Source organism: Macaca mulatta, chromosome 13 (genome assembly GCF_049350105.2).
Source record: "Macaca mulatta isolate MMU2019108-1 chromosome 13, T2T-MMU8v2.0, whole genome shotgun sequence".
NCBI lineage: Eukaryota > Metazoa > Chordata > Mammalia > Primates > Cercopithecidae > Macaca > Macaca mulatta.
In genome coordinates this window covers 50449995-50707215 of record NC_133418.1, presented here as the reverse complement: position 1 = coordinate 50707215, position 257221 = coordinate 50449995, and the positions used below count along the sequence as shown (strand labels likewise).

The window sequence follows — 257221 nt, the reverse complement described above, 5'->3', positions numbered from 1 at the left end:
TCTGAGTGAAAACACCATGATCATAATGAGTGCCAGGTGATCGGCTTGGAGGTTTTTATCTCCATTTTACTTTGCTTGCAAAGGAACCCACTGGAAATGCCTTGGCACACCTGGCTATCCAGGGATCCTCAAACATGTTTATATGTTTTACAAAAGTGGGGTCACACTGTTTTGTAACCTGCTTCCCTCCTTGAGTTGGAAGAGACCTAGGTCTGTCCCCTTCCTGAGCGCCTGTCATGATGGCGCCATCTGCAGAGCCTGAAGGGAGGGCCAGGACATTCCTCCTTCAGCTGGGGCTGGTTTCACTATTGGTTAGCTATAAATATGCTGCCATCTCTTCTTACACAATTTCCATGTTAAATATAGAAAATTAATTAGAAGACAGAAGTTCTTAAAAGTTATCTGAAATCCCACCACAAGAGAACCACATATTGGTTGCAAACATTTTCTGAGTGTGTAAATGCGACCCATATGTATTTTTTCAAATGGAATACAATAATACAATGTTGTAATCTTTTTGCACTTAAACTATCAGTATGCAGAATAGCATCTTTTTAAATAGTTGCCTAGCATTTTTTTTTAGTATGAATGTAGAAGCATTTAATCATCAAACTCTTTAACATCCCAACTTGTTGCAATCATAAACTGAACTTAATCTAAATGTACCTGCATGTAAATCCCACTCAGTCTATTTCTTTCTATGCTAAGAAGCATTGCAGTAAATTCCCCTCTGCCACATGACTATTCTTAATTCCATGAACCTTCTTGTAACAGGTCCAGGCCCCGTCCACCACTACTCCCCACTGCGCCCCCGTCTGTTCACACCTAGAGCATCATTATTCATATTGGGATCTCTAGAAATGAGCAATTTGTTCCAGATGGGATCCGGCTCATGCAAGCCAAGCACAAAGACACCAAGGAGCCCCACGATCTGGACATGCTATTTTTATAAATGCACACCAAGGTTTATTAGTTTTTTAAGCAGCTGAGTTTTACTGAGAGCTTGTGGCTTGGAAACAACATGGCTCCCTCACTTCCCAATTGTGTGATTTGATGAGCCATTTCATCTTCCTGTGTCATTTCGTCAATAAAACAGGCTGATGATACCGCATAAGGTTGATATAAGGATAAAAAAATTGCTACATAAGTGAAAGTGCCAGGCATTCGGGACACAGCAATAATAAGAGCTATCATTATTACTCTTGACATATGCAAAGCTTTAGGTCACTAAGGAGTCCAAGACTAGTCTTGGACCACATACTGTCCTCTTTTGTGAACTTCTGCCAAATCAGATCCACTAACTCCAGTCTTCATGCAATTCATGCAATTTTTTTTTAATGCTTCACACAGCAGTTGCAGTGTAGCCATCTTAAATGAACTGTTTAACCCACTCTCCCTGCCTATTTTGAATCTTAATTTTGTCAAAGTATTGGTTTACCCAACCCAGCTACACAACTTAGTCAGCAACTTTGTTGTGTGTTCTCATGCTCTTGTAAGCTTCTTAAGCTTGGAGAACTCTTAGTCATCTTTGTCTCCCATTGCACTCTGAAAATAATAGGCATTCAACATCCCATGTCCATGGGATGGTGCATCCATACATACATCATGTCCATGCAGGGGGACATGAAGCCCTGAAGACACGTTCACCACACATAATCCAGTGCATGTTCTTGTCAGAGCCATGAAGACAACACAGAAGACATGAAAGACAAAGCTTTGTTAAATTCTAGATACCCCCAGCGTCTCATCCCCACTCCAGAGGTCTTAGCAGAGGTCTGCTTTCCTCTACTGAGAAGCCCAATCCCAGGTCCACAGAACCTGCCCAGTTTCCCTCGCTACACTTCAAACCATCTTCCTGTATGTTTGTTCTCTTTACCACACACACACCCCTGCTGCTCGGTACTCCCGACTCTCACTCTCCATGTAAACCCTGTGCTGCTCCTGTGGAACATGCTTCATCCATTAACCCTTTCCTGTGGCTTCTCCCCATCACGTGCTCTCAGGTTCACCCCAGCCTGACCCTGCTCTGCCTTTCCCACTCCTTCCTGTCACCACCACATATCTGCAGGTGTAGACAACCTCCTAGCTTCAAGGTCCATACCACTCACTTACCTGTACCTTTATTTCTCCAAAAACAGTCAGCTTCTAGGCCAGGGATCCTTGTCCTCACTGACCTCTGTGAAGCCTTAGAAACCCTCTGCTCCCAGACTGCATAGCCAGGAACATTCCATTGTCCCAGGACCCTGCCCCCTTTCATGAGCCCCTTTGTGACGTCCTGTCCTTTAAACACAAATGCCCCCAAAAGAATTGACCCAGTCTTCTCCACAGACGATCAGCTTTCCTTCAAAGGACTTGTTCAGCCACCAGGCCTCAACTATGACCCTAATGCCAATGATTTCCAAAGCCATGTCTAGCCCTGACCTCCCTCATGAGTTTGGGCTGCTGGATAGCTCTGGGTGGCTCTTTGGTAAGGCCAAAGTCTTTTTTTTTTTTTTTTTTTTTTTTGAGACGGAGTCTCGCTGTGTCTCCCAGGCTGGAGTGCAGTGGCGTGATCTCGGCTCACTGCAAGCTCCGCCTCCCGGGTTCACGCCATTCTCCCGCCTCAGCCTCCCAAGTAGCTGAGACTACAGGCGCCCGCCACCACGCCCGGCTAGTTTTTTGTATTTTTAGTAGAGACGGGGTTTCACCATGTTAGCCAGGATAGTCTCGATCTCCTGACCTCGTGATCCACCCGCCTCGGCCTCCCAAAGTGCTGGGATTACAGGCTTGAGCCACCGCGCCCAGCCCAAAGTCTTAACTAAAACTGACCTCTCAACTCTCCACCAAATTTCCCATTATTCTCCCAGTCATATCCTGACACCTGCCAAGTCTAGATTCTACATCCTCAGCATTCTCAATTCTGCTTCTCTTTGCTACTTTTATTAGCAACCCACATTGTACAGTCGTACAGGCTGTGCACTGCACAACTCTGGGGAACACCATTCATACAGACTATCATGTGTAAGCCTTAATTACAGATAAGGACTCCTTCCTGCTATGGACAGAGGCATATTGGATGAGGACCACAGTATAGCCCTCTAAAGCTGGGGACCCAGGGCAGAGGCCTCTCATGTCTTGGTCTAAATGTGAGACTCTTCAGAAAGGTTGAATGGCTTGCTCAAGACCATCCAGCTAGGAAATGGCAGAGCCCAAAATCAACCCAGGTTGTATTTGGTGCCAAAGTCTGTGCCCTATCCAAATATACCCCCGTTTCTTCTGTACCTTAAGACCCACAAATCCAAGGGACATTGTCCTCACTGGTGGGAATCTACCTACAAGTAAAGCTTAGGGCATGACCTGAGTCTGTGGGTCTGTGGGCACAAGAGGCACAAGTGCAACAAAGTGGCTCTACAGGAAGACTTTAGGCTCTTTAGAGCATCTTCAACATGTATTGTTATTTGAATTCTAGCCCCCATTTGATTGCCCTGCCCAGCTTACCAAAGCCAATCTCCTTACTCAGATAATCTTTCTAAAAACCAAATCAGATGATACTATTTCCCTGTAATACTCCTCAATACTCCCCATTTGATACAGCTCTCAGGATAAGACACAACATTTTAACTTTGTCCCAGGGCCCCACAGGACTTGGCCCCAGTTTGCATCTTTAGTACCACTGCAGGCCACTTGGTGTCTTTTATCTGAGTATCTCCTTGGTGCACCTCCCCATGTGGCCTCTCAAATATGAAGGGCCTTCTGATGGTAATGCCAGTAATACCACCAATAACCCACTCCTTTATTTACTTATTTACTTGCTTTTAAAGTATCTGTAAGAAACTAACTCCTTTTGAAATCCATTAAAACATTTACATAAGGCCAGGCGCGATGGCTCACGCCTGTAATCCCAGCACTTTGGAAGGCCAAGGCGGGTGGATCATGAGGTCAGGAGATTGATACCATCCTGCCTAACATGGTGAAACCCCATCTCTACTAAAAATACAAAAAAAAAAAATTAGCCGGGCATGGTGGCGGGCACCTGTAGTCCCAGCTACTCGGGAGGCTGAGGCAGGAGAATGGCATGAACCCAGGAGGTGGAGGTTGCAGTGAGCTGAGATTGCGCCACTGCACTCCAGCCTGGGTGACAGAGTGAGACTCCATCTCAAAAAAAAAAAAAAAAAAAAAAAAAAAAAAAAAAATTACATAAACTATAAAACTACTCCCAATAAAGAAAATTATCAGTAAGAGCCAAGACATCCGCAAAATTATACTCAAGGAAGTAAAAAATAAACAGGAAACCATGTTAACCAAGTTATCTAAAGCCAAATAAAAAGTTTTACTACATAAAAAACAATATGCAGATCTAAGGGTATAAAATTTTAAAAAATTATATGAAAAAACAAATACTAAGAACTCAAAGACTAGCAATGAGTGCTTTGCAAGAAATACAAGAGATTAGACAGTGACTACAATCTACTTTCAAAAAGATTAAAAATACCCACAGCAGGCTGGCCGCAGTGGCTCACACCTATAATTCCAGCACTTTGGGAGGCTGAGGCAGGTGGATCACAAGGTCAGAAGTTCAAGACCAGCCTGGCCAACATGGTGAAACCCCCATCTCTACTAAAAATACAAAAATTAGCTAGGCGTGGTGGCATGTTCCTGTAATCCCAGCTACTCGGGAGGCTGAGGCAGAATTGCTTGAACCAGGACCCAAGAGGCAGAGGTTGCAGTGAGTGCAAATCATGCCACTGCACTCCAGCCTGGGCTACAGAGCAAGACTCTATCTCAAAAAAAAAAAAAAAAAAAAGTTACCCATAGCTAACATCTTACTGAATGGGGAAAAGCTGAAAGCTTTTCCTCTAAGAGCTGGAACAAGACAAGAATGTCTACTCTCATTACTCTTATTCAACATAGTACTAGAAGTCCTACACAGAGCAATTAGGCAAGAACTTGAAATAAAAGGCATCCAAATGGAAAAGGAGGAAGTCAAATTGTCCCTGTTTGTAGATGACAGGATCATATATATAGAAAAACTTACTCTACCACAGAACTCTTAAAACTGATCAATTCAGTAAAGTTGCAGGATAAAAAAATTAACATATAAAAATCAGTAGTATTTCCATACATGTACAACAAACTTAGCTGAAAAAGAAATCAAGAAGACAATCCCATTTACAGTAGCTGTCAAAAAATAAAATAAAATAAAATAAAATAAAATAAAATAAAATAAAATAAAATAAAATACCTAGGAATAAATTTAACCAAGGAGGTGAAAGATGTCTACAAGGAAAACTACAAAACACTGATGAAAGATATTGAAGAGGATACAAACAAATGGAAAGACATCCCATGCTCACGGATTTGCAAAAATTCATATTATTAACATAACAATACTACCCAAAGCAAGCTACAGATTTAATGCAATCCCTATCAAAATACAAATGACATTCTTCACAGAAATAGAAAAAAAAATCCTAAAATTTGTATGAAACCAGAGAAGACCCCAAATAGCCAAAGCAATCCTGAGCAAAAAGAACAAATCTGGAGGTATCACACTATCAGGCCTCAAAATATACTACAAAGTTGTAATAACCAAAACAGCATGGTACTGGCATAAAAACAGACACAAAGACTAATAGAACAGAATAGAGAACCCAGAAACTAATCCACATACTTACAGCCAACTGATTGTTGGTAAAGGTGCCAAGAATACTCATTGGGGAAATGACCATCTTTTGAACAAATGGTGCTGGCTTATAAGTGGGAGCTAAGTTATGAGGACAGAAAGGCATAAAAGTGATATAATGGACCTTGGGGACTCGGGGGGAGAGCTGGAAGGAGGGTAAGGGATAAAATAGTACATACTGGGTACAGTGTACACAGCTTGGGTGATGGGTGCACTAAAATCTCAGAAATCACAACTAAAGAACTTATCCATGTAACCAAAAACCACCTGTATGCCAAAAATTATTGAAATAATGTGAATACACTTAGTGCCATTGAATTGTATACTTAAAATATTAAATTTTATGTTCTGTATATTTTACCATGATAAAATTAAATCTCTTAAAACCTTTTTTTTTTTTTTTTTTTTTTGAGATGGAGTCTCGTTCTGTCACCCAGGCTGGAGTGCAGTGGCCGGATCTCAGCTCACTGCAAGCTCTGCCTCCCGGGTTTACGCCATTCTCTTGCCTCAGCCTCCCGAGTAGCTGGGATTACAGGCACCCGCCAACTCACCTGGCTAGTTTTTTGTATTTTTTAGTAGAGATGGGGTTTCACCATGTTAGCCAGGATGGTCTTGATCTCCTGACCTCGTGATCCACCCGCTTTGGCCTCCCAAAGTGCTGGGATTACAGGCTTGAGCCACCACGCCCAGCCAAATCTCTTAAAACTTAAAACAAAAAAACAGGCTAGGCATGGCAGCTCACGCCTGTAATCCCAGCACTTTGGGAGGCCGAGGCAGGTAGATCACTTAAGGTCAGGAGTTCAAGACCAGCCTGGCCAATATGGTGAAACCCCATTTCCACTGAAAATACAAAAAACTGGCCAGGTGTGGTGGCAGGCGCCTGTAATCCCAACTACTCAGGAGGCTGAGGCAGGAAAATTGCTTGAACCCAGGAGGTGGAGATTGCAGTGAGCCAAGATCGAACAAAAAAAATGATGCTGGGAAACCTAGATATCTATAGGCAAAGAATAAAACTAGAACCCCATTTCTCACCCTATACAAAAAATCAACTCAAAATGGACCAAAGACCTAAATGTAAGACCCCAAACAATAAAACTACTAGAAGAAAACACAGGGGAAATGCTTCAGGACACTGGTCTAGGAAAATATTGTATGAATAAGACCTCAAAAGCACAGGCGATAAAAAGCAAAACTACACAAATGAGATTATATCATACTAAAAGCTTCTGCACAGTAAAGTTGAAACAATCAGCAAAGTAAAAAGGCAATCTACAGAATGGGAGAAAGGATTTGCAAACTGCTAATTCAATAGGGAACTAATATCCAGAATATACAAGGAACTCAAACATCTCAATAGCAAAAAAACGAAGCAACGCTATTTAAAAATGGAAAAATGATTATCCTAAGTGAAGTTACTCAGGAACAGGAAACCAAATACTACATGTTCTCACTTATAAGCAGGAGCTAAGCCATGGGATAAAAAGGAATATAGAGGGATATAACGGACATTAGAGACCAAGAAGAGGGGAGGATGGGAGAGGATGAGGGATGAAAAATTACCTGTTGGGGACAAGGTAGACTATCTGGGTGAACAGGTACACCAGAAGCCCGGACTTCACCACTGTATGATTCATCCATGTAACCAAAAACCACTGTACCCCTAAAACTGTTGAAATATTAAAATTTTTGTTAATTTGGATAGAGTTAAAAAAAGAGAGGCCTCGTTCAGAGAAAAATTTAATGGCCAGGCACGGTGGCTCAAGCCTGTAATCCCAGCACTTTGGGAGGCCGAGATGGGCGGATCATGAGGTCAGGAGATCAAGACCATCCTGGCTAATACGGTGAAACCCCGTCTCTACTAAAAAATACAAAAAACTAGCCGGGCGAGGTGGCGGGCGCCTGTAGTCCCAGCTACTCGGGAGGCTGAGGCAGGAGAATGGCGTAAACCCGGGAGGCGGAGCTTGCAGTGAGCTGAGATCACATCACTGCACTCCAGCCTGGGTGACAGAGAGTCCGTCTCAAAAAAAAAAAAAAAAATTAATGTTGAAGATGATTCAATGGAATATGCTAAAGGTGCAATTTCTTCTATAAATTGAAAAATAAATAGATAAGCAAACAAAAATAAAAATTTAAAAATGGGCAAATGAGCCAGGTGCAGTGGCTCACACCTATAATCTCAGCATTTTGGGAGGTTGAGGTGGGTAGATTGCTTCATCCCAGGAGTTCAAGACCAGCCTGGGCAACATGGCAAAACCCTTTCTCTACAAAAAATACAAAAAATAGCCTAGCATGGTGGCACATGCCTGTGGTATCAGCTACTTAGGAGGCAGAGGTGGGAGGACTGGTTAAGCCCTGGGGGACAAGGCAACAGTGAGATGTGATTGCACACCACTGCACTACAGCCTGGGCGACAGTGAGATTTTGTGTCCAAAAAAAAAAAAAAGGCGGGGGGTGGGGGGAATAATCTGAACAGACATTTCTTAAAACACACAAATGGCCAAAAAATATATGAAAAAATGCCCAACATCGCTAATCATCAGGGAAATGTATATCAAAACCACACTGAGGTATCATATCATCTCAGGATAGCTATTAACAAAAAGACAAAAAATAATGAATGCTGGTGAGGATGCAGACAAAAGGGAACTCTTAAACAGTGTTGGTGGGGATGTAAACCTAGTTCAGCCACTATGGTAAACAGTATAAAGGTTCCTCAAAAATTACAAATCAAACTCCCATAGGATCCAGCAATCCCACTACTGGGCATTTATCCAAAGGAAAGGAAATCATTATATCAGAGAGATATCTGGGCGGGCACGGTGGCTCATGCCTGAAATCCCAGCACTTTGGGAGGCCAAGGCAGGCAGATCACCTGAGGTTAGGAGTTCAAGACCAGGCTGGCCAATATGGTGAAATCCCATCTGTATTGAAAATGCAAAAAATTAGCTGGATATGGTGGTGTGTGCCTGTAGTCCCAGCTACTCGGGAGGCTGAGGCATGAGAATCGCTTGAACCCAGGAGGTGGAGGTTGCAGTGAGCCAAGATCACACCATTGCACTCCAGCCTGGGCAACAGAGTGAGACTGTCTCAAAAAAAAAAGAAAAAAAAAAAAAAGGAAAACAAAAATTACAGCTGGAGAGGAGGAATAAATTCTAGTGTTCTAGATCATGGTGGGACAATTAAAGTTAATAAGACGTTAGTTTCAAATAGCCAGAAGGATGATGTTGAACATTCCCAACACAAAGAAATGATAAATTAGATGATGGATATGCTAACCACTCTGATTTGATCATTATAAATATATCAAAACATCTATGAGGCCGGGCACTGTGGCTCACGCCTGTAATCCCAGCACTTTGGGAGGCTGAGGTGAGTGGGTCATCTGAGGTCGGGCGCCCAAGACCAGCCTGGCCAACATGGTGAAACTCCGTCTCTACTAAAAATACAAAAATTAGCTGGGCTGTGGCATGAGAATCGCTTGAACCCGGGAGATGAAGGTTGCAGTGAGCCCAGATAGCACCACTTCACTCCAGCCTGAGCAGCAGAGTGACACTCCATCTCAAATTTAAAAATAAATTAAAAAAAATAAAAATAAATCACAATGTACCCCAAGAATATATACAATTATTATTTGTCAATTTAAAAAATAAAATTAAGCCGGGCGCGGTGGCTCACGCCTGTAATCCCAGCACTTTGGGAGGCCGAGGCGGGCGGATCACAAGGTCAGGAGATCGAGACCACGGTGAAACCCCGTCTCTACTAAAAATACAAAAAATTAGCCGGGCGCGGTTGTGGGCGCCTGTAGTCCCAGCTACTCGGGAGGCTGAGGCAGGAGAATGGCGTGAACCCGGGAGGCGGAGCTTGCAGTGAGCCGAGATCGCGCCACTGCACTCCAGCCTGGGCGACAGAGCGAGACTCCGTCTCAAAAAAAAAAAAATAAAATAAAATAAAATAAAATAAAATAAAATTAAATTAAAAGAACAAAAAGATTAAAAAGAGCATCTTGCCGGGTGTGGTGGCTCATGCCTGCAATCCCAGCACTTTGGGTGCAACTAGGGGAGCTGTCAGCAGTCCATGCTGAGCAAAGCCCCAGCTGTGCATGAGACACTCCAGGGAGGGAGAAGGGGGCTCGGACACTAAGGGGCTGGCAGGGAAGAGAAGCCAGGAGGGAGGTGAGCAGCAGCCAGGGAACTCAGGGAAGCACCTCAAATGGGCAAGGGAGAGGAGAGCGGGGGGATGGGTAAGGGGTATGTGGAAGAACCCAGTGGGAACTCTAATTGGGAGCAGAAGAGGTGGTAAGAAGCGGTCAGATTGTGCTTGTGTTTTGAAGGTAGAGACATAAATCAGGATTTGTTTTTGAATTGCAACCTCCACCTCCTGGGTTCAAGAGATCCTACTGCCTCAGGCTCCCAAGTAGCTGGGATTACAGGTATGTGCCACCATGCCTGGCTAATTTTTGTATTTTTAGTAGAGATGGGGTTTTGCCATTTTGGCCAGGCTGGCCTTGAACTCCTGACCTCAGGTGATCCACCTGCCTCGGCCTCCCAAAGTTCTGGAATTACAGGCATGAGCCACTGCTCCTGGCCTATTTGATTATTTTTTTAAAGACAAGGTATCACTCTTTCTCCCAGGCTGGAGTGCAGTGGTGCAATCTTGGCTCACTGTAGCCTCCACCTTCTGGGCTTAAGCAATCCACCTGCCTCAATCTCCTGAGTACCTGTGACCACAGGCGTGCATGGGATTACAGACCTTTTGGTCCTAAAACGTATCAAATTTATAGAAAAGTTGCACAAATGGTACAATGAGCACCCACATATTCTTCACCTAGATTCACCATTTTTTAGCATTTTGTTATATAGTTGTCCCTTGAACAACACTGGTTTGTCAAGAATGCATAAAATACATGTAGATATTAGTCTATTTTATCATGTTCTACCATAAATATACATACATCTATTATATTTATTTTTTTGAGATGGAGTCTTGCCCTGTCACCCGGGCTGGAGTGCAATGGCACAATCTTGGCTCACTGCAACCTCTGCCTCCTGGGTTCAAACGATTCTCCTGCCTCAGCCTCCTGAGTAGCTGGGATTACAGGCGCCCGCCACCACACCCAGCTAATTTTTGTATTTTTAGTAGAGACGGGGTTTCACCATGTTAGACAGGCTGGTCTTGAACTCCTGACCTCGTGATCCACCCACTTCAGCCTCCCAAAGTGCTGGGATTACAGGCATGAGCCGCCGCACCCAGCCCACAAATTATAAAAAATTAAAATTCATAAAAACCAAGTACCTGCTTTAAATGCCTGTGACGCTAATCATCTCCACAAGAGCAGTTACTATCTCCAGTAAACTGCATACTATAGTAAAAAGTGATCACTTGTAGTTTTCACATGTCTTTCATTGTGTTTAGTGCAATGCTGTAAATCTTGAATAACACCATGGGACCCACACGGAATGCCTCTAGTAATCGTGGAAGTGCTCCTAAGAAGCAAAGAAAAGTCATGACATTACAAGAACAAGTTGAATTGCTTGATACGTACCACGGATTGAGGTCTGCAGCTGTGGTTGCCCACCATTTCAGACAGACGATTCATCTTATAAAGACAACTGAAACTTACAGTATCAGTAAGTACAGTACAGTACCGTAAATGTATTTTCATTATGATTTTCTTAATATTTTCTTTTCTCTGGCTTACTTTATTGTAAGAATACAGTATATAAAACATATAATATACAAAATAACTATATTATCAGTAAGACTTTTCTAGTCAACAGTAGCCTATTAGTAGTCAAGTTTTTGGGGATTCAAAATTTATATGTGGGTCAGAATGCTTGACTTTGTTCAAAAGTCACATTGTATTTGCTTCTCTCTGAATACACACGCACACATATATTTACATATGTCTACATTTACCTGTATATAAATGTATATATATTACATATATGTGAACCATTTGGGAATTTGTTGCAGACATCAAGACACTTCCCCTGTGAATACTTTTGTCTGTATGTCCTAAGAACAGTCATTCTCCTTCATAACTACGATAAAATTATTATACCCAGGAAACTGATATATTATCTGAGTTCATATTCAAATTTATCCAACTTCTGCAATAATGTCTCTTATAATTGTGTTTTCTTCCTAAACGAAGACCCAAACCAAGATCCAGTCCAGAATCACACCATGCATTAAGTTGTAGTTTCTTGAATCTTCTTTGATCTGCAGACTGCTGCCCTATCACTTTGTTCTTTCATGATGTTGCCATCTTTTGGCCAGGTGCGGTGGCTCACGCCTGTAATCCCAGCACTTTGGGAGGCTGAGGCGGGTGGATCACTTGAGGTCAGGAGTTTGAGACCACCCTGGCCAACATAGGGAAACCCTGGCTCTACTAAAAATCCAAAAATTAGCCGGGTATGGTGGCAAGTGCCTGTAATCCCAGATACTCGGGAGGCTGAGGCAGGAGAATTGCTTGAACCTGGGAGGCGGAGGTTGCAGTGAGCCAAGATTGCACCACTGCACTTCAGCCTGGGAGACAGAGTGAGACCCTGTCTCAAAAAACAAATAAATAAAATACAAAAGACATAGCCATCTTTTAAGAACTCAAGTCAATTGCTTTGCAGAATGTTCCTCAATTTTGATTTGTCTGATTGTTTCTTCATTAATCAGGTTAAGCCTATTAGAAATACTACCCAGATGATGTGTGTTCTTCCCGTTCCTCACACGAGGAGGCACACAGTCTCAGTTTGTCCTATTACTAGAAATGCTAAGTTTGACTTTTGGCTACCGCAATGTCCAGCAAATATCTCCATTGCCTGAAAAATTTCCCCTTTATAATTAATAAGTAATCTAGGAGGTACTACTTTAAGACTGTGTGAATAACCTATTCCCAGTCTTTCACCTAAGAGTTTTAGCTTCCACTGGTGATTCTTGGCTGAATCAATTATTTATTTATTTTTTTTGAGATAGAGTCTTGCTCTATCGCCCTGGCTGGAGTGCAATGGCACGATCTCGGCTCACTGCAAGCTCCGCCGCCCGGGTTCACACCATTCTCCTGCCTCAGCCTCCTGAGTAGCTGGGACTACAGGCGCCTGCCACCATGCTCGGCTAATTTTTTTGTATATTTATTAGAGACAGGGTTTCACCGTGTTAGCCAGGATGGTCTCGATCTCCTGACCTCGTGATGCACCTGCCTCGGCCTCCCAAAGTGCTGGGATTACAGGCGTGAGCCACCACATCCGGCTGGCTGAATCAATTATTACCACGATTGTTGCAAAATGGTGAATTTCCAATGTTATAATTCCTGTATTTATTGGTTGTCATTCTACTGTTTTGAAAAAGCACCTTTACTTATCTCTCCTTTTATATTAGTATTAGTGTAGTAGTCGTGGTAATATGAACCCATGGATTATTTTTAATTGAATGTTTTAAAATAAATACTTGTCAAATTGTACAAAATTCAACCAATGGCAGCCCCTTCAAACTTATTCCTGTGGCTTTCTGACATTCCTTGGGTGCTTCTTTGTTTTCAGTAACAGGCCTAAGGTGTCAGCAGGAAAGACGCACTAGTGGTCCCTGAAGCCCTGTTACCTCGGGCCTCTAGGACCTTCAATAGGCCGCCTCCCTTCTCTTAAGAGCCCACAGCTTGGACCTCCAGGTTCTTCCCTGGGCGCTCCCGGGAGGACACTGCTTCGGACTACTCCTGGGGGAACTCTATTCCGGGCGCCCGGCTCCCGGCTCCCCAGCCCCTGCAACCCCAGAGCGCTCCATTCCCCGTGCCGGGCTGCAGGCTCCGCCTCCGGTCGCTCAGTCCGTGGGCCTGGCCGACGGCCTCCGCGGCGGCAGGGGGCGACTTCTCAGCGCGGCTCTCTGCTCGGGTCCCGGCCCGGCTGGAGCTTCCGGAGAGATGGCGAGCGACGTCCGGACCGCTCTGTCTTTCCCTCCTTGGCTGGTGCCGTGGCTACGCCCGGGCCGCCCCACACCCCTACCCTGGGGAAACGTGTGCCTGCGCCGCTGGAGTCGCGAATGCCGGGTTACTCACAACGTTCAAGTACCCAAGGCCGGCGGCCCTGCAGGCCTCGGCGCGGGTTCCTCCGGCCATCTTGGTGAGGAGGGACCGGAAAGAGGTGCCGCTGAGGAGCCTACGGAGCTGGGCGGCGGCCGCCAGAAACTCAGGAGGCAAGTGGGTGGCTGGATAGGGACTCGCGTCCCTACCTGGACCCAGAACTCTGGAATCAGTTTGACAACTTAGAAAATTGGTAGTCTTGAGAAATTCATCATATCTGCCAAGGAAAGGACTGAGATTGAAGTCAGCTGTACAAAACAACTCAGGAATCTTTGGAAGAAATGCCAACCTAAAAAGAACTGGAAGGAAAAAGAATATGTTACGTAAAACTCTCCTTCCCTCTCTGTGAACAAAATGAGTGGTCATGCTGGGCAGCATTAAGTTACCTTCTTTGAGGTCTTGAACTTTCAGATCACCGTGGAGTTACAAGGGCATGTTCAAAACCAAAAACAGGAGAGGAAATGTCACTTTCATGATGCCCAGAAGGCACAACCACCGACAGAGACTTGATGGAAGTAACTTGAGTCAAGTAAAAGACAATTGAGATTGTAAAAAGACTGCTGAGCACATCAGTATTTCGAGAAAATGATGCCGTATGTCTTAAAAGCATACATGTTTTTAAAAGTCGATGTTGAAAAAGGCACACCAAGCTGAGAAAACATCACCAATGGCAGAAGACAGCACTACTCAATAAGAACTGAAGTACTTATCAGTTCTTCAAGAAATTTGACACTGAACTGCAGGAATTTTACCATCCTAATATTTCCAACAACTTCCAGAAAATACAAGAGATAGAGGGAAAGAGGATAGTGAGAATGGGAGAATCAGTGAAGACATATGTAGAGATTGGTCAACAGGTGATAGCAATCAATAGGAGATGCTTGGAGAGAATAGTAAAGGCAGCTGAATCAATGATCAGAAAAATGTCACAGCTGGTAATAAAAACTTTCAAGTCAGAGTATGTGCCTCCTGGAGACATCTAAGGACTACACTCTGCCAATGAGGTGCTTGATAATAGTCTTTCAGATTTCTGAGGAGAAGGCAAACCAGGGTCAGTTGTGGTGGCAAATCGAAAGGAAATTTTTGGCTGTTCATAAAAATGTATAAATAAGGCTCCGAAGCAGCAAAAGGAACCGATTGCTTCAATGAGCTCATTATCAAACCCAAAACTGGCTGCTTCAAAAGTCTGTAATGTCAGCTGGGCACAGTGGCTCACGCCAGTAATCCCAGCATATTGGGAGACTGAGGCGGGTGGATCAGTCAACGTCAGGAATTTGAGACCAGCCTGGACAACATGGTGAAACCCCATCTCTACCAAAAATACAAAAATTAGCCAGGTGTGGTGGTGTGCACCTGTAATCCCAGCTACTTGGGAGGCTGAGATGGGAGAGTCACTTGGACCCAGGAGGTGGAGGTTGCAGTGATCTGAGATCATGCCACTGCACTCCAACCTGGGTGACAGAGTGAGACTATCTCAAAACCAAAAGTCTGTAGCGTAAGGGGTGTAACCCCAGAGGATGTTGGCAGGCTTCCACCTCAACTGTAAAGGAAAAAACTACAAGAGAAAGTCAATGACATAAATACAGATGGAGATGGATCAAAGAAATGGCATAACAAAAATGAAAAACATGTATGAAAGGAACCCTCAAATGGGAGACACAGCCAGTCTGAGTCACAAATTAACAAAATTAAGACAAAAATATAGAAAAACAAGAGGCCTAGAAATTTGAAGTCTAGCTGCCTGAGGTTGAAGGCAGGCTCACACAATCAAGTTAACAGGCCTGACAACAGAGTGGAATGTACAAAAACCCAATCCAAAATCCGAGAGGTTTGCACAAGACTGGAAGGGCTCAGAAGGCAGTTACATAGAGGAGCCAGTCAAGAGAGTGGGGTGAGGAGTTCTGGTTGTGGATTTTGATAGTGAAATACATATATATTTTTGTTTGTTTTGAGACAGTCTTACTCTGTTACCCAGGCTGGAGTACAGTGACTCGGTCATGGCTTACTGTAGCCTCGACCTCCCAGGCTGAAGCTCTTCTCCCACCTCCGCCTCCCAAGTAGCTGGGACTAAAGGCATGTGCCACTACACCTAATTAATTAATTACTTTTTTTTTTTTTAATTGAGACAGGGTCTCCCTCTGTCTCCAGGCCGGAGTTCAGTGGTGTGATCTTGGCTCACTGCAACCTCCTCCTCCCAGGTTCAAGGGATTCTCCTGCCTCAGTCTCCCGAGTAGCTGGGATTACAGGCATGTGCTGCCATGCCCAGATAATTTTTGTATTTTTTTTGTAGAGACGGTGTTTCACCTTGTTGGCCAGGATGGTCTCAATCTCCTGACCTCATGATCCGCCCACCTTGGCCTCCCAAAATGCTGGGATTACAGGCATGAGCCACTGTGCTCAGCCTAATTTTTGCATTTTTTATAGAGATGGGATTTCACAATTTTGCCCAGGCTAGCCTTGAACTCCTGGACTCAAACGATCCACCCACCTTGGCCTCCCAGAGTGCTGAGATTACAGGCATGAGAAACCACACCCAGCCTTGATAATGAATTTGATAAGGAACTGCTTCCTGCCTTAGGGACTTGGAAAGCCCTCTACGTGTTTGAAGTTCAGAATGAAGGAATCATTTCAGTAGTTGAAGCAAAAATGTTGTATATTATAGAGGAAGATGAAGGTGCTGGGTGAATCTGCTTTTGGAAAAATGAAGATGAAAAGAGTTAAGTCCCTACTTTGTCAACATTGATTTGGACTAAAATGCCAAAGGCGCTAACATGTATATTTAATATCACTCTGATTTTTTTTTTTTTTTTTTTTTGAGATGGATTCTTGCTCTGTCACCCAGGCTGGAGTACAATGGTGCAATCTCAGCTCACTGCATCCTCTGCCTCCCAGGTTCAAGTGATTCTCTTCCCTCAGCCTCCCAAGTAGCTGGGATTACAGGCGCCTGCCACCACACCTAGCTCATTTTTGTATTTTTAGTAGGGACAGGGTTTCATCATCTTGGCCAGGCTGGTCTCGAACTCCTGACCTCAGGTGATCCGCCCGCCTCAGCCTCCCAAAGTGCTGGGATTACAGGCATGAGCCACTGCACCTGGCCTCACTTAGATTATTTTTTAATTGTGGAGCTGTTTCTCCCTACAACAGTGACTGTTACAGGTAGCTTCAAAAGCCTGACTGGATGTATAACACCATGGTACAATACACATTTCAGACAGCCACACAGTAGACTTTTAGGCATCATACACTTGAATTTTCCTTGGCTAGTTTGGACTCTAATCAAGTTTTTCATGCTGAGATGAAGCTTTACATGGAAAGCTGCTAACTGCCAATGTACAACTGTGTCATTTGAAATTCAATAAACATTTCTTCTTTTGGCAGCATTTATAAATAACAAAAAAGTTGTATTCTAGCTTCTAACCATCCTTTGTGAGTAAGAAAATGTGGCATTGTGGAGGTACAGAAGACTTCAACTCTCATATATAGCACCTGCCATAAATTAAAGTACACTAAGATTTTCTCTTTTTTTAAAACTTTATAGAGATGAGGTCTCATTGTGTTGCTCGGGCTGGTCTCAAACTCCTGGCCTCAAGCAGTCCTCTTGCCTCAGCTTCCCAAAGTGTTGAGATTACAGGCATGAGCCACCATGCCCAGCTGAATGTTATATTTTGTAGCTCAGTAAATTGAGCTATGCTAGTTTGTTAAATTTTACCATTATTCACTTAGAGGAAATCACAAAATTTAAATCTCAATTTTCTGAGGCAGGGGTCTTGCTATATTGTCCAGGCTGGTCTTGAACTTGTGGCTCAGGTGATCCAACCACCTCAGTCTCTGAGTAGCTGGGATTCTCACCCTTTTTGAGTACAGAAGTAAAATAAGTACTTGTACTAAAATTTTATATATTTTTTCTTAAACATGGTTAAGATTATTGTTTTCATCATGAACATATCATGTCTATTTGATCCCATAGAACCAATTGAAATCTGGAGAAGTTTGGTCAGTTAACCTGTTGGTTTTTACATATGGCACCAACTGATCTCTACCAGATTGACACAGTAGATCAGCTGTTTTAATGCTGAAGAGAGCAGCTTATATAAATACAGTGCACATCTATTAATGCTTCTCACTTCCGTAGTTCTGTTTCAGTCAGAGGTTTTGTGGCACAGGACCTGTATTCAGCTCACACTTCCCTAGGCTGGCTATGACTAGAATGCCTTGTGGCAGTAGCTACACTCATACATAGGCATTGATCTTAGATCTATGTAGATTTTTAAATCATTGGCATCTTTTAGACCTAAATTTTATGTTTGCTGGAATTTTTTTTTTTGAGATGGAGTCTTGCTCTGTTGCCCAGGCTGGAGTGCGGTGGAGCATCTCTGCTCACTGCAAGCTCCGCCTCCCGGGTTCACGCCATTCTCCTGCCTCAGCCTCCCGCCTATCTGGGACTATAGGTGCCCCCCACCACACCCGGCTAAGTTTTTGTATTTTTTTTGTTAGAGACGGGGTTTCACCGTGTTAACCAGCATGGTCTCAATCTCCTGACCTCGTGATCTGCCCGCCTTGGCCTCCCAAAGTGCTGGGATTACAGGTGTGAGCCACTGCACCCGGCCTGGAATTTTTTTAAAGCAGTAAATGTAAAGGCTAATTTTAGAAGATGTTAATAATATGATTAACTTTAGCCAGAATAAAATAATTTGCCTTCTTTATAGAAATCTGGCCACGTAGGAATTTGCATTCTTAAAATTGGCACTGAAGCCAGAGGATGGATAGTGAAATTGGTCACATGCATGGACAGCTACCAAGTCCAGTGTTTAATGGTGCCCAGTGAAGAGGATTGAAGCACATACCAGAGAAGCAGCTGTAACTGGGTCAGAAGGAAAGTGACAGGCTGAGACTTAGTTTTAGGTAGAAAAAATGAGCTTCTGGTCTCTACATTATTGGCTCATCTCATAAACTCAAATCAGGGGATGATAAGCTAGCAGAAGGGACTGACTCATGCTTGTTGATCTGGATGACCTCTGTTTCAAGGTTCCAGCAGTGTTAGCTTACATTTTACAAGGTCTCCCAAAGTGAAATGTAGTGGTCTTTACTTAGTGACAGACTAATTTACAACTATGTAATTATTTTAAGTTTGTAATTAAAATTTCTTCTGAATTATTAATGGCTTTACTGACATGATGTTGTTAAAGCCTCTCATCTTGCTGTTAAGTATTGTAGTGAGAAAATCAGCTGACCTGGAAACCATGGGGATTGGTTCTAATGAGCCATAAATGCTTCCCCTCTTCCTTCAGCACTAGTAGACTACTAGCTTTAGGCATTTAACCAAGCGAATTAGAGACAGAAAATATTAAAATACAGCCATCCTATATCAGGTGATGAACTCATTTCCAGACTAACTACCCAAGAAAGCAAGTTAAACACTGTAATACAAAGCCTAAAACAGGGCAAGTTGGGGTTAGCTTTTAAAATGCCTGCCTTGAAAAACATGTTATTCTGTGATTTTTTTTTTTTCTTTAAAGTTGTGGAAATTTGATTCAGAAAAATAGCTTAATAGGTTTGTATAGAGCACGGGAGAAGGGGTTGTGTGCATAAATGTATGATGATTATTTTAAGTGTGTGCTTCAGCAGTGAGAACAAACAGATGAAGATACGTGATACTGACTAAACAGGTAAAAATATTTTCTAGTCTCAGTTCCTCTAGTCAATGCCTGAAGTATTAGAAAAAGTACTAAAACAATTCCCAAAGCATCAGGAATTTCTATTTCTACTCAAAGTATTGTTTGTTTTCTTCCAACAGTTCTGTTAAATAAAAGGAAAAGTCTCTGCTTGCTTATAAAGTTTTATTTAGAGAGATATTTAATGTCACAGGTTAATGTGTGTAGAAACCTTCTGTAACCTTGTTTAAAAATCTACCAAGCCTCACCTCAAACAACGTTCTCCTTAAACTTATCCTTTTTGTGCAAAGCTACTGCTTCCTGATGTCCATAACTCAAGGCAGTTTTGTTGTTGTTGTTGTTTTTGGCTTGGTGTGATTCTGAAACGTGATTATTTAATGTTTGCCAAGATGTTTGGAATAGAGTAACTTTCAACTGATCAACTGATTGTGACTTTCTTCTTTTGTAGTTTTTGGTTTTAAAAATGCTTTCTGTCAAACCCATCTATAATTCCCCCAGAATATATTCGTATGGACTAAGGCTTACCAAAAATAAGGAACATTGGAGAAACTGCCACCGCCAGGAGGAGCCAAGGGGACATGATGACTAAAAGTAATCTGGTTTCATGGAGGGGCTACCTAGAAAAAAGACATTAAAGAAAGACTAAGGAAACCTGAATAAAGTATGAGCTGTCATTAATAATAGTGTAACAAATTCATTGTAACAAATGCCCCATACTCAGGTAGGATGTGAATAATCAGGGAAACTGAATGTGGGACATATGGGAACTCCCCTGTCTTCAGAATTTTTCTGTAAATATAGAACTGTTCTAAAACAATAAAGACTATTAAAAAAAATAATAAAGACTATTAGGAAAAAAAAAAAAAAAAGGCTGGGCTCATGCTTGTAATCCCAAGACTTTGGGAGGCCAAGGCAGGAAGATCACTTGAGGGCAGGAATTTGACCAGCCTGGGCAACATAGTAAGACCTCAACTCTACCAAAAAAAAAAAAAAAAAAAAAAAAAAAAAGCCAGACATGGTGGTGCACACCTATACTCCCAGCTACTTGGGAGGCTGAGGTGGGAGGATCAGCTGAGCCCCAGAAGTCAAGGTTGCAGTGAGTTGTGAATGCGCCACTGCACTTAAGCCTGGGTGACAGAGATCCTGTCTCCAAAAAAAAAAAAAAGGGCTGGGCACAGTGGCTCACACCTGTAATCCCAGCACTTTGGGAGGCCGAGGCAGGTGGATCACTTGAGGTCATGACTTCAAGAACAGCCTGACCAACATGGAGAAACCCTGTCTCTACTAAAAATACAAAATTAGCCGGGCATGGTGGCTCATGGCTCATACCTGTAACCCCAGCTACTCGGGAGGCTGAAGTAGGAGAATCTCTTGAACCTGGGAGGCAGAGGTTGCAGTGAGCTGAGATCGCACCATTGCACTCCAGCCTGGACAACAAGAATGAAACTCCATCTCAAAAACAAAAACAAAAAACAAACAAAAACCGGCCTGGCACAGTGGATCACGCCTGTAATCCCAGCACTTTGGGAGGCTGAGGCAGGCAGATCACCTGAGGTCAGGCGTTCGAGACCAGCCTGGCCAACATGGTGAAACCTCTTCTCTACTAAAAATGCAAAAATTAGCTGGGAGTGGTGGCAGGCACCTGTAATCCCAGCTACTCGGGAGGCTGAGGTGGGAGATTTGCTTGAACCCAGCGGGCAGAGGCTACAGCAAGCCAAGATCACACCACTGCGCTCCAGCTTGGGAGACAGAGCAAGACCCTGTCTCAAAAAAATAAATTGCAAAAACCTTAAAGGCATTACTTGAACATCAGTTGTTTTACTCTTTTATGTGCTCGTCTTTGTGCCCCCAATGACTTGTTTTTATATCTTCCGGAGAGAGGCGGGAGTCTGTTGTTGCACTCACACTGAATTCCCTGGTGGCTGCTTTAACAGTTGGCTTTAGGCCAGGCGCAGTGGCTCACGCCTGTAATCCCAGCACTTTGGGAGGCTGAGGTGGGTGGATTACCTTAGGTCAGGAGTTCGAGACCAGTCTGGCCAACATGGTGAAACCCCATCTCTACTAAAAAACACAAAAATTAGCTGGACTTGGTGGCAGGCATCTGTAATCCTAGATACTTGGGAGGCTGAGACAGGAGAATCACTTGAACCCTGGAGGCAGAGGTTGCAGTGAGCAGAGATCCTGCCACTGCATTCTAGCCTGGGAGACAAAGCAAGACTCCATCTCAAAACAACAACAACAAGTTGGCTTTAGTATAGACACTTGGGTTCACAGTTTTGTTTGACCATAGTCACTATGGTTGTCTCTTTCTATGATTGCTTCTTTGTAGTCTTATTATAAAAGAAAAGAACCCGTCGGGCATCTTTTAGGTACACTCTCATCTGCCACTCTAAACACCTTTTCCTTACAGAAAAAATAAATTACACAAATGCTCTTTTAAATTCACAGCCACAGGGTATCTTACCAGGAGCAGAGAAATGAGGTCAGCTTCCTGGAATGAGGTGCCTAAGGGTAGAGATGACTCCTAGCATAGCCCGACCAGCATCATTAGCGCCAGTGCAGGTACAAATGTTGGCTGATTGATCAGGGAGTGGAGAGGCGATGGGCGTGCAAGAGTGCGCACTCTGCGGGTTGCGCTCCTTTAGGTGGCCCGAAGAAGGCAGCTGGAGCTCACAAGCCACCGCTGGCGGACTTGAGCTGTGAGTGAGTGTCTTATTTAAAACATTTCAGAGTCGTGGCGAAGAAGCAGCAGCACGGACTAGGGCGCGCTTGCCGCTCTCCAACAACAACTGGACCCCAGGATTCAGGGCGTCGGAACCCCCTCCCGTCCCTCCACCTCCACCTTCTCTGTGCTTGGGTGCACCCTGTGGATAGAGCCGGCCGGTGGGCCCGCAGACTCGTGGGGCTGCTTTCTGTTGAGAGGATTAACAGACCACTGCCGGCTACGAGCATTTTCCAGGACAGGCGTCTTGTGCGCGCAGGCCACGTCGGGCCTGCCCGGGCTCTGGCTGCCTGGGAGTGCTCTCGCTGTTCACTCCGCGGAATTAGGGGTTGGGGGGCAATTCCCCGCAAATGGGTGAGGGGGTGGAGGCGAGCAGACGAATTAATGGATGCACAGTAGCCCCATCGAGGGAAAAGGGGCTGGACGGAGGGGAACTGCGGTGGGCAGGGAAGGCCTGGGGGGCTGGTAGGGGATAGAGAGGAGAGTCCACCCGTGCCGTGACTTACCTGGTCTCTGTGCCTCCGCTCTCCCCTCCCCTCACTAATGAGACTCTTAAACCTGGCAGGGACCCAGGAAGGGGTATTTGTAATTATCCCAGGTGGTTCGAATTTACAGCCAGAATGGGAATCACTGTATCTTCTTTATTTCAGTGACTGCTTTCTCTTAGCACGTTCTTGCCACAACCCTTCATTCATGACCTTCTCAGTCCATTTGTTCAACTTTGGCCTCTCCAGTCCATTATCTCCGCACTTCCCGATTTGGATTCCCAGGTCCGTTTGCCCTGAGCGCTCCAGCAGCCATTGTCTGGTCGTGGACTGGCTCTCCGCGAGTCATTCACTCACCTTTCCCACTCTGGATTCCCAAGAAAGGGAATTGAAACCATTGGCTCCTAACCAGTCTGTGTCTGGGTGGGGCTTTGCAGCCTCAGGTCCCCTCTCAAGTTACTGGCCACCCTGTCCCCTATACTGCTAGTTAGGTGGTCTAACCAGGGCTGAGGGGCACTACAGGAACCCAGAAACGAAATGTGCCCAGGGGAGGGCTGTGGAGCAGGCGGTTTCCCCTACACTGACTTGCCCAGTCAGCAGGCACCTCAGGGCACTTTGGGTTTTCCACTGGAAAACTGCACGTTGTTTTTAAAAGGACACTGAGCTCAGAAGACCTCTCAGGTGAACCTAGCACTTTCCACAAGCAACACTTAAAAAGCTAGGAGGTGGCTGCATTCGATGCAATGCTATACTCTAGCCACTGGGATTAAACACTTTCTTCTTTTCTAATCCATCAATTAAAAAGAAAACCTGTGATTCCTCTCCCAACTTTCCTTTTAATTTGGGGGAAAGAACAACTGGGTGAGGGGGGTGGTTACTTGTTTCCAGATTTAGAAGCATTTAGGGGATTACACATTTCACAAGCCTGAAGAGTTCCCAGGGTGCGGGTGGGGTGAAGCAGAAGGAAGAGTCCCGTCTTCTGGTGTCCGGAGGTTCCTAGGCAGCTTGGCCCACAAAGCCACACTTACCTTTTCCTCCAGTCAAGAACATCTGCTGCTCTGTCCTAGCCCTTCTTCGAAGAATAGAACCCCCTCTTCTTGTGGTAACGCCTCCTCTCTCCACTTCAAGCCGGAGTTCAGCTAGAGACTGCAATTTTATACCACCCCTGGACTCCACCTGGTTAGTCCAGGTGGCTCTGAATTCAAGATGAGCCAATCAGAGGCCTTCCTGGGAACTTGAAAGTTTGCTCTTCCAACACGTTAGTACAGGTGGCTCCTGATTCAAGATGAGCCCATCAGAGGCCCTCCTGGGAACTTAAAAAGGAAGTCTGCTCGTGCAACGGTTTAGTCCAGGTGGCTCCCGATTCAAGATGAGCCAATCAGAGGCCCTCCTGGGAACTTGAAAGTCTGCTCTTCTCATGGCCTGAACAGGATCTCACTGTGTGCCATCCAGGCTGAGTGCAGTGATGCAATCACAGCTTACTGCAGCCTCAAACTCCTGGGCTCAAGTGATCCTCCTGCCTCAGCCTCCAGAGTTGCTAGGGCTACAGGTGCATGTCACCACAACTGGCTAATTTTTTTAATTTTTATTTTTTGTAGAAACAGTGTCTTACTTGTTACCCAGGCTGGTCTCAACTCCTGGGCTCAAACAATTCTCCCATCTCTGCCTCCCAAAGTGTTGGGATTACATATGTGAGCCACCACATCTGGCTGGCCTGGACATTAAAATATATAAATTAAGAGCTACAGGCAGTCAAGTCACCACTGTATGGCAGATGCCAATCTAGAGTAAGAGATAATAAAGCTGATCTGCAGAGAAGAATGGACAGCAGATGAAGGGGAGACCCAGTGGCACTGGTGTTCCTGACTCTTAGCTGGACCTGTGTCCTTTCTGCAATTTGGCTCTTTTTCTTTTCTTTTCTTCTTTTTTTTTTTTTTTTTTTTTTTTTTGAGACGGAGTCTCACGCTGTTGCCCAGGCTGGAGTGCAGTGGCACCATCTCGGCTCACTGCAAGCTCCGCCTCCCGGGTTCCCGCCATTCTCCTGCCTCAGCCTCCTGAGTAGCTGGGACTACAGGCGCCCGCCACCGCGCCCGGCTAATTTTTTGTATTTTTAGTAGAGACGGGGTTTCACTGTGGTCTCGATCTCCTGACCTTGTGATCCGCCCGCCTCGGCCTCCCAAAGTGCTGGGATTACAGGCTTGAGCCACCGCGCCCGGCTTCTTTTCTTTTCTCTTCTTTCTTTTTGAGATGGAGTCTCGCTCTGTCATCCAGGCTGGAGTGCGGTAGCACGATCTTGGCTCACTGCAGCCTCTGCTTCCCAGGTTTGAGCGATTCTCCTGCCTCAACCTCCTGAGTAGCTGGGACTACAGGCACATGCCACTATGCCTGGCTAATTTTTGTTTTTTTTGTTTTGTTTTGTTTTTGAGACGGAGTCTTGCTCTGTCACCCAGGCTGGAGTGCAGTGGCCGGATCTCAGCTCACTGCAAGCTCCGCCTCCCGGGTTCAGGCCATTCTCCTGCCTCAGCCTCCCGAGTAGCTGGGACTACAGGCGCCCGCCACCTCGCCCGGCTAGTTTTTTTGTATTTTTTAGTAGAGATGGGGTTTCAGCGTGTTAGCCAGGATGGTCTCAATCTCCTGACCTCAAGTGATCCACCCACCTCAGCCTCCCAAAGTGCTGGGATTACACACGTGTGCCACCGCGCCCGGCCTAAAGTTTGACTTTTCAACCCTTCTGTCAATAAATGAGAGGCCCCTGTGTTCCTTCAGTAATGAACAAATATATTAATTATCAATTGCTGCATAAAAATGTAACCCCAAACAGTGGCTTAAAACAACAAACACATACATGTATTTCACAGTTTCTCTTGGTCAGAAATTGGGGAGTGGCTCAGCTGAGTGGCTCTGGCTCAACCTGCAGTCAGGATGCCAGCTGGGGCTGTACTCTTCTGATGGCTTGACTGTGACTGAAGGATCCATTTCCAAAGTGGCTCATCTACATGGCTCTTGTCCTGACAGAAGGCCTCATTCTGTGCTGGCTGTTGGCAGGCCCGTTTGGCTGGCTGTTGGTAAAAGGCCTCAGTTTCTCACCATATGGACCTCTCCGCAGGCTGCTTGAGTGTCCTCACAACATGGCTGCCTTCCCCCAGAGCAAACAAGCCAAGGGAGAGAGCAAGGAGAAAGCCACTGTGCATTACATGATGTATTCTCTGAAACTGAAGGTCACTTTCACTTTATTCTGGGTTTTTTTTTTTTTTTTTTTTTTTTTTTTAGACAGAGTCTCGCTCTGTCGCCCAGGCTGGAGTGCAGTGGCACAATCTTGGCTCACTGCAATTTCTGCCTCCTGGGTTCAAGCAATTCTCCTGCCTCAGCCTCCTGAGTAGCTGGGATTACTGGTGCATGCCGCCATGCCTGGCTAATTTTTGTATTTTTAGTAGAGACGGGGTTTCACCATGTTGGTCAAGCTGGTCTCGAACTCCTGACCTTGTGATCCATGCCCCCCGCCCCACCCCTTGGCCTCCCAAAGTGCTGGGATTACAGGTGTGAGCCACCACACCTGGCCTATTCTGTTCTTTAGATCACTATGTTGAGCCCACTCTTAAGAGAAAGACAAATAGGTTCCACGCAGGGAATCAGTGTGTCTAATTTTGAGGTCTCTCCATTCTCACTGACCACTGCCATCCTGCTGGCCTCTGGGATTCCAAGCTTGGGTGTTTCCTCACCACATCACCTGAAAGCCATCCCTGGAGTGTCTAGCTGTTTCAGAGATGGCTCGGGCCTTCAGGCATAGTTCTGTTTTGTCCCATCCTTCTCAGCTCTGATACAACTGAGTGACTCTACTCTTTGTAAGAAAGGCAGTTCTCACTGGGCGCGGTGGCTCAAGCCTGTAATCCCAGCGCTTTGGGAGGCCGAGACGGGCGGATCACGAGGTCAGGAGATCAAGACCATCCTGGCTAACACGGTGAAACCCCGTCTCTCCTAAAAAATACAAAAAACTAGCCGGGCGAGGTGGCGGGCACCTGTAGTCCCAGCTACTCGGGAGGCTGAGGCAGGAGAATGGCGTGAACCCGGGAGGCGGAGCTTGCAGTGAGCTGAGATCCGGGCACTCCAGCCTGGGTGACAGAGCGAGACTCTGTCTCAAAAAAAAAAAAAAAAAAAAAGAAAGGCAGTTCTCCCCTGGCAGGTACCAATCCCTCCCAACCCCACTGTGCAGACAGAGAATATGTTACAATTACAAAATGGGGGCACAGTATATGAACAGAATATTTGAAATTTTTTTCTGCCCCCAAAAACCTGGGGCCCAAGGTTGTTATATCTTCATGTCCTCATTTCTTAGGGAGGTACCTTCAGAACCAATAGTGACCGCTAACTTCTCTGGTGGTCGGTTCCTTGAAAGGCAAAGGAGTGTGAGAGAGGAGTGGATGGTCAACCTCCCACTGCCATGGTAACGGGGGTGCTGGCTGATGGGAGCAGCAAATAATTTAATGAAAGGGTGTGGGGCAGTCACAAGATGTCTGGGAACACTGGCGGGCCAGCTGCTGAAAACAGGGACAAGGAAAGCTCCGTGGCTGGAGCCCAAACCACAGACACCGCAACCACTACCAGACTCCAGAGATAGCAGCTTCTAGCACTCCATCAGCTGCCACCACCACCATCCAGAACACCAGATGTTGTAGCCATGGCTGCAGCAGGAATGGATGTCCCACCGTCCCTGCTCCTCAGTGTCACTTGCTCCCAAGTTCAGGGCAGGTCCATCTGATTGGCTGAGTCTGGAACGTCTGCCTGTGCCTCAGCACAGGACTTGGGGTGTCATGCAGCTCCACACTGGGTGAGGAAAAGAACCCGGATCCTGGCACCCCCAAATCCTCAGAGTCCGTTTCACAGCATAAGAAATTGAGGGTCCCAGATCATTCACGTAAGAAGTTTAGAGGGGGAAGAAAAGAATGATAAAGGAAAAGAACAGCAATAGCAAAGGATCTTTTCTTTGTTTCAGTAAGATGAAGAAGCCTCAGCAGTTTCGTGGGGGGAAGAAACAGGAAAACCTCTTTACAAGACAAAAAGCTGGCACTGCATTCTCTCTCTGTAGCAGCAGGACAGAACTGTCTAAAGACAAGACCCCTTTGGCCAAAGTAAAGGAACCTGAAATATTACTAATGACCCTTCAAAAGCTTCAGTTGTTTGTTTCCTTTAATTAACATCTAAATAGATTATACATCTTCTATAATTATAATATGGAAATGTATATGAGCAAAATATATAAATTTTTTGGTGAATGCTTAGGGAAGAATGATGTTAGTCAAGTTCATCCGAGGTCTTAAGCAGCAGCATCTATGCAGCCAGGGCGTGGTCAGCGTTTGGGGACAGAGGTAAATATCCGTAATCCATGCATCTCTTTGATTTCTTCTTTTAGTGCCTAAGTAAGAAAACAGCATCATCAGTTTTTGTGTATTTGACATTGGTTACAGCAATTCTCTGAGAGTATTTTTATACAGCTCTACATCTGAAGGAGACTTTGTGCTTTGTTTAAGCAATTTTTCCTTTTTCTGAAAAACAATTTTTTTAATCAATAATATCTAACATGATTTAAAGATCCAAAAGTACAAAAAGGCATACAGGGAAGTCTCCCTCCTACACCTGTCCATCTTCCCAGTTTCCACCCCCCATTCCCAAAAGAACTGTTGTTAGTTTCTTGTGTATTTTTTTTTTTTTTTTGAGTCAGGGTCTCACCCTAGCACCCAAGTTGGAGTGAGGTGGTACAATTCGGCTTACTGCAACCTCCGCCTCCTGGGCTCAAACAATCCTCCTGCTTCAGCTTCCCTAGTAGCTGGGGCTACAGGCACAGGCCACCATGCCTGGCTAATTTTTTATTTTTTGTAGAGACAGAGTGTCACTATATTGCCCAGGCTGGTCTTGAACTCCTGGACTGGAGCAATCTGTCTTGGCTTCCCAAAGTGCTGGAATTACAAGCGTGAGCCACCGTGCCTGGCCGGTTTCTTGTGTATCTTTACAGGGATTTAAAAATGCATATTCACCAGGCATATTCAAGCTAATATATTTCACCCCATGATCTTTTAAAATGCAAATGGTTAACATTTCAAACACATTACACTAAGCTTGTCCAACCCACAGCCCAGCCCATGACAGCTTTGAATGTGGCCTAATACAAATTCATAAAATTTCATAAAACATTTTGAGATAAAAAAAAATTTTTTTTAAAAGCTCATCAGCTATCATTAGTGTTAGTATATTTTATGTGTGGCCCAAGGAAGCCAAAGGATTGGACGCCCCTGCTCTACCCCTGCTCTACACTTTGCTCCTCCCCTAAACATCTACCTTGGAGATCTTTCTATGTTAGGCATGTATGGGTGTCCTGATTCTTTTTTGCATCAGCATAGTATTCCATTATATGAATGTATTATAACTTTTCAACCTGTCCCCGAGTGAACTTTTATGCTGCTTCCTGTATTTTGTTATTTTGAGCATCAAGCATTCTTTAAAATGAGCTGTTCTTTAAAATCATACCAATTAGCACAAATTCCCCAATGGTCAGAGCAGGAAATAAAGTTTCAAAGGAATTACGGGACTTGTTTTCAGGCTACAAATGGTGTCAGAGCCCAAATCTGAAGGAACCACCAGAGTCAAATAGATATCTGGCCCCTGTAGTGCTGGGAGAGAGGTTACAGAATCAGAGAGGGGCTTGGACCTCTCAAGTTTATAATCAGTACAGAGGAAAAATAAGACCCTTTTATACTAGGCCAAAATCTGATTATCATAGTAGAGTGGACATTTTTCTCTTCCAGTCTGTTTAGTGAGCTCCTTCTCTTGGTAATAATCCCTTTTCTACTTTATTGTACACTTCGGGTGGAACTACCAATTGGTCTGATATTGAGGTCATGATGTGCCACTGGCCCAGCCTATGACTGGACCGGGGTGGCACATGACCCAAATTGGGCCACTTAGAATCTCCCTGGGGATTTTTGAGAGTGGAGCCTTGTGTCTTGGGCCAATATGCTATGATATCAATTGGAAGTGGCCATGGACCATGTTTCCCACCAAGGAGAGAAAGCCCATCTTTAGCATGAGAAAAGGAGACCAACACAGGGAAAGAAGCTGAAAGCTGAGAGAGAGAGAGAGAGAGAGACAGGAATCTAGATATACCAGAAACCAGATAATTTTGTTACATGGGCCAAATAATTCCCTTTGTTTGCTTATGCTAATTTTAACTTGGTCTCTGTCACTTACAACATAAAGAATCCTAATATATGTGGTCAGGTTTATAGATCCTTAGATACAATCTAGTCCTATCCCTGTATTTTATTAAAAAAAAAAAAATAGAGTCTACTCCTTGCCAAAGTCGGCAGACAAGTGAGTAATGGAATCAGGATATGAACCCAGGTATCCTGAGGTCCTGGCCACACCTGGTTTCCATCATGTTCCTGACTTGCCCTGATCCAGGAGCTCCCGTTGTGTTGGGGGACAATGAGCTGCCCCACTTGGCCTACACTGCACACCCTCCAACTCCACAATCAAGTGCAGGGCCCTCGACTCTGCAAACAGGCAGAAATGTCCCTGGAAAAAGCCTCCTATCACTGGGCGAAGGTCCCTGGGCCACTTGCTCTCTGCAGGCGTGGAATGCTCCCTAGAGACTGTGTCTGTGCCTGGGCCACAACAGCCTCTCCTCCTTATGTCCACTTGGCTGGGTGAGGGCCCAGTCACACCTTCATGTGACTGACCCTGGACAGAGGAACCTTCTGGGCTTCACCCCCTCAGGCCCTGCACACTCCGCCTCCCTGATGCCTTCTCCCTGCATTCTGTGCAGCCCCTGAGGACTTCCCAATACACACTACAGTCCCTTACAGCCACACAAGGTCTGAGAGATCACCTCGGTCACTCCACAGTTAAGGAAACGGGCCCTGCTGGGGGAATTGACTTGGCCAAAGTCCCATAGGTAATAAGAAGCAGCTTAGATAAACAATCTTAAGCACCTGCCATGCCCACAGCACTATAGCAGGTGCTGGGGACACAGAGGAAACGGCGTGGGAAAGTAATGAAAAAGGTAAGAGAAAGTAGCACAAGTCCAACACCAATGGACTGAATGCGGGCAGCAGTGGCCTGCCAGACTCCAGCCCGCACAGCCCTGCTTCTGGTGTTCGAGGTAAGCTACTGCACTGGTGACTAGGGTGGACGCACAAGGGCCACACACAGGAGGCAGCCCTGGAGCTGGACAGCCAGAAATGGAGCAGGCAAGAGCGACAGGGCATCTGGCTCAGGACAGAAAGTGAGGAGAGGCTGAGAAGCTCCCGTGATTCACTGAGGTAGGCACATGTCAGGGAGACTGAGGCAGATCACATGAAGGATGGTCAATCCCAGGCTAGGAAGACTGGACTGGATTCTGGGCAAGCAGGGGAGCCATGTAAAGGCTCTGAGCAGGGGAAAGACATTGGTGGAGGCGCCTTAGGGGAGGGTAATCCCCAAAGCTGGAAAGAGGCCGGAGGCGGGGAGACGGCAATAACTGTTTAGCAACTGCCTTCCACGTGGCCGGCACGATGCTGGGCACCTGTGGTCAATGCCTCATGCAATATTTGCCAATATGAGGCTCAGATCTCACCTCTGTCCACCTCAAAAGGCAACTCAGTGCTCACCACAACTACCTACTCTGCCCTTGCTGCCACCTCCCCAGGATGGCAGGAGGACAGGTAGGGAGGTGCTCCTGGTACAGAACCCTCAGTATCTACGCCTCCTGGGGCCTGGCCCACAGCAAATGCCCAGTGAGTATTTCCCAAGAGATGCACTGGGGCCTGGGAGAGGCCAAGCCCCATGCAGCAGGGTCCCAGAGGAACGAGTCCACTCCTGAGGGTGCCGGCAGGGGGGGCCCCCTCCAGGGAATCCCACAGGGACCGTCTGATGGGAAGCTCAGGAGGGATGCCAGTATCGGATGGGTTGGGTGACATTTTCAGGCCTTTTGGACAGAAAATTCTGATTCTATAGCACCAGGATGAACATTACTACGCACAGGGTGAGTAGGCAAAATAGATGAGGCAAGCTTCACTCTGGCAGGACACCAGCCCCCCACCCAAACAGCCTGGGCATGAGAGCATCTGGATGGGGCACCTACCCCACCCCTACCTCACTCCTGAAGAGACCAGCTGGCCCTGGGAGTGGAGTCCAGTTACCGCCTTGCCTTCCCCTTGATTCCAGGTCTCTGCCTTCTCTTAGGGCAGTGCCTGTCAGAATCCCATTCCCAACAGCTGTCCTGAGCAGGGCAGCTCCAGGTCCCGGCTCAGACCCTGCCAGCCAACAGACTTGCTCCTGAAGATTTTCATTTTCATCATTCTCATGCGACTGTCAAAGCCAACATCCCCAAACTTAAATCATCTAAAATTGCCTATGACCAAGTCCATATATTTTAACACAAGTGTCAGCCCCCTAAGAATATACTGTGGCCAGGCTCAGGGGACCCCCTCATGTCAGCTGCCTGCAGACACCCAGTGTGGAGCTGCATGACACCCCAAGTCCTGAGCCAGAAGGGCTGTTCTGACTGGGAGTGGAGGAGAGGCCTCTAGAGTAACTCAGGATGCAGCTGCTCCGGGCGCAGTGGCTCACACCTGTAATCCCAACACTTAGGGAGGCCGAGGCAGGAAGATCGCCAAAGAGTTGAAGACCAGCCTGAGCAGCATAGTGGAACCTCATCTCTATATAAATATAAAAATGTATATTCTTAAGGCCAGGCATGGTGGCTCATGCCTGTAATCCCAGCACTTTGGGAGGCCGAGGCAGGTGGATCACCTGAAGTCAGGAGTTCGAGACCAGCCTGGTCAACATGGTGAAACCCTGTCTTTACTAAAAATACTAAAATTAGCCGGGCGTGGTGGTGGGCGCCTATAATGCCAGCTACTTGGGAGGCTGAGGCAGGAGAATTGCTTGAACCCAGGAGGCAGAGGTTACAGTGAGCCAAGATAGCGCCACTGTACTCCAGCCTGGGTGACAAAGTGAGACTCCATGGGAATAAAAAAAAAAAAAAGTATATATTTTTACAAGTGCCCCAATGTCAGGATGTGAGTTCTCCAAAACGGAGCGCCTTTGAGATACTAAAATTTAATTTCTATGGGTAAGCCAATAAGAAAACACAAGCCAACTCTCCTCACTGTCTGCAAACTCTCAAGAGATACTGACTGGGCTCCTTCCATGTGCCAGGTCCTTTGTTAGGTGTGGGGGACACAGCCCCGCCCTGCACTAAGCCTGCTTTCCAGGCGAAATGAAGGACAGTGGCTGGGCTGTCTACTCAGGAAGTGTGAGGAGAGGTACATGTTGCTGTAGGGGACCAGAGGACACTTTAATCCCAAGACCGTGAGCTGACACTCCCCCAAACTGTGGGAATCACAGCCTTTCCCCACCCCAGACTGCTGCAGCTTCCTTCCAGTGTTGGAGATGACAATGATGGTGATGGTGGTCACATTTATGAAAGGCTTACTCTGTGTCGGGCACTGTTGTCAGTGCTCAATGTGTACTTTATCACGAATCCTCACAGCAATGCTTTGAAGCAAGCACTGTTACTCTCAATTAGGAAACTGAGGCAAAGGGTAGGGTTGAAAAACTTGCTCAAGGTCACATGGCTAGAAAGTAGCAAAGCCCAGATTTGAAAGTGGGAAGTCCAATTGCAGAATCTGCTTCCTTAGCCACTTGTAACTGTGGCTTCAGGCCAAGGGACACACTCAAATTACCAGCACCCGTGGGTCCAGTCTCACCAGGTGGCTTGTACAGAGATCTGAGAATAAAACCCAACGTGCCACGGGTTGGGGATCATCTGGGTCAGCCAGGTCTTCCCTGTCTCATCTTCTACCTTGATTCTGACCCCAGAGATCACATGGGGCTGGAAGAGTTTCCAGGAGGGCTCAGTGATTGGAGCACCCAGCAGACCACCAGCATGCCTTAGGGCTGTAGGGGTCACATCCACTGCAGAGGGCTAGGTTCCATGAGAAACACAAAGATGGATCCCAAAGGGCACTGGTCCACAGAGGGCTGACAGGTTGCAGGGTCAGACAGCAGGAATGTCAGTTTTCAGGACACAAACGGAAACCAGCAACAGCCAAAAAAGGGAGCCAGGGAGGGCGGGGGAAGGGCATTCATTCCCTGCTGGGGAGGGAGGGGAGGCAGCATTTGAGCTGAGTGGAGGACGGAAGGAAGGGCAACCCAGGCAGGAGGTCCATTCTGGGCAAATGCCCAGATAGAGAGAGACCAGCAGGCAGAGGCCGGCTGGGAGGGTGCACACAGAGAAGGGCGGGGGAAACGCGTGAACAGCAGTCTAGGACACCTGAACTTGATGCATGAGAGGCCACCGAACAGATGCTCATTACCAGTGCTGTGCTTTACAAAAATAACACTAGTTCACAATGGCAAGACCTTCCAGAATGATGCCAAACACACCCAGTGAGGGGCAAAGTCATAGGTACAGGAACAAGGGTCAAAGTTGTTATAAGTTCCAATTAAAATAAATATGGATAATATTTAAACTGAGCCTTAGGCTGGTTGACCATGATGTTCCAGAACCCAAATGTTCTGTCACTGGGTCTGGGGCAGCTGTAGCCATTCTCACTCATGCCATGCACCAACTCACCCATCTGTAAAGCGGTCCCAAAGAGAGGCCAAAAAGCCCTCTTCAGATCTACAAAAACATGCATCTTTTAGCACTGTCTGTGTTTAGATATCCTCATCAATATGTGACAATAACAGTAAACATTAGTAGCATTATACAAGGACATACGAAATCACTATTGGGAGGCCTGGCTTCAATTTTGAATAAAATTCCTATTTGCCACAATGCAGATACTCCCAGATTCGATTTTTCTCAGGTCTTGAGTCCTGTTTCGTGACTGTGGTACTGCATTATTCTTTCCTGCAACTGATAGCAAAAACCACCATCCATGCTTGGCAGGCCCTTTTGGAGGCTGAAGGCCAGTGGCAAGGGGCACTGTTGCCTCTACTGACCTGATTAACCATCTGGTGCTGCTGGACAGTTCTCTTCTCCTTAAATTCTTCTGATTCAATTTTAATTTCATACATCGCCCCACAACCTCCTAAAATAAACACGATTCAAAAGCATTTCAATTATTAAGTCATGGCAGCCATGGTCCCATATGTCCTCGAAGTACTGTACAATCCAAAGGTCTGAATATTATCATTCAGCACAAAGGAAAGTTGCTAAGACCATTAGGAAAAGATCATGGCTTCCAATCTGACCACATGCTCCTCCTGACAGGTTGCCACAATCCAAAATGTGCTCTTCCTTTTGCGAGGCAGCTGCACCACCCAGGGTTATCACTTGCGGGCAGGAAAGATAAGGCATAAAGCATGGACAACCTAGGGAGTGGAGAGTGTTTCCTTTTTTTTTTTTTTTTTGAGATGGAGTCTCGCTGTGTCTCCCAGGCTGGAGTGCAGAGGCGTGATCTCGGCTCACTGCAAGCTCCGCCTCCCGGGTTCACGCCATTCTCCCGCCTCAGCCTCCCAAGTAGCTGGGACTACAGGCGCCGCCACCACGCCCGGCTAGTTTTTTGTATTTTTAGTAGAGATGGGGTTTCACCACGTTAGCCAGGATAGTCTCGATCTCCTGACCTCGTGATCCACCCGCCTCGGCCTCCCAAAGTGCTGGGATTACAGGCTTGAGCCACCGTGCCCGGCCGACAGTGTTTCCTTTCACGAGGCCAATAAACACCACAGAAGAGGATGAGAAGGATGGAATTTCAGTGTTCCACCTTCCAAAGGACCGACGATCATTTTTTTTGAAGGGCAAAAATACACCACAATTTGATTTGAAAACTGTGTAATACTATCCAAAGAAAAGAAAGAACCAGGGGAGCATGAGAGCCGGGGACACAGCAAACATGCTATGCATGGAGCTGCTCGTGGCTATCTCTAGCACTGCTGGGTCCACAGCACAGCATCCAGGGTTTCATCCTGGGTTTTGGGGGAGAACTTTTTGGTGAAGCCCTCGAGCCAGAGCTTGGTGGACCATCCACCCCCTGCCTGAGCTTTCCTCCACCTGGTTGGAGAGCTGGTGCTGATGAATGATGATAAACACATAGCTCTAGCATGAAATAACACGGGCAAGAAAATGTCCCCTGCATGATTAACACAGCCAGGCCATTGTACGAGAGGTGCACTGTACTCCACAGGTTTCGTTCTGCTTCTTTTTTTTTTGAGATGGAGTCGTGCTCTGTCACCGAGGCTGGAGTGCAGTGGCACGATCTGGGCTCACTGCAACCTCTGCCTCCTGGCTTCATGCCATTCTCCTGCCTCAGCCTCCTGAGTAGCTGGGATTACAGGCGCCCGCCACCATGCCCGGCTAAATTTTTTTTTTGTATTTTTAGTAGAGACAGGGTTTCACCATGTTAGCCAAGATGGTCTCGATCTCCTGACCTCGTGATCTGCCTATCTCGGCCTCCCAAAGGACTGGGATTACAGGTGTGAGCCACCACGCCTGGCCTGTTGTTTCTCTTATAATGTTAGAGAGTCCAAGTTTTGGTTAAACCCAGGTTCTCAGCCTCAACTCCCCTTCTGCACTCTGTCCAGGACTGCGCAGAGCCAGAGCTGGATCAAGCTTTAACTCTGCCCTGGGCCTGGGGCAAGTTCAGGACCTGGTAACATCAAGGCCTCAGCATTGTCCCAAGACCCCTGCAAAGCCCTCACCTGATGTACCATTCCAGCAGATGGTTTTTTTTTTTGTTTTTTTTGAGACGGAGTCTCGCTGTGTCCCCCAGGCTGGAATACAGTGGCGCGATCTCGGCTCACTGCGAGCTTCGCCTCCCGGGTTCACGCCATTCTCCTGCCTCAGCCTCCTGAGTAGCTGGGACTACAGGCGCCCACTACCGCGCCCGGCTAATTTTTTGTATTTTTAGTAGAGACGGGGTTTCACCGTGGTCTCGATCTCCTGACCTTGTGATCCGCCCGCCTCGGCCTCCCAAAGTGCTAGGATTACAGGCGTGAGCCACCGTGCCCGGCCACGTTTTTTTTTTTTTTTTTGAGACGGAGTTTTGCTCTTGTCCCCCAGGCTGGAGTGCAGTGGTGCAATCTCAGCTCACTACAACCTCTGCCTCCTGGGTTCAAGCGATTCTCCTGCCTCAGCCTCCCAAGTAACTGGGATTACAGGCGTCTGCCACCATGCCTGGCTAATTTTTTTTTTTTTTTTTTTTTTGTATTTCTGTTGAGATGGGGTTTCACCATGTTGGCCAGGCTGGTCTCAAACTCCTGACCTCAGGTATCCACCTGCCTCAGCCTCCCAGAGTGCTGGGATTACAGACATGAGCCACTGTGCCCAGCCCCAGCAGATTTTTTTTTTTTTTCTGGAGACACAGTCTCACTCTGTCACCCAGGCTGAGTGCAGTGGCACAATCTTGGCTCACTGCAACCTCTGCCTCCTGGGTTCAAGCAAGTCTCCTGCCTCAGCCTCTTGAGTAGCTGGGACTACAGGTGTGCACCACCACGCCCGATTAATTTTTGTATTTTTAGTAGAGATGGGGTTTCACCACGTTGGCCAGGCTGGTCTTGAACTCCTGACCTCGTGATCTACCTGCCTCAGCCTCCCAAAGTGCTAGGATTATAGGCGTGAGCCACTGTGCCCAAACCCAGCAGATCTTTAGATCATTTTATTCCCTGTAGTTTCCAGAATAGAATCTACTTTCTAAACTTTCTCCCCAATCCTTGGAAATGTTATGTTCTCAGTAAAGTCAGTGAGCCCTTGTGGCAATGCTGAGTGGCAAAGGCTGCTTCTGGGTGTGGAGAGATTCAGGCTGATGCCTATCCAGCGGCCCACGCCACGGGTCGTTCTGTGTGTATGTGCGTGTGTATGTGTGGATAAAGGGCCTATCTTCCCCATCCTGCGGGTGCAGAAGTTGCTTCTCCAGACTGCTCCTAACACACTGCCAGCCTGAACTTCTAGGTGCCAGTGGCCGCCTGAGAAGGACAGAGCTTGGCTGGGGCTGGTAACTGGCCTTAGGACAGGGTCTCCCCTGAGTCCTGGTTCTGGTTCCAGTTCCATTGTCTCTTCCCTATGAGGAACTGGGCAGTTCCTTTGGCCTCTCTGGGCTCGTTTCTTGGGGAAAGTAAGGCAGCTGAAGAAAACCTTTCTGGGGTCCACTCCAGCTCTGATATCCCAGGGCGTCAGAAGAATGGGGGAAAATGAAAGCAAAACCTATTCAAAGTCAAATGACAGACTGTGGACCTGAGCTCTGGGGTGACAGAGAGGGACCTTGTCCGAGCTGAGCCAGGCTGGCAACCTTGAGTCCTCCCAACTGCGCCTTGTCCTCAGTTTCCCTCTGATGTTTCTGAATCCTGACTGCCATCCCATGAGGTGGGGGCAGCCGAGCTCCATCTGTCCAGCAGCAACACATCTTGAGAAGCCACTCACCAGCAGCAAGCCCCCTCCTCCAAGCCCCTGACCCTCTGTCCTTCCAAAGGGCAAAATCTTATCAAAGTGCCGTGGGAAGAATGAGAGAAACCTTACCTGAAATGTCAGTGACTTTTATAGCTGTAGCTCGTGGGAACTTTTCTTTGAGAATTTGGGTCACTCTGAGCTCCCCCTCAGTCTGGGTGGCAAACATCCGATGGTGAAGTGGAAGCTGCCACAGAACAGAGAGGAAGGTCAGGGCAAAGGAAGATGCTGCTGCCCCGAGCTGGGCCACTGTGCAGGGCTGCCTGCCATTCCCCTGCAAGGCAGGCCCTGAGCCCTCGCCAGCATAGCCATGGGTTATGTCAGAGGGGCTCTGTGGTATCAGGAGTCCATGTAAGTGCCCCAGAACACAGAATAAACTTTTATTGGCGGGGAGAGGATGATTGTTAATAACTCAATTTGACTCCAGAGACAAGAGGCCCCAAACCTAATTCAAGAGATGTTTGATTCCTCATGATAATGTCGTGTGACACTATTATGCCGATAGTTTTATAGGTAAGGAAACTGAGGCACACAGTAATGTGCCCAAGGTAGAATTCATTAAGAAGATAGAGCCAGAAAAGCTAGACAACCTGCCTCAGATCCATACCACTAGGTCATTCAGCATCTACTGCCCTGGATGGTGGGGCCAAATTCCACACTCCCATCACCTTTAGGCCTGATTAACATGTCTCGCCCTCCCCAGTGGGATGTGACCTCACAGCCCACTGCTCAATTAGCCAGCTATTCTTCATCATGCACTCCTTCTCACTGGGGAGCAAAGTCAGAATTCTGTGAAAGAACCTGAAGAAGGAACATCTGTAGGTTGTTTACCACTGGCAACAACACCCCTTCCCCAATGGCTACCATGGGGAACCTATGGTTGTGTTTTTTTTGGAGACAGAGTTTTGCTCTGTTACCCAGGCTGGAGTGCAGTGGCACGATCTCAGCTCACTGCAACCTCCACCTCCCAGGTTCAAGTGATTTTCCTGCCCCAGCCTCCTGAATAGCTGGGATTCCAGGCACCCACCATCATGCTAGGCAAATTTTTGAATTTTTAATAGAGACAAGGTTTCACCATGTTGGCCTGGCTGGTCTCGAACCCCTGACCTCAGGTTATCCACCCACCTCAACCTCCCAAAATGCTAGGATTACAGGCGTGAGCCACCGTGCCTGGCCAGGGGAGCCCGTGTTTCTGATGGAACACATCTCAACATTTAGTAGTGAAGGAGCAGAAAAGCAGGTCGGCAGTCACTTGGCTGGGCTGAGTGCATGCTGAAAAGGCAAACTGGGAATGGAGTGTGGCAGGCCTTGAATGCCAGGCTAAATATTGTGGACTGTATCAGACAGGAGATGGGACTCCAGGTGATGGAACCCAGTCTCATGGTACCAAAGTAACCTGCAGGAAACAGTGCCTTCAGGAGCGAGTCAGGAGAGATGCCCAAGTAAGAGGCATTACAATGACGGAAGCACCGGGCACTGGTCCTTGACTAGACGTAGATGACAGGTTGGAGGACACCAGGGCCGTTCATGGGTGCTGGTGCTGAAGGTCCCACCCCTCTACCCCTCAGTCCTTCCTGAAAGCTCAGAGCAGGGTCCTGTGTCACAGAATCTCAGAGCACCACTCCTTTAAAATGAGCTGTGCACTGGCTCTCTCACCACTGGTCTTACAGGCCAGAAATGAGTCCGGCAGCATCCCAGAGCTGACCCCAGGGCAGGCTCTCAGAGGCACTTGGTGCCGGATGAATGAATGAGCAGGGGAAGAACTATTCAATTAGGGACAGAAATGCAGGACGGGAGAAAGGCCCAGAGTGTGATGGTCTGTATGGAGGGACAGAAACTTGATGTTCAGAGGCTGGGCAGGATTGCTGGGAGTGAGGGTGGGATGGAGCTGCTTCTGGGGGCACAATCTTGGGGGTAAAGGCGGAGAGTAACCAGATGGCAGGCAGAATCGGCAGCTACTAAGGGGTGAGAGTGGTGAGCGTTGCAGAATCCTTGGGAGAAGCCTTTTATCTTAGTGGATCTGTGGGCAGCGGCCTTTAGTGGAACAATCAACTGACATCCCCAGATGATCACTGTCCATGCTGAAAGTCACCGCAGTGGAAGAACTTCTTTTCATGCACAGGAGAAGCAGGTTCAGAACCAGGGGAGAAGGAAAATGAAAGGAAAGAGAAAGAAGGGTATGAGCTGAAGCAAAGGATGGATCAGAAACGGGGAGAGATTAGGACAGCGCGTGGGAAGTGCCCCCTGCTTGGGTTCTGCTCCGGTAGTGTGGGATTTGGAGGAGGATCAAGGTCAGAGGCCCAGTCGACCTTCCCAAGGCCCCGGCCCCGCTGCAGTCCCCCGCACCCACGCCTTGACTCTGGGGCTATGACTCCTCTCTTCTGCTCCGTAAATCAATCTTTTGCCCGCTGTACTATGACTGTTCATGTGTTCGTCCGCCTGACCTTCAACCTCCATCCAGCTCGGGAGCTCCCCCAGAGCGCGCTGGAGCTTGAAATTTCGAATGCCGTTATCGCTGAGTGAATGAATGAACGAAAGAATGAATGAATGAGAGAAAGGAAGAGGAGCCCCCCCATTGCAGGTGCTGCGCGCGCCCTCCGGGAGCTGTTCCTCAAGCCCCGACAGCCGCCGGACCCGCTGTCCCTCCGCAGCTCCCGTCGCGGGGAGAGCAGCCCCGACCCTGCCCGCGCTCACCCCGCGGATCCTGCGAAGCAGAGGCGCTGCCGCGGCCGGGCTCCATGCCGCCATGCCCGGCCGACGCGACCCGCCGCCCGAGGTCACTGTATGCCCGAAAGACGCGGAGCAGGGAACCGAGAGCCGCCGCCTTGGGAGAGGCTGCCCCCTGCCGCCCGGAGGCCATCAGCCTCCAGGCCCCGCCCCAGTCCTCAAGGCCCCGCCCCAGAGGCCTCCTGTCGCCTGGCTCCGCCCCCGGAGGCTGCCGGCCTCCCGGCCCAGCCCAGACCTCCCCTGGCCCTGGCTGACTCGCCACCCCCGACACTGCAGCGCCTGCCGGCCTCGGGGCCCCGCCCTCTGCCTTCGCTCGCGCCGCGCTCCTTCAGCCTCCCCAGGGCCTGTTTCACGGATGGGGTCCCCTTGCCCGCGTGAATATCTTCCTCCTCAGCTCGGAAACACTCTAAGGTCTCAGCGACCGATACTGGCCTTCCCTCATCCGAATACCCCTCGTGCCCCGATGTACTTTTCCATTCCCACTCCACATGCTGGCAGCCTAGCTTCTAAGCTGAGGAGCTTGGCCTTCGCTCCAGGTGCTGGAAGGATTTGATTTCGCAGTTTAGAAAGATCGCTCTGCTCCTGTGAGGAGGGCGTGTAGGGGCTGCAACCAGAGACACAGTCAGAAGCTCCGAGGCTACAGCGATGGTCCAGGTGAGAATGGAGGTGCCTAACTAAACCAGTGGCGGGAGGGATGGAAGAATGAACTGAGACACTTAGGAGGTGAATGGAATCCAGCGATTGCATGTGGGGTGAGGGTGGGAAAGGTATCTGAGATGACTCCCGTTTCTGGCTTGGACAATGACTTGGATGGAGGGTTAGGTGGGAGCAGAGTAGAGTCCACGAACAGTTTTTAATTTGCCTGAGTTTAAGGTGCCACAGGACACAGCCTAACAGAGGCCCAGGTTGGAGCCATGGACCATGGAGTCATGAGAATGGAAGGGAAGCTGACGCCATGTGGGATGGGGTAGAACTGTCCGCAAATTCGTCCCGCCTCTGGAGTCTTCAGACCAGTCAAGACCGAAATTGAACCAAGCCTCTCCTCTCTATAGCTGTTATTTGTTTGCAGCACGTGGTCAGGTGGCACCCTGCAGGATTTATCAGCTTTTTGCCAACATTCTGGCCTATGCAATCAATACGTCCCTTCAGCGTTGCACTCGGATGGATTGGACCTACAGTTGTTCTATATGGATATTATCTAAATTATTTATTACAGTATTAGCTGACTCCTATCTTCTGGCCTTCAGAATTTCTCCTTTGGATCAATTACTAGCCTGTCTTACATTTTCTGCTTCATTCCTTTAAAATGTTTAGAGATGATTTGCTAACTTCTAAGTTTTCTTCATTGCAGTCAATGATGCAGTTTAAACTGTCAAAAAATGTTTTTTTCTCAAGCAGGGTAGTAGTGGTAAACCATTCCCTTGCTCTTCAGACAGCATGGTTTAGATGAGGCACACCCATCCCCAGCTCTAGGAATGGAAACAGGACCCAAGTCTGGCTAATCAGAGATTGGCTTAGGGTTGGCCCCATGATCTGAGCCAGACCAATGAGAGTTGGTAGAGGGACTTTTCTGGAACTAAAGAAATGGATCCTGGCGGGGCATGGTGACTCATGCCTGTAATCCCAGCACTTTGGGAGGCCGAGGCAGGTGGATCATCTGAGGTCAGGAGTTCGAGACCAGCCTGACCAACATGGTGAAACCCCGTCTCTACTAAAAATACAAAATTAGCCGGGCGTGGTGGTGCATGCCTGTAATCCCAGCTACTCAGGAGGCCGAGGCAGGAGAATCGCTTGAACCCGGGAGGCGGCGGTTGCAGTGAGCCAAGATGGCGCCATTGCACTCTAGCCTGGGCAACAGAGTGACTCTGTCTCAAAGAAAAAAACCAAATGGATCGTTTTCTTTTGCAACTTCTGTTTTAGAATCGGGATATATATGCAGGCTTGTTACGGAGGTATATTGCTTTTGCAACTTGTAGTTTAGAATCGGGGTATATATGCAGGCTTATTACAGAGGTATATAGCTTTTGCAACTTCTAGTTTAGAATCAGGGGTATGATGCAGGCTTGTTACAGAGGTATATTGCATGGTGCTGAGGTTGGGAGTATGAACGAATCTGTCCTTCAGGTAATGAGCATAGTACCCAACAGGTAGTTTCAACCCTTACCCCCTTCCTCCTTCCCCGTCTTGTATTCCCCAGTGTCTGTTGTTCCCAGACATTGATCTTTTTCCGCTATGTTGCTAAGCTGGTAGAAAGGCTGGAGTTGCTGGCAACCATCTTTGCAACAATGCAGGGAGAGCTACTTTGGAAATGAAGCAAGACAAAGAATAGATAAAAGGAAACAAATAAATGTTTGACTTTGCTTGTACAGCTGGAAACCAGCAATGCTGGAAATAGGCACTATAGGCAGTTTAATGGGTTTGTCACTTGTAACCAAGTGACCCATGGCAAGCTCACAGATTTGTATTGGCAGAATTCCTTCTTTTATTTAAAATGGTACTTTTGGCCAGGCAAGATGGCTCACACCTGTAATCCAAGCACTTTGGGAGGTCGAGGCGTGCGGATCACCCGAGGTCAGAAGTTCGAGAACAGCCTGGCCAACGTGGCAAAACCCCGTCTCTACTAAAAATACAAACCATTAGCTGGCTGCGGTGGCCTACCAGTTTTTTGTCTCCAAAAAAAAAAAAAGGTACTTTTGCTTATCTCTAACCTTCCTCTTCCCCATAATTTAACAATTGTCCATACTATCTGTTACTCTGAGTTGCTCTCTGCCCCATTCTCCCCCTCTTATCCTCAGTTTCCCCTAGGCTGTCAGAGCCATCTGAAATGAAAACATTTAGGTCGGGCATAGTGGTTCATGCCTGTAATCCCAGCACTTTGGGAGGCTGAGGCGGGTGGATCACCTGAGGTCAGGAGTTCGAGACCACCCTGGCCAACATGGTGAAACCCCATCTCTACTGAAAATACAAAAACTAGCCAGGCATGGTGGCGCATGCCTCTACTCGCAGCTACTCAGGAGGCTGAGGCAGGAGAATCACTTGAACCTGGGAGGCGGGGGTTGCAGTGAGCCGAGATTGAGCCACTGCACTCCAGCCTGGGCAACAGAGTGAGACTTTGTCTCAAATAAATAAAATGAAATAAAATGAAAACATTTACCACTTGAAATCCTTCAGATTCCCCATCACCTACCTACAGGCAAAACTCCCAAATTCTTTTGTACGATTTAACCACTATCTGCCTGTCCAACTGAAATCTACCCTCTACTGATATTATACTTGCACCTCCCTGCATAAGCTATGCTACAAGTTTGGTTATGCAGTTGCCCATCTTTTAAGGTTCAAGCCTTGTCTTCTCCAAAGAGCCACCTCTGACTGCCTCACAGTAAGCTTAGAGCCCGCAACTTACCTGTAACTTTTGTTGCACTTGTGGCCTTTTACAACTATGAATTTATGTATGTGTCTGTTCTCACTGGTTTATAAGCTCCATGAGGATAGAGCCTTCCTTGAGTCATCTGTTAACAGCCCAATATGGGACAAAAAGTGCATGCACTGTGATTACTGAACAGAACTGAGAGAGGCTAAGCAATTTGCGCTCCACAGGTTTAAGTCTGAACTCTTCTAGAAAAGGATTTGCGGGATGATCTGACCAATCTTGGGCTTCCAAATTAGTTCCAACAGTTCCAGTATTTCTTTTCTGACAGAAGCAAATAAGTTTTACTTTATGATTAAAACAAGTGAAATGCATTTAGTACCAGGAAATGTCAATCCTTTCTGCATCTTACTTTTTTTGCTGTGACCTTGAGATTCTCTTGTTCTCTTCAGTTGTATTGGTCCATGATCACTCATAGCTTTCATACATATATATACATCTGAAACTCAGAAAATTCATTAGGTAGGAACTCTTTGGATGCATCTCCTTTTTTAACCTCATTGGGATGATTTTTCTTTTTTTTCTTTTTTTATTTTATTTTATTTTATATTATTATTATACTTTAAGTTCTAGGGTACATGTGCATAACGTGCAGGTTTGTTACATATGTATACTTGTGCCATGTTGCTGTGCTGCACCCATCAACTCGTCAGCACCCATCAACTCGTCATTTACATCAGGTATAACTCCCAATGCAATCCCTCCCCCCTCCCCCGGGGTGATTTTTCATTGCACCATCATTTTATTTTAGAGAGCTTCCTAGCACTGCTGAGCATGCAGAATTTTTGCAAATGCAATCCAAAGACTTGCTATATACTAGCTATTTGAACTTGTCTGAGCTTATGTGGCATGGTCTAAAGAATACTGAAATATTTCTGGCATACCTCTTAATTGCAATCACTTTCTCCAGGTTGCTTTATGAATTAAATGAGATAACCTACTAAAGGACTCCAGTAAAAAGCTAAAAAGGTAGCTAGCTTTTGAGGTGCTGTGGCAGAGACTGGCATCTAGTGGCCAGTGATAATGGTGCAGGATAGTGTCTGCACCTAAGTAGGGATAGTGCAGGCTGTAATGTCCATACCTAGTGGGGACATCAATGGGGTATTTGTCAGAGATGCTCCATGGCATAGTTTGGACATTGTTTCTGACTGTGCAGGTTCAAACCCAGAGTCTGGCTCTCCCAAAGATTATCTGAGTTATTCTATTATTTTATAAAGTTTGATAGCCGGGCGCGGTTGTGGGCGCCTGTAGTCCCAGCTACTCGGGAGGCTGAGGCAGGAGAATGGCGTGAACCCGGGAGGCGGAGCTTGCAGTGAGCCGAGATCGCGCCACTGCACTCCAGCCTGGGCGACAGAGCGAGACTCCGTCTCAAAAAAAAAATAATAAAATAAAATAAAATAAAATAAAGTTTGAAACAGCCATTAGATACCCTTACAAACTTACCATTTTTGTGATGATTTTAAGCCTACTGAAAATGTCAAAAGAAATCCAAAACTGCTAGTTTACCCATAGCTTATACAAAATTAGTATTAACTAGGCCAGGTGTGGTGGCTCATGCCTGTAATCCCAGCACTTGGGGGCCAGGGCAGGCAGCTTACTTGAACTCAGGAGTTCGAGACCAGCCTAGGCAATATGGCAAAACCCCATCTTTACAAAAATTATAAAAAATTAGCCGGGCATGATGGTTCGTGCCTGTTTTCCCAGCTACTTGGGAGGCTGAGACAGGAGGATCACTTGAACCTAGAAGGTGGAGGTTGCAGTGAGCCAAGATTGTGCCACTGCACTCCAACCTGGGCAACAGAGACCCGATCTCAAAAAAATAAAATCAGTGTTAACTTGTACTATTTAGCCACATTCATTAAGTTTTTAATTTTAACTCTACTATGTCACAACCAGGAATGTACAAGAGATCTGGAGCCTGATTCACATGGCAGGAAGGAGACCACGTATTTTTGTTTGGGATGGGTTTTAGCCACTATCAGAGGAATAGTTTGTTTCTTAGGGGTTGGGTCCTAGTAGTATGATACTTAGTTCATTTAGGAACTTCCTTTTTTAAGGGCTAAGAAAACATGTTAGCTACTAAATAATATGCAAAGATAACTTTCCAAATTTAAGCTGTACTCAAAAATCCACAGAACCTGCAAAACTCTCAAGTTTCTATATTTAAATAGAAGTGTGTGTTGATATACATACTTTAATCAGTCATTTCTTGCTTTCAATATATTTTATTCTGATGAAGTTACAAAAGTAGATACAAAATACTTTTTTTAAAAGTACAGTTAACTGACTTAGAAAAATAGATAAAGCCCCTAAGGATTTTAAAACACAACATAAATTTTTATGTAAAGAACATTTAAAAATATTTTAGGTGGTAACCAAAACTAACTTACACAAACTATTTTTGATGTAGAATAGAATGCTGTTCTATAATAAGAAGTCTATAGCACACTGGTAATCCATTTGGATCTACAGAATACTTGTTTGGAATAGAATCTGATAATGAGAGAAAACCCAAATGAATGTCAGTGCAGTTGCTTCAAAAAAAATTACTGCTACCACATGTACTATCATCCCCCAAGGCCTTTTACAGTCTGAAATATCAAAATTGAAAGCAAAAATAGGATGACTAAAGGACTACTACTTTACCTCTTTTCAGAATTCTACAATAGTAGAAACCAAATCCCCTTACTGATCCCGGGGAAAATAATGTGCCTGTTGAAGGTGCTCAGTGTTTGGTGTCCAGGTTGTCATTTTTCAGGTGAGGGTTTCATACTGACAGGAGGCAGGCTCCTAAAACAAGGCAGTAGCACCAGCACCATGACTAGGGCTGCTTAAAAACAAATTTCTAGGACTTATACTCTTTGGGCCTGATTTGTTAATGCTTATGAGGTAATGATATTATGTTTGAGCAGCTCTACTTCTAGTATAACCTCAATGCTCAGAGAGAAAGCCAACAATACAATCAGGAAACCACAATATTGACAAAACTTAGTATTACCACCAAGATTGTTCCTCTTGCCTTGGCACTACTAAAAAACTTTACCTTTGTTACTAAAGTCATGGTGAATACAGATTTCGCATTTCTCATGTAAGCAGCTATATGAGCTAGGGTTCTATAAGCCTTAGATGAAAGGAAATACTTTGCTGGAAGCCCTGTAAAAATCACTTTATTCACAATCTGAAGAATGAAAGACAAATTTGGCTGTTAATACAAAAACTGTAGTACAAGGAAGTTCAACTGTTTAAAAATCTGCACATCACTGTCCAAGTGTTTTTTGAAGGCCTGAAAATTAAAGCACCATAGGATTAACTGCATAATTTAGCAAGCACTCTCCACCCCGTAACTGTAATCATGTATGAAGAGCAGAGATCAGACACTGAGAGGAGATGGCTTCTGATTAGCAAGGGGGAAGGGAGTGAGTGTTACGGAACAGGCAAACCTTGGACGTGGGGAGATAAAAGTAAGAAGAGTCAAAAAGATTGATTTCTATAGGCCTGGCACGGTGGCTGACGCCTGTAATCCCAGAACTTTGGGAGGCTGAGGCGGGTGGATTGCAAGGTCAGGAGATGGAGACCATCCTGGCTAACACGGTAAAACCCCATCTCTACTAAAAATACAAAAAATTAGCTGGGCTTGACTAAAAATACAAAAAATTAGCTGGGCATGGTGGCGGGCACCTGTAGTTCCAGCTACTAGGGAAGCTGGGGCAGGAGAATGGTGTGAACCCGGGAGGCGGAGCTTGGAGGAAGCTGAGATCCTGGCACTGCACTCCAGCCTGGGTGACACAGTGAGACTCTGTCTCAAAAAACAAAAAAACAAACAAAAAAATTGATTTCGTCAAACTGTTATCAAAGGTTGGCCCTCTAGCCAACTCCGGAAGGCACCATCCTCTTCCCATTATCTCCCCTTCCTCCAATTCTCCTCCTCCCCTTGGCTCCCTAGCCTTGGAGGTAAACACTAATATTTTGGTACACTGTTGGTTAAGCCAGATTGGCTTGGGAACCTGGTAATGTTTTTGTTTTTATTTTAAAAAAAGACAGTCTGAGTCTCAAAATACCAACACATCTCTGATTTATGTCCCATTTATAAGCTGCCTTTACTACTGTCCTGACATGTGATCGTCTTTCATTTGCTTTAGAGCTTAGTGGTGAAGAGAGGGAACATTTCCATAAGACTGAAAATAAATGGAGAAAAGTGATAACTCTTTTGTTTGAGAATATTTGAAATACTAGAAATAATGAGTAAAGTACAAGCCTACCTGAGAAACTAGTTTCATCACTTGTGGACTTAAAAAAGTAAAGCCAACAGGGTTTAAAGTCGAGAGGCAGTTCACATCCTAAGTGACATCTAGAAACCTGCTCTCTTGTTCACAAATGATCAACATGAACATACAGAATGGCTGACATTTGCACCTTTGGATAAGCTTAAAACATGGATTGTGGAATGTCTAATAGAGGGCTTTTCTTTTCTTTTTTTTTCATAATGACTGTCCCATACTTTAATTCCTCAATGATATATGGATGCTACCTAAATCAGATTAAATGTTTTCTTTAAAATTCTGTATACCTTTAAGAATGTCTAGAAAATGATTATTTAAAATGGAGTTTCTAAGTAAGTATTTTCTTTATAGTTTAGTGGAGTAAGAAAAATAAATAAAAAAAAAAACATCAAATCTAATCTTTATCAAAGCCATCAAGGAGGTTGGTAAAATACTTAGCAAAAATCACAGCTCTGAACCACATAGAATGCTGATGAACTTAAAGCTTTGCCAGTTTGGCAAGTCTTCCAGTATAATACTTGTGCTTCAGTACATTTTAAATAGACAGCTAGAGTTTACTAAATTCTAGGAACCAAATAAAAAATAAACGTTTTCTTCACTAAAGGGGAAGGTTTTTATATCCCAATAGAAAGAGGAATTTCAAGTTTTGATACAAAAACAATTAAAACAAGATAAAAACCAAGTGGGAGCTCAGTCCATCTTTTGAATATTAACAGAATGAGGATTTTTTTAAAACTTATTTCTCCCATTTTGTTTCCTTTAAACACATACACTCACTCACTCTCTCAAGAATAGGTAGCACACCAAAACTTTCTGTGTTATAAGATGTATATACCTTCATGGTTTATTGTGGTTTTCCTTAAGTTTTATCCTTATTAGGATGAAGTTCATGCATTTCTACACTACTCTTAACTAAGGCTCAAGACAATAAAAACATAGAAGTAATTTTTTAATAAAATGAAATAAAATAATCAAGTACTCTGAGTATTTTTCTCCATTCTCTTATCCAGAATTTCAAGGCCTCTGAAAAATAATGAAATAATAAAAAAAGTGGTTTTGAGACCTAAATTTCTTGTAATATTTTGGATTCCTTTTCTCAGCCAAAAGCTACTATCTGAATAAAGCTTTTTAGACTAAAAGCCTGGTCTATCCTTAGAAGACATTAAAAAATTACTTCTGATACACACACTCCTAATAATTTAGATAGATATGAAAACAATCTCAAATAAAGATCAAAAAATAAAGTCCCTGTAAAAATAACTTTGGTTGCGCCCACCCACACATGTCATATGATTTAAACTGCAATCATGAATTTTGAAAAAATATACGTATCTTACCTATAAAAACACTACCATACAAACTTGTAACTAAAATGTTATCTGAAGTGACACAGATGTTCTAAATCTCAAGGATACTGAAAAATACATTTTTTATTTGTAAAATAAAAGAATAAAACCAATCTGATTATGTTATTAAGAAATTTGTTCTGGAAACTCATTCATAAATTATTGATGGAAATTCTTCATGTCCATTATGCTGTCACCTGAAACAGATTCAATCATTTTCTTGTAAAGAAATGACTGAGTAAACGAGTAAAAGAATAAGAAGTAAATTTATAAGCTACAGGTTAACCATCACATATTACAACCAAGTATGACTGTGATAATAACAGGAGTGGTCACACAGTACTTAAGATTTGGCTGTGTCCTTAAGGTCTTACTCGGAAACTATCACGCCAACCTACCTTTGGGATAATCTTATCAGTAGACACAGACAATGGGTATCTTTTTATCCTGTTTTCTTAACGTCTATATCACTAGTCTATAACAGATAGCAATGAGATAGTTCTAGCAATAGATGAAGCAAGAGGGTAACTGTGTTCTAGAAGAAACATTTATCTGTCTTTTGATCCAAGTTTCTCTATTAATTCTTGAAGAGGTGCCAGCTCACGCCTATCAATCAGATTAAACTCCTAAAAAGAGAAGAAAAATAACAATTAAAAATGGATCTAAAACTGAAACTCTGTAAATGTCTTTTGGAGAAGGAATTCCCAACTCTAGTTTTCTGAAGTCCAAAAGAATGATGAGGCCGGGCGCGGTGGCTCAAGCCTGTAATCCCAGCACTTTGGGAGGCCGAGACGGGCGGATCACAAGGTCAGGAGATCGAGACCATCCTGGCTAACCCGGTGAAACCCCGTCTCTACTAAAAAATACAAAAAACTAGCCGGGCGAGGTGGCGGGCGCCTGTAGTCCCAGCTACTCCGGAGGCTGAGGCAGGAGAATGGCGTGAACCCGGGAGGCGGAGCTTGCAGTGAGCTGAAATCCGGCCACTGCACTCCAGCCTGGGTGACAGAGCGAGACTCCGTCTCAAAAAAAAAAAAAAAAAAAATGATGAAATAACCTCTGTGAACATTTTAAAATGGGCATTTATTCTCTTTTTCTTTTCCTTTTTTTTTTTCTCTTTTTTGTACAGATGTGGTCTATGTTGCCAAGGCTGGTATTGAACTTTGGCCTCAAGTGATCCGCCCACCTTGGCATCCCAAATCCCAAAGTGCTAGGATTACAGGGGTGAGCCACCACGCCCAGCCCTCTCTTTTTAAAAATATAGTTATGGGCTGGGCGTGGTGGCTCACGCCTGTAATCCCAGTACTTTGGGAGGCCGAGACGGGCGGATCACGAGGTCAGAGATCAAGACCATCCTGGCTAACACTGTGAAACCCCGTCTCGACTAAAAAAAAAAAAAAAAAAAACTAGCCGGGCATGGTGGCGGGCGCCTGTGGTCCCAGCTACTCAGGAGGCTAAGGCAGAATGGTGTAAACCCGGGAGGCGGAGCTTGCAGTGAGCTGAGATCCAGCCACTGCACTCCAGCCTGGGTGACAGAGCGAGACTCCATCTCAAAAAATAAATAAATAAATAAAAATATAGTTATGATATTGTGATGTAAGTATTGGTCTTCCTCCGTTTCTTGACGCACAGCTCCCAAAACCCTTGTCGGAATCACCAGAGTGCTAAGATTATCTTGTGTGCTAATGAGATGACTGGTGGCTGGAGGCTCCTATAAAGCTTCAGAATGGGAACTGGTCAACCTTCAGCCAGCCCTCTGCCCTTTCCAGATCACAACCTCCGGGGAGGGGAAAGGGCTGGCTGAAGGTTGAGTTGATCATCAATGGCCAATTATTTAATCAATCATGGGCAAGTAATGAAGCCTCCATAAAAACACAAAAAAACAGGGCTCAGGAGAGCTTCCGGATAGCTGAACACATGGAGGTTCCTGGAGCATGGCATGCCTGGAGAGAGTATGGAAGCCCCTTCTCCTCTGGCCCTACACATCTCTTCCATCTAGCTGTTCATCTGTATCTTTTGTTAGCATCTTTCATAATAAATGGGTAGAGATAAGTATTTCCCTGAGTTCTATAAGCTGCTCTAGCAAGCTAATCAAACCCAAGGACGGGGTTGTGGGAACCCTGGTTTATAGTCAGAGGTATAGTTGACAATGTATTACTTTTGACTGATATCCCAGGTTGGGAGGCAGTCTTGTGGGACTGAGCTCTCAAACTTGTAGGATCTGATGCTACCTCCAGATAGACATTATCAGAATTGAATCGTATTATAGGACATTCATCTGGTGTCCACTGTAGAAATGATCACTTGCTTGGTGTGTGAGACAGTCCCCATGTTTGGTCACAGAAGCATTCTGTGTGGTGAGAGTATAGTAGGAAAAAGCGAGTTTGTTTTTTCCTATATTCTTACAATGGGAGGCTTATTAAAGAAGCAACTCTAGGTATCAGTATGATCCTCACTGTGTTAAACATTGAAATCAAAACTGTATACATATTTAAATTTACATAAAAATTACTTGAAAGAGGCTGGGTGTGGTGGCTCACGCCTGTAATCCCAGCACTTTGGGAGGATGAGGTGGGTGAGATCACTTGAGGTCAGGAGTTCGAGACCAGCCCGGCCAACATGGTGAAACCATCTCTAGTAAAAATAGAAAAATTAGTCGGGCGTGGTGGCAGGCGCCTCTAATCCAAGCTACTTAGGAGGCTGAGGCAGGAGAACTGCTTGAACCCAGGAGGCAAAGGTTGCAGTTAGCCGAGATAGTGCTACCGTACTCCAGTCTGGGCGACAGAGCGAGACTCTGTCTCAAAAAAAAAAACAAAAAACAAAAAACAAAAACTACCTGAAAACTACAAACTGAATTTCTGATAAAGGGGCAGTAGACCTTTTATGCAACAATCTGAGAAGGAAGATCAGGAAGAGCATGGTACAGTACACAGAACTATAATACACAATATCTACTATAAAGCTACCAGGTTTTTTCATAAAATATCTAGACAGACATGTGTATGTAACTCAATATGCAAAAGTGTATGTATCTCTAAAGTTAGGCTAAAGGCATATCAATTCTTTGATATCTTTTTCAAATAATGTGAATTATTTTGATTTTTTAAAGTTCAAATTCTGGCCAGGTGCTGTGGCTCAGGCCTGTAATTCCAGCACTTTGGGAGGCTGAGGAGGGTGGATCACCTGAGGTCAGAAGTTCGAGACCAGCCTGGCCAACATGGGAAATCCCGTCTCTACTAAAAATACAAAAATTAGTTGGGGGTAGTGGTGGACACCTGTAATCACAGCTATTCGGGAGGCTGAGGCAGGAGAATCACTTGAACCCAGGAGGCGGAGGTTGCAGTGAGCCGAGATCATGCCACTGCATTCTAGCCTGGGCCACAGAGTGAAACTCTGTCTCAAAAAAAAAAAAAAAAAAAAAAGGTTCCAATTCTGACTAAGGGTCCATAAAGCAACAGGCCACAACCCTGAATGGATAATCCTAACCACAGACCTAGGGAGGCCAGAGGCAGAAGGCCCAAATGGGGGTGATACCTTTTTATACTGCTGCATACATCAATAAAATAAACAATGTGGAAAAGAGAACAAAACAGAAAAGAGAAGCTTGCCTATAATTGGCTCTACATCTACAAATAGGACACACTGCTCTTTGTTGAAGTTCCCAATCCAAATAAGTCCAAGTCACAAGACACAGAAATTGACATGGATCAACTTACCTGAACAAAGAAAATAAAGTGCTTAAAGGAGGTGTTGAGGTGGGCCTCCTCTTGCAGCTGCATCACAGAATCAAAGTGCTGGTGATAAATATGGGCATAAACCCTGAACAGACGCTTTAGAATAGTCTTTGCCACAGACATAAAGTTTTTGGGAAATGGGACACCTGCAATTAAATACACGTATGAAACAATTAGTCTGTTATCTAATTTAACAGTAGAAAGTTGTTTGTGACAGGGTCTCACTTTGTCACTCAGGCTGGAGTGCAGTGGTGCAATCTCAGCTCACTGCAGCCTCGACCTCCTGGGCTCAAGTGATCCTCCCACCTTGGCCCCCCAAGCAACCTGAACTACAGGTACACGCCACCACACCCAGCTAATTTTTTGTATTTTTTGTAGAGATGGGGTTTCGCCATGTTGCCCAGGCTGGTCTTGAACTCCTGAGCTCAAGCAATCTGCCTGCCTCAGACTCTTAAAGTGCTAGGATTACAGGCATGCCCAGCCTAACGGCAGAAAGTTTACACACTGCCATGAGCACCTGCAACACATAAACACACACATTCATAAATACACATGAACTTACCTCCGTATATATTTTTTATTTTTATTTTTATTTATTTATTTTTTTTTGAGACGGAGTCTCGCTCTGTCGCCCAGGCTGGAGTGCAGCGGCCGGATCTCAGCTCACTGCAGGCTCCGCCTCCCGGGTTTACACCATTCTCCTGCCTCAGCCTCCTGAGTACCTGGGACTACAGGCGCCCGCCACCACGCCCGGCTAGTTTTTTTGTATTTTTTTTCAGTAGAGACGGGGTTTCACCGTGTTAGCCAGGATGGTCTCAATTTCCTGACCTCATGATCCGCCTGTCTCGGCCTCCCAAAGCGCTGGGATTACAGGCTTGAGCCACCGCGCCCGGCCTGTATATATTTTTTAAAGCCAAGGAAGTGAAAACCCAAACCCAAATCTTCACAAAGTACCCACTTTTTTCTGACTGCCTTAGGCACAGGTATCAAATTATGTAAGATGCTGCTGAATCAAAGTTCAAAAATCCTGCAGTTTTAGTTGGTTTTGTTTTGTTTTTGTGTTTTTGAGACTGAGTCTCACTCTGTCATCCAGGCTGGAGTTCAGTAGCACAATCATGGTTCATTGCAACCTCCACCTCCCAGGCTCAAGCAATCCTCCCACCTCAGCCTCCCAAGTAGCTGGGACTACAGGTGTGCACTACTACACCTGGCTGATTTTTGTATTTTTAGTAGAGATGGGTTTTTGCCATGTTGGCCAGCCTGATCTCGAATTCCTGGCCTCAAGTGATCCGCCTGTCTTGGCCTCCCAAAGTACTGAGATTTAGTTCTTTAATAATATTAGAGAGTTTCTTTCTGAAATTAAATGCAATAAGAGTTAAGTATTTTTATTATAAATATTTTTACTTTGTAATTTGTAACTCTAAAGCAATTACACTGGCTTGGCATGGTGGCTCATGCTTGTAATCCTAGCATGTTGAGAAGCTGAAGTGGGCAGACTGCCTGAGTTCATGAGTTCAAGATAAGCCTGAGCAACACGGTAAAACCTCGTCCCTTAGGAAAAAAAGAAGAAGAAATTACATACATACACACTCTCTCAATGAAGACTGGAAACTCTCCTAAGCAAAATAAAAAGGCAGCCGGGCACAGTGGCTCACGCCTGTAGTCCTAGCACTTTGGGAGGCCAAGGTGGGTGGATCACGAAGTCAGGAGGTCGAGACCAGCCTGGCCAAAGAGACCAGCCTGGCCAACATGGTGAAACCCCATCTCCACTAAAAATACAAAAATTAGCCGTTAGTGGTGGCGGGCAACTGTAATCCCAGCTACTCAGTAGGCTGAGACAGAGAACTGCTTGAACCCGGAAGGCAGAGGTTGCAGTGAGCCGAGATCATGCCACTGCACTCCAGCCTGGGCAACACAGCAAGATTCTGTCTCAGAAAAAAAGAAAATAAGCACCTTTTTAGAAAACAGCTGGGGTGGGTTTGGTATCTTTCCAAGCAGTGGAGATGGGGATCCAACTGGTTACATTCCTGAGAATTCTGGCTGACAACATCAAAGTCCATCAGAAAACAGGGACAGGTAGGTCAGGAGTGCGAGACCAGCCTGACCAACATGGTGAAACCCTGTCCCTACTAAAAATACAAAAATTAGCCGGGCGTGGTGGCTAAGGCCTGTAATCCCAGCTACTCAGATAGCTGAGACAGAAGAATCACTTGAACCCAGGAGGTGGAGGTTGCAGCGAGCCAAGATCACCACCACTGCACTCCAGCCTGGGCGACAGAGTGAGACTCCATCTCAAAAAATAAAAATAAAAAAATAACCTAAATTAGTTGGCCTTAAAGGTCTGTTCCACAAGACTACTCTTGAAACATGTTCTTTTTTCAACCTTTCAGAAAACGAAGGCTTAAAACACTCTTTCCTTGCATTTTTTCCCACCCAGTTCTCAATAACCTGAAACTCGGTATATTTTGCTGTTTGTGGTCATTCCCCACCACCACCCCAGTCCTCATTAACTTGACTTTTCAGACATTATCCTGGAGCTTATAGGCATGTTTTCCTGGGCAGGATCTTGTATTCATGTATTGAAAAAGCAGATTTCTGGCCGGGCACGGTGGCTCACACCTGTAATCCCAGCACTTTGGGAGGCTGAGGTGGGCGGATCATGAGATCAGGAGATAGAGACCATCCTGGCTAACATGGTGAAACCCTGTCTCTACTAAAAATACAAAAAATTAGCTGGGCGTGGTGGTGGTCGCCTGTAGTCTCAACTACTCGGGAGGCTGAGGCAGGAGAATGGTGTGAACCCAGAAGGCAGAGCTTGCAGTGAACTGAGATCGCGCAACTGCCCTCCAGCCTGGGCAACAGAGCAAGACTCTGCTTCAAAAAAAAAAAAAGAAAGTTAAAGAAAAGAAGCAGCAGGCCGGGCGCGGTGGCTCAAGCCTGTAATCCTGGCATTTTGGGAGGCCGAGACGGGCGGATCACGAGGTCAGGAGATCGAGACCATCCTGGCTAACATGGTGAAACCCCGTCTCTACTAAAAAATACAAAAAAACTAGCCGGGCGCGGTGGCGGGCACCTGTAGTCCCAGCTACTCGGGAGGCTGAGGCAGAATGGCGTAAACCCGGGAAGCGGAGCTTGCAGTGAGCTAAGACACGGCCACTGCACTCCAGCCTGGGCGACAGGGCAAGACTCCGTCTCAAAAAAAAAAAAAAAAGAAAAGAAGCAGCAGATTTCTGGCCAGGTGCAGTGGCTCATGCCTGTAATCTCAAGCTCTTTGGAAGACTGAAGCAGAAAGGTTGCTTGGGCCTAGAAGTTTGAGACCAGCCTGGGCAACATAGTGAGGCCTCGTGTCTACAAAATTTAAAAAATTAGCTGGGAGTGATTGTACACATGCCTGTGGTCTCAGCTACTCAAGTGGCTGATATAGGAGGACCACTTGAGCCTGGGAGGTCGAGGCTGCAGTGAGCTGTAATTGCACCACTGCAGTCTAGCCTGGGCAACAGAGGGAGACTCTGTCTCAAGAAAAAAAAACAACAACCAGATTTCAAAATCAAACATCTTTTTTATCAGAATGTATAAACGGGCATCTAATAAAAGGATACATATATTAGTAAAAAATTAATTATAAACAGTTCTGTCTGAGACTAAATAACTGGCAAAAGTAAGATGCAGATAATAGCCTAATGGCAGGGCAGTGGGGGTGAGAGGTGGTAGATCAGAATGAATTATTTAAGAATAGGAAAATGAGAAAAAAGCTAGGCGTGGTGGCTCATGCCTGTAATTCCAGCACTTTGGGAGGCCAAGGTGGGTTAATCACTTGAGGTCGGGAGTTCAAGACCAGCCTGGCCAACATGGTGAAACCCTGTCTCTACCAAAAACTACAAAAACTAGCCAGGTGTGGTGGTGGGCGCCTGTAGTCCCAGCTACTCGGAGGCTAAGGCACGAGAATCGCTTGAACCCAGGAAGCGGAGGTTGCAGTGAGCCAAGACTGTGCCATTGCCCTCCAGCCTGGGTGACAGAGTGAGACCCTGTCTCCAAAAAAAAAAAAAAAAAAAAAGAGAAAAAGAGGATAAATAAAAAGAATTACTTACCTTCCATAAGCAGAGACTTTAATCTTTAATGAGTAAAGAAATAAGTAATTTGTTTAAATCTAAACACTTTCCAAGCTAAATTTAACAGATATATTCAAGCACAGTCAATATAAAATAAAGATATGTGAGAAAGGAAATAAAAGGTTTAATAGCAGAATGGAAAAACTGACCAATAACAAACAAATCAAATGCAATAACCTGGAAAAAAATTTTCATCCTGAAAAGCCTCTATAAGAAAGACTGCAAAAAGGAATTCAAAAATATGTTGCTTATAAAATAATCTTAAGTTAAAAATGACAAGGATTGATTTCATCCATGAACACTGATGCCAAACTCAAATATTAACAAATAAGAAAGACTCTTCCAGCAGAACATTTTTATTAAAAAATAGAGAAAACCTTGGGGTCACAGGCAACAGATACTGGAAAAGTATCTGATAAACGCTATAGCCATTCCTCGTTTAAAAAAACTTTTGTAATGTAAATGGTAGATATTTTTCATTAATATAATTTTTTAAAAATCCACACACCTCTAACCAAAAGCCAAGATTTCTGCTTACTGCAGAAATACTAGAGGTACTTGCATAATAGTAAGAAAGCAAGAAACGGATGTCTGCCATCATCACCACCACTCAGCTTTGCGCTTGAAATACCACTCAGTGCAATCAGATAAGCGTAAAACAAGAATATATTATCAGGAAGGAAGAGGCAAAATGAACACTATCTTAACATGACACAGTGTATACTTTAAAAATTCAAGAGAACCAACCAAAAACTAACAGAAAGAGAGTCTGATGGTTAATTATAAAATTTAAATAAAAATCAACAGCTGGGCCAGTGCTGGTGGCTGACACCTGTAATTCCAACACTTTTGGAAGGCTGAGGAAGGAGGGCTGCTTAAGCCCAGGAGTCTGAGACCAGTCTGGGAAACATAACGAGACCTCATCTCTACAAAACACAAACAAAATTAGCCAGGTGTAGTGGTGCATGCCTACAGTCCCAGCTACTTGGGAAGCTAAGGTGGGAGGATCACTGGAGCCCAGGAAGTCAAAGCTGCAGTGAGCTGTGATCACACCCCTGTACTTCAGCCTGGGGAACACAGTGACACCCTGTCTCAAAAAAAATTTTTTTTTAATTAAAAAGTAAAAACCAACAGCTTTCCTATATACTAAATAACCAGCTGGAAACTATGTTATCAATAAAAGACATAAAATCCCTAGAATAAAATTAAAACTTGAACAACTGACATAAACTACAGAATTTTACAAGAGAAAATAAAGCTAAAGACATGAATGAACAGTATCTTGTTCTTGGCTAGGAAGATTCAGTAAAGAAAAAAAGAATCCCTATCTATAAAAATTAAATATAGTCATAATTAAAACCTAATTTTTTTTTACCTTGACAAAATGTTTCTAAGTTCTTTGGAAAAACAAATATCCCAGAATAGCTGTGAATATTCTGAAAAAGAGCAAGGAAGGGAGACCAGCCTTACAAGATGCTAACAGATGCAGGGCCACAGCCACTAATGTGTGGAATTTCTATAGAAGCAGATAAAGAGACTAAAACACGCAAAAATATATGGCAATTTGTTGTGCGCATTCAGATAATCGGGAGAAAAGGCAAATGTGTTTAATAAATGGTAATGGGACAAACTGACTAGTATTTCCATTTGGAAACAAATTAATGTAGCATTCAGGGAAAAAAACCTGCCTGGCCAGGCATGGTGGCTCACGCCTATAATCCCAATACTTTGGGAGGCCAAGGCAGGTAGGTCACTTGAGGTCAGGAGTTCAAGACCAGCCTGGCCAACATGGTGAAACCCCATCTCTACTAAAAATACAAAAATTAGCCAGGCATGGTGGCATGTGCCTATAGTCCCAGCTACCCAGGGACTGAGGCATGAGAATTGCTTGAACCTGGGAGGTGGAGACTGCAGTGAGCCAAGACTGCATCGCTGCACTCCAGTCTGGGCAACAGAGACTCTGTATCAAAAAATTAAAAAAAGGCCGGGCGCGGTGGCTCAAGCCTGTAATCCCAGCACTTTGGGAGGCCGAGACGGGCGGATCACGAGGTCAGGAGTTCGAGACCATCCTGGCTAACACGGTGAAACCCCGTCTCTACTAAAAAATACAAAAAACTAGCCGGGCGAGGTGGCGGGCGCCTGTAGTCCCGGCTACTCGGGAGGCTGAGGCAGGAGAATGGCGTAAAAACCCGGGAGGCAGAGCTTGCAGTGAGCTGAGATCCGGCCACTGCACTCCAGCCTGGGCGACACAGCGAGACTCCGTCTCAAAAAAAAAAAAAAAAAAATTAAAAAAAAAGAAAACATGAAGAAATACTTTTATAATCTTGAAGCAGGGAAAAGCTTTCTTTTATTTATTTATTTTTTTTTTTGAGACGGAGTCTCGCTCCATCGCCCAGGCTGGAGTGCAGTGGCTGGATCTCAGCTCACTGCAAGCTCCGCCTCCCAGGTTTACGCCATTCTCCTGCCTCAGCCTCCCGAGTAGCCGGGACTACAGGCGCCCACCACCTCGCCCGGCTAGTTTTTTTGTATTTTTTAGTAGAGACGGGGTTTCACCGTGTTAGCCAGGATGGTCTCGATCTCCTGACCTCGTGATCCGCCCGTCTCGGCCTCCCAAAGTGCTGGGATTACAGGCTTGAGCCACCGCGCCCGGCCGGAAAAGCTTTCTAACTGTTATATTAAAACCAAGTCATAAAAGATATAATAGGACAAAATAATAAGGTTGTGTATAGCAAAAATGCTCCATGAACAAAATGAGACAAAAGGTAACCTGGGGAAAAACATATACAACATGTATGACAAAGCGCTGATATCCTTTACACAGAAATAGATGAAAGATATAAACAGAAAATACACAATGATCAATGAAACAAACAAAAATCTAAAATGCTCAATTTCATCAACACTTTTTAAATGTACATTAAAACAGAAATTTAACCAAATTAGAAAAGATTAAAAAATGAGTAATAACCAGTGTTGGTAAAGAAATACAGGCAAACACAAACATGGCTGGGGGGAGTATATGTTGGTACAAACTTTTTGGAGGAGAATTTGGCAGTCTCTACGAGTATAACAATGTTAAAAAGAACAGATTTATCATTCAAAAAGAGAAACAGGCTGGATACGGAGGCTCAAGCCTGTAATCCCAGCACTGTGGGAGGCCAAGTCAGGAGGATCACTTGAGGCCAGGAGTTTGAGACCAACCTGGACAACACAGCAAAAACCCCTCATCTCTATATTAATAAAATGAAATTTAAAAAAAAGAAAGAATATTTCCACAATGTTAACTCACCAATCTTAGAAGGAAAAAGAGTTTCATCATCAAGCTGATCCTGAACCCAAGTCATCAAATAGTCAATGTATTTTGGTGCAGAACATTTGATTGGCTTTTTAATATTAGTACCATCTGCCCAATGATATTCATATCTGGAGAGAAAAATGTTTTACTGATTTTTCAAAAATATTAACAAATGTGCAAGTTGTAATTAAAACAGGTTCATTCACGTTTTGTCAATAGAAGTTATATCTAACTTTAATAAATCACCTTAAGTTCTACTGAAGATTACTACAAGTCCTCTATAGAATTATCCTGAAAGTGACAGTTATAACTGGAAGAAAAAAGGGAGATAATGTGGCAGGAGGCAATGCCAGGATAGATGTTTTATTAACAACACAGCCCTGGGAAACAGGAAGGAACTGCATTCCTGTAAGGCAGAAGGTTGCTGAGGGCTGGGTATGGAGCCGATGGATCCATTACATTCTTCTGAGATTCTTGTTCATCAATTTATTATCATCAATGGAGCCAATATTATAAAACTCTGTTTTGTGGGCCAGGTGTTAGAGATACACATTAGGCATGCATACTTCCCCCCTTACCATTGCTGAGCTAGAAGGATTAACAAGAGTTATACAAAACATCACTGTGTAAAGCATTTGAGCCAGAGGTAAGTTTAATTTTCCTGTTTATTTTAATTTCTTTTAAAGCTTGAGGAATATAACTTAACACAATATAAAATAAAAACATTCTTCCTAAAATATTGTAATAAAAATAGGACTACAAACTCATTAGGGATCTTTTTTCCTTTACACTTGTAGCAAAGTCAGAAAGGACAATCTTTTTCAAAAGGCAAACATCTTGATAACATCTATCATCCATAAAATCAGTCATTTATTATAAGAAAAAAAAAAAACTGGAAGAAAACACAGCAAATATAAATCCCATCATATGATGGACTTAATATTATGACTGATAGAGTTCCATCTTTTCAGTATTTCTTGAAATTTATTAAAGTCAAAACATTTTTAAATCTAGCATCTTCAAGCCAGATAATTACTTCAAAATTGTGCTGCTTTAAATACTAAATAAGCACCAGAAAAAATAATCAAATATTAAAAGATCAACTAAAAACTCTTTCAAGAAATTCATTTAAAAACTAGAAACAGGAAACATGTTATTAATAAAATTGAAAAAATAAAATGTTTGCAATTCAAGACAAACATAACTCAAATTTCTGTTTACTTCTATAACAAAACATTCAGACTTACTATGATGAAACTATGATGAAACATAAAAATGAAAACAGGGAGTACCCACATACCAAAGTATTTAATAATAACTAATAGCTGGCCAGGTGCAGTGGCTCACACCTTTAATCCCAGCAGTTTGTGAGGCCGAGGTGGGCAGATCACTTGAGGCCAGGAGTTTGAGACCAGCCCTGGGGAACATGGTGAAACCCTATCTCTACTAAAAATGCACAAATTAGATGGGAGTGGTGGCGCACGCCTGTAATCCCAGCCACTTGGGAGGCTGAGGCATGAGAATCGCTTGAACTTGGAAGGCAGAGGTTGTAGTAAGCCAAGATCACACCACTGCAATCTAGCCTTGTAACAGAGCGAGACTCTGTCTCAAAATAAATAAAATTTAAAAATTACACAATAACTAAAAGCTTATGGGTAAGTAGTCAAGAACCAATAAAACTGAATCACCTTCAAACAAACAAATGAATAACAAATCTTAATTGTTTAATTTATACCAACTGGTGATAAAGTAAAACTAATCCAAACACCTATATGATAGGCAGTATATGTACCTCGGACCTGCAGACATGACTGGACAGCTTGCTTCGGTGCAGAATTCTGTAATAGTTCCATATAACATGTTGATCTGGTTAAAGAAATCCACAGCTGCAGAGATAATAGAATTGTGTTAAAATGTCTGTGTAAACACAAAACATGAGACCTCTCAGTTGAAGGAAAAACAGACAATATATTTAGGTTCTTAGCTGAACCCTTGAGACATTCAATAATCCAACGATACTCTAAGTTTTAGTACACTACATTTTTTTTTTTTTTTTTTTTTTTCTGAGACAGTCTTGTTCTCGATGCCCAGGCTGGAGTGCAGTGGCGCAATCTTGGCTCACTGCAACCTCCGCCTCCCAGGTTCAAGCAATTCTGCCTCAGCCTCCCGAGTAGCTGGGATTACAGGCTCATGCCACCACGCCCGGCTAATTTTGTTTTCGTATTTTTAGTAGAGACAGGGTTTCACCATGTTGGCCAGGCTGGTCTCAAAACTCCTGACCTCATGATCCACCTGCATATAACAGCAGGAAAATAAGATACTGGAGATAACTCTAACTTAATGATGACTATTACATCATTTGAATATACAATATAATTACATCCAAGGAAATGAAAAATCCAGTTTACCAGTTTGGACCAGATAATACAATTTGTGTTTGGAAAGAGACAAAACATGTTGTGGAATATACCGTGAGGGAGAAGGTGCAGCAGCTGTATCCTGAGGCATTTAAAAGATCTAATTAATCATAAACACTTGTTTTTGAGGTCTACAGCATACTGAGGACAAAATACTTCAGATAAAGTCCCTTGCCCTGGAGTCTCTAGTTAACAGAAAGGACAAAATTAAAAGAGATGAATAATATAAGATATGGCCAGGCATGGTGGCTCATGCCTGTAATCCCAACACTTGGGAGGCTGAGGTGGGAGGACTGGTTGAGCCCAGGAATTCAAGACCAGCCTGGGTAACAGAGTGAGACTCCATCTCTACAAAAATTTTTTAAAAATTAGCCAGGCGTGGTGGTGCACACCTACAGTCCCAGTTATGTAGGAGGCTGAGGCGAGAGGATTGTTTGAGCCCAGGAGGCTGAGGTTGCTGTGAGCTGTGATGGTGCTACTGCACTCCAGCTTGGGTGACAGAGACACTGTATCAAAATAAAAATAGCAATAATAGTACAAGGTATAAGAAGACAGGATCCAAAGGCCAACGATAAATGTTACAGAGAAAAGGCAAAGTCATGAAGAGTTGGAAGTAGTCAGGGGGTACTTCCTGAAGGAGCTTCAGCTAGATCCAGAATAAAATGGAAGAGGAAGGGGGTGAGTAAACAAACTTTACCGAGTGAAGTATACTCTATACAAAGAGAACCACATAAGCCTTGGAAAGTTTTAAAAAATGTTTTAGGCTAGGTGCAGTGGCTCACGCCTATAATCACGGCACTTTAAGAGGCCAGGATTTGAGACCAGTCTGGGCAACACAGCTAGACCCTGGTCTCTGCTGAAAATTTTTGAAAATTAGTTAGGCATGGTGGCACACGCCTGTAGTCCCAGCTACTCAGGAGGCTGAAGTGGAAGGATCCCTTGAGCCCAGGAGTTCGAGGTTGCAGTGAGCTGTGAGGGTACCACTGCACTCCAGCCCGAACAACCTGTCTCAAAAAAATAAATAAATAAAAAGTTTTAGTCTCCTGTCTAAAGAAGTACCTAAAAACAACTAGGGATTTTCCAAGTTTCTTAAAAAACAAATAGATTTTTTTTAATGCTATCTTGTAAAAGGAATTTTATACAAAACTCCCTCACTTATAAATCTTCCTCTTAGTCATATTTCTAAGAAACACAGGTATTCAATATTCACACAAAACAAAAAATATGCCCAGGTGGTAGTTGGTTTGGTCTAGAGGAGCTATTCTCAAAATGTGGTCCAGGAATCCCCTATCTGAGGAAGGATATGTAAGGTCAAACCATTTTAATTGTTCTTTTCACTCTTACTCTCTCAAGAGGGCACAATGGTGTTTTCCAGAGGCTCCATGATATGTGATATCACAGACTGCATATAGAAACGGATATAAGAATCCAGCTGTCTATTAAGCCAGACATTAAATAAGATTTACAAAAATATAAAACAATGCCATATTTTTCACTAAAATTTGTTATGGATAATAGTCATTTTTCATAAAAACATATTTATGTTAAAATATAATGGGTTTATTATTGTTATTTTAAAATGAATTTGGGCCAGGTGCAGCGGCTCACGCCTGTAATCCCAGCACTTTGGGAGGATAAGGCAGGCAGATCACTTAAGCCCGGGAGTTCAAGACCAGCCTGGCCAACATGCCAAAACGCCGTCTCTACTGAAAATACAAAAATTAGCCGGGCACGGTAACACATGCCTGTAATCCCAGCTACTCCGGAGACTGAGGTGGGAGAATTGCTTTAACCCAGGAGGTGGCTGCAGTGAGTCCAGTTCATGAACTGCACTCCAGCCTGGGCGACAGAGCAATACTGTCTCAAGAGAAAATAAAAAATAAGTATTTACATCTTCTCAGTTTTAATTTCTAACAGAGTATCACTAGATATACTCAATATAATTAAAAGCTCTTTGGGGTTCTCAATAGTTTGTATTTTTTGTATTTTACCTTTTTTCCCCCCAGACTGGGTCTCACTCTGTCAGCCAGGCTGGAGTGCAGTGGCACGATCTCCACTCACTGCAACCCCCGCCTCCCGGGTTCAAGCAATTCTCCTGCCTCAGCCTCCTGAGCAGCTGGGATTTTACAGGTGTGCGCCATCATGCCCAGCTAATTTTTGTATTTTTAGTAGAGATGGTGTTTTGCCATGTTGCCTAGGCTGGTCTTGAACTCCTGACCTTAAGGGATCTGCCAATATCAGCCTCCCAAAGTGCTGGGATTACAGACGTGAGCCACCGTACCCGGCTTGTATTTCACTTTTCTAATTAACACAGAATGGTACATATTTATGGGAATCAGTAATTTTTTAAGAGGAGAAGTGGATCTGAGACCAAAAAATTTGAGAACTGCTGATCTACAGCAGTTAAGTCTCAAAGAAAAATCTAAGGCTGAAGGTCAATAAATGCCTTCAGAATAACAGATGATAATCTGAATAAAGTTTTTTTTTGTTGTTGTTAAGATAGAGTATTGCTCTGTTGCCCAGGCTATAGTGCAGTGGCACAACCTCAGCTCACTGCCAACATCCACCTCCCGGGTTCAAGCGATTCTCCTGCCTCAGCCTCCAAGTAGCTGGGACTACAGGTGCACACCACCACACCCAGCTAATTTTTGTATTTTTAGTAGAGACGGGGTATCACCATGTTGGTCAGGATGGTCTCGGTCTCCTGACCTCGTGATCTGCCTGCCTTGGCCTCCCAAAGTGCTGGGACTACAGGCGTGAGCCACCACGCCCGGCCCTGAATAAATTTTTTTAAAAAGGGTTTTTTTTCCCAGCACTTTGCGAGGCTGAGGTGGGTGGATTACCTGAAGTCAGGAGTTCGAGATCTGCCTGGCTAACATGGCAAAACCTCGTCTCTACTAAAAATAGAAAAATTAGCCAGGCATGGTGGCGGGCACCTGTAATCCCAGTTACTTGGGAGGTTGAGGCAGAAGAATCACTTGAACACGGGAGGTGGACGTTGCAGTGAGCTGAGATCGCACCAGCCTGTGTGACAGAGCAAGACTCTGTCTCAAAAAAAAAAAAAAAAAAAAATTTAGCAGGGCATGGTGGTGTGAGCCTGTAGTCCCAGCTACTCAGAAGGGTGAGGTGGATCACTTGAGCCCAGAAGTTGAGGGTGCAGTGAGCTACGATCATGTCACTGCACTCCAGCCTGGGCAACAAAGCAAGACCCCATCTCTGAAGGAAAAAAAAGAGGGATTCAAGAAGCATACACACAGGCCTCTTCGGATCCTGATTTAAACGAAGCATAAAGTTTCAGGGCAAAAAAAATTTTAAAAAGAAAACATTGGCCGGGCGCAGTGGCTCAGGCCTGTAATCCCAGCACTTTGGGAGGCCAAGGCAGGCAGATTGCCTGAACTCAGGAGTTCAAGACCAGCCTGGCCAACATGGTGAAACCTCGTCTCTACTAAAATATAAAAAGTTAGCTGGGTGAGGCAGCATGCGCCTGTAATCCCAGCTACTCAAAAGACTGAGACTGGAGAATTGCTTGAACCTGGGAGGCAGAGGCTGCAGTGAGCCAAGATCGAGCCATTGCACTCCAGCCAGGGTGATAGAGCGAGACTGTCTCAAAAATAAATAAATAAATACCATCCTGGCTAACACGGTGAAACCCCGTCTCTACTAAGAAATACAAAAAACTAGCCGGGCGAGGTGGCGGGCGCCTGTAGTCCCAGCTACCCGGGAGGCTGAGGCAGGAGAATGGCGTGAACCCGGGAGGCGGAGCTTGCAGTGAGCTGAGATCTGGCCACTGCACTCCAGCCTGGGCTACAGAGCGAGACTCCGTCTCAAAAATAAATAAATAAATAAATAAATAAATAAAAATAAAAATAAATAAATAAATAAATAAATAAAAAGTTTTAAACTTTTTATTTAAACTTTTTATTCCTGGAACATCTGAAATTTCTAATTTAAACTTTATTACCCAGAAATGATCTCATCTCAGAAATGAGAGACTCTCACATTCAAATCTCTAGCCTTAGCATATTGTCCCATGTCATGCTCTTGTTCTCTTGAACTTCAAGTGACTTTCAGCTCAGATCCCTCCATCTTCTCCCAATCTCCCAATTCCCTCTGACACTCTAAGTCACAACAATCAACTGACTGTCCATGTGAACTGCAATTGACTTTTCTGGATATGCAGGCTGATGAGTACTGCTGGGAGTGGAAGTAAAACTGTATAGATGGATTAGCTACAAAGTTACAGACCATGACAGGCATTATGTTTTCATTTATCAATCTTTTTTTTTTTTTTTTTTTTTTTGAGACGGAGTCTCGCTCTGTCACCCAGGCTGGAGTGCAGTGGCCGGATCTCAGCTCACTGCAAGCTCCGCCTCCCGGGTTCACACCATTCTCCTGCCTCAGCCTCCCGAGTAGCTGGGACTACAGGCGCCTGCCACCTCGCCCGGCTAAGTTTTTGTATTTTTAGTAGAGACGGGGTTTCACTGTGTTAGCCAGGATGGTCTCGATCTCCTGACCTCGTGATCCGCCCGTCTCGGCCTCCCAAAGTGCTGGGATTACAGGCTTGAGCCACCGCGCCCGGCCCATTTATCAATCTTTTATTTGACCTTACTCAGCTTTTCATACTATTCTCCTCAGAAATTGCCCAAAAGCACTCATCATTTCTCCTCAGGTCCCTCTACTCAACCTCACAAACTACCACCAAGTACTCTGAAAAGAGCAACATAGCTTTGGATGTATTTGTACTTAATGTTTCTTTACACATAATTTGTTATATTAAAACAGTTCTATCTGTAAAAGAAAATTCATTAACAATGAGATTTTAGCAAAACCTTTCTATAAAACAGCAATGTTGCATTTTAAAACTTACTGTTTACAGCAATCCATTCATTGAGATCCTCTCCCTCAGGCAACATAACAGCTTGTCTCAGATTCCCACTTCCTAGAGTCGCTTCTGCATGTTTTAAGAGTTCATACTGATGAGATCCTTCAGGTATATTCTTCTTTGGTTTGAATGTTTTAGAAGAGCGGCTGCTGCTGTAAGATTAAAAGTGCAAGTATATGAATTTTTAAGACTGGAAGTAGAACAGGTAGAACAACATAATTTTAGGTATATAAAGTAGTCTGTAAAAACAAAACAAAAATTACTCTCTGGGCCGTGCACGGTGGCTCATGCCTGTAATCCCAGCACTTTGGGATCAGCTGAGGTCAGGAGTTCGAGACCAGCCTGACCAACATGGTAAAACCACACCTCTACTAAAAATACAAAAATTAGCCAAGTATGGTGGCGCACACCTGTAGTCCCAGCTCGGGAGGCTGAGGCAGGAGAATGGTTTGAACCTGGGGGGCAGAGGTTGCAGTAAGCTGAAATTGCATCACTGCACTCCAGTCCAGGCGACAGAGCAAGACTCCGTCTCAAAAAAAAAAAAAAAAATATCTGAAAAATGCCAAGATAGGAAAATGATGATCACAACACAAGAATGCTTTTTTTTTTTCCCCGCACGTAAAAGCAAGATTAGCAGCACAATTCCACAAATAAGGCAATTTAGTATGCCCTCTGAAGAAGTCTGGTACAGAGAAAGATCCTGGATTTTAGTTCTTGATCTAACACTAACTGTGTCTTCTTGAGAAACTGAACCTTCTTTTGGCCTCAATTTCCCTTTCCTTTTTTTTTTTTTTTTTTTGAGATGTAGTCTGACTCTGTCACCCAGGCTGGCATGTAGTGGCAAGATCTCGGCTCACTGCAATCTCCACCTCCTGGGTTCAAGTAATTTTCCTGCCTCAGCCTCCCGAGTGGCTAGGATTACAGGCATGCGCCACCACACCCAGCTAATTTTTTTTTTTTTTTTAGTAGAGATGGGATTTTGCCATGTTGGCCAGGCTGGTCTCGAACTCCTGACCTCAAGTGATCCACCCACCTCAGCCCCGCGAAGTGCTACAGAAAATGATGGGGCCATGACTGGGTGCGGTGGCTCACGCCTGTAATCCCAGCACTTTGGGAGGCCGAGGCAGGTGGATCATGAGGTCAAGAGATCGAGACTATCCTGCCCAACACGGTGAAACCCTGTCTCTACTAAAAAAAAAAAAAAAACACAAAAATTAGCTGGGCATGGTGGCGCATGCCTGTAGTCCCAGCTGCTCAGGAAGCTGAGGCAGGAGAATGGCTTGAACCCAGGAGGCAGAGGTTGCAGTGAGCCTAGATCACACCACTGCATCCAGCCTGGCGACAGCGTGAGACTCCATCTCAAAAAAAAAAAAAGAAAAAGAAAAAAAAAGAAAATGCTGGGGCTAAGTGCAGTGGCTCACACCTGTAATCCCAGCCATTTGAGAGACGAAGGCTGGAGGATTTCTTGAGCCCAGGAGTTTGAGACCAGCCAGGACAACATAGTAAGGCCACATGGGGGTGGGGAAGATAAAAAACAAAATGGTGCAGGGGGGTTTAGTTCAAAAATCCAATTTTCTATATCAAAATATTTGGGATGCCTTGAAAGCAAACCACAGTAAAAGAAACACTAACATCTTTAAGTTTATAACAGGGAAAATAAATGAGACAGGCACAACTCATTATTGAAGAAAAGATGTTTTTATTCCTATCTCACACCATCCATAAAGTCTTCCTACACAAAACTCAGAAACCTCAAAGAAAAAATGGACAGATTTCAAATAGTATCAATTAAAACTTCCATAACAGAGCAAACAGACAAGTGACCAAATAAAAGTACTTGTAACGTATATTACTAAGGATGAACTGGATAATAGAGGGCTTCTGTAACTCATTAAGAATATAATGAATCCTTTTGAAAAATAGGCTAAGGAGATGAATAGGCAATTCAGAAGCATGACAATCAATGAGCATGTGAAAAACTGTTCAATTAAAGTAAGATTTATTTTTTCCCTAACCTGAATGTCAAAAGTTTAAATGATTACATTAAATGTGGACTAGGGTAGGGGCCCCCAACCCCAAGGTCACAGACTGGGCCCCACAGAAGGAGGTGAGCAGTGAGCAAGCAGCAAAGCTTCATCTGTATTTACAGCCGCTCCCCATTGTGGGCATTACCGCCTGAGCTCCACCTCCTGTCAGATCAGCAGAGGCATTAGGTTCTCACAGGAACGTGAACCCTATTGTGAACTGTGCAGGCAAGGGATCTAAATTGCATGTGCCTTACGAGAATCTAATGCCTGATGATCTGTCACTCTCTCCCATTACTCCCATATGGGACTGTCTAGTTGCTCAGAGCTCCCACTGATTATACGTTATGACAAGTAGTAAAATTATTTCATTACATATTCCAATGTCATAATAGAAATAAAGTGCACAATCAATGTAATGCATTTGAATCATCCAGAAACCATCTGCCCAACCAGATCTGTGGAAAAATGGTCTTCCACAAAACTGGTCCCTGGTGCCAAAAAGGTTGAGGACCACTAGACTAGGGTACAGAGAAACTAGTACTTTAATATACTACTGGTGAAAGTATAAAGTGTAACATTTTGGGAGGGCAATATGGTAGTATCTATTAACACTGAAAAGCTCCTCAAGCCATCCATTCTATTTCTAAATATCTCCTTCAGATATGGATAAGGATTTGTTTTCCAAGATTGTTTTTAATAGGGAGAAACCTACAAGCAATCCTCAATTTTATCAGTAGAGGACTGAATTAAAGTATGGTACATCCATATCATGGAATATTGTATAGAAGTTAAGAAAACCAGACAGAGTACACGTATTCACAAGGAAAGATCTAATACATGGTTAAACATAATACACAACCAAATGTACAGCAGGAGCCCATTTTGTAAATGCACAGAAAATATCAACAACTAAATTCATCAAAACTGGTGATTACTTCTAGGAAGAGGAATGGAATAGAATTACAGACTTTTACTTTACCTGAGTAATTTGGACTTTAAATAAGACTGATTAAGAAGAAAAAAAAGAGCCGGGTGCGGTGGATCACGCCTGTAATCCCAGCACTCTGGGAGGCCAGGTGGGTGGATCACTTGACGTCAGGAGCTCTAGACCACCCTGACCAACACCGTGAAACCCCGTCTCTACTAAAAATAGGAAAAAAAAAAAAAAAATTAGCTGGGCGTGGTGGCAAGTGCCTGTAATCCCAGCTACTTGGGAGGCTGAGGCAGGAGAATTGCTTGAACCCGGGAGGTGGAGGTTGCAGTGAGCTGAGATGGTGCCACTGCACTCCAGCCTGGGCAACAGGTGAGACCCTGTCTCAAATAAAAAAAAATTTTAAATTTAAAAAAAGAAGTAAAAAAGAATTATGAAAACACTGAAAATCAAATCTGAAACGTTTTTAACGTGATAAAAAATTATACTGAACAGGGAAGAAAATATTTGCAAATCACAGATGTGATAAGGACTTGTATCTAGAATGTATAAAGAACTCTTACAACTCAAAAACAAAAAGACAACCCAATTTAAAAACAGGCAAAAGATCTAAATAGACTTTACTCCAAGGAATATATACAAATGACCAATAAGTACACGAAAAAATGCTCAACATTATTAGTCATTAGGGAAATGCAAATCAAAATCAGGAGATACCACTCCACATCCACTTAGGATGACTATTAAAAAAAGAAAATTAACAAGTGCTATGAGAGGTGTGGGGAAATTGGACCCCTCATAGAGTGCTTATGGGAATGTAAAATGGTGCAGCACTTTGAAAGTTTGGCAGTTCCTCAAAAGGTTAAACACAGTTACCATGTAAGCCAGTAATTCCACTCCTAAGTATATACCCAAGAGATATGAACACATACATCCACGCAAAAACCTGTCACATATGTTCACAGCAGCATTATTCATAATGGCCAAAAAGCGGCAACAACTCAAGCGCCCATCAAGAAGGTCAAGTTTTAAAAAAAGAAAGTCTCGGCCGGGTGCGGGAGTGGATCATCTGAGGTCAGGAGTTCAAGATCAGCCTGGCCAACATGATGAAACCCAGTCGCCACTAAAAATACAAAAATGAGCCGGGTGTGGTGGCTGGCGCCTGTAATCCCAGCTACTAGGGAGGCTGAGGCAGGAGAGTCGCTTGAACCCGGGAGGCAGAAGTTGCAGTGAGCCGAGACCGTGCCATTGCACTCCAGCCTGGGTGACAGAGCGAAACTCGGTCTCAAAAAAAAAAAGTCTCACATTAAGGTCCACAAAGCAACTGTGCATTCACTAACTAAATATCAACTCGTAAGAAAAAAGTGGAGGGAGGAATACTTCTATTAATATGGAAATTAAATCTAAATCATACAGGCTTTTTGACAAGGTAATCGTATTTTAGAGACCATTCCTTTACGAGAATAACCCAAAGGAGGGAAAATGAGACGCAGATAAACATATTCTTAGTAGTCCTATTTTATAAAAGCAAATACTGGAAGGAATCCCAGTCTCTCACAATAAAGTGGGTGAACTCTGGTTATTTAAAAAAAAAAACAAAAACCGGCCGGGCGCGGTGGCTCAAGCCTGTAATCCCAGCACTTTGGGAGGCCGAGATGGGCGGATCACGAGGTCAGGAGATCGAGACCATGCTGGCTAACGCGGTGAAACCCCGTCTCTACTAAAAAATACAAAAAATTAGCCGGGCGAGGTGGCGGGCGCCTGTGGTCCCAGCTACTCGGGAGGCTGAGGCGGGAGAATGGCGTGAACCCAGGAGGCGGAGCTTGCAGTGAGCTGAGATCTGGCCACTGCACTCCAGCCTGGGCGACAGAGCGAGACTCCGTCTCAAAAATAAAATAAAATTAAAAAAAAACCTATGTAGTGTTTTTATATTGTATTTAATAAAAATGTCAAGCATGTGGATTGCATCCATAACTAAAAATGGATAACTACTCAATCAGGAAACACACATTTAAGCAATATACAAGGTAGAGAGCGCCACCCGAGAATAAAAAATACTTTGCCAGAGCAATGCTTCTCAAACCTTAATGTGCATAAGAATCATGAGGGAATTTACAAGCTTTTTCATTGTAGCCTTGTTTGACTGGGCTCAGGCATTATCTCTAAAATGAGATTCTAAGGTATGTGTATCAAGTTAATTGCTGTAGTGCACTGAAATAGCAATACTGTTTCTGTAATGGGACTATGAATTTGTTTTAATTTTAACTTTCCAAATTATTTATAATAATACTGCAATGTACTATGGAATAATGTTGTATGGTATATTACATAATGATTAAAAACACACGATTCTACCGAGGACAAGAGAAGTTGGTTAAAATCAAAACCAGTAAGTGGGCAGAATCAGAATTGGACAGAACGATCCGACTCCAAGGCCCGCATCTTAACTTCAGGCTTCTCAAACTGCGGCAACGCACATTCTCCCGGAGCGGCATTCAACACCGACAATACTGAAACTGGACCTATAACCGAGCGGCGAGTTAAGTCGGCATGGACGGTTTCTAGAAGCTCGAGACGAGGGAAACTGGGGGCTCGCGGCTCCGCCCCCAGATCGTCTCCTCGCCCTCGGGGGCCCTCGGGCGGAAAAGTTTGCAGGCGCTACGGCCCCGGGGCCTTTCTACTCCCCAACCTTCACGCTCCGTTTCCTTTACCTCACCTTCACCTCTGTCGGCCTCTCCCAACATCTCGGCCTCCCCCGCTGACCCAAACAGAGGCAAAACAAACGCCAGCTACCCCGCCCCCGCCCCGGCCCCCAAGCCCAGCCCTCGCCTCAGGTCCGGGGAGGCCTCCCCCACGATCTCGGCCCGCAGCCCCAGTGCCCGCGGCCCGGCCCCACTCACAAGAGGAAGCTCATCTTCGGTCCTCAGATGGGAGGCGAGGGGCCTCTGGCCCCCGCCCGGATCAGGATTCGGAGCCGGCGAGAGGGAGAGGACCGTCCTTTGGTCACGGGCAGCGGAAGCCGGGCCGCCGCCGCTCGGAGCCGGATTTCTGGCCGCTGCGAGCCCTTGCAAACCTCGGCGCCCGCCTTGCCCGCCTACCCCACCTCGCAAACCCGAAATGCGGAACCAACAAAATCTCGCGAGCTAAGGTTTCGCGGCGCCGGGAGGGACTAGACGCACCCCCTTTCGCTCCGCCTCGTCCTAGAACTTGGCCAATCATTGCTCTCCAAGCCAGGCCCTCCCTCCCCGGGAGGCGTGGCGAGGACGGCGGTCCTGCGGAAAGGGCAGTGGCTAGTCCTGCTCTTAGTCTATCTTGGTGCTGCTGAGTTTCGACCCAGCTCCCTAGGTTGCGCAGGGTCCTCTATAAGCGCTACCTACCCCTGCAAATTTTAAAATTTTTAATTTTTACTTGAGATATATTCACATAGCATAAAATCTATCCTTTAAACATGTACCCTCTAGTGGTCCTTTTCGTTTATGTTTTTTCTTTTTTGAAGTGTCTCACTCTATCGCCCAGACTGGAGTTCACAGTTCACTGCAGCCTGGACTTCCTGGGCTTAAGTGATCCTCTCGCCTCAGCCTCCCGAGTAGCTGAGACCACAGGTGCGTGCCACCACGCCCGGCTAATTTTCTCAAAGTTTTTGCAGAGACGGGGGTCTCACTGTGTTGCCCAAGCTGGTCTTGGACTCCTGGGCTCAAGGGATCCTCCTGGTTTGGCCTCCCAAAATGCTGAGATCACAGGTGTGAGCCACTGCCTCCGGCTTTGTTTATGTTTTCAAAGTGTGCCAACCATCACCACTAATTTTTTTTGTTTGTTTTTCAGACAGAGTCTCACTTTGTAACCCAGGCTGAAGTGCAGTGGTGCAATCTAGGCTCGTTGCAACCTCTGCCTTCCAGATTCAAGTGATTCTCATGCCTCAGCCTCCCGAGTACCTGGGATCACAGTCGTGCGCCACCACACCCGGCTATTTTTTTTTTTTTTTTCAGTAAGGACGGGATTTCACCATGTTGACCAGGCTGGTCTCGATCTTGAACTCCTGACCTCAAGTGATCCACTCACCTTGGCCTCTTAAAGTGCTGGGATTACAAACGTGAGCCACGGCGCCCAGCCTAACCATAATTCTAGGTCATTTTCACCACCTGGAAAAGAAACCCCATACCTATTAGCAGTCACTCTTTATCACCCACCTCCCTCCTCCCAACCCCTGGCAACCACTACTCTACTTTCTATTTCCATGGATTTACCTAATCTGGACATTTCATATACACTGTGAACGGAAGTATACATTATGTGGTCTTTTGTGACTGACTTCTCTCACTTAGCATGTTTTAAAACTCACCAATATTGTAGCATGTATCAAAACTTCATTCCTGGCCAGGCACAGTTGTGCCTTACGCCTGTAATCCCAGCACTTTGGGAGTCTGAGGCTGGTGGATCACTTGAGCTCAGGAGTTCGAGACCAGCCTGGGCAACATTGTGAAACCCTGTCTCTACAAAAATAGAAAAATTAGTCAGGCATAATGGGGTGTACCAGTGGTCACAGTTATTCGGGAGGCTGAGGTGGGAGGATCCCTTGAGTCCAGGAGGTGGAGGCTGCAGTGAGCCAAGATGGCGCTGCTGCACTCCAGCCTGGGTAACAGAGCCAGACCTGTCTCTAAAACAAAAAAAAAAGAAAAAAGAAAAAAACTTTCTTTTCTTTCTTTCTTTTTTTTTTGTTTTTTTGTTTTTTTGTTTTTGAGATGGAGTCTCTTTCTGTCTCCCAGCCTGGAGTGCAGTGGCGCGATCTCCGCTCACTGCAAGCTCAGTCGCCTCCCGGGTTCACGCCATTCTCCTGCCTCAGCCTCCCGAGAAGCTGGGACTACAGGCGCCCGCCACCACGCCCAGCTAATTTTTTTGCATTTTTAGTAGAGACGGGGTTTCACCGTGTTCGCCAGGATGGTTTCGATCTCCTGACCTTGTGATCCGCCCGCCTCGGCCTCCCAAAGTGCTGGGATTACAGGCGTGAGCCACCACGCCCGGCAACTTTATATCTTTCTATGGATGAGTAATATTACATTATGTGAATATACCACATTCTGTTTATCCATTCATCTGTTGAGGAACATTTGGGTTGTTTCCACTTTTTGTCTATTATTAATAATGCTGTCATGAACATTCATGTACAGGCTTTTGTGTGGTATTAATGCCAAGTGACAGCCAAGCAACGCCTTCATTCCACCATGGTGGAATGAAGAAAACAAAAGGAAAATAGGGGGAGACTTGAGTCATGGCTCAGCCAATGGTGGTGCAGGGTGCTCAATGTAAAAGAGTTTGCCCTGTACCTGACTGCACACTATTCATGTTTCCGGTAATTTTATTTCGTTCATGTATCACTTGTCACATTAAGTTAATGATGTTAGAGCACATGAGACTGTATTAAATTATATTTACTATTTCTTGAATGTATTTTTCAGTCAGTTATGTAAAGCAAATTTACATACTCTTTTTCCTCACCTGAAAAAAATAAGTTAGTAATTTTAATTTGAATTTTTTAAACTTTTGTAGTTTTTTGGAATTTGATTGATAAATATATGTGATTTGATATAGCTATATGGAAGTTACAAATATAGGAACACAGATTTAGGCCAGGTGAGGTGGCTCACGCCTGTAATCCCAGCACTTTGTGAGGCTGAAGTGGGCAGATAACTTCAGCTCAGGGATTTGGGACCAGCCTAGGCAACATGACAAACCCCCATCTCCCCATTTCTACAAAAAAAAAAAAAAAAAAAAAGCCAGGCATGGGGGTGCACATCTATAGTCCCAGCTACTTGGGAAGCTGAGGCGGGAGGATGGGTTGAGCCCTGGAGGTAGATAGAGGCTGCAGTGAGCCGAGATCGCACCGCTGTACTTCAGCCTGGTTGACAAAACTGAGGCCCTGTCTCAAAAAAAAAAAAAAATCTATTTACACTTCTGTGGTAATTTATATTACTTAAATAACATCATTAAAATGACTTCCAAATAACATGGGAAAAAAGAAATTCATGGAAGTTTTTCCTCTTTCAGTGGTATTTTTCTTCCAGTTGAAGAATCACTGAGGATAGAAGACCAGCTATTCATAAGAAAAACCTTTCAGGATGGCTAAATTTGGTTGGGGTAGCAGGGAGGGAGGATTTCAGGGTTAGGGAAAAATCCTCAATCAATATTTAAGCAGGATATCAACATAGTTCACTTAGAGATCAAAGATAAGATTTTCCAGTAAAAGAGAGAAAAAGAAATTGTTCTTTGCTAATTGCTACAGGACAATTTGTTCCCCATCAGACAAGGTCTGTACAAAGACTAAAGAAGTTTTATTCACTTCTTGGCTTAGCTGACCAGAGATCACTGCACACCATCTGGTCACAGCAGATGCTGAAAGCAGAAGCTAAGCAGCAAATTATGAAGTCTCCAGGACTGGCTCTTCTGAACCTCTCCCCACCCCCCTTTCATCACACAGTTCCCCTTTCCAGCTCCCTGAGGCAAGATTTGCAACTCTGCATTTTCGTTCTGTGTAAGTGCCCATCCTATCATTTGCAAAACTCCACTTTTACCCTAACAACCTCACCCACACAGGCCATCTTCCCGCTTTGGTCACAGTAAGGTTCCTGCCCCTCCCAGCCAGTTGGTGCTGTTGGGAGCTCAAGTTTTTGTTGTTGTTGTTTTTTAAAAAACAAAAACAAACAAAAAACTCTACTCCTGTGACAGATTAAGGAATTTTAATCTTTGTCACAAATAGGTGAAAAGAAACAAACAGTAAAGTTGCTGACCAGCCTGGGCAACATGGCGAAACCCCTTTTCTACAAAAAATACAAAAATTAGCTGGGCGTGGTGACTTGAGCCTGTAGTCCCAGCTACTCTGGAGGCTGAGGTGGGAGGATCCCTTGAGCCCAGGAAGTCCAGGCTGCAGTGAATGGAGACTGCACCACTGGGAGGCTGAGGCACAAGAATCACTTGAACCCAGGAGGCAGAGGCTGCAGTGAGCTGAGATCATGCCACTGCACTCCAGCCTGGGTGACTGAGCAAGACTCTGAATCAAAAATAAAATAAAATAAATACAAAAATTAGCCAGGCGTGATGGTGCACACCTGTAATCCCAGCTACTTGGGAGGCTGAGGTGGGAGAATTGCTTGAACCTGGGAGGCAGAAGTTGCAGTGAGCCAAGATCGTGCCACTGCACTACAGCGTGGGCAACAGAGTGAGACCCTGTCTCAACAAACAAACATTAGTGTCCCTAAAGTTGATATACAATCCCGTACTGGTAAATTTCACTGGCTTTAAAATTTTTTTAACAATAATTTTAAAAGAATTTGTTTTGAGACAGGATCTGACTCTGTCACCCAAGCTGGAATGCAGTAGTAGTGTGATCGTAGTTCATTGCGGCCTCAACCTCCCAGGGTCAAGTGATCCTCCCACCTTAGCCTCCCAAGTAGCTGGGACTACAGGCTCACTCCACCACATATGGCTAATTTTTTTTTTTTTTTTTTTTTTTTTTAGAGATGGGGTCTCACTAGGTTGCCTAAGCTGGTTTTGAACTCCTAGGCTCAAGGATCCTCCCTCCTTAGTCTCCCAAATTTCTGGGATTACAGGCATGAGTGAGCCACTGTGCCTGGCAACATTTTTTTTAAAGCATGTTGCAGGAGAGACCTGGGAGAGACTGAGGAGACTTAGGAGATGCCATTTAAGCCTAGTCTCCAGAAGATGAGTTAGCTGAATGGAGAGAGAGAAAGAAGAGATCTGCTCAGAGTCCACAGCATGTGTGAAGGTTTTGAAGCAAGAAAGAGTATGTTGTGTTCAAGGAACTGAAAAAAGTCAGTGTGATGAGAATGTGATAGACAAGGGGGAAAGTGAAGGGAGATGAAACCAGCACCAAGAGTCTTGGATCTTATTTGAAGCAAGGTGGCCATCCATTGAAAGGGTTTCAGGACAAGCATGACACCATTTACTCTTTAAAAAACCGAAACAGTGGCCAGGTGATCCTGGCCTGTGATCCCAGCATTTTGGAAGGCTAAGCAGGGAGGATCCTCGAGCTCAGGAGTTCAAGATCAGCCTGGGAAACATAGGGAGACTCCATCTCTACAAAAAATACAAAAATTAGCCAGGTGTGCTGGCTATAGACATGTGCCTATAGTCCTACCTACTCGGGAAGCTAAGGTGGGAGGATTGCTTGAGCCTGAGAGGTTGAGGATGCTATGAGCTGTACTCAATCCACCGCACTCTAGCCAGGGTGATAGAGTAAGCCCTGTCTTAAAAAAATAATAAAAATTTAAAAAAGCGAAGCTGTCTGAGTAGGAGATAGAGTTGACCTGGCTTAGATCAATGGAGAGACGTAGGTGGAATTGAGATTTATTTTAGAGAAAAAAATACACAAGTCTCAATGAAGAGCTGGATGTGGAGGCAAGGTTGATTCCTGTGTCTTTGGCACAAGCAACTGGTAGCTGGTTGTTTCCATTTACTGAGATGGAAAAGACTGGGAAGAAAGCAGCTTTAGGGGTACATCAGGAGTCTGTTTTGGATGCATTAACTCTGAAATGTTAGACTGTACAGGTATATACAGATTTGGAACTCAAAGAAGAGGCCTGGATAGATGGATATAAACTTGGAAGTTATCAGCATATAGATATTTACAGCCATGGAAGTGCGTAAAATATCTGAGGGGAGGGTAAAAAGAAAGAGGTGCCAAAATGGAGCCTTGAGGACTTCTGATATATATATATATATATTTTTACAATATATATTATATATACATATATTTACTATATATATTATATATACATATATATATATATTTTTTCCAAGACAGAGTCTTGCTCTGTCATCCGGGCTAGAGTGCAGTGGCGCGATCTTGGCTCACTGCAACCTCTGCCTCCTGGGTTCAAACAATTCTTGTGCCTCAGCCTCCCGAGTAGCTGGGATTATAGGTACATGCCACCACACCCGGCTAATTTTTGTATTCTTAGTAGAGACGGGTTTCACCATGTTGGCCAGGCTGATGGTCTCGAACCTTTTTTTTTTCTTTTTTTCTTTTGAGATAGAGTCTTGCTTTGTCACCCAGGCTGGAGTGCAGTGGCGCCATCTCGGCTCACTGCAACCTCAGCCTCCTAGTTTCAAGCAATTCTCCTGCCTCAGCCTCCTGAGTAGCCGGGATTACAGACGCACACCATCACACCCAGCTAATGTTTGTATTTTTAGTAAAGACAGGGTTTCACCATGTTGGTCAGGCTGGTCTCCAACTCCTGACCTCGTGATCTGCCCACTTTGGCCTCACAAACTGCTGGGATTACAGGCGTGAGCCATCACGCCTGGCCCAGACTTCTGACATTTAAAGACCACAAGGGAAGAAACAGACAAAGGAGGTTGAGAAGATGCAGTCAGAGAAACGGAAGGGAAACTAAGAGGGAGTATTACAAAAGCAAGAGAAGAGTGTTTAAGAATGATCTATTCAATGATCTTGAAAGTTCCTGTAAGAGGAGGACAGAAGGGGGAAGTTGATAAATGTGGTGATGTTGGGAAAGTCCTCTGACAGCATTCTCATCGTCACACTCCACTGCAGTGGTGCAGAAGTGAACACCCACAAAAGACATTGGTGTAGGGGGAGGGATTCAGGCAGGAATCAAGGGCACAGATGACGATCTGTATTACCAGGCACGGCCTGTAGTTCTCTGACTACAGAGTAGCTTTCTCTGAAGGTGCATTTTTTTTTTTTTTTTGTGATAGAGTCTCGCTCTGTCGCCCAGGCTGGAGTGCAGTGGTGTGATATTAGCTCATTGCAACCTCCCGAATTCAAGCGATTCTTCTGTCTCAGCCTCCCTAGCAGCTGGGATTACAGGCGTATGCCACCACACCCAGCTAATTTTTGCATTTTTAGTAGAGACAGAGTTTCATCATGTTGGTCAGTCTGGTCTCAAACTCTTGACCTCAGGTGATCCACTCGCCTTGGCCTCCCAAAGTGCTGGGATTACACACGTGAGCCACCGTGCCCGGCCTGAAGGTGCACTTTTGAGTGAGATGTGATGCCAAAATTTTTGGCTCATATTGGTGACAAAAATTTGGCTAATATTGTTTTCTACCATGGGGAGACCCCAATCACCCTTTTATTTTTTTTGAGACGGAGTCTTGCTCTTGTCACCCAGGCTGGAGTGCAATGGCGTGATCTCAGCTTACTGCACCCTCTGCCTCCTGGATTCAAGCAACTCTCCCACCTCAGCCTCCTGAGTAGCTGGAATTATAGGCATGCACCACCACACCTGGCTAATTTTTAGTAGAAATGGGGTTTCACCATGTTGGCCAGGCTGGTCTTGAACTCCTGACCTCAGGTGATCTGCCTACCTCGGCCTCCTAAAGTGCTGGGATTATAGGCATGAGCCATTGCGTCTGGCCCACTCTGCAGTTTTAAAATGCCTCTACTCTTTTTTTTTTTTCCTTGAGACGAAGTCTTGCTCTGTCACCCGGGCTAGAGTGCAATGGCGCAATCTTGGCTCACTGCAATTGCGGCCTCCCAGGTTCAAGCAATTCTCCCACCTCAGCCTCCCAAGTAGCTGAGACTACAGGTGTATGCCACCGTGCCCAGCTAATATTTGTATTTTTAGTGGAGACAGGGTTTCACCACATTGGCCAGGTTTGTCTTGAACTCCTGACCTCAGGTAATCCACCTGCCTCGGCCTCCCAAAGTGCTGGGATTACAGGCGAGAGCCACTGCGACCAGCCAAAATGCCTCTACTTTTATATTTTTGTTATTTTCCTTTGTTGTCTTAACTCTAACTCACTAGTTGTGTAACTAAGTTATTTAACCTCTTTGTGCCTCAATTTCCTCATCTGCAAAAAGGAATAAGACTAGAGCTGATGTGAAGATTAAATAATGCATGTAAAATGCTCAGAACAGTAACTGGTATATGTTGGTTATTATTATGATTTTGTTAATGTTGTACTTTTTCTCTGTTTTCCCTCATACTGGCTATTATTATTTGTCAGAAACTAAAGTTTGTGTTGTTAACTTCTTTCCTTTTCTCTTAAAGTTCAAAAATGATCATTTCTCTTGTATCTTAAAAAAGGCCGGGCGCGGTGGCTCAAGCCTGTAATCCCAGCACTTTGGGAGGCCGAGACGGGCGGATCACGAGGTCAGGAGATCGAGACCATCCTGGCTAACACGGTGAAACCCCGTCTCTACTAAAAAATACAAAAAAATAGCCGGGCGAGGTGGCGGGCGCCTGTAGTCCCAGCTACTCCGGAGGCTGAGGCAGGAGAATGGCGCAAACCCGGGAGGCGGAGCTTGCAGTGAGTTGAGATCCGGCGGCCACTGCACTCCAGCCTGGGCGACAGCGCGAGACTCCCTCTCAAAAAAAAAAAAAAAGAAAAGAAACTAAAGTTTGTGTTGTTAACTTCTTTTCTTTTCTCTTAAAGTTCAAAAATGATCATTTCTCTTGTATCTTAAAAAAGAAAGAAAATGGATTTGAAAATTAGATTGACCATTTACTATCTATGTGAGGTTACTAACCTCTTTGTGCCTCAATCTCCTCTTCTGTAGAATGGGAATAGTAGTAGTATACTGCTTTATAGGCTCGCTGTGAGGATGAAGTGAGTTACTAAGCATAAAGCAGTTGGTACAGTGACTAGTACATAGTAAGGGCTACCTGTTAGTTATGCTGTTCTCTGCAGCGAATCATTTCTCCCAATATTGTTACTAACTTTAAAATGCTGAATGTGGATCGTTGATAGTGGCAGGAGGCAGACAAATGCCTAGGCAGACAGGGGCAGGTCCTTGGTGAAACCCAACCTTCAAACTAAAGACAGTTTTAAAGCCTGAAAATCAAGCTACGAGTCCCGGGTAAATCCACGGACTGGATTGAGAGCCTCTCTTCCTGTTTGGTAAGGTTTCCTCTGATTGATTCCCACGCTTCACCTATTTTACATAGATATACCTTTTCCTAACTGGTTTTTTACACTGTCATGCCCACCTTTGAGTGGTGCCTTTGTTTTAACCTTTTTGCATACTCACAAACCAATCAGCACACACTCCCCATTCAGAGCCCATAAAAGCCCTGCAACCAGCCATACTGGGAGGGAGACCATTTGACTTTGGGTGGGGGATCACCCTCTCATCTCCTCTCCACTAAGGGCTGTTCTGTCACTCAATAAAATTCTTCTCCACCCTCCTCACCCTTCCACTGTCAGCGTAACCTCATTCTTCCTGGATGCAGGACAAGAACTCAGGAATTGCCAAATGTGGATATGAGCTACAACACAGGCGGGCTGGGGCATGCCCAGCACAGCTGTGGGATGAGCATGGATCCTGCAGCCAGCACAGGATCTGGGCCAATGTGCAAGCCAGGTATGGTCCAGCTGGCCAAGTGGACAGGTGACTCCTGTGGCAGGCCTGGGGCCAACTGAGGCCCAGGCAGGGATGACACTGGCCACGGAGGTCCCTGACTGGCAAAGTGACCAAGAAAAATCCTGCATCACTGTCATCTGAGCACTTTGAGAGGCCAAGGTGGGAGGATCACTTGAGCCCAAGAGGTCGAGGCTGCATTGTGCCATGTTGGCACCACTACATTCTAGCTTGGGCAACAGAGCAAGACCCTGTCTCAAAAAAAAAAAATTTTAAAGTTCAGTTTAATAAAATCAGTACTAATAACTTTGTAGAACTTTTTTCATGATAAATTATAGGCTACAATTCACTTGTAATTAATTGTAAGGAGATGATAAGCAAAAGCATGATCAATTGGCATCTAAGTACTGAAGGAAGTTGGACAATAATCTCCAAAACAACTTTTGGTGCTACTGTCAGAATAATTTATTTTTAAGCACATTGGTAAACATCATCTCTGTTTCATAAAACAATCATACAAAATTTTTATTTTTATATATTGTTTTGAGGCAGGGTCTTACTCTGTCACCCAGGCTGGAGTGCAGTGATGCGATCATGGCTCATTGCAGCCTCAACCTCCCGCACTCCAGCCATCTTCCCGCTTGGCCGAGTAGCTGGGATTATAGGCACACACTACCACGCCTGGCTAATTTTTGTATTTTTTGAAGGTCCCACTATGTTGCCCAGGCTGGTGAGGAACTCTTGGACTTAAGGAATCCTCTTGCCTTGACCTCCCAAAGTGCTAAGTTTACAGGCATAAGCCACCACACCCAGCCCAACATTTTCATAGATGGTACAATTTAATAAGAGTTGTTTGGTTTTTAAAAATTAACTAATAAATTAAATTTTTGAGACAGGGTCTCACTCTGTCACCCAGGCTGGAATGCAGTGGCATGATCTTGGCTCACTGCCACCTCCACCTCCCGAGCTCAGGTGATCTTCCCACCTCGGCCTCCTGAGTAGCTGGGACTACAGGTGCACACCACCACACTCAGCACATATTTCTATTTTTAGCAGAGGCAGGTTTTTGTCATGTTGCCCAGGCTGGTCTCGAACTCCTAGGCTCAAGCGATCTGCTGGCCTCAGCCTCCCAAAGTGCTGGGATTACAGGCATGAGCCATTGGGCCCAGCCAAGAGTTGTTTTTAGCAGGCAAAAAAGAAGAAAAAGGAGGAGGAAAACAAAGAAGATGGAAAAGAAGGAAAAGGAGGGGGAGGGAAGGGGAAGAGAGGGGAAAGGAGAAGGGGAGGGAGAGGAAAAGAAAAAGGTTTGTAAGAGTGTAACCTTCAGTGCGAATCACTTCCTTAAGTCTTCTGTGACCTTGTCAGAGGTTCCTTCTCCTGCATTCTGGCCAATGTGTTCTGCCAAATGCCTTGTCTTCAACCAGAACTAACAACAGTACTAGTCAGGTTTTGTGGATGAACATGGATTTTGCATGAAGACAGGCTTGTATTTAATCCTAGCACTGCCATTACTAGCGTGACCATGGGCAAATTACTTTAACTTTGTGAATCTGTCTCTTCTTTTTTAATATAGAGATATTGACCTCACAGGAATGTTAGCATTATGAGTAAATGTAGGGGAAGAATCTAGCACAGTGCCTGATGCATGATTAATAGTCCATACACGTAGTGCCCTTCTTCCTCACCCTTTGACTCCCTGTCCCCTTTTCTATCCTGTTAAATAAGTAAGATTTCCTTACTTTTCCTTGAAATTAGAAGAAAATCTATTTGCATCTACTTAGGTGCCACACTGACTCTTCCTAAATCCAGAGGTGCCCCTCAAACTGAAGGCATCCCTGGTTCAAGGCAACAAACAAGAGTTGAAGAGGCACCTAAGCCCAAATTCTCAGGTCAGAGTTCTCCAAACACGGGATCCTTAAGCAGCAGCCTTTCATGCCCTTTGGTTCATGAAGATATACAGAGGGGCCCTTTCACTTGCAGGAGAATTGCTTGAACCCAGGAGGCGGAGGTTGCAGTGAGCTGAGATCGCGCCACTGCACTCCAGCCTGGGTGACAGAGCGAGACCTCAATCTCTGTCTTAAAAAAAAAAAAAAAAGGCCGGGCACGGTGGCTCAGACCTGTAATCCCAGCACTTTGGGGCTGAGGTGGGCAGATCACGAGGTCAGGAGTTTGAGACCAGCCTGAACAATATAGTGAAACCCCATCTCTACTACAAATATAAAAATTAGCTGGGTATGGTGGCGTGCGCCTGTAATCCCAGCTACTCAGGAGGCTGAGGCAGGAGAACCGCTTGAACCTGGGAGGTGGAGGTTGCCATGAGCTGAGATCGTGCTACTGCACTCTATCCTGAGTGACAGAGCAATACTCCATCTCAAAAAAAAAAAAAAAAAGATGTTTAGTCATTAATGTGCTCTCTGCTTTCACGCTAAAGATTAATGAGATGAATCATGAGATATAAATCGCTTTGGTTAAATAAGCCTACATCCACTATTGTTGAAGATAGACAGGTGCACAAACAACATCAAGATGTTCTGAGTGTTGAAATAGGAGTATTCCTACATGCTACAATAGCCCAGAGGAAAATGCAATTCATTCTGTCTGTCTGTTTTGTGTTGGAGTAAAAGGTTTATTTTTCTGGTATGCAGTCCTGATTCCTGGTTATTTGTATATGAAGCATTTGGGTTCACTTAAAGTGGAGGTCTAGGGGCCAGGCTTTTAAGTCAGGCAGGGTAGGGGTACAGGGAGCAGAGAAAGGAGTACAATCGAACACTATGCAGAAATGCAGAGTATGCTTAGAGTATAGAGGGCAGAGCAAAGAAAGACGAGGCAGAAAGACTAGCTGGGGTGGGATATAGACAGGCTTAAGCACCTCCACCTCACAGAATTTGGACTAAAATTGGGGCATAAAATATTTTTGTTAAACAAAGGAGATTTTATTTTATTTTTATCATTATTTTGAAACAGGTTCTTGCTCTGTCACTCAGGGTGGAGTGCAGTGGCACAAGGTGCATCTGGGGCTCAAGCCATCCTCCTGCCTCAGCCTCCCTAGTAGCTGAGACTGATACAGGGAGTAGAAAGAAATTATTTAGGCAGATAGTGAGGGCAAATGAGTCCTCAGCAGAGCTTCCCTTCTAACAAAAAGCAGTCTAAGAAATTATTTTTCTCCTAACAAAAAGCAGCCTGAAAAATTTAGCTGCAAACATAGGTAAGCAAGCTGGAACATTGCACAGGGGAATGCTGGCAGCTGTGCCAATAGAAAAGGGCTATCTGGGGGCCAGGCATATCCATCATGGAAGCTTTATCTTCCGTTTTGTTAGCACACGTATAGTAGCAAAGAAGTGGCAACACAGCACAGCTTAGGCTGAAAACCTGCCTGCATAATAAAAGAGTAGGGTGGGGGCTGCCAGAAAATTGTGCCCCATACAAATGGCACACCTGGTCCTAACCAGTTTTTTGTGCCCTATGTAGATCAGACACCACTTTCCAACCAGCTCATCTATAAAACCTTCTGCATTTCACCGTAGATCGACACCCCATTTTTCTGGGACCCCTCTCTGTAGCAGAGAGCTATTCTCTTTCTTTTGCCTATTAAACTTCCCGTTCTTAACCTCACTCTTTGTGTGTCCACATCCTTGATCTCTGTGGCTGTGAGGCAATGAACCTGGGGTTTTACCCCAGACAATGAGGCTACTTCAATACAGGTGCATGCCACCACAGTCAGCTAATTTTTAAATATTTTTTAGAGACAGAATGTGAACCTAAAATATTTGAGATAGGTCTCAATCAATTTAGAAAGTTTGGTTTGCCAAGCTTAAGCAGGTACCCATGACACAGCCACATCAGAAGGTCCTGATTACATGTACCCAAGGTGGTCAGGGTACAGCTTACTTGTATTCATTTTAGGGAGACATGAGACATCAATCAATATGTGTAATATGTACACTGATTCAGTCCCAAAAGATGGAACAATTCAAAGTGGGGAGTGGTGTGGGGAGGCTTTTAGGTCATAGGTAGATAAAATACAAAAGGCTGCATTCTTTTGAGTCCTTAATCAGCATTTCACTGAATACACAATTTAGTCTGGCTCAGTGAATCTGCATTTTTACATAAACAATAGGGGAGGCCAGGCACAGTGGCTCATGCCTGAAATCCCAGCACTTTAGAGGCTGAGGCGAGCAGATCACCTGAGGTCATGAGTTCAAGACCAGCCTGGCCAACATGGTGATACCTCATGTCTAGTAAAATATAAAAATTAGTTGGGCATAATGGCGGGTACCTGTAATCCCAGCTACTTGGGAGGCTGAGGCATGAGAATCACTTGAACCCAGGGGGCGGAGGTTGCAGTGAGCTGAGATCACGCCATTGCACTCCAGTCTGGGCAACAAGAGCGAAACTCTCTCTCAAAAAAACAAAAACAAACAAAACAAAACAAAACAAAAACAATAGGGCAGAGGAAACAATCAGATATGCATTTGTCTGAGGTAAGCAGAGAGATGACTTTCTGTCCTGCATGTGTGAAGATCATCTATCAATTTACATTGCCAGGGTGAAATTCAACAGGACTGTTTTCGGGTAAAGATCTTGAGACCCACAAGGAATTTCCCTGTGGGCAAATTGTGAGGAGGATATGCAGCTTTTTAAAATCTTTGTAGCTATCTTATTGGGGAATAAATTGGAAGGCAGGTTTGCCTGACATAGTTCCCAGCTTGACTTTCTCCTCGCTTAGTGATTTTAGGGTCTGAGATTCATTTTCCTTTCACAGGGTATCACTATGTTGCCCAGGCTGGTCTCAAACTCCTGGGCTGAAGTGATCCTCCCACTTTGGCCTCCCAAAGTGCTGGCATTACAGGTGTGAGCCATCGTGCCCAGCCTATTTCATTATTATTATTGTTATTATTATTATTATTATTTTATTTATTTTTATTTTTGAGACAGAATCTCGTTCTGTCTCCAGGCTGGAGTGCAGTGGCGCTATCTCGGCTCACTGCAACCTTTGCCTCCCACGTTCAAACCATTCTCCTGCCTCAGCCTCCCGAGTAGCTGGGACTACAGGCTTGTACCACCATGCCCAGCTAATTTTTGTATTTTTAGTAGAGACAGGGTTTCACCATGTTGGCCAGGATGGTCTAGATCTCTTGACCTTGTGATCCGCCCCTCTCGGCCTCCCAAAGTGCTGGGATTACAGGCGTGAGCCACCACGCCTGGCCAAGACAGAATCTCTGTCACCCACAATGGAGTGCAGTAATCCAATAATAGCTCACTGCAGCCTCAACCTCCCAGGGTCAAGTGATCCTTCCATCTCAGCCTCCCGAATAGCTGGGACCACAGGTGTGCACCACAATGCCTGGCTAAGTTTTTTATTTTTTGTAGAGATGGGGTCTCACTATGTTGCCCAGGCTGGTCTTGAACTCCTGGGCTCAAGCAATTCTCCCACTTCAGCCTCTCAAAGTACTGGGATTACAGGCATGAGCCACCCTACTTAGTCTAAATAAATGATATTTTAAGAGAGTGGGAGCATAGAAGCAGGTCCTAGGCCGGGCGCGGTGGCTCAAGCCTGTAATCCCAGCACTTTGGGAGGCCAAGACGGGCGGATCACGAGGTCAGGAGATCGAGACCATCCTGGCTAACACGGTGAAACCCCGTCTCTACTAAAAAATACAAAAAACTAGCCGGGCGAGGTGGCGGGCGCCTGTAGTCCCAGCTACTCGGGAGGCTGAGGCAGGAGAATGGCGTAAACCCGGGAGGCGGAGCTTGCAGTGAGCTGAGATCCGGCCACTGCACTCCAGCTCGGGTGACAGAGTGAGACTCCGTCTCAAAAAAAAAAAAAAAAAAAAGAAGCAGGTCCTTTTGTGAAGAATATTAAAAATATATAATAATGTTCACACATTGGTTTTGTAACTGCCCAGTGGGGTCATCTTGCCTGCTGCCTAGATACAGCCCATTTATCAAGACACAGGAGAAGTACAATACAGAGAGCGTTTAACACACAGAGAGCTGGCTAAACGGAAGACTGGAATTTTTTTTTTTTTTTGAGACAGAGTCTTGCTGTGTCGCCCAGGCTGAAGTGCAGTGGCTCACTGCGACCTCCCACCTCCCGGGTTCAAGCAATTTTCCTGTCTCAGCCTCCCGAGTAGTTGGGATTACAGGTGCATGCCACAGTGCCTGGCTAATTTTTTTTGTTTTTGTATTTTTAGTAGAGATGGGGTTTCACCATGTTGGCTAGGCTGGTATCGAACTCCTGACCTCGTGATCCACCCACCTCGGGCTCCCAAAGTGCTGGGATTACAGGTGTGAGCCACTGCACCTGCCTGGAGTTTTATTATTACTCAAATCAGCCTCCCAGAAAGTTTGGGTCTTTCAAGGATAGTTCGGCCCATGCCCAGGAATGACCAAGGGCAGTTTGGAAGTTAAAAGCCAAGATGAAGTTGGTTAGATCAGATCGTTAATAAAGTGATCTAACTAACGTTAGATTGCTGTTGACAATGTTTGCAAAGGCGGTTTCAATTCATTCCTGAAAGTTCACATTTTGGGAAAAGAAAATTTCCAAAATTTTGCAGAGGGATGGAGGGTTAGGTTCCTTAAAAGATGGGCATGTGTATTTCCTTTCCCTCTTCAATCACTGTTGCTAGGTTCAAGTAACTCTAAGGTGCCTCCTCCCCACAGTGTGCTGGGGACAGGATCTGCAAATTATCACACCCAGTCTTATCACCAGTCATATGACCTGTAGGCCATTCTCTGACCTCTAAACTTTCCATATCCATTGTTTCATGGGCTCTCAGTATCACATTCTTTTTCTTAGTCTCTTATTCATTGTATGCCTGCCTCACTCTGTGCCCCATAAGGACACAAATATTACTGATCTTTTTAGCCTGACCAACATGGGGAAACCCCATCTTTACTAAAAACACAAAAATTAGCCAGGTATAGTGGTACACGCCTGTAATCCCAGCTACTTGGTAGGCTGAGGCACGAGAATCACTTGAACCCAGAAGGCTGAGGTTGCAGTGAGCCAAGATCCCGCCATTGCATTCCAGGCCTGGGTGACACAGCGAGACTCCATCTCAAAAAAAAAAAAAAAGAAAGAAAGAAGGAAAGAAAAAGAAATAAAGAGAAAGAAAGAAAGAAAGAAAGAGAGAGAGAGAGAGAGAGAGAGAAAGAAAGAAAGAAAGAAAGAAAGAAAGAAAGAAAGAAAGAAAGAAAGAAAGAAAGAAAGAGAGAAAGAAAGAGAGAGAGAAAGAGAGAGAGAAAGAAAGAAATTACTGGTCTTTAAAAATATGTTGACATTATTTCAGACATACAGAAAGGTTACAGGAAAAGTTCAAAGAATACTTGCATACTCTTCTCCAGTTGTTAATATTTTACATTTGCCACTTGTTTTATTTTATTTTATTTTATGTATATACATTGTTATGGACTGAATTGTATGTTCTCCAAAATTCAGCGTTGACACTCTGACCTTGGAATGCGACTGTATTTGGAAATACGGCCTTTAAAACAATGACTAGGTTAAAATGGGGCTGTTAGGGTGGGCTCTAAATTAATCTTACTGGTTTCTTTATAAGAGGAGATTAAGGCCGGGCGCGGTGGCTCAAGCCTGTAATCCCAGCACTTTGGGAGGCCGAGACGGGCGGATCACGAGGTCAGGAGATCGAGACCATCCTGGCTAACACGGTGAAACCCCGTCTCTACTAAAAAATACAAAAAACTAGCCGGGCGAGGTGGCGGGCGCCTGTAGTCCCAGCTACTCGGGAGGCTGAGGCAGGAGAATGGCGTAAAAACCCGGGAAGAAAGAAGAAAGAAAGAAAAAAAGAAAGACAAAAAGTTTTGGGTCCAGAATCCAGTCCAGAATCAAACAGCATTTAGCTATCATGTCTAGGTTCCTGTAATGGAGAACAGTTTCTCATTCTTTGTCTTTCATGGCCTTGGAGCTGTCAAGAGTACAAGCAATTTATCTTGTAGAATATCTCTCACTTTGGGCTTGTCTGATATTTCCTTGTGAATAGATTAAGATCTCCTAGTGTGTTCCAAAGCTTTAGAACTGTTTTTTTTTTTTTCCTGGACAGTTTTAACATTCTGGGTCTGTGATCTTTCTCCTCAATGTGAAATGAGGAATCTGTAACTGTTTTTAGGAGACTCATTGGTTTAGGAAAATCACTTTATTAAATTTACAGGCTTGTTAAGAGCTACGAAGTGATGTGTCTCCTCAATGGATCCTATCAGAAGGCACATACGTGTGTTCCATTACTGGGTAGTGCTAACTTTTATCACGTGGTTGAGGCAGTAACTGTCAGGTTTCTTCACTGTAAATTTACCATGTTCCTTTCCTTCCTGGAGGCTAGAAGAAAAGGTCAAGGTGTTGACAGGATTGGTTTCTCCTATTCTTTTTTTTTTTTTTTTTTTTTTGAGACAGAGTCTCTCTCTGTCGCCGGGGCTGAAGTGCAGTGGCGCAATCTCGGCTCACTGCAACCTCTGCCTCCCGGATTCAAGCGATTCTCGTGCCTCAGTCTCCCAGTAGCTGGGATTACAGCGTCCGCCACAACGCTCAGCTAATTTTTTTGTGTTTTTAGTAGAGACGGGGTTTCAACACGCTGTCCAGGCTGGTCTCGAACTCCTGACCTCAGGTGATCCGTGCGCCTTGGCCTCCCAAAGTGCTGGGGATTACAGGCGTGAGCCACCGCGCCCTGCCCCCCTTAAGTTTCTTTGTGGGAGAGATACTTTGAGACGATGCAAAAAGTTTGCAGGAAAGAATACAGGAAGCCCAGTTGAATCTGAATTCCAGATAAGCCATAAATAAAGTATAAATATGACCCCCCAAAGTGTTTATCTAAAATTCTAATTTGATTGGGCATCCTGTGTCTTTATTTGCTAGATCTGGCAACCCTATATGTAAATATCTTGCTCCTTATCCAACTTTCACCCAGTTGTTTTGACATCTATTGCTGCTTCTGAATCAGTTTTTACTATGATTTTGCTAAATGGTGATTTTCTAACTCCATACTTCCTGTTACTTTTATTCATTGGTATTCTATCAGGTTGTCTTTTCATCCACCCTTTACAGCGCTTGGCACACAGTAGGCGCTCATATAATTGTTCAACGAATGAATGAATGAACTTTTCTCTTGTGTTGTCCGGGCTTCCGTGACACTAGCGGCGACAGGCAGGAGCTTGACTTCCTCAGCCATTCACAGCATGTTGCCGAGGCTTCAGAGCCTTACAGGACCTCGCTCCAAGCTCTTCTTGCTCCAATCAAAAACAGGGCTCTTTCGGACTTCGCTTACGTTTAATAAAGAAAATCGGTTGGCCCCTTCGGCTCCAGCTGGCTCAACAGACAGCCAGTGGCGTGTGGCGGGGACCAATGGGTGGCGGAGGGAGGCGGGGCCTGCTACGAGGCCGCAGTATAACCGCGTGGCCCGCGCGCGCGTTTCCTTCCCGGCGCGGTCACCGGCGCGGGCTATGGCTGCAACTTCCTTCATGTCCGCGTTGGCTGCCCGGCTACTGCAGCCCGCGCACAGCTGCTCCCTTCGCCCTCGCCCCTTCCACCTCGCGGCAGTTCGGTAAGAGGGTCAGGGAGCTCGGTCAGCGCGGAAACCTGAGGGGAACGGAGGGCGAGGGGCACGCCGGGCCCCCGAGGGACACCGAGGGAAGTCCTTCCCGAACATCTCTGCCCCGGCAGTGGTGGCCGCCGAGGGGTGTGGCGAGGCGACGTGGCACCGAGTGCCGCCGCAGCCCTCGACTGGGGCGCTTGCTCGGCGCGCAGGGCTGGGACCCGAAGCCTGCCTTTCGGAGGGAGCCGCTCTTCCGCGACTCGGGGCGTCGCCGGGGCCCGTGAACAGTCGGCGGGAGTGGCGGGGGTGGCGTGCGGAGCGAAGGCGCCGGTTTACGCGGGGCCTTTCGACAGCTGCCGGCCGCGCCTGTCTGAGAGTCGTCCGGGGGAGAGCAGGCGAGGGTTCCAAAAGAGCAGCCCTCGGCGAGCTGTCCCTTGCAGGGACCCTAGCGGCGGAGGGCGCTGCTGCAGCTGATGAAATCGCGGAGCCGACTTGCTCGGGGTCCCCGCGCCGCCCTCCTCCCTCCGGCAGTGGGAGTGGCCCGCGCTGCCGCCGCTCCGCCCGGAGCGTGAACGGACTCTGGACACCCTGGATTTGTCTGCAGCCCACCCGAGCCGGTCAGTACCAGGCTGCGTACAGAGAGGTGACAAACACCCAGGAGGCACCCAGGGCCTTAGGGAAAGGGGGAATGGAGGGTGACAAGTACCCACGTTTCAGCGGTACTTGCAGAATTTCAGTTTTACAAGATGAAGAGTTCTGGAGATGGATGGTGCTGATGGTTGCACAACATACGAACGTATTTAATACCACAGAACTGCACTTAAAAATGGTTAAGATGGGCCGGGCATGGTGACACGCGCCGAGGCTGAGGCACGAGAATCGCTTGAGCCCGGGAGTTCGAGGCTGCAGTGAGCCATGATTACGCCACTGCACTCCAATCTGGGCGACAAAGCGAGACCTTGTCTCAAAAAAAAAAAAAAAGGTGGTAAGATTTAGGTTATGTGAATTTTACCACAGTAACAAATTGGGAAAAATATACCCGGGAGGAGGAAAGGAAAAGCTCTATTTGCATTTTTGGATTTCCTTGGGAAGGTGATTTGGTCGGTCATTAGAGCGCTGGCATTGTTGGCATTGTTAGAGCCCTGCACCTTATGACATCAGCCCCTTCTTTTTTTCATCTAACGTTCACTGTGTGCCAGACATTTTTTTATGCCAACCTTTGCGAATTCAGAGATAAAAACTGTTTTTAATGGAGCTCATGTTCCTGACAAGAGGCGGAACACGTGTGTAATTTCCAGTCAGTGCAGAAATGCTGTTAGAAATATTTCAAAGGCGCTGCTTGTTGGAGCAATGAGTTCTTGAAGGAAGACGTAGGAGGGGACTTTCAGGGTTTTCCCTGGTCTGACTCTGACCTCCCCCATCTTTCGTTACTGTGTGTTCTCTCCCCCTCTCTTCCTGAGTGCTGGCCTCATGTGACTGTGGACCAGACCTTTCCTAGGCTTCCATGGTCCAAAAGAGATTTATAAAGATGCTCTCACTCACTAAAGAACTGGGCCAGTTTGCCAACACTCTCCAATAACAAATGCTCTTTTCGCTACCTTTCAGAAAGAACAGTAAGCTTCATCCACATCTCTGAAAGCAATCCATATTATCTGTACTGCACATTTGCTATTTACAGTTCCCACATATTGCCTTCTTACTACTGCTTATTTTTAAACACTGCTTATTTTTAAAATGTATCTTTTTGAAAATATGAGTCTGCATTCCTTTTTTTTTTTTTCTTTGTTGGTTGGTATGAGAGTTTCAGGAACATAAACCTATGGTTGGAGAAATTGTAGCCTAGGAGACTGGGGTTATGAAGTCAATGGACTTTAGAGGCAGAATTTGCCTTTGAATCTTGTTTCTACTATCCTCAGTTTCATCTTCTGTATAACAGTGTTATTATAATAGTCCCAAGGTGACAGAGTAATATATGTTAAAGTCTAAGCAAAACACCTAGTGTTTAATAGATGTTTGTTCCATTTTCCCTTGTGTCTTCCTTCACTCATTACTTTTCCCATTAATAATTGATAACAACTCTTCCCTAAATCACTTGATTATGAATTGTAAAATGCCCTGATACTAATTTATCATGGAAAATTACAGTACTGTAAGCTGTTGAATTAAAAGGAAAGTGAAGATGCTACTCACTTGGATTTTAGTTTTGAATTTTATTTTATTTTTTGAGACGGAGTCTCACTTTGTTGCCCAGGCTGGAGTGCAATGGTGCAATCTTCGCTCACTGCAACCTCTTGCCTCCTTCCTGGGTTCAAGCTGTTCTCCTATCTCAGCCTCCCAAACAGCTGGGACTATAGGCGCACACTACCATGCCCTGCTAATTTTTGTATTTTTAGTAGAGACGGGGTTTCACCATGATGGCCAGGCTGGTCTCGACCTCCTGACCGCAAGTGATCCACCCGCCTTGGCCTCCCGAAATGTTGGGATTACAGGCGTGAGCCACAGTTTTGGATTTTATTTGAACAGTCCTCTTGACTTCTTCCTATTCTGTTGATTACGTATTTTAATGGGAATTTTTCTTTTTTATGTATTTTTTTTTTTTGGCAGGGGAATTTCTCTCTTGGTGAGGTTGGAGTGCAGTGGTGCAATCATGGCTTACTGCAGCCTTGACCTCCTGGGCTCAAGTGATCCTCCCACCTCAGCTTCCTGAGTAACTGGGACCCCAGGAGCATACCACCATGCCTGGCTAATTTTTTTTTTTTTAACTTTTAGTAGAGATGGGGTCTCGCCATGTTGCCCATGCTAGGCTTGAACTTGGCCTCCCAAAATGCTGGGATTACAAGTCTTGTGCCACCATGACCAGCCCTGGGAATTTTTTCTAAACACATCTGTGAACGCATTTAATTCTGGGATAACTGCTAGCTAATATAGTTACAATTTTGGATTCCCCGTGGGACTTAGCTGACTTTCCATTTCCCTGTTTATTTTGGGGTAGTAGTTAATCTGCCCCTTGGCAAAAGAGATGATGGTAAATTAGTTAATGACTCACTCCCAAGGCTGTATTTCACATTTTGCAGGGTTGTGGGAAGCAGAGGAGGGCTGACAGTTTTACTATGAAAGATACTCATTGCAAGTGACTTTGTTTTTGATTCTTGTTACTCTTTGACTGTTTTTCATTCTTTCTTTTTCTTTTCTTTTTTTTTTTTTTTTTAAGCAAATTGGCATAACATCAAGAACCTGCTTTTGGAAGCAAAGTTGGGGACTTGGAACACTGGCTTTTCCCAGAACCCTGTGTCCTTAACTTTAGTATATGATTTTATCTGAATGTGCTCATACCATTTTCTCTAAGTTTACTGCTTTCAAAAGAAATTTTTATGAGGTGCAAGCTAAGTCATTCTCACTGAGTATTTATATATACATATAGTATACATACTTATATATATCTCCTTATGAGTATGTGTAAGTATATTTTAAGGATATGTGTGTATGTGTGCGTATATATACATATATACAAAACGAAGAGAAAAGAATAAGAAATTAGTTTTATTGAACATATATGCCTGGCACATTATATATGTTTGTTATTTCATTCAATATAAATGACTGTTCTAAGCCCTTTTAAAGTAGTCTTTCACTCTGTAGTGTTCCAGGATTAGGAATGTATTTTTGGCCTGCGGTGGGCATTCCAGGTACTAATATAAATCAGGAATGTTGCCAGGTATATTTGTATCAGCAAACCCCCCACTGTCTTTTTCTTTCTTTCTTTTTTTTTTTTTTTGAGACAGAGTCTCTATCTGTTGCCCAGCCTGGAGTGCAGTGGCACGATCTCTGCTCACGGCAATCTCTGCTCAATGCAATCTCTGTCTCCCGGGTTCAATCGATTCTCCTGCCTCAGCCTCCCAGGTAGCTGGGACTACAGGTGTATGCCACCATGCCTGGCTAATTTTTTGTGTTTTTAGTAGAGAGGGTTTCACCATGGGAGCCAGGATGGTCTCAATCTCCTGACCTCGTGATCTGCCCGCCTTGGCCTCCCAAAGTGTTGGGATTACAGATGTGAGCCACTGCGCCCAGCCTGCAAAACCCTTTTAATGAAGTCCCCTTCGACTCTAATTCTGAAATGGAATTGTGAATATTAATATGTTTTCAATTTTTTCATATACCATGGGTATAATTAAATGCTATTATATGTTGTGCCATGCTAGTATCATTATGTAAAATCTGGGTAAAAGTATTTGATTTGCTTAAGATTATGATAGCTTTTTTCTTTTTTTGAGATGGAGTCTTGCTCTGTCACACAGGTTGGAGTGCAGTGGTGGGATCTCGGCTCACTGCAACCTATGCCTCCTGGGTTCAAGATACTCTCCTACCTCAGCTCCCGAGTAACTGAGATTACAATTACAGGCTTCTGCCACCATGCCTGGCAAATTTTTGTATATTTAGTAGAAGTGGGGTTTCGCCATGTTGGCCAGGCTGGTCTTGAACTCCTGACCTCAAGTGATATGCCCGCCTTGGCTTCCCAAAATGCTGGGATTACAGGCATGAGCCACCGTGCCCAGCCAGATTATAATAACTGAATACTTCACAAGATGCAATACAGATTAAGATTAAGTTTAGATATAAGATTATTGCATTATATCTAAGATATTGAGATTTGGTTTGAAGTTGGTATTTAATCATAATGCAATAAAAAGCACTTATTGAAGGCCTAAAGATTGTGAATGCTTTAAAATCCCATTTAAATTAGCAGTTACTGCCTGGGTGCAGTGGTGGGTGCCTGTATTCTCAGCTACTCAGGAGGCAGAAGCTGGAGAATTGCATAAACCTGGGAGGCTGCAGTGAGCTGAGATCATGCCACTGCACTCCAGCCTGGGCAACAGAGCAAGACTCTTGTCTCAAAATAAATAAATAAATAAATTAGCAGTTATCTTGAGAATTAATTTTATCTGACCCTATAGGTTATTCAGTACCTTGATGTTAGGTTTTAGAATAAAGAGGAGATTGCTTCGTTGGTCTTGAGGTTAGAGCAGTCTTCATGACAGCAAGGACAGAGATCTAAAGGGAAAGGCTTTTTCTTTTTTTTTTTTGAGGCGGAGTCTCGCTCTGTCACCCAGGCTGGAGTGCAGTGGCGTGATCTCGGCTCACTGCAAGCTCCGCCTCCCGGGTTCCCGCCATTCTCCTGCCTCAGCCTCCCGAGTAGCTGGGACTACAGGCGCCGCCACCACGCCCGGCTAATTTTTTTGTAGTTTTAGTGGAGACGGGGTTTCATTGTGTTAGCCAGGATGGTCTCGATCTCCTGACCTCGTGATCCGCCCGTCTCGGCCTCCCAAAGTGCTGGGATTACAGGCTTGAGCCACCGCGCCCGGCCGGGAAAGGCTTTTTCAAATGGGATCATTTTACTTACGGAAGAGATGCTCATTTTATTTTATTTTATTTTTATATTTTATTTTATTTTATTTTGAGATGGAGTCTTCCTGTGTTTCCCAGGCTAGAGTGCAGTGGGGCGATATCAGCTCACTGTAACCTCTGCCTCCTGGGTTCATGCGATTCTCCTGCCTTAGCCTCCCGAGTAGCTGGGATTACAGGCATGTGCCACCATGCCCAGCTAATTTTTGCATTTTTAGCAGAGAGGGGTTTTCGCCATGTTGACCAGGCTGGTCTCGAAGTCCTGACCTCAGGCAATCCACCCGCCTCGGTCTCCTAAAGTGCTGGGATTACAGGCATGAGTCATCGCGCTGGGCCAGATGCTCATCTTTAAGTAATGGGCACTTTATTGTAAGGACGTGTGAAAATAGGAAAACTGGGACTGTTCCATATTTGGGCTTCATGGAACCCGGGAAGAGCTGCATAAGCAGTTCGCTTTGGGAAGACACAGCCTTTCGCTCAGCTGAACGTGGTTTTGGGAACTGGAGGTTCTTCTAGATCCTGATTTTTCTTCTTGCTCCCCACCCCAGCAACAGTTTTTTGATTTCTTATCCTGTTGTCTCCCATTGGTGTGACTATTCTGTCTCTTCTTTCTGTCTATGTTCTGTGGTTCTAGTTTGAACTGCCTCAGGGACGAGCTCTTACTGGTTCAGCTAACTCTCACTGCTCTGTTGAGCTAAGCTTTTGCACCAACTGGACCACTGGGCAGCCTAGAGATTGTTGGTTGCCCTTGGCGTCAGATACTCACTCCTGGTCTGTCAGCTTTGGATGATGTGGTGGGGTCCCTGGGAAGAGCACATTGCCAACTGTGAGAAGGAGCTTCCTCCAGTCCCCTGCCCTGCCCTGTCCTGCCCCTATTCTTACCAGGAAAGTCTTCCCCAGAAGGGACTGCGGGGAGTGGTATTCATTTTGATGTTTGACTTGTCCAGTATATTGTTTGTTTGTTTGTTTTTGAGACAGAGTCTAGCTCTGTCACCCAGGCTGGAGTGCAGTGGCATAATCTCAGCTCACTGCAACCTCTGCCTCCCGGGTTCAAGTGATTCTCCTGCCTCAGCCCCCTGAGTAGCTGGGATTACAGGCGTCCACCACCACACCCAACTAATTTTTGTATTTTTAGTAGAGACGAGGTTTCACTGTGTTGGCCAGGCTGGTCTCAAACTCCTTACCTCGTGATCTGCCCTCCTCAGCCTCCCAAAATGCTGGGATTACAAATGTGAGCCACCACGCCTGGCCTGATATTGTTTGTTTATTCAACTACAGAATATAATTTATCTATTTAAAAGCACCATAAAAATGAAGTCAATTGACTGGGAAATGATTTGAAATACATGCCTGGCTGCTAACAACAGGGGCAAAACACGAACTACAAATGGCATATAAGCAGATAAGAAGAACTATTTAACCTCATGGTGAGGGGTCACACAACTGCAAATTAAAACTGTAAAAAACTTAGTAATGATCAGGGCTCAGGGTGGTGTAGCAGTTAAGAGCCCAAACTGATGTGAGACTCAGCTTGACCAAGCACTAGCTGTCAGTCACTTAAACTCTGAGCTTCATCAACTTTATCCCCCTCCATATGTAGCTGGATATATTTATTTCTTTAGCAGAGACAGGGGTTTTGCCTTGTTGCCCAGCCTGGTCTCAAACTCCTGGGCTCAAGCCATCTTCCCGCCCTGGCCTCCTGAAGTGCTGGGATTACGGGCATAAGCCACTACACCTGGCAGAATTTTCGTTTTTATAAAAATTCAAGTTATTTGGTTTTGTGACTCTGTTGCCTTCTGCAGAAATGAAGCTGTTGTCATTTCTGGAAGGAAACTGGCCCAGGAGATCAAGCAGGAAGTGCGGCAGGAGGTAGAAGAGTGGGTGGCCTCAGGCAACAAGCGGCCACACCTGAGCGTGATCCTGGTTGGCGAGAATCCTGCAAGTCACTCCTACGTCCTCAACAAAACCAGGGCAGCTGCAGATGTGGGTATGTGTCCTTTTGAGACCTCGAATGCTGTTCAGTTGAGGTTTATATGAGGCAAAGTCCATTGTAATTTATGATTTCTTTTTTCTGATTAGGAAACCCAAGCAGAGGAGGCTAATGTGATTGAACTGTATCCCAAAACTTTGTCATAGGAAATCAGACTGTATCTTTCGGGGTTTATAGACTAGGACAGGAGATACTTACTGGTTGGTATTCTCTGTGGCTTCTGGAAAGAATATAAGGCACGTTCTGTTCTTAGTCTTTCCATTTGATAGGTGACCCTGAATACATTTTACATTTGCTTTCCTTGAGCAATAATGGGTCTCCAGCAGAGGTGTTCGAGTGTTTGCAGTTTAAAGCCTTAGAGGCTTAGGGGGCATGATTGAACAATACAGTATTAGGAGATCTCAGTGATGAGGTCAGGAACACAGTCATAGATTTGAAGGAAATGACTCTTGACTTCTGGGAAAGAGCTTTCAAGTTCTTCACCGATTGGTTCTAAAGCCAAACGTGCAGTTTAGAAGCAGTTCGGGTCTGGATGATGGGGTTTGTGTTCTAGGCCTCATGGTACCACAGATTACTATGTGTCTGTGGACAAGAGGTGGGTGGGCAGACTCAGATATGCCTCTGCCTGCCCATCTGTGGGCCCGTGGTCTGAGCATGAGCAGCAGGTGGCCTTTCCTTCTGAAGGGCTGTGAAACCACTGGCATGGCTGGGAGGGGTTACTGGCCTGTGAGCCCGTGGTTTCCTCTATTCTTTACCATTGAGGATTGAGGCCTCCTGCTCTTTTAATGGAAAGCCTTTAGAAACTTCTAGAAAATGGCAAGCCATGGCTTTTTGTTTTTTTTTGAGATGGTGTTTCTCTCTCGTTGCCCAGGCCGGAGGACAATGGCGCAGTCTCGGCTCTCCACAACCTCCACCTCCTGCCTCAGCCTCCCGAGTAGCCGGGATTACAGGCGTGCGCCACCATGCCTGGCCAATTTTGTATTTTCAGTTGAGATGGGGTTTCTCCCTGTTGGTCAGGCTGCTGTCAAACTCCCCGACCTCAGGTGATCCGCCCGCCTCGGCCTCCCAAAGTGCTGGGATTACAGGCGTGAGCCACTGTGCCTGGCCAAGCCATGGCATTTTAAGACATTGGGAGATAGTGTGGTGCAGAAAAAAAGAGCATGGATTTTGAAACCAGAAAGACTGGCTGTATTATTAGCTCGCTTATTTTTATTTTTTATTTTTTATTTATTTATTTATTTTTTTTGAGACGGAGTCTCGCTTTGTGGCCCAGGCTGGAGTGCAGTGGCCGGATCTCAGCTCACTGCAAGCTCTGCCTCCTGGGTTTATGCCATTCTCCTGCCTCAGCCTCTCGAGTAGCTGGGACTACAGTTGCCCGCCACCTCGCCCGGCTAGTTTTTTGTATTTTTTAGTAGAGACGGGGTTTCACCGTGTTAGCCAGGATGGTCTCGATCTCCTGACCTCGTGATCCGCCCGTCTCGGCCTCCCAAAGTGCTGGGATTACAGGCTTGAGCCACCGCGCCCGGCCAGCTCGCTTATTTAGTTATTTATTTAGACATGAGTCTTGCTTGCTCTGTTGAGCCGGCTGGAATGCAGTGGTGAGATCTCAGCTCACTGCAACTCCCACCTCCCAGGTTCAAGCGATTCTCCTGCCTCAGCCTACTGAGTAGCTGGGACTACAGGCACCCACCACCATGCCCGGCGAATGTTTTGTATTTTTAGTAGAGACGGGTTTTCACCGTGTTAGCCAGGATGGTCTCCATCTCCTGACCCCATGATCCGCCGGTCTTGGCCTCCCAAAGTGCTGGGATTACAGGCATGAGCCACGCGCCTGGCCTAGCTCGCTTATTTTTAAATCTCTCTGAGCCTCAGTCTGTCTGTAAAATAAGGTTAATGAGGATTGCATAGAATGAGGTATACAGGATGTGTTAAGCTAGTATTCTCTAGTGTATATATTTGTGAAGTTACTTTTTTAGGTTCCTTGAGCTACTTCAGCTTCTAGGGATGGGTGTGATGATACAAAACCTGTATGGTAGCCAAGTATGGTAGGCAACATAGCAGTGCTCATTAAATGCCTCAAAAATTTTTTTAACCTCAAAATTTCCTATAATAGGAATAAACAGTGAGACAATTGTGAAACCAGCTTCAATTTCAGAGGAAGAATTGTTGAATTTAATCAATAAACTGAATAATGATGATAATGTAGATGGCCTCCTTGTTCAGCTGCCTCTTCCAGGTGAGTTTTGGACTCTACCATTTAAATGATTGCTGCTGCTTCTGCTCCTCCCCCTCCCCCTCTCCCTCCCTCTCTTCCTCTCCCTCCCTCTCTGCCTCTCCCTCCCTCTCTGCCTCTCCCTCCCCCTCCCTCTCCCTCTCCTTTCCTTGTCTCACTCTGTCACCCAGGCTGGAGTGCAATAGTACAATCATAGCTTATTGCATGCTCAAGCTCCTGGGTTCAAGGGATCCTCCTGCCTCAGCCTCCCACATAGCTAGGACTATAGGTGTGTGCCACCATGCCCAGCTACTTTTTATATTTTTCCTAGAAATGGAAGTCTTTCTGTGTTGCCTGGGCTGGTCTTGGACTCCGTGCTTCCCAAGTGCTGGAATTACAGGCATGAACTACCATGCCCTACCTAAAATGATTTCTGAGGAGTAAAAAGGCCTTGTTATTTTATACACCTGGCTCTTCATGTGGATTTGGCTTAAAGGCAAAGTAAACGCAAAAGAGTGAATATTTTATTAGAATGGGACAGACCAACTCAGAATACCCATTACCCCTTGATTTAGTATTGGGGTCTTGATATAAAGGACAGTGGAGGGAAGCAACTGAGAGATGATACTGGCTTTGCTATTGGTGTTTGGCTTTGCTTATGCGAGTTCCTTCCATGCAGATGAAGTACATCTCGGAGGCAAGCTGTAGAAGAATGGATTTCCTTGAGGAAGCAGATAAGCTGGAGTCAGGCAGTGCTGACTGTGAGGTGGTGATTTAAGGCAACTGCCGATTTCTTTTTCAGAGCATATTGATGAGAGAAAGATCTGCAATGCTGTTTCTCCAGACAAGGATGTTGATGGCTTTCATGTAATTAATGTAGGGCGAATGTGTTTGGACCAGTATTCCATGTTACCGGCTACCCCATGGGGTGTTTGGGAAATAATTAAGCGAACTGGTAGGTATATCCCAGAATTGTATGTCTGTTAATATTATAAAAGTAGTACCTGCAAATGGTAAAAACTCATAATACAGTCCCAAAGAGTGGAAACCCCACCCCATATCCTCTAGTCATACTCCCCAGAGTTTACCTCTCTTAACAGTTTTTTTTTTTTTGGTTTTTTTTTGTTTGTTTTGAGACAGGGTCTTGCTCTGTGACCCAGGCTGGAGTGCAGAGGCGCAATCTTGGCTCATTGCAGCCTCCACCTCCTGGGTTCAAGTGATTCTTGTGCCTCAGCCTCCTGAGTAGCTGGGACTACAGGCACACGCCACCATGCCCAGCTAATTTTTTAATTTCTAGTAGAGACAGGTTTCACCACATTGGCCAAGCTGGTCTCGAACTAACCTCAAGTGATCCGCCCCCTCACCTCCCAAAGTACTAGGATTAGAGGCATGATCCATCGTGCCTGCCCTTAACAGTTGCCTATGACAGTTTTTGCTTTTAATCTGGAAGCCTCGGTGAGGGAAACTTTCTTTTTTCTTTTTAATCTTTTCTTTAAGAGTCAAAGGTTTCACCATGCTGCCAGGCTGGTCTCAAACTCCTGGCCTCAGGCAGTTCTCCTACCTTAGCCTCCCTGGCCTCAAGCAATCCAACCTCCTGCTGGGATTACAGGTGTGAGCCACCACCCCAGCCCTCAGTGAAGGAAATTTAAGATTTAATAGTGGTGACAGTGCACATTCCTGTAACATTTTGTAGCCTATAGTATGCTTTCTCCTGTTTTCTTTTAGCCCTTATGTGTAGCAAGTTACAGCTCCAGTTGACTGATGAGGCAGTAAGCTCAGTGACTTCACTATCAAAATTGGCTTCATGTTCTAGGCCATCTGACTTTGTTTTGCTTTGGACTGGCACTACTTTTAATGTAAACACATATATTTTTATAGGTATTCCAACCTTAGGGAAGAATGTGGTTGTGGCTGGAAGGTCAAAAAATGTTGGAATGCCCATTGCAATGTTACTGCACACAGATGGGGCGCATGAACGTCCCGGAGGTAAGGAAATTGCTTTCAGGGAACACTGTCCTTTTTTCCCCATGTAAGAACTCTCAGAAGCCATCCTGTGCATTTTTGGAAGTATTAACTGTGTTATACTTTGTATTTGTTGAAATTTTGTTAACAGATAATTCAGGGAGTAACCTTTGTAGAGAAGCTGCACCCAGTGTCGCCTGAGTTTCTTTATTATTCATGTATCATGTAACTAGCTTCAGAAATAAACTTAAGTTTTGAGTATAAGCATGATTATAGGCAATTAGAAAATTTCAGCTATAGCTTTGATAGCTGGAGCTAAGGAGCAGTTCTTATTCAAAGATACTGTGTCATTTAGTGGAAAAAATCTTAAGCCGTTGCAAAGGATTGAATTGATATGACTGTAATGTGTCCTGTCAAGTTCTGTTAATTGGTTCTAAGGTAAAGCCTCGTGAATCTGTTATCACATAATTATTGTAATAATGACCTTACATGATTATATCAGAAATAATGGCAAAACTATACTTTCAACAATCTTCAACATACTTAAAACAACCTTGAGTAATTCTAGTGATATTTTGCTTAGAAAAGGTAAAATTCTTGAAAGGCTTTAAAAATACGATGAATAAATTTAATTATATGACTCAAAACAGTCGAGCTGCCGGGCGCAGTGGCTCAAGCCTGTAATCCCAGCACTTTGGGAGGCCGAGACGGGTGGATCACGAGGTCAGGAGATCGAGACCATCCTGGTTAACATGGTGAAACCCCGTCTCTACTAAAAATACAAAAAACTAGCCGGGCGTGGTGGCGGGCGCCTGTAGTCCCAGCTACTCGGAGGCTGAGGCGGGAGAATGGCGTGAACCCGGGAGGCGGAGCTTGCAGTGAGCCGAGATCGCGCCACTGCACTCCAGCCTGGGCGACACAGCGAGACTCCGTCTCAAAAAAAAAAAAAACAGTCGAGCTAGGACCAATGGTTTAAAGCTATATGAAATTAGGTATTAATTTTAAAAAAGTAAATGACAATTAGCTGTCCAGAAAATATGGCACAAGCCATTAAGTCAGTTTTTTGTTTGTTTGTTTTTGGAGAGGGAGTCTTGCTCTGTTGCCCAGGCTGGAGTGCAGTGGCACAATCTTGGCTCACTGCAACCTCCACCTCCCAGGTTCAAGTGATTCTCGTGCCTCAGCCTCCCAAGAAAGCTGTGATTACAGCCATGCACCACCACACCCAGCTAATTTTTGTATTTTTAGTAGAGATGGGGTTTCACTATGTTGGCCAGGTTGGCCTTGAACTCCTGACCTCATGATCTGCCCACCTTGACCTCCCAAAGTGCTGGGATTACAGGCGTGAGCCACCGCACTATTGTTGAGTTTCTACAGTGACTTGACTAGTTGAGACCTAATCCAGTCCCAGCTTTGTGTCAGAAATCAAGACATCTATTGTTTTCTTTCTAGGTGATGCCACTGTTACAATATCTCATCGATATACTCCCAAAGAGCAGTTGAAGAAACATACAATTCTTGCAGATATTGTAATATCTGCTGCAGGTAAGAACACAAGGTGAATGGAGGGAAGGGGAGGTTGTACCCCTCATCTTAGAATTCGCCTGCCTAGCTACTATTCATCCTTCCCCTCATGATGATTCTTTGAGCTGCCTACAAAGATGAGGATAGAGTTGTGATTGGAATACTGGTTTCTAGCATTCCATTATAGTCTGGATGGGTGAATGTTATTCCTAAAGCTTCAAAATATTTATATTAATATTTACTGTATAAAGTTCAAACGGTTCCTTTTGTTTCCTGTCAGGAACCAAAATAAACAATAAAAGTAAATGGTTCCTTAGTTAATATTTTTAACAGGTTTTAATAAAACATGTTAATTAGTTCTTCTAGGTCTCTTGAAATTGAAATTAGACAACAATCTGACAGGTAGACTGTTTTCAGTACTAAGCTTTTTTTCCTTTCTCCATTTCCAGGTATTCCAAATCTGATCACAGCAGATATGATCAAGGAAGGAGCAGCAGTCATTGATGTGGGAATAAATAGAGTTCATGATCCTGTAACTGCCAAACCCAAGTTGGTTGGAGATGTGGATTTTGAAGGTAAATGGTAAAATTTTATTTTTAAAGTACTACCTTTCATGGACATTTAGAATAGATTATTTACTTTTTTTTTTGAGACGGGAGTCTCACTCTGTTGCCCAGGCTGGAGTGCAGTGGTGTGATCTTGGCTCACTGCAACCTCTGCCTCCCAGGTTCAGGCGATTCTTCTGCCTCAGCCTCCAGAGTAGCTGGGACTCCCAAAGTGTTGGGATTATAGGTATGAGTCACTGCACCTAGTCCGTATGCGTTTCCCTCCCTCCCTCCCTCCCTCCCTCCCTCCCTCCATCCATCTATCTTCCTCTTCTTTCTCTTTCCTCCTCCCTCCCTCCCTTCTTTCCTTTTCCTTTTTTTCTTTCTGTCTTTCTTTCTTTCTCTGTCTCTTCCTTCCTTCCTTCCTTTCCTTTCCTTTCTTTCTTTTTTCTTCTTTCTGTCTCTCTTTTTCTTTCTTCTTTTTTTAAACAGTCTCATTCTGTCACCCAGGCTGGAGTGCAGTGGCACCATCTCGGCTCACTGCAACCTCCACCTCACAGCTTCAAGCAATTCTTGTGCTTTCAAGCCTCCCCAGTAGCCAGGATTACAAGCATGTGCCACCACGCCCACCTAATTTTTTGTATTTTTGGTAGAGACGGGGTTTCGCCATGTTGGCCACGCTGGTCTGATCACTCCTCAAGTGATCCTCCCACCTTGGCCTTCCAAAGTGCTGGGATTATAGGTGTGAGCCACTGCACCTGGCCTTAGTATGCTTTTCATAAGAATTAGAGAAACCGGCCGGGCGCGGTGGCTCAAGCCTGTAATCCCAGCACTTTGGGAGGCTGAGACGGGTGGATCACGAGGTCAGGAGATCGAGACCATCCTGGCTAACACGGTGAAACCCCGTCTCTACTAAAAAATACAAAAAACTAGCCGGGCGAGGTGCGGGCGCCTGTAGTCCCAGCTACTCGGGAGGCTGAGGCAGGAGAATGGCGTGAACCCGGGAGGCGGAGCTTGCAGTGAGCTGAGATCTGGCCACTGCACTCCAGCCTGGGTGACAGAGCGAGACTCCGTCTCAAAAAAAAAAAAAAAAAAAGAATTAGAGAAACCTTTTTAAAATTACAGCCATTCTAGAATTATTTTAGTTGTTTCATCATAGTGATGGAGAGCAGTTATAAACTTTTCAGGGAATTGTTTTTTTCCTTAGAACTTACTTCATAATTCAAGCAATTTCTTGACTTTTAACAAGTTTGAAAATTTGATGAAGTGATTTTTATAAACCATGGAGTCTCCCAAAAAGTGTTGAGAGTTCCCATTTTCACACTGAGACATCACAGGCCTAGAAAGTTAAAATGGTCCAGGAAAAAACCATACCCCTGAAATACTAGAATATACTAGTAGATGTCTCTCTTCAGTTATTTTTTTTTTTTAAGAGGCAGTCTCACTCTGTTGCCCAGGCTGTAGTACAGTGGCGTGATTTCTGCTCACTGCAACCTCTGCTTCCCAGGTTCAAGTGATTCTCCTGCCTTAGCCACCCGAGCAGCTAGGATTACAGGCATGTGCCACCACGCCGGCTAATTTTTTGTATTTTCAGTAGAGATGAGTTTGGCTCTGTTGACCAGGTTGGTCTTGAACTCCTGGCCTTAAGTGATCTGCCTGCCTCAGCCTCTCAAAGTGCTAGGATTACAGGTGTGAGCCACTGCACCTGGCCTCTCCTTTCAGTTCTTAAGATAGAATGTTTATCTGAATATATGCTGATAATCCTTTTTTTTTTCTTTCCTTTTTTTTTTTTTTTTTTGAGACAGGGTCCCTCTCTTTTGCCCAGGCTGGAGTACAGTAGCATGATCTCAGCTCACTGCAGCCTCTGCCTCCTGGGCTTAAGCAGTTCTCCTGCCTCAGCCTCCTGAGTAGCTGGTACTATAGGCACATGTCACCTTGCTTGGCTAATTTTTGTATTTTTTGTAGAGATGGGGTTTCACCGTGTTGCCTAGGCTGGTTTCAAACTCCTGGCCTCAAACAATCTCCCCCACCTCACACTCTGCCTCAGTCCCCCAAAGTGCTGGGGTTACAGGCATGAACCACTGTACCCGGCCTATGCTGATAATCCTATTCCTAGCTTTCTGTTTTTATTAAAGCAGTCAAACCCATGCCTAGGTATGTAAGGATTTTCACTTTAACATTAGGGTAATTTTTTTTTTTTTTTTACTTCTCACTTTTAAAAAATTACTGTGCTTTCTGCTTTGGACAAATTATACTTAATAAAATGCTGTAGGCAGCTATTGAGGTAATGCTTATTATTATTATACTTACAACTCCCACGCAGTTAACCTACTAGATGTTTAATAGATTTCTTTATAGGTTACTTAGATGTATAAATATTCCTTGAACAATTCTGTATGTGCATGTTATTTTACAAGTGTATTCACAAAACCTTGAATGATGTAGATGTGATTTTTGAGTTTTATGCTTATGTATGTTACTTTTTCCTTCCTTGCATGCTTGTTTCATAATATATTAAAGTACACATGTCCTTTGCCATAACTAAAGCAGCCTGCCTGTCTTGTTTCTATGTAGGAGTCAGACAAAAAGCCGGGTATATCACTCCAGTTCCTGGAGGTGTTGGCCCCATGACAGTGGCAATGCTAATGAAGAATACCATTATTGCTGCAAAAAAGGTGCTGAGGCTTGAAGAGCGAGAAGTGCTGAAGTCTAAAGAGCTTGGAGTAGCCACTAATTAACTATTGTGTCTTCTATGTCACAAACAGCACTCCAGGCCAGCTCAAGAAGAAAAGCAGGCCAATAGAAATGCAATATTTTTTATTTATTCTACTGAAATGGTTTAAAATGATGCCTTGTATTTATTGAAAGCTTAAATGGGTGGGTGTTTCTGCACATACCTCTGCAGTACCTCACCAGGGAGCATTCCAGTATCATGCAGGGTCCTGTGATCTAGCCAGGAGCAGCCATTAACCTAGTGATTAATGTGGGAGACATTACCATATGGAGAATGGACGCTTCCCTTTGTCAAACTCGGTTACACATTTGCCTTTTCTAGGATTGCATTTCCCAAGTGCTATTCTAATAACAGTTGAATACTCATTTTAGGTACCAAACCTTTTGAGTTCAACTGATCAAACCAAAGGAAAAGTACTGCTAGAGAAAATTAGGGAAAAGGTGAAAAAGAAAAAATGGTAGTAATTGAGCAGAAAAAAAATTACTCTAATTTATATGTGTATTGATTGGTAACCAGATTTATCTAAGTAGAACTGAATTGGCTAGGAAAAAAGAAAAACTACATGTTAATCGTTTTCCTAAGCTGTCTTTTTGAGGTTTAGTCATTGGGAAAATGTTTAGGATTATTCCTTGCTATTAGTACTCATTTTATATATGTTACCCTTCAGTAAGTTCTCCCCATTTTAGTTTTCTAGGATTGAAAGGCTTCTTTTATACATTATTCATGTGTGTTGTCATATTTGGCTTTTGCTATATACTTTAACTTCATTGTTAAATTTTTGTATAGTTTCTTTGGTGTATCTTAAAACCTATTTTTGAAAAACAAACTTAGCTTGATAATCATTTGGGCAGCATGGGTAAGTATGCAACTTACTTTTCCACCAAAGAACTGTCAGCAACTGCCTGTTTTTCTGTGATGTATGTACCCTGTTGACTTTTCCATAAATTTTTTAAGATTTTGAGTTAATATTGAATTTAATTAGATTTTCTGATTAAAGGTTTTTTTTTTTCTTTTTTAATAAAACACATCTGTCTGGTGTGGTATGAATTTCTGAAATTCTGTCTTCCTATGACTCTTAGTTGCGACTGAACCAGAGTTTTTTTCTCATTTAATCAATGTAGATATTCCTATATTCAGTAACACTTAATCCTATAGCCTTAAATAGATAATTTTTCTTTCTTTTTTTTTTTTTTTTTTTTGTAGAGATGGGGTCTTGCTATGTTGCCTGGGCTGATATTGAACTCCTGGCCTCAAGCAATCAATCCTCTTGCCTCAGACTCCCAGAGGGCTGGGATTACAGGCCTGGGCCACCCACGCCCAAACAGAGGTTTAAAGAGCTTTGGCGAAACCAGCCTCGTTCTCCAGCCTTTTTTTTTTTTTTGAGACTGAGTCTCGCTCTGTTGCCCAGGCTGGAGTGTAGTGGCATGATCTCGGGTCACTGCAACCTCTGCCTCTTGGGTTCAAACAATTCTTGTGCCTCACCCTCCTGAGTAGCTGGGATTACAGGTGCATGCCACCGTGCCCTGCTAATTTTTGTGTTTTTAGTAGAGACGGGGTTTCATCACGTTGACCAGGCTGATCTCAAATTCCTGACCTCAAGTGATCCACCTGCCTCAGCCTCCCAAAATGCTAGGATTACAGGTGTGAGCCACCGCACTGGGCCTGTCCTATAGTCTTATATCCCAACAGATTGTGCCGAGCTAGGAGCTTAATCTGTTAAATACTTGAGGTAGGTTTCTTGTCTATTTTGGCTTTTGGCTTTCAGGCAAGCAGAAGCAGCTCCTGCTCTAGGCAGCTTGAGGCAGAAAGAGAACAGTTGAGTTGACCTACCTCCATCCTTGTTCTTCTGCCAGCTGGCGTTATTCTTTTCATAGTTCTCTGGAGTTGAAAGAAGTTTCGGTAGTTTGTTGGAGATGTTTTTGTAAGTGAGGTATAGCTCATGTCTATAAGCCATGCCTACTTACTTACCTAGATTATTAAACATGGAGCTAGATGACCAGACAGCATTAAATTTTATTGAATTACAGTTACAAGTGGAACAAATGACTGACTGACTGCATGGAGAAGTATTATGCCAACCTGTTAAAAGCTATGGAGATTAAAATGTTCATGTATATACAAAATATAAATGACATGTAGGGTAAAATTACAGTGATCAATTTACAACAAAGAAATTAACAGTAATTTTCCAGCTTGTCTGATTAATCAAGCAGGTTTACTCTTGAATCCATAGCATTTCTACAATTTAATTTCGACAAAGTTCTATTCCAAATCAGCCAGGTTTTAAAACTGAAATGTTAAGGGTGGATTGTTAGCTTCCCCAGGATTGGAGCGGATGATAATAAAATACTTTTTAGAAACATTAATTATTATTTATAAGACATGGGTTCCAGCTGTCTCCTTGGCTGGAGTGCGGTGGCATGATCATAATTCACTGCAGCCTTGAACTCCTGGGCTTAAAGGATCGTCCTGCCTCAGCCTCCAAAATGGCTGGGACTACAGGCGTGTGCCAGCATGCCTGGCTAATTTTTAAACATTTGTTTAGAGATGGGTCTCACTATGTTGCCCAGGCTGGTCTTGACCTCCTGACCTCTACTGATCCCCCAACCTCAGCCTCCCAAGCAGAGGGATTACAGGTGTGAGCCACTGTGCTGGCAAGAATTTATACTTAAGCAAAGGAGATGGTTCTGGATTAGCTAAGAAATTCTGCTCTCAGTAGGAGTAGAGGTTTAGAGCTTTACCTCTTGGCAGTATCCCTTGGAAGGGAGCTCTGAGATTAAATGTAATCAAACACTTATTGAGAGCTTTCTGTGGACCGGGCACTCCACTAGACTCGGGATTACAGAGGCCAGTTACCTGTCCTGATCTGTTAATGATCTAGTGTCATTTTTCTTTAAAAAAGAAAGCACCTGCATTTGTCATCTTGAGCAAATATAGTAACCAAAGTGATTTACTCAAGGTTCGAATCATAGTTGTTTTGGAGAAAGTAAGTGTCAGATGCACTGTGGCTGTCGGGGTCATAGTAGGCATTAAATAAACATGGTTGGTGTTCATTAAATGTGGACTGAAGGTAAAATGACTGATCTTAAGTTTCATGAGGAATAGGTTTGCTTCATTGAAACTGGTTTTTATCTTCCCAAATAGTTTTCAATCATTCCTTTAAAGTACTAGGTTGATTAATATTGCGAAGTTATAATGTAAAATGTGATATTACCTCTGTCTAACCTGTATTCACATAAATGGGAGTTTGACTTTGGGAATAAATATTGAAAATTTGCAGGAAAGACCCACCCAAATGTATAATGAAATGTGATTCCAGGTATGAAAAACCAGTGATACTAATTTAAATGATCATTTTGTTGATTTGACGTGTGGTTTCAAATTTCACTTTAACAAGAACTATTTTATTTTAGAAACATTTATCCACTCAGATGGATTGGTTCTTTCATTAACAGAGTTTTGGAACTGGCTTTTCAATCTGGGAAAGCCCCAGTCACACTTCTGGAGCAAGTCCCATACAGATGGTTCAAACTTTTTGTTTGTTTAGAGACGGAGTCTCTCTCTGTTGCCCAGGCTGGAGTGCAGTGGCACCATCTCGGCTCACTGCAACTTCTGCCTCCCAGGTTCAAGCGATTCTCTTGCCTCAGCCTCCCTAATAGCTGGGACTACAAGCACATGCCACCACGCCCAGCTAATTTTTTGTATTTTAGTAGAGATGGGGTTTCACCGTGTTGCCTAGGCTGGTCTTGAACTCCTGAGCTCAGGCAATTCGCCTGCCTCGGCCTCCCACAGTACTAGGATTATAGGTGTGTGCCACTGTGCCCAGCTGGTTCAAACTTTTCATATAACCCTTAGGAAATTGGATGTGACAGGGAGAAAAGATATGACCTTTCCAGCATTTCTTAATATGCAGAATTGCCAAATATTCCAAAGATGGTCTAGTGACATAAGAGTATATTATGAGTTCATTTGAGAACATCTGTATTTAAATCTAACCTTTAAACAATTTTAAATTGGTATTTGTTTTAAATATGAATTGACTATTGCCCTTTTATCTTAGCTATGGTTTGGGGAAGCAAGCATTTTTTTTATTTCCAAAGAAATGTTAGAATTCCTATGCCGGACTGCATTTGAAAATAAAATATAATATTTAGCTTTAGGTATTTTAATTACTACGAAAGGAAGGGGAGAGCTTTGCATCTAAGCAGTACTTTTCATCAACACATCTCCAGTTTTCTATTAGGCAGAAGGACTCCCTCTGTTTGATAAAGAAGGAAACAGGCACAGAGAAGTTAAGACCCTCCCAATGAAGACTAAGCCAGGCTCTCCATCTCCCATCTGGGAGAAGCTGCTTCATCCTAGAGGGTGGTCTCGCTGTCAGTTTCTCTTCGGTATTTGTCCATGTCTGTGAAGTCATAGTCTGACTCCATCTCTATCTTCACCTGTGGCACCATGAACACTGGGTTCCGTGAGTAGTTGAAAGCAGGTGAAGCTGGACAGGAGATTTTGAAGTGCAAGGTGATGCTGAACAAGAAGTAGGAAAGAAGGATTATGTAGCTCCTGGTGTTTTGAACCCATCCCCTGGAGCGGGGCTCTAATGCAAATACTTCTGTCTTTGCTTCTGAACTCTCAGCACATGCCAGAATGAGCAGTTTCCTATTGGCTTGGCCTTCAGCCACAGTTATGCACCTGGTCTCGCCCTGTAAACCTATTTTCACATTGCTGCCAAGGTGAACTTTTGAAATCACAAATTTGGTGATTCCTCATTGTTCAAAAAATCTAAGCTCTTTAGTGTGAGAAGACAGGAGTGTCTGTCTTCTCACAAACACAAACACAGCCTTCTGTGTTTGTAGTCCTGCCTGCTTAGTTTGCCCTATCCATTGCAGTGTTCTTTGCTCTTTGGGTGTGTGTGTGTGTGTGTGTTTTCAAATGGTACTTCGCGCCTGTGTCCACTGCCTGCAATGCCTTGCCTTTTCTTTATTCTGCCCCGCTCTATGTCTGGCAGATTCCAGTTTCTCTTTCCTAGATTCTCAAAACGAGGCTAGTCCCTCCCTGTGTGCTCCATTATTCTTGCACAGGGTGCTCTTTGTTTGCATGCCATTCTTTCTATATACCCAGGGATTAAGCATCACACCTGGTAGATCATTGATGCTTAGTCTTTGTTAAACCAGACCACGTTGCAGAGCCTTTCACTGAAATAGAATCTTGCTATTTAGTGGTCTTTGCCTCCATCTGTTTTCATAAATTCAGTAAAACACCAATGAGGTTGGGAGATGCCATCTCCAGTTACCAAATTTTCCTCATTTCTGACCTTGTCTTAGGGCTTTGTGTAATTTAACAGGGTTTTGGAAACCCTTAACCTGGTCCAAATTTTCTCTCTACTGCCTGAAATTGGGAGCAGTTAGTCAATTTCGTGTAGATTATATTATAAATGAAAAGAAGATAGACTGCTTTCTCCTAATACTGGTGTGTACTACTGTATAATGATCAGTGGCATCACAGATATAGGAGCCTGCCTGGGGATGTGGGATGAGAAGGAAGGCGGAGATGTAAATGGGACAGGTGACACTTTGGGCTAGATCATCCTTGGGACTGCTGCTTAGGGAGGGTTGAACTGGGGAAAAGTCTGTTGTTTCACCCTGGCATTGGGGTAGCAGCTTTGCCTTATAATTCAAAAGATCCCCTGTCCCCTGTTTCCCCAAAAATCTCTTGGATGAGTGCCCTCTGTGCCTGGAGACTGATCTTCTAGACCTGGGATAGCCTGTGCTGTAATTACTGTTTGATCCCTGTCCATTCTAGGGCACAAGGTAGGAGTGGGACTGCCCCTGGCATCTTCCCAAGTAATAATGAAGTAAAGCCTTTCTTGCCTCTGAATTCCGCTTTTCTGTGTTTGAGCCCACTGTGTCATCATCAGGGAGTCTCACCTTTTTCACGGGTGGCTTCTCATGAAGAACAGAATCACATTGTTGGCATGGGGGCTCCTGGCAACTGGCCTGGAACTTATTCTTAACAGTTCCCATCTCGAGTGGATCTCTAATGTTAGCTTTGATGTTGATCTCTGATGTTGGCTTTCCTCCATACCCTTTCTGACCTTTGCTAATTAGCCCTGCTGTTAATTCATTCTACAGAGTACCCTGGGGTTTTGATCCTTAGCGTTCATTTATCCTGGCTTTCAGTGATATTACACCTAAGCCATGCCTAGTTTTCCTGCCTTTTTTTTTTTTTTTTTTTTTTTTGAGATGGAGTCTCTCTCCGTCGCCCAGGCTGGAGTGCAGTGGCACAATCTCAGCTCACTGCAAGCTCCACCCCCCGGGTTCGCACCATTATCCTGCCTCAGCCTCCCAAGTAGCTGGGACCACAGGCGCCCGCCACCACACCCGGCTAAGTTTTCGTATTTTTAGTAGAGACGGAGTTTCACCGTGTTAGCCAGGATGGTCTCAATCTCCTGACCTTGTGATCTGCCGACCTTAGCCTCCCAAAGTGCAGGGACTACAGGCGTGAGCCACCGCGCCTGGCTTCTGTTTTCTTTTATCAATATTTACTTTTTTTTTTTTGAGACGGAGTCTTGATCTGTCGCCCAGGCTGGAGTGCAGTGGTGGGATCTTGGCTCACTGCAAGCTCCGCCTCCCAGGTTCACGCCATTCTCCTGCCTCAGCCTCCCCAGTAGCTGGGACTACAGGCGCCCGCCACCACGCCCAGCTAATTTTTTTGTCTTTTTTTTAGTAGAGACGGAGTTTCACCGTGTTAGCCAGGATGGTCTTGATCTCCTGACCTCATGATCTGCCCACCAAGGCCTCCCAAAGTGCTGGGATTACACGCATGAGCCACTGTGCCCAGCCACAACATTTACTTTGAATTTTTGTTCTACCTAGTCTTTTGTAAGAATTTCCTTTACTAAAGTTGAATACCTTTGTGTGTTGTAACCATATTGTTATGTCAGTGAGAAGACATATTTGTTTCTTGGCCCTGAATGATGAGTCAGGTTTGTCAGCCTTTGACTCCCAGCTGGGGACCAGCAAGGGCCTTCTACTGAGAGGACAGCTAGCCTGGGAAATCCTAGACCCTCCACCTTCCCGACCATTTCCCAGTCTCTTACCTAATATGCAAGGAGTCTACCTAACAGTGTTTACCTTCGATCAAGTTCTGTGTCACTGAAGGAAGAATCAGAGTGAGTAACTCCAACTGGAAGATCTTTTTCCTGGTAGGAAAATGAAAATGTCAGATGTGGAGCAGTTTTGAGCACCATATTTCTCCGGGCTTCCCCCACCATTTCCTCTCTTTTCCTTCTCTAATCCTATAGCCAACACTATGCAAGAGGAATACAGGGCCTCAGAGACGTGTGGCTTCGGGCTTAGTTACTCCTTCACCCAGAAGGCTCTCAGCCAGGGCTAGGGGGTGTGAGGCATGGGAGGGCCAGGGAGGAGAGAGATGGGAGTCAGGGAGGAGCCTGAGAAACTCAAGATCTTGAGGTGCTTATGAGGGATACTGCTGATGGGAAGGACGCCCTGGCCACCCACCCCTAATCTGTCTTTGAGGGTGGCAAGCCCTGTATCAGAAGCACCAGGCTTGGGACTAAGGTAGGGATCTTTCAGAAGACTCGGGACAGGCTACGTTGCCTGGATGACAGGACTGGCCACCTATGGCGAGCTGAGGCTGGGAGGCATTAAAGGCAGCAATAGAATCTCCCAGGATTTCTGTAAGCAATGCCCAATCCCGCCCAGGCAGCCTCCCTCTCAGCTGTCTGCTGAGAAGGTGCTGAGGATTCACACAGAGGCACAGCACAACCACCACGGGGATCTCCAATTATGCCTGACTTATAACCCAAGTGCTATGCTACCTATTTCTCTTAAGGGGAAAGCTTGGTTCTGAGCCCTCAACCATTTCAATAGCCACTGGAAAACATGGGAGGCCTGGTGGGCCATGTTTGGACTGATGTGGTTTGAAACAACACAAAAGAGGGCCAGGAGATGCCACAGGGATCTGGGGACACGTAGGGAAAGGAGGGAATGAGGGATTTTGCCTTAACTAAAGTGAGGATTAGTCATTCAAGTCTGCAGGCTTTGCTCTGGGGTTTCCCATCTGGTTGGAGTACCAGTCCTGGTGGCCCAGTTCTCTTTGATCTCTGCCTAGGACAAAGGTCTTCTAGTGCAGGGTCCTAAACCCCCAGGCCATGGAACAGTAGCAGAACCAGGCCGCACAGCAGGAGGCGAGTGTGGGCAAGCAAGCATTAACCCCTGTGCTCTACCTCCGGTGGGATCAGTGGCAGCAACAGATTCTCATAAGGGTGAGAACCCTATTGTGAACTGTCCATACGTGGGATCTAGGTTGCGTACTCCTTAAGAGAATCTGAGGTGGAACAGTCTCATCCCAAAACCATTCCCCACTCCCCTACTGGTCTGTGGAAAAATTATCTTCCACAAAACTTTTCCCTTATGCCAAAAAAGTTGAAGACTGCTGCTGTAGCATCCAAAATGATTAGATCCCCCTGAGTTACAGATCAAAGTTCCTAGGGGAAAGACATGGAGGATTAGTAGTAAGTAGGAAGCGAGAGACACCATGTGTTTTACTTACTGGCAATGCAGTGGATACCGTTTTGGGGATCTGATTGGACACTTTCCATGGGAATCTTTATAACTGAGGGAGGAGGGAACTGGGGCTGAAGAAAAACAGTGGGAAAAGAGGATAAACACCAACACAACAACTTGGCTTTCTTTCTTTCTTTCTTTCTTTTTTTTTGAGACAGAGTCTTGCTTTATTGCCCAGGCTGGAGTGCAGTAGCGCGATCTCAGCTCACTGCAACCTCTGCCTCCTGGGTTCAAGTGATTCTCCTGCCTCAGCCTCCCGAGTAGCTGGGATTACAGGTGTGCACCACCATGCGCAGCTAAGTTTTTGTATTTTCAGTAAAGATGGGGTTTCACCGTGTTGGCCAGGCTGGTCTCGAACTCCTGACCTCGTGATCCCCCCGCCTCGGCCTCCCAAAGTGCTGGGATTACAGATGTGAGCCACCACGCCCGGCCAACAACTTGGCTTTCTTGCCAAGATGGAAAATGCATGCATGTGCAGTGCAAACCACCATTCTCTTCACCTCTAGACAAAACGGGTGCTGCAAACACCCTGGGGCCCACTGAGGGGGAATGGGCACAGTTAGCCTGCTGTCCTATACACACCATTGAACACAGCGCAACTCTTCCAGGAATGTCATCAAAACGGTTTTATCTGTCACAGCAACCAGTCACGTGGGAATGAACCTCACACAATAACTGTGTTACTATAAAGACAAGTAAAATGAATTTGTGTAAATTGAATCTTGTTTTTCCATTGATATATCATAATTCAGAGATTCTTTTTCCCAACCCTGTAATAGTTCTTGGCATGTGGTAGCCACTCAAATATTTATTGAAAGTATGACAACTAAGTGTCTTTAAAAGGCACGTAGTCTCTTTCTTTGTTTTCAGAACCCACCTTTACAAATCATCTACAAACACATGTATTATGGGACTCTTCCTGGAAAAGCACAGTGATTAGGGACTAGGGGAGTTCTGACTGATCAGAAGATGGTTTAATCATCACCAGCCAGTCAGAAGGGATTTGCCTTGAACATGTTTCATCTGCACGAGGCAAAATCACGAGAACAGGACAGGGTGGATGCAGGGACGTGAGTTTGGGTCAAACTGGGAGATTGGGAGGCAAGCAGAGCACGAGGAGATGGCACAGGCAGCTTAGCATATCAGAAACCAGCAAAGTCAGGAATTATTTTAATTCCTTCTTAGAAATGTAGCTACATGTCCATTTTGGGTAGGTCACTTCCTTTTGCGGGGACAGTTTCATCATATGTAATGAACACGTGAATTAAGAATCTTTGGCCCGGCGCGGTGGCTCAAGCCTGTAATCCCAGCACTTTGGGAGGCCGAGACGGGCGGATCACGAGGTCAGGAGATCGAGACCATCCTGGCTAACACGGTGAAACCCCGTCTCTACTAAAAAATACAAAAAACTAGCCGGGCGCGGTGGCGGGCGCCTGTAGTCCCAGCTACTCGGGAGGCTGAGGCAGGAGAATGGCGTAAACCCGGGAGGCGGAGCTTGCAGTGAGCTGAGATCCGGCCACTGCACTCCAGCCTGGGCGGCAGAGCGAGACTCCGTCTCAAAAAAAAAAAAAAAGAATCTTTCTGCCTCATGTTTAGTGATTCACTATTATTATTATTATTATTATTATTTTTTTTTTTTTTTTGAGACGGAGTCTCACTCTGTAGCCCAGGCTGGAGTGCAGTGGCCGGATCTCAGCTCACTGCAAGCTCCGCCTCCCGGGTTCACGCCATTCTCCGGCCTCAGCCTCCCAAGTAGCTGGGACTACGGGCGCCCGCCACCTCGCCCGGCTAGTTTTTTGTATTTCTTAGTAGAGACGGGGTTTCACCGTGTTAGCCAGGATGGTCTCGATCTCCTGACCTCGTGATCCACCCGTCTCGGCCTCCCAAAGTGCTGGGATTACAGGCTTGAGCCACCGCGCCCGGCGTGATTCACTATTATTTCTGGACTGGCCCCTTGTCTGTTGACTCCCTGAGTGTTTTGGGGGTGAAATGGGAAGGGAGCATGGGAGAAGTGGGGCAGATGGGGAAACCATGTTGTCCCAGGCATCTGGGAAATGTAGTGTCTCCTTTCGGTCAGGATACCTGCCTCTTTCCCCATCTTTGTCCCCCGTACCCTAGGGAAAGGCACAAGCAAAACTTGTTCTCAGCCCCTTCTGCCTGTCTGGAGTCCAGTCTGCTTTTAAGTCCCCATTAGACACCTCTCCTCAAGTCTGCTCCACTCTCTGGAGGTCAGTCTTCATAACCTCCTTCCATGCTGGAGCTGCCTCCCGGCCCTTCCCGCAGGAACCCGCTTGCTGTGATCATAACCATAAAGCCCACAGTGATGGAAAGAGTGGGCATGGCCAATCACCTTTTCCCTGGACACGGAGCCTCATTCACTCTGGCCCACTCTGAGGATATTCACATAAACAGAAGAGCCCTCAGCACCCCAGATCAAGACAAGCAGATGCCCCAGCCCATCCTGGACTAGGCCTAGGCACTGCCACAGGCCGCCCAAGAAGCCACCCTCTCCCTAGCCCTGGCAAAAGTGGAGAGAAGGACTCTCGATTTCTCCTCTGTGCCCCGGCCTCACATTTCCCCACCTCCTCATCACAATCCTCGTGCGCCCCTTTCTTTCTCTTCCTCTTCTTGTCTGTCTCCTTTTTTTCCTTCTCTGGGAGGATGTTGTCAATCCAGGCCAGGTCGTGCTGAGAAAAGATGAAATCCAGAAGCCTTCGCACGATGATGAGGCCCAGGATCTGTGGTGGGAAACGGGAGAGAGACTACAGTTTTGTGAGTTTAGAGAAAAAACTGTGGTCTTAATGCCCAAACTCAAGCATAGATTTTTTCCTCCCTCAGTCTGCTGAGTTCAGGGACTTTTTGTGGTGTCTTTGGAGCCATATCGAAGCTCCCATAAGCCATTATTCACCTTCCCTCCACCGTGGTTCCTCTCGTCTGGCCCCTCAGGTGAGTGACCATTCCTACCAGTGACCAAGAGGGACAGCCTGTGACAGCCGAAGTGGGGAGCCTCAGAAAGGCCATGGGCTGGAGAACTACAGTTATTCTTTAAATTAGTGGTTCTCAGCCAGGCATGGTGGCTCACGCCTGTAATCCAGCCTGTGACAGCCGAAGTGGGGAGCCTCAGAAAGGCCATGGGCTGGAGAACTACAGTTATTCTTTAAATTAGTGGTTCTCAGCCAGGCATGGTGGCTCACGCCTGTAATCCCAGCACTTTGGGAGGCCGAGGTGGGCGGATCACCTGAGGTCAGGAGTTTGAGACCAGCCTGGCCAACATGGTGAAACCCTGTCCCTCCTAAAAATACAAAAATTAGCTGGGCATGTTGGTGAGTGCCTGTAGTCCCAGCTACTCAGGAGACTGAGGCAGAAGAATAGCTAGAATCCGGGAGGCGGAGGTTGCAATGAGCCAAGATTGTGCCACTGCATTCCAGCCTGGGTGACAGAGCAAGACTCCATCTCAAATAAATAAAATAAATACATAAATTAGTGGTTCTCAAACTTGAGCATGCATGACAGAGCAAGACTCCATCCCAAACAAATAAAATAAATACATAAATTAGTGGTTCTCAAACTTGAGCATGCACCAGGACCTGGAGCGCTTGTTAATACACAAATCACTGGATTCCCCCAGTTTCTGATTTAGCAGGTCAGGTAAGGCCCAAGAATTTATGTCTGTCTCTACTCTGTACATTTGCCAAAACTCATAGACCCACCCATTGAATTTTACTGTATGCAAATTAAACAAAAAAAATCAATAGGTGGAGGGTGTGGGTCTTGCCTTGCCCTGCCCTGTCTGGCTATGTGCCCAGGGTCACTCTGCTCATGCTCTCTGAGCCTCATGTTCTCATCTGTAAAGCTGGGTTACTAGTGCTTCAGGGGCTGGTGTGGACTCAGTGGAACAGCACTCAGTAAATGCTAATCATGACTACTATTGCCTTTCCCTTCAACAGCTCTGAGGCCCCTGAGGGCACTTGGGGTGAGGATCTATCTCCGTTTCCCTGCAGTGGGGGTTCTCAACCCTGGCTGCATGTCTATATGCTCATCCGTGGACCTCATAAAAATACCAAAGTCTGGGTTTCCCCAGAGATTCTGATTGGATTGATCTGGGTTGATTGTCATGGGCAGCCAGGGTCAAGAACCATGGACTAGACCCCTCCCAGGAGTGTGCACTTCAAGTTCTCCTCAGTGTCCTTACTTTGGCCCCTACCCCGGAACCCTCAGGCCTTCACCAGGCATTTGCTGACACACTCCAGGCTCCTGGCAAGGGGGGCCTGGGTCACTGCCCTCAGTGAGTTATCTAGGTGGCCAGAGGCAATATGTTGTTGGCTTTGCGTTCTTTTCACTTCTTATTTTGGAGTAATTTCAAACTTATATAATATTTGCAAGAACAGTGAAAGAACTGTAACCTTTCCCTTGCTCAAGCTTTATATATACTGTCATTGGGTTTTGTTGTTCTTGATCTCTGACCCTCGTTCTTCCCCCGCCCCACTACTTCACTATTTAGCTTTTCCAATTTAGCTATCTTGAAGGGTGGAAAGATCTATATTTAGTACTCATCGACTTCTGAGACTGGTTGGAATTTTGGCAGTGGGAACTTGGTCTCCAGGTTGAACTGATTTGCTTTCTCCATCCCTCCCCAGAGCTGGGTGGCTCCTGCATTCTCGCTGAGCTGCTCTGACATTCCTTTTTCCGCCTCCTCTCTGCCCCACCCCACACCATCTGGCCTGGATGGCCACAACTCGAATCAGGTCATTCTGTGCCAGCCTCTGCGACCCAAGGGAGCCAGGTCACAGCTGATGGCACGGTAGAAGGTGGCAGGAGGGGAAGTTGCTATGCACCTCTGGGTTGCCCAGGCCAACCTGCCCGGCAGGAGAGGGAAGCCCGGGCCCACTTTACCATGACCGGGAAGATGATGGCAGCCACCGTGGATTTGAGGATCCAGAGCACCGCCAGGCAGAGGATCTGCACCAGGGTGAAGAGGTGGATCCGGCGCAGCGGCACGTGCCTCAGGAAGGCGTGGTCCGGCTGGTGCTTGGCCGGCATCAGGAAGAGCTTGCAGCGTTCCCAGAACTAGGTGGACAGCGTGGGCTCAGTCAGGCAGCTGGGCCCCAAGGGCCTGCTGGGCCCTGGGACTAGCGGAAGGGGTACCTGGGTGGGATCTCAGAGAGGGGAAGCCCCCTGCTCAGGCCTTAAGGGTGCATGGGACGGGGCCTGGAGGTGTCTAGGCGGATGCATAATGGGGTCTTAGAGAAGGGGTCCTGAGCCCCGGTCGAGGGGAACAGCCCTGGAGCTGGCCACAAAATAGACATTGTCCATATTCAAGGAAAGTGCAAGTTAATTGTAACACAAACTGTTTAAGAATTCTGGGATTTCACAGTAAATACAGAACAAAACAAAAATGTTTTCTTCTGCGTAGTTGCCTTAGGGAAGAGAAGGAGGTATAGTGAAATGCTCACTGGAGTCAGTTCCTTCTGGATTTTGAATTCTGAACCTCCAGTCCCCATCTGTAAAATGGGGATCAGAGGACTTAATTACATAGATTCAATTATGTGAGGCCTATGAAGTGCCTAGCATATTTATTTTGCCTGGTAGTATCAGTCGGTGGTAGTACCATTATTACTATTATTCTTTCATTGAATTAGGACAATTGGGGACAACTGGGACAACTGAATTGGGGGTCTTGGTGACATGGAACCAGACATGGAATATTGACTCCAGATCATGCAGCCTGGGGAGTGAAAGCCTTACCTGGATGCCATTCAGGGAGGCCACGCCCATGTAGAGGAAGACTCCATACAGCACCGGCAGGGGGATGCACTAAAATGAGAGCAGAGCTTTGGATCGGCCTCTGCCTGGGTCGGGCTCTTGGCCACCCTGTTCTGGATGACAGTGTCTCCTGACCACAGAAGCAGCTGGGGAGCTGGATGTTTGGGGGAACCGAGAGTCAGCAGAACTGGGGTGTGGGCGGGGGTGGAGATGAGGGTCACTGGGGCTGTACTGCTCCTTCTCAGGCTGGCCCAGCATGCAACTGCTCTCCTGGCCCGGTCCCTCACTGCACTGTGCGGAAGCCATGTGGTCTGGCTGAAGAAATACCTTCTGGAAAGTGAGAAGACTCCACAGACTGCCCCCTCCTCATTCCTGCCAGCTCCTTCCTACCTCCAGCCTCAGGTGAGGGCCCCTAAAACTGCTCAGCCTGCAGGGGCATGGGGAACTTCAATGAGCTGACCTACATCGGCAGGGAGTACCTGGGACACTTAACAGAAATCACCCATCAGGCTGGGCATGGTGGCTCACGCCTGTAGTCCTAGCACCTCGAACACCTGAGGTCAGAAGTTCGAGACCAGCCTGGCCAACACGGTGAAACCCCGTCTCTACTAAAAATACAAAAAAATTAGCCAGGCATGGTGGTGCATGCCTGTAATCCCAGCAACTCAGGAGGCTGAGGCAGAAGAATCGCTTGAACCTGGGAGACGGAGGTTTCAGTGAGCTGAGATCGTGCCACTGCACTCCAGCCTGGGCGACAGAGACTCCGTCTCAAACAAAAAACAAAAAACACAGAAATCATGCCTCATACACAATCACATAAAACAGAAGCAGAACAAAAGTGTGTAAACTAATCAGCACTCATCACCAACTAACCACGAATAGTTTGGTGGGTACCCATCCCTCCAAACTTGCACACAGGCATTTTGTTTGCATTTTCAAAAATGGGATCATAGAATTCATCCCACTCTACAAGAATGATTCCAAATCTTTCACAGCCTTTCAAAGCATTTTTCTGCTGTCTGTCTCAGCTGTTTTTGCCCCTTGCCTTCTCTCCACCTGCAGCTGTGGCTCCCCATGGTGAGCGGAGGCTGCTCCTCCTTGTGGTCATATTACAGCACTCTGGAGAGCACAGAGCACTATGCCAACACTAGAAGGGCTTTAGAGGAATTTTTGGCCCCTAAAGAAGGCTGTTCTTGGATTTGAGGGGTTTTTTTGTTTTTTTTTTTTTTGTTTTTTTGTTTGTTTTTGTTGTTTTTTTTTTTTTTTTGAGACAGAGTCTCACTATGTTGGTCATTCTGGTCTCAAACTATTGTCCTCAAGCGATCCTCCCACCTCGGCCTCCCAAAGTGTTAGGATTACAGACATGAGCCATCACGCCTGGCTGATTCGAAGGTTTTTTTTTTTTTTTTTTTTTTTTTTTTTTTGAGACGGAGTCTCGCTCTGTCTTGCCCAGGCTGGAGTGCAGTGGTGCAATCTCAGCTCACTGCAGCCTCCACCTCCTGATCTCAACCAATTCTCCCGTCTCAGCCTCCTGAGTAGCTGGGACTACAGGCGTAAGCCACCACACCCGGCTATTTTTGTATTTTTAGTAGAGACAGGGTTTCACCATGTTGGCCAGGCTGGTCTTGAACTCCTGCCCTCAGGTGATCCACCTGCCTCGGCCTCCCAAAGTGCTGAGATTACAGGCGTGAGTCACCATGCCCGGCTAAGACTGTGCCTTTTTTAGGGGGCTGATACGCCCGTGATCCCTAGCCATGTGGGGACCCCCTCCCTCCCTGAGGCATCCACTCTGCTTTCTCAGGCGACGAGGCCCTAGGTGAGAGTGCAGGACCTCACCTTTAGGATGGGAGCCAGGAAGACAGAGATTCCCGTCAGGATGAAGACGATGATGCCGGTCACTCTCTGTTCCCTGGCAGAGAAGAACACATTGTCAGAGTGTACCAGGAAATGCCTGGTGACCACTCCGGCCCTCCTGCTCACTGTGGGCACCTGAAGTTTGTGTCCAAGGCCATGGCCTCGAGGGCTTCTGTGTGGAGCTCTGCCTGGTTGCCTGAGGCCCAGCTGAACCATATGTGGGAAGACAGGCAGCCCCCAAGGCATCTTGCAGGGGCATTGAGGGAGGCCGCTTAGTGTAGTGGCTCGTAGCTGGGGTGCTTGAGCAGAACTGATGTGGGCTGGATCCTGGCTCTGCCACTTGCCAGTTATGCGGCATTGGGCAGGAGCCTGCCCATCTTCAGCCTCAGTATATGCAGATAATAATGGCACCTATTGTTGCGAGGATACATGCAAGATAAAATGCTATTACTCTGCTCTTTGATTTTAAGATTTCACTTTTGTGGGGCACAGTGAATGAGGATCTGGAGAAGGGGACACCAGCAGAGCAGGTGTCAGGGGTGGGAGGCAGGTGAGCCCTGCAGTCGGGCAGAGAAGCGTCATTCGGGCAGGCTGGGTGGCCCAAGTATCCCAAGATAGTGGGAGAAGTTCTTAGGGCAGCCACGTAGGTGAATGCCAGGGTTTGGTGTGGTCTCACCCTGGAGGCCCTAAGGGGCTGAAGATACACTTCTCTGCCTACCATGGGGTGTAAGAGAAGGGGCAAGTGAAGGAACAGGAGTGACAGGCAGGGCCATAGACCGGGGAGTGGGGGTGATCCTGGGAAAGCCTTCTGGAGGAATGGAGACTGAGCAGGACCTGAACCCACAAGAGGGCCATCAGGGCAGTAGGGGCCTGGAGAGTCTTGAGGAAGAGAAAAAGAGCAGGACAGCATGAGGCTTTGTGGGGACCTTGGGTGGCCGATGCAGATGAGTGTCTGGCACGTGTGCATGTTTATGGATGGGATATACATACTGCTTGGAGCCCAGTAGGTAAAAAGCCCCACTTAGACTTGGACTTCTGTCTCTCTCCTTCCCTGCCTCCAGGGATAGCACTCATGTCCCTGTGGTTCTTGGGCCATCAGAGCCCAAATTCTTTTGTGGCAGGCAAAGCCAGCTTCCCCTCCCCGAGTGGGCCCCTCCCCGTTGGGTGATTCCTAGGCCCTGACCCTCCTACCTGACTCCTAGGAACTGGGGCTGCTCCCCAGGGGCGCTGGTCTCTGTCTCCATCTTGAGGCTGTCGATGTGGGCGATGGAGATGACCGTGGCAGCCACGTACCAGGGAAGCCCCATAAAGGAGCACAAGGCCATGAGGATGCCCACCCAGAACAGGTCCAGATGGTAGCCAGCAGCCTTCTGCAGGAGTGGGGTGGGGGTGGGGGAGGGAGAAGTTTCTGGGAAGCCAGTTCCTCCTGGAAGCAGCCACTCTGTGGAACATGGTTCAAGGCCCTCCTGCCTTCCAGAAGATACTGAAGGGGCCTGAGGTGCTCCTTGCAAGGATTGCAGAGGTGGGCAGGTCCTACCACCCCATCTGAAAGGGTGAACTGCCTAAGGGACGTGGGTCGTAGAAGAGAGGGATGTTCAAGCTTGGAGAGGCCCTGGGTTTGGGTCTCCGGGGAGAAGGGCCCAGAAGGTGGCCACAGGGTCTCTACAGTTCCTGAGGGGCCCCAGCTGGGACAGGCCACACCTAGAGTGGTCCAGACCGGGATGGGGGAGGGGGTGACCCGAGTCTTCTCAGGCTCACAGGCTGGACGGGGAGTTGCAGAGACCAGGAAGGCCAAGGAAGTTCCTCTGCCTCAGTGTTCTAGGCTGAGCCCCCATCAGGATCTGCTGATTCTCATAAGAACTTGATGCCACTTTGGGAAAGACAGAGAGCCTGTGCCCAGTGGCCCAACCTAGTTTGGTCCTGGTCCTCAGAAAGTCACTCCAGCCCTGGTGGCCTTACCCACACCTGGAGGTCACTTTTCCCCCTCAACACACCAAGTGGGAACTCCAGTCTTCTGTCCTCATATTTTCCTGGCCCAAAGTACTGAAAGAAGCATCATGTCCTCCCTTCGCTCCTTCTGACTTTGTGGGAAGAAAGAGGTTATGCCTCTGCTCCTAGTACCGGCCTTACCTTCAGTTTGTTCTCCTTCCGGTTGACAATGACGGCAGTGATCTGCTGGTCCATGAAGATCAGGATGGTCACCAGCAGGGCGGGCAGGATGCTTGCTGGGTACACCCACCACGGGTTCTTCCCAAAGGGGGCCACGAACCAGCCTCGGTCAGGCCGTGTGGGCTGAATGGGAGCAAACAGAGAGGGGCCCTTTCCTCTCTCTCTTGTCCCAGGGCACTTGCTGCCTGGCCTGCTGTCCCACCTCCTCAACTTTCCCTGACTTTGGGTACTTTTCAAGTGCAATCTTTTCCCTTAAACACCTTAGGTACCTGCAACTTTAGACTAAATTCAGACATGGGAAGGAGCATGCACTCAAACAGTGTCTGTAAAACTAAGGAGGTAATTTGCTGCAACAGCCCTGGGGTTGGTCAGGAAACATGGAGGTGAAGGTCAAAGGGCAGCCAGGAGAGAGAGCACAGTCACCCACTGCAAATAACAAACAGCAGGAATGAGGCCCAACAGAAAAGAATAAAGAAATGGGTGGGCCCAGGGCCAGCTGCTTCTGCCTCTCCTGAGTCACCTGTCTGGGAGCATTAAAGAATTGTCTGTAAAACGCTGAACATCAGTTCAGTCCTGCATGTTAAGAATGAGGAGAATATATAAAAAGACTTTGTCTCAAAAAACAAACAAACAACAACAACAAAAAAACCTTAAAGACAGGGAGGGTAAGTTCTAGAATCTGGACTCCCTACTCTGGTGAGATGGTTGGTGCTCTTTTTTTTCCCTTCTTTCTTCTTTTCGTTTTTGAGATGGAGTCTTGCTCTGTCACCCAGGCTGCAGTGCAGTAGTGCGATCTCGGCTCACTGCAAGCTCCACCTCCCAGATTCACGCCATTCTCCTGCCTCAGCCTCCCCAGTAGGTGGGACTACAGGCGCCCGCCACCACGCCTGGCTAATTTTTTTGTATCTTTAGTAGAGATGGGGTTTCACCGTGTTGGCCAGGATGGTCTTGATCTCCTGACCTCGTGATCTGCCCACCTCAGCCTCCCAAAGTGCTGGGATTATAGGCGTGAGCCACTGCACCTGGCCGGTTGGTGCTCTTATGAGGGAGTAGGGCTGAGTTTAGCTACAAGCATATGTCACCAATTCTAGACTAGTGGGTAATTTCTAAGCAGTGGTTCTCAAACTTGAGCATACTCCAAGTCACCTGAAGGGCTTGTTAAAATGCAGATTGCTGGTCCCACCCCCCCCCCCCAGCTTTTCTGATTCCACAGGTGGGGCTGAGAAATTGCATTTCTAACGAGTTCCCCATGACTGTGATGCTGTGATATTGGTCTGAGGACCACATTTTGAGAATCACTGTTCTAAGGGACCAGTTTCAATAGATCCTATTTGGCCCAGCTTATAGATTGCCAGAGGTTAGGGAACTGGAGACCCTCAAACAGGAATCAAGAGGCTTCTGCTGGATTGGAGGGTGAATTTCAGTGCCTTCCTCACCTCAAGACTACAGATCAGGATTTCCCGGTGAATATGTTACCCCTCCCCGCCCTACCTCAAAGGACCAGCTCCTGGGAGCCAGTGTTCAGGAAAGGTGGCACACAGAGAACTAAAATGGTCTCTTGACTGAGAGGAGAAAAGTTTGATCAGCACAGAGGGGAAAGAATCTACAGCTGGTAGGCAGGCAGACTGGATGCCCAGAGTGGGGGCAAGGGGCAAACCTTGATGACACTGGGCACATGCAGCTTGGGGGTTTCCAGGCCAAAACAGGCATCGATTCCACAGAACATCAGGATGGAGAAAACAATGGAAAAGTCAGCCACCAGGGCCCGGACCTGCAGACAGGAGATGAGCAAGTGAAAGAAGTGAGTAAAGCACCCACCCAGCTCCAGGCAGCCCCAGTCCCCAAGCAGCAAAGAGGTGAACTGTTAAGTCTGGGCTCTGAAGGCACCAGAACTAGGCTCAAATCCGGGCTCTGCTCCTCGCTAACTGTGTGAGCTTGGGGAAGCGTGTCATCTCTCCAAGCCTCAATTTCCTTCTCTGTAAGATGGAGATGATGGTAGTATCTCCCTCAAAGGTGTAACTGAACTGTGACACATTTCGAGTGCTTGGCATATGGTGATCAATGTGGGAGCTGTTATGATCCATGTGGCCATGGCAGCCGCTGCTGAAGATGTGTTCTGGTATGACAGTCTGAATTGGGGCACCCAGCAGGTATGATGAGGGCAAGGGCTGAACTCTGAAGCAAACCTTAGTTCCTACAAATCTGTGACAGGTTGTTGTACCCCACCTGGGCTGGGAGGGAGGCTCCTCAATTCCACTGGGGACCATTGACTACTCTCAGACCTTTTGTCCACCAGGAGCCTCTTGTTCCTCTGTTTCTCAGGAGGCCCTTCCTACGCCAGGTTCTTAACTTGGAGGCCCTTCCCAGACCAAGTCCTGAACCTGACCTTCCTGCCCATTCTGAATCAATGTCCTCTGACTCCCCCTCCAAACCAACTTATGTCCAGAAGTCTCAGGACAGAAGGTCCCCCAACGTCTACCCTGTGGCCTTTTTATATATCTTTTCAGAGAAGGCAATTTGAAGGGCAGGGGCAGGTGACAGTACATTGACTTCATTCCCTGCATCCCCCTTTTCTCTTTAAATTTGTTATTAACATAATATATATAATTGGTTAAAAACTCACATAGTGGAGAAGACTTATAGGGAAAAGCAAAGTCTCCCACCTCCCCTTTTCTCAATCCAGCCCCACCTTCTAGATCCATCTACTATGTCTGCTTGATTTTACTTGTTCTGGAGGTTCCCTCCATGTCATTAACTAATATGCATATACTTTAATATTTTCATTTACTAACTTAAGGGATTATCTATTGATAAGAATTTCCCTTTACTTACACTATGCCTCCTGTCCTTTCCTTATTCCTAATCTTTGATAATTTTAAGCTCCTATGGGTTTCCTTTATACTTTCAAGTTACATAATCAAACCTCTCTTTACATTAGCTTTGGCTAATATCTCTCATTCTCCATCTTGCAAGGTGAGGACCACTGCCTCTGTCCTCCTACCACCTCTCTCCTCCTCCTCCCCTTCCTTCCTGTGACAACTCCACTTTGATCTTTCCATTGTCGAAGCTGAGAACACTCATGTCTTGTTCTGTAAACACATGGTTTGTGTGTTTTATCTGTAAGTCAATTCCAAAAGTTGAAAATTAGTAACAGCTTTATATTATCATGATCATATAAATATTAGTCACAGTAGAACCAAGCAGTGTGCTAGGTTTATACTTCCTTTTCTATAATATTTCTAGCATAGACGTCAAAACCATATGAATGGTTATTAAGTTAAACCACATGAATTTGCCTTTTTTTGTAGGTCGAAACAGTCAAATATGGGCAACTTCACATGGTCCAACCTAATCAGAGAGTGTCAGTTGCTCTCCAAATTGGATGTATCTGTTTACACTCCCACCTACTGCTTTCTATCTCCAACATCTGGTGTCCCAACACCTTCATCTGTCTACCAATCTGATGAGTATGAAATGGTGTGGCCTCATTCCTCTCCGCAACCCAAAATTCCAGGAGGCAATTGAGCAATTTTTAAGTAATGTGAGGGAAAAAATGTTGGTGGCGCAAGAACTCCATGCCACACGAATTACTTTTCATCCTACAGGCAACAGATAGATATTCTCAGATACAGTGACTGCTTGAGAATTTTTACATAAAAGGAGATAGGGATATGCTCTGGGCTGGAAGTGGGCAGGAAGGAAGAGAACTCGTCTTAAGGATGCACTCGTGTTGTAAGCGAACTATTTTTTACTCAGTTTACATACTGCAAAGCTTCCTAAAGCACCTTTTATTCAGTCTTTAGAAAATTTGGGAAAAATTCAACTATTTATATCAAAGATTTTATCATTATGATTAGTAGTAGTAGCAGTAGCAGCTGTAATACTTAGTTAAGATGGCTTTAGGAGAGTGCTAATGGAGTTTATGGTGGGAAAGAGTTGCTAAAATTCTTCTGAGTACCCCCCACCCCACAGCACAGTCACTGTTTACATATTCAAGTGCTGTTTTAATAAATGTTTTATTCCAGCCACAAACTGGTAGAAAATAAAATTTAAAACAGCAGTTAGGGCCAGGTGCAGTGGCTCACAGCTGTAATCCCAGCACTTTGGGAGGCTGAGGTTGGGGGATCACCTGAGGTAAGGAGTTCAAGACCAGCCTGGCCAATATGGTGAAACCCCATCTCAACTAAAATTACAAAAATTAGCCGGGCGTGACGGCAGGCGCCTATAGTCCCAGCTATTTGGGAGCCTGAGGCAGGAAAATCACTTGAACCTGGGAGGTGAAGGTTGCAGTGAGCCAAGATCATGCCACTTCACTCCAGCCTGGGTGACAGAGTGAGACTGTGTCTCAAAATAATAATAATTATGATTATATGATTATAATTATTATTTTTATCATAAAATAAAAAATAAAATAGCAGTTAGCATTTATGACAGTATAAAAAAATCAAGTATCTAGAAATAAATCTAACAAAAAATGTTCAAGACTTCAAGATCAAAATTTATAAAACATTATGGAGAGAAAGAAGACCAAAATAAATGAAGTATACCGTATTCATAAATCAGAAAACTCAAAGTTTGAAAGACATCAATTCTTCCCAAACAGAGTCAAAGATAATCCTATCAAATTCGAACAAGTTTTCATTTTGGTGAAATTTAAGATGATTCTAAAATTCATGTGGAAATGCAAAGGGCCAAGAAAATATTATATAAAAAGGACAAAGAGAGAGAGAGTTTGGGAGACAAAGATATAAAGACTTATAAGCTACAGAAATTAAGACTGTCATACTGATATATAAATAAACTAATGAAACAAAATAAGCAACCCAGAAACAGACCCTGTCATATAGGAACATTTGATATATGGCAAAGGAAGTATTGCAAAGCAATGGAGAAGGAATAGTCTTTAAAAAATAGTGGAACAATTGACCGTATAAAATCACAAAGAAACACTATCTCACAGTACACATCAAAATCAATTCTGATGGACTGTAGATCTAACATGAAAGGAAAAACAATAAAGCTTTTAGAAGGTAACATACAAGAATATCTGCTGTCCAATATTTGCCTTGAGGAAAGTTTGAATATTCAATTACAATAAAACTAATAATTTCTGTTAATCAAAAGATACCATTAAGGATGTAAAAAGAAAAAAACGGTCACAGAGTGGGAGATTTCACAACACATATAATCACAAAAACATTTCTACCCAGAATATATAAAAAACTCTTGCAAATCAGAAAGGCAGACAACCCAAAATGTGCAAGGGATTTCAACAGACACTTCCAAACAGAAAGTCAACTGGCCACATAGCCAATAAACACAGGAATAGCTGTGCTTTCAACTTCATTAGTCATCAGGGAAACGAAACATTTTTAAAACACAATGAGATAATACTATAGACAAAGACTAAAGATAAAAGCCTGACGATACCAAGTGTTGTCAAGGGGACCGGCCAACAAGGGAACACAGTTCTCTCTGACTTAACTTGAAAAACCCCAGTGGTCCAGTGCTCATGTGGAGTCCATCCATGGGTGGACCAGAACCCTCTCTTGGGGACTCAGCAGCAGTCTGACTGCAGGTCCCCTCCTAACTGCAGGGTGAGCTTACCTTGGTAGGAAAATAGCGGCTGAATTTGAACTTCTTCAGGGTCAGGGTCATGGAATATGTCCCAAAGAAAAGGATGAAGGACATGAGCGCCAGGTCTGGGATAAACTTGCAGGAATTCCCAAGCAGGCGCCCGCCATAGCTCAGACACTCCTTCTTGCTCAGCAGGGACCAGTCCAACGCTGTGAGGTTAAGGGGGTTGTACTTGGAGACCAAGCACAGGAGACAATGGGTCAGCATCTTCCTGATGAGTCAGCTGTGTCCTTCCCACTGCAGTCCCCAGGCAGCCAGCAAACCTTCCCACACCCTCTGAGGGATCCCAGCCCTTCCGGCCATGATGGTGTCCTCAGCAACACAGTGATGTTCCTGGGGACGGGCTGGTTCACGGAATGACAAGCTCCCTGGGAAGATTAGGAGCTCACATGTGTTTCTTCCCTGTGTTCTAGGATGCACTGCTGTGCTAGTAAGGAGGAAAAGTGCAGAGAGAGGATGCCTTCTCCCTCAGCAGGCCTGGCTCCCATCAACCAACCACAGGTCCTGTGGACGCTTCCTTCCTGGAGTGTCTCATCTTTATTCTCTCCCCTCCATCCCCTCTGTCACATCCTTTCACATAGGGGGGATCACATCCCTTGTCAGTCCCCTCTTGGGTCATTTCAGCCATTCCCCACCTTGGTGTCTCAGATGCCTAAAATCCAGGCCGTACACAACAGTGAATTTTTATATATAAATTATTTTTATATATAAATTATATAATCTATAATTATACATATTAATTATATAATATATAATTATACAATTTTAATATAAATTATATGTTATATATAATATAAATCATATTATATATATAAAAGTAAATCACCAAAGCAACTTAAAATGTCCCCTCCAGGGTGGCATTCCTCTGCTGCCCTCACTGGTCTGGCCCCACATCTCTTTCCCAGCTTGTCTCTTGTGGTTGCCTGTCCAAGCCCCACCTTCACCCCGTCTTAGCTGGCCTAGCCCACCCACTAGCCTCTGCACGGGTTTTGTGCTTTTCCTCTCTTGCCCTTCTGTTTATGCTGTTCCTTCTGTCTGGAATGTGCTTTTCTCTGCTGAGTCAACTTTTTCCCAACCTTGAAGACCAGATCGCATTCTACTTCCTCTTTGAGGCTTTCCTTGGCCTCTCCAGCAGCCTCCTTTCCTGCCTTCAAGACTGAAGTACACATTTGGCCTATATTTAATGCATGGTGTATTCTGCTTATACTGTCCCACAACTTTTCAAGTTCTTCTCCACAAATATATTAAAAACAAAATTGAGGACAGGGACCACGTTGGTTTCTCAGATGTCTTTTTTAGCCTTCAGTGTACATGGCCCCTTGCATATAATAGGGACTCAGAAATAGGCACTGACTGATTCTGTTCTTTCTCTCTCAAAATTGATAGTTAGCCAGCCTGGGCAACGTAGTGAGACCCTGTCTCTACAAAAAATTTAAAAATTAGCCAGGCATGGCGGCTGATGTCTGTAGTCCCAGCTACTCAGGAGGCTGAGGCAGGAAGATCACTTGAGCTCAGGAATTTGAAGCTGCAGTGATGATATGATCACACCACTACATTCCAGCCTGGGCCACAGAGCAAGACCCCATCTCAAAAAAAAAAAAAACAAAAAAAAACAAAAACAAAACCCTGATCTTTGAAAAATATTAAATTAAATTGCCAACTGGGATGTGCGTAGGCAGAGCAGTCAATTGCCTAGGCAGGAATAACTGAAGAAGCAACCTTGGAGACAGTAAAAGCTCACAAACGTCCCCCAAGTCCTACCAGGTGCTACATTCATCCGGAATTGAACTTCTATCGTTAAGCCACTTAGGCTGGGATGCTGGTTCCTAAAGACCACCGTCATTACTGGGAAAGGCAGACCACACCTTAGGCCCCAGAGACTAAGGTGTGCAAAGAACACGTTAGGTTCATTGAGGAAGAAACACTAATAAACTTTCTGGGGCTGGAGAGTGGCACTGTTGGAAATTGGGGGTCCTAGGCAGAAAGAGAAGGAAGAAGGCAAAAAGATGAATGGGAGGCTTTGCTTACAGCTTTGTGCGGCCCTATTTACCATCCCTCACCTCTACCTTCCCTTCCTCTGTGTGTGTGTCATATTATTATTATTATTATTATTATTTTTGAGACAGGGTCTTGCTCTGTCACCCAGGCTGGAGTGTAGTGGTGCGATCTTGGCTCACCACACCTCTGCCTCCTGGGTTCAAACAATTCTTGTGCCTCAGCCTCTCGAGTAGCTGGGATTACAGGCGTGTACCACTACACCTGGCTTGTATCATATTATTAGTACACATGGGGCTGGGTGCGGTGGCTCACTTCTGTAATCCCAGCACTTTGGGAGGCCGAGGCAGGCAGATCAGTTGAGGTCAGGAGTTCGAAACCAGCCTGGCCAACATGGTGAAACCCCGTCTATACTAAAAATACAAAAAATTAGCTGGGTGTGGTGGTGCGTGCCTGTAATCCCAGCTACTCAGGAGGCTGTGGCAGGAGAATTACTTGAACCCAGGGAGGTGGAGGTTGTGGTGAGCCAAGATCGCACCACTGCACTCCAGCCTGGGCAACAGAGTAAGACCCTGTCTCAAAAAACAAAAACACACAAAAAACATGGATTTAACAGAATGAGGCATGTTTTTAAGTGGGATGTTTACAGTATATACCTAAGAAAAAAGTTTGCATCTACAAAGCTCTGCAGGTGACCCTGACGTGAGGTTGGAGCTGACCTCTGCAAGTCTGGGTGGCTATAAGTTGGTCTCATTTCCAAATTCTTTTCTCCCTCCTCCTACAAACAAAAGCACTCAAATGTCTGACATGAGAGGAAAGGACTTACCAGAGAAGCGTTGGTGTCTGGTGCCAGTGGGGCTGAAGCATTGAACATGGTTGTATTCACTGTGGATGAGCACATGACACGGGGCAGGGTCAGCAGCTGTGGGGCTGGGAGCCGCATTCCCAACCCCTTCGCATCTCCTTCCAGTTCCTTAGAGCCAAGGCCTGGCTTCCACTGTGAGGGCAGCTCCCTCTCCACCTTCCTCACTTTGCCCCAGTTAGGGAAGGGCTGGTGGGACCGAGCCTGGGACACAGCTCTGACAGACCAGCTGGGCCAGGAGAGCACCCGCCTGATGACGAACAGCTGGTTTTAAAAACTGAAATAAGGAATCTGGGACCAAGACAAAGTGCTAAGACAAACTGGAGGATAACGTGCCTTGTGAATCCCCACTGGCCACTGGGCTTTTAGACTTAAAAATGTTCAAAGAACTTACTCTATGCCATGCACTATGCCAAGCCTTTATATATATTCATTTGTTTAAATCCCAAATCTTCACCAAGTATGCCCACTTTACAGATGAGGTAACTGAGGCCCAGAGAGGTTATATAATTCACCCAAGGTCACACAGTTCATACTTGGAGCCATGACCCCATCCCAGGAAGGCTGGCCCAGAGCCTATAAACTTCCCAGCTCTACACTGTGAACTTCCCTGCCCTGTTCACCTCCACAGATATGTTCCTTCCCTTCCAGCCCTCTTTTTTGCCCAGGCTGGAGTGTAGTGGCATGATATTAGCTCACTGCAACCTCCACCTCCCAGGTTCAAGCGATTCTTGTGCCTCAGCCTCCCGAATAGCTGGGACTACAGACGCATGCCACCACGCCTGGTTAATTTTTTGTATTTTTAGTAGAGATGGGGTTTCACCATGTTGGCCAGGCTGGTCTTGAACTCTTGACCTCAAGTGATCTGCCCATCTCAGCCTCCCAAAGTGCTGGGATTACAGGCATGAGTCACTGCACCCAGCCCATATGTGCTTTTTATTAAAGGTCAGCTAGGCCTGAAAGAACTTGTTGCTTTGATATTATCGTTTCTAATCTGCCAAGTGCAAGTTGAGAAAAGTTAAAGCAAAGTCCAGGTTTTGAAGCAGAATTGGGAACCCAAAGGTGCTGCTCTCAGCGGCTCTCTCTGCATTCCTTGATGGATACTTCCCTACCCTGGCTTCAGTGTCCCTAACCGTATGTGGATCACATGAAGGTCTACAGGGAGAGTTTCAAGGAAACACAGTCATCTGTCTCTCCTTTCCACGTGGACCCTTCTGTTCCCCTGTTCTGCAGTCTGTCCTGCTTCCTTTGCTCCTCATTCGCAGGGCCAGGCTCCCCCGGGATGTGGCGACCCATGGGAAATCGGGCTTTGGAGGCCTGCTGCCTTCTCTCTTCTTCCTGAACTGCAAGGGTAGAGGCAAAGGCCAGGCCCGCCTCACCATCCTCCTCTAGTGAAGGCAGAGGCAAGCAGTCCCTCTGCAGCAGGTCTGCGGAGACAGGGAGCAGGCCTGCCAGCCAGCTTGCCAGCAATATGTCTGAAATGCAGTGTAAGCCCGATGTGGCTCCTGCTGGCTGACACAGGCAGTTAGAAACCCAGAAAGAAGAAGAGGTCTATCTTCGGGCTTCTCCCAATCTCCAACAAGCTGTCCATAGGGCTGATGTGACCACAGAGCCCTGCTATGTTGCTCACTCCCATGCCTGCTGGGGGTCTAAGGAATTTCATTTTGACCCAGGGCAGAATATTCCTAGAAGCTCTACAAACCCAGAGGTTTGTTAGGATTGTTCTGAGGAAGGCTTCATTTATTAGAAATTGGGGTTCTATTGCCTTTCCTCACATCAGTGACCAAAAGAACATGATGCGCAATTAATGATGGCGACAGAGAAGCCAGGCAGGAAGGCTGCCTCAGGGGTCCTCACTCAAATGCTAGAGAACTCCTGGCTGATGCTTGAGCCTGGGGAGTTCAGATGTCTTTTTCACTACCCAATGTCTTCAGACCACCTTTGATGTCTTCTGCTTATGCTTATCAATTCTTTTATATCAAGAACTCTGTAGGGTTTATCTGAAAGCCATTTGAGATGAAGATGAAAGAAATATAACCTGGAAAATTTTAGAAAGGGTCCACGTATCAAACATTTTAAAATTCCAGTGTTTACAAAGTGGTACTCACTTGGGATTGAAAGCAGCCAAATCAGTGTGTGCAGCATTCATAAATAGAATACAAATCAGTTACAATGGAAGCAAAAGCAAACAGAAAGAGAGTGCCCCCAAACAAGCTTTTATGATGAAGAGTGACAAAGAGTGAGAGTATACTATATTAAGACTGGGCCTCGCAGTAAAACTAGGATTATGAGTAGGTGGCCCATGGACTGGGAAAGAAACCTTCCACAGTTCGTCCCCCTCATCCCCGTCTCCTAAATGTGTAGAATTTTCCTTTCCATGTTATCTTAATTAAAACTAACTTGTCCTAGTTCTAGTTCCTTTACTTTCTGTGAAGAAACTGAAAATTTAATCTTACTGGGGTTTAATGGTCAATAATGGCCCATTATTACTGATAGTTCAACAGAGCGATGGTTCTCAAACTTAAGAGTGCATCAGAATCAATTGGAAGACTTAATATACGTCAGGGTGAACCCTACTCCAGAGTTCCTTCCTTCCTTCCTTCCTTCCTTCCTTCCTTCCTTCCTTCCTTCCTTCCTTCCTCCCTCCCTCCCTCCCTCCCTCCCTTCCTTCCCTCCCTCCCTCCCTCCTTCCCTCCCTCTCTCCTTCCCTCCCTCCCTCCCTTCCTTCCTTTTTCTTTCTTTTCTCTTTTCTTTCTCTCTTTCTTTCTTTCTTTCTTTCCTTCCTTCCCTTCCCTTTTTCTTTCTTTCCTCCTCTCCTCACCTCTTCTCTTTTCTTTCTCTTCTGCTGCTTCTCTCTCTCTCTCTGTCTCTCTCTCTCTCTCTTCTTTCTTTCTTAGAAATAGAGACAGGGTCTGGCTATGTTGTCCAGGCTGGTCTCAAACTCCTGGGCTCAAGTGATCCTCCTACCTCAACCTTCTGACTAGCTGGGACTACAGGTGTGCACCACTGTGCCCAGCCAGAGATTCTGATTCAGCAGGTCTGGGGTAGGAGGCTAAGAATTTGTATTTCTAACAAGTTCCCTGATGCTGCTGGTCCAGGGACCACATTTTGAGAACCATGACAATAGCATGACCCCAAAGAATGAGGTGACATCAGGCACCTGGGCAAAGCCAGAGGGGAAGCCATTTGGGAACAGGTGGCTTCATTATATCCCTCATAACGCACCTTATATGCTCCTACGGCCCTTGTTCCTAGAGCACCCCTGGGTTTGTTTTTTCCTGTGGATAGATGATTCTCAGAATGGCCAAAGCAGCCAGGTGTGGTGGCTCACGCCTGTAATCCCAGAAATTTGGGAGGCCGAGGCAGGCAGATCATGAGGTCAAGAGATGGAAGCCATCCTGGCCAAAATGGTGAAACCCTGCCTCAACTAAAAATACAAAAATTAGCTGGGTGTGGTGGCAAACACTTGTAGTCCCAGCTATTTGGGAGGCTGAGGCAGGAGAATCGCCTGAACCCAGGAGGCGGAGGTTGCAGTGAGCCGAGATCACACCACTGCACTCCAGCCTGGGCGACAGAGCCAGACTCTGTCTCAAAACAAAACAAAACAAAACACAGAATTTGAATTTTTTTCTAAAAGAGATCAAGGATGTGTGCTTCTAGAAGCTATGTTTGTGTAAAATTTATGCCAATGCAACACTGAATCTACAGTCTAGAAGATACAAGCACGTAAGAGGGCCCTGATGGGGCTTCCCCACAGAGGCAGGATTTGCTCCAGGGCAGAATGAAAAGGGCCTGCCTGCAGGTAGGATCCCCTCTGGGCAAGCGACATGCCTTGGCTCAGGACAAAGGGTAGCATCACCTGTCATTAGATTTTAGTGGAATAATTCAAAATTAATGGCAGAAAAAGAGAAAGAAAAAAATAAGTCTGGACTTCTTTACAAAATCAGTGCAGTCACAGAGGGAAGGGTTATAATCAAAACTGAACTCCTTGAAGGCAGGACATCTTTATCTTCCACAAGGCCTAAAGTAGGGCACATAATAATTGTGCAGCAAATATTTTCCATTTCAAATATTATGATTGATTTTTTTACCTGTAGGAATGTATTAAGGGGCTGAACAACCTACTATCCACTTAATTCCTTCAACTCAATCGGGTATAGATTTGGAAACCCCACAGGAGTCCCAGGAGACCAGCAGGGCCTGCATTGAGAGCCCTCTTTTACAGCCAGGGAAACTGAGGCTTGGCATGACCTTGGGTGGTCTCTGGACCTCAGTTTGCTCTCTGTGAGTCCAGCCTTGGTGCTTGGAGATGTGTACATAGACTTCCTGCTCCTGCTCTGCAGCACCCTGGGCACTCTGGGCACATCCCACTGAAGGCTCTTAGGGGCATGATCATGACTATGAAGGAGGCTCAGACTCTATGGGAAGCCCTAACTCATAGATGACAGGTGTTTTGGCCAGAAAGTAACTCTACAGGAGTGGCACTGGGTGTTATCAGGTTGACCCCATCTGTACAGGGATCCTTTTTTACAACACCCTTGGCAGATGGACATCCAGAGAGTGTCCAAGTAACTTGCTACCAACCAAGCAGGCCGAGAACTCCCACGGTGGTTAACTCCCACCATTATAGGTTCTTCCCTAAATTCAGCCAGCATCTGGCTCCCTGGAGTTTCTGCTCCCTGTTCCTCATTCGGCTCTACATCCTGTGGCTTCAGAGGGTGAACACGGTTCCTTTGTGACATGACAGTCCTTCTCTCATAACTCATCTCCCTAAGAGGCTGAATAAGCCCCAGTTTTCCAACTGTTCTCAGATGGCATGGTCGGCAGAGCCTCCACTCTGGACATCTTTCCATCTGTGTGGATGTCCATCCCTCAGGTGTGGTCTCACCTTACACGGTATGTGGCCACATGGGCAGCACTGTCTTGGGGAGAGCTCATCGTATCATGACGTGATGGAGCTGGGAGAGACTTCAGGCACCATCAGGTCTATCTCTGGCCTGCAGCAGGAACCCCTGAGTGGCACTCCCGATAGGTGTGGCCTCCACATTACCCCACACTGAGGCAAAGCATGCCTTACTCCTTCCTGGGGTATCCCTGTGCCCTCCTGATGATAATCCTGTGACTCTTATTAGAGCTACTGTCCCCTTGGTTTCCTTCTGAACACTGGGTTCAAGATCCTGTATTTGCTCCCTTGGAACAGTAAGCCCTTGGCTGAATGGCCCCTCCCCAGCAGTGGGATTAGAGAGCTGTGGTGAAGGATCAGGGGGCCGGTGGGGTAGGTGAGGGCCCACGGCATGTCTGGGGTTACCGGTCACCTGTGTCAGGGGCGACGCACTCGCACTTGTAGGTGGTGATAAAGTTCGGCTTGAAGTCCATATTGATAGGGTAGTACTTGAAGGCACCGATCATCTTCTTGATGGCATCATAGATGAAGATGAAGCTGATGAGGGTTGAGAAGCCCTCCTCGGTGAAGCGGGTGATATATTTGATGATAAAGCTGGCATCTGTGGCCACTAGGATAAGGCACTGGACAGCTGAGTGTAGGCCAATCCAGAGGCGGAACTCCATGTAGTCCAGGCCATTGCCTCTGGAAGGCAGAGGGGAGGTGAGGGGCCTCCAGCCCGGGCCTCCTGGTTGTGCTTGACTCCTCAGACCCACCCCTGAGTGGCTTATCTGTCCTCCTGTGGCACAGATGCCCTCCCAGGGATTGTGAAAGACTGGGGACAGGGACAATTCTTGGGTGCAGTTGTCTGATATTTGAGAGCTCATGGGGGTCCAGTGTTCATCTTTATAAGAAATTTTTTTTTTTTTTTTTTGAGATAGTCTCACTCTTTTGACCAGTCTGGAGTGCAATGGCTCAATCTTGGCTCACTGCAACCTCTGCCTCCCGGGTTCAAGTGATTCTTCTGCCTCAGCCTCCTAAGTAGCTGGGATTACAGGCACCCGCCACCACACCCGGCTGATTTCTGTATTTTTAGTAGAGATGGGGTTTTGCCATGTTGGCCAGGCTGGTCTCAAACTCCTGACCTTAGGTGATCCGCCCACCTTGGCCTTCCAAAGTGCTGGGATTGCAGGTATGAACCACCATGCCCAGCCAAAAAAAATTTTTTTAAAGATCTTATGGGGGAGGCAGGAAGGTGCTAAGACATCTCAGTGCCCACAGTTGGTAATAGACACCAGAGTGAGTGAAAAATGGGAATTTTGGAAGAACAGGGCTGGAGCAGCCCTTGGAAATGGTCTAGTCCAAACCCTCATGTTGTAGAGGAGGCAACTGAGCCTAGAGTAGCGATGGGAGCTGCCTGGGTCTGGGTGTAACCTTCTGACCTTCAGTCCAAGACTTCATGCACCATACTGCCTATCAAATCACCATTGCTCACCAACTGAGTGGTGTGAATTTTCTCCTCTTGTCGTGGCTGGCCCCTACTGGCTGTGCCAATATGCACTAAGATGTCTTAAAGGCAGGTAGCTGGCAGGAGTCAGGAGGAGCCACCTGGTAGCCCTTCCCATGGTTAAAGATGGCTTTGGCACCTCCGCACCACCACCTCCCCTTTGGGCCTATTCCTGCTCTGGCCCCAGCATACCACCCCAAGTGCGAGAGCAGGCACTGGGGGCCACCAAGGGACACCTACTTGCTGAAGTCGAAGAGAAGCTTCTCAAAGATGAGGATGGGCCCCGTGCTGCTGAGAATGATGAGAGGCTGTCCCGAGAAGAGGCAGAACAAGGAGCCAGCCATGGCAGTGCCCAGGAAGCTCTCCATCACTCCCTGGGGGCACAAGAAATGTGTGACTCAGCATAGGAAGGAGAAGGGGTCTTTCCACACAGGCTGCAGCCCAGCAATCTCTCCACGGGCCCAGGCCACAGTGTTTATCCTTTGTTCTGGGCCCTTTCCTGCCTAAATCCTGTTCTCCATCTCCTATACCCTCTACAACGTGCCACCATGACCAGTGTCACTCTGTTTAATTCCATCTAGATAGAGGTACCATGTGACTTCCTTTCGGCACCCAGGGCCCACAAAACAGTGGACGTGCTTTTCTCTGTGTCCATTCTACTCCCAGAGGACAGTCCATTTATCCATCTGATTATTCATTCATTCAAACATCTGTTTGGTGCTTTTACAGGTCAGATAATTCATTTATTCAAAATCCACTAACTGTCTGCTATGTACCAGGCATTGTGAAAGGACTGAGGACCCATCACTGAACAAGATAACACCTCTTCATTCTAGTGGGAGACACAGGTAAGTAACCAGGCAATTTCCATATAGCAGGGTTTCTCAACCTCTGCACAACGGACATTTTGGGCTAGATGATTCTTTGTTGTGAGGGGTCTGTCCTGTGTATTTTAGTGTGTTTAGTAGCATCCACAGCCTCTATACATTAGATACCAGTAGCAACTCTCCTCCCGGCTATAACAATGAAAACTGTCTCTAGATATTGTTAAATGTCTCCTGGGGTGAAAATTGTCCCTGGTTGAGAGCCACTGCCAAGAGGTGTGCTAAGCTGGGATAGGTTTAGAGTGCCACAGGAGCACGCAGTAGGGGTAAAGGGGTGGTCAGGAAGGCCTCCCTGGAAGTAGATAAGTGGAAGCTGAGATCCAAAAAATGAGCAGAGAATTGGCCAGGGGAATGGGGTTAAGTGGAGTGACAAGAAACAGTGTCCCAGGAAGAGGGAGTAGTGTCTAAAAGGTCCGGAGCTGAAAAACAGCATGTACTTGAAGAACCAAAAGATGATCAGGATTGATGGAAAACAGAATGTAGAACGGGTGGGGAGGGTAGGAATGCTGAGAAAGAGAATGCTGGGAGGCGAGGTGTGAGAGCCAGGTAGGGCCATGTGGTGAGGGCCACATGGAGCAGCTGGGATTTATGAGTCAAGGATAATGCTTAGTTTCTGGTGTAGACAGCTGAGTGAACCATGGTATCACCTGCTATGCTGGGGAAGGGCAGGGAGCAGCAGGTCAGGAGGGAAGACAAGGGATGCAATGTCAGCTCTGTGAATTGAGGGACCCTGAAGGGCAGTCATGGGGAATCCCAAGGGGCAGCCATGTGGACATGCCCAGAAGGCAGCTGGACAAATGGGTCTTCTCCTTGGTGCACTGAGCTTTCCAATGGCTCTACTTTGAAGGCCTCCACCGGAGAAGACCCTTGCCTAGGAGATTGGCAGGTGTCTCTGCTGAGCTGTTTTCCCCAGGGAGGCCTGAGTTGTTGTCATGGTCACAGCTTACCATCCTTCTAAAAATGTCTTAACTCCAAACTAAGAATTCAAGGTTAGTTTTTAAAAAGTGTGGGGAGAAGGCCACAATTAGCACTCCATTAATTGTGCTGATTAAATTCACTCTAGTATCAGTGGAAAAAGTACCAAATAACACAGCAGACGATTCCCCTTAACGGTTTGGCCTCTTTAAATAATCATTAAATGTGGTCTTTAGTAATGAGATTTAGCTTCAGATCTTTAATATTGTCTTATTATTATCATTATTACTTGAAGGGTAAAGGATTACAAATACTGATGGCCTCAACCTGGCTGGTAGATGAAACCTTGGTTTTGGGATTACAAGATGAAACTTCCTGCTGCCACCAGGTGGTGGCAGATCTTACTTTTACACTCAGGGCCCCAGCTCACACACACCTGATAATTGTCGGTGGCATCCCCGAGAAGCCCACCAAAGGTGATCGCGTTGGTGATACAGCCGAGGTAGATGAATAGGATGGCAGAGATGGACTGAATGTGGAAGCCATCATAGAAGTCACTTGGGAACCAGGGCAACTTTCTCTTGATATCCAGACACAGCCCACCGAAGAACCTGCTCAAGACAGGCCCAGGGGCTGCTTTCTCACCACTAACACCAGTGCAGGGGCAGGGCTATTTACAAGAACCTGCAGACCCCGGGGCGAGGAAAGGAACTTGACTGGGGTGGATGGGGCAAAGATCTTTCCACCAGAACATTTAGGGCCAGGGATGAATTCCTGTAGGACTGAGTTTGTGGTTGGCACCACCCACACTGGGAAGGGTGGACATAGGGGTTTTGGAGAGAGAAAGTCTGATGGGAATATGTCCTGGGGTAGACCCAACATTCCATGGAGAATGGAAGTCCTGGGGTCCACAGATGATGGTCCTCCTCACATCCCTGACCATCTGCAGGGTGCCCGCTCTTGGTGAACACAGGTATGTCTAACCTTCAGTGACAGAGGCATCCCAGATTATAACAGATTCATTAAGAACAGATCCTAAACCTTATAACTGGTTGGTATTTGCTTATTTTTTGATTTTGCTATCTGGAACAGTTGAGTGGGAGATTTTAGGTTTGGAGACATTGTTTACTGGGATTGCTATTCCCATAACCCCTAATGCAGTCCTTAGCATGGAGCAGAGTTTCTCAACCTCATTTCTGCTGATATTTTGGACTGGATACTCCTTTGCTGTAGGGGCTGTCCCATGCACTGCAGGATGTTTAGCAGCTAACTACTACATGCAAGTAGCATCGCCCCTCTCAAGTTGTGCCAAATCCCCTGGGCTCGGGGGTAGGGGGACTAAGGAGGGCCACAGCTGCGTACAATGAGAACCACTGGTATAAAGCCAAGGGCATATAAAACATGACTTCATTCTCAAAGTCATGCTTTATATGTAGATTTGCAAAGCCACATCCTTTCCTAAATCTAGGTCAACCTGAATGACTCCAAGAGCTGGAAAAGAAACCCAGGCCAGGAGAACTTTCTCTTATTTTCTTTAAAAAAAAAAGTTTTTGAATAGGTAAATTAAGTTTTAAAAAAAGGTGCTGTTATTGAATTGTGTTGCCCCAAAAGATACATTAAGGTCCTCACATCTATGAAGATGTAATCCAGTTTAGATTAAGTATTGTGGTGGGCCCTAATCCAATATGACTGGGGTCCTTATACAAAGAGCAAAGTGCTCTGTGAAGACAGACACACAGGAGGCCATGTGGTGGAGAGGCAGAGCCGGGGGTGATGCAGCTGCCAGCCAGGAACACCAAGAACTGCTGGCCACCACCAGAAGCCAGGAGGAGGCCAAGAAGGATTCCACCCAGAGCCTCAGGGAGCATGGTGGTCCTGCCAACACCTGCTGCGGAACTCCTCGCCTCCAGAACTGCAGGAAAGTAACCTTCTGTTGTTTTAAGCCATCTAGTTTGTGGTACTTTGTTACAGCAGACCCAGGAAACAGGCACCAAAGGATGTCTAAGAGAAAAGTTTGGGTTCCTCTCCTCTTGTATGGGTCTCAAATTCCCCTCTCCTGAGGCAACCCTTTTTGGGGATCCGTGATGGGGTTCAAGGGCTCTGGGAGGGAAAGAAGGCAGGGGTGACCTCGAGTGGGCACTACAGACCGTGGTTGGGAAAGGTCCCCAGAGGGCGGCTGAGAAGGAGAGAAGTCTAAAGGACAGCAGGGTCACTGGGAGGCCTGGGGTGGGCACCTTCCCGTCCAGATAAGTTCTTCCCCGATTTCATGCATGGCTGGCATCTCTCCATCATCCCCGCTGCTCGTTCCACCGGCCCCGCCACCGCCAGCCCCGCCGCCACTGCCACCACCACCACCACCTCCATTGCCTCCTCCAGCAACTCCGCCGCCTCCTCCCACAGAGCCATTCATCTGGCCCAGCTCTGCTAGGGAGAACACAGATTTCCTGGAAGAGAAGGGGGATGAGGGAGAGTGAGTCCCCCAGAGCACCCCTCACCTCTCCAACCAAAATTATGAAATATCTTAAAAGACAGACAAAAATGCAGAAAATGATCTAACAATATCCACACACAGGTCACCTAGACTTTACAAATGTTCACATTTAGCCATATTTGCTTCTGATATATCTTATTATTTTTAAACTTATTTTAAAAGTTATTTTGAGACAGGGTCAAACTCTGTTGCCCAGGCTGGAGTACAGTGGCATGATCACAGCTCACTGCAGCCTTGGCCTCCTGGGCTCAATCAATCCTCCTGCCTCAGCCTCCAGAGTAGCAGAGACTACAGGTGCATGCCACCATGCCCAGCTAATTTGATTTCTTTTTGTAGAGACAAGAGCTCACTATGTTGCCCAGGCTGGTTTCAAACTCCTGGACTCAAGTGATCCACCCACCTCAGCGTCCCAAAGTGTTGAGATTACAGGCATGAGCCACTATGCTGAGCCTCAGATGTATTTTAAAGAGCAATAAAATGATACCAACAGAGTTGAAGCCTCCTTTTTCTCCCCCTACTGCCCATTCTCATACACACCTCTTGTCAGCAGAGGGTACCTTCTTGGGTGGCTCAATTCGGATATTTGGGTCCCATTCTCCCGGGGGAAGGACAATGACCTCATCCAGAAATTCATCAATTCCTGCAATCAGATCGTCCCGATTGCGGGCTTTGTAGGCCACGTCACTGAAGAGCTGGTGAGGAGAGAGGAGGGAGAAAAGAAAGATCGCATCTGTTTCTGACATGCCCGGGAGCATACCACATCTAGTTTTTAAAGAAATCATTTTGAACCACGTCTCCCACTGACAACTCACTCTCAGTTTTTGGAATGAGACCATAGCACATTGGTAAAATAAACCACAACGGGACACAGCAGGCGCTGGGGGAAGACAGCCTATCTTGGATCTGAAGGCCAGGTCTCCATATTCTTGCTTGTAGGACTTTGGTTGAGTTACTTAACCTTTCCGTTTCAGTTTTCCACACAGCACGCGCATTAGAAAACCTCTGTAGAGCCCAGTCCAAGGAGCTCAGATATTTCACATCCATTTTTTACTTCCGGCCCTTCGCCCTTGGAGGCTCACGTCGTGTTGTTCACACTGTCTCCAGAATGTGCTTTCTGACTTACAGATTCGATGGGATATGCTCATGTTTAACCTTTTCCCGTTTAGGAAAAAAAAGGTGCAGCTCATTGCCAGCACTCATTTAATTTTACAGAAACACTCTTTAAGGCCAAAGCAAATCTGACTGATTTTCAATGTGAAAATGAAATATAAAAATTATTCTTAGAGTTATTTCTAAAAACAACTAACATCAGAATCACTGGAATGATCAGAGTCATCTAATTTGGAAAAACTGGATTCATCGAATGAATCTTAGGCCAAAAACTGAGAATGATGTTAGCATCACTCGTAGGAATGCTAGTTTTCTAGCATTTGATATTTTCAATGATTGAGAGTTAGTATATTTTGTAAATGGAAATACCACAACTAAAAACAGAATGCTATAAGTAGAATGATGTCTTTTGTTTCCAAAGTCAATATACAAGAGCAATGCAAAAATAATAAAAGTGAGACATTTCCTGGGGAAAAGTTATCTTGGGGTAAAGCCTGCAGCTGCAAGCACTGCCAGTGAGTATTCTTGGCACAAACGGGAAAGAGTGAAAGTCCTCTAGGCTCCCCATCACTCTGGGGACAGAGTGTTACTCAGCTCTGCTTACAGGCTCTGTGTAGTCTCTGGCTCACCTCTCCAGTGTTACCTCCTGCCCTTGAAGCTCTTACACTGAGCCTACATCAAACCACCTCCATCCAAATTCTCTGAGCCTGATCCATTTCCTTTGTTTGGAATGCTTGCCTCATAGCCTGGTGCTGGGTCTGCCTTCCTCCTGCTCCTCCTTAGCTTTAAAGCCCCCTCATCTGTGAAGCCCTCCTTGACCCCCTGGGAAGCTGGCACATGGTTAGTTTTACAATTATCGTCTGTCCCTCACGCTTGATTGGTTCTCCTAAAGGACAACGACTATTCCCTGATTCTCATTATCTTTAGCATCCTGTGTAGTGCCTGTTACACAGTAGGTGCTCAAATGTGCTGGCTGGATAAGTTAATGAATGAAGGTGCAGTGTTTGTTGCAGGAGCTGTAAAATTCAGGAGTACAAGCTTCTGGTTACCACTTACATCATCTACCATGAGGGTTGCAATGGCACGGCCAATTTCATTGTAGGATTTTGCTCTCCCAGAAGGTCCCAGCAGTATAAACAGAAATCTGCAAAGAAGATGGAGAAGATTAAGGAAGAGGAGCATGAAAGTGAGAAGGAAAAATAGAAATAAGTAAAGAGAATTCTTTGGCCCTGAACAATATGCTTTTTTTTTTTTGAGACAGGTGCTTGCTTTGTCACCCAGGCTGGATGGAGTGCAACAGCACAATCTTGGCTCACTATAGCCTCCACCTCCTGGGCTCAAGCAATCCTCCCACCTCAGCCTATTGAGTAGCTGGGACTACAGGCGTGCACCACCATATCCAGCTAATTTTTTGTATTTTCAGTAGATACAGGGTTTCACCATGCTGCCCAGGCTGGTCTCCAACTCCTGGGCTCGAGCGATTCACCTACCTTGGCCTCTCAAAGTGCTGGGATTAGAGGCATAAGCCACTGCGCTGGGCCCATTTTTAACATTTTTACTTCCCTCCATGGAACCCTATGTTTGCTTTGGAGGAACATTTCCTCTTCCCCTCCCATGAGGCTCCCCATCAAGCATCCTCACCTTTGTCTTGCTGCCCAAGCCCACCTGACAACTTCTCTCCCAGTTGTTGCCTCCTTCTTTATTATTATTATTATTAATTTTTTTTCCAAGATGGAGTCTTGCTCTGTCACCAAGGCTGGGGTGCAATGGCACGATTTCGGCTCACTGCAACCTCTGCCTCCTGGGTTCAAGTGATTCTCCTGCCTCAGCCTTCTGAGTAGTTGGGATTACAGATGTGCACCACCACACCTGGCTAATTTTTTTGTATTTTTAGTAGAGACGGGGTTTCACCATGTTCGCCAGGCTGGGCTCGAATTCCTGATCTCATGATTGGCCCGCCTTGGCCTCCCAAAGTGTTGGGATTAAAGGCATGAGCCACCGCACCCGGCCTCTTTTATGATTATTTTTAATAAACTCTAAAACTCTTCCCTAGTCAGAAGATTTCCCTTCCCAGCAGCCTCCAAGTTTAGAGGTGTCTCTGAGAGCACTAACAGTCAACAGCACTGCTTGCTGACTGCACTGCTGACTGGCTCCCTAAGGGTGGCATGGGGACAGGTTTCAGTGGCTCTCACCTGGTGGGGACAGGCACCTCGGTCACTCCTCCCAGCATGGCCGACTGGATGAGGCGCACGAACGCGATGAATGGCTGGTCTAGGAAGTCCACCTCACCCACGAGCACGTTGGAGGCTTCTGAGTCCTTGGGAATCTTCTTCATGAATTTGTTTTTCCGCTGGACAGGGAGGGGAAATGAGATTGCCAAGGAAGACTCCCACCTGCTCTCCTTCACTTCCCTTCAGACTGCTTTGAGGCCTAACTTGAAAAAAATTCTCTCAATGTTGCCAAGACACTGAAAGAATAAACAAGTACTCCTTTGATTCTGCAGATGGGAAGACTGAATGTAGGTTAACCCCAGGCACCATTAAGCCTTGTAGATGGGAAGGTACTGGCAATGACTCTCCTTGACTAAGACATTCCTTGATGGATGAAAACGGCTCCACTGAGCTGTGGGATGAGGGGTCAGAGAAGAGCCCTGGGGTTGCCAGACATCAGGCCCAGATTGCCTTCTTCAGGCTGAGCAGATGGGAAGTCTCAGTGCTTCTACTCTAGCCACCCAGACCTCCCCTCTCCACCTTCACTTTTGGTGGCTGTGGGGAGGAGGAGGCCTGTTCTGATGGTCAGAGTAGACAGGCCTTCTTTTCCCTTTGTCACCAGCTTCCTGGCTCACAGGAATTCCTGGACCAGTCTCCAAGTCTGTGGGAGACTTCCATGACCCCAAGTTACCCCCAGGGGACCTCCCAGGAAATTCATAACTTCTGGAATTTTCCAGCGGAGACTATCAAGGTAGCCTCTCTTCAGTCCCTCTGGCTAGTGTCTCTTCAAAGGAAGAAGGTCACACAGGCAGAGCCAGTGGGGTCTGATGTGAGAGGTATTGGAGACAAACCCTCCACCCAAACATGTTCCCACTGTCTACATTTATAACTTCATTCTTCCTGAGTCCTCTTTTACACTGAAGATCCTCCAGGGGTGGCTACTTCCAAGCTCTTCTTAGTCCTCAACATCTTAGAATGAATTTCTTTTTCAGATTGCTTTCTCTCTGGGCAGCAAGGGCATGGACAGACAAGAGACAGAGATAATTTTGTTGGAAGATGGAGGGGAGCAGTTGGGGTGGTGGCAGGGCTGCGTGCAGTCCACAGTGGCTGACACAGTGGGAAAGAGCCTGGGGGTAGAGGACAGCTCTGAAGAGAGCGCCTGTGAATATCACAATTTTCCCACCAATCCCCCTTCTGCTGGAGTCTTTCCCGTGGGCACAGGCCTGTTTCTCACAGCCTCAGTGAAGACACAGGTTCCTTGTGTCTCTTCCTGTCCCTGTGGAGGGGTCAGTTGTGGGCATGGATATGGTCAACAGGTCCTGCCCTTTTGTCCCCATGGCTGTTTCCTGATTCAACTCATGTGGGGGCATCATACACACTGGGCTGGTTGGCCTACCAGCACGAGGAGGGGCTCGTGAGCAACAGCTGTACCCTTATAATCTTTTAAATCCAATTGGGAAAAAAAAATAACCCTCCACAACCACCTGGGCAACCATCAGTAGCCCCAAGGATCCTAATATAGTGAGAAAAAGCAGGAATTGACAGGAACACCAGAGTCCCCGAGACTCAAAATGTCCCTTTGTCTCAGGCATGGTCAGTTGATTACTAAGCAGCATTCTTCAGGGTGGAGGGCTGGGAGTACCAGGGCAGTCACCGTCTCCAAGCATCAGGCGGGGTTGGGGCGGGGGTGTCCAGGGAAGGGGAGGAGATGCAGGCTGGGCAGAAGCACCCTGCAGAATGAGGCTTCGAAAACAGCAATGCTTCAGGGTGTCCCAACAAACCCACTTGTTTTTGTTGTTGTTTTGTTTTGTTTTGTTTTGCTTTGAGACAAGAGTCTCACTCTGTCATCCAGGCTGGAGTGCAGTGGCACCATCTCGGCTCACTGCAACCTCCTCCGCCTGGGTTCAAGCACTTCTCATGCCTCAGTCTCCTGAGTAGCTGGGACTACAGGCATGTGCCACCACGCCCGGCTAATTTTTGTAATTTTCATCGAGACAGGGTTTCTCCATGTTGGCCAGGCTGGTCTCAAACTCCTGGCCTCGAGTGATCCATCAGCCTCAGCCTCCCAAACTGCTGGAATTACAGGTGTGCACCACCACACCTGGCCATCCAACCAACCCACCTGTAATACAGGAGAGAAGAGAAATTGAACCAGGGACTTGGTCCTTCCTTACACATTGTGACATGTTTGGTAAGAAGGCCAGGGTTGTGGCATCCCAGAAATGGGAGCATGCTACTGTTCCAACCAACCCTGGCTTGCCCATAGCCTGGACGTGGGCTTGTATAACCAGGGCCCTGCTGACTCCACTTCCTGAACCCCTGGGGACTCCAGTCTGGCTCTGTACTGCAGCACAATGATGCTGTCTAAATCTACTCTCTGTTCACTGGGAATCTGCTACCTGAGGGCAGGCATGGAGTTTAGCTTTGCACAAACCAATGATGAAGAAAAAGCCTGCAGAGCAAATGCCTCTGGCCTTGCACCTAAAGAACGCCCACTAGCATAGACCACTGATGCTGCAAATACCGAGAAGCAACATCAGGTATCAGCAAGGAGAACTAGATGCTGGCGCTAGGTGATGGGTTCCAATCCCTAAATCAAAGAAGCACTGCCTGGTGAAAGTGACAGCTAGTGTTATTATTACCACTCACATATTCATTAAAACAGGTTATAAAAACTTTTACTAGGTAATGCTTTCTTATCACAGTTCCGCTGTCTGTGTGCATGAGTAAAAGTGGTTTTCCTCTCCAAATAATGTTCCAGAATACTGACTAGTTCCTCAATTACTTCCAAATTAAGGGCTCTGGAGTTAGACTACCCAGGTCAAATCAAAGTTCTGTCTTTCAGCTGTATAGACTTGGGTGTGTTATTTAACTGCTGTGAGGCACAGTGTTTTCTCATGAGTAAAATGGGAATGAAAATAGTACCTCTGTGATTCACAGAAAATGCCCAGCACAGTGTAGTGCATGTGGTGTGGACCTTAAATATTGATTGATTTTGTTACTGTTGTTATTAATTTATTTGGGCCCGGACACTGATATGAGGAGCTGATTTTGTTTTTGCCTTCCACCAAACTTAGGGGTGGCTGGAAGGCCTGGAGGTCACCCAAGCTCCTGAAGGCTCCTCGTCAAGTCTCAGGTTTCCTTTGTCATCTTTCTTCCTACTCCTGGGAAGATACACAAGAGGACCATGGGACCTCCTGTCCTTGAGGTGTGCAGGAGTTGGAATTAAGGGGGCCTCTTCTGGGCTTCCCCAAGAGGCACAGTCACAGGATTCTCAAATGGACCCAATTTGTTTGCAGAATTCTGATCTCATCAAGAGGGTTTCAGCCCAGCTCACGGGAGACCACAGGAAGAAGATGCACTATTGAACAGTCTAATTAATTAACTACCACTGCTGTCCCCACAGGGAGATTCTTTTCTGTCTCTCTGCCAGCCCCAATCCCTATCCCCTCTTTAAAGGTGCTTGTGGGTCACCGGATAGATGAAGCCATGTGTGCTGGTCTTCTCTCTCCCACAAATCCTAAGCTCAAGGACAGCCGGTGCCTCATTTGATCATGTTTTCTGTCCCACACCCCCAGGGCCTGACACAGAGCCAGCACCTGGGACTCTGCTAGTCCCTGACTGCTGGCCTTGGCAGAGTCCCCCAGGCAGCCCAGAGTCCCCACTGGGGACCTTCCTGGAACTCCCACTCCTTTGTAGGAGTGGAATTCTGCCCATAGGGGATCCCTGCTCCTGAAACCAAAGACTTCTTCCTGCCCTGGCCCTTCACTGCAGCTAAGTGCGGGGGTTTTACTACCTGGTCTGTGTTTGGGGTGAGAGAAATGTCATTCATGCTTCTGCTCTGGGCATGACCTAGGAGAGAAGGAAAACAAGATCCATCAGGGGAAGCCAGGCTCTCACAGGACCCTTTCCTATGGACTCTACTCATGTACCTCTCCCATGTTCATAACAAAGCAAACCCCCTCCCCCTTAATCCTGGCGTCCCTTTAAGTTAGGACCCTCTCACTTTCCTTCTGTTCAATGGCCGCTTTCCTGAAAGAGGTGTCAAACTCCAGGTTCCATTGTTTCCTTCTCCCTCCTCAATCTACCACACTCTAGTCTCTACCCCTCCACCCCGTCTTTCTGGATGTCACTAGGCTGTCTACTCTGGGTGCGGCTCTGGACCAGGTCTGAAGAGGAGGAGGGACACAGATGTATTATTACATGAGGTTCCATGTGTCACTTAGCTTGGAATTTGCTGGAGAGGGGAGCAGTTTCACCTCTGTCCTCCATGACCGGTGACAGTCTTTAAATGTGGGCTGGGGATTTAGGCTGGCAGAGGGAAGGAAGGTGGGCTCCCCATGAGAACAGTGACAGCCAATTATTTGAACTGCCCAGTAGTTCCTTCCTCTGTTAAGAGGGAGAAAGCCAGCTCTCCTCTCCCACTAGCCCAATCTGGCGGACACCCTCAGACCTATTGTGTCTTGGCTATTGGACTGTGCCACTCGTGGTGTCCGGAATGCTGCTCCTCTTCGCTCTCCTCCTCTCATTTCTGTCCGAGGATCCTCTCCTGCTTGGGCCTCCCAGGGCCTTGTCTTTGCTCTCATCCCTTCCAGGTGCCTCAGCCTCTCCGCTGGTCAATCGCCCCCACTCCTGTTGTTTTCCAACACCCATTTGGGCTGAGGACGCCCAGGATGCATCTTTAGTCTGATCCCTCTTCTGAGCTCTAGACTCCTTGGAGCAGTCCCCTCTGGCACCTCAAATGCAACTCTTTTACCCTCCAAATCACTTTCCTCATGGACACATTCCACTCAATGCCCCTCCCTCCCATCCACCAGCACTTCAGACAGAAATCTAGGAGCAGCCTTGGGCCCTCCCTCTTCATCACCTCCTACTTCCCACCAGTCCTTCAATTCCACCTCTGTCCCTTCCTCTCCATTCTAGAATGCAGGCTCAGTCTCTGCCTTCCAATGTTGCCCCTTCTAGATTATTCCTACTCAGACAGAAATCTGATCACAGCATGCTCCTGCTTCAAGCTTCCCAGGGGTTCCCATTATCTTCAGAATAAAACCCGGGTTCTTTTGCTGGGTGCACAAGGCCCTCTTTGATTTGACCCTCTCTTCCCCTTAACTCCTACACTTCCTGTGAACTGAACCGATGTTTTGCTTTCATAGCTCCAGATCCTTCTCTTCCATCCCCCAACCTGCTATTTGTTTCCTTTGTTTACAACTCCCTCTTCCTCCTCCTTGCTCCTGGAAAACTTCTATTTATGCTCCAAGACTCAGTCAGCATCTCCTCCTCTCTGATTCTTCCCCTGTGCGCTGTGTTCTGCATGCTGGGCCACCTCAGGGTGGGTGCCCACCTTGAATATGACCTAGTTCACACAAAGCTGTCATCATCCATTCATGCCTCTTGTCCTAGTGGTTCCCACCCCCAAGCAGTGTTGGTAGGGAGGTGACCTCATATACAATGACAACTGAGTGGAAGGTCTTCCCGAAGCCACTCTCTACCCACTGAACACTGCCACTGGGCATCCCTATGTGGAATAACAAGGCCAGGGAGACTCAGTGGACTTGGGTCATCAGGACAGAGAGAGAAGACTGCAGCAAACGCCTGCTGTGCCCAAGGCCATGGGCAGGGGCTGCATTGCCCCCAAGTCACTCCTCGGCCTGGACAGGGGCACAGCACTGGGCTGCACTTGTTAACATCTTGGCATTTTAGTAAAAGCGCCTAAAGGAAAATAGTCCTTCACTGCTTTTTCTTTTTCAATTCATTTTCTAAGTTCACTCCTTTCTTTCCCCCAGTTTGCCTGTCTGTGTATCCCTGACGAGGTGAGGTGCGTGAAAAGCCTGTCTGTCACCTCTCACCTCAAACCCACACCCCGCCCCCGACCAGCCATTCCCAGAAAAAAGGGGCCATGACTCTGCCCACATTTCTTTTTCATGGTGGCACGAGACTGCCACCCAGTGATGGGAATGCTGCCTGACTGAACAGAAGGAAAGGACCTTGCCTGTTTTTTATTCCATTTCCAGGAAAGCTTTGCACCAAAAAACAGGGTTAATGTCAGTTTGATGAAGATGAAGATACAGACTAAGATAAAAACACCTAGAACATGGGAGTGGGTATTGATTACACCAGGATGTGACTGAGAGCCTCATTTTTCAGAGGAATGACTTGAATATTATGGTAGTAAATGAGGCCCTGAGAGTAGCCTGGGTTTAGAGTGAAAGTTAGGCTCCTCCTGATGCATGCCCTGAGAATTCTTGGCAGATCCTGGGCTTTGTCTCCCCTACCTATGGCAATGTGGCCATGTCACAGCTGCCACAGCCTGAATAAAGTTGCCACAGAGTGGCGAAGCACACACTCACACAGACGTCCGTAATTTGCACTCTGCCGCATCCGCAGGTCCTCCGTGGAGTGGTGTAGACTCGGGCCAGCACCAGGGCTCCGGGCGGGACTGCGATCTGGGAGGAGAATCAGAAGAGACTTGGCTTTGACAGCCTTGCTGGTGTAGTGAAGCCTCTTGGGTTAGCTCACTTTAGATAAATAAAACTGGGCAGCAAGACATGTCTCTTCCCCTTCTAGGAAGAAATTCTTTTTTTATTTTCTTTTTTTTTTTTTAATTTAAGCAAGTCAATAGTCTGAACAAGATTACAGCCTGGGCGCAGTGGCTCACGCCTGTAATCCCAGCACTTTGGGAGGCCGAGGCGGGTAGATCACCTGAAGTTGGGAGTTTGGGACTAGCCTGGTCAACATGGTGAAACCCCGTCTCTACCAAAATACAAAAAATTGCCAGGCATGGTAGTGGGCGCCTGTAATCCCAGCTACTTGGGAGGATGAGGCAGGAGAATCACTTGAATCCAGGAAGCAGAGTTTGCAGTGAGCTGAGATCACGCCATTGCACTCCAGCCCAGGCAACAGAGTGAGACTCTGTCTCAAAAAAAAAAAAAAGAACAAGATTACAGACAGAATATTTGTACTGTTGAAAGTGAGATAGGCCGGGCGCGGTGGTTCAAGCCTGTAATCCCAGCACTTTGGGAGGCCGAGACGGGCGGATCACGAGGTCGGGAGATCGAGACCATCCTGGCTAACACGGTGAAACCCCGTCTCTACTAAAAAAATACAAAAAACTAGCCGGGCGAGGTGGCGGGCGCCTGTAGTCCCAGCTACTCGGGAGGCTGAGGCAGGAGAATGGCGTGAACCCGGGAGGCGGAGCTTGCAGTGAGCTGAGATCCGGCCACTGCACTCCAGCCTGGGCGACAGAGCGAGACTCCGCTCAAAAAAAAAAAAAAAAAGGAAAGTGAGATAGATACACAGTTCATTAAATGGGCACAAGATGTAGTAGACTGCTTGGGTTCATCCCTGATTCCACACTTACTGGCTTTGTGACCTTAGGCAAGTTACTTAAACTCTGTGCCTCAGGCGTCTCATCTGTAAAATGAAGACAAGAACCATACCTACACACCACAGCGTTTTTGTTAGGATGAAGTGAGTTAAAACAGGAAGAGCACTCAGAATAGTGCCCAGAAGGTAGTTAAGTGCTGAATATGTATCTGTTGCTATTATGGTATGTTAAACACTTCCTGTTGTTTTGGGAGGGATTTTTTGAGACAAGGTCTTGCTCTGTCGCCCAGGATGCAGTGCAATGGCACAATCTCTGCTCACTGAAAGCTCCATATCCTGGGTTCAAGCAACCCTCCCACCTCAGCCTCCTGATTAGCTGGGACTACAGGTGTGTGCCACCATGCTTGGCTAATTTTTTGTAAGGCGGGGTTTATGCCATGGGGTTTAAACCATGAGGTTTATGTATTTCTTGTAGAGATGGGGTTGATGCCATGTCACTCAGGCCGGTCACAAACTCCTGAGCTCAAGCAATCCGCCCACTTGGACTCTCAAAGTGCTGGGATTACAGTTGTGGGTCACCGTGCCCAGCTCACTTCCCATTTTTAAGTAATTCATTTAGAGGCTCCTCAATGTTTTTAACGTAGCAACTTTGCTCTGGTTACTGTGTTTGTCTGACAGGCTCAGCAGGGCTAGTGTCTCTGGGCATCTAGGCTCGGATATTGATAGTGGAGTGTTGGAGATTTGAGATGTGCGCGTGGAACAATTCACTCTCTCTGAATGGCCCCAGGTCCTGCTAATCAGAGTGACATCAACCACCAGATCTACAAGCCCTGGCACTCTTGAGATAAGCCCAGCCCCTTCTACCACCCTGATGTGTTCCATTTTCTGCTGAGGCTCTTGACCTCTCCAGGGGGTTTGATGTGAAACTTTTGGGTCCTTTCCATAGCAAGCCATCTCTACCAGCATTTCCCAATGCTGTGTGACACCAGAAACTCTTGGGGTGCATTCTAACCTCTCTCTCTTTTTCCAGGCCATACCCCAGACCAACTGACTCCAACTCTCCAGGGGTCCAGGCATTAGGACACGTCTCAATCTCCAAAGTGATTTGCCATGTGCAGCCCTAGCTGAGAACCAACTCTCTCCCTAGAAATTGTTCTGCTCTGGTGGTGGGAACAACATGCGAGTGTGGCTGGGGTCCCCACAGGCCTGCCAGAGACAGAGGCTGAGGGATCCCCAGAACATCAGAATTTCTCCAGAAACTCCCAGCCCCTAAGGTGGGCTCACCCAGGTACCAGGGCCTGATACTGGCCCTGCATTTTTTCCCATGCCTACCAGCGTAAGGCCTGACTCACTTGTGGTGGAGACTGACTTCCCAATGTCGACTAACGAGCGATGGATGGGCTTCTTGGTTTGGTGACGGTGCCTCCTCAGGAGGACGTAACTGACCCTCTCCCGGAGCTCTGGTCGCAGGAGACCATCCTCAATCTGCTTCTCAATGACATCATCTGCGTGGAAAACATACACACCTCGTCCCTGTGGGACAGAACCGCCCCAGGGTATGGGGGTCTTCAGTTTCACCTGTTATTAGTGGGATTAAATGTGGCAGGGGGTCAGTGGAAATACTCCTAGATTTGCCACTAGCTGTGGAAAACTGGACACATCATCAACTCTTGGCCTCCTCCTGTTCAAGGGCATGTGCGTGTGTGTGTGTGTGTGTGTGTGTGTGTGTGACTCTGCTCTTTCTGTCAGTGTTCTTATGAAAAGGGAAAGAAACAGTACATACGAAACTGCCCCAGGAGGCACAAAAATCCTGTGTTCAATGGTTTTAATCCTAAAACGAACTCTTTTTAGAAAAGTATTTTGGGCAAAATACTTCTGGCAAAATCCAATGTGCTAGAACAAAAAACCCAAAAAAATTTTAGGGGTGTTAAGGCAAGCCACCTCCTCCCTTTGACACACCACTAAATGACAGCTAATTTCCTAAAGAATGATGACCCAGTTTACCCTGAAAAGAAACAGGTTGCCATGGCAAGAGGTGTCTCTGACTATGCAAGAGGCCCTCTCCCCTTTGCTACATTTCTGGTTGGCATTTTGGAGGATGGTCTTTTCGTCTCTACTGGAGGTCTACATGAAACTGAAACTTGGAGTGACTATGATCCTGCCCTGGGAGCAACAGAGGTCTGCAATTCTGGTCTCTGCAGAATCAGGTGTCAGAGATGGGCCAGTCACATAGACTCGAGGGCAGGCATGAGGTCAGGGGAGCTGCCTGGTTTGCAGGGACCACAGGAGAGATGCACATAGTGGCCCCTGCCTCACCTATGATCTGTGGTAAGGAGCCGCTGTCCAAATCCAGCAGCACTGTCCCCGTCTGCAGGCAGGTACGGAGCTCGAAGAGGCTGTGCAGGGACAGTGTGGACACGTGGGGCTTGCTCCAGCGTTCGCCGCCTTCCTCTACCTTTTCTTCAAACTTTATCCACCTGGAAGGGTAAGGATGGGGCTCAGTGTGGCCAGGGCCCTCAGGAGGAGGCCCGCCTGGGTCTCCCCAAGAGATGGGTGTCCTGTGGGGTCATGCTATGTATGTGGTTGTGGTGTTGGTCCTAGACTCATAGGCAGAGGATCTCTTGGGAATGCCCTAATTTTTCCCCCACTCCTCCTGATACTGTCATGTTAAGGAAAGTGGCATCCAGAGAACTATACAGGGGCATGGGGGATCTTCTGGGAGTGATGGAAATGTTCTAAAATTGGATTATGGACATGGTTGCACAATTCCATACATTTTCTAAAAATCATTTACCAGTACACTTGCAATTAGAGAATTTTAAGTTACTCTAGAACAATAAGGCTGTTTTTTTAAAAAGCCTCAACTGGAACCTGATTATCTCAGGCTGTTCACACATGAGTGTTCAGTGTGGTTTGCTGGGAGCAGGAAAAATGTTCCCTGACGAAAAATATTTCTCCCTGAGTTCCCCTGCAAGGTCTGAGGTTTCCATGCTTTACACTCTTTTTGCCTCTGAAAGTTCAGGTAAAAATCCACATGCCATCCGGGGAAGGAAAGAAAATTAACCAAGGATGTATAGGGATCTGTCCTTTCTAGAAGCCTTGGAATCATGGGCTGGGTGTTCAAGTAGAAAGGCCTCAGACAGAGCCAGGGGAGCAAGGAGTCCTGGCTGGAGACACCTAGCTCCCCTTTGTAAGATGTCAACCACAAATGCATGGGTAGCGCCAATCTATTACAACTTAAATCCCAAGGGAGGACTTTTGGACCATGACTATCTAATTCTAAAGTTCCTCTAAAAAAAGTAAACATATGAGAATGGTTGGGGAAAGTTGAAAAACGAGGAGAAATGGGGATGGGGCATGCCTTAGCACATATAAAAACTTGTGGAGAAGCTTCAGTAATTAAAGCAGTGTGATTCCAGGCCAGATATAGACAAGGGATCAATGGCACAACAGTCCAGAAACAGATCTGTATATCCATGGGAATTCAGGTTTTTTGTTGTTGTTGTTGTTGTTGTTTTAGACAGAGTCTCACCCAGGCTGGAGTGCAGTGGCATGATTTCAGCTCACTGCAGCCTCGACCACCTGGGCTCAGGTGATCTTCCCAACTCAGCCTCCCAAGTAGCTGGGACTACATGCATGCACCAATTTGCTTGGCTAATTTTTGTATTTTTTGTAGAGATGGGGTTTCATCATGTTGCCCAGGCTGGTCTTGAACTCCTGGGCTTAAGTGATTGGGCCACCTTGGCCTCCCAAAGTGCTAGAATTACAGTTGTGAGCCACCACCCTAGTCACGGAATTTGGGTTTTGATGAAGGAGTTGTTTAAAAGACAACCAACCTAAAAATAGAAAGTTAAATCCCTACTTTTCACCAAAAACAATACTAAATTCTTCATGGATTAAAGTCTAAACATAAAAATAAATATATAAGCAAAAATGCAAATGTACTAGTAGAGAATATAGGAGAGCATTCTTATATTCTTGGAGAATATTGTGGAGAAAGACTTCCTAAACAAAACCATATGTATAAAACCATAAAGAAAAAAAAAAAGGACAGATTTGATTACACAAAACTAAAATAAATGAAAACTTCTGTATAGTAAAATAACATATAAATCAAGTTTGAAGAAATGTGCTGAGAAAAATATCTGCAACAAAGAAAGCACCAAAAGACTAATATTTATAATACAACCAATTAACTCAAATTATCCAATAGAAAGTAAACAATCCTGAGAAGAAATGAAGATGGCCAATAAACATATGAAAAGATGCTCAACTTTACCAGTAATCACGGACTTTTAAATTACTACAAATGAAATAACATTCTTCATTTCTTACATGGGCAAAAGTTAAAAAGATTGACAACTTCCTATGTCAGTGAAAACATAGGGAGGTGGCCTCTTATCTGCTGCAGGTGTAATGACACAGCCTTCCTGGTGTGGGCAGCCTCTTTCAACATTCAGTGTGCATGCCTTTTGACCCAGCGGTTCCATTTCTAGGAAACGATCACAGGAATATAATTACACTGCCACACCCTGTAATATGTATACAAGGACGCTCGATGAAGCCTTATCTGTTAGGCCAAAGAACTGGAAACCACCAGGTTTTCAGTAGAAGCATGATTACATCAATTCTGTATGTCCATGCTGTGGATCCCCCAGAAATAAATAAAAAATACGAGGGTGAACTCACATGCTGACAGGACAGACACTACCATCCCATTTTATAAAAAAGAAAAACACACTTGTGTGTGCACACACATGTGTCTGGAGAAAGCAAAAGTTTTGGAGGGATCCATGTCAAATGGTTAACAATGATTACTTTGAGCAGAGGAGTAGGATTGTTGTTGGGGCGGGATTTAAGACTTTCACTCTATTGGGGTTAGTTAGTGTAGTGGTTAGGCTGGGTGAGGTGGCTCATGACTGTGATTCCAGTACTTTGGGAGGCCCAGGCGGGTGGATCGCCTGTGCTCAGGAGTTTGAGACCAGCCTGGGCAACATGGTGAAACCCTGACTCTACCAAAAAATACAAAAAATTAGCTGGGCATGGTGGCACGCAGCTGTGGTCCCAGCTTCTTGGGAGACTGAGGTGGGAGGATCACTTAAGCCTGGAAGGCAGAGGTTGCAGTGAGCCGAGATGGCACCACTGCACTCCAGCCTGGGTGACAGAGTGAGACTCCGTCTACACTTTTTTTAAAAAAAGAGCGCAGTCTATGAAGCAACACTATCAGGTTTTGAAAACCAGCTCCATCATTTACTAGCTGAGAATCTCAGGTAAGTTACTTAATCTCTCATCACCTTTGATTTCTTCAGTAATAATAATAGTGTACAGCAATTAGAGCAGTGCCTAGCACACAAAATACTGTTAATGTTAGCTATTAAGTTAAAAATAAAGAATATTACTTTTGTAATTTTAGGAACAATAAAAAAAAAGAAGAAAGCAAAGTCATTCAAAGCTTCTCCAACCAGGAGACATCATATTGATGTCTTGATGGTTGATATTTTGGTAACTGCCATTCTAGATCTCCCTGTGCATGCACCCACATATGCCTGTGCATGCGTGCACATATGCCCATGTTTGCATTAACTTTACATTAATGGCACCACAAGGACCTTAAGGGCATAGTATCTAATGGACATCCTTTTGTGTCTATTAGTATTAACATCATTCTGGGCCGGGCGCGGTGGCTCACGTCTGTAATCCCAGCACTTTGGGAGGCCGAGGAGGGCAGATCACGAGGTCAGGAGATCAAGACCATCCTGGCTAACACGGTGAAACCCCGTCTCTACAAAAAATACAAAAACATTAGCTGGGCATGGTGGTGGGCGCCTGTAGTCCCAGCTACTTGGGAGACTGAGGCAGAAGAATGGCGTGAACCCAGGAGGCGGAGCTTGCAGTGAGCCGAGATCACACCAGTGCACTCCAGCCTGGGCGACAGAGTGAGACTCCGTCTCAAAAAAAAAAAAAAAAGAGAAAAAAACATCATTCTGAAGTGTTTCTAGTATTCCACTGTCTGAACGTACCATAATTGATAGGCAGAGTTCTCAACTGGTGGACATTCAGATTATTTCTAATTATTCTTTATTATTAATTAAGGCTGGTCAGAACATCCTTAGTCCCTGCTCAATAATTTCTTTAGAATAAACTCTCAGAAGTGGAATTGCTGTGTCTGCACATTTTTACATTTATAACAAACATTACCAAACTGTTTTCCAGAAAGCTTGTGTCAGTGCCCAGTGCCACCAGTGAGATCTTACATTTCCCTGAAGTCTCCCAGACTTCAGTATTTTCATTCTTTTTCATCTTTGTTCATTTGGTAATTGAAAAATTATCTCACATTTGCACTCTTCTGATTACTAGTGAGATTGAACATCTTTTCCTTCATCAGATTTCCTCTTCATGTAACTGTATATTTTGCATTATCAATGTTGAACACCTTTGTTCCATACATTTATTTGAGACAAGTTAACCAGGCACCTGGTGGGATCCTCGGGAATCAAATGGACACAGGATGGGGAGATCTGATTAGAGAAGGACTGGGAGGTGAAGACCTGAAACATGGGGGCTGGAGCCAGAGACCAAGCAGACAAGTTGTAGCTGATCTTTCGTGGAGAAATCTCTTTGGGAAATATCATTTAAATTATGCCAGATCCAAGACTATGTGATATCGAAAGTAAGATGTTTCTAAAAGGTATGTTAACATAAGAGTTTACAAGGAACAGACCAAAGGATAAGTCCAAATTTTTTTTTTGTTTTTTTTTTGAGACGGAGTTTCACTCTCATCACCCAGGCTAGAGTGCAGTGGTGCAATCTCGGCTCACTGCAACCTCTTCCTCCGTGGTTCAAGTGATTCTCCTGTCTCAGCCTTCTGAGCAGCTGGGATTACAGGCGCCTGCCACCAGGCCCGGCTATTTTTTTTTTTATTATTATTTTTTTTTAGTAGAGATGGGGTTTCACCACATTGGTCAGGCTGGTCTCAAATTCCTGACCTTAGGTGATCTACCCGCCTCAGCCTCTCAAAATGCTGGGATTACAGGTATGAGCCACTGTGCCCGGCCAGTCCAAATGTTTTAGTTGAGAGGATGTTCAACTTTTCTTCCTGAGGACCAACTTCCTACTCAGATTGCCCCCCCCTTTTTTTTTTTTTTTTGCTCAAAAATGATACAAAAGATAAACTGAACTGTCACCCTCCTCCCAAAGACTCTTTTGCTACTACATGGCCTTACCCATCCACCTAAAGGTGTGATGTGGCCCAGTGCACAGCCACTTCGGTGGGTTGCTCTCTTCACTGTCTCACAAACATCCTAGGCCAGATAGTCTCAGGCAGCTCTCTCCCCTGACATCCCATTCTTCAGTCTTCTGCTCACACAAATGCAACTCCACCTGAAGGAGTGATAAGAGCAATGCTCCCTCTTTGAAACATCCTCTACTAACTCCAGATAGCAGATAGCAAAGACATGCAGTCCTCTCCACCTCTCAAGACTTCAACTATTTGTACTGTGTTAGGCATACACCAAACATTAACCCCATACACACACAGACAAGGGCGGCAACCCATATGAGAACAGCGTGCAGAAACACTAAATTACTTGTCTCCAGTTTTAAGCCAATGCCAGAATTAGACTCTGCTACCAGAATCCAGAAAATTTAATTTAAGAAATTGCAGAATATGAGATCACTTAACTAGGGACACCTCTCTAGTCCCCTCTATAACTATTTTGGGAATCCAGATGTTGCACCATTAAGCCTTCCACCTGGAACTTAATTTTGTGCTTTCAATGGCTACAGCTAGAAATTTAGCTCACTTTCACCTTGAATGGAAAAGGAAACATGCAGGACCAAAGATCCATAGCAGTGGTTTTCAACCTTGGCTGTCCATTAGAATAACTTGGAGAGATTTATAAAAATACCAATGCCTGGATGGTTACCCCGCCAGGAGGGTGACCCCACCATGGAAACTCCCAGGTTATTTGACTGCACCCTGTGGGTTCAGGAGCCCCTGTTCTGTAGGCACATAGGATGGTGTGACTTAGGGGATAGTTCAACTTATATGGGGTCCCAACGCAGCAAATGTAGCTCACATAGGTCTGATTCTCATTATACAGCAGGACATGGCCTCTTTCCCTTAGAATGGCTCCAAGAACACCAGCTGAAAGGGTCTCCTTTCTAGCATGGTCATGCCATGCTTTAGTTTCTCCGATTTTATAATGGAAGTTCATTTACAGTACATACTCTACTACACCAATGTGTCTCAAACTAATGTGCATGGGGATCTTGTCAAAATGCAGATCCTCATTCAGCAGGTCTGGAATAAGGTCAAAGATTCTACATTTCTAATAAGCTCCCAGGTGTGGTCATGCTGCTGGTCTGCAGATCACCTCTGAGATCATGCAGAATGTCCTATTTCCTCTCTGTTTTCCACTGCCCAGTGAGAGTGCCCCTTCCTCCACAAAGCCTCTGCCAGTTATTCTGCTTATTTCTCCTATAACACCCTAGGACGGTTCTCAACATGAAGCACTTTAGGAACCACTGTTCTAGGACAGTGATACTTAAGCTTGGTTGCATATATGAATACCCTAGATGCCTTTAAAATCTTCATGTCTCAGTCATATCCTAGACCAGTTGACATCAGAATAAAAACAGATGGGATCCAGGCAACTCTGTGCTCCAAACTATTCTAGGTAAAGTTTATAACTTCTTAGGCTCAGAGCCTAAAATAATTAATGAATTAATTCAGGCTCAGTGCCTAAATTAATAATTAATTGTAGCCAATCATGTTTTATGATTGCTTTGGTATATAACAAATGCCAAATATACATTAAGCTTTTTGAAGACAGGTGCCATTGCTTCCTCTCTGGTGTCCCCTTATGGTCTCCTGCCCAGATCAACCGTATTAAATGCTTGCTCCCTCCTGCTTGAGGGTAACAAGACCTCACTGACCACTGTGGGTGAGATCTCGCTATGAGGAAATGACTAGGGGAAAAAAGCTTAAAACTCATTTTGTTTAAGTATATTTAAAAATACTCAGAAGCTGGGCATGGTGGCTCACACTTGTAATCCCAGCGCTTTGGGAGGCTGAGGTGGGAGGATTGCTTGAGACCTGCCTGAGAAACAAAGCAAGACTCCATTATACAAAAAATAAAATAATTAGCCAGGTGTGTGGCATATGCCTGTAGTCCCAGCTACTCAGGAGGCTGAGGTAGGAGGATTAAGTACAGGAGTTTGAGGCTGCAGTGAACTGTGATTGCACCACTGCAATGAAGCTTATGGGGAAAGCGACAGAGAAAGACTCTGTATCTAAAAAGAAAGAAAGAGGCCCTTATCTTTTAGAGACATAGTGAAATATTTACAGATGGAATGATGTGGTGTCTGGGATTTGTGTCAACCTGATCTAGCATGTGTGTCTGGGGTAGTAGGTTGGGGACAGAGAAACAAGATTTGCTGTGAGTTAGCTGTTCACTGTTGAAGCTAGGTGATGGGCAGGTGGGGGTTCATTCTGCTATATACTACTTTTGTATAAATTTGAATTTTCCATAATAAAATCCTTAAACATTCTCCAGAATGAATAAAGGAATGGCCTCTGTAAAAAGCCTCTGGTCAAAGCCAAGTTTAAAAACTTGTGGAAGACGGATAATAAGGTTCATGTGTAATCCCAAACAACTCATTGCAAAGTGAACTTTATACCATGGCTGGTTTCAAAAAGTGGGGAATTAGAGTTGGGGAAGCAGGTCAAGTGGAAAGAAAAGCTCCACGTTCTCCTTCATTATCCAGCAAAGCTTTAACTTTTAGGGATTTTGCCCAAGCCTGGGTGTAGACTCCCAACTCTGCATGCCGGGGTGGGCACCAGGTGCCCCCCTCCTGACTGCAATGGAGCTAAAAGGAACCTTGAAATGTCACTTGTTACAGAAAGCAGCTCTCTGTCACACAAAGCAGGGCCAGAACTGAGGCTTTTTCTGTGACTAGTAACTCGGTCAGAGATATGATTAGAGGACACTGCTGTTCTATTAATAACAAGAGCAGGAGAAAGCATCATGAGGCTAGCTACCAGGTACAGCCAAGGCTTCCAATGCTCAAATCACAGGATGGGAGAAGAGGAGGCTCTCCTTCAAGAAGGATCTGGAAAGGGTTGAAAACCAAGAGACCTGAATTCTAGTTCTCTCCTCAGATGGAAACTTCATAACTCCCACTGATCCTGCTGGGCTAGAGTAAATATCAGCAGTTTTCAATGGCTGCATTAGGATCATCTGGGAGCTTTTTACAAATTCTAAAACCCAGGCTAAATCTCAGACTAATTACGTCAACCTCAGCGGACTGAGAATCAGACATCAATATTTTTTTAAAGGAAGACACAGATCCTTGAGATGATAAAACAACAGGCTGCCCATTATGTGTGGTTAGATAAGACTAAAATCTGGAGGATATACATAAACATTGTGATTGAAGAGAAGCTTCTATCTATACTTATTTTGAATATCATTATAATTAAATTGTGTCCTGGTTAGTTTGTTTGCAAAATCCCCCTTAGGACATTCTAATTTAAAAAATGTAATGTCCCAATGCAAGTAACCTTTAATGCTAAGGCTATGCTGCCTCTAAACATTTGTTTTAATAATTATATTGGTGTGAATTTGTTTCTTACGAGAAGTCTACTCAATTAAAATTTGTAAACTATATATCCACACTGTGGTCACTCTATCTATGTGGCCTCACCAACTTTATTCTGTAACTCTCCCACCCCGCCCAATTACCCAAAAGCTTGACTTCTGTGTATTAGTTACAAAGCATCAAGACATGTTTGTGCTTTCTGCCTAAGCCCTGTGTGTAATACATTTTGTGACTCCAACAAATTCATTTCTTAAAAGTAAGAAATGTAAGTTTTTCTTCATTATCCAGCAAAGCTTTTTAACTTCATATGAATCATATCAGGATACTGAATTTCCCAACAGAAACTGAAGACCAGTATTAATTCACTTACAAGCCCATTAAGAATTTTCCTAGAGATGTCTGAGGAATCATCAGATACTCCCCTGGTTCAGTCTTTGACAGAGGCACTAAGAAATGATCTGTGGAAGGAAGATTTTTCAAAAGGGGAACACCTGAGGCCAGGCCTTGTGGCTCACGCCTATAATCCCAGCACTTTGGGAGGCCGAGGCAGGAAGATCCCTTGAGGTCAGGAGTTTTGAGAACAGCCTGGCCAACATGGTAAAATCCTGTCTCTACTAAAAAAACAAAGATTAGCTGGGCGTGGTTGCGCATGCCTGTAATCCCAGCTACTCCCAGCCAAGCACTATGCTAAGCACTTAACATGTATTATCTCATCTAATCCTTAAATCTATCTCACGAGGTAGGTCTGTGACTATTCTCATTGTACAGGTGAGGAGACTGAGACCCTTAGAGGATGAGGAGCCTGCCCAAGGTTGCTGAGGCAGGAGAATCACTTGAGCCCAGGAGGTGGAGGTTGCAGTGAACTGAGATGGCACCACTGCACTCTAGCCTGGGCGACAGAGCAAGACTCCATCTCAAAAACACGGGAGAAACACCGAAGCAAATTCTGGCCCATTCTTACAATTTATTTGGCCAATTCATGCTACATAAAATCACGTGCATGAAAATATGTATGTGAGATAGTATAACAAGTTGTTTCTACAACTGATTATGACTTCACATACCATGTATATGTTAATAAACCAAACTTGGCAGTAAATTTGAAAGATTATAAAGTATAAAAGATTGAGTGGGCAGGCATGGGTCAAGGGTCAGCACACATATGGAGAAGTTCAGAAGGTACCAGAAGGGGCTGATGAGCACCAGAAAGGCCTCACAGGCTCTTGGGGCACCCGCCCCAGTCCAGGCTCAGAAATTGGATCTTTTTAGTGTCCCAAAGATGACTAAGTCCAGTAACACTGTCTAATGCTAACTAAGATCACTAAGGCTGATGCATAAACCTGAAGGCCAATTTATTTAATTTACAGTGAGATTTACAATCATTACAGGGGTTTGTTATGCTCATCCTCTAGCCTTTGCATTCTCTTATGGGCAGATATACAGAGTAAGCCAAATTATCACCAAAAAGTTGCTGAATATAGAATCAGAATGAGTTAATCATTAGTTAAGTGAGTCCAGTGTTTAATAGACTCAGGATGATCTTTCATCTCTACACATGAGATATGTCTGGAACTGGGATCAGATAGATAGGGCCTTCTGTCTTAGATTGTTCTGTAATGAACCCCACTTCCTCCCATGGCTGACTGATTCCCTCTGAATGAAAGTCTTTCCTTTTGGTGGCCTAGGAACCTCTGCTGAGGGCCTTTGGTGATGCGGTGCAGTTTGGGCATTACAGGAGAACCACTCCTTCCCAGACAGTGATGAACTGCAGTGGTATAGCTGGTGGTGATGGGGCAGAGGTGTGGCATTCCAGGGAGCTGTGGTGAATGAAATGGGGGTGGCCTCTGCTCCCAAGCTCATGCATTTGGTGAAGGGTCCATCCTCCTGCACACCATGTCCTCATTCAGGGTTGAAGGGGAGCCCACAGCTAAGTGAATGCCATCAGACAAAGTTACTGACAAATTCTGAACAGGCTCCTTCAGGGAGAGGCTTGTGGAGGCAAAAGCTGTGTGAGGACCACATACAGCTTTTGTATGTGTATCCAGGAAGTCCCTGTAATTGCCCTAAGGGACTGTCATCTACACAGTTGTCTGCCTCCCTCAGAGTCTGCTGGTACCTCCCTTCACTGCCTCTTCCACCTCTGCTATTCTAGGCCAAGTTCAAACGCCACCTCTCCCATAACAATGCCTTCCCAAGGGCCCAGGTTGAGGAGACCTCTCGTTCCTCTGACTCCCATCACACTTTTTATCATTTATCAAATAACACTTCCTAATCACGACAACAGCTAAAGCTTACTGAGCACTTTCTACGTGCCAGGCACTATGCTAAGCACTTAACATGTATTATCTCATTTAATCCTTAAATCTATCTCATGAGGTAGGTCTGTGACTATTCATTGTACAGGTGAGGAGACTGAGACCCTTAGAGGATGAGGAGCCTGCCCAAGGTCATGCAGCTTATAAGAGACAGGATTTGGAGGCATGTCTTTAGATTATAGAGCCTGTTCTCACCACTTTGCACATACCACCCTGAGTTTTAGTTATCTGTGTGTATGAGCACATGCCTGCTTTATACCAGATTGGGGTTGAAATATCATGCCTCATGGGCTCCAAGCACCCCACTCCAAGTAGCCTGTTTTTGTGTGGCCAGCTAGCTAAGCATGGTTTTTATATATTTAAAGCACTGTAAAGAAGGAGAAAGAGGAGGCAGAGGAGAGAAAGGAGAAGAGAAGGAGAGAAAAAGTGAAGAAGAGGAGGGGGGAGAGGAGAGGAAATAAAAGGGTGGGAGAAGAGATCATTTGTGCACAAAAGCTGAAAATATTTTCTGTCTAGCCATTAACAGAACATGCTTGCTGATACCTGTACTAGATCATAGGCACTTTAAGAACAGATTCATATTTTATTCATTAGCCATTAACAGAACATGCTTGCTGATACCTGTACTAGATCATAGGCACTTTAAGAACAGATTCATATTTTATTCATTGTAATTCTCCCACAGGACCTAACACAACATCCCCTCAACTATTTTTGGAATGAAAGAAGAGAGGTATGGATAAAACAACCTCTCCAAAGTTCTCCTAGACTCAGAGGTTAGAGCTTCCACCTTTCCACTGCTCTAGGGATTGATGTAGTGCTGCAGTGACATCCGTGGATCTCCATGGACAGAGATAGGGTGTGGTCTCGCTCTCCTTCAAGAGGAGGATGAGTTTGTAAAATCGCACCACCTATACTCTCATAGGCAACTTGAAGAATTCTGAAGTTCTGGTTGGTATTAGAGGCAGAACTGTGGCCAAAGGATTGCTTACATTAAGTGCATATCTTCATTACTACAGATGTATGAAAGACATATTTGGGGTGTCTGCTCTGCCTGTCTTCAATGGGGATGTGCTCTCTAGGATATAGCAAGGCCTCCCATACCTCCTCATACCTCTGATCTGGGTCCCAGTGATAGGGCAACCAAAGTTGGAAAGATCAGATTCTCCATGAAGAATGTGGAATTGCTGTGGGATGGTCCCTTGAGTAGGGTGGATGTGAACATGGAAGCTGAGGATTGGCCAGAGGCAGGGACAAGCAGAAGAAGCTGGTTGCAAAAGAGTAAAGGAGATGCCCTGAGAGAAGCAGAGACCAGAAGCAGAGAGAAAGAGGACAGGCCAGCTTCCCAGGCCCAGCCCTTCAGAGATCATGCCCCAGGAGACTATGAAGTCACCCCAGTGTCCCAGTGATGCTCCCTCCATTTGTATGAGTTAGCCTGAGTGGGTTTCTGTTACCTGTAGCCCCAAACCTCCTGATGATGACAGTGGCATTTCTTTCCCCTTGGGCATCGCACACAGTCCCTGACAGTTCGCTTAAGATTAGGCTGTGGGAGCCAGAGATGGAGATGCTGGGTGGGGGCTCTTGACTCTAGTATATAGTACTGCTGCCGGCCAGGAGCAGTGGCTCATGCCTGTAATCCCAGCACTTTGGGAGGCTGAGGCAGGTGGATCACCTGAAACCAGGAGTTTGAGACCAGCCTGGCAACATGGTGAGACCCTATCTCTACTAAAAATGCAAAAATTAGTTGGGTGTGGTGGCGGGCACCTGTAATCCCAGCTACTTGGGAGGCTGAGGCAGGAGAATTGCTTGAACCCAGGAGGTGGAGGTTGCAGTGAGCTGAGATTGTGCCACTGCACTCCAGCGCGGGTGACAGAGTGAGACTCTGTCTCAAAAATTGAAAAATAAATAAATAAATAAAGTACTGTTGCCAAAAGGTTTTTAGGCAGGACTCTTCCTTTGGCATCTCTGGAGTCTGATGGCTGTGATCCTAACAAGACAGGAGATAAAACCACCAAAATCAACGTGTAGACCTTGTTTTGATTCTAAGTTGTATAAACCAACAGAAATAAGATATTTTTGAGACAGTAAGAGAAATTGAATCTAGACTAGATAACCAATTATAATAAGGAATTTTTCTCAATTTTATTAGGAGATATAACGGCATTGTTGTGTTTACAATGAAGTCTAATTCATAAAGATGTGTACTGAAATGTTTACAACATTTGGGATTGCCTTTAAAATACCCCAGCAAAAGCAAACAACAACAAAAAATCCCTAAAAGCAAACAAAAAAAGTGGTGGATATAGATAAATATGAATCTTTGATGAAGCTGGGTGATGGGAACTATTCTCTACTTTTTGTGTTTGAAATTTTTCATAATAGAAAGTTTAAATATATATTTGGATATATAAAACATATATATGAATAGGTAAATCAAGTAGGGGTTTTGACATGAAGGTGGTCTGATGGTGGGGTTATTCCCCTCCTGACAGCTGCAACTGAGAGAGCTATCCAGGGATGACTTTGGTTGGGGGAGGTGTTTACTCCTGCAGACCACCTCCAAGGGTTCTGAAGAGCTGCCAGCCAGTTCTGCCCTATCTGGGAAGAGCTCCCTGAGTGTTCCAGTCCCTTCCATCTCTCCTCACTTAATTAGCCTTCCAATCTCACTCACTGGCCAACTAATCTGATCGTACTATCCTGGGTCAACCGCGTGATGGCCTTGTGTCACTGCCTGGCTGTCCCTGTGGGTGTGGACTTGTGCTTCCCCTGTCCAATTGCAGGACTTTGAAGGTCTCTCATGCAGCTCTGCCCTGGGCTGTGCTAACTATAAGTTATCCTAAGTCCCTGAGGGATGAAAGCCCCTAGCATAACCCTCATTCTGTGTTTACACTGCCAGTTGTGAGAGCACTGGATGGAACCCAGGGCCTCTGAGACTTCAGGGAACATTTTACCTGCAGCTTGATCCAGGTTCTGATTCATATAAAAATCCCTTTTTCCTACTTCACCAACATAAGCCTCAAGTTTCAGTTTGGACTAGCATAGAGAGAGGGAAGGACCAAGTTAGATACTGGACATAAAAGCAGCTTGATAATGACAAAGAGTATAATTATTCAGAAGAGTAGATCAGCAGAAGGTGGAAGTCAAACAACCTTAAAAACCTTCATCTGACCACAAATCTCCATGCATGACTCCACTGCAATAAAACAAGAGAGCGATGACTGCTAACCTGGAGCTGCTTGTCTGGCTCGTGTATACCAGCCATCTGCAGCTCCTACAATCGCTTTTCCACCCCACCTGTCTCCTCAAACCAGAGACAGGCCTGGAATTCCCTCAACTCCCTGCTAGAAGCCCCTCCACCTGTGCCCAGGGCCGCCTTGCTCCATCCAGCAGCCTCCCTCAGCTTCTTTTCCCTTTAAATCACTCTCTTTCCCCTGGACCCTTCTTGTAAGCCTACAATATGCTCATATTTCACTGACCCTCAAAACCAAAAGGATCTCCCTTGGCCTATGTTCCCCTTAAGACGCTTCTTTCACTCCTGCCCTTCATGGATAAGCATCTTGGAAGAACTGTCAAGTCAGTTTTTTACTTTTAACTCTTCTCAACTTACTGCCCTCTGGCTTCTGCCCTACCCCTTCTCAGACTGCGGGAGTGGGTCCATCCTGTGGATGCGCTTCAGTTCTTGTGGTACTTGTTATCCCCTCCCTCCATCTTGAATGTCTCTCTGCCCTTGGTTTCCAGGACGAAGCCCTCCTCCGATTTGCCTCCTAACCTCCTGGTTGCCCCTTCTCAGTCTCTTTTGTGGATTCCTCTTCATCTGCCCATCCTGCAAATACCAAAATTCCTGGGGACTATTCTGGGCTTTCTTCTCACTTCACAGACCTCAGGGGCAACCTTATCCTTTTCTGTGGGCTTGATTTCCACCTAGATGCTGATGCCTCACACATTTATGCTTCTCTACTGAACTCCAGACACAGTGGCCACATGATGATCCCTGGACATCTCCACTTGGAGTTTCTTCAAATAGAACCTATCCAAAATGGAACTCATTATCAACTGCCCCCAAAACAAAACAAAAAATACCCAATGTAATAAAACTTTACTACTACATTTATGTTTCCTAAGCTGCTACCATGAGGTACCCACTAGCTTAAGTGGGAATTCTGGGTGCCTCCCTGACTATCTGCCCCCATGTGCCATCTGTTGTCAAGTCCTGTCAATTCTACCTTTTAAATTTTGTCTCTATCTACCCCTTCTCTCTATCCCCACTGCCAGCACCTCTCCCTTGGACCAGCCTCCTAACTGGCCAAGTCTTGCCCCCTTTTATCCATTCTCCACACTAAAGCCAGATGATCTCTCTTAAGGATATGCATGATTCTGTCCTTTTCCCACCTAGAACCTTTCAGTGGTCTTCTGAAGCTCTCAGCACCAAGTTCAAACACTATAACATGGCCGGCATAGAATCTGCATCATCAGCCCTGCCATTCCCAGCCTCTTGCTCTACAGTCCAGCCACAGGGAACCTGTGCCTGTTCCTCTATGTGTCTGTTTTTCCGGTTCCAGGGCCCTCTCCCCCCTTCCCTACCCTCTCCTGGCTAACTCTGACCCATCCTTCAGGTCTCAGTGTGAACATCTCTTCCTCCTAGAAGCCTTCCTGGACCCCTCCTGCCTGGATTAGATGCTCCTATGCTCGGCTTTCACAGTGGCCCTATTACCAGATGCCCCCTTATTTGCTTCTATGTCCAATTGGACTGAGAGCCCAAGAGAGCAGGGGCAGGATCTACCATGTTCCATTTTTATATCTCTAGCAGGCTCAGGGCTTGCAGATAATAAATATTAATTGAATGAATGAACCAAGTTTGTTGATTTCTGCATTTGGAGCTCTCAGCTTCCTACTCTCCTTTAAATTGGGTGGGCAGCTCTGGCTCCACTGGAAGGTTGATTCCAGATGGGTGGTGAAACCAGAAGTCTGGGGATGCCTACTGCCCCACTAAGATGGGAAATGATGTTAAGAGGGCATTATACAGGATTTTTTTTTTTTTGAGACAGAGTTTCACTCTTGTTGCCCAGGCTGGAGTGCAATGGCACGATCTTGGCTCCCTGCAACCTCTGCCTCCCAGGTTCAAGCAATTCTCCTGACTCAGACTCCTGAGTAGCTGGGATTACAAGCACCCACCAGCATGCCTGGCTAATTTTTTTGTAATTTTAGTAAAGATGGAGTTTCATCATATTGGCCAGGCTGGTCTTGAACTCCTGGCCTCAGGTGATCCACCCGCTTCAGCCTCCCAAAGTGCTGGGATTACAGGCATGAGCCACCATGCCTGGACTACAGAGGATCTTAATGAGGGTGATTTCAGGGTTGACACAGAAAGCTCGGCTTTCTCCATCCTGCATGGAGTGAGAAAGCATCCCTGCCTATGTGCATAGAACCATTCAGGGCTTTTGAAAACGTACTGATCTGGTCTGACCCAACAACTGACCCACTTCTCCTGCCCCTTCCCGGTCATTGCAGTAATGTTCTCAGAGCATGTGTCTCATAAGAATCTTCTGGCAAGTTCGTGTTTGTGGTCTGCTCTGAGTTGAGACCAGAGGCAGCTTGGATTTGGAATTTGCTTTCATGGCTCTTGGGAGGTGCTAAGCTCTGGTTATTTCTGAGTAACCCCAAAGGGCCCTCCACACTTGGGTGGGCTCCAATTCAGGTCATTCTCCTTCCCAGCCCTCCACTTGCAGTCCGGCAGGGGTGGGCATGAGAGAGGATGGAATTCTGGGTAAATAGTTTGCTCACAGTCAGATGGTCACCCCCACCCAATCTGATCCAGCCCTTCCTGCAGGCAAGGTCATTATCAGCAAACAGCCAGCTGCATTTCCCTCATGTGAATGCTAGAGACAGAGTTAATAAAAATCTATCTTATTAACAGCCTGACCTACCAGCATTGATCACATTAGAAATGACGCTGCACACACAGTCCCCATTATGTGCATGGCACAAGGCTCAGCAGAGCTCAAAAAGCCATTTAAATCCCTCCAGGAGTGACTCCTCCAAGGGCCTGAAACATCCCCCAAACTAATAACTCCTGACAAAGCACCGCCAGGGAAAATTCCTTGCGGATTTGAGATTTTCACTCTGTTAATCTCCTAACTCAATAAAGCAAACACTCCCTGCAGCAAATTAAATACTTTTATTAAAGGGTCCCCTCCCCGATTCTCTTTGACATGGGTATTGTGAATCCATAACCCTCTTGGAGCCTGAGTGTCTGTGTGAGGGGCTATCCCCTACTCCCCATCATTTTCTCCTGTTACTCTAAGAAGGCCAGAATCCATTATGATTTGCTGATTCTTAGATTCTCGAAACATCTGACATCTCTAGCTTCCCTGAGTAGCTCCACTGGCCTGTCAACCGAGGAAACTGCTTTCTCTTTTTTTGTGGGGGTGACAGGCCTCAAATAGCTCTGACCCAGGCACCTCTAACCTTGTAGTTTGCCTGGAGGAGGACCCAGAAAAACTGATCAGGCCATGGTGGGCTTCTTGGCCAACGGTCAAACCCTTCTTCGGACTTCACTAGGGGCTTGCTGGTCATACCTTGGACAGTTATCTGGAAACCAGATGGGATTAGCTGTAGAGAGTAGAAGAGGGTGGAGCAGAAGTCGAGAAAGCTACTCTTCTCTCACATTTTCCTGTCCCCAAGCTGGCCTTCAAGCTACTCCTCTTTAGGATCTGCCTAGAATTGGGTTCAGCCACTTTAACTTCTAGTCATTACTTTCTTTTCACTGCTGGTTGGAGCCAGGCTATCCTGAGGTCCGGATGGCCCTTCTTCCAGGACCTCCTCAGGTGCCATCTTCAGAAAGCCTGCTTTGCAGGGAAACCCACCACTTTGCAGATGGCAACTGCCAGACCCCTTAACATTTTAAGAGAAGACCCCTTCTAGAAACAGCCTCATGTACAGTTTCTCGGTTCCATCACTGGGTCTGGAGTGCAGAGGGCTTTGTGAATCCATACTCTGAGAGAATAGAGACAATGTGTTTTGCCTTTGGCAATAGTCAGGTCTCTGGGGGCCATAAGGCCCTCTTGGCAAGGGCTCCATGGGTGTGTGTGATAGGCCCTCGTGGAGGGTCTGGTCCTGGCAACCATGGCCAGGAGTTCTGGATGCAGACTCTGTCCAGGGTGTGGAGAAGGCAACCTCTCCTTCCTGGGCCTCTGAGAAGACCCTGCCCAGCTTTCCTCCTCTCTATTTGCCCACCCTGGGCAGGAAAGGCCCTCGTTCAGGGCAGGCAGTGGCTTCAGGCCCTGGCCCCTCAGAGGTGTTAAGATATAATAGCCCAGGGTGGGTCTTGGTCATTTGAAACGTCCCCCTTCCCTGTCAATCTTGGATAGGCATCCTGGGCTCTGCAGCTCTCCCCATGTATCTCTGACCCCAACAGAATTGCTTCCAGACCTATGTCCTCCCCTGGAAGTCAAAACAGTCACTGGAAGTTAGAGACAGAAAGAGAAAGGGCTGAGAAAATGATGAAGGGAAGACAAAGTCCATTATCTCTCAAGTGGGGAGTCAGAGAGACCTGGACTGGAATCCATATTCAGCTACTTACATGCTCTGAACCCTGGTGAGCTACTTGTTCCCCTTCACCTCAGTTTCCTATCTATAAAACAGGGATAATGAAAGTTTCGCCCACTCAGGGTCACTGTGCAACTTGCAAGAGACAAGCCTGTGAATCGATCAACACAGTAAGTGTTCAAAGAATGGGATCATAGGAAGAAATTCAATGGCTTCCACACAGGGACCAGGCCCAGCTGTGGGGCTGGGGATTTGTTCCTCTCTGAGGCCCACAGGGATTTATTTGCTAGTCCACCTAGTGGCCTTTCTTCCAGATACCCCTGCAGGGTACCTGGAGTGGGGAAAACCTGGGGTGTCCAAACCTGTGCCTTCTGGCTCTACACAGCAACTACCCAGGCTAGTGATGGAGATGAGCGAGGGAAGAGCCCAGGCTGTGGTTGTGGACAGCTCAGGCTCTGGCTGTCACGGTGGGCCCCATGCAGAGACAGACCTGGGCATAGTTGAGTCCATGCACTCTCAACTTGGGCATAATTGCCCCCAAGGAAGCAAAAACTGGTTCTTGGAGGAGTGAAAATATTTTAGATATTACAAGGGCTTGTGGTACTCTACAGCTACACTCGGCCTGACAAATCTTATTCCTTTTTTTTTTTTTTTTTTTGAGATAGAGTCTCACTCTGTTGCCCAAGTTGGAGTGCAATGGCACAATCATGGCTCACTGCAGCCTCAACTTCCCCTGGCTCAAGTGATCTCCCACCTCATCTTTTCGAGTAGCTGAGACTATAGGTGTATGCCACCATGCCTACCTAATTTTCTATTTTGATTTTTTTTTTGTAGAGATAAGGTCTTCCTATGTTGCCCAGGCTGATCTTGAACTCGTGGGCTCAAGCAATCTCCCTGTCTTGGCCTCTCAAAGTGTTGTTGGGATTATAGGCATGAGCCACCGTGCCTAGCTCTTATTCTTTATTTCTAATGAAAGAAATTAAATTTTAATTTAATAAAGTTGATTTAAATCAAATTAAATTCTTCTCCTGGGGACAGAGTGGCATCATGTAAAGAAGGTGGAGAAACATCGGCACAGTCTGTCTTCCTGTCCGAAGGTCCTTCCTGCTGCCTCTTCCCATAGCTTTCCTTCCCCTTGGGCTCTTGGGAGCATTGGGCACTGCTGAACAGTCCAGTTAAGTCCCAAGGCCCCTTTGTCCCACGCACTGGGGATATGAGCAGTGCCAACCACTCTTACCCTGCCCTTCCCTTGCCTCCTGTGGCTTCTCCGTGCGGCTCCCCTCCAGCTTCTGCTCTCCCTATATATGGAGAGCTCTCTGTTCCCCATGCTTTGCTCCATGTCTCCAACTCTGCAGCCCCAAACTCTGCCAGTTCCCTTTTCTTCAGTGCCCCACTAGCCCTCTCCATTTGGATTTTTTTCCCACCATTCAGACTCGATGTGCCTGGCACACCTTCTCCTTCCTCCAGGAAGCCCTCACTGTCTACCCCAGCCTGCTTGGTACTTTCCCTTTTATAGCATTTAGCTTGAACCATTTTATATTAAAGAACGTCCTGGGTAAAAAAAGTGAGACCTCATTGCTACAAAAAATAAAAATAATTAGCTGGATGCAGTGGCATGTGCCCAAAGTACCAGCTACTTGGGAGGTTGAAGCAGGAGGATCGCTTGAGCCCAGGAGCTTGAGCCTGTGTGCAGTAAGCTATGATTACCCTACTGCACTGAAGCCTGGGTGACAGAATGAGACCCCATCTCTGGAAAAATGACAACGACGACGACAAGAATGCAGTTGACCCCTGAACAACATGGGTTTTGAGCTGCATGGGCCCACTTACACACAGGTTTTCTTCAACCAAATGGGGTCAAAAATACAGTATTCATGGGATGCAAAACCTGCATATATGGGCCAATGTTTCATATAGGCAGTTCCACAGGGCCAACTGGGAGACTTGAATATATGTGGATTTCGGCATCAGCAGGGGGTCCTGGAATCAATGCCCTATGGATATGGAGGGACAATGGTATATGCCTTTGTATTACTCTCAGAGTTTCATGGGTGACTGTTCTGTCTTCCCACTTGAACTTTAATTTCTTTGAGGATGAAGAGAAAGTCATAAGGTTCTGTTTGCTCCTTACTTCTGGACACCAAGGAAGGCAGGTGGGAAGGTCTTTGTGGACCAGGAAGCTCTCAAGGTACAAGGCGCCCCTTCCCTCTAGGAGGGTCAGGCAAGCCCAGGCTGTGCAAGACTGAAGTGCCCACCTGCCTCATGGGGCCCCACCTTACCTGGCTGACTCCTTCCACTCCATCTGGTCTCCGTCATGCTGCAGAGTGTCCATCTCTGTGAAGAGGGTGGGGTTGGGAGCCTCATCTTCCTCCCCCAGGATGTCCTGGAGCTGCTCAGCAGCTGGGGACCCTGCAAAAGAGGGGCAGCAGGTCTGCTGAGTGTCCCATGGAAGGAAGGAGGACCACAAGGCCAGCAGAAATGGAGTAGGAGGCAAGCACAAGGGAAAAGCATTTTCTAATTCTGTAAAACTAAGTCCAGCTCCTGGGTGAAGCTGGACTCCTGTCACCATGAATCAGAGGTGGGCGAGATACTCTTTAAGATAAAAGGATGAAAATATTTAGTCTGCATTCAGATCCTGGGTCTTGTAGCTGGCAGTGAAGAATGATGGGAAATGGTCGAAGCCAGGGCAGCAGCAAGAACCAGGAACAGAACTAAAGAGAGAAGTGAGAAGCACTCTGATCCAACTTCAGCTTACCACCAGAGGGGTTCTTCTTCCCGCCAGGCCCCATACCAGCCAACTCCCAACACTGGTCTTGAAAAGGCAGTCAGCCATGCAAAAGGACAGCTTGCACACCCTTGTACCATGTGGGCCCACTTTCTTCCTGGGCAAGGTGGCAGTCCATTTCCTGAGCCTCCAGCCTGCTTTCCAACTGCCCATTGGAAGTCACTTCCTGGGTGTCTCCCAGGTACCTCAAAACTCAACATCCCTCTCCCAAACACATTTCACCTGTGTTCTTTCTCTCTTTTTCTTTCTTTTCCTTCCTTCCTTCTCTTCATTTCTCTCTCTCTCTCGTGAATGCCTACTATGTGCCAATCATTATTCTAGGTATTGGAAAATAAAGCTATGAAGAAGACCTATGTGTCCTTGCTCTCTTAAGCACGTGCTCTAGTGACAGAGACAGATAATAAACAAGTCAACAAATCCATAAATGACCATTTCAATAAGTTGTCTAAAATAAACAAAATGACCAGGGGACCTACAGTAGATATCATGGTCTCAAAAGGTCTCTCTGAGGAGGGGACACTGAAGCTGTGACTTGAAAAATGAGAACGAGCCACTCTGCAGATCTGGAGGAAGAGTGCTCTGCATGTTCCAGGCACCCTGTGGTGGAAAAGTGCTGGTGAGTGTGGTTTAGCACGTGAGCAAGGGATAGAGAGATGGCATGATGTCAAAGTGGTGACCAATGCTGTGACTAAAGGCATCCCTGCCCACCCCACTGCACAGGCTAGACACCTTGGAGTCATCTTTAACTCACCTCCTTTCCCCTTATCTTTACCCTCATATTGAAATTTTTAGGAACGCAGTCCCTCCTCACCAACCCCACTGCCCTGTCCCGATGCAATCTCTCATTCACTGTCTCCTAGGCCTCATCAGGTCTTGCCTTCCTCCAGCTTCTTTCCTCAGTTCATCATTCCCTTCTGTTCTCACTTATTTCTTCATGGACCTCTACTCTTTTCTTCATCACATCCTCCATTCTTCCCCCTTTGACTTCCCAATAAAACTAGCCAGGCAATGCCCAGACAAGAATTCACTGGCCCAGTCTCCTCTGCAGATGTGTCTGAGGGCTTGGGCGGGGGGGTAGGTGGGGTGGGGATGGCAGCACGGAGTGGTAGTGTGGTGGAACCAAATGGACTTCCAATCCAGCCAGACAAAGGTGTGATTCTCGGGGCTGCCACTTATTCACGAGTGAACTCAGTTGAGTGAGCAGGACTGCTGGGAGGAATACATCAGGTAAGAGAATGAAATGCCTGACACAGGGCTTGGAAGGTAAGAGGTGCTTAGCCCCTCACCACCAACACCCACACCCAGGCCCATAAGACCCACTGTAAGGGTTTCCCCTCAGCAGGTCTCAAGTGTAGCAACCTTCCATGCATCCTTGTCAGCACCCTTCCTGTGTCCCTTGAGGCTGTCCCTAACCTTTGCTCCTCTCTTCAAGCTTCTTGATTCATCTTCTACCCCACTTCACCAAGAAAATAAAGGCCTCCAGGCACGAAATCCATCAACATCCTTTCTTCCAACCCCTCGACTCTTTCCGATCCTTATTTCATCATCTAGTCTTTCTTCAACCTGGATCTTCAACTTCCCTCTCTCCACCCTCTTTCTCTTAGCCTAGAAACAGCTCTTCCGACCCAAGACAGCCTCCCCGACCCTGCCTGTCTCCTTAGCTCTCCTGCTTGCTTTCTTCTTTCTTTTACCCACACTTCCTAAAGTAGTGGTCTGTGCTCATGGTCTCCATCTCCTCCTTGCCCAACCACTACCCGGCCTGCTGTCACTGGCGCAGCCCCCACCGCGCTAAGGACATTGACAAAGGCAGAGGTTTCAAACTGACAGTTCAAAGGTGTGTTTAATTCAGGCCTCGCAGAGTATGAAAGTTTTTGAAAGTATTGCTAAAATAAAGAATTGTAAGATTTCATACAGAAATCCAGATCTCTGACTTTTCTTGAAAAGTCAGATGTTCTGATCACTGTGCCCACGTTCCTGCTTGGCAACAATCCATGAGAGTTGATGATGGTGCCTTCTTAGGTAAGCATATACTTTTTAGTTTGCCACAGTCCCCACTACTTCTTACTAGTGTCTCATTAATCTCATTTATTGCCATGCACCCAAATTCACAACCCTTGCCCTCAGATCCCTCTTGTTATTTTAATTGTCAAACCAATAAGCTAATAAAATCAATCAAACCAACAGCACTGAGAAGCTATGGTCTGGCTTATCTCTCTGGAACTTCAGAGGTGATGATTGGTCCCTCTGAACTGAAATGTGACTTATGGCTCTTATAACAGGGCAGTTTCTTGATATTTTCCCTCTCTTTGAAGATTCTCTCTCAATATCTTCCCCTAGTTCCTCTTGCCCGGCTAACACTTAAATCTTGATCTTCCCCAGGATTCTGCTTCATCTTGTTCTCTCTTCTCTCTTCACACTCTTTCTGGGCTAGCTCATGTTATTTGCGGTGTCATTTTATAAACGAGGTCACCCTTGTGTCCAGGCAATACACCCATGTGTACTGAACATTCCAGCCAACAACTGGACTGCTCCTTCTGGGAGCTCGGCAGCCTTCTCAGGTCACCCTCAACATATTCAAAACAGCTCTGCCTCCCTTATTCCATCAACCCAGCCCTGCTCTCCTCTGTTTTGATTAATAGCACCTCTAGCCATCTACCCATCTAGACAATGCTAGACTCATTCTTGAAGCTCCTTTTTTTTTTACCATTCATGTCCAAATGGACACTAAGGTCTTTCATTTGCTTCATAAACATTATTTGACTCTCTCCTTTTTTTCCAACCCATTGCCACCATCTTGGTTCTGGCTCTCATCATCTGCTCCTATCACTGCAATAGCCACTTACTGCTGCCATTGCCTTTGGTTGTCCCATTTAACCCCATTCCCTATGTAGCAGTAGAGTGTGCTTTTAAAACATTTCAGGCTGGGCGTGGTGGCTCACACCTGTAATCCCAGTACTTTGGGAGGCTGAGACAGGCGGATCACGAGGTCAGGAGATTGAGACCATCCTGGCTAACACGGTGAAACCCCGTCTCTACTAAAAATACAAAAAATTAGCTGGGCGTGGTGGTGGGCGCCTGTAGTCCCAGCTACTCAGGAGGCTGAAGCAGGAGAATGGCGTGAACCTGGGAGGCAGAGCTTGCAGTAAGCCGAGATTGCACCACCGCACTCCAGCCTGGGCGACAGAGCGAGACTCTGTCTCAAAACAAAACAAAACAAAACAAAAAACCATTTCAAACATGTTCACACAATGGGCTCCTGGGAGTCATGGTTCTCTTTGAATAGCACCATAAAATACTATACATATGAGTTAGAAATCATTTTACTAGCAGAACACACTATTATCTGTACAGAGCTCAACGGACTCATGTATTTAAATGAATTTTAAATTTCTGAATTTTTCTATTACTTTTTCTTTCTTTTTTTTTTTTTTTTTTTTTTTGAGACAGAGTCTCACTCTTTCGCTTAGGCTGAAGTGCAGTGGCATGATCTTGGCTCACTGCAACCTCCACCACCTGGGTTCAAGTGATCCTCCCACTTCAGCCTCCAGAGTAGCTGGGAGTACTAGCTCATGTCACCACACCTGGCTAATTTTTGTATTTTCTGTAGAGACAAGGTTTCACCATGTTGCCCAGGCTAGTTTCAAAATCCTGAGCTCAAGAAATCCACCTGCTTCAGCCTCCTAAAGTGCCAGGATTAAAAGTATGAGCCACTGGGCCCAGCCTATTCCTTTAACTTACATCCTTTCCACTGTCTTATTGATTGCTGACACTTGCTAGCAGACACCAAATGTTTAAAGAAATTTTATAGACAAAAAACCAACAATTGAGAAAATAACCTTATTTTTTCTTCAAATTGAGAAAACTGTGACTGCTTGATTCTGAGGGGCCACACCAATTCTCCCTGGGATTATAAATCAGTAACTACTCTTTTAAATTTGATGTACCTTGGAGGATGGCATGAAAAAGAAAATAAAAAATAAAATAAAATAAAATAAAATAAAATAAAATGTAGATTTGATTATGTTATTCACCAGTTGAAAAACTTTCCATGTCTCTCTATTGCCTAAAGCCTAGGGGTCAGTGACATGGCTCAAACCATCCCTCGTAATCTAGCCCTAACCTGCCTTTCTAGGTTCTAGCATGTCCCTCACCCAGCCGCCCCGACCCCAGCCACAGCAGACCACACACAGTTCTCTGAAGAGTAGGGCATGCCACTCCTTGGGCCCCTGTGCCTGCCATTCCATAAGTCGGGAATCCCCTTTCCCCTTCAAGGCCAGACAAGAAGGCAAATAAATGGACGGGTCCTGGAGAGAGGAGACAGGCAGAGAGCAGGATGCAAACCAGTCCTGCCTGGGGCATTACCTGCTCCCTGGAACAGCTGAACGCTGGGGTCCCTGGCTGTCGATGCTGCCTCTGGCCCCAGCCTGCTTCTGCTGCTGCTTCCCTGGCTGCTACTTCCACAGGTCCTCTTCTTCACACAACAAACTCACTTTTGTTTCCAGTTAAGCACCGGGGAGGCGTGGGGAGAGACAGGGGTTTGCGGGGAGAAAAAGAGAGAGAGAAAAGGAATGTGTGAAGGACTGGGGAGGTGGAGAGAGAGGCTATATGTAGAGAGAATACAGATGTGGTAAGTGTAAGTGTGAGAAAGATTATGCAAAACTGTTTGAGAGAGAAAAACTACACTGAGAGTTAATTAAAGATCCGAGAGAGAGAGAGAGAGAGAGAGAGAGAGAGAGAGAGAGAGAAGTGAGCAAGAGAGAGAGGTGAGCAAGAGAGAGAGAGAGAAGTGAAAGAGAGAGAAATTTCAGGTGCACTGGAGAGAGAAAGGCTCAGTGGCTGCAGCAGAGCCTCAAGCAGGAAGCTGGGTCTCCACAGCAGCAGGGGTGGTGGCAGCTAAGGACCTGTGAGAGGACTGGCAAAACTGCCCCTTTACCCCCTTCCCCATGAGTGCTTCCCATGTGCCTGGGGTCTCTAGGAGCCCAGGCTCCTCTCCAGAGGCCCCTTTATAAAGGCAGGGGTAGGATTTGCTGTGAGACTCCCCAGGGCCTCCTTAGGAGCCTTGGCAGCAGGAGAGCTGGCTGGAGAGAAACCTGGCAGGTCCCTTCCTCTCCACCACACAGCCCCAAGGGTGGAGTGGGGTTGCTGGAGGGGAGTGTTTGCTGTGGGGTCTCACGCTGACCAAGCAGTGCTTCGATAATGTGCTATGTAGCTGGTTTCTTTCCTCCCCAACTTTAAACCCAAACTCCTGATCCTCTTCCTGTTCCTCCATCTCTCAGGCAAAGTAACAAGTGTCACCACTCAGCAGGTGTTTTCTGAGAGCCCACGGACAGTGGAAGCTGGTCACTTCAGAGTGTGGGGTGAAATCCACTGAGGAATTATTTTGCTCTTCTGAGAAACTCCTAATCTCCTGGGTTTGGTTTAACAAGTGCTTACTGAGTACTTAGAATGTGCCAAGGTTGATTAGAGGTCACTGAGTGGCGGCTGCTCCAGGAAGTTACAAACCCTGAATTCACTAAGTCTTAGAGCTGGGAGGGAGCTTAGTGACGGACAAGTCCAAACCCTTCATTTCACGGATGAGAAAACCAAGACCCAGGTTACCCCAGAGGCCCCCTAGGCCCCAACACAGGTTAGCAGAGCCTGGGGGAGAGCAGACATCAGACATCCTCCCACTACACTGCCACATTGCGGCTGGCTCCACCGGTGACATTTTCAGACCTGAGGCTCGGGGATCAAGTATGCCCATTTTATTTTTTCATCTTTAGAGACAGGGTCTCACTACATTTTACAAGGCTGGTTTCGAACTCCTGTGCTCAAACAATCCTCCTGCCTCAGCCTCCCATAGTGTTGGGATTACAGGAGTGAGCCATCACACCTGGCCACAAGTATGCCCGTTTTAAAGCTGAGAAAACAGAAGCAGAGGATGCCAGGCCCTACCTGAGGGTCCCAGGCTCTTCAGCTTGCACTGCACTGTGGCTGAGGTTGACCCAACTCTGAGTGGCCACAGCAGGCCACACCAAGTCAGGCCCTGTGGGTGGCCTCAATACCAAAAAAAAGATAGCCAAGGATCCCAAAAAGATCCTCTTTATTCCTGTGCTTTAAGAGCCCAGACCTGGGCTCAACTCCGGACTCTGCTATTACCAGCAATAGGATCCTGGCAAGGCATCAAGCTCCCCCTGAGCCTTAGTTTCCTCATCTATGAAGTGGTAATAATCATGGCCCCGTCACTGGACTGTGGTGGGGATCCAATGAGATAATATATGTAATGTGACTGGCTGGCACAGCACTTGTGTACACCAGTCACTCAATAGTTGATATTGCTATTATTGTTGATGCCAGCAGGTGAGACGCTTCCTCCATTACTACCAGTCACCAGCCTGTTCCCTTTAAATATTCCAAGGGCCCAATCCTTCTCAGCTTCTAGACTCCATGCTCCTCCCATGCTACCTCTGCCCCTCCATCCCAGGCCCCTACGCTGTCTCTACCCCTCCCTTCTGCCCACAGAAGGTTTAGCTCACCACATGCTGGGCTACTGGGTCAGGGTTTCTCTAATGCCCTGCAGGTCCCACATGTGTGCAGCACATCAGAAGTTAATCCACATAATGAGAAATGCCACAGGTAACAGCCCCTCTGTTCTATAGCTAACAGCAAGAGTCGCATAGCGCCAACCCAACTATAGGAATGGATTCTAACAGCAGTTGCTGGGAGAAACACAACCTCGGTGGGGACCGCTTCAGGAGGCACACTAAAGCCACACATAGAATCATACTTTAACTGGGTTGGGACTGACTTAGAACAAAATGATCTAGTGGCCTGCAAACTAGCAAGCAGTATGGACTTCAACTCTTAGGAAAGATCTGGGAGCCATTATGGCCATCTGGAAGTCAACATCAGGACACGATCCTGGGGTCCTCAGCTCTGGGAAAGTCCTTTCAGACATTCCCTCTCTCATCGGCTCCCTGGTGGGTGGCTGCATGGTCAGCTTCGTAAAGTCAGGGCCTATCTTGTTCACATCGCACTGCTGGCCCCTGACATGGGTTCACGCAGCATGTGTGCTCAATGCATATTTGCTGGGTGAATGAATTTGACTGCCTGACACTCAGGAGTGTATGTGATGAGGCTGGCCTCAGCAAGAGAGGAGCCAAGAACAAGGAAATGGAGCTGAAGGTGAAGCAGAGGGGGCAGGGACGGTGGGATTTGGGTGACTCAAGGCCACTGACTATTGGGGAGTGGGAGAGAGAACCCAAAGAAGCCAAAGCCATTCTTGCCAACTGTGTGAAGTGAATGTTGGAGGCCCTGAGTCCTACTTTCATGGGCAATAATATTCTTTTTCTAGAAGGCTGTATACAAACTCCAAGTGTGCCCTCTGAGAGAGGAAGAGGAGAGAATCTGCTGTCTTGCTGTGTTCACAGGAATCCTTCCTGGGGTAGGTAGCTTTGAGATGTCTGCCTAGCCCATGTCTCCCTTCCCATAAGGATCACCCTGGGCAGCCATGTTTGTGTGACATGTGACCCGTGCTCCTGGCCACAATGAGTTGGAGCAAGAATGATTCACCGGACACCTGACCCAAGCCTGTGAATTTTGAATTGGGTCTCTGAGTTAGCTGGGCCTTTCCTGATGGTTTCTGGGAGATAGAGCTGGTAAATGGAAGAGGCAGAAAGTGTTGGGCTGCAAAGAGAGGAAGCAGCCTAGAGGCGAAGCTGTGAGAAAGGGCTGTGTACACCCAGAGAGGGAGCTGAGAGGGCACTGAGCTCACCCACTTGAGCCTGGCTCTTCATTTTGCTTTGGGACTGTGAGAAACTCCTTTGCTCTTATAATATAAACAATCTCTCCCCACACCCGTTCTCTCTCTCCTTCCCCAAGCCAGTTCAAATAGGTTTCTGGCATTGTGATAAAATTACCTTCTTAATCATGAGTCCCCTTTGTATGAAATTCTAGAGCGTGAAGATTTTTTTTCTGAGTACATTCTTGAAAACCATAAGTGTAAAGGTTATAAAAGAATATTGAGCTACTGTCATAGAATAGTTAGATTAAGTCTAGTCATGTGAAAAGTAAAAGAGCGGGGAGTAAACAAAGGCAGGGCAGGTCTAAAGAAAGAAAGAGGGGTCAAGGAAACATGCCATGACCCTGGATAAGGGAGGAAACTCAACTGGGTCAGAGGGGCTGGCAGAGCCTGGCACACGCATGACCAGCCCCCCAAAAGTGCTTGTGGATGGAGCCAAAGCTGGAGAAGCTCTAAGTATATTGGGGGTCAGGGGAGACTCAGTCAAGGCTAGCTGAGAAATTCAGATAAGAGATCCCGCTGTCTTTCCCATCTGAGTCCCCTATGCCACTCTGGACCTCCGAGCCTGGGAAGGGCAACAACCTCAGTGTGAAATCAGAAAGGCCTCGAGCGTTTACAAGACCCAACAGCAAAAAGAGAACAATGACATCCATCTCATTGGAGCACCAGAGGAGAGGCAGACGCTTCTGGAGAGCCAAAGGGTAAAAGGCAATTATTACTCATGATTGAAGATTTTAAAATGTCACCAACAGTCTTCAATTTGCATGTTGTCCTTATTGCTCTGTTTTGGTAGATACAAATGTAGTATAATGAAGAAGTTGTCATTTAAAACCAAACTAAAAAGTTGCTCTGCTTTTTCCTTCCAAGCCAAGAGGGGTATGGAGCCTAATTACATCAGTAGGAAGTTGAATCTTGATCCTGCTTCTTTCATCTGACAGAGGCCAGTGGGAAGGGAGAAAGAAGAAAATTTAAAGCCTCTTTCAGATTTTTTTTTTTTTTTTTTTGAGACACAATCTCACTCTGTCACACAGTCTGGGGTGCAGTGGTGCAATCTCAGCTAACTGCGACCTCCGCCTCCGGGGTTCAAGAGATTCTTATGCCTCAGCCTCCCAAGTACCTGGGATTACAGACATCTGCCACCACACCCAGCTAATTTTTATATTTTTAGTAGAAACTGGGTTCGCTATGTTGGCCAGTCTAGTCTCAAACTCCTGGCCTCAAGGGATCCGCCTGCCTCAGCCTCCCGAAATGCTGGGATTACAGGCATGAGTCACCATGCCTGGCCTTCTTTCAATTCTTTTATGCTGCGTAAGGGCTAGACTGAGAGACGGTCTTTGTGTTTAGTTCAACACATTATGTGTCCAGTTGCCCTGAGTTAAGGTGAGAGAGACAGAGGTAAATCATATGACAGGTAAAGTGAGTGGAGTGTGTGTGTGTGTTGGAGAGGGGCACTGAGGAGAGGGGACTCAGAAACCGAGAAGCAAGGAGATATGAGGAGACTCAGGAGCGCAGTGATGGGGGGTGGGAGTTGCCAAAAATATGGTGGGAAGGTGAAACTATAGAGGCAGGTGGCCAAGGGGAAATCTTCAGCGGCCAGAGGATTTTTAAGAACAGGGATATCTAATATCTCATTTTAAAAATTGAGTATCTTGGCTGGTTGCAGTGGCTCATGCCTATCATTCCAGCACTTTGGGAGGCCGAAGTGGGTGGATCATTTGAGGTCAGGAGTTCAAGACCAGCCCGGCCAACATGGTGAAACCCTGCCTCTACTAAAAATACAAAAATTAGCCGGGCATGGTGGCAGGTGCCTGTAGTCCCGGCTACTCGGGAGGCAGAGGCAAGATAATTGCTTGAATCTGGGAGGCAGAGGTTGCAGTGAGCAGAGATCACACCACTGCACTCCAGCCTGTACAATAGAGGGAGACTCTTTCTCAAAAAAAAAAAAAAAAGAAAAAGAAAAAATTGAGTATCTCTGCAAAGTAAACCCCCTCCATGGTTCTGAACCTTCAACAAAGCCTGCTGCTCACCTATATGCTTTAAATGACCAATTTTGAGGAAACCACAGCAGGGCAGAACTCCATACCTGGGCTTTCCTAGAGGTTAAAGCAGAGAACAGATACCAAAGGTGAAGCACAGTGAGACTGAATCCACCAAGCAGGGACTTGGAGCCAGGGCAACATTGAGACTAGAAGCCTTGGAAATTCACAGACATTTAAGCAAAGGTGTGGGCCTACTCTAGAATGTGGTGAGGAGGCTGGAGTCTATTTTAGTTAACCATATGGAATAAAGTTATAAAAACTTTATATTAGGACTTTCATTGGTTCACTTGCAAATTCAGGCTCTCAACCCATTTCCCCTTAAGATCTTAAGGTCACTAACTCAAGATTCTCTCCTGATAGCATTTTTTGCTTGTGTTTTGTTTTTGTTTTTTAGGAGAACAGCCCTCATGGCTAGGGAGGGAATGCAGTATACACTGAAAATTCAGGGAGATCTTGGTTTAAAGGTTTCAAAGGGCAAGAAAAGAGACGGATAGATACAGGCTTCCTTGAGGTAATTTTAATGTGCCTTCCTTCCCCAGCCCCAGGGTCGGGGGGAGCATAAAATGTCTAGAATGATCTTTATCCTTTCTCCTTTTTCCTCCTCCTTTCCTCTTTTCTCACTTCTCCCCACTTCACCACTCCCTTCAAGATCCAAATTAAGTAGACAAAGGTGAGGAAGCCACCCCCATTCTAAAGTTTCAAACCCTAAAAGAAAGCCAATTGTCGGCCAGGCACCATGGCTCACGTCTATAATCCTAGCACTTTGGGAGGCCGAGGTGGGCGGCTCACTTGAGTCACTTGAGGTCAGGAGTTTGAAACCAGCCTGGCCAACATGGGGAAACCCATCTCTACTAAAAATACAAAAAAAAAATTAGCCAGGTGTGGTGGCACACACCTGTAATCCCAGCTACTCGGGAGGCTGAGGCAGGAGAATTGCTTGAACCCAGAGTGGAGGTTTCAGTGAGCCGAGATTGTGCCACTGCATGCCAGTTTGGGTGTCAGAGCAAGACTTTGTCTCAAAAAAAAAAAAAAAAAAAAGAAGAAGAAGAAAAAAAAAGAAAGCCAATTGTCTTTGCTCCTATGTTTGAAACGTAGCCTGCCTCAGGAACTCTTTAGTGCAAGAGATGTTTTAGAGATAAACTTATTTTCTATCCTAACCCATGCTCCTTCTTTAACAGAAAAGAAAGACAGCATGAAACATGTCTTTGATCCTAAGGCTTTGGAACCTTGTGAGGTTCCAGTGTCTTAATAGAGAGCCTTTCTCTCCTTTACTTCTCATCTTGAGGTAATTTTGATCTTCTGGTGACCCCAGCATTGCTCAATACCTGGCAAATAGATGAAGGCTTGAATATTTTTCACACTCCTCCCATCAGAAGGATCTCATAAGCTTCTCAGTACCAATGAGGGCAGCCAAACCAAACAAATGCCCACTTGTAGAGGAAAAAGATTTGGGCATGGTGCTCTTAAATTGGGTTAATGTGTATAAAGTGAACCAACTATATGTTAAGTGCCTACCATGCACCATGCACCATGTGAGGTATCTAATATCTATTTATCTCTCATTTAACAACTCATAGCAATTTGGCATGAACAACCATGTAGTTTGGCTAGGACCAACCTGGTTTCAGCACTGAAAGTCCTACCTCCCTTATCCTGGGACATGTCTCAGTCCTGGGCAGATTGAGACAACTGGCCACCCTGCAACAATCTTTCACTCTCCAGATGAGAATACTGAGACTCCAGGGTCTACACACCCCGGCTGGGTTTGACCAACCTTGTTTCTCTTAAATCTTGGCTCCAGTTCTTATTAGCAGCCTAGAAAAGTGGAAGTGCAACCACATTTCTAAAGCTGCTTCTAATCCTCTTTCTCCTAACGGCCTCTCAAGAGGTTTTCACAGCCAGAAAACACATTTTTTTCCCCCAGGGTAGAAATCCTGGCTCCTACTGACTTTCACCACAGTTTGATGATTCTATTCATCATATGAGTTCTGCTCGAGTCAAAATTGATTGGCTACTAAGTATTGACTTCCTAAATTATTAACATATTCACACTGGGGGGAAGGTGTGGTAAGGAGGAAGAGAGAAAATAAATAAACCAACTGCTATGGCCTATTATTTCCTACCTATCTATTCCTTTCAACATAAAGCAATTTGGGTACTTGAAAGGACATCATTATCAGCCTGGGTCCAATATGGTGACTGACCAATGACATCTTACACAGGAAAGTAATGTAGTGAAAGGGCAAGCACAGTCTTTGGAGTCAATAGATCTGTTTTTATTTCCCACCTTCACTGATTAACATCTACATTATGCTACATCTCTTTGAACCTTAGTTTCTCAATATGAAGATGGGGATAATAATATCTCCCTTTTACTGGTGGTGTGAGGATTGAGAAGATGTAATTCCTGATTTCAAATTATATTACAAAGCTATAGTAATCTAAACAGTATGGTACTGGCATAAAGACAGGCACATGGACCAAGGGAATATAATAGAAAGCACAGAAACAAATGCACACACACATGGTCAACTAATATCTGACAAGGGTGGTAAGAATACCCAAAGTGAAAAGACTAGTCTCTTCAATAAATGGTGTTGAAAAGACTGGATATCCACATGCAGAAGAATAAAATTGGACTTCATCTTATACCACTGACAAAAAACTAACTTGAAATGGATTAAAGGCTTAAATGTAAGACCTCAAAATATAAAAGTGCTAAAGGAAAACAGGAGAAAAGTTATTTTACACTGGTCTTGGCAGTGATTTTTTTTTTTTTTTGATATGGCACCAAAAGCATAGGTAACAAAAGCAAAAATAAACTAATGTAACACCACCATATGAAAAGGCTTCTGCATGGCAAAGGAAACAATCAACAAAATGAAAAGGCAACCCATAGAATGGGAGAAAAGATTTGCAAGCCATATATCTGATAAGGGCTTAATACCCAAAATATATAAGAAACTCATACAACTCAATAGCAAAAAAACCAAATAATCCTATTTTTAAATGGGCAAAGGAAGCCAGGTACAGGAGCATGTGCCTGTTGTCCCAGTGCCTCAGGAGTCTGAGGCAAGAGGATAGCTTGATCCCAGGAGTTCAAGTCCAGCCTGGGCAACACAGTGAGACCCTTAAAAAAAGGCCAAGGATCTGAATAGATGTTTTTCTAAAGAAGACGTATGATATGGTTTGGCTGCGTCACCACCCAAATCTTATCTTGAATTTTAGCTCCCATAATATCCATGTGTCATGGGAGGCTCGCGCCTGTAATCCCAGCACTTTGGGAGGCCGAGGCAGGCAGATCACCTGAGGTTGGGAGTTCGAGACCAGCCTGACCAACATGGAGAAACCCCATCTCTACTAAAAATACAAAAATTAGCTGGACGTGGTGGCACCCGCATGTAATCCCAGCTATTTGGGAGGCTGAGGCAGGAGAATTGCTTGAACCCAGGAGGCAGAGGTTGCAGGGAGCCGAGATTGCACCACTGCACTCCATCCAGGGCAATAAGAGCAAAACTCCATCTCAATAAATAAATAAATAAATAAATTTCATGAGACCTGACAGTTTTATAAAGGGCAGTTCCCCTGCACATGCTCTCTTGTCTGCCACGATGTAAAACATGCCTTTGCTCCTCCTTCACCTTCTGCCATGACTGTGAACCTTCCCCAACCATGTGGAACTGTGAGTCCAGTAAGCCTCTTTTTCTTTATAAACTACTCAACCTCGGGTATGTCTTTGTTAGCAGCATGAGAACGGACTAATACAACATAGAAATGGCCAATAGGTACATGAAAAAGTGCTCACCATCACTAATCATCAGGGAAATGCAAATTAAAACCAAAACCATAGTGAGATATCACCTCATAACTGTTAGAATGGCTACAAAAAGACAAAAGGTAACTAGTATTGGCGAGGATGTGGAGAAAAGGGAACACTTGTGCACTGTTGGTGGGAATGTAAATTGGTACAGCCATTATGGAAAATAATCTGGAAGTTCCTCAAAACATAAAAAGTAGAACTAGCATATGATCCAACAATCCCATCTCTGGGTATACATCCAAAGGAGGCCAAATCAGTATCTTAAAAAGATATCCACATGCCCATGTTCACTGCAGCATTATTCACAATAGCCAAAACAGAAATAACCTGCATGTCCACTGACAGAAGAAGGGATAAAAAAAATGTGGCATATATAAATATATACAACAGAATATTATTCAGCCATAAAAAAGTATGAAATTCTGCCATTTGTTTCAACATGGAAGAACCTGGAGGGCATGATGCTAAGTGAAATAAGCCAGAACTATTGCATGTTCTCACTTATATGTGGAATCTGAAAAAGCTGAACTCATAGAAACAGAGGGCAGAACAGTGTTTACCAGGGGTTGGATGTGGAAGATGGGGAGATGTTGGTCAAAGATGAAAATTTTCCAGGGATCTAATGTACTGCATGGTGACTATCGTTAACAATACTGTACTGCATACTTGAAATTTGCTTAAAGAGATCTTAAGTGTTCTTACCATACACACGCACAAAGGTAACTATGAGTGGTGATGAAGGTGTTAACCAATTTGATTGTGGCAATCATATCACAATGTGATAAACATATCACAATTCACATATCACATATCACAATGTGATATGTTTATCAAATCATGTTTTATACCTTAAACATATATAATTTTGTCAATTATATCTCAATAAAGCTAGAAAAGAGAAATGTATGAATTTCCTTTTCTTTAATCCTCCCAGCTGCCTTTTCTAGCTAATTTTTACTTATCATTTAAGACTCATGACAGGTGTCACCTGCTCCAGGAAGCCCGTGCTGCCCCCTCTGCCACCACTCACCACCTGGGCCTATGTGCTCCTGTTTCTCCTCCTATAGTTTCCTGTGCAGACCTCCATCAGCATACCTCCCACCAATTTATGCTTATCTGTTTGTGGGTCTATCATCTCCAGGTGCAAGATGTCTTCTCCAAGGGGCTCTCACATGATCCAGAGGGCAACTTTGAAGCAAGGGGCTGCTTTCCATGTAGGGTATGGAGCCAGTACAAGAAGGACAAGGATGCCTGGGCTGGCCTCTTTCCTGCCCCTGACCTGCTGTGGGAATGAGGACCAGCAGTTAGTTGGGCCTCAACTGGAGTGAGAGCAGGGACTTCACATGGTTATGTAAGTTAAATGTGGTTCACGGAACCATCAAATTTCTTTAGGATAGTGTATCTTTTAACCAGGTAATCTGGAACTTAATAGAAAAGTACAGACACCCAAGCCCATTCACATCTAACATGTCAGGCAGCTGGATTGTGTATTTCAAAACTGTCCTGGAGGTTAGGAACCTTGCGGCATATATCAAAGGCACCCTCATGGGTCTCTGAGAAAGGAATAAAAGTGAGCTACTCGGCCTTTGTTTCAACTTTATAGTTATGATTATTAATATTATACATTTAAAAAATGATATTGAACTATCATTCTCAGGGGGCTTTCACAGGTACCAAGCCCCTTCACATACACTGTCTTATTGGATCTTTGCCATTATTCTGTAAGGCAGGAACTGAAGGGGTCTCTGCTCAATCCTCCATCTGCATAGTGTGCCTGACCCTCAGGCCCAGACACATCTAGCCACCCTGCCTGGCCCAGGCCCCTCATACTCTGCAGGATGACCCTGTCCTCTGAAGTGGGAGTTCCTGCTGGGCTATGCAGCCAGACCAGCTGGGCCCCCTGTCTAGGTGTCTGGATGGATTTATAGAACAGACAGGGCACTCAGAGAGGAAAAACATATGTGTTCAGGTGTCCTACAGCAAAGAGAAGTGGGAGATTCAGACAATTATCCAGATGAGGCAGGTAAAACGATTCTGGCGCCGTTTCATTTTCCCTTCCATAGGGCATTGACACTATCCCTGAGATGTGGCAAGAGCAAGGTTTATATCTGTATCACACATACAGTGCCCATTTTGCTTAGAAGTGAAAGCGGGTTGAGACTTCCACTCCATGAAGAAGTGAAAGCGGGTTGAGATTTCCACTCCATGAAGAATGGCAGAAACCAACTCAATGCCCATGGGCTGCAGAAAAATCACTGTGGTTGGTGACCTTGTTATCAGGCTTTGTGGCTTCCTCAAACTGGAGTGTCTGGAATTGGGGTCTGGAATGTATTCTCAGGGGTAGAAACGTTTCACTTGAACTTTTAAATTTTGCTTCCATTTTGATGATAATCTTAAAAAATTCCTTCTATTAGATGGAATAGCAAAACTTGGGTTACAATTCATAATTAGAAGATATTTTTATGGAATAAAACCCTAATTAGTTAGATTATTTCTCAAATTGGAATATGTGGCTTCCTGGGGCCCTACAAATATAAAAATGCATTTTCGTGGGTCCACAGGACTTTATTTTCCCTTTAAAAGGGGTCTTCACTTTACTCCAGCTTATGAGACATGGCCTAAAATTCCCTGTCCTCCCAGGCTCTCCCATTCTCCCTTTCCTACTCCACAGCCCTATTGGGAACAAGCCAGTAACACATACACATAGTATAGGAAGAGCAGGCAGTGAAGGAAATGCACCAATATATTTGGTACAAATATGAAAAAGGGGCTGGATGTGGTGGCTCATGCCTGTAATCCCAGCACTTTGGGAGGTTGAAGCAGGTAGATCACTTGAGGTCAGGAGTTTGAGACCAGCCTGGCCAACATGGTGAAACTCTGTCTCTACTAAAAATACAAAAATTAGCTGGGTATGGTGGTGCGTGCCTGTAATCCCAGCTACTCGCGAGGCTGAGGCACGAGAATCACTTGAACCCAGGAGGCAGAGGTTGCAGTGAGCCGAGATCGCGCCACTGAACTCCAGCCTGGGCAACAGAATGAGACTGTCTCAAAAAATATATATATGCCAAAGGGTTCTACATTCTTTTTTCTTTGGTTTGCAGTTAAAATCAGTGTCCACTTAACTGAACGAGAAACCACCAAAGCAATGTCAAATCCACCATCTACAACTACTTCTGTGATGTTCCATGTCACCTCTTCTAGAGTCTTTGAGCAGAGGGCATCAAATCTAAACTGCTTTCTTCTTCTCTGGCTCAGGAGGGACCCAGCAGACTCTACTTTCCAAGGACGACCTCAATCCTGAATATAGGAGAGGTGGTGGGGTGACAGGGGAATATCTCAGAGACCATGTCAATATGTGTGAGGCATCCAGAACCAACATGGGGGCAAGAGGTCTTCCCAGCAGGCTTGCTTTCCTCTTGGTCTCTGATGTTCCCACTCCTGAGCAAGACTCTGTGTGTGTGCGTGCGCATGCGTGCATGTGCACGTGTTTTGTATGTGTGTTGTGTGTGTGTGTGTGTTGTATTTTAACTACAGCCCATCTCTTACACTGGACTTCTCCAAAGGATTTACCATTACCCCATCTCCTACAAAGGCACATTTACTCTGGAAAAGCCACAGGCCCTGGTCGACCTAATGCCAATGAGCGGGGTTGCAGAGGGCTCTGCGGGGTTGGGGGTAGCTCTCATGGCCTGTGAGAGCAGGTGCATCAGGTCTCCTGCCAGGATACTAAGATGCAGTCACTGCCTCTGACACTCCTTGGAAGGTAAAATAAACCAACTTTTCCATGCTTAAGACAGTGAGCTATATATACAGTAGAAACCGAACTAATACTATTTATTAGGCAGGTTTGGGATATGCTGAGAGTGAAATCACGTCCCCAGAAACATCAGTAAAGTCTAGAAAATAAAATGTCATATTTGTGCTCTAAGGATTCCAGTCATTTTTACTCCTCTTAAGATTGATAATTTTCTTTCCACAGGAAAGAGCAAAAGACTGATTTTTAATTAGCCCAGTGCTGTTTTCTGAAGGAGTAGAGGCAGTCCTGGGGTCTTTGTTGTCCTGGGAGAAAGCTTCCTAGGTGTCTTGCAAGCTATAATGCAGGGTGACTAGACAATTCTGTACCAGGCCTTTCAGTTCCAGTGAGGAGAGAGGGTGGAGCTAATGTAACAAGAACTTCAGTTTACTGAACACAATGCCTTGTACAAAACAAGCATGTCCATTATTGGTTCTTAGAGCAACGACCGTATGGTCCTTGGAATTTGGAAATGAGGGAAATAATTCTGAGAATTAAACCATGAAATCAACACAGAATGGATCACAGTGGAGGTCTCAAAGTCCCTAGAGAAAGACAGAGGGCTTCAGTCTGACCAAAAGTGTCAATGAGCAGGAAGGCTGGCCAAAAATGGAAGCAGAGCAGAGGGGGCCTGAGAGGCTAGGCTGAGCCATGTGGAGCATTACCCACATTCTCCAGAAAATCCCCCCTGCCCTGCTGGGTCCCATCTGGACACACCAGCACGATGGCTCCCCAGAATGCACCGCTCAAGGAACTCACGAGTCCTGCTGATAAGATCCACGCTGCTGTCCCGGCTGCTTGCCCCACTCCCTGGGCCAGTCAGTTCCTGCTGCGGCTGGTCTGGCCGCAGGCCCCAATGGACTTTTTGCAGACCCGAAAGATGTCCCTTCTGGTCAGTTTTTCTTTGAGGGTACGTGGGTACTGGAAGCCCAATGTGGATAGGAGGGCATTCTGTGGGCACAGCACAAAAGACAGGAGAGGCAGGGTTACTGAAAATTGGCATTTTCCCATAATATCCATCAGTTATGAAGAGATTGGGCTGCAGAAGCAAAACGGAAGACACGGAATGCCAGGATGGGGTCATTGCCCTGAGGCTTGGGTTTGACAGAGCTCCAGTAATGAACCAAATCAACAGTTGCTGGAGGGAATACCCTCAGTGCTATAATTAGAATTCTGTTAGAATGAGCAGAACTCCCAATTCCCCGTTCTTGCTTGTCCGGAACAGTGATTACTGGATATGACTTATGACACGTGGTTCAGGGGAAAGTCCCTTAGTGGGTCACAGATGTAGTTCAAAATGCCAAGTGCTCTCTTTGATTGTTAGGGGGAAGTCATATGCATTTCTACTGAGGGCCATTTTTACTAACAATCAAGGACTACAGAGACTACTTATCAGAAAAGTGAGTTATTGAGAGTTTCACAAAGCTGGCTTTGTAAACTAAAATTTTCTAAGAACTAAAGTTACCAAGAGCCCTAATTCAGAATCCCACTAATAAGCCTGATTACTATTGAAAACCAGGGTAGTGGGCAAAGCACACAGAGGCAGCTGGAATTCCCTCACCTCTCAGATAGGATATTGCTACCAGTTTAACATCAGTGTTGTCTTAAGTCAACAATTTTTAAAATAATTAATAGATTTTTAGAACAGTTTTAGATTTACAGAATTATTGAGCAGACAGTACACAGAGTTCAATGTACCTACCTCCACCCTAACCCCACCTCCACCCCTACAGTTTTCCCTTTTATTAACATCTTGCATTAGTGTGGTGCATTTGTTATAATTAATAAGCCAATACCAATACATTATTATTAACTATATAGTTTACATTAAAGTTTACTCTTCTATTGTCTAGATACTTCTATGGGTTTTGACAAATGCATAAGGACAACCATCTACAATTATATATCATATAGAATAGCTTCACTACTCTAAATATCCTTTGTTTCGCCTCTTCATCTCACCCCTTCCTCTCTCCAACCCGCCCCCCCACTTTTTTTTTGAGACAGAGTCTTGCCCTGTCGCCCAGGCTGGAATGCAATGGTGTGATCTCGGCTCACTGCAACCTCCCCCTCCCAGGTTCAAGCGATTCTCCTGCCTCAGCCTCCCAAGTAGCTGGGATTACAGGCATGCACCACCATGCCTGGCTATATTTTTTGTATCTTTAGTAGAAACAGGGTTTCGTCATGTTAGCTAGGCTGGTCTTGAACTCCTGACCTCATGATCCACCCACCTTGGCCTCCCAAAGTGCTGGGATTATAGGCATGAGCCACCATGTCTGGCTCCAACCCCCTTTTTACTTACTATCTCTACAATTTTGCCTTTTCCAAAATATCATAGAATTGGAATTGACAGAGCAGGAGCATTGCCATCTTGTTGGATAAGCACTGCCATTCTAAAGTTCACCTTGATCAAAAACCATGTAAATCCAAAGGGCATCAGCCTAATGGCTAAGCTAAGCATGACCATAAACCATAAATAACATCTCCAACTAGAAACATTCCAAACCCCTCCCTGACCAGAGACATGCCAGCCCTGAGACAACCTCCCCTCCAGCCAGAGAGATGTCAGCCCCAGGATAACTGCCTCTCCCATCAGAGACAGTCCAACCCCACCATAAACTTCTCCCCCACAGAGAAACATTCCAAGCTTGTGGTAAGTTCTCTCACTCTAAAATAAATAGTCTTAGTCTGTTAAAGAGAGTGCTTCTGACCCAAATCAGCCAGAAGCCCCTCTCAGGTTTATTCTCCAAAATAAAACCTGTCTTTGACTGTCGAGCCACTTTCCATGTTTCTTTCCTTTCTTTAACTCTTACAGGAATCATATATTATGAAGCCTTTTCATATTGGCTCTTTCAATTAGCAATATACATTTAAGCTTCCTCCATGTGTTTTCAAGGTTTGATAGCTCATTTCTTTTGTTGTTGTTTTTTAACCTCTGAACTTTTTATTGGCCTCTTGCTCCCCAAAGGGTACCCTGCTTCTGCTGGCTTAATGTCTCAGAACTTTGGTGTCATTGTTCTCAGACACCACTTTGCCACCCACTATCTGGTGGGTAGTGGTCTTCTGGATGATTTGCATGGAGTTGCCGCTGTCCAGGGCATCACCAAGACTGAAGTCCTCACCATCTTCCAGCAGGCAGTGGTAGGGGGTGATCTCAGCCTCCAGCTTGAGCTTGATATTCAGCAGGGCCTTGTACTCCTGGGCCTGGGGCTGTCCCTTTGCCCAGGTCTGTGCCAGCTCTGACTCCAGGTGCAGCATGATCCCATTGAGCTGCTCCATCTGGGCCTCCACCTCCCTCAGGGTGTTCTCCAAGCTGGCCTTCAGATTTCTCATGGAGTCCAGGTCAATCTCCAAGGACTGGACTGTACATCTCAGCTTCATGAGCATCATCTCAGCAGCTCCAACCTTGGCAGACTGTATGGTGACCACTGTGGTGCCCTTCTCCATCTGCTGAGACCAGTACTTGTCTAGCTCCTCTCAGCTCTTCCGAGCCAGCTCACTATATTGGGCCCAGATGTCTGCCATGATCTTGGCGAAGTCCTGAGATTGGGGGGCATCTACCTCCATGGTCAACCCAGAGCTGGAAATCTGGGCTTGTAGGCCTTTTACTTCCTCTTCATGGTTCTTCTTCATGAAGAGCAGCTCCTCCTTGAGAGCCTCGATCTCTGTCTCCAGCTGCAGCCAAGTGACATTGGTGTCATCAGTGACCTTGTGGAGCCCACTGATGTCACTTTCCACAGACTGGTGCATGGCAAGCTGTGTCTCATACTTGATTCTGAAGTCATCAGCAGCAAGACAGGCCCTGTCGATCTGCACAACTATGTGGGCATTGTCCAAAGTATTTGTGAAGATCTGAGCCCTTATGTCCTCAGTGGTCTTGAAGTAATGGCTCCAGTCTCTGACCTGGGGTCCCTTCTTCTCCAGGTGCTCCCGGATTTTGCTCTCCAGCTTCCTGTTCTCAGTCTCCAGGCTCCTCACTCTGTCCAGGTAGGAGGCCAGGTGGTCATTCAGGCTTTGCATGATCTCCTTCTCATTCAGGATGCCTCCCATTCCTGCCAGACTCCCAGCCATCCCCATGGTCAGGCCTCCAGACCCCATATCGCCCTGGAAGTTGGTGCAGCAGAACACAAAGATCTGGGAACCAGAGCCCCCAGCGCCTACATAGATGCTGGCCGCACTGCTCACCAGCCAGGCGCCATAGCTTGGTGGCTGGACAGAGCCCAGGGACTGGTAGTTGGAGAAGGTGGAACAAGTGGTGAACCTCATGCTGGCCAGTGAGGAAAGTGAGAGGAAAGGACTCAGGCTTTGCCAATGACCTCATTTCTTTTTATCTCTGAATAATACTTCAATGATGAATGTACTGTAGTTTGTTCATTCATTCTCCTATTGAAGGACATCTTGGTGGCCTCCAGTTTTGGTGATAATGAATAGAGTAGCTACAAACATTCATATGTAGGCTTCTATGTGAACATAATTTTCAATTTAATTGGGTAAATACCTAGGAACATGATTACTGGTTCAGATGACAGGACTATGTTCAGTTTTGTAAGAAACTGCCATACAGTCTTCCAAAGTGGTTATACCATTTGCATTCCCACCAGCAATGGAAGAGCATTTCCTATTGCTTTGCATCCTCACCAGCATTTGGTATTGTCAGTTTTTTTAAAAATAGCCATTCTAATAGGTGTTAGTGGATCTCATTGTTTTAATTTTCAATTCCTGAATGACATATGACATTTAGAATCTTTTTATACGCTTATTTGCCATCTGTATATCTTCTTTGATGAGGTGTTTGCTCATATCATTTGTCCATTTTAAAATTGGGTTGTTTGTTTCCTTATTGTTGAATTTTAAAAGTTCTTTTGGTATTTTCAGATGCAAGCCTTTTATCAGATATATACATTTTGCAAATATTTTGTCCCAGTCTGTGGGTTTTCTTTCCATTCTCTTAAATGTCTTTCATAGAGCACAAGTTTTTAATTTTAGTAGAGTTCAGCTTATCATTTTTTTCTTTCATCAAGTATGCTTTTAGGTTGTATCTAAAAACTCATCACCAGACCTAAGGTCACCTAGATTTTCTCATATGTTATCTTCTAGAAGTTTTATAGTTTTGCATTATACATTTAGGTTTAAGATCCACTTTAAGATGATTTTTTGAAAGGTGTAAGGACTATGTCTGAATTTTTTTTTTTTTTTTGAGACAGAGTCTTATTCTGTCATCCAGACTGGAGTGCAGTGGCATGATCATGGCTTACTGCAGCTTTGACCTCCTGTGCTCAAGTAATCCTCCCACCTCAGCCTCCAGAATAGCTGAGATCACAAGCATGCATCACCACACCCAGCTATTTTTTAAAAAAATTTTAGTAGTCTCAAAATCTCTACATTGCTCAGGCTAGTCTTGAACTCCTGGGCTCAAACAATCCTCTCGCCTTGGCCTCCCAAAGTGCTGGGATTACAGGTATGAGCCATTGCACCCGGCCTGGATTCTTTTTCTTTTTTTTAAGCATATGAATGTCCAGTCATTCCATCACCATTTGCTAAAAATATTATTCTTCTTCCATTAAATTGCCTTTGTGTCTTTGTCAAAGATCAGCTGATTATATTTGTGTGGGTCCATTTTTGGGCTATTTATTCTGTTCCACTGATCAATTTGTCTGCTCTTTTGACAATATCACACTTGATTGTAGTAGCTTTACAGTAAGTCTTGAAGTTGAGTAGTGTCGGTCATTCAACTTTGTACTTCTTCAGTGTTATGTTGGATATTCTGGGTCTTTTGCCTTACCATATACACTTTAGAATCAATATGTCAGCATCCAAAAAAAATAACTTGCTAAGATTTTTACTGGGATTATATTGCATCTATAGATCAAGTTGGGGAGGACTGACAACAATGTTGAATTTTCCTACGCATGAACATGAAATATTTTTTCATTTACTTAGATCTTTGATTTCCTTCATTACCTTTATAGTTTTTCTCATGTAGATCCTGTATACATTTTGTTAGATTTATTTCTAAAATTTTTGGTGCTACTGTATCATGTCTTAAATTTCAAATTCCAATGGCTGGTATATAGAAAAGCAACTGTACCCTAAGACTACATCCTGAGACCTTGTTATAGTCACTTATTAGTTACAGGAGTTGTTTGGTAAATTCTTTGGAATTTTCTGCATAGACAGTTATATCATCTGTGAACAAAGATAGTTTTATTTCTTCCTTCCCAAACTATATACATTTATTTCCTTTCCTTGTCTTATTGCATTAGCTAGAATTTCCAGTATGATATTGAAAAGGGCTGGTGAAAGGGGATCTCTTTGCTTTGTCCCTGATCTCAGTAGGAAAGTTTTGAGTTTCTCATCATTAAGTATGATGTTAGCTATAGTTTTTTTGTAGATTTTTAAAAAATCAAGTTGAGGAAATTTCCCTCCATTCCTAGTTTACTGCAAGTTTTTACTATGAATAGGTGTTGGATTTTGTCAAATGCTTTTTCTGCATCGATTGACATTATTGTGTGATTTTTCTTCTTTGGCCTATTGATATGATGAATTGTCTTAATTGACTTTTGAATACTGAACCAGCCTTAAATACCTGGGATAAATCCTTTTGGGTCATGGTGTATAATTATTTTTATACATTGTTGAATTTGATCTGCCAGCATTTTGTGGAGGATTTTTGCATATATATTCATAAAGGATATTTATCTGTAGTTTTTCTTTCTTGTCATGTCTTTATCTGGTTTTGTACTGGGATAATGCTGACCTCATGGGATTAGTGAGAAAGTATTCCTTCTGCTTCTATTTTCTGGAAGAGATTGTAGACAATTGACATCCTTTCTTCCTTAAATGTTTGGTAGAATTCGCTAGTGAAATCATCAAGGTCTGTTGCTCTTGTTTTTTTTTTTTTTTTTTTTTTTTGTAAAGTTGTTAATTATTATCTATTACCTCTCTGATAGTAATAGACCTGTTCAAATTATTTATTTCTCCTGTGTGAGTTTTAGTAGTTTGTGTCTTTCAATAAATTAGTCCATTTCACCTAAGTCATCAAATTTGTAGGCACAGAGTTGTTCATAATATTCCTTTATTATCCTTTTAATGTCCATGGAATCAATAATGATCACCTTTCATTTCTGATATTAATGTATGTCTTCTCCCTTTTTTCCTTGGTTAGCCTGGCTAGAGATTCATCCATTTTATTAATCTTTTTAAGAGATAGCCTCAGTTTCATTGATTTTTCTCTATTGTTTCCTATTTCTAATTTCACTGATTTCTGCTCTATTTGGTATTATCCCTTTTTTCTTCTTGCTTTAGGATTATTTTGCAATTCCTTCTCTTGTTTCCTAAAATGGGAGCTTAGGTTGTTGCTTTTAGATCTTTCTTCTTTTCTAATATATGCATTTAATGTTATTCATCTTCCTCTAAGCACTGCTTTTGCTGCATCCCACAAATTTTGATAAGTTAAATTTTCATTTTTGTTTAGTCAAAAATATTTTCAAAATTTTCTTAAGACTTATTCTTTGACTACTCATATATTATTTAGAAGTATATCGTTTAATCTCTAAATCTGTTGGGATTTTCCAGTAATCTTTCTGTTATTGATTTTTAGTTTAATTCCAATGTGGTGTTACAGCATACTCTGCATGACTTCTGTTCCTTTAAATTTGTTCAGGTGTGTTTTATGTCCCAGAATGTGGTCTGTCTTGGTGGATATTCCACATGAGCTTGAGAAGAATGTGTATTCTGCTGTTGTTGGCCGAAGCATTACACAAATGTCAATTAAATCCAGGTGATTAACATGCTGTTCCTCTCAACCGTATCATTACTGATTTTCCGCCTGCACGATCTGTTAATTACTGGTAGATGGGTGTTGAAGTCTACAACTGTAATAGCTGATTTGTCTGTTCTTCAGTTTTGTCATTTTTTTGCCTCATGTATTTTGATGCTCTGCTGTTAGGTGTATACATGTTAAGGACTATTACGTTTTCCTGAAGAACTGACCCTTTTATCATGATGCAATGCCCTCCCTTATCCCTGTTAAAGAGATGTTCTTTGCTCTGAATTCTTCTTTGTCTGAAATTAAGATACCTATTCTTGCTTTCTTTTGATTAGTATTATCATGGTATATCTTTCTCCCTCCCTTTACTTCTAATTCATCTGTATCTATCTATCTATCTATCTATGTGTATATATATATATATGTGTGTGTGTGTGTATTTGCATTTTTTTTGAGATGGAGTCTTGCTCTGTGCAGCTTCCACCTGCAGGATTCAAGTGATTTCCTGCCTCAGCCTTCCGAGTAGCTGGGATTACAGGTTTGTGCCACCATGCCCGGCTAATTTATGTATTTTTAGTAGAGACAGAGTTTTACCATGTTGGCCAGGTTGGTCTCGAACTCCTAACCTCAAGTGGTCTTCCCACCTCAGCCTCCCAAAGTACTGGGATTACAGGTGTGAACCATCGCACCTGGCCTGTGTCTTTATATTTAATGTAGGTTTCTTGTCACATAGTTGGGTCTTGTTTTTTGAGCCTTTCTAACATCCTCTGTCTTTTAATTGATATGTTTAGACCATTCATATTTAAAGTAATCATTGACCAGGCGCAGTGGCTCACGCCTGTAATCTCAGCACTTTGGGAGGCCGAGGTGAATGGATCACTTGAGGCCAGGAGTTCAAGACCAGCTTGGCCAACATGGCGAAACCCCATCTCTACTAAAAATATAAAAAATAAACCAGCGTAGTGGTGTGAACCTGCAGTCCCAGCTACTTGGGAGGCTGAGGCACGAGAATTGCTTGAACTCGGAAGGCAGAGGTTGCAGTGAGCTGAGATGCACCATTGCACTCTAGCCTGAGCGACAGAGCAAGACTTCGTCTCTAAATAAATAAATAAATAAAGTGAGTATTGATATCAGTGAATTAATATCTACCATGTTTACAACTATTTTGTGTTTGTGGCACTTGTCCTTTTTTTTTTTTTTTTTTTTTTTAAGACGGAGTCTTGCTCTGTCGCCCAGGCTGGAGTGCAGTGGCCGGATCTCAGCTCACTGCAAGCTCCGCCTCCCGGGTTTACGCCATTCTCCTGCCTCAGCCTCCCGAGTAGCCGGGACGACAGGCGCCCGCCACCTTGCCCGGCTAGTTTTTTGTATTTTTTAGTAGAGACGGGGTTTCACCGTGTTAGCCAGGATGGTCTCCATCTCCTGACCTCGTGATCCGCCCGTCTTGACCTCCCAAAGTGCTGGGATTACAGGCTTGAGCCACTGCGCCCGGCCAACACTTGTCCTTTTTTTTTTTTTTTTTTAAGAAAGAGGGTCTTGCTATGTTGCCCAGGCTGGCCTCAAACTCTTAGCCTCAAGCAATTCTCCTGCCTCTGTCTCCTGGGTAGCTGGGACTACAGGCACATGCCACTATGCCCAGCTCCTCCTGTGGTTTTAATTGAGCACTTTATATGATTCTGTTTTCTCTCATCTCTGAGTGTATCAATTATACCCCTTAAAAAATTATAGTGGTTGCCCTAGACTTTGCAATATACAGTTAGAATTAATCTATGTCCACTTTCAAATAACACTATACTGTTTCTCAACTGAACTATGGAGAAGCATGTCTAAGCCTTTTAGAGAGATGTTGAATATGCTTTAGAGAGATGTTGTATGAGTCTACTCTGGTTGGTGCATTCCTAGGTACTGGGGGTCAGGTTACTTGGATGTCAGTGTCCAAATCTGTATATAGTCCCAGCTCACCCCACTGCATGCTCTTCTGGATCCCATTCTCCCCTGGATGTAACAGGGATGAAGAAAATGAAGTGGAGATTATTATGAAGTGTGGCCTTGCTTCCTAGGGGACGGGTGTCAGAATGACTAGTTTCCCTTCTTCCTCCTCTCACCTCCCCATATCATGGTGGAACTTCCCTTCCCTACACTGCATTGTTTAAGCAAGCTGCAGTTTGAGATAAGAAGTAGACACTAGCACTTAGAGGTAAGTAGTTCCACTCTAAGGGCTTAGCATATTTGGGTCTTCCAACGACAAGTTCCTATTCTCCACCCTTGAGGCCAGGAATGGAAATGAAAAGAAGCAGGTATTATCAAAAAGACCCCAACCCAAGAGGCAGCTGCCCTGGGTGCTCCCTGGCTTGTCCTTTACTTGATCTGTGGCCATCCTGCCTCTGTGGGACTCAGTGAACTCATCTGTAATGTGGGAATGAAAATCCTTTCTCTACCAAACTGGCATCTGAAAAGATAGAATGGGATCATGTATGAGAACATGATTATGCAAACCGTAAGGGGCCATACACAGGAAGAGTATACTTATTAAAAAAATCAGAGGAGATGGCTGTCAAAAAAATATTTTACTTTCTGTTCTGAATCTAAATTGTCCCATCTTTTCTTGGCTTCTATCATAATCAAAAGAGCATGGTGATTTAGCTGGTGAACTGTGGAGAGTGGCTTGCCCTCACCCAAGTCTACATTCTCCTTCGTGGCTCTGCAGGACCTCTCCTCTCACCGTAAGTATCTTGCAGTTTGGCTCAGGACATGTGCCAAGTTCTCCTAGCAACTCTTTAGGGCATTTTTCTTGCTTGACAGCTCCAAAGTGGCTCTACGCATTCTGCAGCTCACAGAGCCTGTAGGTGGACAGTGAGGTTGGTATTTTCCTTCACATGGGGCTGGGGTAATGATGGCACTAGCCACCCGTCTGACTGCCTTTTCATAAGCCCTGTGGCTTCTTCTCTGTAGTGTGTAGGAGGCTTCTGGCCTCTAAAGTCAGCAATTCTGGAGCAACAGAAATACCTGCCACCCCAACATCCTCTTGCACTGGTTTTAACTGAGCTGGCAGTTTGGGAATCTATTAATATAAAATGTTGATATTTGGCATTTATTATGGTTTGCAGATCTTGTAAAATTAGGTGAGTTACATTTTGTGTTGGGGAAGCTATACTCTAATCCACACAGGCAAAGTGGCAGTTTCCTGTCTCCGGCCTGACCATGCAGTCACCTGGGGGATACCATGAAGGCTGGTCCCACCAGCCTCAAGGAGACACTGTGGATGAGTCAGGAAAAGGGACCTGCTCCCTAGACTCTCCAGCTGCAAGAGTTGTTATAAAGACATCCAGAGAATTCTCAGTGCCTCCTGAGATTTGCGTAAAGTCCTCAAAGTGACCTCACCTTTCTGATCCGGAAATCTCCTCCTGTGGTTAGTGTGGTCCAGCTTTCCTACCCCAGCCTTCTCCTTCACCTTCATGACTATAAAGTAAAAGGAACACAGCCTCAAAATGTATACATTAAAAAGGGTAGGATTTCAAGGATAAATGGCCAAATCCATAGTCACAATGGGAGATTTTAATACAGATAAAAAACTAAGAAAAAAGGACATATAGCCGGGTGTGGTGACTCACAACTGTAATCCCAGCACTTTGAGAGGCTGAGGCGGGTGGATCACCTGAGGTCAGGAGCTCAAGACCAGCCTGGCCAACATACTGAAACTCCATCTCTACTAAAAATACAAAAATTAGCCAGGTGTGGTGGCATGCGCCTATAATCCCAGTTGCTAGGGAGGCTGAGGCAAGAGAATCTCTTGAACCCGGGAGGTGGACTTTGCAATGAGCTGAGATTGCACCACTATACACCAGCCTGGGCAACAGAGCAAGACTCTGTCTTAAAAAAGAAAAAAAAAAAGGACATATAAACAAATTGAAGAATAATTTCAAACAGAGAACACACTTCCTTTTCAAGTACAAATGACACCATTTACAAAGAAAGTACATATACTAGGTCACAGAAAAGCCTCAGAAAAGTAACTTTATTATGCTTCTATAGTTTATATATAATAAGCCAAATTTATATTGTGGTTTCCTATTAAAACCATCATTCAAAATTATTTTATATAAATATACTTGTATATATAGTAATTTCTAATCATGGGTTTAACAGGAAACCACAATAGAAATTATTAAATATTTGAACTCAACATTTATAAATACAACATATTGAAACTTGTGGGATGCAGCATACTTAGAGGGAACAAGGAAAGAAGGCAATTACTTTAAAAGATTATTAAGATAGCGGCTGGGCGCGGTGGCTCAAGCCTGTAATCCCAGCACTTTGGGAGGCCGAGACGGGCGGATCACGAGGTCAGGAGATCGAGACCATCCTGGCTAACATGGTGAAACCCCGTCTCTACTAAAAAGAATACAAAAAACTAGCCGGGCAAGGTGGCGGGCGCCTGTAGTCCCAGCTACTCGGGAGGCTGAGGCAGGAGATTGGCGTGAACCCAGGAGGCGGAGCTTGCAGTGAGCCCAGATCGCGCCACTGCACTCCAGCCTGGGCGACAGAGCGAGACTGCATCTCAAAAAAAAAAAAAAAAAAAAGATTATTAAGATAGGCAGTCGAGCCAGGTGTGGTGGCTCACACCTGTAATCCCTCCACTTTGGGAGGCCAAGGCAGAAGGATTGCTTGAGGCCAGGAGTTCATGACCAGCCTGAGCAACATAATGAGACTTCATCTCTATAATACACACACATATATATATCTTGTTAGATATATGTGTATATATATATTAGATACATATTTTATAAATATATATATGTGTGTGTATATATAAATATGCACCAGGTGTGATGGTGTGCTGTAGTCCTAAGCTACTTGGGAGGCTGAGGCGGGAGGATCATATGAGTCCAGAAGTTTGAGGCTGCAGTGAGCCATATATGATTGTGCCACTACATTACAGCCTGGGTGACAGAGTGAGACTCTGTCTCTATGAAAAAGAAAAAAAAGAAAAAACAAAGGCATTCTATGTAAGATCAATCAGAAGAAAAGAAGAATTTTAAGTAAACAACACTAGGAATGAAAAAGGGACATAACTTAAAATATAGTTGGGAATTTAAAAATTATAATTCCATTAAAAAATTCATGCCAATTAATTTAAAAACTTAAATAATAACAATAAAACTTAAACAATAACAATTACATTGCTATGTGCCAGATACTATTTTAAGTGCTTTGCATATGTGATTTAATTGAATCTTCTCAACAATCCTATGAAATAAATAACATTATTATTCCCATTTTACAAATGAGGAAACCCAGACACAGAGAGCTTAAATGACTACCCACATGGAAAAACAAAACCAGACAATCTGTTTCTGGAACTAGAACCCTTAGCCACAAGGCTAATAAATGGATACTTCACTACAAAAGTAATAGAAGTATCAAAATTGACTTTAAAAAAATTAGAAAACCTAAATTAACCAATAACAATTGAAATGATTGTAGGAAAGGCACCACAATCAGTCATATATTGATAATTATTGAAGTTATGCTACAAAAGATTTGAAAAAAAAAAAGAGTTGTAAACTAAAAATAAAATCCTAAGCCTCCCCACCAACTGAATGGACTCCCTCTTGGCCAAGGGGATCCCAGGCATATATTAAAAACCGAAATCCTGGCCAAGACAGGATAGGAGGTCAGACACACCTTGTTATATTCTCTCCTTTTTGCAGTGTAGACATAACTGATCAGCATTTATGTTAAAATTGAGAATAAGACTAACAGAACAGATCCTTTGTGGCAATAAGGTACCAAACTATAAACAAGACCTAAAGCCAGGCCAGGCAAGGGTTAAGTCATGCACACCTACACTTGAAGAATAGCTGTGTCCTAACTGCCACAAGGTTTTTCTTTTCCTCTAGCAGCTAAACAAGCACTGGCCTTGAGACAAGCAATATTAGAACAATTCGCAGCACATCTACCAGCAGACGCTGACTAACCAACCCCCTGCTCCATAAGCCATAACTATAGCTTTGATTGGACAAAAGACTGACTTCAGTAACTTTCTCCTGATAAGATCACGAACCATGGACTGGTTCTGGTCAGTTTACAGAGGCTGTGCACTTGAACTCCTACAAAGATATTCTAATGTATAATGCCTAATGTAATACATTTAAATGTAACAGCCCCATCCCAAGGTGAATATGGGCATGTGTAATATGCATGTTTGTTCAATACACATGTATCAGGACCACCTTCATGAATATTCATAGATCCTCCTGTAATCTATTGAATATGCATGTTTGGCCAACCCAGTCATTACCCCTCTTCCTTTGAAGTGCCCATCTCTGATCTAACCCTAAGGCTGTGGTTCCCAGCCTGTAACATGGCCACCTTGCAGCCTGTAACCCTTTACAAGAAATACTTCTCTCTAAATGCATAGATTATGTGATTTTTAAGTTAATAGGGTCATCATCATTTATTTTACTTTTGTTGTGTTTGAAAATTTTTCTATAATGCAAAGAAAAATAAACACCAGGAACAGATAGTTTTTTAAAATGTTTTATCTGAACCTTCAAGGATTAGATAGCTTCTACATATACAAAATGTTTCTCAAAGATAGAAATAGGACATCAGAGGCAATAGGGACATCTGAAGACCATGATGCAGAGTGGGCTGAACACAGGGGAGATGGTGGGAAATCTTCATAAGGAGTTCTGATTAAATCCTCAGGTCTCTCTTCTAGGCTCTAGTCTCCTATAATGCCCCTTCTACTCAGAATATGGAGGTGCCCTGTAGGAGACTAAAGCCTAGGACAGAAGATCCCTGGATAGCTGAGGGCAAAAAGGAGTTAATTTCACTGGGGAAACAAAAAGGAGTTAAGTAAATGCAGTTAGCCCCTCAGCCCTTTGCCTGTTGGACTCCTAGAACCCTAATGAAGGTTAGGCCCTCCAGGCAGGACATTGGAGAACTTTCAGATTCCAACATTTTGGGGACCTCTGGCAAAATGGCAAGGGCTGCATCCAATTGCCCACTGTAAGTCTATCATTCAACAAGTCCAGCCTGGCCACTTGGCAGCTGTTTAGCAGTTCCACTTCAAAACATGAACAGCCAGCCAAGAATCACCAGAATGACAGATACCAAAACAAACAAGAAAAGAAAAAGTCCAAGGAAACAGGAGCAATGTAGGCAGCCAAAGAAACCATTAAAACTATGTAGTAGCAAATGCCACAAAAGCAAAAATAGACAAATGGTACTTAATTAAACTAAAAAGCTTCTACATAGCAAAATAAACAATGAACAAAGTAAACAGACAACCTACAGCATGAAAAAAAAATATTACACACTGTGCATGTGACAAAGAGCTAATATCTAGAATCTGCGAGGAACTCAAACAACTCAAAAAGAAAAAACAACCCCATTAAAAAGTGGGCAAAGGACATGAACAGATATTTGGCAAAAGAAAACATAGAAATGGCCAACAAACATAAAAAATGCTCAATATCACCAATCATCAGAGAAATGCAAATTAAAACCACAAAGGGATATCATCTTACACCAGCCAGAATGGCTATTATTAAAAAGTCTAGGCCTGGCAAGGTGGCTTATGCCTGTAATCCCAGCAGTTTGGGAGGCCGAGGTGGGGGGATGGCCTGAGGTCAGGAGTTCAAGATCAGCCTGGCTAACACAGTAAAACCCCGTCTCTACTAAAAATACAAAAATTAGCCAGGTGTGGTGGTGCGTGCCTGTAATCCCAGATAGGAGGCTGAGGCACGAGAATCGCTTGAACCCGGGAGGCAGAGGTTGCAGACTGAGATTGTGCCACTGCGCTCCAGCCTGGGCAACAGAGTGAGACTCTGTCTTACACACACACACACACACACAAAGTCTAAAAATAACACATGTTGGCCAGGCTGCAGAGAAAACATGCACTGTTGGTGGGAATGTAAATTAGTACAACCTTTATGAAAAACAGTATGGAGGATTCTCAAAGAACTAAAAATAAAACTACCATTTGATCCAGCAATCCCACTACTGGTATATGCCCAAAGGAAAAGAATCATTATATTAAAAAAGATACCAGCACTTGTATGTTTATTGCAGCACTATTCACAATAGCAAAGATATGGAATCAACTTAAGTGTAATCAATGTAGGATTGGATAAAGAAAATGTTATATATATATATATATATATATATATATATATATATATATATGTGTGTGTATATTTATAATGGAATGCTACTCAGCCATAGAAAATGAAATCATGTCTTTCGCAGCAACATGGATGAAACTGGAGGCCATTACCCTCAGTGAAATAACTCAGAAACAGAAAGACAAATCCTGTGTGTTCTCACTTAAAAGTGGGAGCTAACAATTGGTACACACGGACATGTAGAGTGAAATACCAGACACTGGAGACTCCAAAAGATAGGAGGGTAGGAGGGGGTGAGGGTTGAAAAGTGACCTATTGGGTACACTGTTCACTGTTCGGGTGATGAGTACCCTAAACTCAAACTTCACCACAATGGTATGCATGTAAGAAACCTGCACTTTTACTCCCTAAATATATATTTTAAAATGTTTAAGTTATTTTAAAAACTATGTAACTGGTGCTCACTTTAGTAGCACATATACTAAAATTGGGATAATAAAAGATTAGCATGACCCCCATGCAAAGATTACAAAACAAAGACAAAAACAAAGATAGTTAATATCTTCAAGGAGATTGTTATAGGTTTGTTTAATATAGTTCCTTCCTTGGCATCCAGTTTTTGGCCTGACATAAGTTGTTTGAAACCCAATTAGTTGTACTCCTTTGGCCTAGTTAAAACTTCCCCTCCCATGTGATTCTCGCTCTCTCTCTCTCTCTCTCTCCCCCCCATTCACTGATTGAACATCCTACTGCCTCTTGACTTCCCACCAGCTACCCCTAACCTCTCCAAGATCTGTAAGTAATAAATTTTTTCTGTTTTATGCATTTTGGTTTCATTGTGTCTCACCTGACCACCTAAACCTTATTTTCCTCCTGGTTAGAGCTCTCCTAGAAAGTGGCTATCTTGGTTTCTGGCTACTCTGCAGGGATAGCTCTCAAGACCAAATTAGAGGAAATCACAACAGAGACAAGAAAAGACATTGTATTCATGACAACAAGAAAAGCAGAATTAAAAATATCTTAGAAGAAAATTTTCAATAAAAGACTTGGAACATAAATTTGAAGGAGTATATCAGATAATAGAACACAAATAAAAGAGATTAAACAAATACTATGATAAAACAAGAAAACCAGAGAATCAATCCAGGAGGCCCAAACATCAAAGTAATAGGAATTCCCAAAACAGAGATAAAAAAATAGTGGAGAGAAAATTATCAATGAAATAACATGAGAATATTTTCCAGAACTGAAGGATTTGAATTTTCTGATTGAAAGAACTTTCATTCAGCTCAGAAAAAATAATTTTAAAAAAAATCCACTCCAAGTCACATGTTTATGAAGCATTAGGACATCATGGATAAAAAGATCTTAAAAGCTTCCAGAAAAAAATAAGTCACCTACCAAGAATCTGAAACAAGAATTGACATCAGATTTCTCAATCACTATAGTAGAAGCTACAAGACAATGAAATCATGCTTCCAAAAGTGAGACAAAATTATTTCTAACCTAGAATTCCAGTCCCAATCAAGCTATCAATCAAGTGGGAGAGTAGAATAGGGGCATTTTCAGACATAAACTATCTCAAAAATTTACCTTCGATGCACCTTTATTTCAGGAAGTGATTGAAGGAGGAACTCTAACAAGATGAAGGACTTGCACTAAGAAAGAAATTAAGTCTGGAAAACGGGATTCACCACAAAAGATGGGCAAAGAAAAGTCGCCGGAGAAGAACCCTGCAACAGTCCAGAGAGCAACAGGCACATTTTAGAGCAGGCACTGGACAGGATGTCCTCAGGAAAAAACTTGGTTCTGAAAAATGGTCTTGATGTGTTTGACTATTACGAGAGGATACAAAAAGCTTGTCAAGAATAGTCACAGAAAGGAAAAGTAATCATGGTACACTATACTCAACTGTGGGCAATATTTACACAGTCATAATAAATCAAGTGAGTGTTAATTTCCCTGAAAATAGCAATAGAAACAGGGTTGATATTCCACCGACATGCATTGGTATGGCTGCTGTTTATGGTTGGTGTCCATTTTTAGTGATCAGGTATTCATTTTGGTTGGTCAACATCAGTACCATGTTGGTTGTTAAATATTTTGAACATCACCACTGGATGTAACTATTTGGAGAGTATAAAACACCTGTGGAGAATGCTGCTAGCTACTTCCCTGATGCCCATTGCCCTTGCTGCTCTGACTTTCTGACTTCTGCTCCAGCCACAGTAGCACTATGGCCAACTAAAAAGAATCACTTCCCTCAGATGCTCTTCAGCTCTCTCTGGCTGAAGAGCTGCAGGAGAAAGAACTTGAGGAAGGAGTCCCTTCCTAGATAAAGCATTTTCAGAAGAAAGCCCCTTCACTTTTCCTTTTTCTTCCTTGCTGGATAGAGTTGCCAAGTTTAGCAAATAAAACTAGTTTGCTCAGTTACATTTGAATTTCAGATAACAACAAATAACTTTGAGTGTATGTTTGGTACAATATTTGGGATATACTTCCACTAAAAATTACTTGTTGACAAAGGTGACCTAGATGTGGTTACTGAAAACCATACCTGGGTCATATGACAAAGGACTCTAGGAAAGTAAGTTTTTACTGGAAAAAAATAAAATTGAGTCTGTCAGTAAGGGAAAAAGGGAGAATGGGCATTGGGTAGTTATCTAGCATGTCTGCTACACTGCCCAACATCCATTCCCTCTTCTTCTTGCCTATTTACAAAACTCCATTTTGTTCAGGTAGAGACACAGGGCCCTTGATTGCCAGCAGTCACCTTCCCTAGGCTCAGGCATGAGTTGGGATCTATATAAACCATTAATGGTAATCTGGTTGCCCTTAGCCAGTCACTGACTTTAGGAGTAGTCATGTGACACTATTCTAGCCGATGAGATTTAGGTAGAAGTACCTTGGGTAAGACTTCCAGGAAAGCTTTTATTTTCCTGATTGAAAGTGACACAGTTGGAATGCATAGTTTGTCCTTTACCCTCCTCCTTTCTTGCACGGACCTTGAGACTTTGAGATAAAGCAGCCATCTTGCAACAATGAGGTGACAGGTATGAAGATCAAAGGCACAGGCTAAGGACAAAGCAGAAGGATAAGACAAATCTGGGTTCCTGAGAATATCACTGAGCTCTGGAGTGCTTATCCCTGGATTTCCTGTTACCTGAAAAAAAAAAAAATCTCTATATTTAAACTGCTAGCTAAGTTTTATGTTACTTTTAGCTGAGGCCTTCCTAACTGACACATAATGGATAACTATGGACAGTTCAAATGAATGAACTAGATTTTTATGTATTAACATGTCTAAATCTCAAAAACATATTGAGAAAAACAAAGTTGTAAAACAAAATGATATTATTTATATAAAACTTTCAAACAAACAAAACACTACCAATACTGATTATAGTTACATTTATAAGTAATAAAATCATAAAATTATGCAGAGGAATGATACACACCAACTTCAGGTTACTTCTGGGGAGGGATAAAGTTAATGATGCTTGATGATCTTTGGTATTTTGGATAGATTATACATATACATGTAGGTATGAAACAAATATGATAAAATGTTAACATCTGTTAATTCTGGACAGTAATATATCAATATCTGTCATATTGTACACATTTGAGGTATTTTATTATTAAATTTTTTTAAGTACTTTTTAAAATAACTAAGAGGTCTCCCCAACACTATGAGATAATAGTCTCACGCAAAATGGGTCAACTGAGGACTCTGCACAAAAAATGACTGGGAAAAAAACTCCCCACACTTTGCTAGATCATTATGAAATTTTAGAACAGTGACTATGAAGAAAAGAAAGATCCTAAAAACTTGTAGAGTGAAACAATCAGAAACAGGTCACCTGTCAATGAATAGAAAAGCAGAAGACTCCTCCTCAGCAAGTTGAATAAGAGAAGATAATGGGCAGGGTGCGGTGTCTCACGCCTGTAATCCCAGCACTTTGGGAGGCTGAGGCGGGTGGATCACCTGAGGTCAGGAGTTCAAGACCAGCCTGGCCAACATGGTGAAACCCCGTCTCTATTAAAAATACAAAACTTAGCTGGGTGTGGTGGCACATGCCTGTGATCCCAGCTAATTAGGAGGCTGAGACACGAGAATTGTTTGAACCCAGGAGGTGGAGGTTGCAGTGAGCTGAGATTGTGCCACTGCACTCCACCTGGGTGACAGAGTGAGACTTTGTCTCAAAAAAAAAAAAAAAAAAAAAAAGAGACAGAAGAGAATGATAGAGCAAAACCACCCCAAATCCAAGGGAGAATGATTTCCAACCTAACATTCTCCACCCAGTCAAACTGCCAGTTCAGAGTAAGGGTAAAAGACATTTTCAGACACGTAAAAAATTATTTTACTTCTCTTTCATAACTTCCTAGGAAGTTCTTTAAAAAAGTTACCCATCATTAATCAAGAAGGGGAAGACAATGATATGCAGGAGAGAGTGGATGGAATCAGAATAATGAAGAGCAGTCCCCAGATGACAGCCGTGTCCTCAAAAATCAATCAGTCCTCAAAAGAACTAGAAAATGAGGCTTCGGAAGGAGCCGCCCAGGGGAAAAAATGAAATGTGAAAGATTTGATACACTCTTGGAGATTTTGGAACAACTCAAGAAAGTGACAGAAAATGCAAAGAAAAAAGGTAGCAATTAGAAATACCAGGGAAAAATTAAAACTCTGCAAGGAATAAAATGTGATCATGGCATGTAATCATGAGTATAAACACTGCTTTTTGAATGAATTAAAAATTGTGATGATATTCTACACTGGGAGGATAAAAAATAGATGTCTGTGGTTGTAAGTTAAATATTCACTTGTAAGTGGCTAATATCTAACTTCAATAAATAGCAGGAATAATTACTACTATCATTATTATTAAAAGGCAGCCAACAAAAAAAGCTAAAAGAATTCCTAGTGGTTATCTTTGGGAAGTGGAACTGTGACATATGGAGGAAGCTGGAATGGAGTTCCATTGCTTTTTATGGAAAGCTCTTACATGTGTTAATTTATTTTTAAATTATAGCTTTTTTATTTTAAACATTTTAAAGTAAATAATTTAATATGCCATGTGTTCCTACTTTATGTGATAATCGTATACTTGAAAATTAATGGTTAAATCTATTTATTCAAAGTGAATCATGTTTAAAATACTTAGCAGAATTACACAACAAAGAACCCTTTAAGGCAGTGGTTCTCAAACTTGGGCGTGCATCGTAATACCTAGAAGGCTGCTTTCTGTTTGTTTTCTTAGAGTTGGGGTCTCGCTTTGTCACCCAGCCTGGAGTTCAATGGCGCAATCACAGCTTACTGCAGCCACCAACCTCTAGGCTCAAGCAATCCTTCCATCTCAATCTCCAAAGTAGCTGGGATTACACATGTGAGCAGCTCCAGAAAGCTTGTTAAAATAGATTGCTGGGTCTCATCCCCAGAGTGCCTGATTCCATAGCTCTAGGTTGGGGCCTGGAAATGTACATTTCCAACAAGTTCCCAGTTGCTGCTGCTGATGCTGATCCAAGGACCACATTTAAAACCTCTATTTTAAGAAAGTAACTCCCCATTTATATTTTTTATTAAATTGGGTCAGTTGGTGATTTTTAAAAAGCTGATATCTTCCTACTCCAGTATGGTGTGAAGAGTACAGAGAAGGTGAGTAACAGATTTCTTTTCCTATAGAAAACCATCTTCAAATGTCTTAGTGGGTGACTCCATGTCTCTCCAAGCCTCCACAGGAAAGACCATGTGACCCAGCCTGGTCAAACACACCCCATTCCAGCCACAGAGATCGGTTCCGGAATGATCCCATGTCCTTAACTGGGCCAATCAGAATTCTTCCCAGGACATTTCTGCTTGATTCATCCAAAAACTCTGCTCATTCTGGCACTGCTAAGCTGATAAGCTTGGAAGTTACTATTTTGCCTGTCACATGGAGAGAAGCATTCAAGAAAAGTAGAGAAACAGAGTCCAGATAACACTGTGACTCCCTGAATCAGTTAATTTTGAACTGTCCTTCTCAGTTGTGTTGAGCTGTTAAATTCATTTTATTTTTTCTCGTGTTTGAGTTGGGTTTCTCATGTTTGCAATCACAAGTGCCTGACTAATGAAAATGAAATAGAGCTTTCCAACATGTTTTTAAAATGTGTTATTTCCTATTTGAAGTACTATGGATTCTCAGATTGGAAAACAAATGAAAGTTTGTTGGAAAAACAATGAAATGCCTGATTGTCACTGACAAATGACAATACATATGCAAACATAGATGAGAACTCTACAAACTACAGAAATATGGAGCTATAATGTAGCTATAATATTTCGATAGATGCATACCTTCCAGTTCTGGACTAGCTGAGACCATTCCTGCCTCATCTCCTCTGTGCCAGGTCCCAACTTCTCACAACTTGAGAGAAGCTCCCTCCCAGGGATATGCAGAAGTAGGAGAAGAACCCAAACTCCCTGACATGATCTTCAAAGGAGTCCATCCATCTGCAGCTGAGTGTTGGCCCTGGGGAAGTGTTTGGATTAGCTCTGCTCTGATTGGCAACTATACTGCCCACTATAAAAGTCCCAACCTAATTCATGAAACAGAATTTCTACCTCCAGCATTTCATATAATGTGTATTCGTTGAATGTCAGGTATTTTGCTTTCATCATCTTACTTAATTCTCACTATAATTTAGTAAGATATATAATTTTCACCCCCATTTTATAGATGAGTAAATGAAGACTAAGAGTTAAGTGATTTGTCCTGGATCAAAGAACCAGCCATGGTGGAGCCAGGGTTCAAACTGGATTCTTTTTGATTCCCAAACCTAAGGAAAGAAGGAAGAAGAAAGGGAGGGGAGGGGAAGGGAGGGGAAAGGGGAAGGGGAAGGGGAAAGGGAAAGGGAAGGGGAGAAGAAGGAAAGGGAAGGGAAGGGAAGGGAGGGGAGGAGGAAGGAAGGAGGAGGAAGGGAGAAAGAAGGAGAGAGAGAGGAAAGAGAGGTAAAGATGTGAGAAACAGAGGGGGCCTGGTATGGGTTACTGACAGTCTTCCACTTCTGGGTTCCAGGCCCTTCCTGAGGCCTGGCTGAACTCCTGTCCACAAGACTTCCCTGGTATTATAATAAATCCCTCCTTGGCAAAAAGGAATTTGATGTTTAAAAAAATAAACATTTTTTAAAAACCCTCTTTTCTCTTCAACTAGCTTCAGCTGATTTGATTTACTTGTATCCAAAAAGTACTAACCAGTACCATCATCCACTACAATATCTTGCCAAAGGAATTGTGCTAGCAACACATCAACCTCTGGCATGCAGCAAATGAGAGGACTTGTAACACTAGTCCCTACCCTGCCCAACTAGCTGTTACTCCCCCATCCATCTTTAGATCATAGATCGCCTTGGCATTCAGCATGCCTTTACAGTGAGGGAACAAAATTCTCTTCTGTCCTGAGTCAAAAGTCACCTTCCATTTCATTGCCCCTACCACTAGCCTGGAATCACATCTGGGATCCCTGAGAATCCAAAACCCTACTGACCAAATCAACACCTGGGCCGGGCGCAGTGGCTCACGCCTGTAATCCCAGCACTTTGGGAGGCCGAGGCGGGAAGATAACAAGGTCAGGAGTTCGAGACCATCCTGGCCAACATGGTGAAACCCCGTCTCTACTAAAAATACAAAAATTAGCTGGGTGTGGTGGTGCATGCCTGTAATCCTAGCTACTCGGGAGGCTGAGGCAGGGCAATTGCTTGACCCCAGGAGGCAGAGGTTGCAGTGAGCCAACATGGCACCACTGCACTCAAAAACAACAAACAAACAAACAAAACAATACTTTAAGCCTGTAAGGCCAAGGATCAGAGTGCTACCCTAGGAAACAGACACACAGGGGTCCCTGCCCAAGCAGCCTGCATGTCCAAAGCAGCAAGGAGGTGGTGACACAGCTAGCTTTAAAGATGTATGGCACATTTTAGCCATCAGAACCCTTTTGATAGAATCATCTGGTGTTTAGGTGCCCACCCTTTCCCTATCCACAAGGGCACATCAATTCAATCCAACAAATCCTTATTGAGTATCCACTTTGTTCCAGATATTTGCACTAGACACTGGGAACAGAACAAAATAGTTGAATTACTAGAGAAGAAGGGTAAAGCATAGTAATGAATCCTTAAGATTAGACGTCCATGTCTCTGGGAAAAACGATAACTGGTAAAAAGGTTGTGCCACATATTCACGGGCCAGATTTTGGGGAGCTTTTCTTTCCACCCCATATTTTAAGCCACTTGACCTTGATATCTAAGAACTCTAGACCAGCCAACATGGTGTCTGGTACACCCCTATGAGAGCCCAAAGTATTTCAGAAAAGGACTTCCCCAAGGGCTTATCTGGGATTATTTTGTGAACTGAATCGACAAGAATGACACGGGGTCATGCTGGGCTTTAGAAAGCTAAGCTAGAAGCCAGAGAAAGGCTACCCTCTCAACCCGTAGCTTGTCCATTGCCTCGGGGCCCTGCAGACTGAAACACCCACGCATGCTCCAGGAGAGAAAGGACAAAACAAACAAATATCCCTAAGAAAACTAGCAGTAGCAAAACCAGGTACCGTATCCAAAACCTAAAACCAAAAATGTGTAATGAAAGGAAACTAGCCATTATTCTGTTTCTATCCTGAGATGTTACATTAGCAGACATAATTTATTTTCCCATGGTTTTCTGGGAAAGAGGTAAGTCTCAGGGTTTTTGCTACTTCATAAATATTTCAGCCAGTCTAACACATTTGACAAAGACAACAGAAATTTACGTGCCTAGAAGAGAAAGATTCAGTTCATTAGATGAGAACAAGATAGAACTAACTCACCACGGTGTCAGACAGAACAGGTCTCCTGTCATTTCTGTTAATTTGGAGTGGTTTTGCACCCAAAAACCTCAAGGCACCAGGGTGACAAAAACAGAAAATCAAATATTCTATACTCATTTGGAAGATTTGCCCAGCTTTTCTGGTATTCTCCTCTTCAGTGTGTGTGAAGCTTACTCTTAAATACTCTGTGTTCATGCTATAAAGCACATTTTCCCTTATCTGCATAGCTCTGTCTACTTTCTCTGAAGCTTCCAGCTGCAAACTTACCTTTGTGTTCTTAGCTCTGGAAACCAGGATCCAAATCCCACGGAGGCCAGAACCACTTGCTCTGTTCCTGTTGGGTGGCAAGAAGGGCTTTCTGTGGTTTCCAGGCTGAACAGTATTTGGGGCATTGGAGATTGACTTCTGAGGCTCAGTGGCAGCCAGCCATGTGACCAAGGTTGGGGGAGGGACGCTCCTGCAGGGTCAGGGATGGATGCCTGGTTGACTGACAGACCAAGGTATAGCAGGGTCTGAATAGAGCTGGCCATGATCAAAGGCAGATGCCTTTGCTCTAAATTTCTTCTTGAATTTTAACTTGGTGATCTTTTTATGGCAGTGGTATACTCCAGCCTTGGTTCTGAAATGCTATTTTATCTCCCTGCATAGTTTTTAACCCAGATTCTTTTTGGATTCTGTCTTGGAGGGATGTTAGAGCTGGAAGAGAACTTGGAGAATCCAGTCCTATCTCAAGGTTGCCCATTTTATACAATGAAAAATTGGGGCCCAGAGAGGGGCAGTGGCATTTCCAGGAACCTATAGAGATGTGGGTCTGTTGTTAGGTACTGGGATGACCCCACTTGGCTCAAAATTACAGCTCACTTGAATGTCTCCAACTTTTATATTGTTAGAGCTTTGAGGACTGCTGAGATGTCGATAAAGGATCTTTTTACATTGCAAGTACCTAAATATTCAGCTGTCAGATTAGGGCATGACTTGGAAATAGTGGCAGTCTGCACTTGTGGTCAATGAGTTTATATAAACATGTGTACTTATTTTTAGGTATCTCTAACTCAATCTTTGTAAAATGCTCCAAGGTGATCTTTTTAGAGGGATCAGGTGACACCAAAAGCTACAGACATTTTTTTTCTTTAACCTCAAAGACCTTGAAGACCTCTCTAGACTACAGCCATGCAGGTAGCCTCCTAGTTCACACCTGTCTCTCCAGCCAAAAGGATGGCTGCTGGCTCTCTGCTGACAAAAGAAGAAGTGGTAGGAATGATGGAGAAAATGATAGAGGCAGAGGTGTTGGTTGTAGAAGTAGCAGTAAAATGGTGGCAAAGTAGATGAAGGTGTGAAGTGTAGATGAAGTTGTGAAGTACAGATACAGGTGATGAGGTATAAATGGAGATGTGGGGTATAGATGGAGGTGTGAGGTATAGATGGAGGTAATGAGATGTAGATAAAGATGATAAATTGGCTGGGCGTAGTGGCTCACGCCTGTAATCCCAGCACTTTGGGAGGGTGAGGCAGGCAGATCACCTGAGGTCAGGAGTTTGAGACCAGCCTGACCAACATGGAGAAATCCCATCTCTACTAAAAATACAAAATTAGCCAGGTGTGATAGTACATGCCTGTAATCCCAGCTACTCAGGAGGCTAAGGCAGGAGAATCGCTTGAACCTGGGAGGTGGAGGTTGCAGTGAGCCAAGATCATGCCATTGCACTCCAGCCTGGGCAACAAGAGTGAAACTCCATCTCAAAAAAAAAAAAAAAAAAAAAAGGTAAGTTGTAGATGGAGGTAAGGAGATGTAGACAGATAGATAGATGGTGAGGTGTAGATGGAAGTGTGAGGTGTAGATGGAGGTGTTGAGGTATAGATGTTAGTGTAAGGTGTAGATAGAGATGGTGAGGTATTAAAAAAAAATTAGCTGGCGTGGTGGCACGTGCCTATAATCCCAGCTACTCGGGAGGCTGAGGCAGGAGAATTGCTTGAACCCAGGAGGCAGAGGTTGCAGCGAGCCAAGATCGTGCCACTGCACTCCAGCCCAGGCAACAGGGCAAGACTCCATCGAAAAAAAAAAAAAAAAAGATGGTGAGGTGTAGATGGAGGTGGTGTGACGTGTAAATGGAGGTGTGAGGTGTAGATGGAGACGATGAGTTGTGAGGTGTAGACAGAGATGATGAGGTGTATGTAGAGAGAGGTGGTGAGGTGAATATGGTGGTTTGAGGTGTAGATGGAGGTTCTGAGGTATAGATGGTGGTGTAAGGTGTAGATGGAGGTGGTGACGTGTATATGGAAGGGATCAGATGTAGATGGAGGTATGAGGTGTAGATGGGGTGTGAAGTGTAGCTGGAAATGTGATATGCGAATGGAGGTGGTGAGGTGTACATGGAAGTGATGAGATGTAGAGGGAGGTAGTAAGTTGTAAACAGAGGCGTGAGGTGGAGATGGAGATGGTGAGGTAGTATATGGTGGTGTGAGGTATAGATGAAGGTGTGAGGTATAGATGGAGGTATGAGGTATACATGGGGGTGGTGAGGTGTAGACAAGGGTGGTGAGGTGTAGATGGTGATGGTAAGGTCTAGATGGAAGTGGTGCGGTCTAGATGGAGGTGTGTGGTGTAGGTGTAGGTGGTGAGATATAGGTGAGGGTGGTGAGGTGTAGATGGTAGTGGTGAGGTGTAGATGGTGGTCATGATGTGTAGATGGAAGTGCTGATGTCTAGATGGAGGTGGTGAGGTCTAGATGGAGGTGTGTGGTATAGATGTAGGTGATGAGGTATAGGTGAGGGTGATGAGGTGTAGATGGTGATGGTGAGGTCTAGATAGAGGTGATGAGGTCTAGATAGGGGTAGTGAGGTCTAGATGGAGGTGTATGGTGTAGGTGTAGATGGTGGTGGTGAGGTCTAGATGGAGGTGTGTTGTTTAGGTGTAGGTGGTGAGGTATAGGTGAGGGTAGTGGGGTATAGATGGTGGTGGTGAAGTCTAGATAGTGGTGGTGAGGTCTATATGGAGGTGGTGAGGTCTATATGGAGGTGGTGAGGTCTAGATGGAGGTGTGCAGTTTAGGTGTAGTTGGTAAGGTATAGGTGAGGGTGGTGAGGTCTAGATGGTGGTGGTGAGGTCTAAATGGAGGTGTATGGTGTAGGTGTAGGTTGTAAGGTATAGGTGAGGTTGGTGAGGTCTAGATGGTGGTGGTGAGGTCTAGATGAAAGTGGTGATGTCTAGATGGAGGTGGTGAAGCCTAGATGGAGGTGTGTGGTTTAGGTGTAGGTGGTGAGGTACAGGTGAGAGTGATGAGGTCTAGATGGTGGTGGCGGTGAGATCTAGATGGAGGTGGTGAGGTCTAGTTGGAGGTGTGCGGTTTAGGTGTAGGTAGTGAGATACAGGTGAGGGTGGTGAAGTGTAGATGGAGGTGGTGATGTCTAGATGGAGGTGACGAAGTCTAGATGGAGGTGTGTGGTATAGGTGTAGGTGGTGAGGTACAGGTGAAGGTAGTGAGGCCTAGATGGTGGTGAGGTCTAGATGAAGGTGTGTGGTTTAGGTGTAGGTGGTGAGGTATAGGTGAGGGTGGTGAGGTCTAGATGGTAGTGGTGAGGTATAGATGGAGGTGGTGAAGTCTAGATGGAGGTGGTGAGGTCTAGATGGGGGTGCATTCTGTAGGTGTAGGTGGTGAGGTATAGGTGAGGGTGGTGAGGTGTAGATAGTAGTGATGAGGTGTAAATGGTAGTGGTGAGGTCTAGATGGAGGTTATGGTATAGGTGGAGGTGGTGAGGTACAGATGAGGGTGGTGAGGTCTAGATGGCAGTGTTGAGGTCTAGCTGGAGGTGGTGAGGTCTAGATGGAGGCGGTGAGGTATAGACGGAGGTGGTGAGGTCTAGATGGAGGTGTATGATGTAGGTGTAGGTGGTGAGGTATAGGTGAGGGTGGTGAGGTGTAGATGATGGTGGTGAGGTCTAGATGCAGGTGTGTGGTTTAGGTGTAGGTAGTGAGGTATAGGTGAGGGTGGTGGGGTGTAGATGGTGGTGGTGACGGTGGTGGTGAGGTCTAGATGGAGGTGGTAAGGTCTAGATGGTGGTGAGGTCTAGATGGAGGTGTGTGGTTTAGGTGTAGGTGGTGAGGTATAGGTGAGGGTGGTGAGCTCTAGATGGTGGTGGTAAGGTCTAGATGGAGGTGGTAATGTCTAGATGGAGGTGGTGAGGTCTAGATGGAGGTGTGTGGTTTAGATGTAGGTGGTGAGGTATAGGTGAGGGTGGTGAGGTGTAGATGGTAGTGGTGAAGTGTGGATGAGGGTGTGATGTGTAGATAGAGGTGGCAAGGTGTAGATTGGGGATGTGAGGCAGTGATAGTGATGAAGGAAGGAGTTAGAAGTCCTTGTGCATGATGGAATAGAAGATTCTTGTTGCTATTACGCTGATAAATGTGGAAGAGCCTGTCCTCCTTTGATTACACGTGAAATGGTGAAACTTCACCATTAGAAGTATGGAGGACCTTATTCTTTCAGAGCCATGGTACCTTTGGGAAATAACTTCACCTCTCTGGGCCTCAGTGTTCTTGGAGCAGAGGTTGCTCTATTAAATGGCATTTGTTAGGGGGAAACCTACCTCTCCCGCTCCAAGCACTTTTGCCTCATCTTATAAAGTGGGAACTTCTGTCCTTGCTGCAGCCTTGAGAAAAGTACTCTCCACTTACTGCTCTACCTCCTAACTCATGGTATCTAGCAGAGGATAAGTGGTTCATGTGCTTGGAGAACTGAAGCACATAAAATGGGCATATGTCATGATTCAGGTTCTTCTGGGTTTTCTCCTTTTGGGAACAGCCCCCCCAGAGAAGGCCTGTGCTTCCCTCCTCTCCTCTTCTTTTCATGGTAAGCTTTCTAGGGTAGGTTCTTGCCTTGTGGGATAGAGGAGTCTTCCAGTTCTGGGTAGATAAGTTTCATTTTGAGGGAAAGAATTAGGAAGCCCAATTGTACATTCAAAACTACATTCTCCAATCAGCTTTAGCTGTCATAAATTTATTTTAAGTCCCAGCTGCTTGACTTCTATATCTTATTTCTCATTTGATTCCAAGGACAGAGGGGTTGTGAACAAGTATCATTCTCAAAGTCCAGCACTGAAGAATTAATAAAAGAGCCCACTTAGACTGGGTTGGACTCAAGGATCTCTTAAGTTTCTTTCAAGCTCTACTGCCCTATGATTCTATGTGTCTAAATGAACTTATCGCTGAAGCAAAATAAATATATATTGATAGTTCTGGGTCAGATGTTGGGATTCTTAAAGGATAACTTCCCAAGCTCTGACTCCCTTCTTTCCTGCTTTTCAACTGGATGAAGACCTCTGATCTTCAAGCATCTTCCTCTTCTCCCCATATACCAGCTCCTCATGGCTTCATTTACTTTCCCTTCCGGTCTGGACATCATAATGAATCCTTTCCTCTCTTCTCTCATTGATACCCATAACCTCTTATTCCTGCCCTGCCAATCTCTTGGGCAAAATCAGACCATTCATTAACTTCTTCCTCCTGCACTAAGTTCTCTTTTGTCTCTGGAGAAAGCCTGTCTTGTGGGAGAGAACAAAGCCAATACACAGAATGGCAGAGGGGTGTCCATTTATGTGTGTGTGCATGTATGTGCATGAAAGAGAGAGAGAGAGGAGGAGGGAGAGAAAGACCTAGTCCTGTGATGTGTATGGCCAACTTCATCCCTGCCCTTCCCTGTGGTTTAGTTTTGTGAGCCAAAAAATGTTGAGAGAAGATATGGCTACCCCTTTTCTCTCTGCTCCCTGTCCTCTGGCCTCCTTCCATGTTACAGCCAAGGACATGCCAAGCCACCCACTCAGCTGTGGCACTGGAGTAAATGCTTGGGGGATACTGTCAATTCTTCCTCACCACCAGAGTGGTAACAGCTGAGGCTCATGCACTGGTCTTGCGGAAAGGGAAAGAACTGGCCCCAGTGGTCCTCAGTCATGTGTGTCTTCCTCTGGGAACATCTGGCAATGTCTGGATCTATTGTGGTTACACTGGAGGGAAGGTCACTACTGGAGGGAGGGTACTTCTGGCCTCTAGTGGGTAGTGGCCAGAAATGCTGCTACTATCCTACAAGGATGGCCCCCACAACAAAAACATTATCTGACCCCAACTATCAATGGTGCCATGGTCAAGAAATCCTGGATTAGGGCATGCAGTCTCTGGTTCTAGGCTCTCACTCAGGCAAAAGGAGCACTCAACACAGGCCCACCTCACTCGCTAGGGATCTGCCAGGAGAGGGAGCTAAAGATTCTTAGTACAGTTGGCCCTCTATATCCATAGATTCCTAATCCAAGGAGTCAACCAACAGCAGATCAAAAATATTTGAAAAACTAAAAATAAATAACAATACAACAATAAAAATAATACAAATACTCCCAAAATACAGTATAAAAAACTATTTACATAGCATTTACATTGTATTCGGTATTAGAAGTAATCTAGAGATGATTTAAGATAAACAGAGGAGGCCGGGCGTGGTGGCTCACGCCTGTAATCTCAGCACTTTGGGAGGCCGAGGTGGGCAGATCACAAGGTCAGGAGATTGAGACTATCCTAGCTAACATGGTGAAACCCCGTCTCTACTAAAAATACAAAAAAAATTTAGCCGGGCATGGTGGCACACGCCTGTAGACCCAGCTACTCGGAAGGCTGAGGCAGGAGAATGGTGTGAACCCAGGAGGCGGAGCTTGCAGTGAGCCAAGATCGTGCCACTGCACTCCAGTCTGGGCGACAGAATAAGACTCCGTCTTAAAAAAAAAAAAAAAGATAAACAGAGGATTGTGTAGGTCACATTTTATGTGAAGGACTTGAGCATCCTCAGATTATGGTATCTGTGGGTGGTCCTGGCACCAATCCCTTGTAGATGCTGAGGGATGACTGTTTGACCTCTGTGCCTCCATTTTCTTCAGATACCTGGTGGAAGGTGATGACTGCTCACTGGGATGGATTCCCTTCCATCTCCTGGCTAAATGCCATCTGAACCCCACCTGAGTTTGACATCTGGAAGTATTTAGGTAGGTCTGACCTAGGACCATGCATGGGGGCAAAATTCTGTGAAGAAAATAGCAGCTTCCTACCCTGGAGAGACCTGCGCGGCTTAGGCCCTTGTTAGTGGGACTGAGGATTAATTTGGGAGCCCTGGCAGGCTCATCTAGAACCTTTACCCACAAGAAGTTCCCCACAGGCTGGGCAAGACTCACCACAGTATGTGCAATTTTTGGCTTCCAGATTGTTTGTGCCAAGTTTTGGCAGGTGGTACAATATTGGCTGCCCCAGATTCTTGTCTGCTTTAGCTGCTTTTGAACCGTGTCCAGGGTTGAGAATGGAACATACTGTGATGGTGTCAGCACTCTGCAGGAAGGTGAAAAAAGGTGAGGGATATGTTAAAGAGAAGCTGAGACACTGTAAGAGGCCAAACCCAGGTGATGCTGTGGAGGAGTTCTCTTTCTTCACCATCCCTATCTACTTCCCAATTGCTGCTGTGGCCTATGGACTCAGCTCACTCTACAGCAGCCACGATGCAAGTCTTGCTGTTCTTCTAACACTCCAGGCTCATTTCCACCTCAGGACCTTTGCACTTACTGTTTCCCCAATCTTCAGCCTGACTTGTTCCCTCATGTATTCAACTCTTTGGTCAAATGCTATCTACCCAAGAACACCTTCCCTGACTAGCCCATCTAAAATGCCCCTCTCTGGTCCTTAACTCTGCTTTATTTGTCTAAGTGGCATTTCTATTCAAAACCATATTATGTGTTTATTCATTTGTTCACTTTTTCTGTCCTCCTAATATGGCACAAAGTTTATCTGATTCACTGATGTATCTCTGATACCTAGAATAGAGCCTGGCTCATAAATAATTGGGTCTAAATCCTGACTCAACTAACTGTGGGATCTTGGGCAGTTTCTCCTTTTTTTTCCACTGCAATTTCCTCAACTGAAAAAAATTCAAATAATAATTATATCTACCTCAATGGTTATCTGAATCAATGTGAAACCTTAGGTCAATGTCTGGCCCACAGGGAACAGTTAGTATTAACTAATAATATTATTATAATTATTACACCCTTAGGGAGAAGCTCACATGTCTATCCTGAGGAGGAGGGGAGGGGGATGAGCAGTATTCCTAGCAGCTTGCAGGGGCGGAACCGTCTTTGTTGCTTCTCCAGGAACCAAGTCCTGTTCTCCCCTCTCGCCTGCTCTCTGCTGCCCTCTGGAGGCCTGCAGTGGAGTTAGGCAGGGAGTGATTCAGGGACGCCACAGATTATGTATCTCCCACGGAGAAGAATGAGGCACTGCTGGATGACAGTCCCTCTACTTAAGCGACCCAGAGCCCAGGGAAGCATCTTGGGCCTTGGCAGAGCTGCCACTGGAGCCATCATTTGACAAACACAATTGGGAATCATTGAGGCCACAGAGGAAATGTGGGTACCTAGGAACTCATTCTTCAGACAGATCCCCAAAGGGAATCAGAACCAGCATGCAGCCAAGCAAGGGCTGCCCCTTCCTTCCCCTCTCCCCAGGCTGTACTTCCTTAGCCAAGGGACAGTTCTCTGATCACCTCAGCCAACCTAAGCTACCCTGGAAAAATACTTCTCACCCTGTGCCCCTGTGCCTCTTGGTCAGAGCGTATGTCACTGGCTGGGCCAAGTGATCTTCATGTCAACCTAAATGAGAGGGCTATGGAAAGACATCCCTCTAGAGACATCTGGGAGCTGATTAACTAACAAGAACATGGAGACACCAGCACTGTGTGATCAAAAGATATAATGGAGGGAAAGATTTCATTTTCAATAAAAACAAAAACCCTAAAACATCTAGAAATAAACTCACCTAGACATGCATGTTTTATATGAGGACACATGGCAAAACTTTGCTAAGAAACATATAATAAGACATCATATTTCTGGATGGGAAAACTGAATAGGGCAAATATGCTTAAGTTCAGACATTTATATATATTTTAAATACAATTCCAAGGGCATTTTGAAGGAAAATGACCCAAAAAATCATGGCTAAAGTATGAGCTTAGAATTTATTGAGTTTTTACTATGTGCTAGGCTCAGGGCTGAGAGCTTTACATACTTGACCTCAATTAATCCTCACAGCAACCTCAAGAGGTTTCTTTTCTCTCTCTCTCTCTCTCTCTCTCTGTTTCTTTCTGAGATAGGATCTCACTCTGTCACCCAGGCTAGAGTGCAGTGGCACTCTCACAGCTCCCTACAGCTTTGACCTTTCAGGCTTAAGCAATTCTCCCGCCTCAGCCTCCCAAATATCTGGGACTATAGGCAGATGCCACACCACACCAGGCTACTTTTTAATTTTTTTGTAGAGATGAGGTCTCAATATGTTGCCCAGGCTGGTCTCGAACTCCTGGGCTCAAGCAATCCTCCCACCTCAGCCTCCGAAAGTGCTGGGATTACAGGCGTAAGTCACCACGCCTGACTGAGGTCATTATTAATATTTATGAAAGACAGGTTGGGAAAGTGATTAAGAGCAGGAGATCACATGACTTTGGACAAGTTACTTATGACTGTGGGAAGTGGCTTCCTCATCTGGAATGATAGCAGCTATCCCATAGGTTTATGGTCAGTATTAAATGAGGTAACATACATGAAACATTGAGAACAGTGCTTGGCAAGTAGAAGCACTGACGTGAACTACTATTATCTTCATTTACAGACGAAGAAACTAAAGCTTAGAGAGGATAACATAATTTGTCCAAGTTCACACAGCTGATAACTGGCTGCCCTGGCCTGGGGGATGGGAGTAGGGAGTCTTGCCTACAAGATCTGAAAAATTATAAAATCATAATAGTTAAAACAGGAAGCACATCTTGTATAAGATATTTTTACATGCCTTGCAAGATCATGTTCTGAAATATTAGTCAATGCCTTCTCCAGCCTGATATTCCCTTTACCTCTCTCCCTTCCCTGCCTCAAATAACCAGGCCATTCTATGCTCAGTGCTGCAGGGAACGTGTGTGAAAACAGAAGGAAGAGGTAAGGAGCCTCTTTCCTTAGGGGAATAGAAAAGACTTCTGGCCTAGACCTAGACCAAAGGGTGGGAGAAAATGGTCATGAGAAAGATCAAGGCGTTTCCTGCCCCTCATATCCAAGAAGAATTCCCCAGAGCAAGGACAAGGACCGGACGGAAGTTGAGAAACATTGACTTTGCTAGGTCCTGGAGGTTGAGGTCCCAATCCCTGCTCCCTGGGCTGAGCCCCACAGAGAAATCAGCATCCTTCACAATCTGTGGATCTGAGAGCAGAGAATAGAATGGCTACTGGGTGTATCTAGGCCAAGAGGAACCTAGGCAAGCTCCCTGAGGCTGCTTGAAGAGGTGGAGAGAGACTTAGACCTCCACAATAACCTGCAGGCACCAGGACCAGATGGGACAAGGATAGATGACATCAAGGGCAGGACCCTTTGTAGGTCACTGAGGGTCTAGAACCCTGCACTCCACCCCACCCCAAATCCAAAATGGAAACTGCAAAGGAAACTCAGAACTGACTGAGATTAAGGGTCAGCACCTTTTTAAAGAGTGGGGCTCAAGTATAGATGAAGGAGAATTTTATAAACAAACTAATTTTTGTTACACACTTGAGTTTAGGGGCTGAAACTGGTATTCTAAAGGATAGATTTTTAAGAAAATAGTGTTGGGAAAATGCACTGTTTAAAAAATCCATTTAGAAGAGAAGATTGGGCAGTGAACAAAGGCAACTTTAAATCATTTGTGGGGCTCAGCACATATTATTGATCTCTGCTCTGAAATTAAAGGTAATTGTTCCTTAAGATTGAGCTGAATTTGCACCCGATCTGCCTTGGACAGTAATCATCTGCCCCTATTGTCTTGGCTTCATAATTAGTCGTGCTCCTTTCATTCTCAAAAGGGTCCCAGTTTGAGCAGTAAATTAAGTGGTTACTCTGCTTAAGATCTTTAAATGAGAGTGATCCCATGGGTGGGCTGACTCTGAACTAGGTATTGTGAAACAGAAAGTAAGACTTTCCAGGCAGGTGTGGCTGGAGGCCAGTGGGACCTGACGTGGAGCCTCTGGAGGGCAGAGAACCTCAGGTGGATGGGAAAGGAAGGTAAGGTAAAGGGCAGGTGGGGTGTCAAGAGAGGGTCAGGTGCTGGGTAGTTAAGAGGACAGTGGCGAGATCAGAGTGGAATGTTTGAATTTAATATTTCAGAGATGGAGCAGTTAAGGATAATGGTGCGGCCCAGGTTTTGACCATAGGCACAGGAGGGAGAAATGGAGGCAAATGGAGGCCTGATTGTGTTTGGGGACAGGAATTGGGCACTGGGGAGACACATGGATGGGGTTTGTCTCTACTCTTGTATTCTTTTCAAATGTTGAATCTTGTAACTGTATTAACTATTTTAAAAATCTATAAGTAAAATTAAAATGTAAAGGATTCCAGGCTACCTTGTCCATTGATTATTCTAGGTCAACAGTGGAAGCATTTTATCAAGTTTTTAAAACCCCATTATAAAACAAATGGCCTTTAAACATTTGAAAACATGCTCAACTTCATTCATTTAAAGAAAAAGAATGCAAATCTGAGCCACAATGAAATACCATTTTTCACCTTTCAGATTGGCAGATATCAAGAAAGTTTTCAACAGTGAGAGAGGAGGGCAACGGGCCCTCATACATCTACTTGCAAGTGAGATGCAGATAAGCACAGCCTTGATGGGGCCGGTTTGGCTGTATTTATATAACTTTAAAATGGACATACCTGGCCAGGTGCAGTGGCTCACGCCTGTAATCCCAGAACTCTGGGAGGCTGAGGCAGGTGGATCACTTGAGGCCAGGAGTTCAAGACCAGCCTGGCCAACATGGTGAAACCCCATCTCTACTAAAAAAATACAAAAGTTAGCCAGGTGTGGTGGCTATAGTCCCAGCTACTTGGGAAGCTGAGTCATAAGAACTGCTTGAACCCATTAGGCAGATGTTGTGGTAAGCCCAGATTGCACCACTATACTCCAGCCTAGGTGACAGAGCAAGACTCTATCTCAAAAATAAATAAATAAAAATAAATAAATAAATAAAATGGACATATCTTTTGGTAACAGCAACTCTTTATCTGGAAAGTTATCTTACACTCCCACCTGTGGACAAAAACAGAGATGTGGTTTGGGACAGTTACTCACCTCCCTGTGCTTATGTCACAGTTATAGTGAGAATTAAATATGATACATGGGAAGGATTTTAACAAGGGCCTGGCACATGGTAAGCATTGGCACATGGTAAACAAGGGCCTGGCACAGGAAATGCTGCCTGTTATCGTCAGAGCATTGTTCATGGTGGCAAAACATTGGAAACAACCTGAATGTCCATGAATAAAGGACTGATTTTAAAAAAAGAAAGAAAAACAAGTTTTGTCTCTACTTTGGAAAGCCATGAAACTTTTAAATAGAATGAGGATATTCTTTAAATGGTGCTATTGAATGATTTTTTTGGAAGTATTGTTAGGGGAGGGAGAGCATCAGGAAGAATAGCTAATGTCTGCTGGGCTTAATATCTAGGTGACAGCAAACCACCATGGCACACATTTACCTATGTAACAAACCTGCATATCTGGCATATGTACCCCTGAACTTAAAATAAAAGTTGAATAAAAAAATAAAAAGGTTTTTAAATTTTTTAAAAAGAAATATTGTTAAGTAGGAAACAGGGAAAGTGTAGAAGAGTGCTTATGGCTGTCATTATGCCTGTGTAGAGGGTGCCTATGGGCACGGTATGGTCTCTCCAGGGAAGAGGTCACAGAAACTGGTTACAGTGATGCTTCCTGGAAGGGGAACTTGGAGGTCGGGGCTCAGGGAACTCTATGACTTCTTGTACCTTTTATACTAGTAGTCCACTATGCAGAGGTATTCCCTATTCAAGAACAATTAAATAAATTCCACTTCTGGGTATATACCCGAGAAAACTGAAAGCCAGGATTCAAACAGATAGTTTGAATTATATGCCAATGTGCATATCAGCATTCTTCACAATAGCTAAAAGGTGGAAACAACCTAAGTATTCATCGACAGATGGATAAATAAAATGTGGTATATACATACAATCGTGATTCAGCCTTAAAAAGTAATGAAATTCAGACACATGCTACAACATGAATGAACTTAAGGACATCATGCCAAGTGAAATAAGCCAGACACAAAAGGACAAATACCGTATGAGTCCACTTACAGAAGTATCTAGAATTGTCAGATTTATAGATACAGAAAGTAGATTAATGGCTACCAGTGCCTGGGGCAGTGGGAAATGGGGAGTTAATGTTTAATGGGTACCAAGTTTCAGTCAGTAATGATGAAAAAGTTCTGGAACTGGATGGTGATGATGGTTGTATTATACAACAATGTGAATATAATTAATGCCACTGAATTGTACATTCAAAAATAGTTAAAATGGTCAATCTTATGCTTATTTTGCCATAAAAGGAAATCATGTAAAGAAAATCAGATAAAGAAATAAAAATATTCCTTTATCACTTTGATTGGAGCTATGTTAAATGTAGATTAATCACAAAGAGCTGTGTTGTATGAGCAACAACAAAGAACAGTCCTATCCAAAAAAGGGCTTTTGTTCTCCAAATTCTAGCATTTAGACCTGCTCTGCTTTGCTGGCTGGCTTTTTGGGAGTTCATGTTTCTGAGCAGGGATGAAAGGCTGAACCAGAACCAGGGGAAGAGGGTAGCTTCATCCAAGATGGAGAAGTGGGCAGGAAAGAGATGATGGGTGGGGGCAGAAGCAGAGAAATTCCCATGGGGCCATGAGGATGAGATAAATGGGGCGGGTGTATGAAAGGGATTCTGACAGGGGTGGAGAAAGCTGGCCTTTGAGGGGAATAACAGAGGAGTTACAGCAGGAACCTATAAAACAATCACCATGTTCCACTGGTGAGCTGGAGATCACAAACGTGTAGTTTTCCTATTCCTCTCGCCTCTTCTCTTCCAGGCAACAACCCTGAAGGGGTTGAGGACCCTGGTTAGCTAAATGAGTGAGGAAGAATGGAAACCAGGGACTCCCCATCCAGAGCACCATCCACCATGGGCCTCTGTTCTTTAGCAGCACCAGAAGAGGCTCCACTCCAAGTCAGGATTGAAGTGGTATCATTAGATAGGGCTGGAAATTATAATCATTAAAATGAGACTGAGACCAAGGGTGGCTGGAACAATCTTGTGACTTGCCTAAATTTCATTCAGGGGCAAAGCAAGAGCTAGTCCCACAGAATAAATGTAAAAGAGGCTGGGTGCAGTGACTCACGCCTGTAATCCCAGCATTTTGGGAGGCCAAAGTGGGTGGATCACCTGAGGTCAGGAGTTCAAGACCAGCCTGGTCAATATGGTGAAACCCCATCTCTACTAAAAACACAAAAATTAGCCAGGTATGGTGGTGTGTGCCTATAACCGCAGCTACTCAGGAGGCAGGAGAATCGCTTGAACCCAGGAGGTGGAGGTTGCAGCAAGCCAAATATTGTGCCGCTACACTCCAACCTGGTGACAGAGCGAGACTCCATCTTAAAAAAAAAAAAAAAGAATAAATGTAAAAGAGCAGTAAAAGCAAAAATCAAGCTGCTTTCTGATTTTACCACATAAATCATGTTTGTTCAATGGAACAGTGCACAATATTAGCTTTAATTGTAAATTAATATGCATCTGTTAAATAACCTTCTATCTGACTTTGGATTTTAAGCTTTCTGAGGTCAAGGACCATGTGCTGTTTAACCCCACACTGTTCTCACAGCCTGGCAGGCTGCCTCAAATGTACACAGGGGGCACTGAGATGGCTGCTGACTGAATTGCTGACCAAGAGAGATTCATCAGGCAGCCCATGCCATTTCTGTGCTCACACCGTGCCCAACACAGAGCAAGGAATCATAAGTCCTGGGTGGCTTGAATTGACTCTTCCTGAAAAAGAGTCTGTGATCTAGGAAGTCCAATCTAGGAAGTTGCAGATTGCCTAGACTTAGAGCAAGAGGGACAGAAAGGAAGTAGGCATGGATGGTAATTTTGGTTTTCCATCAGGGCTGCTCTCACTCTGGAGTAAGGACAGGAAGGCTAAGACACAAAAGGGGGACTCAGCCCAACCCAGCTTATGTCCTATGATACCAGAAGGGAGCATTGCAATGACCTATTAAACCTCAAACCAAGCTGAATCCATTTTTGAGTAAGAGACTCTTACAGGGCTCCTGTTCTCAAAACTATATAAAATTGTCCAAATTACGTACTTCTGGGATAATAAATTAGCAGAAGCAGCACACAGCCCACCTCTCAAGATAGGGAAGTAGGCCGGGCACAGGGGCTCACGCCTATAATCCCAGCACTTCGGGAGGCCGAGGCGGGTGGATCACGAGGTCAGGAAATTGAGACCATCCTGGTTAACACGGTGAAACCTCGTCTCTACTAAAAATATAAAAAATTAGCCAGGTGTGTTGGCGGGAGCCTGTAGTCCCAGCTACTAGGGAGGCTGAGGCAGGAGAATGGCGTGAACCTGGGAGGCAGTGCTTGCAGTGAGCCGAGATTGCGCCACTGCACTCCAGCCTGTGTGACAGAGTGAGACTCCGTCTCAAAAAAAAAAAAAAAAAAAGAAAAAGAAATAGGGAAGTAGATCTCAAGTAGCTCAAGAAACAAAGTTTTCTACAGACGAAGGATGAAGGAAGGAAACCCAAGACCAGTTGATTCTGGTTTGGGAAATGATAACATTGGAGAACACACTCTACTATCTGTTTCTTGTGACATCCTTTGTGCTAAAGTTATCTCCTTTGTTGACATGGCCACCATCCCTACTTCTAGTGCACTGGAGGTAAAAGAGATGCATGAGTGTCTCCATTGCTAAGTGTTTGGTTACTCCCTCCTGGGAGATGAACTTGACTGGAGTGGGTGTGGGCAGGCATTCGGTCAAGCAACAAGCCACTCACTGAGTGCCATCAATGGGGTGGGAAAAGATGACTCTCCTTAGACTGGTCCATCCAAAATAAAGGAAGTGGGGAGAGCGTAGCTGGGTGGTCTTCAGGGTACTCCTGGAAACATCCCTCAGCTCATGAGCTCACAGCTGAATTCCAAATCCTGGGATGCCTGCTTGGAAGGAGACTAAAACACCATTTCTCAGGGACAGACGCCCACAAAGCTAAGGGCACTGGGTTTCTAAGTCAGGATTTTATCACGGGCTGGAGGACCCTTTTTTCAGAAAGTCAGCCGATCTCCAGGACTCCTGATACATAAGAACTATGCAGTCTGTCACTTTTAGGGAGAGAGATGGGGACTAGCTCTGGTTCCTCATGCATTCCTTCCCTCTCACTCCCTAAAGACCTCAGGAAACAAATCCTTGGTAATGATGCCTTCTTGGAACCAGAAAGCTTAGTTGAAGTGTGGATTCTTATACAAGTCGAATGTTTTCTGGACTCCTAGAAGACTCAGAGGAGACACCATAAGTAACCCTTATTGAATTGGAAGACGTGTGAAGTACTATCAACCACTGTGACTTCTATGGCTCAAGAACATGGCATTTAAGAGGGGTAGTTAGACCTCTGCACAGGGGTCAACTAGATATAGGTCTCAGTCCCTGACTTTAGAAGTCTGACATTCCACAGATGTGCATACACACGCTCCCCTCACAGAGGAAACTGGAGTAGGGGGACAGAGCAGAACAAAATCGCAACACTACTACAGAACAACCTCGTCATTTCGTTACTTGTCCTTTGCTATGTTGGAATAGTTACAGATTAATTTCAACAATCAGATTACTCCTTATCTTTGCTCTAAGTTTTGTACAGGCCTTTAGCAAAAAGCAATAAAATTCTCACCTGAATCTCGGTGGGCTGGGGAATCTGCCTATACTATTCAGTTGGTTCACTCACATCCCCAAACCAGAACCTACAACCACTCTGTAACTTTATTTATGTAAAATCCACTCTACTCACCCCAGTGCAGTGGCCTGTGGCTCCTGGGCCCTGACTCCAATTCCTTTAGGGTGGACCTTGCAGTTGGAATAATCCACCTCTCGTTTTTTCTACCTCTGCTATTAACATAGCCCCTCCTCTATTGCCTCACCAACTATTTTCAAACCAAAAAGTCTTTGTCTATTCATAGCCACTGTAAAAGTAACATTCATTTTTCTGTTTTTTAATCTAATGTCTGCGTCTTCAGTGGTTCTTATTGGCTAATCTAATCAGTGTGTTCTAGGGAGGTTTATTCCTTGCCTGTTCAGCTTGTCCCAGCACAATAAAGCTAAGGCATTTGTCTGGGGAGAATCAGCTCTTTTAAATCAGACAATCCTCAGGAAAGATGTCAGCACTTTTGCCTCTTTACTCCATGGGCCCGAGATTCAGGAGAACGTTCCACATTCCACTGCCACGCAGCTCTGCAAACCCCAAATCCTGACTCTCTGGAGAAGGATATGGGCAAGGAAAAAAATAAGGCATTTGAACAAACCAAACCCTGCAAGAAAAACTTTGCATACTTAGTGATTTTTCTAGGTTTATCCTGACTTTTGGCCTCTTTTTTTATGAATTCCATTTTTGTTTAAGTGAGAAAGATATGGTGAGAGAGACATAGTGGAAAATGGGAAGTTTGGAGGAAGATGGGAAGGAAGAAGAGAGTCAGTGAGTAGGAAGTGAGAATTGGGAGTGGAGGGAGTGAGGGACGCAGCGCTGAGGGACAGGGAAGAGGAGCATGCCAGGAAGGCGCAGCATCTCTGGACACCTAGCATGGGGCCTGGTGTTTGCACACATTTCCCCTCATTGAACTCTCAACAGTCCAGCAGGGAGAACTCTCTCATCCCCAACCTTACAGGGCTGGAACAGAAGCTCAGAGACTTACAGACAGGAAGAAAAGCAGGAGCTAGAAGCCCCATTTAAAAAGCAACTCTGCCCCTCTTCTTCCACAGTCTCTTCCGTGGCTTCTCTAAGGGTCTTCAGTCTCCTTATTTCAGGGTTGACCTTCTGTTTCAGATAAGAAATTTATCTTCTGGTTGGATGTCCTCACTTTCTTCCTAGATCACGTGGAGTTTTCCCTTAGTGGAAAAGCCTCATTCCTGGATCTAGGGCCTGCTGGTGGCAGACATGTGAAAGAACATGTTTTGGAGGCCATGCCCAAGACAACACATTAACCCAACATTATAGTTTCTGTTAATAATCCATGGAATCAAAGACAGGCAAGACTAGGGAGATCAACACATGCTGGGTCACCAGAGGTTTTCCTGGTTTTAGCACAGAAGATCTGTGACCCAGGAAACTCCTTAGTCCCAGGAAGAGCAGCACAGCCTAGGCCAGAAACAGTTTCGGGCCTTAGGGAATTTCCAGCTGGTTGGGAATTCAACAAATTCAGAAGAGTGTGAGGCTCCGAAAAGAAGCACAAAATGAGGGAAGGGTTCAGTGAAAGAAAAATCACCCTTGTTTGGAGGATTACTTTGTTCCACAAATGTTCATGGCTTATCTACCGGCCCTGTGTGTTAAAGAAAAGCTTCGTGGAGAAAATGGCCTTGGAGATGCAGTGAAGGGGTAGGATAGAGGTAGGATTTAGAACAGCAGAACTACCAAAGGGTATCTGAGGCAGATGGAAGAAGCCACAAAAAATAAAGATGTAAGAGGTGGGAGAACATAGCATAAATATCCTGAGAACTAGAGAGCTATTTCCCTGGCACAGGGCACGTGTGGGGAAATAAAGGTTTGGGCCTGCGAAGATAGGCTGGGTATTCTATGGAGAGGTGTAAACATCAGCAAACATGTCTGAAGTGAAAGGAATGTGGAATGGGACTTAGTACAAGAATGGAATAATTGGCTTCACAGTGGATTGTAGCACAGGTAGAAAGACCAGTTGAGATGTTACTGCCAAGCATTCAAGTGAAACCCTTCGGTTTCTACCTACCAAGGTTTTGTTCAAATCATTTGGACATTTATTTCAGATACTTTAGGTTTGGGATTTTTTTGTTTCTCATTTCACACAGGAATTTGAGGGTGAGCTTCATCTGGTTTGGTGAGGGTATAGGAAGGTATGGGGCAGGGGCTGTCCCTCCAGGATGCACAAAGGGAATAGGTTTGCAAGCTCAGGAATAGGGAAGAGGACCTGCCCTGGCAGCACTGTGCTTTCTTCCTTGTGTCTAGTGTCTACTGGGAGTTGGCTGTTGCACTGCCTGTCTTCCTGTCCAGCCCTAATGCCTGGTTAGCCGTTAACCAAAGTATGTTCCTTACTTCTTTGAGAGCCTTTCTACCTTGCTAGAGAAAGACAGTCATTTGAATGTTCTCTGTGAGCAAAGGAAAAGGCAGGGTGGTGGTGTGAGACCACAGCCTGAAGTCCCCTGATTGCCACCACCTGCTACAATATCCTGCTGCCACTCCCCAGTTCTGCTGTCTCTGAGCCTCAGTGTCCCACGTGAACCAGGCGACTGAAGTGGGGATGGCGGATTTTCTCCCAGAAGGGAAAGTTCTAGGCATCAGGTCCAAATAAGTGTACTGTAAACCCTTCCTTGTATTCCAGCACTGCTTTGGAATGTTTTTTTTTTTTTTTCGCTTTGGATATTTTTCCTTTTTACTTTTTTTTTTCCAGTTCTCTCATGAGGTTGCATACTTTACTTTTTTCATTTAAAAAATGTAATTCCAGGTGGACTTAGGGAGGAAAGAGAAGTAAATGTAACAGTTCACTTTGCCATCTTAAACGAGTTTTTTACTTAAGGTTGATTTAACGTGGTAATTATATTTTTTGTGAATTTCCTAGTCATGTATATGTTTCTATTGATGTGTTTCTTTTTCCTATTTATTATTTTTGAGACAGAGTCTCACTCTATCACCCAGGCTGGAGTGCACTGGCCACGATCTTAGCTCACCTCTGCCTCTTGGGTTCAAGTGATTCTTGTGCCTCAGCCTCTCAAGTAACTGAGATTACAGGCATGCGCCACTACATCAGGCTAATTTTTGTATTTTTAAGAGAGACGGGGTTTTGCCATGTTGGCCAGGCTGGTCTCAAACTTCTGGCCTCAGGTGATCCACCTGCCTCAGGCTCCCAAAGTGCTGGAATTATAGGCATGAGCCACCATGCCCAGCTTCTTTTTCCTATTTATTTGTAAACGTTACTTATCATATGTTATAAATATTTTTCTTTTTCTTTTTTTGTTTTTGTTTTTAGAGAAAGGTTCTTGCTCTGTCACCCAGGCTGGAATGCAGTGGCGCGATCACAGCTCACTAAAATCTCAAACTCCTGGGCTCAAGCAATTCTCCCACTTCAGCCTCCCAATTATAAATATTTTTCTGTTTGTCATTTGTCATCCAATTTTGTTTACAGTCTTTTTTCTTTTCCTTACAGAAAGGTTTAATATGGGGGGTGTGTGTGTGTGTGTGTGTATTTTAATAAAGTCAAATTTATCCATATCATCCTTTAAGGTTTCTAGTTTTGTTGTCAATCTTAGAAAAGTTTTAGCCATCCCCAACTTTATATACAAAATAAATTTTCTTTATGTAGAAAATCTGTATGTTCTAATACTCTACTAGTTATTTTCCGGTATTGCTTTGTATATTTAAATATTCAATCCAACTGGACTTTGTTATATGGTGTAATATGAGGATTTAACTTGTTTTTCCCAAGTGTTAAATCACCATTTGTAAAATTATGTACCCTGTACCTACCATTCTACACCCTCCTTCCCAAAGGGGCAGACTGAAATCCAGCCGAGGGACCCATCGTGCTTGATCACATACTAACGTTTCTTTTTTTTTTTTTTTTTTTTTTTTGAGACGGAGTCTCGCTCTGTCGCCCAGGCTGGAGTGCAGTGGCGCGATCTCGGCTCACTGCAAGCTCTACCTCCCGGGTTCACGCCATTCTCCCGCCTCAGCCTCCAAGTAGCTGGGACTACAGGCGCCCGCCACCACGCCCGGCTAGTTTTTTGTATTTTTAGTAGAGACGGGGTTTCACCATGTTAGCCAGGATGGTCTCGATCTCCTGACCTCGTGATCCACCCGCCTCGGCCTCCCAAAGTGCTGGGATTGCAGGCTTGAGCCACCGCGCCCGGCCCACATACTAATGTTTCTGTGTGCTTGAGTCTGTTCTCAACCAACCAACCTGACAGTAGGTCCCGCACCTAGTTTCCCTTTCTTACCACTCACTCATCCCTCAAACCATCGTGTTCTGATTTCTGCTCTTTACTGGTCCACAAACATTTCTGTGGCAAAGCTCATCATCAAAGTTCTAATTGCCAAGCGGACAATTAGACAGTGGACACTTTTCAGATCTTTGCTTGACAGACTTCTCTATTACATCCGATGTTATTGACGATTCTTTCCTCTTTTTTTTTTTCTTCCTGTTTGTTTTGCTTGGTATATCTTACGACTTGTGGCCCATTCAGTATGTGCATATTTATCTTTGTTAAATAAGGCCACAGTGTTTTCCAGAGTGGCTGTAGCACTTCACACCCCTACCAGCAGTGTGTGAGTGTCTAACTGGATTATTTAAGGATGAGTTGGGAGACCTGGGATGCTCTGGTTTTCTGCCCCCAGGCATGTGCTCAGTGTCCTTTGTACTGTCACCCCACAGATCTCCTCTCTCCTGTGAGCTTGAGTCCTGCTGCTGGCCTAAGCCAACCCCACCACTATCACTACCAACCCCCAATACAAACCAAGAGAGAGCTTTAAAGACTCACCTTCCCAAAACCCTGTTTTTGCATTTTGTTCCCTGTTCCAGAATTGTCAGTAGCTTCCCAATGCAGTCAAATACAGTCTGAACTCTTTCGATTGGCACTAACAGTGTTCTCCTGTCTGGCTTCCTTGTTCCTTGCCAGCCTTATTTCTCTCCCCGCTACACCCTCCTCCCCAAAGGGGCAGACTGGAATCCTGCCAAGGGGACCCATCCTGCTGATGAGGCTGTAAACCAGTACAGCCACTCTGCAAAAACAATGTGGCAATATTTAATAAAGATGAAAATACTCATGAGGAATGACCAAGCAATTTAACTCCTTAGAGAAACTTTTGCATATGTGTGCCAAAGCACATGAACAAGGGAGGGTATTTATATAGCATGGTTTGGAGGTACCTGAACTCGGAAGCAACCCAAATGTCCACTGGTAGTGGAATGGGTACATTCTGGTCTCTTTACCCTCCTTCACTGCCCTTGCCTCCTCACAGAACTTACATGGCAATTTTTCAAATATGTCTTCATTTAAAACAGGAGCCCAACTACCTACTTTCCAAAATAGAGAGCATTTTTTTCCACTGAAAAATGAATTTCCAATATCACTATGTTAATATGTATAAAAACTGGCCAGGTGCAGTGGCTCATGCCTGTAATCCCAGCACTTTGGGAGGCCATGGCAGGTGGATCACAAGGTCAGGCCAACATAGTGAAACCCCGTCTCTACTAAAAAATACAAAAAATTAGCTGGGTGTGGTGGTGTGCGCCTGTAACCCAGCTACTCGGGAGGCTGAGGCAGGAGAATCACGTGAACCTGGGAGGCGGAGGTTGCAGTGAGCCGAGATCGCACCATTGCACTCTCGCCCAGGCAACAGTGCGAGACTGTCTCATTAAAAAAAAAAAAAAAAAGTATAAAAATTTTGTTAAATGGTGTGATATTTTTTAAAATTTAAATATATATTATATCTAGGTTTTCAGTTCTACGTTGTCAAATGCATACAGTCTATCCTTTGCTTTTTACTTTTTACAAAGGAGTACCAAGATGAGTTAAAAGTGATTTATCTCAGATTTTGTTCACTGAGGCTTAGAGTTTACCCCATGAGTTCATAAGGGTTCAGTTCCACCTATTGTTCCTTGCTCAATTGTTTGAGTAGGTCCTGATTACCTGCCAGATGGCCAGTCCTGGGCTGATCTTTTCTACTAAGATCAGAAGGGTCTCTTCTGGCAAGGCAAGCCTGGCTTGTACTCTCTATGGAAACTTGACTAGCCATGGCTGCAGCTAGAGGGCCCAGCCAAGGATCTTTCCAAACCAAGTGCCTTTGGCTGTCAAATATGTAGGTAACTAAAACTCCAATATCTGAGGGAGGACAGTCTGCCCTATCTGAACTCCCGTGTCTTTTAGAAAGGGTCAAATAGTAGTCTAAGCACTGGGAGAGAGTGAACACTTTTCTCCTCGTGTCTCTGTCAAGGGCAGGGATCACTAAACCATTAGTAATTATGTAGTTTTTAAAGTACATTAAATCAGCTAAGTTAACTGTTAAACCATAAGTTCACCATCCTTTTTTTCTTTTTTGCATTCCATCTGTTATGCAAAATCCCCAAATTTTCATTGATATGAAATAAAAATGTAGAAATAACAGGCATGCCATGCCATCAAGAGACCAACCGCTACCTCATCCAATATTTCACCCCTGTCTACCCCAATTGTTTTGATCTCTTTCAATGGGTGACTTCACAGAACTGAGATGCTAGGCCTCACCAAGATGGTGACTTTTATGGCCAGCCTCTCTGGGATGAGTAGGAATTAGCATTTCCCACAATTCCCAGGTGATGCTGATGTTTTAGTCAGGAAATCACTGCTCTAAACCCAACTAACAATTTATAGAAAATAGAGAAGACAGAAGAATGTATTAACACCATGAGGATGCATTTTAAGAAAATTCAGATTCTGAGAAATAGTTCTTTCAACAAATAAATTATAAGGAAAAATCAAGCAAGAAAGAACCTAGACTGCCTGTGAATGGCCACTGCATTCCAGCCTTGGCAACATAGCAAAGCCCTTCTCTGAAAGAAAGAGATGATGATGACAAGGAAGAGGAGGTGGAGATGTTTCTAAGCTCAGGACTGCAAGAGACTGGACTGGAGGCCTCAATTTATGCCCAGCGTCATCTGGAGGGCACAAAGGGCAGAGCCAAGATGGCGGCCAAGGCACAGTACGAGCCTATCCTAGCTGGTGTCAATGTCAACTAGATTCTGTCCCAGGCCTCCAACAATGGCTACAGGCTGGAATGTGGACCAGCCTGATTAGTCTTCAAAAGAGAAGACTGCCTATGTCAACTCAAGTATAAAATATCAGGAGAGCTCTTTGCTCAGGCACCAGTAGAACAATATGCTGACACTGCTGAGACAGTGAAAGATTACAGCTTCTACTTTGTAATGTGGTTCTAGGATGACACTGAGCAGGTATAGTGCTTTCATTGGCATTGGCTTCACAGATGAGGGCAACGCTTTTGACTTTAATTTCTTCCTGAAAAAGCACCTTAAATGGATAAAACAGGTATCTGAGATGGCCATAGGATCTCTTGAAATGGACACTCATCCCAAGTTGGATCTGGGCTTTAAGGAAAGACAGACCATCAAGCTGAGTAATGGGAACATTACAACCAAGGAATGATGTGCTTCAGCCAGGTGCAGCAGCATGCACCTGTAGTCCCCGCTGAGGGCTGAGGCAGGAGGACCACTTGAGTCCAGGAGTTGGGGACTGTAGTGTGTTATGACTATGCCTGTGAATGGCCACTGTACTCCAGCCTTGGCAACATAGCGAAGCTCTTCTCTAAAAGACAGAAAGAGATGATGGAGATGATGATGATGATGATGAGGAGGAGGAGGAGGAGGAGGAGCAGGAGGAGGAGGAGGAGGAGGAGGAGAGGTTTCTAAGCTCAGGACTGCAAGAGACAGGACTGGAGGTCTCAATTTACTCCCAACCCCATCTGGAGGCAAGTTACTCTTCCCCTCCATCCTCCAAGGATGTTGCCTCACCAGCTGTTCCAATTCTAACCACGGAGGGAGTGACGCAGATATCCTTTTAGGCTGTGATTCTTCTGCTTCTGTCATGACACCAGCACCAGCTGCAGTCTCTGTGAGCAATGACGTGGAGAGACTTTATAACCATTCTGTCCCAAACCTGGCATCAGAGCCAACTGACTCCTGATCTGAATAGTACTGGCAAGACATCAAGGACAGACTTGAAGAACAAAAATGACCTTGAGAAAATGGGGCAGAAAATCACTTCTCTGAGGAAGAAAATGAAGAAGGAGCAGAAGGCGGATCTTATAAAAGAAAGACTGTTTCCTAAAGAATTATGATGTTTGATGTATGGGCTTGGGTATTATCAGAATCCTTACACTGAGCCAATGGATATTCCTAAAAATCTTGTTATAGAGTTCATCAATGTAATTATGAACTTCCAACACCAATTGGACAATCAGATCAAGTACAAGTTGATGATACTGTCTTCTTAATTTGAAAGGACCCAAGAAAGTTTGCTAGGGTTAAAAGACTTGGTTACTATGGATGAATAATTGAAATAAGCTAGAAAAGCATCTGACAAAGCCAACTACAGATTTTGACACCTTTTGTACTTTCTGAAGCTCCATTATTTTCTGGGACAACCATATATAGTAACTAAATATTTCTATAGTAAGGTCCCGATATCTAACCATGTAAATGAAAGATGAAGAAACAAAGTTTTCATATTTTCAATTTTAGAATGTTGAGACTTTAACGCCTGCATTTATATTATCATACTTGAATTATTCAGTTTTAATGACCACGTGTAAAGGACCTTGCAAACTGTGCAGTTCCTTCTGACTTTTGACTACCTAAATGATGAAACAACACAATATTTGTGTCGAGTCTTTGTGCCACTGTAAGCTACACTACAGCTGTTTAATATATGCAGTCCAAATGGTACCTCTGACTCACCATAGCTGAGACACAGCTGTGTCATGTAGTCTCTAGTTTCTAGACAATATCAGACAAATTATTAAAGATTGTGAGCTGTTTTATGTTTCTCTTAAGTAGATACAGGAAAAGTCTATTTTAATAATGTTTGTATTAAAAGGTAATTTAATATTCTTTTCTTCCCATAGCAAGTGATTTTTTTGTAGAAACTAAGTTTCATGTGAAGGTTTCAGTGTTGGAAGGCTTTTTATTTTTATTTTTTGAAACAAAGTCTCATTCTGTCACCCAAGCTGGAGTGCACTGGGGGGATCTCAGCTCACTGCAACCTCCACTGCCTGGGCTCAAGCAATTCTCCCGCCTCAGCCTCTCAAGTAGCTGGGACTACAGGCGCATCCCAGCACACCCAGGTAATTTTCGTATTTTTTTTTTTGTAGAGATGGGGTTTCATCATGTTGCCCAGGTTGGTTTTGTCTCAAACTCCTTGACTCAAGTGAGTTGCTTGCCTTGGTCTCCCAAAGTGCTGGGATTACAGGCGTGAGCCATTGTGCCCAGCCTTTGGAAGGCTTTTTAAATTTAAAAGCTTTGAGGTTTATCCATACTATTTGTCAAGTTTTTGGAGAATTTATTTTCACAGATCAGATTAAAGCTTCTAAAAATAAATGCTTTTAGTTGGAATGGTGTTGCTTTAAAAGTTGGTGACAGAACAAGCATTTGGTATTAAACAAGTATTGTTTAACATATTTGTTAGTACTATTCATTATGAAAATGCATCCTTGTCTAAAACCATACGTGGCTATGGAAACCACTTTTGTAGTTCAGAATATATAGATTTTGTGTGCATTCAGCTATGTTACATGAAATCATCCCCACACTTAGCTTATAAGGATTGAACTTGCATTTAAAGGGATCAATGAATGTTACTGTTTGTGAAATGGAAAGTTTTATGTGCCACTTATAAACATTATCAATAAATCAGTACTTGGGAAAATTCTACTTTCTTAACCTATTGATACCAGGAATAATGTATGAAAAATTAAACAGAAATAAAATGACCTCGGGAGCAGGAATCTTTAGGAGGCTAGAGACCCCTTCCCTTCCCAGAACTACAATTATTAAACAACCTTTTTCTTAGCTTCCCCATTATATTCAAGCTGTTTTATGTCATTCCCCTTTGCAGTCACTTGCTGCGCAGCCAAGAGTGTATGCCATCTCCTACTCACGAACAAGCCAGGAACTAATGGGTCTTACCATACCTGCGGCTGACTATGGGGAAAAGACTCCTAATATTGTAAAATTTTTCTTCACCTTTTAAATTCCGTAACTTATTTCAGTCATCTCATGGTTCTCATGTACCCTTTGTGAAGTCCTATTTAGCAATTTCAGGGGACAAAAAAACAAAACAAAAAAACCCTTGCTACTTCCCACTCCACTAAGCCAATTCTCTGAAAATGGATAGACTTACCTCCAGTGTTTATAGATCCCAAATTTTGATGGGTATGGAGAAAGATCTCTTATATACCCTTCTTCACCACATCCAGTGCTGAGTGCAGCTCCATCGCCCTCGTGTGTTTACATGTCTCTTCCTATGATACAAAGGTTGTGTTGGTAGCACCTCCATTTTTTGGTCAAAAAGTGCAACATCTTCAGCCAGTGGGTGTGGTTTAGACGATGGGAGTTCAAGGGGATGTTCTAAGTTATATTCTAGAAGTGTTTATTTTCTCCATCCAGCTGCTGCAACTGATGGAAGGCTTTGCTTTGTATTTGCCCCATTATTTAATCTAAAATTAAAAAGTTTAGAATTTAACCTGATTTGTGGAGCACAGAGGTTGCAAGCACTTAACTCTCACTCAGTACCGATGTTGCCTTGCTACCTGGGTATCTGTCTGGCCCCCTTTCATAGACAGTTTTTTTCAATCCATTAGCACCTCAGTAAAAATCTGCTACATCTTTCATCATTTGTAATGATGGAGAGTCACAGCTTCAGCCATTTGACAGGTTTCTCAAGGTGAAGGCTTTGATATCCATCACCTAGAGCAGTGGTCTCCAACCTTTTTGGCACCAGGGACCGATCATGGAAGACAATTTTTCCATGGAATGGGGAGGAGGGGGAGGATGGTTTTGAGATGAAACTGTTCTACCTCAGACCACCAGGTATTAGTCAGATCCTCATAAGGAGCCCACAAGATCCCTTGCATGTGCAGTTCACAATAGGGTTCACACTCCTATGAGAATCTAATGCCGCTGCTGATCTGACAGGAGGCAGAGCTCAGGCAGTAATGCTCCCTTGCCCGTTGTTCACCTCCTGCTGTGCAGCCAGGTTCCTAACAGGCCATGGACCCAGTACCAGTCCACAGCCCGGGGACTGGGGACCCCTGACCTGGAGTACCTCAAAGCAAGTGACCCTCTCACTACTTTCCCTCTGCCCTTTTTCTTATACACTGCTTGAAGAGAGCTCCCTTTTCTAGGTCAATGGGCATTACCTATTTGGTAATTGATAAGGGCAATTTGAGGAAGAAATAAGATACAACTTCTCTCCTTAGCACCCTGTTTGGATGCTTACACTCTGAATGAAGGAAATAGTTTTTTTTTTGTTGCTGTTTTTGTTTGTTTGTTTGTTTTTGAGATGGAGTCTTGCTCTGCAACCCAGGCTGGAGTGCAGTGGTACGATCTCGGCTCACTGCAACCTCCACCCTCTGGGTTCAAGTGATTCTCCTGCCTCAGCCTCCTGAGTAACTGGGACTACAGGTGTGCACTACCGTGCCTGGCTAATTTTTGTATTTTTAGTAGAGACGGGGTTTCACCATGTTGGTCAGGCTGGTCTTAAACTCCTGGCCTTGTGATCCACCCACCTCGGCCTTCCAAAGGGTTGAGATGACAGGCATGAGCCACCACACCCGGCCAGGAAATTCTATTTCGTTTCAAAATATATTCTCTCTCCTTGACTTATATCTTTTCATGTTTTCCTAATTTTGAGTCCATTTTTTTTTCCCATTGCACTCCCATTCTAGACAGCTCTATTCTCGCACAGCCATGGCAGGACATCTTTAAACTTAAACAGAAAATACTAAAAGGAAAATCTCTATAATCCCAGTGACTAAGTACTGGGAGCCTATGTTCTCAATCTTCCTCCATATTGTGTTATTTGTATTATCAAGGTGATAATGTTATGTATTTGAATTGCTGACACATTGAAAATGAAGCTTAAGAAGAATGTATATAAAGCAAACACTGTATTAGTACAATAATGAGAAAATAAGGGGAAGCAGACTCAAAAGACATCTATTTGTAGTATATTGTCTTTGTCTTAAATCTCATCCAAATAAACATACTGTAAAACAAAACAAAATGTTTATAAGACAACCAAGATAACTTGAATGCTGGATAGTTGATGAATTAACTTTTCAGGTGTGATAACGGTATTGTAGTTTTCTTTTTTGAAGAGCTATATCTTTTAGGGATACTAAAATACTTTTTGATGAAATAATAAGGTGATGTCTGAGATTTGCTTCAAAACATTCTGGGAGTAGATGGGAAAGGGGATATGGACGAAACAAGATGAACCATGAAATGAACATATATTGTACATCTAAGTCATTACACTCTCCTCTCATTTGTATGTTAAAATTTTCCATAATAAAAAGTAACAAAACACAGGGTGAGAGACATCTATTTACTCTGGCACCCATTATTTGAGCAAGAAGAGTCCAATTCCCACATCCAAACTCCCCAGCCTTTGGAAAAGGAATGTAGGCCAAACGCCCCAGGCTGCCCCTCTGAGGACCTCTGTCCCTGGGAGTAGCAATACCTGTTTTGGGTGGCACAGATAATAGAGATGGAGGGAGGCTAGGTGAATGGTCATGCTACCCATACACATAGAAGAGCTGGCTACATGAAACAATAACCACAGAGAAGCAGGAGGGACCACTCACCCTCAGACTTAAGTGTTTTCCGGGTGCCCTGGGCCTACTTGACAGGGGCCAAGGTCACCTGTGCTGTAAAACTTCCACAGTACCGAGGCTATAGAGCATACCTGTTCCTAATTTTTGCCTCATGGCTGTGTAGGGTAGACTCAGCTCTGGGGCCTTGTACATTCCCTAGGATTACCCAGCAGCAGATGTGGGTCTTTGCATTGCCCCACTCCTGCTCCCCACTGAGGTAGAGCACTGAAAATGTGAACTAAGCAGGTGAATTCAAATTGTGGGAGTGGAGTGAGGGAGGTGCCACCATGTTTAGATTCTCTCTCTCAGCCTTGGCCTGCTAAAACGAGGAGGAAACAGTGCCTGGATGATAGAAAATAAGACAGTAGCCACCCACAGAAACAAGCTGAAAGCTGGGGCACAAAGGGCTACCTATCCTTCTTTTCCTTTTTTTTTTTTTGAGGCAGAGTCTCACTCAGTTGCCAGACTGGAGCGCAGTGGCGCGATCTCGGCTCACTGCAACCTCCGCCTCCTGGGGTTCAAGTGATTCTCCTGCCTCAGCCTCCCAAGTAGCTGGGACTATAGGCCACAACGCCCAGCTAATTTTTGTATTTTTAGTAGAGACGCAGTTTCACCATGTTGGCCAGGATGGTCTTGATCTCTTGACCTCGTGATCCGCCCACCTCGGCCTCCCAAAGTGCTGGGATTACAGGCGTGAGCCACCGCACCTGGCCATGGCTACCTATCCTTTGGGGCTCAAAAGATGGTTATGTGTGTCACAAGTGTACGTCTTGGGAATGTGACTGCCTCTATTTTGTTTCCTTTTCATTTGTTTAGTATCGGCCTCTCCCAGGTATCCTTTTTCAAGCATCTGTATCAAGCATGTTATGTCATTTAATTTTCTCCCTGAAGATTACCTAAGATTATCACCTGAGGAAGGTGCTATTGGCCTATTACAAATAGAGAAACTGAAGTTGAAAGGTTAAGCACCTTCCCCACATTCAGACAGCTCAATAGTGGAAGAGATGGAATATAAGCCCTATTCTTATTTCACAAAGCTGCCTCCATGCTGGGGCAGGTAACGTTAATCCTAGGAAACTTCCCAAAACCCACCAAAAGAGAGAAGCTCCCAGGGAACAGAGTTGAGAATGTTTATATCCTGTCCCTGCCAACTGCCAGCCAGTCTGCTTGGTTCTGTCACACTGGCATTTCTGGCTTTGGATGAATCAAAGGTGGCTGTTACTATGCTATGCTCCATCCTTGGTACACAGAGCACCTCGCCAGGCCTCTCTGCTACCATCACATCCGAGTTTCCAGAAATCATTCCCTGGTCATCTGCCTGGCTATCCATTCTCCACAATCCCCATGAATGGATGCCACCCAGGGCACACAGTAAGCGTGAGCTGCTGTCTCCCCTTTCTAGCCACCACAACCTAGTTTGTTTCCTCTATTCCATGGAGACTGCTCTGGCCAGCTCATCAGGCATCTCTGAATCACAATGGCCACTTCTCAGAACTTGACTGCCCTCTGAGTTTCTCAATCTCTCTCCTCCCTTGGCTCTGTGACAATGCTTTCTACCGGGGCCCTCTGCTTGCAGTGGATGCCCCTTCAGGCTGCAGGCTCTTTAACTCTCAGGGCTTCCCAGGGCTCTATCTTCCCTTCCCTCTGTATACTCTCTTGAGGTAACTTGCTGCTTCAGATTCTCTCAGCCTCACCTGACTCCCAGGTCTCCAGCTGCTTGCTGTGTGCTGACCAACTCCCACAGGCCGGTGACCACATTCTGTTCCCCTTGCCATTGCAGGACTTAGATTAAATGCCATGCCACAAGGCATGGGATCTGGCTTTCCCAGTGGCCAAGAAATATCATCCCAGCAAGAAAGTGGGGAGCTAACACTGGCTCCATGGCAAACTTTGGGCAGTAAAGCATGGGCAGGAAGCAGAGCAGGTGAATTTCCCCTCCATCCCTCCATCAATCCAAATACAATGTTCCAGCCAGTCATGGTGTTTCTGTGTAGCCTATCCAGAGACATCCAACATGGGAAAGTGACCAGCTGTCTTTGTGAGGCAGGAGCCAACTCACTAACACTAACCTTTGGTTTTCTTTTCCTCCTTTCCCTCACTCTCACTGCTCTGAGACTTCACCCTCCAATAAAGTGCTAACACTAGCTTTGCCTAAGATTCGGTTTTCTAAGTAATTTGAATACAGACAGTAACCTCACCCAAACCATGCCTTTGACCACCATTGACACGTTCCCGACTCACTCCCCAGACTTTATCTTCAATCTGGACATTTCTGCTGAGCTCCAGACCCAGCAGGTTCCAACTGCCAAATGGACATCTCTGCTTGTACATTCTCAGAGGCACCTCAAACTCACGTCCAAAATAAAACTCATCTTCTGGCCGGGCACAGTGGCTCATGCCTATAATCCCAGCACTTTGGGAGGCCGAGGTGGGTGGATCCCTTGAGGTGAGGAGTTCGAGACCAGCCTGGCCAACATGGTGAAACCCTCTCTCTACTAAAAATACAAACATTAGCTGGGCATGGTGGCAGATGTCTATAATCCCAACTACTCAGGAGACTGAGGCAGAAGAATCCCTTGAACCCGGGAGGTGGAGATTGCAGTGAGCCAAGATCGTGCCACTGCACTCCAGCCTGGGCAACAGAGTAAGACTCTGTCCCCAAAACAAAACAAAACAAAACAAAAACAAAACACCTCATCTTCCTCCTCCTCAAATACGTGCCCTTTACTTGTATTTGGTAGGATGCAGAGATGGAAGACACCCTAAAGGAACTCCTGTCTAAAGCGGGAGAGGAGTTAACTACACTTAAAATAGAAACAGATGCTTACTGGCATAAAGTAGCGTAGTAGGAGCACGTACTGGAGAAGAGAAGCAAGCCTACTGTGTGCCAGCACAGTGCTTGATGCTTGCACGCACTATCTCATTTCACCTTCATAACAACCCTGTAAGATATAATTTTTCCATTCTGCAGGTAAGAAAACAGATCAGAGATTAGAAACCTTGCCAAAGTCACAAAGCAACTAAATCCAAGCACTTCTGAAAAAAAGGTCTATTATCTTTTGCTGCCTCCAGAAGAGCAGCACCTAACAGGTCACAGGGATTGGAGATTTACTGAGGTGGCAATGCCAGAGCTATCTTAATAAATTGACAGGATGTCAGCTGAGGAATGGGGACGGGGCGGGGCAGGAAGGTACAGTGGAGGGAAGGAGGTAGATGGCATTCTGGGTGGTGGGAAGAGGCCTGAGAGAGCACAGGGTGGCAAGGAAACTGCAGGAGTTCACTAAAGCTGAACCACCTGGCATGGGGGGAGAGGCTGGAGAGGTGGACAGGACCCAAATCATTGATGGTCTCATGGCCCATTCTAGTGAATTTAAATTTTAAAATCTAGACACATAGAGGAACCATTTCAGATCTTATGTAAATTTTAAATCTAGTTGAAGAAATCATTTCAGGATTTAAACTGGGTAGTGACATTTAAACTGGCCCAGTATGCATTTTGGAAAGGTCCCTCATATCAATGTGTAGAACTGGTTGAAGAGAGGCAATGGAGGTAGGGTAACCAGTTTAAAAACTGCTGAAGTGCCCAGAGCAAGAAGTTATTTATAGACAAAGCTCGTGGATGTAAAAAAGTGGACAAATTTGAGAGATAGTAATGACGGACAAACTGAACAGGACTGGATAACTAAATTAGCTAAGGAGATCAAAGAAGGAGTCAAGGATATCCAGGTTTGTGGCTTGTCACATGTAGGACACAGAAGAGATGATTTCAGTTTTGGACACGCTGACTCTTAAGATACCTGTGGGGCACTCACAAGGAGACAGCCAACAAATAATTGGGTGAATGAATTCGGCATTCAAGAGAGCAGTAGTTTAAGTAGTGAGAAACCGCCACCAAGGGAAAAGGATGGAACAAAAAGCCCTGTTCTCCTTTCAAAGTGCCACCAGAAGTTGCTTGGCCTCAGTGTCTTAACCACACCAATCAGAAGGTAGGTCAGCAGCTTGGGTAGAATCCAATCCCAAGGAAAGGACAGTGTGGTCTGTGATTTCCTTAGCTCTAGCAGAGCCCAATTTGGAGACGTGAGGTGAAGACTCTCTGGTTCAAGACACAATAACCCTTCTCAACCAGTTCTGTGAGAATTAATCTCTTATTATGTAATGCAATATATCCTATACATCTAGAATGATACTGGTTGTGTACCATCATTGAGAGTATTGAGGAAAGGTGATCAAATCACTTTCTCTCAGAATCCCAGGTGAGAAGAGCCAAGGTACAGAGCAGGCATTCAAATACCATAACCCGCTGACCTCCCAGACAGTATACTCATTGAGAATACAGCCCCTGGACGCCCACCTTGGAGCAACCGCCCTCCTGTTTGCCCTTCCCTTCAAGACAGAAAGCACACAAGCAAAGGATCTGGCCTAATTCAGGCCTGGCTCTCTGCAGGGCCAAGGGTCTCTTTCTGCATCTAGATCAGAGCCTTTTGGGAGTCTGGACTGGACTTCTCTCCCCAAGTGGGGAAAAAAGAGAGTATAAAGGAGCTAGCCAACTAATCTAAACTGGAGCTAATATCTACAATGCTGTGGTGCTGTTTACCAGCCTAATGAGTCCCAACTCTGGAAGTGTTTTCAGCAGGTCTGAG

General features: G+C 45.1%; 4 protein-coding genes, 1 long non-coding RNA gene and 1 pseudogene across 36 annotated transcripts; 2 read left to right on the top strand and 4 right to left on the bottom strand.

Moving 5' to 3' along the window:
* Positions 1 to 24176: 24176 nt before the first annotated feature.
* BOLA3 (bolA family member 3) lies at positions 24177 to 214940 on the bottom strand. 14 transcript variants are annotated; one of them, XM_077958496.1, is made up of 6 exons: positions 135201 to 135204; positions 40722 to 40793; positions 40472 to 40542; positions 38100 to 38214; positions 34589 to 34677; positions 27773 to 28016 (listed from the first exon to the last, which is right to left on the bottom strand). In XM_077958496.1, exons 2-6 carry the CDS (start codon positions 40765 to 40767, stop codon positions 27951 to 27953), a joined length of 387 nt encoding a protein of 128 aa, XP_077814622.1. In that variant the 5' UTR covers positions 40768 to 40793; positions 135201 to 135204; the 3' UTR covers positions 27773 to 27950. The 14 variants fall into 14 exon arrangements, 13 of the variants coding, with proteins under 13 accessions (XP_077814622.1, XP_077814629.1, XP_077814630.1 ...); XM_077958503.1 differs by lacking the exons at positions 40472 to 40542; positions 135201 to 135204 and adding an exon at positions 214937 to 214940; XM_077958504.1 differs by lacking the exons at positions 40472 to 40542; positions 135201 to 135204 and adding an exon at positions 187049 to 187053.
* On the top strand, positions 40939 to 43895 carry LOC106993013 (uncharacterized). Its single transcript, XR_001439181.3, has 2 exons — positions 40939 to 41408; positions 41628 to 43895. It is a non-coding gene; the product is annotated as an uncharacterized LOC106993013 (long non-coding RNA).
* On the bottom strand, positions 46387 to 74326 carry MOB1A (MOB kinase activator 1A). 4 transcript variants are annotated; one of them, XM_015112666.3, is made up of 6 exons: positions 74100 to 74326; positions 68227 to 68393; positions 62735 to 62828; positions 60937 to 61070; positions 53521 to 53684; positions 46387 to 50433 (listed from the first exon to the last, which is right to left on the bottom strand). In XM_015112666.3, exons 1-6 carry the CDS (start codon positions 74111 to 74113, stop codon positions 50356 to 50358), a joined length of 651 nt encoding a protein of 216 aa, XP_014968152.1. In that variant the 5' UTR covers positions 74114 to 74326; the 3' UTR covers positions 46387 to 50355. The 4 variants fall into 4 exon arrangements, with proteins under 4 accessions (XP_014968152.1, XP_028688203.1, XP_001107567.1 ...); XM_028832370.2 differs by having other exon boundaries at positions 68227 to 68390; XM_001107567.5 differs by lacking the exon at positions 74100 to 74326 and adding an exon at positions 73555 to 73755.
* MTHFD2 (methylenetetrahydrofolate dehydrogenase (NADP+ dependent) 2, methenyltetrahydrofolate cyclohydrolase) lies at positions 92962 to 110501 on the top strand. Of its 2 annotated transcripts, none has more exons than XM_028832367.2 (8): positions 92962 to 93090; positions 100284 to 100468; positions 102585 to 102707; positions 103486 to 103638; positions 104562 to 104669; positions 106095 to 106187; positions 106616 to 106741; positions 109286 to 110501. In XM_028832367.2, exons 1-8 carry the CDS (start codon positions 92990 to 92992, stop codon positions 109447 to 109449), a joined length of 1053 nt encoding a protein of 350 aa, XP_028688200.2. In that variant the 5' UTR covers positions 92962 to 92989; the 3' UTR covers positions 109450 to 110501. The 2 variants fall into 2 exon arrangements, with proteins under 2 accessions (XP_028688200.2, XP_028688201.1); XM_028832368.2 differs by having other exon boundaries at positions 92962 to 93698.
* Positions 111439 to 255546, bottom strand: SLC4A5 (solute carrier family 4 member 5). Of its 15 annotated transcripts, XM_077959217.1 has the most exons (30): positions 239988 to 240093; positions 230260 to 230410; positions 223322 to 223388; positions 217120 to 217289; positions 209458 to 209535; positions 199071 to 199262; positions 180374 to 180503; positions 159949 to 160109; positions 158985 to 159137; positions 156657 to 156752; positions 154106 to 154161; positions 150292 to 150449; positions 149156 to 149243; positions 147527 to 147681; positions 146733 to 146942; positions 144935 to 145109; positions 142940 to 143073; positions 141626 to 141897; positions 136275 to 136333; positions 133424 to 133624; positions 129474 to 129587; positions 127778 to 127939; positions 126839 to 127017; positions 125630 to 125702; positions 123776 to 123844; positions 122924 to 123097; positions 120613 to 120768; positions 118017 to 118101; positions 116576 to 116643; positions 113595 to 113969 (listed from the first exon to the last, which is right to left on the bottom strand). In XM_077959217.1, the coding sequence occupies exons 4-29, from the start codon at positions 217244 to 217246 to the stop codon at positions 116609 to 116611; spliced, it is 3492 nt and encodes a 1163-aa protein (XP_077815343.1). In that variant the 5' UTR covers positions 217247 to 217289; positions 223322 to 223388; positions 230260 to 230410; positions 239988 to 240093; the 3' UTR covers positions 113595 to 113969; positions 116576 to 116608. The 15 variants fall into 15 exon arrangements, 13 of the variants coding, with proteins under 13 accessions (XP_077815351.1, XP_077815343.1, XP_077815342.1 ...); XR_013402681.1 differs by lacking the exon at positions 217120 to 217289 and having other exon boundaries at positions 120613 to 121114; positions 121225 to 123097; positions 239988 to 240100; XM_077959216.1 differs by lacking the exons at positions 118017 to 118101; positions 217120 to 217289; positions 223322 to 223388; positions 239988 to 240093 and adding exons at positions 247720 to 247817; positions 250106 to 250226; positions 255410 to 255546.
* Positions 201300 to 202577, bottom strand: LOC100425192 (keratin, type I cytoskeletal 18 pseudogene; annotated as a pseudogene).
* Positions 255547 to 257221: the final 1675 nt, after the last annotated feature.

Bases quoted from the DNA above. Each gene is read 5' to 3' on its own strand.
- SLC4A5 (XM_077959216.1), bottom strand. From the start codon at position 247,794: ATGACAGAAGCAGAAGAATCACAGCCTAAAAGGATATCTGCGTCACTC. The intron at 209,536-230,259 runs GTGAGTCTTGCC...TTTACTTTATAG, and splicing joins CAAAAATTGCACATACTGTG to TCATGAAGGTGAAGGAGAAG. The intron at 120,769-122,923 runs GTAAAGTGGGCC...TTCCCACCACAG, and splicing joins CCATCATCTTCCCGGTCATG to ATCCTGGGCCTCATCATCGT.
- MOB1A (XM_001107567.5), bottom strand. From the start codon at position 73,694: ATGCCGCTCCGGGAGAATGTGCGTTGCCGCAGTTTGAGAAGCCTGAAG. The intron at 61,071-62,734 runs GTACATATACTG...TTTTCTCTCCAG, and splicing joins GTCATGTCTGCAGGTCCGAG to ATATGAATATCATTGGGCAG. The intron at 50,434-53,520 runs GTAAGTTGATCC...TTCTCTTTTTAG, and splicing joins ACTTTATTTTCTTTGTTCAG to GAGTTTAATCTGATTGATAG.
- MTHFD2 (XM_028832367.2), top strand. From the start codon at position 92,990: ATGGCTGCAACTTCCTTCATGTCCGCGTTGGCTGCCCGGCTACTGCAG. The intron at 103,639-104,561 runs GTAGGTATATCC...ATATTTTTATAG, and splicing joins GGAAATAATTAAGCGAACTG to GTATTCCAACCTTAGGGAAG. The intron at 106,188-106,615 runs GTAAGAACACAA...CTCCATTTCCAG, and splicing joins TATTGTAATATCTGCTGCAG to GTATTCCAAATCTGATCACA.
- BOLA3 (XM_077958496.1), bottom strand. From the start codon at position 40,767: ATGGAGCCCGGCCGCGGCAGCGCCTCTGCTTCGCAGGATCCGCGGG. The intron at 34,678-38,099 runs GTAAGGTTTCTC...TGTTTATTTTAG, and splicing joins AAAAGTCACTGACATTTCAG to GAGGTTGTGGGGCGATGTAT. The intron at 28,017-34,588 runs GTCAGTAGAGGC...TTTCTTACTTAG, and splicing joins AGCACCAGATGGTTAATCAG to GCACTAAAAGAAGAAATCAA.